The sequence below is a fragment of the Pseudophryne corroboree genome, chromosome 2, assembly GCF_028390025.1.
Source record: "Pseudophryne corroboree isolate aPseCor3 chromosome 2, aPseCor3.hap2, whole genome shotgun sequence".
NCBI lineage: Eukaryota > Metazoa > Chordata > Amphibia > Anura > Myobatrachidae > Pseudophryne > Pseudophryne corroboree.
In genome coordinates, this window is record NC_086445.1 from 705,185,922 (window position 1) to 705,474,279 (window position 288,358).

General features: G+C 45.0%; 1 protein-coding gene and 1 long non-coding RNA gene across 3 annotated transcripts in view; one reads left to right on the forward strand and one right to left on the reverse strand.

Moving 5' to 3' along the window:
• Positions 1 to 71,506: 71,506 nt before the first annotated feature.
• Positions 71,507 to 193,751, reverse strand: CD34 (CD34 molecule). 2 transcript variants are annotated; one of them, XM_063955324.1, is made up of 8 exons: positions 193,524 to 193,751; positions 131,162 to 131,341; positions 130,148 to 130,377; positions 129,609 to 129,683; positions 114,443 to 114,569; positions 100,891 to 100,928; positions 80,409 to 80,570; positions 71,507 to 74,538 (listed from the first exon to the last, which is right to left on the reverse strand). In XM_063955324.1, exons 1-8 carry the CDS (start codon positions 193,597 to 193,599, stop codon positions 74,356 to 74,358), a joined length of 1,071 nt encoding a protein of 356 aa, XP_063811394.1. In that variant the 5' UTR covers positions 193,600 to 193,751; the 3' UTR covers positions 71,507 to 74,355. The 2 variants fall into 2 exon arrangements, with proteins under 2 accessions (XP_063811394.1, XP_063811393.1); XM_063955323.1 differs by having other exon boundaries at positions 100,891 to 100,931.
• Positions 193,752 to 279,774: 86,023 nt separating this feature from the next.
• Positions 279,775 to 288,358, forward strand: part of LOC135045776 (uncharacterized) — a 19,629-nt gene continuing 11,045 nt past the window's right edge. The window contains exon 1 of the long non-coding RNA XR_010238197.1: positions 279,775 to 279,880. This is a non-coding gene — a long non-coding RNA (uncharacterized LOC135045776). The remainder of the gene's footprint in view (positions 279,881 to 288,358) is intronic.

A 288,358-nucleotide genomic window follows, 5' to 3' on the forward strand; every position in this document is an offset into this window, starting at 1 on the left:
GCAGAAGTGGCACTTCTGTAAGACATCACCACAAAAAACCTGTGGCCGAAAAGAAAGCAAGGTCGTATGTCCCGGCACAAACACAGCAGGCTACCCCGCCACGAAGATTATCGTCCGTATGTTCTGTACCCCCACTCCAAATTTTGGACACACCTCCAAGACGTCATCCACACTCCCCTCATCTTGATTGTGAGTATCAAACTTGTCAAAGTCGAAAAATATTGTAATACATGCCCCATGTACTAACCCCATGCACATGCCCACTGCGCGTGCACTCGCTCTGCCGTGCTTGCGCATATCCGCAACTTGCGTAACGGAGCTTTCCACGGCCATGCGCCTTGGCGCTTGGTATGCGCATTTACGGTAAGGTTTGTGAACGCATAGAGGGTTATTAGAACATTACATATTTAACCCTTATAGTGCACATTGTACACATAGCCCCCTGCACCACATCAGAAAGAAATAGCTGTTTAAAATAGTAACAGAACAAAGGGATTCACCTTTACAGGATAGGAGGGGACAGAACAAGGTTACAAGGTAGTGTTTGGTGTCCAGCTGTAGGGTATTTTAAGGGAAACATTCTGGTGTTGGTTTGAGAAAGATCGCTTGTTCCTGCGTATAGTTATGTGCAAAGTAGAATATGAACATTGAGTGTGTTTACTGTGTATTGTGTATGCGGGGGGAGTCCAGAGGAGACCACCCACAGGGGCAGTTGGGGAGGGACATCGCCCACCTATTCAAATCCATCTATGACCTCTCCTGTAATGTAAATGACCATCCCTGTGTCCAATGGACAAAGAGATTACAGTATCCATTGTGTTATGTTTTGGATGAAGTGAATAAAGAGAGCCTACAGCAGGCTTAGTCAGACAGAAGGCTCACAACGCTATCTATCAGATGGCGGAGGACCGGATCTGGGTTGCGCTTGCGAATATTCTCACGTACGTACATTCTCTGTAGCCATTATTCTGTTTAGATTTACTTGTTAGTCTGTAGTGTATAACTTGTATTGTTTTATCTTTTGGAATCAATCCACGGAGGCCTTAGAACCCTGTGGTTTCAACTACAAACGGTGTTGCGTTTTCACTTTCCTGCCTGGGTTTTAAAGTAGATTAACCTGTTTAAGGTGTATAAGCATTGTTAAGGTGTACGCACTGCGGATTCTTTGTATCGCCAGCGCTGCATAAGGTTTAAAGTGTACTTATATCATTGCATTGTATAACTGTATAAGGTTTTAAGGTGTATTAATTGTGTGTGCGCACGCTGTGTGTGCTTTGTACCCACAGTGCGGCGTTTGTACGCTGAGTGCGTATACGGTACGGGACTCTGTGCGCAAATAGCGTACGAAGTACGTAGCGTGAGCTAGCGACCGCAGCAGCTCCATGGTAAAGGTGTGTTTAAAGGTATAGCTTTATGGTTTAAGATAATATCAACATTATCAAACTGAAAAAAATGTGTAAAATGTCAGAACATAATCAAAATCAGTCATAACCGCATTAAGTCAAAACACATCCAAAACTAAAATACTTACCGCAGTAAGTAAAAGCTGAAATGGAATCCAAACTAAATGGCCTTGTCCACATCCAGTAAAGATATGTATGTCCACTTGAGCCATACAGTATGACATTGGGTATAAAATGCTGCAACAAAAAAGCATGTTGGTTTGTTTGCAAAAAGTAAGGTTGTTTTTCCAAAAATCAAATGTGTGCTTGAGGTAACATTGCAAAATACATATAAAAACATTACTATGTTTGTTTGAACAAAGCTATAAGGTAACACATTATATATTCCAATGTGTTTTTATGGTGGAGTATGTGTGAGCTACAATAAAACTAAAGTGTTTGCTTCACAATTAAGTAACCAAACACATTTGCCTCAAACAGGCATATGTATGTATTTAAGCTATGAGTGACGATGTTGCTATCCAGAATAGTTCTAAGCAACAGTGAATGACATGTGTTCCATGTGTAGTGATTTTTTTACATTTCTCAAACATATGGATAGCTAACGGAGATTTGTTTAACATTTCAGCTTCGAGTCCTGGGAACAGCATCCCTCCGCAACAACACCAACACAGTGACATGGAGGAGACAAACATCTTAGAAATGCAGCCATTAATGCAAGGAATGAGCCCCCCAGCACCTGTGAGTACATCACCACAGCAAAGCACACCACCACCACAACACAGCCCAACAACACCAGGAACACAAGGCCCTGATCAGGTGTTTTGGACTATTTGGGCTAGACAGCAGGCCACTAATGAAGATTGCCTGCGTAAGCAGACACAAATGTTTGCAAGCCTACCATCTCACCTCAGAAGAATATCAAGAAATCTGAGTAGACAAAATGAACAAACAACCAGAATAGGCAATACCATGGAACTCATGCGTACAGACATTACACAGGTCATGGGCAACTTACAGCGCATAATGGAAGAACAGCACAGACAACAGCAAAGTTATATGAGCATTTTTCAAAACAATCAAAAGATTAATGAAAGTTTATTCCGAATAGTAGACAATCAAAATGCTGCTACACGTGAACTCAATGCCACCCTCACTAACCTGAATGAAACACTCAGATGCATGCACCAACAGCAAACAAGCAGCAGTTCTGGTACGACTACTCCAAATATCACGCCAGTCTCATCACCACCAAGACGGTCCACCAGAGCACGACAACATGACAGTGCTAAAGGCAAAGAGCAAGACAAGCAGCCACCCAAAAAAACGTGAAAAAAAACAAGTAAGACATTTGTGATAAGTAACTCAAAATAGTTAGCAAGTGTTTTTGTTGCTAAAAAAATATAACACTTAGCTCCTTGACCCTTTTTTCAACATCATTAATTATAAGTGGGCCAAAAAAATAAATAAATTTAGTACGCACATTTATTCATTAACATTTTTATTTGGTATTGGAGGAGGGAAATGTTGATGGAGCCACACATACATGTTAGCAGGAAGTAAACTGACCACTTGATTTTTTTTAATCATTACTCTTTCTAGATTCCAATCATTCTCTTTGCCTGCAGATACAATAATTGCCAGCCAGGCAGAATGTCTTTAGCAGGAAGTAAACTGACCACTTGATTTTTTTTCTAATCATTACTCTTTCTAGATTCCAATCATTCTCTTTGCCTGCAGATACAATAATTGCCAGCCAGGCAGAATGTCTTTAGCAGGAAGTAAACTGACAACTTGATTTTTTTCTAATCATTACTCTTTCTAGATTCCAATCATTCTCTTTGCCTGCAGACAATCCAAATTACAATGTTAGTGATACATATCTTAGCTATCTTATCTATACAACATTACAAGAAGAACACAATTGAGTTGCGTAAAAAGCTTGTAATATGTTGCCTTTGTTTTGTTTGAAAAACATTGTCCAAATGAATGTCAGTATTGTTGGGACATGTTTGTGAGTGTAAAAAATTATTAAGCATGTTTTTACACATGATGCTGAAACAAACAAATATGTACTTTTACAACAAAAAACAAAAACTGTGTATAATAATGTATATGTGTGGCAAACTGTGTATTTACTTACACATCATCAAGTTTACAGCATCAAACATTAGGAAATAAATTATTCCTGATTACAGTAAGTTTGTGAGTCTTAAATATGATGGTGCATCACACATAGGGACACATGTATTCCTCAAGGCTAACATATTATATGTTGAGGAGTGTTTTTTGGGAACACAGGTTCACAAACTCGGCCCTCAGGAACCCACACAGTGCCTGTTTTGCAGGTCTCCTTACAGAATCACAAGTGACATAATTAGCTCCACCTGTGAACCTTTTAACATATGTCTGTGAGTAATTCATACACCTGTGCTTCTACTGGGTTACGAGAAAAACATGCACTGTGTGTGGTCCTGAGGGCAGAGTTTGTGAACCTGTAACACACAATGATAAAGTGAAATACTAAATGGATGATGTGGGCTTGTAAGAAATTAGTAGTGCAAGATTTCGAACACTTATCCAGACTTAATGCATGCCACTCATAATATGTTGTTTTGAGATTAAAAATACACACAATACACATGCGACATTTGTTTTTCATATAGCGAGGGTATGTTTGTATGTGTCAAGGAGACAGACACATTCTGAGTAATGGATTTTGGTAAAAAAGGCAAAACATCTATTTATGAATACACAACAAATGAAATAAGCAAACCAAGCTTACCTTAGAAATAGCGATTGATGATCTGTTGCCTAACTTGCCTCCCTACATCAGTACTCCAAGTATCACCAGATGTCTCTAATTCCTCTGCTTGCGGGCTGCTTTCTTCCTCCTCCTCCTCCTCCTCCTCCTCAACATGTGGTAGATGTTGTTGCAAACACATGTTATGAAGAAAGCAGCAGCAGAACACAATTTGAGTCACCTTGGAGGGACTATACAACAAAAGGCCACCAGACTTATCCAGACACCGAAACCTAGATTTCAGCACACCAAAACATCTTTCTATCACATTCCGCGTGGACTTATGTGCATTATTGTAATTGTGTTCAGCAGGGGTATCAGGTCGGGACAATGGAGTTAGAAGCCAAGAGAAACAGCCATATCCTCCATCACCTAAAAGACAGATATAGTAACGTGATTCATGTTAAGATACAGCAACACATAAGTAACACACTGTGGGGCAGATGTATTAACCTGTATAAGGCATAAGGAAGTGAAAAACCAGTGATATGTGCAAGGTAATAAAGGCAGCAGACAATCTGTTCCTAAATGTTCATTTACATATTGGAGCAGATTGGCTGGTGCCTTTATCACCTTGCACAGATCACTGGTTTCTCACTTCTTTATGCCTTCTACAGGTTAATACATCTGCACCTGTATTTGGACAAAGTATATGCAGGCCTACACATATCAAATTACATACCCAGCAGCCATCCATCTGGCATTTGTCCATCCTCAAACTTATCAAAGAGGGATGACTGACTGAGGATGAAGGAGTCATGGCAGCCCCCAGGGTAACCAGCAACAACACTCATTATTTTGAGATTTGCATCACAAACCACCTGCACATTTGTGGAGTGTTCGAAATGGCGGTTTGTATATATGTGCTGCCTGCCCCTAGGTGGTCTCAGCTGAATGTGTGTGAAATCTATGGCTCCAAGCACATTGGGCATGCCAGCCAGCTCATAGAAATCTACCCTGACGGCATGCCACTGAGACTCCTGGGTAGGGAAGCAGATTTAGGCCTCGATGTGGGGCTGCAAAACAGCCAACACCTGTGTGAACATTTTAAAGAACAATAAACATGAGATTTTAGGACAGAACTGGCCACCGAGAAATTAAAACAAACACAAAACAGAAGAGGTCGTTAGGTATACATCACCTGTGTTAAGATTCTTGAAAATGAGGGCTGTGAGATTCCTATGACATCCCCAGACACAGCCTGAAAGCTGCCAGTAGCCATAAAGTGCAACACAGCCAGGAGTTTGTGCAGGCCTGAGACAGGGCGAGAGCGTGCTGTCTCAGGGTCTAGGCCCAGTTTGACAAGGTCATACAGACGGAAAATGTTGTTACGATTTAGACGGAACATCTGTATGACCTTATCATCGGACAATGCGTTCAAGTTTAAACGCCCCCTAAAAAAACGAGGCCTGCGCAGCCTCCGCGGAACCTGTACAACCTGCTGACCATGTTCAGTTTCTTGGCCCTGGGTACTTACAGGCTGATGTCTGAGTCTGAGGAATCCCACAGCACACAAAAGATCACTGGTCCACAGTCCTGCTGCCATTTCTGAGTGTAGGTGTACTGAAATGGGCCTAACATCCTTTTATAGGCATCCTAATTCAGGTGTGAGTGATTTTTTATTTGCAACACATGTAAACACAACTGAAAAAAGCAGGTCTATTTTTTTGCCGCTTTTTTTAACGAATCGCAAAAAAATAAGACCGCATTTGAGCACTCAGAAACTAACACCCAAATACGAATGAATAGTGAATTCCCGTATTCTATGAAATAACAGCCGCGTTTGACCGATGGTCTATTCATTCGTATTTCGGAACGTTGTCATTCAAACCATTACGAATAGACCAGACACTGCCGAGATTGGTGCTTAGTGAATTCCCGGATTGGGACTTAGAAAAAAAAAACACAAATCGGCCAAACTCTGATTTTTAGTAAATACTGGCCGTAGTGTCCACAGCAGTAGTGCCACTTACACATAATGCCCACAGTAATAGTGCCCCTTATAGACATAATGCCTCCAATAGTAGTGACCCTTACACCTAATGCCCACAGGAGAGGAGGGGAGAGAGGGGCTGTGGTGCTGAGGACTGAAGTGTTTTCAGTAACACCGCTGCTGCTTGTCATACAGATTGACAGGTGGAGCAGGGAGGAGAGGAGGGTGGGACCCAGGAACAAGTGCAGGATTCAGAGGGGGTCTTTCCAAATATATACAACAAACAGAAGTAGGCGGCACTCTAAGGACAGTAGTTAATATCAACGTTTCAGCATTTAATCTTTCATTAGAATAAGATAGCCTGACAAAAGATTAAACTCTGAAATACTGATAAACAATAAACTACTTTGGTGGCTAGCAGTTTATTGGATTGTATACAAGTCCTTGGAGTGCCGTCTATTTCTTTTTCTTGAGTAAGTACCATTTCAGGAGGGCACTGAATTTCAGTTCTATGACAAGAGTACTGGATCATATGAATTAGAGGTAAGTGGGAATTTAAAAGTGCTGGTATGGAAAATTAATTGAATGGCCGTGGATGTGAGGTACGGGTGGTCTTCAGGTTGCCGACTGTCGGGATCCCGGCGCACAGTATACCGGCGCCGGAATCCCGACAGCCGGAATACCGTCACTTTTTCTCCCTCGTGGGGGTACACGACCCCCCTGGAGGGAAAATAAATAGCGTGGCGAGCGCAGCGAGTCCGCAAGGGGCTCATTTGCGCTCGCCACGCTGTCGGTATGCCGACGGTCGGGCTTCCGGCGCCGGTATGCTGGTCGCCGGGAGCCCGGCCGCCGGCATACCATACCACACCCTGGGGTACACCTAGAAACCCTGAAACTTTAGAGATTTTGATAAAAATCGATTTAAGATAATTTTTAAAAATATATAGTATAAAATAAACCATATTATATAATATAAAGTTTTCCAGTCTGTGGTCCCTAACGCCCCTGTGTCCATCCACCACTTCCCTATATCGGTTTTATTTCACCTTTCCATAGTGTCTCATATGTCGTCTCTGCCTCTTTCCAATACGTACCCCCTGCTCTGCACCTCTCATGTCCTCTGTCCCTCTATAACCCTGCAGTTTTCACTCCCTCATTAATCTCTGTCTCACCACTGCACCTCTCATTCCCTCCTTCCCTCTATCACCCATACACCTCACTCCCTCCTATGATCTCTCACCCATGCACCTTACTCCCTCATTCCATCTCTCACCCCTGCACCTCGCTCCCACCTTCCATCCCCTACCCCTGCACCTCACTTCCATCTCTCACCCCTGCACCTCACTCCAAACTTCCATCTCTCACCCCTGCACCTCGCTCCCACCTTCCATCCCCTACCCCTGCACCTCACTTCCATCTCTCACCCCTGCACCTCACTCCAAACTTCCATCTCTCACCCCTGCACCTCGCTCCCACCTTCCATCTCCTACCCCTGCACCTCACTCCCACCTTCCACCTCTCACTCCTGCACCTCACTCCCACCTTCCATCTCTCACTCCTGCACCCTGCTCCCACCTTCCATCTTTCACCCCTGCACCTCACTCCTACATTCCATCTCTCACCCCTGCACCTCGCTTCCACCTTCCATCTCCTATCCCTGCACCTCACTCTCACCTTCCATCTCTTACCTCTGCACCTCGATCCAACCTTCCATCTCTCACCCCTGCACCTCGCTTCCACCTTCCATCTCTCAACCCTGCACCTCACTCCCACCTTCCATCTCTCACCCCTGCACCTCACTCCCGCCTTCCATCTCCCACTCCTGCACCTCACTCCCACTTTCCATCTCTCACCCCTGCACCTCGCTTCCACCTTCCATCTCCTACCCCTGCACCTCACTCTCACCTTCCATCTCTTACCCCTGCACCTCACTCCCACCTTCAATCTCTCACCCCTGCACCTCGCTCCCGCCTTCCATCTCTTATCCCTGCACCTCACTTCCACTTTCCATCTCTCATACCTGCATCTCGCTTCCACCTTCCATCTCTCACCCCTGCACCTCAGTCCCACCTTCCATCTCTCACCCCTGCACCTCACTCCCACTTTCCATCTCTCACCCTTGCACCTCACTTCCACCTTCCATTTCTCACACCTGTATCTCGCTCCCACCTTCCATCTCTCACCCCTGCACCCAGAGGTGGATTGGGATGGAAAACCAGCCCGAGAAATTTCAGGAAGTAACCCTAATGGAGGCAGAGTCTATTGAGTGGGTGGGGTCTGTCGAGGAGGGCGGGATACTCCCTCCTCATAGGACCAGATTGGCCTTCCTTGCGTCTTTTGCTGCAGTTGTTTCTGCAACTTTATTCGAATGCCGAAACAATTCCCTTATCTGATAACCAAAGACAGAAATGCACCCACACCAATTCGCGCTATATGTGAGGCAGCAAGAAACAGAGTAACCCATTGGGTGTTTATCCTAACCCAAAAACAATACAAATATAGAAAAAATGGGGTAACCCCTTCTCTGCGCCTCCTAATAAAATTAATACCATATATTTCTACTTAACTTATGGATGGGTGGAGCTCTCTCAATCTGCTAACTTCTTCTTAATTAATGAGAGATGTGGTGTCCAGATAGATAAACATGTAAAAATAGAAAAGAGCAATCTAGTGTAGCATAATTTACAAGCGATATCAGTCATATAACTTTATCAACCTGTGATTCACTCATAACAGATAAGCATGCATTTCTTAAAAACAGTTTTTTTAATAATAAAAATTCGTCATAAAATATCCAGGCAAGGAGATGATGAATAATCCACAGATGTTACATCCATACGAACATTTATGAGGGTGGCTTCCTACCAGATTTACGGAGTATAAGGTGCACATAAATGGAACCAATAGATGTTCCAAAAAATCCCCGGGGAAGATTTCAGCTCCAAGAATGGATCACCCGTCTTCTCCTCGTCTGGTCAGGTCGCCGTTCTGTCCCTCTCATCAGCCAATGCGTTTCAATCAGTGGTTCTGATCTTTTTCAAGGCATAGTCATGAGTGCCTCCTATCCCAGGTATATATACCCCTCAGATTATCTCCCTTAATTACTGGGAGGAGCCACTCTCATTTACAAATTAAATTACAACAGAATAAAACATGAAAATCCCATAACAACTCAGATCTAATCCCATTTTTTATAGTGCTCCAAGTTTGGTTTTAACATAAAACACAAAATCCCTCATTTAATTCATACTTCTATTATCCGGGGACAGGAAATGCAATCACTGTACAGGGTGTCCTCAAAACTCCTTCCCCACTATTCCTTTGACACTAGTTCCATCCCTATGTTTCTAATAGGGTTCTGACTCCCGGAAGTCCTCCCACAGTCATACTCACTGAGACCGATCCGGTCACATGATCGGGCATATCAAGAAGCAATCTCTAATTTCTAAACAAGTTACAATCCCCAAGATCCCCCCGTTCGAAATACCGGTTCCCGTGACTCACTACCTCGTAATCCTCCACAGTTTTAATATTGAAATAGGTCACGTGATCGGACCGGATAACCAGAAGTGTGGTTTCCACCATTTTTGTTCTGGTCACTTACTAGCAACAATATACATCACGTGACCAGTAGGTCACATGATCGGGACCCGGCATTAGGGATGCAAGTACCACCATTTTTGTTATGGTTCTCCGCTTCTTTACCCATAGAAGTTTTAAAACAGACAAAACAACAAAGAACATCCTTTTTAACAAACAATAAATGGTATTTCTTCAATAAAATGCACAATATGAAAAATCATATCCAAATGAAGGAGCTGATTCTCAGTAATCGATCCGGATCCATATATTAGTCCTTGAAAATCTTTCAATCATTCTTAGGAGGCCGATACTCTTCTCACAAACACTAAAACGATATTGTCCCATGAATAGAGAAATAATTAGACATACAGTATTCCATGCTTATAACGCAAGACTTTGTTCATACTTATTTTAAAAACCATTTTACTTCAAAATCTTTATTAAGACCCCTAGGGCTCAATGTCTTTAAAGAGTAAATCAATTGCATTTCAGTCCTGGCTAATCTATCTGCCACATCATTACATCGCCAGTTCCCCTTCACTTGTTTCAGAGCCCCAAATGATGTTATATCCCCACAATTTCTGTTATGGGTACTATCAAAATGTGCGGATAATGCATGGGTCTCCAACCCCTTCCTAATGTTCCGCAGATGTCCTGCAAACCTTATCTTTAGGTTTCTAGAGGTCCGCCCGATATAGAACATACCACAACTGCAACCAATAAAATAAATTACGTTCCTAGTGGAGCAAGTTATGAATTCCCCTATTTTGTGGGTTTGTCCATTGATAATTACTTCTGAACATTTATTTTCCCCTTTAACCAGTTTGCACAGGCTACAAGACCCGCATCTGTAGAAGCCCTTAGACAAGGTGCGTACATTCGCTTTCGGGGGGGACGTCGCACTCCTAACTAAGTTGTCTTAGATATTCCTTGCCTTCCGATATATAAATTGCGGTTTTAAGGGGATGATGTCCTTTAATAGAGGATCGCCTTTTAATATGGACCAATGTGATCTAATAATCCCTTCTATTTGTTTATGTTGCATATTGTAGCCTGATATGAAGGCCAATGAGAAATCTTTCTTATTTGTACCCTCTTCCATATTCCCATCCCTTGATTCCTTTGATGCAAGGAGAACAACCCTGTTTATCTTCCCACAACTTTCTTTTGCTTTGTTGATGTTTCGGTCCCTATATCCACTCTGTTTGAACTTCCTGATCATAACATCTGCCTGCTCCTTATACACTCTTTCGTCTGTGCAGTTCCTTCTTAATCTTTGCAGTTGGCTATTAGGAATGGACTCAAGCCAATTAGTGTGATGGCAGCTCGTGGTGTGTATATAACTTCCTGAGTTTGTAGGTTTTACATAGTTACGAGTTTTTAGGACACCACCTTCCACATATATGTGAGATCCAAAAAAATTTCTTTGGAACAACTTATATCAAACGTTAAAACAATGTTATAATCGTTATCATTCAGATAATCACAAAATAAGGACAAAGAGTCCCTGGTATCTCTCCATATAAACAAAATATCATCGATGTACCTTGACCAGGATACCAGGCTCGCCCCGAACCTTTCATTCTGCCAAACGTACTCGGTCTCCCACTTCCCCATAAACATATTGGCATAGCTCGGGGCGAACCTGGTACCTATGGCCGTACCCACTTTTTGTACATAAAACTGGTCCTTAAAGTGGAAATAATTATTTTGTAAAATAAAATCTATGCCCTTTTCCAAAAAATCACATAGTTCCGGATCATAACTTCTATCCTCCAAGAAATCCACTACTGCTTCTATTCCCATATGGTGGTTTATAATTGTGTACAGTGAAGTTACATCCGCTGTCACAATGAAAAAATCTTCACCCCACTGTACATCTCTTATTATGTTAAGTACATCTCTAGTGTCTTTGAGGTGCGACTTATTCTTCACCACCAATGGCTGCAAATGAAAGTCAATAAATTCCGACATATTGGCAGTGATGGAATTTACCCCGGATACTATAGGCCTCCCTGGGGGATTCTGGGTGTCCTTATGGACCTTCGGCAATACATATAGGACCGGTATACTGGGATTATCAGGAATCAGAAATTTTCCTTCCGACTCTGAGACTGTACCCTTCTGTACATAGGTGTCTACCAACACTTTTAGATTTGACAATATCTTCTTAGTGGGATCACCCCTTAATTTTCTATATGTGTTAGTATCATATAACTGTCTTAATACCTCAGCCTCATATTTTTCAATGTCCATAAGGACAATCCCACCCCATTTATCCGTGGGTTTGATAACTAATTCTTTATTAGACTTCAAATTCACCAGAGCCTCATTTTCCTTTTTCGTGAGATTGAAACCCCCCCTAATCAGTTTCAATTCATCTATATCTTTACTGACCAGTGCTCCAAAAGTGTCCACAAAATTTCCCTTCATATGACCTGGGAAAAATATTGATTTTGGTTTAAAGGGTCTAACAGGGATTTCACTACCTATAGTGTCACTTTCTGTTTGTTGTCTTGCCGCAAAGAACCTTTTGATGGACAGTTTACGAATGAATTTTTGGAGATTGACAAAGACCTCAAATTTATTTAAACTTGCTGTTGGAGCAAATTTGAGCCCTTTTTCCAATAAGGACATTTTGGACTCATTGAGATTATATTTGCTCAGGTTAAAAATCTTAACTTTTTCCCTTGGTTCTGAGTTTCCTGATTCATCTATGTCTGAAATGTTGTTCTTCTTACTTCTAACCTTTCTTTTCCTCCTCACGTTTATCTTTTTATTCCCACCCCTCCTTCCTCTATGTGTATGTCCTTTTATGTTCGCTGATAATAGTTCCTCCCAAGTTCTAAAAAATCCCCCCCATTTTGTAAATGGTGGAAACGATTTCTCGGACTCTGGGAGGATCTGATTTCTTCTCCCCCTATTCCAATGTTGAGTTGGTGCGGTTTCCCTCCTCCATACACCTTCATTCCTGATCTCATACCTATTTCTATGATCCGGATTTCTCCAATTCTCTCGACTATTATAATTCTCCCAATTTCTGAGATCCCTTGCATCCTTCCCTTTGGTATTAGATTCAAATCTATTGTGACACCTAGAGATGCGTCTTCCATCCCTTAACTCCCTAGGGGTATATTTATTCTGTTCCATTCCTCTCCTTGTGGTTACAGTTAGATCATTAATAGGTGCCTCCTCTGTGATTTGATCTCCCTTATTCGCCTCATTTTTATCCCTGTTAAATTTCTTTGATTTTTTTAACATAAGTTCTTTTTCCTGTTTTCTTAATCTATATTCCACCTTTTCCTCGAGTTCTTTATATTCAGATACCTTGGAAAAAGGTGCCATAAAAGATTTAAGCACTGTAATTTCATCCTCAGTTTTTTTTAAGCATCCCGTCTCTCCTGGATAATTAATTCCATGAGGCGGAATGAACAACTCTCAGTTATCTTTCCCCACTCCTTCTTAAATGTCTCAGAGGAGTCAGAGAAGGTAGCCATTTTTGTTATCCGCAAACCCCTCGGGATAAGTTTGTGGGAGAAATACTTCTCCAGGGTTGTTACCTCCCACCACAACCTCCCTTCTTTTAATAATAACTTCTCCATCTTTCTCATGATGCTATCCAAATCATTATCCTCTAAATTAGTAATGATATGTTCCTCCTCAAATAATTTAACACTCATAGTATGTCTATTTTCACGAATGGAAAACATTTTTTCTAGAAAGATGAATTAAAAACCTTATACTATCAGCAGCAAACTGCTCGTGGGTGCTAGTGGATAAAACTTAATTACTAATAACCAAAGAGAGAAATGCACCCACACCAATTCGCGCTATATGTGAGGCAGCAAGAAACAGAGTAACCCCTTGGGTGTTTATCCTAACCCAAAAACAATACAAATATAGAAAAAATGGGTTAACCCCTTCTCTGCACCTCCTAATAAAATTAATACCATATATTTCTACTTAACTTATGGATGGGTGGAGCTCTCTCAATCTGCTAACTTCTTACAAAATAATTATTTCCACTTTAAGGACCAGTTTTATGTACAAAAAGTGGGTACGGCCATAGGTACCAGGTTCGCCCCGAGCTATGCCAATATGTTTATGGGGAAGTGGAGACCGAGTACGTTTGGCAGAATGAAAGGTTTGGGGCGAGCCTGGTATCCTGGTCAAGGTACATCGATGATATTTTGTTTATATGGAGAGGTACCAGGGACTCTTTGTCCTTATTTTGTGATTATCTGAATGATAACGATTATAACATTGTTTTAACGTTTGATATAAGTAGTTCCAAAGTAAATTTTTTGGATCTCACCATATATGTGGAAGGTGGTGTCCTTAAAACTCGTAACTATGTAAAACCTACAGACTCAGGAAGTTATATACACACCACGAGCTGCCATCACACTAATTGGCTTGAGTCCATTCCTAATAGCCAACTGCAAAGATTAAGAAGGAACTGCACAGACGAAAGAGTGTATAAGGAGCAGGCAGATGTTATGATCAGGAAGTTCAAACAGAGTGGATATAGGGACCGAAACATCAACAAAGCAAAAAAAAGTTGTGGGAAGATAAACAGGGATGTTCTCCTTGCATCAAAGGAATCAAGGGATGGGAATATGGAAGAGGGTACAAATAAGAAAGATTTCTCATTGGCCTTCATATCATGCTACAATATACAACATAAACAAATAGAAGGGATTATTAGATCACATTGGTCCATATTAAAAGGCGATCCTCTATTAAAGGACATCATCCCCTTAAAACCGCAATTTATATATCGGAAGGCAAGGAATATCAAAGACAACTTAGTTAGGAGTGCGATGTTCCCCCCGAAAGCGAATGTACGCACCTTGTCTAAGGGCTTCTACAGATGCGGGTCTTGTAGCCTGTGCAAACTGGTTAAAGGGGAAAATAAATGTTCAGAAGTAATTATCAATGGACAAACCCACAAAATAGAGGAATTCATAACTTGCTCCACTAGGAACGTAATTTATTTTATTGGTTGCAGTTGTGGTATGTTCTATATCGGGCGGACCTCTAGAAACCTAAAGATAAGGTTTGCAGGACATCTGCGGAACATTAGGAAGGGGTTGGAGACCCATGCATTATCCGCACATTTTGATAGTACCCATAACAGAAATTGTGGGGATATAACATCATTTGGGGCTCTGAAACAAGTGAAGGGGAACTGGCGATGTAATGATGTGGCAGATAGATTAGCCAGGACTGAAATGCAATTGATTTACTCTTTAAAGACATTGAGCCCTAGGGGTCTTAATAAAGATTTTGAAGTAAAATGGTTTTTAAAATAAGTATGAACAAAGTCTTGCATTATAAGCATGGAATACTGTATGTCTAATTATTTCTCTATTCATGGGACAATATCGTTTTAGTGTTTGTGAGAAGAGTATCGGCCTCCTAAGAATGATTGAAAGATTTTCAAGGACTAATATATGGATCCGGATCGATTACTGAGAATCAGCTCCTTCATTTGGATATGATTTTTCATATTGTGCATTTTATTGAAGAAATACCATTTATTGTTTGTTACAAAAGTATGTTCTTTGTTGTTTTGTCTGTTTTAAAACTTCTATGGGTAAAGAAGCGGAGAACCATAACAAAAATGGTGGTACTTGCATCCCTAATGCCGGGTCCCGATCATGTGACCTACTGGTCACGTGATGTATATTGTTGCTAGTGAGTGACCAGAACAAAAATGGTGGAAACCACACTTCTGGTTATCCGGTCAGATCACGTGACCTATTTCAATATTAAAACTGTGGAGGATTACGAGGTAGTGAGTCACGGGAACCGGTATTTCGAACGGGGGGATCTTGGGGATTGTAACTTGTTTAGAAATTAGAGATTGCTTCTTGATATGCCCGATCATGTGACCGGATCGGTCTCAGTGAGTATGACTGTGGGAGGACTTCCGGGAGTCAGAACCCTATTAGAAACATAGGGATGGAACTAGTGCCAAAGGAATAGTGGGGAAGGAGTTTTGAGGACACCCTGTACAGTGATTGCATTTCCTGTCCCCGGATAATAGAAGTATGAATTAAATGAGGGATTTTGTGTTTTATGTTAAAACCAAACTTGGAGCACTATAAAAAATGGGATTAGATCTGAGTTGTTATGGGATTTTCATGTTTTATTCTGTTGTAATTTAATTTGTAAATGAGAGTGGCTCCTCCCAGTAATTAAGGGAGATAATCTGAGGGGTATATATACCTGGGATAGGAGGCACTCATGACTATGCCTTGAAAAAGATCAGAACCACTGATTGAAACGCGTTGGTTGATGAGAGGGACAGAACGGCGACCTGACCAGACGAGGAGAAGACGGGTGATCCATTCTTGGAGCTGAAATCTTCCCCGGGGATTTTTTGGAACATCTATTGGTTCCATTTATGTGCACCTTATACTCCGTTAATCTGGTAGGAAGCCACCCTCATAAATGTTCGTATGGATGTAACATCTGTGGATTATTCATCATTTCCTTGCCTGGATATTTTATGACGAATTTTTATTATTAAAAAACCTGTTTTTAAGAAATGCATGCTTATCTGTTATGAGTGAATCACAGGTTGATAAAGTTATATGACTGATATCGCTTGTAAATTATGCTACACTAGATTGCTCTTTTCTATTTTTACATGTTTATCTATCTGGACACCACATCTCTCATTAATTAAGAAGAAGTTAGCAGATTGAGAGAGCTCCACCCATCCATAAGTTAAGTAGAAATATATGGTATTCATTTTATTAGGAGGCGGGGTTACCCCATTTTTTCTAAATTCCCTTATCTGGTGTACAGACGTTCAGCCGAATATGCGCCAACCTTCACAGTCTACTGATGCTGCAATCTTGCTATGTGCATCTTTAGGCGACACCATCAGTCGTAACATTGACACTTGCACCAGTCCTATGATAGATGCAGATCATCTGACTATTACCACCAATGTGAGCAATTCAATGTCTCTGTATGCTACCACTTTAAGCAACACGCCCATGTAACTCTAATAACATGACATACTATGTTACATATGTTACATATGTGCTCATTAGTCAAATATGCAGGTTTGTATTTGATCAGTTCAAAAGGGTTGACAGTGTGCTGGCTAAACATCTAGTCTACGGACACGTCAAATGAGTGAGTAGTTCTAGATACATTATACAGCTTGCTGCTTCAAATCTCTTTCATTGCCTCGTCAATAACTCTTTCATTTCCCCCCACCCCACATATTTATGTCTGTGCCTCTGCATAGCTCTCGCTGCCCCCTCCTTATCTTTCACTAACCACTCCATTCCTTTCTTATTGTCCTCTCCATATTTATGTCATTGCAATCTCCATAGCTCCCATTCTCACCTGCTCAATATTAGCCCCAGGCTCAGCGGAGAATGAGAACCACCACAGGAGGCGGAGCCAGCTGTCACTTGCAGTTCCCCTCACAGGACTCCTCATCCGCACCGCAGCCCGCCGCTGCATTAGCGAGTGTCATAGTGTTAGTAGCGGATGGCTCACAGTCACTCACATATACTGTAGACACATACGGAATACAGCCCCCCCCCCCCACACACACACACACACACACACACACACACACACACACACACACACACACACACACACACACAAATAAATCCTGTGTTTGTCATGGTATGCTACTTGAAAAATCAAGTAGTATTTCCCTGCATGCAAAAATAACGCTGCATTCTTATCCCTTACAACGCATAAGGAGCCTTCAGATTCAGATGCTGTTACAATGCTGACGCAGCTGCTGTCCTTCTCAGTGACAGAACTGCTAGGCATCTCAAGTGTAGCAGCTGCCCACAAGTGAGCAGAGATTCCCACTATAGCCATTGCAATAATCTCAGCAACTGCATATTCTGGGCATGATTCAAAGTTGCAAGAAAAGCCAAAAAGTACACAACTGGGCAAAACCATGTTGCACTGCATGTAGGGCTGATAAAACTTGTGCAGAGAGAACTAGACTTGGGTGTGGTTTGTTCAAACTGAAATCTAAATTGCAGTGTAAAAATAAAGCTGTCAAACATTTGTGGAATACATGCAAAAGCAGCCAGCATTTACCCTGCACAGAAAAAATATAACCCACCCAAATCTAAATCTCTCTGCATGTGTTATATCAGCCCCACCTGCAATGCAACATGGTTTTGCCCAGTTTTGTACTTTTGGTTTTACCTGCAAATCTGAATCAGGCCATCTGTCACAAACATAATGCAGATGCAGGAACATCAACTCCCTTAATGTCTCTATGACTGCGCAGAATAGCTGCTGGAGCTGCGATGGCCCCTGTCATGATTGGACGCCATTCTGACGCCAGAATGTGCATAACTGCAAATGATATTGTATTGATCAATCTCTGCAAATGACCTTGTGTGGTTTTATATAAATCCTGTGTGAAAAGGTCATTCCAACAGCCCCTTCACAGCAGGAACTCTGCTATGTGTCAAGGTAGCCAAGCTCTGTGATAAGTCAAGCAGAGAAGGCTTCAGGGAAACATATCGTATCCCCTTCTTCTCTGTATCCATAAAAACTATATTAAGTACTGTATGTGATCTATTGTATTGTATGTGTTGTAAATGTCTTCTCAGGATGTCTTCTACATTCCCTTAGAATGTAAGCTCTCACGAGTAGGGCCCTCTTCCCTCATGTGCTTATACTTTTCTTACTTTAATAATCCTCAACTGCCCAGATCCCGCAGTTTTTTGGCCACCTGGAACTTATCTCTATGTTTACTGGTGTAGTTATGCCTAGTTGCCCTGTACTTGTCCTATAATGTCTTCAACTGTAAGTCACTGTTTTCCTGTTTTGATTATGTGCATATGTACTCTGTAATTGGGCCCTGCGGAACCCTTGTGGCGCCATATAAATAAAGGATAATAATAATAATAATAATAATCAGGACACAGAGCTTCAAAAGAGGGTTTGATGAGACCCTTATCAGATGTGAGATCTTAAAGTAAATGCAGGTCAGGCCTGAAATGTGTTTTCTCAACTGGCTTGTGTATCTCCCAACAGGTTGTTTACTGCCCCCGGGGGGTCACTATAGAGACCAGAAAAGACATGCTGGTTAGGGAAGGCGATAAAAACTTCCCTCAGCTAGCTATAACAGTGTCTTGTTATGACTGATAAATCTGATTGCCCAGCTTCAAAAGGAATGGGAAAAGTAATTAGCCAGCACCTGCATATATGACCAAGAGACCCCATGTTATAGTTGAGTTTACACAATTAACTCTGATCTGGAAAGGGTTAAGGAACCCTGAGGTGGGGGCTGCAAGAGAGGGCAGTTTGAGTTCACAGACTGAAAGTTGTCCATTATCAAAGAAGCGAATCAGGAGAAGCATCCTGGCTCTGTAATGTTCCACTAATATCTGAAGAGGCTTCACTTCATCCCATTGTTCCACTTTGCATATGTTAGGATCGGTGGGTTTTATCTCCCTATTTTTATTTTTCTGGAAACTGTCTTTACTCATGTGACTTTGACTTTTTATCGTTATATCTTGTAACTTTCTTTTCTGTAACATAAGCTTTGAAGTGTTTTACTTAAATTAAATAATCTAATTTTAGCTCTGGTTTTCTGTTGTGTATCCAACCCAACTCCCTGAAAGAGGCATTACCAAAATTTTAATAATTCTGGGTGCAGGTAAAAGCCATAAGTTTGCCCTAATGACCCTTAATGTTTGTACTTTGGCTGGTGGCAGTGACTGTGTTGAAATTAACACACGCGCTCAGGTATCTAGTAACGGTGTCACGTGGCAGGGATTGACAGATTGGCGTATTTGGGGAATCGCCGTGCCTAGGATCGTGACAGCCCCCAAATGGCCTCTACATGTCAATCACTATGCGACTGATTCCTCACTGCAAGTGGCATTGCAAAGGTACCTTGGCATGTGAACAGTGCAGCTGCAATGCATGTGTGCAGTCTACAGATAATCGCTCAGTTCAGAAGCAACAGCCTCTGAACCAGAACCTAGGTTTGTCCTGATGCAAATTTGTGCACTCCATTACACTGGAATCATTTTTTTTTTTTAATAATAGATCTATTCATAATCCCTCATCTCTTGTATATATGTGCATTAGCTTACATAAACTTTAGGATGGGCAGAGTAGGAAGGAAGGGAGGAGTAGTCACTTATTTAAACAAAAAAACAGAACAATTGCAAAAAAACTACAGCATTTAAGTTACATTTCAGACAAGAAAGAACAATTGTTTATATACTGTAGCACTCTACAGAGGTCAAGTAACATAACGATCTACACAATACTCGTGATCAATACATTTGTGACAATTAAATATTGTGTACTGTATGTCAATATATCCAATGGGGTTACTGTAAGTTTAATAACTTTTAGTATTGGGGACTTATATAGCCATCTACAGTAGCTTAGAAGTCAGAGAGATTACAGTATCCACACTTGGCTGGTGTTATGTAGTATGGGCCCTATTTATAAGTGTGCAGCAATAATTAAGGTACAAAATTCTATAGCTGCAGCATACTTATCAATCTATTAATAAAATGTAAGTCAATATTGTGAGGATACGGGTTTATCTAATCACTCAGACACAGAGCAGATGAAACCAAAGTGATGGTTTATTTCTCACCGCACACAAGAGTAGATAATTCACAGGAAACAGAAGTAAATATAGCCCAGAAACAATATGCAGGTAACAGTCCAGATAGTAAGTCCCAGTAGAGCAGGGCTGGCCAAACCGGTCCTCGAGATCTACCAACAGTTCATGTTTTCCAGGCCTCCTGGAGACCTGTAGAATTGTCAGTTAGGAATGAATGCAGCACATCTTAATTAGTAATGCCTACACCTGTGCACCAGCTAGGAGGTCTGGAAAATGTGACCTGTTGGTAGATCTCGAGGACTGGTTTGGCCAGCCCTGCAGTAGAGTATTTAGGTCCACAGCAATTACACACAGAAGTTACAGAGAAACAGGTCCACACAGCAGAACTATCACTGAGTCCATACAACAGTGATAGCAGATTAGTCCACAGGAGAATATTTGTATAAATCCACGCAGGAGTAAATGCGTATAAATCCACACAGCACTGGTGATGCGTTCCACAAGGTACCCTGACAGAGAATTGCCCCTTAGCCAAAGCCCTGCGACTAACATGAGGAGCTGACCTGCGCAACCGCTTTTAAAACCTTCCAAATGCCCATGATGCCATGCTCACCTGGAGGGGATACACAGGTTCCTGATTGGTGGGATCCTATTTCAGGTATCTCCCTCCTCCCTCCCAAAGCTGGCCTTCTCCTGCTGACCACATGCTGGGTCAGTCTCCGAGTTGTCAGTCAAAGCCCAGGGTTTAACAGAGGAAAGTAAACAGAAGGAACAATGACAGGGAAATTGGTTTAAGTCCTGATTGTCCCCTGTGGAGGAGCATCTTCAGTGAGAGATTACCTGTACCTCATGTTTACTTCCTGTGCTACCATATAAGGATAATAGATGGGTTAAGCAGGATTATCAATGATAACTTGTAACCTCATACACAGAATGACATCCTCCTAACATAACACCGCAGCATGCCAGAACTATGTGCAGGGTCACCGCACACCTGTATTTACCTGAGTAATATTATAGTACAGAATATACAGGTTAATGCAATAGTTTTAGTCCTGTGAAGGAACACGCACATGGGGGAATAGTGGACACAAGCCAGAGAGACAATGAAACAAAAGGAATAAAAAGAATAATAATTGCTACAAAGTTGTAAACACCACAATTACAGTTTTACCCTCTGCCTCATGTCTTCAAAAATAAGCATAGGCCACTTAGTCGCTGGTTGGTGGGCTAATATTTTTTGGCCAAAAATTATACCAAGAACCTCATATTTGCTCTATGTTAGATTACAGAGCTTATTAAAATTGTTCTGACTGGCAGTTCTTGGTGCTGTGGAGTGTGCATCAGCACTGTATTTTCTTTCTTTGTGGAATTACAAGTCCCAGTATGGTAGCACCTCCCAATATATATATGTATATATATATATAAACAAAGAAATTAGGTGGCACTCACAGGCTTGTAATTAAACGTGAAAACTCCGTGAAGAGATTTATTGTGCAAACCAGTAACGTTTCGGGGACGTGTCCCCTTCCTCAGACAATTCAATAATGGCAAATACAGTGTATAAATAACATACAGTGACCCCACTTACCCCCATCCTCACGACTCCCAGCTGCGTGGACCACGGCTTGTCTCGGCGTCTCCCGGCCCGCACTTCCGGTTTCGGCTTCTCCGCCCGACCGGAAGTGACGCATGCGGGCTTCGCCGGTCACCATGGAGACGCGCTGGGAGCCCTGTGAATACAAAAACACATGTAACCAAGCAAGACACGCATTATTCACTATGGAAAATGACACATTATAAAACTGCGTTCAATCAAAACTAGAGTGTCAATAAAAACCTGTGTGTAACGTACACAAACACACTATCAAAACATAAGCATCTAAAATAAGAGATGATGTTATTTAAAAAGATATTTATAACATTAAAAAGTGACATTAAAAAATGATATTAAAAAGTGATGAATAATAAATAAGTCAAGTGCTGCAAAATCTTAAATACCATACGCTTCTCATATAATACATAATCATGGATGGCACAAGGCCAAGATGACACCAAATCTGGGGGGCGTTGTGTAAGTATTAATAGTACATTTTTCTGAGCCTGATTAACCCTCTATTGGTACATATACCTAAAACGTGTGAATACACAAGATGAACCTGTTTGCTCTCAGGAATAATTATTGAATCCGGATGATTCTTACCCACTTCTCTATCAATATGATTACCACAGACTCTGGACTCAAGTGAAAATGCAAAAGAAATAGAAAAGCAATACCCAAAGGTATTACCTATACCCAGGCGCTAGATGGGTGGTTCCCCACAGCAGCTGTAAGAAAAGGGTTGGTCAGACCCCTAAACAATATGTAAAACAGAAAAATGCAGCGCTTAAATGGTCACATAAGCAAAAACAAAAACAAATAACGTATAAAAATGCTTATTTAATAAAACTTATTTAAAAGGTGATCTGTATTAATGAAATATATCTAGTAAAACTTTCACAAAATTTTCAATCATGATAGGTGTTTTTCATATATCAAAATGTCCTTGTAGAAGGTCGGTATTAAGGAACCTGTTCCTATAATAGTCCCCTTGCAAAGAAGGACCCTTTGTCCTATCCGTGAGTTTATAGTTACCACCAGCGTCCCTTGAGGTAATTAAGCGAAGCTGCGTCCGCAAAGTGGCTGCTCCTCAGAGGGTGGTAGATGTGGCTCCTCCACGGTAGTTAAGGTTCTTTTAGGGTCCAATTTGTTGAAAGGCAATTGCGGGGGCTTGGTCCAGGTCCAATCCTTCCAAGGTTTAGGTAAACACGCTATCAGGCAAGTCCCACCAACGCGTTTCGTTGCTTGCATGCAACTTTTTCAAGGTGCTAAAAGGCCTGCCAGAAAGGGTTTATATACTCTACCAAATATGGCTGCTCATTAGCAATGTAATTAATTATGACCACCTGTTTGCATTATGTGACCAAAATAATGACAGACATAGGAGCTGGAACCATTAGTAATATACTTATATATATAATTCATTATGTTAAAACACATTTTTGTTCAAATATAAGAAATAAAAAGCTTTAATTTCATCAGGATCCGATCACATGATCAATGACATCAGCATAAATTAAGAAGTCAAACAGAGAGAGGGAGAAGATACGGATAAGAAATCCATATAAGCTAAATTACTCACATGGCTTATATACTAATAATCCGTTGCATGTATTGTAGATAATTGTACTCTGGTGACGTAATAAAACCCCACTGTTGGATCTAATAATAACTTCAGCTAAAACTGAGCGGAAGTCCGGGTAGGTTGAGACGGAGGCATAGACGGGGCACTGTTCCGGCCACGTCATCCCTCCGAGTCCCTGTGTATTGCTCGTTGCCAGGTTACGCTTGCGTGTCACGACGACGTGGGTCCCGGAGTCAGGAGACACGTCATCCCTCTGCGCATCGGCGGACGTTATCGTGAGGGGAATGTAACCCTCATCACGTTGTCAATTCTGTATATACAAACGTTGTCATGGCAACGTAGCAATATCACCTTGGGCTGCCATATATCTGAGATTAAAGCATCTCTAGTATTAATTGCGCCACATTGTAAATTCATATATAGAGCTTTCTATTAGTATCACCATAGATGGCTAAAAGTTAAGAGATATATCAGTCTAGTCATCTCCAATACTGGGGATGCTGAACGTGTAGAGATATGTGAATATGAATATAAACAGAACATATAGCACCAAAATTCCTAATTACATTAATTCTCTAGTTATGGAAAGTTACCACAGGAGTATGTCAAATATAGATCACCGTGGTGACATCTAATATCTGATATCTCTCAAGAGAGGAGGGAAGAAAACAGAGGGGGAGGGAGGGGGGGGGGGGGGGGAGGAAAGGGGGGGAGAGAAGAAGGAGGGGGGAAAAGGGGAGGGAAAAAAGGCAAACTAATTTTAAACATCTTATGTATACAGATAGATTTCGCTTTTTTCTTCTCCACATTATGCTTTGTATATTATGCAATAAGTGAGGCAACCATAAATTTATCAGGTCGATCTATGTATAACCAAAAATGTTCTCACATATACATATATAATATAACCTATTTTTGAAATGAATACCACATAAGATAGTCATGTATTATGTGGCAGAAAAAGGGGAAATGGAAGGATATGAAACAAAGAAAGGGGGAGGTAAAAAAGTGTGGCATGGGAACAAACAGTCGCAATAAAGTATAATTAGGGGCTTATAATACAGGATTAAGTTCAACCATCTCGTTCAATCCAGATGGGTGGATGGTATCCAATTTGTACATCCAATACAATTCCTGTTTGCACAGATTTTTATAGCGATCCCCCCCTCTCTTCCACAGATTAATGGACGGCATCACGGAAACTGGAGCACCGGCGGTGAAACATAACTTGTCCAGAGACGAAAGGCAAGCATTGAAAAATCTACAACAGAGGACTGATATTGTAATTAGGGCCGCTGATAAAGGCGGCTCAATTGTCATTCAGGACACGTTATCATATGTCGCAGAATGTGATAGGTTGCTTAGTGATAACAAGACATACTGTCAGCTTGATCATGACCCCACACCGCTTTTTAAACAAAAGCTTGACATGTTATTGAAAAGAGCGGTGGAAGAGGGGCTACTATCACAGGTAATATGTGACAAATTATCCACTAAATGGCCGGTTGTGCCATTATTCTATACCTTGCCGAAGATCCACAAGGACGCACAGAGACCACCGGGGAGACCGATTATCTCGGCCCGTGGGTCTCTGTGCGAACCGGTGGCGGTGTTTTTAGACACATTTTTGCAGCCATGTGTGCAAGCCACTTTTACTTATCTGAAGGACACGAATATGTTGTTAGAGAGATTAGCAGGGTTGGGACTGGTACCCAGTGAAACCACCATGGTCACATTGGACGTGACCAGCCTCTATACATGCATCCCCCATGAGGCGGGGCTGGAGGCGGTTAGACGGCTGATCACGGGCAATAGCCTTTATTCGGGTCCTGATATTGATTTGTTTATTGAATTGTTAAACTTTACATTAACGCATAACTTCTTTTTATTTAATGGGAAGTTTTATAGGCAATTACAGGGCTGCTCGATGGGGTCCCCGGTAGCCCCAGCATTCGCCAACAGTTTTATGTGGGAGGTAGAACGGGATTTATTCTTTGTAGATGTAAATATTTCAAGTAAGATTTTACTTTACTTTCGCTACATTGATGACCTCCTGGTCCTGTGGAAAGATGATATACAAAAACTAATTGAGATCATCCTGAAACACAATAACACCAATAGCCCCATTAAATTGACTTGGACATTAAGCAAGACTGACATCTGCTATCTGGATGTTCGGATCCATCTGGTTGAGGGAAGGGTTGAGACATCCCTATACAAAAAACCCACAGATCGGAATACCGTGCTTAGGGCTGAGAGTTCTCACCCCAAAGCGATGATCCGCAGTCTACCTTACTCACAACTCCTCAGAGTCTGCAGAAATAATACAGATCCTAACATACGTGAGACGCAGCTAGAGGAGATGATAACAAAATTTAGTGAGAGAGGATATGCTTTAGCCGAACTTAAGAAAGCACGAGATAGAGCATTGACTAATTTTCAAAAACAGGCCAAACAGCGCCACAAAATTTTGCCCAGAGAAACCATTCCATGGGTTACTGAGTTTAATGCCAACAGCCCTGCCCTGGTTAAACAAGTTAGGAGCATGTGGCGAATGGTTACCACGGACCCAGAGTTAAAATGCTTCCAAAATAGTAAACTTTTGGCGAGTTTCTCCAGGGGTAAAAATTTGAAAGACTTGGTTGTCAAGACCGATGTCACAGGTTTTGACGCCAAGAATGCACCCAAGCATTTTCTAAGCAAGAAAAATGGATGCTTTAAATGCTTGGGGTGCACGACCTGTTCATTTTTCTTAGTGGGTGAATCTTTTCCCCATCCGCATACCGGCCAAAGATTGAAGATCAGGTGGCCACTCACCTGCACGTCTCGTTTTGTCATCTACATAATTATCTGCCCGTGCGGGCTCTATTATGTGGGCAAAACGGAGTGCCAATTGAAGGTCAGACTAACCCAGCATAGGTCCGCTATACGGGCCGCTCTAGCAACAGGGACTAGTGACCAACCGGTGGCCAGGCATTTCGCCATACAGCACCATACGTTGGCAAGCCTTAGATATAGGGCCATTGACCACGTTCCAGCGTCCTTAAGAGGTGGCGATAGGGGGAAAAAATTGTTACAGCTAGAATCCAGGTGGATTTTCCGCCTGGATTGTCTAGCCCCTAAAGGACTGAATGAGTCACTAGGATTAATCAATTTCTTATAAACTAGGCCAGACTCACTTGAGTCCAGAGTCTGTGGTAATCATATTGATAGAGAAGTGGGTAAGAATCATCCGGATTCAATAATTATTCCTGAGAGCAAACAGGTTCATCTTGTGTATTCACACGTTTTAGGTATATGTACCAATAGAGGGTTAATCAGGCTCAGAAAAATGTACTATTAATACTTACACAACGCCCCCCAGATTTGGTGTCATCTTGGCCTTGTGCCATCCATGATTATGTATTATATGAGAAGCGTATGGTATTTAAGATTTTGCAGCACTCGACTTATTTATTATTCATCACTTTTTAATATCATTTTTTAATGTCACTTTTTAATGTTATAAATATCTTTTTAAATAACATCATCTCTTATTTTAGATGCTTATGTTTTGATAGTGTGTTTGTGTACGTTACACACAGGTTTTTATTGACACTCTAGTTTTGATTGAACGCAGTTTTATAATGTGTCATTTTCCATAGTGAATAATGCGTGTCTTGCTTGGTTACATGTGTTTTTGTATTCACAGGGCTCCCAGCGCGTCTCCATGGTGACCGGCGAAGCCCGCATGCGTCACTTCCGGTCGGGCGGAGAAGCAGAAACCGGAAGTGCGGGCCGGGAGACGCCGAGACAAGTTGTGGTCCACGCAGCTGGGAGTCGTGAGGATGGGGGTAAGTGGGGTCACTGTATGTTATTTATACACTGTATTTGCCATTATTGAATTGTCTGAGGAAGGGGACACGTCCCCGAAACGTTACTGGTTTGCACAATAAATCTCTTCACAGAGTTTTCACGTTTAATTACAAGCCTGTGAGTGCCACCTAATTTCTTTGTTTGCATACTGGTGGACCTGCCGGCCCACAAGGAAGGGCACCACAGCCAGCTACTTTAGGAGGAGTGACGGGGCAAGTATTGGAATATATATATATATATATATATATATATATACTAGCTGGAGTACCGGCTTTGCCTGGGATTTTAAGAATGTCTGTTTACAAAAATAAATGAAAATATTAAACACAAAGTATAAATAACATTGTAGATAGCTGAATACCCGTGGTTCGCTACGGCATGAGGATGGTAAATTAGAATGATAGTTTGTTAATTTACATTGGTTGGAGATCTAGTATATATGCATATCTTGCTTCCCAGATGCACTTTGAGTAGTGGCCGGACCCCTTTTTGGTCCCCCAAGGGACCCTGCTCTTCCCACTATACAACTCTCAGGCTTCCTGCTGCCTCCATTCCCCTCCTCACATCATGTCAGTGCCCCAGTGAAATTATCGATTTATTTACAGTTTGTTATATAGCACAGCACATTATGTATCTCCTAATATACTCTGTGCTGCTGGGGGACCGTGCTACTTCCACTATATAACTCTCAGTGTGTGGGTTTGTGCTACCTCCGTTCCCCTCCTCACATCATGTCACTGCCCCTGTCACATGCAGCCCTGTCATCACTGACACATCATGCATGTACTGATATAGTCTGTGCTGCTGGCCCACCCCTAGGGGTGCTAGTGGTGTGTTACCCCCACAGTGTTTGTTCCCCGAGTGTAAGTAATATGTGTAGCAAGTTTGGTGTAAATTGCTTCAGGCATTCCAGAGTTATGCTGTCTGCTGAAAAACTCTGTGCTGCTGCCTCACCCCTAAGGGTGCTAGGGGTGTCTTACCCCCACAGTGTTTGTTCCCAGCTTGTAAGTCATATGTGTACCAAGTTTGTTGTGAATTGGTCTAGGCATTCTGGAGTTATGCTGTCTCCTGAAATACTCTGTGCTGCTGTCACACCCCTAGGGGTGCTAGAGGTGTCTGACCCCCACAGTGTTTGTTTCCTGAGTGTAAGTCATAAGTGTACCAAGTTTGTTGTGAATTAGTCTAGGCATTCTGGAGTTATGCTGTCTCCTGAAATAATCTGTGCTGCTGTCACACCCCTAGGGGTGCTAGAGGTGTCTGACCACCACAGTGTTTGTTTCCTGAGTGTAAGTCATATGTGTACCAAGTTTGTTGTGAATTAGTCTAGGCATTCTGAAGTTATGCTGTCTCCTGAAATACTCTGTGCTGCTGTCACACCCCTAGGGGTGCTAGAGGTGTCTGACCCCCACAGTGTTTGTTTCCTGAGTGTAAGTCATATGTGTACCTAGTTTGTTGTAAATTGGTCTAGCGATTCGGGAGTTATGCTGTCTCCTGAAATTCTCTGTGCTGCTGTCCCACCCCTAGGGTTGCTAGGGGTGTATAACCCCCACAGAGTTTGTTCCCAGATTGTAAGTCAGATGTGTACCAAGTTTGCTATAAATTGCTATAGGCCTTCAACAGTTTTGCTGTCTCCTGAAATACTCTGTGCTGCTGTCCCACCCCTAGGGGTGCTAAGGATGTCTAAACCCCACAGAGTTTGTTCCCAGATTTAAGTCAGATGTGTACCAAGTTTGTTGTAAATTGCTCCAGGCCTTCCACAGTTTTGCTGTCTGCTGACATACTCTGTGCTGCTGCCCCACCCCTAGGGGTGCTAGGGGTGTCTTCCTCCCACAGTGTTTGTTGCTAAATTGTAAGGTATATGTGTACCAATTTTTGAGTACATTGCTCCAGCAATTCCGGAGTTATGGTGTCTCCTGACATACTATGTGCTGCTGTCTGCCCCTAGGAATGGTAGGGATTTCAAATTGTTTTAGTTGTCTCCGCCATGTTTTAATACGTTTGTCTGTAAAATTTCACGATCTTTGCTTGTAAAATGTTGATTTGTATAGAAAGACAGAAGGACAGACACATTTTCATTTTTATATATTAGATATGTGGTCACTAAAGCAACTGCAACTGCTATTTTTTTATGCAGCTGCCATGCAAGAATATGCTAATGTTACAGCTGTCTTGAAATGTACTGAGATTCCCACCAGCAGCCTCGCAGATCCCAGCATCTGCACGCACACATGCGTAACTTGGATCGCAGATCCTTCAACAATGGACCATCTGAATAACACTATGGACGATTAGAATGACTGTGACAGCTGAGACACTGGTGTCATGTTTTCTGCATGTGGGATCGCTGATCAGGGCAGATACACTCCACTAAAACAATCTCAACACGCCGGCGTTTTTGCTGCCCTTCCCCGGTACCACCCACAAAGTCAGTAAATCACTTGCTAATAAATCCTCACTGCAAGCGTGTGCATTGCAGCTAAGACACATGCGCAGTCCACTGATAGTCGCTCAACTGCATAAATATCTAAATAGCACCACATCTGATTCGAGGTCAGTGTCCAATCTGGAAGTATTTACTGTATAGTATTAAGAATAGAGGAGACACTATTGGTCCGGTGCCGGTCAAAAGATAATAGGGATTGCGGGGAAAATATGTCCATAAGGGTGGAAAGACACCTAGACTGGCAAGTGGACAGATTCATATTGGGAATGAGGCACTCAAGTGCCTTAAGTGATAAAGTTCTTGTTAATACTGCCCAATCAGAACAGGTCTGTTATCCCAGAGCCGACAGACATCAGATACAGGTGTGAGTAAACACAATAAATCTTGCGGTTAGATTTACTTAAGCTTCTAAAACAGACAGATAGTGGTATAGCCTACAGCAACCAATCAGATTCTAGTATTATCTAGAATGTAATAGATAAATAATAGCTAGAATCTGATTGGTTGCCATGGGCAACACCTTCAATAAACTTTAGCAACTCTACCCCTTGGAAGGGAAATTCAGTCATCCCAAGATTTCAATTTGGACAAGATAAACCAATCTGTTAATTGAGTTAGAATACACCTTTGGTACAGAGACCATAGGCAAACGCAGGGAAGGGGGTTACCTGGCAACCGGAAACTCCCCTCCTTTTGGCCAGCTGCTCAAATTATGATAATAGCAATAGGACATGATTACTAGAGCTGTCACCACAACATGCAGTTTGAGGGACAGAGCAGAGCTGCTGCACATGCCCATTGGTATTAGCTTCTAAAACGTTTACTGTATGTGTGCATCTGAGCTCTCAATCAGTGCACTAGACCAGAGAGTAACTTCCAGGAAGAAGAGACTGGAGCCTTACCATGAGGTGGAAGAAAGTGAGCTTAGAAAGTGCAGTACTGTCTCTTACTGATTCAATTATGTTTGTGTATTTATTATAGGATGTTTAACCTTTTCTTCCAAATATATTTCAACATTGTTGATTTCAATCAATGTTTGCATCCATTGGGAAAAATTAAGGAGGTGGTAAAGAAAACATACATTATTTGGGCATAGTTCATTCTAAAATATGTTGAGCAACCCAACCAGGAGATTTCATAGTTGAACCAAGCATTAGTCAAACTGATAATTTCAGCTGTCATGGGAACCATGTTGGTTTCAAAATGTTTTTCATTGAAAGTCGGATCTGGATGCCCAAATAAGACAAGGAAAATATCTCCAGGTTTAATTACATGTATTCATTTATTTTGGAGTCTATGAAGCATAGCTCTGGGAATGTGAAGTGGTTAAGCTTTCAATTTGGTAGTGTTCAGTTTGTAATGGGAGGCAGCATTAAACTGATCTAGGATCTTGTGTAAGGCAAGTAATGAAGTAAAACAGTCATTAACAAAAATAACATCATTGGCAAATAAACAATTTTAGGGTGAGGTTGTGTATTAAAGGCAAGTTTAGGGTCCTGAGTTAATTTGAAAACACAAAAATTAGGGTTCCCTTCCTAATTTTCAGAATGTATTCTCATGTTTCTTAGATAAAATTGATATGTCAAGTGTTGAGGGTACAGATGGAGTCTTTACTATTTGAGGAGCTGAGGAGAATTATCATCCATTGCATTCCCCCGGGGCATTGCAAGGCTTCAGGAGTCAATGGGTGAGATTCAAATGCTTCGTCACACCCAATTTCCTTTCTAAAATGATCTCCGTTATCGTGCATATTGCGCCCATAGTAATCAGGTTTAGCTGTGTAAAGGGTTGGGTGCCTCGCTACTCCGGAGGTAGCGAGCTGAAATAATGATACAATGTCCCTGAGGGCAGAAACAGAACAGGTGTGAAAAGGGGTGAAAAGAATTGAATCCCGCCCAATGGGTGAGATTCAAATGATATATCACGCCCAATTTCCTTTCTAAAATGATCTCCGTTACCGTGCATATTGCGCCCATAGTAATCAGGTTTAGCTGTGTAAAGGGTTGGGTGCCTCGCTACTTCGGGGGTAGCGAGCTGAAATAATGATACAACGTCCCTGAGGGCAGAAACAGAACGAGTGTGGAAAGGGGTGAAAAGAATTGAATCCCGCCCAATGAGTCTTGTCTAGCAGAAGATCTTTATCATCCTTCGAAGGGGTCTAAAGTATACAGGATTGAGTAAGAGTGTAGTTCTAGAGACCAGAGTTTGGGACCATTTTTAGCATTCCCCTAATTTTAATGTTAATCCTTCATGAACTGTCGTCAAGGTCAATCAGTTTATCTTTGATAGTAGAGAGTAACATTATGATAGCTTTGTGTGTGCTGATGAACTCATTATGGGAAGCCAACAGTTCCTGCATTTTATTTTTCTAGGTGGTCTGTACAAATCCCAAGACCCATTACATCCACTTTGACTGTCTGTTTAGCGACTTGCTTCCAAGATGTCAGGTCCACTATAAACGCCTGAAGTATATGATACATCATACGAGCAGTCAGCAAAGGGTTAAGATCTGTCATGGCCCCAAACAATGGATCAGAGGCACTGACCTGAGTGTGGGACATATGGGAGGTCAACTCATGTGAATGTTGGGTGGGGATAGTAGGGGACCCACTAGTAATGAGGGATTCTGAGCCTGGAACTGGATTGAAGGGGTCAGAATAGTTGACATACTGTATTTGTTTTCAGGGGGCATATGTGTCAAAGCACCCATTCCATGGGTAGTAAAATTGCTAGTGATGTCCCAGTTAAATTAGCAGTGTTTAAAGTGAAGGCTATGGCTAAGAGGTAAGCATGTGTAGGGAGTAAACAAAAAAATCAAGGCAGGGTTCAGGGGGGCAATCAGTGGCGGGATGTATTCCTTGCGGTTTCATAGGAGGCCAACTTATCATATACTCAGGGATTTGGTGGATAGTTAAGTGCCCAAAGAACAAGGACCACTCAAATATGCATGTGGTGTATGAGAGGGTTGGGATGACCAGGAGAGAGCCACAAGGCAATACTGCTTCAAATAGTCTCTGGTAGCACTAGGCCTGAAACTATTGTGGCTGGCTGACAGTGTCCCGACTGCCAAGCTAGACCCACACTGACACCAATTGGAGCTTCAATGCAGCAGGTAGACAGGAGGTCAGACTGGGATGTCTGCAGAGAGCAGAAGCATCTACATAGGCCATTTGTATGGCTCAGAAAATAGATTTCCCACAGAATGCAGCAAAATAGTATGGCTGCTTACTTACACCCCAGATATCAAATATATCAATAAAAAGGGTACTTCTAAAAACTTTTAAATGGTACATCTGTCATTATTGTCCAGAACATAAGTTAAAGGGTAGTGGTTAGAAATAACCTATAAATACAATGTTTAACATGGATTATATAGATTTAAGACACAAGGTGAACACCATTGTCAAAGGACTAAGAAGCAAAGATTTTAATGTTGACAAATATCCAACTCCAAACACTTGTCTTGCTTGGTCTCATATAAGCAATGGCCAATTTCCTTTTTTGTGAAATATACCTTTGTCAGAAACACTTTAAATCAGCTTGTGATATATATTTGTAATAAGATCAAAGATCACCTCCTAGTGCAATATAAAAACAACAACACTTTTGTACTGAAGAAAGTGCTATAAGTAAACCCGAACCATATAGAAATGTTATGAAAACTTATCTCATATTTTTTGACGATGGTCCATACAAGGTCACCAGCAACCAGCAACATGAAGTTTTTCACAAAATGTAATGAGAATCCGATACAGACATGACATAAAAAGAAGATTAAAAGCACATAGTGTAAACCAGTTTACAATTGGTAACACAAACAAATGAATGCTCATACATCAGATTTAAAATAGTAGCTTACCTGAAAATCAGCATAAGGTAAAAGTACCCAATTCGTTTCGTCTAGGAAGATCTATGTACTATCCCTATCCCTCAGATTTCATCAGGGGTATATATATATATATATATATGTCAAAATGCAGGTGCTGAGGAGAATAATCCGCCTCCTTCTCTGCCCCATCCCACCTCTGATGCTGCCCTGCTCAGTGCTGTAATTGCTGGGACGACAGGCCAAGCTCCGCCCACTGTATGTTAAATATGTTAGGTTTGCAGGCTGACTCTATGTCAAAGGGCCCTAGGTCTCCTTGCTTAGCTTCAAAACTAAAGTATGCCTCTGCCCCCACCCGTGTGTGCCTCTGCCCCTACACTTGTGTGCATCTGCCCCATCCCGACCCTGATGCTGCCCTGCTCAGTGCTGAAAATGCTGGGATGACAGGCCAAGCTCCGCCCGCTGTATGTTAAATATGTTAGGTTTGCAGGCTGACTCTATGTCAAAGGGCCCTAGGTCTCCTTGCTTAGCTTCAAAACTGAAGTATGCCTCTGCCCCCACCCGTGTGTGCCTCTGCCCCTACACTTGTGTGCATCTGCCCTTACTCGTAGGTACCACTGCTCCTACCTGCATGCCCATAACCCTAACCATGTGTGCCTCTGCCTCAACCCGTGTGTTCCTCTGTCCTTACCCGTGTGTGCCTCTGCCCCTACCCATGTGTGCCTCTGTCCCTACCCGTGTGTGCCTCTGCCCCACCCATGGGCGCCTCTGCCCTTACACATGGGTGCCTCTGCCCCTACCCATGTGTGCCTCTGTATAAAATGCTCCAGGCATTCCAGAGTTATGCCAAAATATATGGATTTGTATTTGTCACCCCCTTCCCACCCCCACCCCTATGGGTGCTAGGGGTATTTTGCCCCCTCATTATCTTTTTCCATATGTGTACAAACTAAGTCTGGTGTAAATTGCTCCAGGCATTCCAGAGTTATGCTGGAGCATACACACACACACACACACACACACACACACACACACACACACACACACACACACACACACACACACACACACACACACACGTATGTGTATATATATATACAGAAATTCAAAATCCCACATTTTTGGGTCCCCTACTGAAATAATGACATATATATTATATATTATGTGTATATATAGATATATTAAATAGATATAATATATAATATACATATATATGTGTCATTATCTCAGTAGGGTAACCAAAAATGTGTGATTTTGAATTTTGGATAAGGGATACTCAACCTGTATATATATATATATTTCCATTGCAATAAGTATATATTTCCCCCTTCTTGTCCTATTAAAAACACCATATTGTGTTTATAACAAACACCGAACACCTTTCTAGATATATAAAATAAAGCGCCGATATAATTACAAAAGAAGTTAAAAACATAAACTAAAACTGATCACCTTTACTCTACTTGAAGAAAGACCATAAAGCCTGATTCTGATATTTTTTTAGTTGGTCATGTAGGGCTTTCAAAGTCAGTAAGTCAATCTTGAAATAGATTCACAATCTTACAGGTAGCTAGTGAAGGCTGGCTACTTCAATACGTATAATGCAGTATAATGTGAACTTACTGATCTATATGTATATATATATATATATATATATATATACCGTAGTGTACTGCCCGGCACTCCTGGTCCTATATGTTCAATGGCCTGGGTGTCCTCCGTTCTGGTATGGTTATAGCAAACAAATATAGCGTCACTCCAGGGCTTGTTCAGTGCAAAATAGCAAAGTGTATTAGGCAAATCACAATTCCTCTGCTGTACAGGGGTATTGATATATCGGGTTACCGAATCATCTAATAGGCGTGTGAACGTTTTCAATGAATGATTAGTTGACGGTGGATCAAATCTTGAAGTTGAACGTGCGATCAAGAACTTGTCAAATATCGTGGGGTTGGACTGTATATCACTGGAATCTTGGAAATATTCCTGGAGTCTTAATTTTCGGGAGAATTTATGCAAGTCATGTTTCCATGTAAAGTCGTCATGTTTATTAGTCGGGATATATGACAGGCCTTTATTTAGAACTGCCATCTCGGTTTGTGTAAACGTTCTGGATGAGAGATTAAAAATCATACTTTGTTCTTGGCCGCTCGGTTTCTGTAATCTCTTACTCTGGCCCCCTCTACGGGTGGGCGTCCTCTTGGCCTTTGGACCTTGGCCTGCGTTCCCCCTAAAGGGATATCACCTGGGATGGTGGTTTCATCTGAATCAGGAATCATAAACTCGCTATCACTATTGGAGGAGTTACTAGGTTTACTGCTTCCTTCTCTCTTCTTTCTCCAATCTCTCTTAAACGTATACCCGCGTTGGGCCGATCTTTGTGTATCTCCTCCCATAAGCCACCTATAGACTTGGTTGTCCTCGTAATCACTCTTCACAATAAGGTGCTTATTCCTCTTGAATCTGATCAATTCTTTCTTATAGAGGTCACACTGGGTCTGGAGTTTTTTCATCCAGTCCTGGGAAGTATCTTCCTGAAGAGTTCTTAAATTCTCCCTTTCAAAGGACATCATTTTCTCCCTGGTGGATTTGAGTTCCCTGCCAACTTCCTCCACCACTAGTAGTACTAGGTCCAGGCTGCATTTATTAAGGATTCCTGTCCATTTCTGGCAGAATTCCGGATTGTATCTCCCCAGTGTGGGCACATTCTTTATCCTGAACCCTCTGGGGATCATCTATTCACGATGGTATTGTGATAGCGAGATCCCATGCATGAGGTAATCCGTCTCCTTTTTCTTTAATTTCAACAATTGATAAAAGGTGTCCTGGGCATCAAGCTGGAGTTCTGCCTCAGGGAGAAGATCTCTAAACAGGAGCCTTTCTGCATCACCTTCATTAAAGCTGAATAAGCCTCCCTTGGATTGCATAGAGGTCTGGTCCACCTGAGTCCCACTACGGGTGCCTTGACTGGGCAGCTCCATGTCATTAAACTGGCCCTCTATTAATGCTGTATCCATAGGCAAGGTGCTGATCGTGCTTGAAAGTGATATTGTGCAGCTGTGCAAACAGTGCTAAAGTGTCCGTGCTCCTAAGGTGCTGGTCACACAACTTGACTCAGTAATGGGTACTCAATGTTTACTCTAATAAAATGTTTCCATAGACTCTCACGGGTGCCTTGGCTCGGGCTGGTCACAGTGCTGCATGCACTGGTCCAATAGATACCGTAGTGTACTGCCCGGCACTCCTGGTCCTATATGTTCAATGGCCTGGGTGCCCTCCGTTCTGGTATGGTTATAGCAAACAAATACAGCGTCACTCCAGGGCTTGTTCAGTGCAAAATAGCAAAGTGTATTAGGCAAATCACAATTCCTCTGCTGTACAGGGGTATTGATATATCGGGTTACCGAATCATCTAATAGGCGTGTGAACGTTTTCAATGAATGATTAGTTGACGGTGGATCAAATCTTGAAGTTGAACGTGCGATCAAGAACATGACGACTTTACATGGAAACATGACGCATAAATTCTCCCGAAAATTAAGACTCCAGGAATATTTCCAAGATTCCAGTGATATACAGTCCAACCCCACGATATTTGACAAGTTCTTGATCGCAATCCGGAATTCTGCCAGAAATGGACAAGAATCCTTAATAAATGCAGCCTGGACCTAGTACTACTAGTGGTGGAGGAAGTTGGCAGGTAACTCAAATCCACCAGGGAGAAAATGATGTCCTTTGAAAGGGAGAATTTAAGAACTCTTCAGGAAGATACTTCCCAGGACTGGATGAAAAAACTCCAGACCCAGTGTGACCTCTATAAGAAAGAATTGATCAGATTCAAGAGGAATAAGCACCTTATTGTGAAGAGTGATTACGAGGACAACCAAGTCTATAGGTGGCTTATGGGAGGAGATACACAAAGATCGGCCCAACGCGGGTATACGTTTAAGAGAGATTGGAGAAAGAAGAGAGAAGGAAGCAGTAAACCTAGTAACTCCTCCAATAGTGATAGCGAGTTTATGATTCCTGATTCAGATGAAACCACCATCCCAGGTGATATCCCTTTAGGGGGAACGCAGGCCAAGGTCCAAAGGCCAAGAGGACGCCCACCCGTAGAGGGGGCCAGAGTAAGAGATTACAGAAACCGAGCGGCCAAGAACAAAGTATGATTTTTAATCTCTCATCCAGAACGTTTACACAAACCGAGATGGCAGTTCTAAATAAAGGCCTGTCATATATCCCGACTAATAAACATGATGACTTTACATGGAAACATGACTTGCATAAATTCTCCCGAAAATTAAGACTCCAGGAATATTTCCAAGATTCCAGTGATATACAGTCCAACCCCACGATATTTGACAAGTTCTTGATCGCACGTTCAACTTCAACATTTGATCCACTTGATATCACTGGAATTATACGGCAATATCACTGGACTTATACGCCAGTACCACTGGACATATACGGCAGTATCACAGGAATTATATGGCAGTACCACTGGACATATACGGCAGTATCACTGGACTGGATTTATACGGCAGTACCGCTGGATTTATACGGCAGTACCACTGGACATATACGGCAGTATCACTGGATTTATACGGCAGTACCACTGGACATATATGGCAGTATCACTGGACTGGATTTATATGCCAGTACCACTGGATTTATATGCCAGTACCAGTGGACATATTCGGCAGTATCACTGGACATATACGGCAGTATCACTGGACATATATGGCAGTATCGCTGGATTTATACGGCAGTATCACTGGACATATATGGCAGTATCACTGGATATATATGGCAGTATCACTGGACTGGATTTATACGGCAGTACCACTGGACATATATGGCAGTACCAGGGAACATATATGGCAGTATCACTGGAATTATATGGCAGTACCACTGTACATATACAGCAGTATCACTGGACTGGATTTATACGCCAGTACCACTGGATTTATATGCCAGTACCACTGGAATTATACGGCAGTACCACTGGACATATACGGCAGTATCACAGGAATTATACGGAAGAACCACTGGACATATACGGCAGTATCACTGGACTGGATTTATACGACAGTACCACTGGATTTATATGGCAGTACCATTGTACATGTATGGCAGTATCACTGGATTTATACAACAGTACCACTGGACATATTAGGCAGTATCACTGGACTGGATTTATACGCCAGTATCACTAGATTTATACGGCATGACCACTGGACATATACGGCAGTACCACTGGACATATACAGCGTTATCACTGGACTGGATTTATACGCCAGTACCACTGGAATTATATGCCAGTACCACTGGAATTATATGGCAGTACCACTGGAATTATACGGCAGTACCACCGGACATATACGGCGGTATCACTGGACTGAATTTATATGCCAGTACCGCTGAAATTATACGCCAGTACCACTGGAATTATACGACAGTACCACTGGAATTATACGGCAGTATCACTGGAATTATACGGCAGTACCACTGGAATTATACGGCAGTACCACTGGACATATACGGCAGTATTACTGGACACATACGGCAGTATCACTGGACTGGATTTATACGCCAGTACCACTGGAATTATATGGCAGTACCACTGGACATATACAGCAGTATTACTGGATTTATACGGCAGTACCACTGGACATATACGGCAGTATCACTGGACATATACGGCAGTACCACTGGACATATACAACAGCACAGGGACACCACCACTGTACAGATGCAGGACAACACAGCCCCACTGCAATGGACTGGACTTATACAGCAGCACTGGACATATGGCAGCAGAGGACACCACCACTGTGACTGGACTGATGCAGCACAAGACACTACCACTGAATTGATGCAGGACACTGAGGACGGAGACACATCCTCTCTCTACACTCTCCAATGCCGGAGTGAACATGGCGGCTATGCGCGGCTCCTTATATGGAATCCAAACCCAGCGCAAATCCGACAGCAGGATGATGACGTTTTGCCTCATTCTGGTTTCCGAGTCAGGCAGGAAAACCCAAATCTGACTCGGATCCGTGCTCAGGCAGTGAAGTTCGGGGGAGGTGGGTTCGGTTCTCAGGGAACCGAACCCGCTCATCTCTCGTGTAAATGTGGTACCCACGTTTGGGATGCCACTATCACCCCCATCATGGCCCTAACTGCAGCCAGCGTTGCCTGAGGATACCCGTCAGCTGGAGAGGCGCTGACAGCGTTTGAAGTCTCTTCCCCAGTTGCCTAGCAATGGCCCACAGAGGTGGCTGAGCTGGAAGGCACTGGGACCCCGGGGAGCCAGGCCGTTCAGTCCCAAGAGTGGGAATCTGTGGCGCCGGGGATTGGACAAGGAGGAGGAGGAGGACCTGGGCGCTCTGACCTGGCGGGAGAAAGCGTTGCGGCATGTGTGGGGTCCGGCGCGGGAGAGCAGTGGAGAGGCGCGTGGTGGAGGAGGCTGACGGGACGCTGCCGCTACACCCGCGGAGGAGCAGAAGGGACAGCAGTACGGTCCCTGCAGGGAGACGCAGCCACGCTGAAGGGGAGTCAGGAGCCGTGATCTGCCCGCTAGCAGCGGAGAGAAGGAGCAGGGACCCGATAGCAGCATTGAACCTGGCAGCCGCTGTGGAGGCAGAGCACCCCAGCACTGAAGGGAACCTGGAACAGCCAGCCACTGCATCGCCGCAAGTCCTGGAGTGGTACACCTGACTAAGGGTAAGCCTCAGGGGAACACCCTGTGCCGCAGACACCAGCACACTTTGATCTGCACGCACACTGCAGGTGCGCTCATTGCATTTAACCCCCCGGTTGATCGTTAATTGTGAGAGGCTATTGCTGCAGCCCAAGTACAGAGGAAGCAGGGTTTTCTTTATATATATATTATCGGTGGAGGACTCCCACTAACTGTCACTTGACAAGAGAAAATGGGGACGCCCCTGACCCCAAAGAGGTAATACAACTGCTTCAACCCCCTGTTTGCCACCTCTCCAGTCATAGGGGCGCCTGACGCTGCCGAACTCCCTACTTTTCCGTGGATACAAATACGTTAGTACCGTTAGCCGCTGCTACCGCAGGAACTGTAAATTAGTGCCCGGCGTGTAGCGCCATCCTATGGACAGTTTAAGAAGTGTATCAGAATTACTGTCAGGACATTTCTTACCCTACGATATCATTACATATCAAGTGATTGCAATTGCATGTGATATATTTGATTGTTTGACCAAGTTATTATCATGCTTTTGAGATATCTAGGCTGTGATTACTGTTATGGTCAGGGAAAGAATCAAGGTATAGTAATGATGTCCAACCTATGCAATTGCTTCTAATGAGAATCGAGTTATAGTGGTGACTGACACTTTCAGTTCAATAAATCGTTGTCACCGTCTCCATGTGTAGTGGTCCTTGAGCATATTGTGTTTGGGTTGTCTTCCCGGGGTTCTCCTGGTCCTTCTGCCCCAGCCTTACAGGTGACGGGAAGAATAGTCGCTGGCCTCGACATCGTTGAAGAGCGGAAAAGGGCGCCCACGAAAATGACAGAGCTTCAGGTACGAACCCACTTTATAGCGATATTAAACTTGGCGTCCGCGAACAGGATTGTTTCAAGATGTCGAACCCAGACATTCCTGAGTCATCCCCGGGACAGGGACAACCACCAGCCGCACCCGGAAACCCGACAGGGACAACTGCATCACCTATCACCATGCCATATTACTTTGGGGCCCCATGGTTGCCGACATACGCAGGAAAACCAGTCCCTGGCACAAGTACTTTCGAAGACTTCAGAGACAAAATGCTCTCCATGTGTCGCCTTTATACACTTACTGAAGAACAGAAAGTAGAGATCCTAAAGGCACAATTAACAGGCCCAGCACTGAGGGAAGTAGGAGCATGGAAGGATAATGAGAAGAAGAGTGCAGATGGTATACTCCAGAAATTAAGGAACATATTCAACTGCAAAATGGTAGCAGAACTAAAGAGCCGTCTGTACGTGAGAAAGCAATGACCAGGTGAATCTTTATGGGAATTTGCACTAGGCCTACAGGAAGCCTTGAGGGCTGTACGATCGCTGGACCCACTGGATGTCGGACTGACCGATGACACCCTAATTAACTTATTTATTGAAGGGGCACAAGGCGAAGCAATTCGGTCACAATTACAAATGTGGTGACGCCAAAAGCCGGACAGTTCTTTCTCTGCATTTAAAGAGGATGTTCTACAGATATTAGGATTGAATCAGGGTGACGGGACTGAAGACGATGAGGCACCAAGGAAAATTGACGAAGAAAACCTCCAGAGCATCCCTCCATACAAAAATGTAGATGCCGTCACCCGAGCGGGGGCAGTCCTTCAGTAGGCGCAGGCGCCACCTGGACCAGACCCTATTGAAGTCCTGAATCGACAGATGTCAGAAGTGACGCTTAGCCTATCCCGGATGAGTCAGAAGCTGGAAGGACTCGGCAAGGAATCTAGCGAGAGCCGAAGCGGGGAATGGCATCAAGAACGCGGTGGAAGGAACCGTCCTCAATGGGAGGTCACGAGAGAGTCGGGCAGACGGCCTACCGATCAGTTTGATCCACAGGGTCGACTGATTTGTTGGGGATGTCACCAGAGTGGACACATCGAACGGAACTGTCCGCTTAACCCCTTAAACGGGGGGACCCCGAGGCAAGGGACCGACCCTCGGGAGGAGAATCACTGACAGGTCCGCCGTCACGGGATTGGTGGCCCCAGTATGTTGAAGAGTGCCCCCACCTGAACATCCGCTTCAATGGGGTCGAGATACCGGCTCTCTTGGATACAGGCTCACAAGTCTCTACAATCCGACTCACGGAGCTACTTAAACACTGGGACGAAGCCAGCAATGGACAACCCATCGCCTTCCAGGGCTACTGGGAAGCCAATGTGGAAGTAGGAAATGCCGCCTTGACCCGCCAAGGATACCTCATCACCACGGCGCCCAGCGCGCACTTGCCACCCGTGATCCTGTGCATGAACATTCTGAGAAACTGCCCAGAGGAGCTAGTAGAAGCCATACGACCCGAGATGAAGACCGCGGCCCCTATGGAATGAAAGGCCGTCAAATTTCTAGAGGGCCAAAGGAAATTCGTTAATGGTCAGGGTGAGATAGGAAAGACCCGAATCACCGACCGCCAACCTGTTCTACTGAGACCGAACTCCGAGCAAGTGGTGTGGTGCAAATCAAGAATTGGTCCGGGGGGGAGAGACTACGAGGCTCTGGTGGAACCCTGCGACTGGGATGGACAACAGCCGTTCGCTGTGGCGAGGACACTAGCCACAGTGGTACACGGGAGGGTACCAGTCCGTCTGCTGAACCCACACTCGTATGCTATCAGACTCTACTAGTACTGTCCTGTGGCAAAGGTCAGTTGGATCGATTTCCAAGACATCGTGGAACAGGGTGTAGCCGCAGCTCAATCAGGGGCGGCAGACAAAGAAACGTTGGCAACTGAGGAAGAACCTCCATGGTGGGCCGAGATCCAGATTGGTGATGTTGACACCCCCACTGATAAAAGAGACGGAGTACTACAGATTGTGCGACGCAACGCTGCTGCATTCAGTCAACACCCTTCTGATTTTGGGCAAGCGGACGAAGTGTATCATCACATCCCCACGTGGACGACCCCTCCTATCAAGGAACGGCAGCGACCCCTTCCTCAAGCCATGTATGAACCAGTGAGGAACATGATGGCGGAGATGAAAGAGGCCGGGGTCATCCGTGAAAGTCACAGCCCATGGGCCACTCCACTGGTAAAAGTCAAGAAGAAAGACGGTAGTCTGCGCTTCTGCGTAGATTATCGCAGGCTCAATGCTGCAACTCACAAGGATGCCTATCCGCTTCCCCAAATCGAAGAATCTCTGACGGCCTTAAAGACAGCAACGTATTTCTGTACACTGGACCTCACCAGTGGCTACTGGCAGGTCCAAATGGCCCCTGAAGACATAGAGAAGACGGCTTTCACTACACCAATGGGCTTATTCAAGTTTATGAGGATGCCATTCGGGCTCTGCAATGCTCCAGCCACCTGCCAGCGCGTCATGGAGCATTGTCTCGGACACTGCAATTTCGAGATGGTCCTGTTGTACCTCGACGATGTGATAATCTTCTCAAGAAACTACGAGGACCATCTGCGACATTTGGAAGAAGTGTTCCAACAATTGACCAACTGCGGCCTGAAGCTTAAACCGAGCAAATGTCACTTGCTCAAGCCCAAAGTCCAGTATCTTGGTCATGTCGTCAGCGCCGAGGGCGTGATGCCTGATCCGGAGAAGATCAGAGTCGTTCAGGACTGGCCAGTCCCCAAGACCGTCAGAGATGTCCGAAGCTATTTGGGATTCATGGGCTACTATAGACGTTTTATTAAACAATTTGGCACAGTAGCGGCCCCGTTACATGAATTGCTCCGAGGCCAATCGGGTCATGAGCGAAGAGGGTCGTCCTTGGTGTGTTGGGGAGAGGAACAACAGCGAGCCTTCCACCAGTTGAAGTTGTCTTTAATCGAAGCCCCATTATTGGCCTATCCTGACTATGAACAACCATTCCAAGTATACACAGATGCCAGTCAGAGCTGTACTCTCTCAGGTGCAGGACGGGCATGAAAGAGTGATCGCATACGCCAGCTGGGGCCTCCGCAGTACTGAGCAGAACTGTGAGAACTACAGTGCGTTTAAGCTGGAGTTGCTCGCCCTCATCTGGGCTGTCACCGAGAAATTTCAGCATTATCTGGCCACTGGCACATCTGTCTACTGCTAAGCTCGAAGCTCTTGAACAGAGATGGGTATCCCGCCTGGCAAATTTCAGGTACACAGTGTCCTACTGAAGTGGGAAGTTGAACGGGAATGCCGACGCCCTCTCCTGACTACCTACCATGGATGTCGCGGAGGAAGACAGAGATGTGGATGAAGACATCGAAACCCCGGTGTTTAAAGCCTCGCGAAAGGGACGAACGGTCACGTCAGACCCCCTGTCAGTCACAGGAACCCCCCTGTTGGGAAACACCCTACTTGATGCTCCCACCGTCGATTGGTGCGAGAGACAGCGGAAGAGTCCAGTGCTGAGGGAACTTGTGACCTTAATGCACCAGCGACGCCAGTTGATTTGAATCCAACGGTCCAAAGCTGACCTGATATTGATCAAGTTACTACGGCATAGGGACCGCATTCACCTGGAGGAGGGGATCCTAGTGCGTACCAGAATAGATCCGAGTACTCACCAACCAGTCACTCAGGTGGTTGTCCCTAAAGATCAAGCCACTCTCCTGCTCACGGCCTACCATGACAAATCCGGACACTTTGGCACCCAAAAGACTGAAGCCATCCTATGCACACGGTATTTCTGGGTGGGCATGCGAGAAGATGTGGAAGGATGGTGCCGTGACTGTGTTCCATGTACAAGGAAAAGACAGCCCGATGCTACCCAAAAGGACCCTCTGCTTCCCATTAAGAGCAAGCATCCACTACAGATCGTCGCCCTGGACCATGTGAAATTGGAGCCGAATGCCAGTGGGTATCTGTATGCCCTTACAATAATGGACCATTATAGCAAGATCTCACTGCTAAAACCACTGCCGAACTGTTTTTGAAGCACTTTGCCAGGCCCTATGGGTATCCAGACTGCATCCTGACCGACCAAGGCCCTGCCTTTGAGTCGCAGTTGTTTCACGAACTTTGTTTCTACTACGGCTGTCGAAAAGCTCGGACAACAGCCTATCACCCGCAGGGGAATGGATTGTGCGAACGAGCTAACCAGACCCTCATCGGGATGCTCCGGAGCCTGGCGGCAGAAGATCGCACCAAGTGGCCGACCGTACTCCCCGAATTAACCTATCTCTACAACAACAGTGAACATTGCTCTACCGGCTTCACACCATACTACCTCATGTTTGGCCGACGAGGCAAATTATCCCAGGACCTGGAATTGGCCCCTGCAGTGGTCCCTCCCATCGACCCAAAGACCAACTGGGTCCGTGAGCACCAGCGGAGGATAGAAGCTGGCCGAGAAATTTTAACAAAAAGAGTGGAGCATGCCCAGCATCGCCAGGAGACAAACCACAATGCCCACATCTGACCTGAGGCATTGAAGACTGGAGACCTTGTCTGGAAGAAACAGAATCACCGCACCAGCAAGCTTGATGCTTTGTGGGAGAGTTGCCCGTACGTCGTGGTCAGTGTTCCTGAGGGCGAACGATATACCTACGAGATCCGTAAGGGCCTGGAAGGTCCGGTCAGCATTGTGCCGAGAGACCAACTCAAGCTCTGTACCGTAGAACTACCGACGAGGAGTGCAGACCCACCTGTGGCAGAGGAATGGGAGACCCTGGGGGGCATACCCTTACATGATCCCATGGAGCTCTAAGTGTTTATGGGTGGTATACTACCACTGTATTCAGCACCACCTGCAGCTACAGACCTGGTGTTCAACAGACCTGTTGAAAGCCAGGATCAGCCTAGTCTAGTCACTGCTCCTAGCGAGAGCGACATTCTTGTTGTAGAGACCAGAAGGTCGGGACGTAGCACACAAGGTGTCCCGCCTTTAAGGTATAGAGAGTAAACTGTTAACTGTTTTTGTATGCTTATACCTGATTCGTTTGCACTTGTTTAATGTTATTTTTGAATCGAGAGACTCATGTTAAAGACTTTGGCTTACTGGCATATGCGTGAGGACACGCATCCTTCCACCAGGGGAACAAGTGGTACCCACGTGTGGGATGCCACTATCACCCCCATCATGGCCCTAACTGCAGCCAGCGATGCCTGAGGATACCCATCAGCTGGAGAGGCGCTGACAGCGTTTGAAGTCTCTTCCTCAGTTGCCTAGCAACGGCCCACGGAGGAGGCTGAGCTGGAGGGCACTGGGACCCCGGGGAGCCGGGCCGTTCGTTCCCAAAAGCAGGAATCTGTGGCGCCGGGGATTGGACGAGGAGTAGCACCAAGGAGGAGGAGGAGGATCCGGGCACTCTGACCTGGTGGGAGAAAGCGGCGCTGCGTGTGTGGGGTCCAGCGCGTGAGAGCAGTGGAGAGGCGCGTGGTGGAGGAGGCTGACGCGACGCTGCCGCTACACCCGCGGAGGAGCAGAAGGGTCAGCAGTATGGTCCCTGCAGGGAGACGCAGCCGGGCTGAAGGGGAGCCAGGAGCCGTGACCTGCCCGCTAGCAGCGGAGAGAAGGAGCAGGGACCCGATAGCAGCATTGTACCTGGCAGCCGCTGTGGAGGCAGAGCACCCCAGCACTGAAGGGAACCCTGAACAGTCGGCCACTGCATCGCCGCAAGTCCTGGAGCGGTACACCTGACTAAGGGTAAGCCTCAGGGGAATGCCCTGTGCCGCAGACAGCAGCACACTTTGATCTGCACGCACACTGCAGGTGCGCTCATTGCATTTAACCCCCCGGTTGATCGTTAATTGTGAGAGGCTATTGCTGCAGCCCAAGTACAGAGGAAGCAGGGTTTTCTTTACATATATATATATATATATATATATATATATATATATATATGTATATATATACACAGTCACAATGGGAAAAAGGCGGCACTCTCAGGACTTGTAGTAATGTTGAACCAAAGAAGAGACAGACAACTAATCCATAGCTCTGTAGATTAACGTTTCGATTTATCCAAAAACCGTCATCAGAATCATATAACATGCAGTACAAACAAGACATACTTACATAACCTTCTCCCCCCGTCAGGAAGCCGCTGGCGCCGCGCCGTCTCCCGGGTCAGTGACGTCACACGTGCGACACGCGCCCTCCGGCGCGCCCTGGTGACCGCCCGGCGTCATGGTAACCCGGCCCTAACAAACCACTGTGAATGATAAAAAACAACAAAAGCAAAATACACATGTGGCTGCAGATTAAACAAACAGACTTTTACTATAGTCACTAAACCGATGCTAGACAATAGGTACATAAGCTATTACTAATCTAAAAATAGCACATACTAGCAGTTAAACCTAAAAAAAGGAATGGTTATGTTACAAAAAACAACTCAACGGTAGCGTCTCATTTAAACCGCGAGGGGAGACCGTGTCTAAGCGGTGAATCCAACGCGATTCTTTTTGCAGCAATACCTTGTGTCTATCACCCCCCCCGTGTCCTCTTGGGTGCTTGATCTATAATTTTGTACCGTAAGGTACTGAGCCCATGATTGAATGCTTTGAAGTGCCTAGCAACCGGCTGACTGTGTGTCCCAGTGTGTTCTAATGCCTGTCTAATCGCGGACCTATGTAAGGCCATCCGTTCCTTAAATTGCCTTGTGGTCTTCCCCACATAGAGGAGACCACAAGGACAGCGTATGAAGTAAACAACAAATGTGCTTGAGCACGTTAACACCTGTCGAATGGCACACCTCACTCCCGTCTGTGGGTGCGGAAAGGAACTCCCCGTCTCCATGTAGCTACATGTGGTGCATCCAGTGCACCTGTAGCAGCCAGGTTTTTTGGTCAAAAAATTGGTAGGGACTATATTCTGGAAGGAAGAAATGTCATTCTTCACCAACCAATCTTTGAGGTTACGGTCCCTAGCAAAACTGGGCATCATCGTGGCATTCCGGAGACACGGCAAGTCCTTGTCCGTAGTCACTATGGGCCACAATCTTTTAGCACATTTAGCAATCTTCCAACTCGATGAGTGGTACCTCTGGACAAAAGGGACAACCTCTCAGCCCCCCCCCCCCCCCTTTTTTAGACTCTTTTCTAATGTCTTTGCCCTAGGAATTTTGAGCACTTTCTCCTTAGCTTCAATCAAGGCATCAAATTTATACCCCCTTGCAATAAATTGACGTATCATAAGGTCAATCTCCTTCTCAGTTTCCACTGGATCATCGGAAATCCGATGAACTCTCAGAAACTGAGAGTAAGGTAGCCCCATTTTGGTCGCGCTAGGATGCTGACTAGCAAAGTGTAACATGGTGTTTCTATCAGTGCTTTTCTTATACAATCCTGTATGAATCTTACCCTCCTGCAGGGAAATGCAAACATCAAGGTAATTAACGCTAACATCACTGATCTCATATGTATACTTAATAGTGGTGTCACAAGAATTAACATGTAGCATTAAATCAATAAAATCCTGCTTGGGACCCGTCCAGATTAGCAGCAAATCGTCTATATACCTCACGAAAAAAATAATTTTTTCTGCCACACCTGGATCAGTGAAAAAGGCATCATGTTCCAGGTCAAACATATAGCAGTTGGCGAACGCGGGGGCCACGCATGACCCCATCGCGCATCCCTGCCGCTGTATGTACCACCCCTTGTCAAACAAAAAATAATTACGTTTCAATGTCAATTCTAGTAATCTTAGAAAAAAAGATACATCGGGTCCATTATATCGAGGACTCGTGGACAGCAACCTCCTGACTGCTTCTAGCCCCTCCTGATGGGGTATATTCGTATACAAGCTTACTATGTCCATCGTACATAGGAAGCTGCCCACTGGCACCTCTTTGATCGCCTGTAGCTTCAGAATTAACGCCGTCGTATCCTTCAAGTAGGTGGACTGAACCTGGATAACGGGTTGGAGATAGTTATCCAAGTATTTGGAGACTTTATAATAAATGGAATCTCTGGCGGCGATGATCGGCCGACCAGGCGGCTCCGTCGGGTGCTTATGCACTTTAGGTAGCGTGTATAATACCGGGGCCACAGGATGTTCCTCAAAAAGAGCCAGCTGTGTGCTCTTCGTGATGATTCCATCCTTGACCGCTGTTTCCAAAATATTGCCCAGTTCTTGGTTGTACATCTTAGTCGGATCAGCACTCAATTTGGCATAGACAGCTGTATCCCCCAGCTGCCGATAGATCTCATTCTTATATTGTCCCAGATCTTGTACAACAATTCCGCCCCCCTTGTCGGCAGGGCGGATGATGATGGACTGGTCCATGCTCAGGACCTTAAGAGCTTCCATCTCATTTTTAGATAAATTGGGCCTAAGTTGTCCTTCCCGTTTCAAGCATTCAATCATGGGCTCAGTACCTTACGGTACAAAATTATAGATCAAGCACCCAAGAGGACACGGGGGGGTGATAGACACAAGGTATTGCTGCAAAAAGAATCGCGTTGGATTCACCGCTTAGACACGGTCTCCCCTCGCGGTTTAAATGAGACGCTACCGTTGAGTTGTTTTTTGTAACATAACCATTCCTTTTTTTAGGTTTAACTGCTAGTATGTGCTATTTTTAGATTAGTAATAGCTTATGTACCTATTGTCTAGCATCGGTTTAGTGACTATAGTAAAAGTCTGTTTGTTTAATCTGCAGCCACATGTGTATTTTGCTTTTGTTGTTTTTTATCATTCACAGTGGTTTGTTAGGGCCGGGTTGCCATGACGCCGGGCGGTCACCAGGGCGCGCCGGAGGGCGCGTGTCGCACGTGTGACGTCACTGACCCGGGAGACGGCGCGGCGCCAGCGGCTTCCTGACGGGGGGAGAAGGTTATGTAAGTATGTCTTGTTTGTACTGCATGTTATATGATTCTGATGACGGTTTTTGGATAAATCGAAACGTTAATCTACAGAGCTATGGATTAGTTGTCTGTCTCTTCTTTGGTTCAACATTACTACAAGTCCTGAGAGTGCCGCCTTTTTCCCATTGTGACTGTTTAGACCCGTGCTGGGTCTTGTTTGGAGGGCACCTGGGCACACTTGTGTGGACACAGCTGAGTGCCGGTGTGTATGGAATATGTATATATATATATATATATAACCGGTGGAGGACTCCCACTAACTGTCACTTGACAAGAGAAAAGGGTGACGCCCCGACCCCAAAGAGGTAATACAACTGCTTCAACCCCCTGTTTGCCACCTCTCAAGTCATAGGGGCGCCTGACGCTGCCGAACTCCCTACTTTTCCGTGGATACAAATACGGTTAGTACCGTTAGCCGCTGCTACTGTGTTTTATTACGAACAGTTAGTTTTGCACACATCCCTATGAATACTTACCTTACGTCCACTGACATCTCCCCAGGAGTTTTCTGCTAGAGTGCAAGAATTCTGTCAAAGGAACACTGACCGCAAATGCCCACTGAGGCACAGGAACTGAACATTAGTGCCCGGCGTGTAGCGCCATCCTATGAACAGTTTAAGAAGTGTATCAGAATTACTGTCAGGACATTTCTTACCCTACGATATCATTAAATATCAAGTGATTGCTATTGCATGTGATATATTTGATTGTTTAACCAAGTTATTGTCATGCTTTTGAGATATCTAGGCTGTGATTACTGTTATGGTCAGGGAAAGAATTGGGTATCAGATGTCCAGCCTATGCAATTGCTTCTAACGAGAATCGAGTTATAGCGGTGACTGACACTTTCTTTTCAATAAATGGTTGTCACCATCTCCATGTGTAGTGGTCCTTGAGCATATTGTGTTTGGGTTGTCCTCCCGGGGTTCTCCTGGTCCTTCTGCCCCAGCCTTACAGGTGACGGGAAGAATAGTCGCTGGCCTCGACATCGTTGAAGAGTGGATACGGCCGACCACGAAAACGACAGAGCTTCAGGTACGAACCCACTTTATAGCGATATTACATAAATGTATCCCTTGATTATATAGCGATGTTGGCATGAAATTAATGTGCATTTTAATAATAATTACTAATGAAGAACCTGTACTTTCATTTAAAGTAATACCTTTTAAACATCAAGTTTTCTAATTGTTTCACAATGTAAATTGCAATAAAAAAAACCCCCAAAACTTTAATTGGCATGCCTTACATTTCACAAGAAGAACGACAGTTTTGCAAATCTTACATTTAAAAGTCTGTTTTGATCGCCATTTTGGTAATTTTACTTCAATCTACTGTATAAAAACTTTTTATACAGTAGATTGAAGTAAAATTACCAAAATGGCGATTCAGGGCCTGCATCAGAAGTACATGTTATGTTGATGTTTGCGTACAGTAGTTGACCAATATTTTTGTGCTGTGTATGTGATGGTTAACCAATGTAGCTCGTAGTGAGGATTCGGATGGCGAGTGATCTGCAGTCAGTGAGTGTTCATGGGTGTAATGGGGGGGCCACCAGCATGTGGGTAGGACGTATTTTAGCTCTGATGGACATTGTGAGCAGGGGTGTATCTAGGGGTCCGAGCGCCCCTGGCAATGTAAGGGACTGGCGCCCCCCTACACACATTTGGAATAAGGTGTGAGTATTGGAAATGGGGCATGGTTTTGTGGGGGAAGGGCGTGGACACAATAGTACTTCCAATTCAAATTATGCCACACAGTAGTGTCCCTCATTCACATTACACCGCAGAGTAGTGTCTCGTATTCACGCTACACCATCCCTCCCCCCTAACCCACCTTTCCCATAGCCTGACCTTAACCCGGCCCCTCCCCCCCAAAAGCCTCTTCAGTGGTGCCTAACCCTAACCCACCCTTCCTAATCTCCCTCCCTGCACCCTAACTCTAGCCCTCCCGCCCTCACAGCCTAACCCTATCCCTCCTACGTGGCTTGCCAGTGGAGACTTTGACACCAACTCGATCCGGATTTTGGCATTCTGCCTTGCTATCTATGTTGGGATGCCAGCATCAGCATTCCGAGCAGTTTCGGGATGCTGGCGTCAGCTTTCCGACCGCCGGGATGCCAAACGCCGGCATCTTGACTACATCCTGGATGAAATGCTAATGAGCTGCTGTGAGATGAGCCTCAAATGGACCCAGTCATTAACCAAACACCATTAGTTGGATGGTAGAAGTGCTTCCTGTTAGAAAAAACATCAGGGTGCCATCACTTCCAAGATAAAATGATCAATTATACAATTAACTGATATACATTTCCTTGAACATGGCCTTGAAATAGGTAAGATATGTATTTTCTTTATTACACTCAGCAAGTTAAAGTTTTCGCTTACATACTACTTACTTACATCTAACATGCATGAAAATCGTGTAGTTTTCCAGGTACTACAGTCCCTTCTCCCAAACACTGACACTTTTTTATTATCTTCAACAACAAATAGATCTATAGCACTGTGCTATATAACAATTGCTGTGTACCTGGTGAGAGTCTGTTACTGCCGGCGCAGCGCCGGTGTCCGGCAGCACCGCACTGCACTAGTGATCAGACTAGTGTCCGGCAGCACCGCACTTGTAATCAGACTCACAAAAAAAACTACAGTTCCCAGCAGCCCTTACTGCCCGGAACTCCCAGCAACAAGGGCTGCTGGGAGCTGTAGTTTATTTTGAGTCTGATTACAAGTGCGATGCTGCCGGACACCAGCGCCGCTCCAGCAGTAACAGACTCTCACCAGGTACAGTCTGACAGTACTGCTCTTCCATCCTTTGGCTGCGGGTGGCACAGCCAGGCGGTGCCCCCTCCTTGCCTGTCGCCCCTGGCGAGTGCCATCCTGGCCAATAGTAGATACACCCCTGATTGTGAGCAACCATTAGATTACTCCTCAGAGTATGGATGATGGGTCTGATGCTGCGTCTATGTATGCAAGTGGTGGATTAGAGGCAAGTGGTGGATGTCTCTATACAAAATACAGCAGCGTGCCATTAGAATAATTACCCAGTACCACTATATACAAAAGCGCAGTCATGGCAAGATTTGTGTCACAAGATTTGTGTCCACCTATGAATCGGTTTGTTAATGTCAATTTATTGTAGTCCACCACACGCAAGTTCACAAAAAAGTATTTTGTTAATAAGTGAATTTGGCAGCAACGTGTTACATTTTAAGACAATATTTTACTAAATAATGAAAAAAAAATCATGTTTAAAAACGAAAAAATTTCAAATAAAAAAATATTGTCTACAATGAAATGTCAGTTCAATATTTGACATTAATGTAATTGTTTCCATTTGGTCAGATAATCTGGTGTGCAGTTGTGTATATGAGGTCATCACGATGTATACATTATATGATCTGCATACAGGGGACATCTGGACACCATCAATTCCGGCAGAAGCACGGGAACAATTAAGCGTATAACAGTTTGTAATCTCGTTTTACAGAATTGAATAATTTGGGAGTATGCTGATCATCTAATGAACAAAGTAATTATTAGCATAAAAGAAGGCAGCGTGAGCACACCATGAGCCGTACTTTGTCAAGCAATAGAATAAAGATAGCTTACAGATACATAATAAGTGGGAATAAGGAGTGAGAATGGACACTGAGGGCTGATTCTGAGTCGCACACAGAGTTCTTTAGTTGTGGGTAGCCATAGAACCCTGATTTAATACCTTTGCTGGGGTGTAATGAAGTCCAAGTTCGGCGGCCGTGCTGCATGACGGCCGAACTCTGACTTTGTTTTTTATAAAGGAGTACTTATGTACAACAAGGCTAAACCATGCCTTAAACATGATTGCTAAACCATGCCTTAAACGTTTGAGTATGTCCTGCAATCCGCACGGCCACCAAGCTCGGACTTCATTACATCCTGCCCTTTATGTTAATGCAAGAATCTGTGGGACTAATGCAGGGTTTGTGTGTCTGCAATCGGAAACCTGTGCTGTCCACTGATTTTACATCAGCAGCTGCCACGTCATCATTAGTATTGTCACTTGCACCAGCCCCATGCTAAGTGCAAGAGACCCATCATACACAGGCTTCCCTTCTCTGTATGCACCACTCAGAATCACATGGAGCTTTTGATACACACCCACAATTCTCCCACAAGTCAGGGCGGTTTTGTAGCTCGATTTTTAATATCCAATATTATGAAAAGAGAGAACCGGTCCAGTTATATGACTCAAAATAGGACAAACATATGCAAACATGGGTCTGACTCATAATCACCTCCGGGATGTATGTCAACCAAAAATATTTTAGGGAGCTTGTGAAGAGATTGTGTATTGCTCCATATCAGAGGTGAGCAAATATATATAAATAAATAAATATAAGACACAGTGACCATCAGCCTTAGCACTGGATATGGACTGATATTAAAGGATATTGCACACATTTTATTGCTGTGGAAAATATTTGCAATTATATAATTAAAAGGAGTCCCAACGTGATTAACCTGTTCTTCCTTATTAACGTTACATTGCTGGGTCATAATAATGAAATATAAAGTAAACTCTTGTATTATTGATTGTGTCATTTTGTGTGTCTGTTTCCTCTTTGATGTACAAAGAAAATTAAAAAAAGGAACCAGCAGTGCTGCCAAAGGTGGTGTGCCAGAGGAAGATTGGATCACTTCTAACTCGGCAATAACCAAGTATATTAAAACACTAAACTTTATGCACAACTTTCTTCTATTCTTCTACTCACCCAGGTGGGTGTCACATATATATATATATATATATATATATATATATATATATAGAATTGAAGACCACGGCGCTCGGGTGCAGTTTATGTGGTAATAGTGCACAATAAAAAAAGTATTATTTTAAAATTATAATAAAACGTAGTGAGTATATTAAAAAAGATTTAAAAGGAAGATACGTGAGGTAAAAAATCCCTATTTCATATAGAAGCACTTCTCAATAAATTAATAGAGCGGCAGCTTGTAATATATATAAATATGCTTGGCATGCATATAGAATTTGTTGCAAGAATTGGAAAAACAAGCGCCCAAGAGTGAAGTTATTAGGGTTAGGGAAAATGAAGGTATAAAAAACGTATGATAAGGATTGATTCAAAAAACTTATCTGGCAGGTAAAGACTTGACTCAAGTGGTGGTCTTTTTGAGGATTAAGAACATGTGGATAAAACAGAAAAAACTAACATAGTGTGTACCGTTTATGTTACATATTATGTTACTGTTTGCTTTCACAGGCCTTATTAGGGAACTTAGCTTATTCCCATATAGCAACAATTTATAGCCTGAGCAGTATATGGATTAAAAATACAAACAAGTTTTTAATAACATAATCACATAAAAACACACATAAAAATAGCTGTATAGCATGCGTACAAGATAAAAATTAAATCAGGCTTATCTGTCCATGAAATGACTGAAATGCATGCGTACAGGATTTAAAATAGTTTTAGGCTTATCTGTCCATCAAGAGGGGATGTCTGCAGGTACTCCCAACGCGTTTCGTCCGTCAGCAACAGGACTTCATCAAGGGGATAACCACACTGAGCAACCTTTGCTCTATTTATGCCCAGAAGGAGGAAATTGACCATGACATCACTTCCTGTGATTGTCATTAATTTAGTTAAAAAATTCGTATAACAACAATCTAATATGCACTCAAAATAGTAGGACATAATTAGAATTGTAGTAAAGTGAGAAAGAACCAAAATTACTTATGGAATATGAATCAGTAGTGAAAAGGGTGAAGGAAAAGCTATTTGCCGTCGGAAATGGTGGTGGAACGCATGTGGAACGCATGCGTCATTTCCGGTCCGGCGTGATATACATTAATATAGTGGGTTTTATAAACTATTTAACTGACCCAGTAAAGTGCTGATAATAATGGGGAAGGAGAGAAGGTGATTAGCGGTGCGTACCGCCACAACACTCATCCTGTATCCGTGAGAAGCACGGAGGGAAGCGCAGTGCGGCGGTGGAACGCACCGCCATTAAGGTAAAGCATAGCGGTGGAACGCACCGCTATGACGATAGCCGGAAGTGAGCTCAATAGGACGGTGGAACGCACCGCCATTGAGATGGAGGAAAGCAGGACATAGCGGTGGAACGCACCGCTATGTCGCTGACGTATACAATGCGGAATTAATAGACAGTGAGACGCACCGAAAATTAGTGGAGCTAATAGGCGCATAATAGATTTAGTAAGGTGCATTTATAAGTGAACAAGGTGTGGAAAATTTACAAGCATGTATATATATACACACATTACATGTATGCACATATAAATATACATGCACATAAGTGTATGTGGATACAAATACAGCAATAATAATTAAAGTGACACTGCCCTGAATTAATTTATATTTAAAGTGTTAATGCTGTATTAATTTATTTTGAGTGCAATTGGATATTTAAAAATATTTAAAATTATTAAAAATATTTAAAATATATAATGTATGTGTGCAAATTTTATGCTTCTTGGAAATAATTTTTTGAATAAAAAAATCTTCTTTATCCGAAACAGTCATGTGGATTCATTCTTCCTTAGTCTTTGTAGAAGATGTCCATAGTTTTTTGTTGTGTCAATAAACTCAGTCTTATTCATCGCTTGTATAAGTCTTGCGGTATTTTTCATATTTATTTACGGGATTATCCAAAGAATATTTCAACTGAAAAAAACCATAAAATGGCTTATGACTTAAATCAATATCGATATAAAAGAACCAATTTCATAAAACAAGGATGGTGTATTAAAAGGGAGAAAAAATAGTGATAAAAGGATGTGATAGATTAATGTGGTAAGAAAATACGAGGATAAGGCATCAGAGGAAAGGGGCAATTTCAAACGCCTCATTCAGTCCTAATGGGGATAAGGTCTTGAGTTCATATATCCAAAACATTTCCCGTCTCGACAACTTGTTTAGGACATCACCTCCTCTTTCTCCAAGTTTTACCAATTCAATTGCTTTAAACGAAATGTCTTCCGGGTTGGATTTATGTTTTTCTGTGAAGTGTTTGGAAACGGTGTGGTGGTCTACCTTATTTTTAATATTTCTGATGTGTTCTTGAATTCGTAGCTTAAGAACTCGTTTCGTCTTTCCGACGTATTTTAATCCACATGTACACTCCAACAAGTATACTACCATAGTAGAATTACAATTAAGGAAATCCTTAATGCTGTAGTCTTTGGTGCCGTCGTGGTTGCTGAATTTCTTCCTATTTGGGTGAAGATATTTGCAGATGTTGCAGCTACCACATTTGTAACATCCTTTGCAGTTAATAAATGTGTTATTCCCGGATCTATTTTTGCTCTGTAGATGACTTGGAGCCAGAATTTCTTTTAGGCTACTAGTTTTTCGAAACACAATGTCTGGTTTTGGTGGAAGAATATCTTTCAGTATTGGATCCATTAGTAGGATGTTCCAGTGTTTGTTAATGGATTTTTTGATAATACGTTCTTGGTTACTGAATGTAGTGATGAACGGAATGAACTTATCAGATTTCTTTTGTGTTTGTTTGTTGAATAAATCCGTTCTTTGTGCATTAGCCGTCTTCTCTAGTGCTTCACTTATCACGTGTTCCGGGTATTTCCTTTCCTTGAATCTTGTAGCATAGGTTGATAGTTGGTTCTTGCAATCCTGTTCGTTACTGCAATTACGTTTAATGCGATGAAACTGTGAATAAGGAATATTTGTTTTCCAATTCCGAGCATGGCAACTTTTGAAATGGAGGTAGCTGTTAGTGTCTACTTCTATCAAAAAATCCATTAACAAACACTGGAACATCCTACTAATGGATCCAATACTGAAAGATATTCTTCCACCAAAACCAGACATTGTGTTTCGAAAAACTAGTAGCCTAAAAGAAATTCTGGCTCCAAGTCATCTACAGAGCAAAAATAGATCCGGGAATAACACATTTATTAACTGCAAAGGATGTTACAAATGTGGTAGCTGCAACATCTGCAAATATCTTCACCCAAATAGGAAGAAATTCAGCAACCACGACGGCACCAAAGACTACAACATTAAGGATTTCCTTAATTGTAATTCTACTATGGTAGTATACTTGTTGGAGTGTACATGTGGATTAAAATACGTCGGAAAGACGAAACGAGTTCTTAAGCTACGAATTCAAGAACACATCAGAAATATTAAAAATAAGGTAGACCACCACACCGTTTCCAAACACTTCACAGAAAAACATAAATCCAACCCGGAAGACATTTCGTTTAAAGCAATTGAATTGGTAAAACTTGGAGAAAGAGGAGGTGATGTCCTAAACAAGTTGTCGAGACGGGAAATGTTTTGGATATATGAACTCAAGACCTTATCCCCATTAGGACTGAATGAGGCGTTTGAAATTGCCCCTTTCCTCTGATGCCTTATCCTCGTATTTTCTTACCACATTAATCTATCACATCCTTTTATCACTATTTTTTCTCCCTTTTAATACACCATCCTTGTTTTATGAAATTGGTTCTTTTATATCGATATTGATTTAAGTCATAAGCCATTTTATGGTTTTTTTCAGTTGAAATATTCTTTGGATAATCCCGTAAATAAATATGAAAAATACCGCAAGACTTATACAAGCGATGAATAAGACTGAGTTTATTGACACAACAAAAAACTATGGACATCTTCTACAAAGACTAAGGAAGAATGAATCCACATGACTGTTTCGGATAAAGAAGATTTTTTTATTCAAAAAATTATTTCCAAGAAGCATAAAATTTGCACACATACATTATATATTTTAAATATTTTTAATAATTTTAAATATTTTTAAATATCCAATTGCACTCAAAATAAATTAATACAGCATTAACACTTTAAATATAAATTAATTCAGGGCAGTGTCACTTTAATTATTATTGCTGTATTTGTATCCACATACACTTATGTGCATGTATATTTATATGTGCATACATGTAATGTGTGTATATATATACATGCTTGTAAATTTTCCACACCTTGTTCACTTATAAATGCACCTTACTAAATCTATTATGCGCCTATTAGCTCCACTAATTTTCGGTGCGTCTCACTGTCTATTAATTCCGCATTGTATACGTCAGCGACATAGCGGTGCGTTCCACCGCTATGTCCTGCTTTCCTCCATCTCAATGGCGGTGCGTTCCACCGTCCTATTGAGCTCACTTCCGGCTATCGTCATAGCGGTGCGTTCCACCGCTATGCTTTACCTTAATGGCGGTGCGTTCCACCGCCGCACTGCGCTTCCCTCCGTGCTTCTCACGGATACAGGATGAGTGTTGTGGCGGTACGCACCGCTAATCACCTTCTCTCCTTCCCCATTATTATCAGCACTTTACTGGGTCAGTTAAATAGTTTATAAAACCCACTATATTAATGTATATCACGCCGGACCGGAAATGACGCATGCGTTCCACATGCGTTCCACCACCATTTCCGACGGCAAATAGCTTTTCCTTCACCCTTTTCACTACTGATTCATATTCCATAAGTAATTTTGGTTCTTTCTCACTTTACTACAATTCTAATTATGTCCTACTATTTTGAGTGCATATTAGATTGTTGTTATACGAATTTTTTAACTAAATTAATGACAATCACAGGAAGTGATGTCATGGTCAATTTCCTCCTTCTGGGCATAAATAGAGCAAAGGTTGCTCAGTGTGGTTATCCCCTTGATGAAGTCCTGTTGCTGACGGACGAAACGCGTTGGGAGTACCTGCAGACATCCCCTCTTGATGGACAGATAAGCCTAAAACTATTTTAAATCCTGTACGCATGCATTTCAGTCATTTCATGGACAGATAAGCCTGATTTAATTTTTATCTTGTACGCATGCTATACAGCTATTTTTATGTGTGTTTTTATGTGATTATGTTATTAAAAACTTGTTTGTATTTTTAATCCATATACTGCTCAGGCTATAAATTGTTGCTATATGGGAATAAGCTAAGTTCCCTAATAAGGCCTGTGAAAGCAAACAGTAACATAATATGTAACATAAACGGTACACACTATGTTAGTTTTTTCTGTTTTATCCACATGTTCTTAATCCTCAAAAAGACCACCACTTGAGTCAAGTCTTTACCTGCCAGATAAGTTTTTTGAATCAATCCTTATCATACGTTTTTTATACCTTCATTTTCCCTAACCCTAATAACTTCACTCTTGGGCGCTTGTTTTTCCAATTCTTGCAATATATATATATATACACAAATATATTAGAATTTGAGGTTCTTTAGGATTCGCCACCACAATCTCTTTGTACAGGTATACGTTGAAATAAGACTTCAATGCCCAGCTGGATGGATACCACATTATATGTTCCTTGGAGGAGTTTTCTGAAGATGGAGGATTTCATCTTTATACTTCTATAAGGCCCTCACACCAGAGTTCACCCAAAAGAATTCCTGTATATATCAATTAAAATGATTATATTCATAAAAGCTTTAAAAGGATCTTACATAGCAAATGCAGAGGGCTTTAGACAGGCCAGATGTTGTTAACGCTGATGTGTGAGCTCATATGTGCCCACTTTTCACTATTGCATTAATCACCCAATGTGTTTTGTTGAATTATCAACTTCCTCAGGGGTGTTCAATGTTTAGACTAGCATCTCCACAAATGGTATAATATGCTTAGTTATTAGTAGAAAATTCCTCCTTTCATAGAATAGCTCCTTCTGAAAATTACTCTATCCAAATACTACAGCTGCCTCCCGTGTTTGTTCTGCTTCTCAGTCAAATATATATATATATATATATATATATATATACAGTATACAGGGATAGAGTGCAAGTGTGATAGAAGGTTTTACAAACCATGGGCCTGATTCATTCCTGATCGCTGCGTTGCATTTTCGCACAGATGGCGATCAGGTCCTAACTGTGCATGCGTATGCACCGCAATGTGCACATGCGTTGGACAACAACAAAGGTCAGTGGCAGTATGGGGCGAAAAATCAGATCGCACGGGCATTCGCAAGGTGATTGACAGGAAGATGTCGTTTGTGGGTGGTAACTGACCGTTTATTGGGAGTGTCCGGAAAAATGTAGGCGTTCCAGGGCGTTTTCTGGGAGGGTGTGTGACGTCAGCTCCGGCCTCGATCAACCTGTTCTGATCGCACTGTAGGAGTAAGTCCTGCGCTGCGCAGAGACTGCACAAAGTGGATTTTTGTAGCTCGGCGTACACATGCGATTGCACACTTGCACAGTGAATTTACACTCCCCCTGGAGGCGGCAAGTATCTGAACGCAGGACAGCAAAGTTAGCAGCCCAGCGATCAGGTCTGAATCACCCCCTATGTTCAGTTGTCATCGTAAAAAACCTACGGTATGTTATGGTGACAGGGTCACAGAAAGAACCTGCACAGATGGCCAGTAGGTCTACTGTTTAGCTCATGAATGCACTAGTCAGGGTCGGACTGGCCCACAGGGGAACAGGGGAAACCACCGGTGGGCCCCACTGTCTGTCGGCCCTCCTCCTCTAGGGATCAGGTTCCAGACTCTATCCTAGTGCACTTGAATTATGCATTATACTTATGTTACATTATACTTCACAATAATATGGTTTATTATATATTTACCAAAGGGAACAGAACATGTACTCTCTAACGGTTAGCCAAACCTCTGTTGTGGCTGGCCACGCCCCAGTGGAGCCTGGCCACACCTTTAAGCATGGGCCCTTACAACAGCATCCCCCGGTGGGCCCTTAATGCCCCAGTCCGACACTGGCACTAGTGCAGGCATGTCAAACTCAAACTCTCAACTGGACTGAATTATCAAGGTCTAAGCCTTGTATGGGCTGCAAGACAAATAAAGAGTTTATATATACTGTGCACATATATATATATATATATATATATATATATATTTATTCAATGAAATAGTGTACAGGTGCGCTGGTCAATGTTCAGTTGTCAATGTTACCACTTAGAAAATGGAAAAGAATCCTCAAGGTCGTCAAAACTCTGGGATATAGCACTGGGTTTATAGCCTTTCAAAAAACCGCTGCACCCCTCCTGTAGAAACTCCGGACTCCTGTAGTGAGATACTCTAAATACAGAAACAGAAGGCGGTGGCGCACACAGTGCAAATCACTTTTATTTAAAACGGGTAAAATCCCTTTAACAAAGGATCCACATTAACACATAAGATCACTGTGATATAGATCCACATTAAAAGAATGAGACTCGTACCGAGGTTCTCACCCGTGTGGACTGGTTACCACATGATATACAGTATACAGAATGAAAGCTCCAATCTCTCCCTGCCGGTAAGAGCTGTGCTGCACCTCACACCGCACCAGCGGCTTACGGGACAACGCCGCGGCTCGTCAAGACACCGACACAGGCAGAAGGCACAGACCGGTGGTTAGCTTGGAGGCGGGTATGTCTAGCAGGCCACGCCTCTACTAGTTTCGCATGTAGCTTTGTCAGGAGCCTCGGCGTTGTCCCGTAAGCCGCTCGCACGGTGTGAGGTCCTTGTTCCCAGTGCAGCATGTATACATCATGTGGTAACAAGTCCACACGGGTGAGAACCTCAGTACGAGTCTCATTCATTTAATGTGGATTCTATGTCACAGTGATCTTATGTGTTAATGGTGATCCTTTGTTACCTGTTTTAAATAAAAGTGATTTGCACTATGTGCGCCCCCTCCTTCTGTTTCTGTATTTAGAATATATATATATATATATATATATAAAAACAATTATGACCCTTTAATGCCCTATATCCAAAAGAGCTCAAACCACTGAGAAATACCTCCTGTCAGAAAAGGTACTAGAAATAGAATGACTTCACCAACCTACACTATGTAGTTGTTGGAGACTATCTTATATGTGTCTTATGTGAAAAGTAACTAAATAATCCCCCTTTTTTGAGATAATAATCAAAGTGTCCTAAATTTTATACCATGTGGTTGATGGAGACTATCATATGTATGACATCCTGTCAGAATTACAAACGACTGTGGTTATTAACTGTATCTGTGAAATTACATTCCTAATAAGTTTATAATTTTGCTCTTAGGAATTGTTCACAGTACTTCATTCCATACTGTTTATTAATATATGTTGGTGAAGCCAAACTGGCATATACATTCATTAAATCATCAAACATTATTGTAAATCTTTATTAATTATCTACTATGAATGACTTAACAGCCCAATTATTTCTGTAATACCTTTATCAGATTGTATCCGAAAGTGTAGATATAAATCAATAATCTAGTCAATAACTAATCGTTATTATGACCAATCTATGTTGTTAGACCCTTTTGTCCTCCCCTCCTCCTCAGATGTTCATATATGTATTATGCATGTTTTTATAAGTATTTTGTATTTTTTATGCCTTTAAACTGATACTTTGATGATGATATTTTCAGATATCTTTCCCATTTGAACATTGCTTATTTCAGCGGCATAGTCTGGATATGATATTGAAATTTACAATTACTGATATTTGGTATGTATGTAGATATTTGAAAAAGTGTAAGGTTTTTGACAATTAAATTTAAAACTTACATATCTCTTCCTAATAACCACCTAGATTATAACCCCTGATGAAGTCCTAATGGACGAAACACGTTGGGTTTCTTCAAGTATGTGGATGAGATAATGCATCTGAACTCTTTGGTTGAAGATTAGATATCTTACGCAACAGTAGATATCATCAGAATATAATTTATCAACTCATTGTTAAACAACATATCTTTGTTCATTTGATGTATATGATCTCAAGAAAGAATTTTTATTCATTTGCGTCATAGACGTTTACAACAATGTTATAAGATTCATTGTTAATTTTATGAACAAACGATTTTTTATCTGAATGTTTTGATATTTCAAGGTGGTTTAGCTCCCATGAGAATTTCTTTTTCTTTTTCCATATATATATATATATATATATATACACACACACACACACATATATACTGGTCAAGTATCCCTTATCCAGAACGATTGGGACCAAAAGCATTTTGGTTAATGGATTTTTCCCTATTTCAGAATATTTTTACGCCCCCACCATAGTGCCAGTTAAACATAATGCTCCCAGTATAGTGGCAGATACGTGTAATGCCCCCAGTATAGTGCCAATTACACATAATGTCTCCCAGTATAGTGCCAGTTATACATAATGTCCCCCAGTATAGTGCCAGTTACACATAATGTCTCCGAGTATAGTGCCAGTTACACATAATGTCCCCCAGTATAGTGCCAGTGACACATAATGTACCTCAGTATAGTGCCTGATACACATAATGCCCCCATTACACCTCTGTGCCTCTGTGTAGCATGCCCCAGAGACTTACATTAGCAGTATGTTCCTTCGTGGGCATGCTGCTTCAGGGATCAGGGCTCTGGCTGCAAGGGCTGCAAATTTAAGGGCTCTGGCGGGGGGACCACCATATGGGTGCTGGTGAGTAGTGCAGGCAGCCTGGCAACGTTACCATAAGCGGACGGAGGCAGAATGCCGAGGATGCAGTTCTGCTCGATTCCGACCTGCCAATGGGCCACACAAGGAACCCTGCACGCTGGCTACAAAATGACATGGGAAAATTATTCACCATAGGCATAAAATAATTAGGGATGAGCGGGTTCGGTTCCCAGAGAACCCCCCCTCCCCCCCCCCCCCCCGAACCTAGGGGACACCTCCGAAACTCCCACATTGCCAACACTGCCAGCACCCCTGCATAGAGGACACTTCCGGCACTCCCGCATTGCCGACAATGCTGGCACCCCTGCACTGAGGACACCTCCAGCACTCACACTGAGGACACCTCCGGCACTCCCACAATTGCCGGCACCCCTGCACTGAGGACTCTGCCAGCACTCCTGCACTGAGGACACCTCCGGCACTCCTGCACTGTTTTTATGCTTTTTTTAAATCATCCAGATCCAAAACCAAAACCCGAAAGGGTGGTTTTAGCAAAACCAATCCAGATCCAAAACACAAGCGGAGATCCAGATCCAAAACCAGAACACACAACCCGAAAATCGACGCACATCTCTAAAAATAGGATTTTGGTACTTACCAGGTAAATCCTTTTCTTTGAATCCATAGGGGGCACTGGAGTACTCTTGGGATATGGACGGCTTCCGCAGGAAACAGGGCACTGAATATTTAAATTTAGAACACTCCACCCCTCCATTTCCCAGAGTACCTCAGTGTTTTTTACTGAGCCGAACAGGAGCTATAGAGAGGTTGACAATGGAGTATTACATATAACATAACGGACAACAATGAAGTTGACACATAACGTTACTGACAACTAAACAGTTGACACCATAACCAGCACTTGATAATTTGAACCAGTCGGTGAGAGTGCGTTACCATAAGATCCCCTGAACTTACCACAAACCAGGTAAAACTGCTCTGGGTGGGCGTCCAGTGCCCCCTATGGATTCAAAGAAAAGGATTTACCTGGTAAGTACCAAAATCCTATTTTCTTTTTCATCCACTAGGGGTCACTGGAGTACTCTTGGGACGTACCAAAGCTTCCCCCGTGGGCGGGAGAGCTGTTTGGCACCTGTAACACTAGGCGGCAAAAGCTAGATGCTGATGCCGCAAACGTATCAAACTTGTAAAAGCGCACAAACGTGTGCACGGAAGACCATGTAGCCGCACGGCAAAGCTGCATCATAGAAGCTCCACGACCAGCTGCCCATGAAGTTCCCACAGAACATGTGGAATGAGCTGTTACTGATGTAGGCGGCTGTAACCTAGCATGAAGGTAAGCCTGACGTATGGTCAGTTTTATCCATCTGGATAAGGTCTGCTTAGAAGCTGGCCAACCCATCTTGGCAGCATCATAGAGAACAAACAACGTATCCGTTTTACGAACTGTAGACGTTCGGGATACATAAACGCGTAATGCGCGTACCACATCCAGAGTTCCAGAATGTGCTGTCAACACAGGAACTACTATTGGTTGATTGATGTGAAAAGATGACACTACCTTTGGTAAGAAAGCGGGATTCGTTCGAAGTTCCGCTCTGTCATCATGAAACACCAAATATGGTGGCTTGCATGACAAGGCACCCAAATCTGAAACACGCCTTGCCGAAGCTAAGGCTAGAAGAAAAATTGTTTTCCAAGTGAGAAACTTTATATCCACTTGCTGTAAGGGTTCAAAATATGAAGACTGTAAGAAATCTAAAACCAGATTCAAGTCCCATGGCGCTGTAGGTGGAATGAATGGAGGCTGTACTCTGAGGACACCTTGCAGAAAAGTGTGTATAGATGGCAGTAGAGCCAATCTTCTTTGAAAGTAAATTGACAAAGCAGATACCTGCACTTTTAGTGTGGATAAACGCTGTCCTCCATCTGACCCCGTTTGTAGAAATAACAAAAGATGGGATAACTTGAAAGATGATGTCGGAAACCTCCGAGTTTCACACCAACCTATATAGGCACGCCAAATTCTGTAATAATGAGCTGCCGTAACTGGCTTCCTAGCTCGTAACATGGTTGGTATAACCGATTCTGGAATGCCCTCTCTTCTTAAGAGGGCGGTCTCAACAGCCACCCCGTCAAACGCAGCCGCGCTAAATCGGGGTAAAGGAACGGACCCTGTTGTAACAAGTCCGGACATAGTGGGAGCGGACAAGGATAGTCTGCGAGTAGACCGTGGAGATCCGAGAACCAAGCTCTCCGAGGCCAATGAGGTGCCACTAGTATGACTGTGACAGACTCTCTTTTGATCCGTTTTAGCACCAGAGGGATGAGCGGAAACGGTGGAAACAGATACAGTAGGCTGTACGGCCAAGCGATTGTGAGAGCGTCCACCACCACTGCCTTTGGATCTCTCGTTCTGGACACATACCGGAGCGTTTGGTGATTGTGGCGAGACGCCATTAGGTCCACCTGAGGGTAACCCCACCGCTGAACCAACATGTGAAACACTTCTGGATTTAATGCCCATTCTCCTGGATGAAAATCCCGACGGCTGAGATAATCTGCCTCCCAGTTGTCCACTCCCGGAATGAACACTGCTGACAATATCACCTGGTTGTATTCTGCCCAATTGAGGATTCGAGCTACTTCCCGCATTGCCATGCGGCTTCTCGTTCCTCCTTGTTTGTTGATGTATGCGACTGCCGTTGCGTTGTCTGACTGCACTTGGACAGTCTGAGAGCGAAGCATGTGTACTGCTTGTCGTAGTGCATTGTAAATTGCGCGAAGTTCCAGGACATTTATAGACAGCAATCTTTCGTGATCCGCCCAGAGACCTTGGAGCTGACAATTTTGAACTACAGCTCCCCAACCTCTGAGACTCGCGTCCGTCGTTAGAATTATCCAATTCCAGCCACCGAACAGTTTCCCTGCGGTTAAATTGTGTACCTTGAGCCACCAGAGTAGAGACACCCTTGCCCTTGGCGACAACCTCACCCTGTGGTGAATCTGCAGATGCGAGCCCGACCACTGTGCGAGCACATCCAGTTGAAATGGACGTGAGTGGAATCTTCCGAACTGAAGCTCTTCGAAAGCCGCCACCATTGTTCCTAAGAGGCGAATGCACAAATGTACTGAGACTGTGCGTGGCTTGAGCACTAATTGTACCAGATGGCGAATAATCTGTACTTTCTATTGTGGTAGGTAAATTCTTTGATTTACCGTATCGAGAATCATACCTAGGAATTGAAGGCGTTGAGACGGAATCAGATGTGATTTCTTGAAGTTGACAATCCAACCGTGGTAAACCAGTACATTGTACGTTAGCAGCGCATGTTGGAGAAGCATCTGTTGAGACGGGGCTTTGATGAGCAGATCGTCTAAATACGGAACTACCGTCACTCCCAGGGATCTGAGATGAGCTATCATCACAGACATCACTTTGGTGAATACCCGAGGCGCTGACGAAAGGCCAAACGGTAGAGCCTGAAACTGGTAATGGTTCTGGCGTATTGCAAACCGCAAGAATCTCTGATGAGGCTGCCAAATCGGAATGTGTAAGTACGCATCCTTGAGATCTAGCGCAATCATGAATTCCTTTGGCTCTAAACCCGCAATCACTGAGCGCAGAGATTCCATTTTGAATCTGTAGTAAGTTACGTACCGATTGAGACCCTTTAAGTTCAATATTGGCCTGACTGAGCCATCCGGCTTCGGTACCACCAACAGACTGGAATAATAACCCTGACCCTGTTGATGTACAGGGACCGGAATCAAAACTGCTGAATCCAGTAGGGACTGAATGGCAATTTGCAGAACCGCCCTCTTTTCGTCCGACAGAGGCAGTCCTGTCTTGAAAAACCGCAGTGGCGGAAGACAGTCGAACTCTATTTTGTAACCTCTTAACACTAAATTGCGGATCCACCCATCCGCGGATGTCTGGAACCACGCCAAATGGAACGTCTGAAGGCGTGCTCCCACAATCGGAGAACCGAGATGGGCTGGTAGCCCGTCATGCCACTGGCTTGTCGGTGACCTTAGCGTCCTGACGACTTGTGTTGGTTTGTTGGAAACCACGACCCCGTCTACCAGGCGTGGCTGTTCCTCTGCCACGTCCGCGAAAGGACTGAGGTCTAAAGGATTTGAACGCAGGTCCAGAGTACCTCCGTCTTGGTACCGGTGGAGACAATGGTAAGAAAACCGACTTTCCTCCCGTGGCCTCAGTAATCCATATGTCCAATTCAGGACCAAACAACTTCTTGCCACCGTAAGGTAACGCCTCTATACCCCTTTTGACCTCTGCCTCCGCTTGCCAAGAACGCAGCCAGAGTGCTCGTCGTGCCGTAACTAGCGACGACGAAAGGCGAGAAGTAAGCTGACAGACGTCAGTAGAAGCTGTACATAGATACTCCACAGCCTCACACATTTGATCAGCAAGAAGTATAAGGTGTTCGTCATGTAGGGCAGACTTGAGTTCTGTAATCCATACTATGAGCGCCTTAGTGACCCAGATGCCTACCAAGCCAGGTCTCAGCAGCACTCCTGCTGCTACATGCATGGACTTTAGCATAGTTTCTATTTTGCGATCTGAAGGGTCTTTAAGCGTAGTAGCAGCTGGCACTGGTATGGTTAATTTCTTTGTAAGTTTCGACACTGACGAATCAACTATTGGTGGATTCTCCCATGTACATGTCACAGAGTCTGGAAACGGGTAACTAGACTTAAATCTGCGAGGTATAGAAAACCGTTTATCTGGAGTCTGTCGTGTTTCTACTAACATCTTATTAAGAGACTCCGAAACAGGAAAACACATTGGAGTTCTCTGTCGTTTCGTAAATACGACCTGATCATTTGTCAGAGGCTCCTCAGTCTCTGTAAACTTCAGAGACTGACGCACCGCTCTGATGAGATTATCAATACCTGAGCTGTTAAAATCCTCACTATCTGACTCCACTTCGCCCTCCTCACCCTCATCTTGTGCCGTGAGGTCTGGCATGGAATCGTCAGAATGCAACATAGCAGAGACTGGTAAATCATAAGACATATGAAATTTATCCCGTCTACCCAAAATGGATTTGGAACTTTCGCAAGGCTGAGACGCCTCCGGTAGTTCTGGAGGTCTCACCCTAGACTCAGATCTTGCCGCTTCCCGCTCTTGTCGAGCGGCGGTCAATTCTGATTGCAACCCAGCCAGTATATTGGCTAGCATTTCCCATGGAGGGTCCGGGGATGAAACTGGCTTTAAAACCGAAGCAGAAATTGTATTCGTAACTGAATCCACAAAACATACTGTACATGTGGTAGATCCATCCGGTAACACACTGCTACAGACTTTACAGTGATGCTTTTTAATTTTTGCTGGTGCCTTACTCATTATGGAGACAGACAATACAATACACAAAAAACAGACACTTACACGACTCAGTAAAATAGTACGAAGGTGTCTCTATATATATATGTGGCCAAGTGCAGTACACGTGGCCAGTACTATGAAATGTGATCCCAAATTCCCACTAACACCCCTGCGCCTTCGGTGGAGTAGAGATGTAGTCATGGAACGTTCTGGAATCACAGCAGGAAGACACAGGAAGCATGGTTAAAATGGCCCCCATGCTTACACTTATAGTCACAGTACAGGTTACAAGCCTTTAAACTGACATCTGTATGAAAATCCTGTGTAATTAACCCTGCAGCCTAGCATACTGCTGTTGCTGCAGGTTATCCCCCCTCGTGCCGCTGATTGTACCTCTGCTTGCAGCCTGTAATGCCCCCCCCCCCCCGTATGCTCCGTTTGCGGAGGCAGCATGCGGGGCAGGCAGCGGGCAGCAAGCAGCGTTAGTGTGGGGCCGCCAGCGGGAGCCGGGTAGCGGGACGTGCTGAAGACAGAGAGCGGGGAGCGCCTGAAGCACTCTGAGCTGCGGCGGCGGCCGGAGCAGCGGCGGCGGGCGGACTGTTTAGCGGCCAGTAGTATGGTGCGCCAGCGGTCTATTAAAGAAACGTTGTCTCCACACAGCGGGGCGGCAGCGGGAGCTGACCGCCCCGACCAACATACCTTGACTCCTGCTTGTGGTGAGGCTCCGACGGGGCTTCTCTGCAAGCGCCGGCCAGCCTGTGTGCAGGATGTCTGTCTGGCTGTGAGGGTGCTCATTTAGTGAGGACCGACACGCCACAGCTGCTTGTAGCAGCTTGCACTATCCCTGACCCTGCCTTTTGGAAGGGGGAAAGGGATGTGTATGAAAAAGAAATATTAACTAAAAAAAATAAAAATATTCAAAAGAATTGTGGACCAAGCCACAGAACCTGTTGCTACGTCGAGCACAGAAAAAACACTGAGGTACGCTGGGATATGGAGGGGTGGAGTGTTCTAAATTTAAATATTCAGTGCCCTGTTTCCTGCGGAAGCCATCCATATCCCAAGAGTACTCCAGTGACCCCTAGTGGATGAAAAAGAAAATAACCCTCTCCTTTTCACTTCCTCTGTAATGTAGCACACATTTCTAGATTCCCGGTACTGCAGAATACACTCCTTGTAAGGCAATACACATGTAATAGAGCACACATCTCTGATAAATCAACACACTTCCTTGAGCACAAATCACCGGTAATTCATCACACATCTTGGGCACACAGCCACTCATGTAGCTATCAGTGTGCTGTAGCGCTGAATCCATTTTCTTGTAGCACAAATACTCCTTATTCTTCTCCCCAGTGTTTACACTACGGTGGGCGGAAAGTGATAATATTATAACTACTGTATGTTCTGCCCACATGGCCCGGCTTCAGGAAGTTTGTTGGACTCTTCAGGGAGTCAGGAATATCGACACTATTTTAGGGATTCTCCTGCAATTCAGGGAGTGCTGGAAAGTACTGCAGATATTGAGGCAATGTGTAAGCTACAAGTGAATTGATGAAAGTTGTTTTTACATTTCAGTTACAATAGTAAATAACAAAGTGCATAACAAGGGTTTCATAGATTTATCAATCTTTTTACTAAGAGAATAAAACTCATAATCTTACAATTACCAAGAAAAGCAATATCAAAAAGAATAATGTGGAACTGTATCTAGCTCACTTAGAGGACCACCAAACCTAAAATTCAAGATGCCATTCACTAGAGAGCTACTGGTGACATTGACATACTGTGCAGTCATACAGTGTGTGTGTGTGTGTAAATAAATATATATACACACACACACAAACATACACACAGATATATATATATATATATACGTGCCCCTGCTCATAGCTGTTGTGATGCGTTTGCACATATGCCCGCATCGCAGCAGCAACTACATGTGCCCAGCTATCGCACAATACATTTCCTATGGATCGTGCTGCATGGGCAAGCTAGTCGCGGCAGACCAGTCGCACCTGCGAATAGTCGTGAGTGCGATGGCGGAGAGCACATATATATATATATATATATATATATATACACCCACATGAGCGTGCATGCGCGCGTGCATGTGGGTATAAACATATGGTCCTATCAGAACTGATTAATATTTGGGCTGCATTATAATTCTGCGGCACCAGTCTTATGTAATCCTACTAAAGGACTGCTGAGCGCACATTAACACCATTGTTTCTTTAGTAGCCGAGAGGAGTAGTGCTGGAACATTGAAGCTTTGGGGACACGGTCAGTGCAGCCCTGTAGGTAAGTATAACTATGTACATTTTGTAACTTATCCCAAAACTAAGGGGGACATTTGATAAGAGCAAAGAAGTGGGCCAGTGGAGAAGTTGCCCATGGCAACCAATCAGCGGCTCTGTATCATTTTATAGTATGCAAATTATAGATGTTACTTCGGTGCTGATTGGTTGCCATGGGCAACTTCTCCACTGGCTCACTTCTCCGCTCTTATCACTGCTTAGTAAATGTCCCCCTAAATGTAGGATTTTTCTGTTCATATATAGTACAGTAAACATATGTATATATTCACGTGAAATACAGTTTCAGTGAAAGCACAGGACATTCGTATGAGCATTATTATGCCATGGTAGTGTGGGTTATAGAATAAGTCCAGTTTGCCTAAACATGACAGAACTGGGTCACTTATGACAGGCAGGCACATCTTCGTTCTACAGCTGCCAATACCTTTCATGTGCCGGTATTTTCATGTTTGTGACCAGCTCTGGAACCTAAGACGATTCCCCTTGTTAGGTGTACAATGGGCAGCTAGGAGTGTTCAGCTGGCATTACAAGCATAAAAGCGTGTCATGCCCTGGTGCAGAAGAAAGGCAACACGACATTCCTGAGGATGAAATAAACTAAACATGGAGGTCCCAGGACCCCAATTATTGCCTTTCTGTTCAGGTGCCATTTGGTTGCTACTTGGGAAATGCTGTTAAGCTGAGGTTGTAACAGAAAGTGCGCATCCAGGTACACAGCTACTACTATGGCACAGATGACTGCATGAGGCTTGGTATAGTTATCACAAGAGGGCTAGAGGTTTGCAGTGTGCGTCTCCTAAAAAATGTAAGTCAAATGTGATCCTGAATGCAAATGAATAATGTTCATAGCTTTGGTGGGTAATTAAGCACAAAACAAAATACAGTAAGTAGTTGAATAAGTAAGTGTGTTGTTGAACTAGGTGCTTGATTTCAGCACTTCCAAGTACTTAAGGTGTCTTTAATTCACCGGTGAGGTAGGCCACACTTAGAAACTGCTCTAAATAATATGCTTGTGGCAGTTATGCACGCTGGTATATAGAGATGTGGCATTGCATTGTGTTTGCCTGTCATATAAATGACCCTGAATTCAGATCTGATGGAAATGGGAATGCTATGGGATAGAATTCTTGCAGTACTGAATTTTATACTATGCTCATCTGTAGCACATGTACTGTAGAATAATATATCTATTTTCTTACTGTAATTAAAACAAGAATAGTAGCTTCACAAACTGTGCCTGAGGCAAAATGAATTAATTCAATGTGATTGAACCACACTTGTTGCAATTTTTGTCCTCATTTGTTAAAGAGAATTAATACAAAGCTATAATACAGTATGAATATTTCACAATTTGCCATTTTTTATATCGATCTCATTATAAGTCTAGTTGTACAGCACCTGTATTACCATGTGGCGACTTTATTAGCACATTAGCAGTAACTAGGCTATGATTCCTGGGGCACCCTTGGCACTGGTCAATCCACACTGATAGATGTGAAGTATCAGGGGCAGAACTATCGTGGGTGCAGGTGGTGTGGCTGCAATGCCAGGAGGCCCGTCTCCAAGTCCCGTATACACTCCACCCCACCCCAAGACCCTGGCTCTGCTCTGCAATGAGCAATGTTGCGGCCTTGTATGCCTCTCTGCTTTTCACAGCAGACCCACAGGGCTGGGGCGCTGCAGCGGATCACCGGGCCCGCCTCTAGATTTTGCTGTGGTTGGATGTTCTTGCACTTTCTGTGCATAACTACACAAATGCTGTGTGTACAGTGTGTGCATTTAGTATCTATACTTAGGTGTTTACTTGTTTGAAAGGCGTGAGATGATGGAGCAATACATGTTAGATATGTTTCCCCCATTTTTATGTACATTACCCAGATACTCACCATTAAAAGGTTTAATAATGTTTCCTAATGTTATACGTGAAAAGGAAACACAATCTGGTTTAAGAAAAATCATCTTTTAGTAATCCCACAATTGTTTTAAGCATGGGCTTACTCTCAGTGTTGCTGACTTTGGGATTGAAGTTTCTTGTTACCATGGGTCTATAAAGCAACAGTCATCAATTCTCATCAAATAATAAATGACTTGGTCTATATCGCCATCCAAAGCCTCCTCTTGGTTTAGCATTATACTCAGTTTATAGTTCAGTATCAGAAACAGTTTGCTTCTTTGTTGAGTGCCCATTGGTTGAAGCAGGAGTGACCACTTGACCTGTTCCATTCTCTCGGGTTCCAGTATTGGGTTTGTCCTGACCATAGGCAGATACAGACACCAGAGTGTTACCTTGGCTGTCTGTCTCAGTGTAATATGGATCTTCACCCTATACAGACAGATACAGCAAGCAGGGTTAGTGTGGAAGACATCTCATCCAATCAAATTACAACCATGCCATGCTTTTCACCATGTTTTTTTTTTTTTTTTAGAAATACTAGGTACTAGAATTAAAAACATTGCATTCAATGTATAGCACTGAGTTTTACACACCGTGACCGCATCATTCATGTACACAGAACACAATGGGCATTAAAGCAATGTGAAAAAAATTACAGTATTATACAATAAAAAGCACACTTTTAGGACTTGGGCATATTGGTGCTATTATAATGTATAAAATGTGCCTTAAAAAGTTGAAAGTCCATTACATAATAAACCTGTACAGTCACTATTTAACACTTCACCTCGCCTCACGTGAATTTCAGTGTTGCCTCTAGTGTTCACAAGCATTAAGTCACAGTCTAGTATAATGGAAATTAAGGGAAGTCATTAATTACACAATTCACAAGGAAGTTCTTTAGCGTATGATTTAAATGAGGACATTTTTTCATGCTATGCTGTATTCTATGGACAAAATACAAAAAATACTCCAGAATTTGCACTAGAAAGAAAGCAGCGCTATGGATAGGTCAGCTATTAGTTCAGACCTGGAATATCGTATCACAACAGAAAAGGTATCCCAGTGCGCTAATACATATAAAATTGTCAATTCAATATATGGTGGAATTTAAGTGGATCCACCTGACGAGGCCAATCATGTGTTCATCTTTAAAACTGAATCTCGGAAACGGCTGTTCATAACCTTCTTGAGATCCAAATCAGATATATGCCCCTGATGAAGTCAGTGAGACAAAACGTGTACGATTCATCAACTTGTGTCCATTGTGTCGTCGCAATTAAATCTCCACCTAGAGCTCACACCTTTGCTAAGGTGAGGGGAGATTTATACCATTTATTGTATTATGACATTTATGGATCTCTTTGAGATTTTAAATCTACATGCTATTTTATATTGTTGATCCAATAAAACAACATTGGTTGAAAAAATACTGATAATTTTCTTTTGGGTGATCTGTTTTGGTGAGAGGGATTTCTTTCTAGGGTGCTATGCATCACAGAATAAAACTCTGGTACAACTGAACACATGATTGGCCTCGTCAGGTGGATCCACATCAATTCCACCATATATTGAATTGACAATTTTATATGTATTAGCGCATTAGGATTCCTTTTCTGTTGTGATGCTGTATTCTATAACATTTATCTATGTGTGTACATCAATATACTAGTCAGCAGGGAGAAAGTCCGTCCTACGACGGCACTGCAAGTCATGAGGTTATGACATCACAGCAAGGGGGAAAGCTGCTGGGACCAGGATGCAGATACCATGGAACAGTGATGGTACCTCCTCAGGCCATGTATCTTGGGCATCTGCAAAGCCTACTCACCCCTAATTACGGCCCTAGAACTACACATATGATACATAGGGGCAGACGTATTAAGCCTGGAGAAGGGATAAAGAAGAGATAAGCGCAAGATGATAACGCACCAGCCAATCATTACGGATTTGAAATATGATAGGAGCTGATTGGATGATGCGTTATCACCTTCCACTTTATCACTGCTTTATCACTTCTCCAGGTTAAATACATCTGCCCCATAATTACAAACATTTTAACATAGTATTGAGGAACACATTGCGCATTCAGTGCATCACGTGTAAGAATGTGATGAATGATATTCTTCTCTGAAGACTTTGGACCACTAAAATGACACAGAGTGGAAGTATAGTAATCTCCGGAGGTTTGTTGACTATAGGGCCTGGTTATCAGGAATGATTGGCCAATACCCTTACATTCACAATTCTGGCACCAGCTCTACTCTCCTGAGTATACAGGGTCAGCACATGCTCAGTTGCACCCCATTTGTGATTCATGGTTCCAGAAATGAAAGCCCAAATGTGGCTTCACTGTGCCTGTTCTAGCTCCTGTACATGCTCAGAAGAGTACAGTGGGAGCAGGGCCGGCTCTACCATTAGGCAGCTTCACGCAGCTGTGATCCAGGGGGTGCCCCTGAGTCTTCCTATCACACAATTAAGGATATCTCTGACAGAGGCATCCTTGTTGAACCTAATGCAGTTGGTGGCTTTTCAACTCCTAAGATGCCACCTCCACAATTTCCCCTGAGTGGCTGTAATGTAGGTATTGGTGGGTTGGGGAGGGGTGGGTCAGCAGACTACAGTTTTGCCTAGGGTACTGAGAACCTTGCACCGGCAGTGAATAGGAGTATATAAGTGAAGGTGTGAGGACACGAATAGCCAGACCCAGCAATGGGGCTTTACACTCTGACATTACCCATTATGCCATATACTGCACTGTATGTTTAGCAGCTAATATGGCAGTATAATGTATTTACATTATACATAGCAGTGCTAATGATAAAAGTGTCCAAGTGCTTCTATGTGAAATGAAATATGTCTCCTGTATCTGATAGGAATCATCATTTGTACTTTTAAAACAGTCTTTCAAACAGCTCAGGGAAAATAACACAATTACTTTAAATACATATTTATGTACTATTACATTAATAGGTCAATTACAAAAAAACAGAAAGAATAATCATATGTGAGCATTGCATTTAAAACAAAGGGGGGATTTAATTGCCCACGAAATCCCATTTTTGCCATAAAAACGGGGCTCTTATTGTGAATCGCGAAAAGTCACTATTTAATTGTCCGTGAAAAATAACTGGTGATAATTCTCTAAAGGTTTAAAGCAAATTTCTTTTCACCACCTCCCGAGTAGGTGAAAAGTTGTGGAAAATCCGTGTTTTAAGGTAAAAATGTTGGGATTTGGTTCAGAACCCCTGGGACACCTCCCTTAATTACTAATACCCCTTTCACACTGCCAATGCCGGATCCCACCCGGGAATTGGAAACGGGTCCTTCCCGTGTGGGATTCGTCATAAGACGCTGTTGCTGGCTTCCCCAACCCGGCAATATGTCGAGCGGGTTGCCATAGCGACGGGGGGCAGAGCCGGCAGCGGGGGCGGCGCTAGGAGACAGCGACCAGGGAGCCCGTTTACGCTCCCATTGACCCGGTATTCAACCCGGGAATAACACTGCTTTATTCCCAGCTCGAATTGCCGGGTCAGGTGACCCGGGTTAATGGCTATGGTGATTTCACACCGCACGCTGACCCGTGTCGACCCGGCAATATGCCGGGTCGATACCGGGTTATTTGTGCGGTGTGGAAGGGGTATAATTAGGCAATTAGAAGTTTTTTTTTTTTTTTAAATTGGAAAGTATTTAGATGTCATTTTGGACTGCAAAATGATAGAAACTGGGGTACAAGGTGTTGGACAGGTGTATTGGGGTGCTTTATGAGTAGGACAAGTGTTTTAGGCTTGCAGTTGGGAGCTTTTTTCAAGTTCTTTAAAGTAGCTTAAAATGATCCAAATATACTTATACCCACTTTTATGTACACCTTATTTAATTTGAGCACTTTTTTTGCTGAAAAACATATGCATATAACAGCCATTTGGCACAATTTAAGATCCCTAAATACTTTTATTATGACCACTAATACACTTCTATACTGTTACCCAATATTATTTTGGCTTTTGAGGGGTTACAGATTTCCCCACTTGTCTTTCACCTATACTTTTCTCTGGTTTTGCCGGCAAGAATTATCGCACGAATCCTGGTTTTTGCACAATAGTATTTTGATGTTTTTGTGCCACTATATGTACAAAACGTTAGCCTGAAATAAATGACCATGCACAACTGAATTCCCCCCATAGTTTATTTGAAAAAAATTACAGGGATTTTTAAATTGCTCTGGCTTATTCTTCCTGTATATACAGTACTTGTTTCAAGGATAATTAATCCTAAACCTGCTCTATAAACTACCACAATTTCCAAAATAAAATCATGTCCTCATATTTCTTAGACTATAATCCTTGCCAATGGATTGTGTTTTGCAGAATCCCAGAGTCCTCACTATCCAGTGCTGGTGTGAGATCCATCTCATCCCAGTACTAGCTGGCTTTGTCAAGTGCATGTGGGAGTGGCTATCCCAGCTGCAAAAGACGGGGCCCTTTTTGATAAGCTGTATTGCCCATTGAAGGGGAAGTGGTCATGTTTTCTGGGGAAGAGGGCTGGGGACATGCTCCTCCTCGGAACACTAGGCTATTGGATGGGCCTGTATTCTTTTGTTACAACTGCCTACTCCCCTCGTGCACCTGACACGGTGGGTCATTCAGATCTGATCGCTGCGGTGTGTTTTCGCACAGCGAGCGATCAGATCCGAACTGCACATGCGTATATACCGCACTACGCCAACGCGCCGCACAGCTACAACGGGCTTCGCTGGTCATCGACAGGATGGTGCGAAGGATCCATTTGCACAGGTGTTCGCAAGGAGATTGACAGGAAGAGGCCGCTTATGGGTGGCAACTGACCGTTTTCAGGGAGTGTCCAGAAAAACGCAGGCAGTCTCAGGTGTTTTCAGGGAGGGTGTCTGACGTCAGCTCCGACCCTCATCAGCAGGATTCTATCGCACTGGAAGAGTAAGTCCTGAGCTGCGCAGAGACTGCACAAAATCAGTTTGTGCAGCTCAGCTACACATGCGTTCGCACACTTGCACAGCGAAAAAACACTCCCCCTGTAGGCGGCAACTATATGATCGCAGGACTGCAAAAATCACTGCCCAGCGATCAGATCTGAATGACCCCCACTATTCCAATGACTAGCTGGAAGTTGCAAAATAGACAAATATCCATGTATGGTTGCACTTACAGAAATTACACAGAACAGGAAAAAAAGTTTAATATAATCTCAGTGTTGTTTACTGGTTGTTTTTAATTCCTTAGTGTGCAGCAAGGAAGTAGTTCAATTATTTTAGGCCTTTGTTTGGATTAAATGACATTACCCAGCACTTAATCACAGATACTGTAAGTGGATGCTCATGTACAGCTAGGATTGTGTTGGAGCAGATAATGAATGCAGAATAACTGTAAACTCATACAGCATTTTTAATTAGAGCTAATTATAAAATTTAGTACTGTAGTCTACAGTACATAAATGCAAAATGTATTTATAATAAGTACTGTATGTTCACGTTAGACACCCCTCACCAGGTGCAAACAGGAAGGAGGTTAAATTATCAGACGCCTTCATGGTGAAACACACTGAAATTATCAGAAATTAAATTATCAGACACCTTCATGGTGAAACACACTGAAAACGCTGCGTCTGTCAAAATGCCCAGCATAGATAGTTCCAATGGACAAGCAATGTTATTGGCAGCTTCATATTAACCAGATCAGTGGTGTGCAAAAGTTGTCTGATGGGCATTGCCGCATTGCAAGTATATCAGTTGCAGCTGCAGGGGTTGCCTGGCAATGCTCACTCATCCAATGGGCTGGCCTCCTTTGCTTTTCACTTTGGGCAGCACTATGCTAATGCCAATCCTTGCACATGCTCAGAAGAATTAAGCAGGGGCCTCCTTGAGATAGTGGTGGAAATGCATGCCTTCATTACACAATTTTATTTTGCTTCTGCCCCTGATAGCACAAGTAACCCTGAAGATATTATGATTGACTGGGAATCAGGAAGCCATAAAAAAACATATTCGTTTACTGAAGAAGTCACAAACATGCTCGGTACTACTGATTGCCGAATACACTTGACAACCAATGATTCTGGTATTTGGTACCTTTTCCAGTCAATGTACTGTACTGTATGAAACTATATGGCATTGCAGGTTTCTGATGATTATGTACACAATTCCTGGTGTTTAAGATTCATTACTTTGGTTCTATGGTATCATAATGTTTGGGATGGCGAAGAGGATACACACAATCATTCCTTCCACTGACACATTAATGATCATTTTGCCAGCTATATAAACTAACCAGTCTCTGTCTGCCAGGACTCCAGCTTTCTCTGTTGGAAAGAAAGTAGCCAGCCAGAATAAAAGCAGCTAACAAAACGCCACAGGTGACCAGAGCAATAGTGACCTTCCGCCATGGTGTCACATATTCAGATACATATCCCCATTTCAACAGGATGGTTTCCTGCAAAACAAACGTAACATTGTTTTTGTAACATCTGATTAGTATGTGGATAGAGTATATATATTTTTGCAATCAGGATATCTTAAATATTCAAGGACAAACAGATAAGAAAAAAACACTACGCAAAACAAAAAAAAAAGGAAAAATACAGGTATATTGTGTAAATTTTGATCACAGATAAACAAATTAACCATACTAAACAGAGGCAGAACTAGAGGAGCTAGGGCTGGAAGCCTTTGGGCGTGGGCGGGGAACTGAAGGCAGGGAGCGCTGGCAGGGCTGTATTACCCATTAGGCTAACTAGCTGAGGCCTAGGGACCCACAAGCCTTCGAACCCCGCAAGAACTAGGTGTCCGTCAATTATTTTTTTATTACTGAGGCACTGTTACCTGCACCCTAGGGCTCCAATGGTTAAAGGCACTCTGCGTCATAGCAAGGCAGCTGAGGTTTGCTTTGAGACAAGGAAGAAAGGAGACAGAGGACCAATAGCGCACTAGCACTATTCCAAAACAGAAAAGAAACATGATTGTGCTGTGAGAACAAAGCTCAGCAGACTTTATGCAGACTTCTGCTTCCCAAACATCAGCTGTAGTCAATGGAAGATTGAAATGACAGAAGAGGCCCGAAATACCTGAAAGCCTTGGGGCCCAGCCATGGGTTAATATGGCCCCGGGCATAGCCATAGCTAGACATTGTAGCTTTATGTATCTAGTATGTGTAGTAAATGTCCCTCCAATGCTTTCCTTATATTATATCTTATTTTCACTCTCTTCCCCTCCCTGCAACTCATCACACCCAACCCTTATATAATAAAATTAATAATTTTCTCTCACCCCGATCCCTTACATAATATCTCTAATGATCTCTTACACCCCTCACCCGTTATATATTGTATATAATTATTCCCGACCTCACCTCTTATATATTTGATGATCTTCTCTCCTTCCCTCACTCTCTATATATTTAATGATTCCAATAATTTTATAATAAATGACTCCCTGTCACCTTCTACCTCTCCCCTGTCATCCGCTACCTGTCACCTCTACCTCTTAATCACCTACTGACTCCCCAGTCACCACCTCCCTCTCACCTTCTGCCTCTCCCAGTCATCCACTGCCTGCCTAATCACCCACCCTGCCCAAATACCCACTGCCTCTATTTACCACTCCCTGCCAACTGCTGCCACTTTTTAACACCCTCGGCCTGTCACCCATTGACTCCCCAGTCACCAACTGCCTCTCCATCACTCATGGCCTCTCCGGCTGTCACCCAATGATTCTCCCCAGTCACCCACTGCCTCTTTTCTTGGGACGAGGAAGGAGGGGCCAGAGCATACTTTTGTTTCTTGGCCAACCACTCGACAGATTTGCCACTGATACTAAAGAGATACAAATAATAACAAAATCCAAATAAGGGATTAATGCGGAAAGAACTGTAATTCTCCATATACTGAGGTTACTAAGCAGTTATCATGAGAAAAACTACACTATGAGTATTAGTCCAATATATTTGTGCCAATAGGATTTAATGAATCCTCTAGAGCTGGTATGTGAAATAAACAAAATTAATATTGACTTTTTAAAGACAATAGTTTTTGTAGTATATAAGATAACACATATCCACCCAACAGAATAGGTTAAGAAAACATGAAATTTTGTGCTTGGAGCCAATGCAAATTGCTAACAGATTTTCATGGGCTGGACATTACCGATACTTCTTATAATTCTTATGATGTAATCCATGTGCAGCATTATTCTTTGTGACTAGGTTACAGGATTCGTTTGCTGTTTGCACTAAAGCCAAAAAAGTTGGGTGGATCCATCAAATGTAAAAGTTATCAATCTAGTCCCAGTGAGCCTAATAAAATGAACTTTGTTTATAGATGGGATATGAATATGTGGTCGGCTGAAATATCTGCTACACTTTGCATGCTCTCAGATGTTAAAAGAACTTTTATAGCATCTGTCTTATTTTATAGCTGTGTTGAAAAGTGGATAAGAGCTTGGTCTAGGGAAGCATATGTTTCTCATTTACTGGTGTTGGAATATATATACACATCAAACTACTCTCAACAGGATTTCTTCCCGTAAATTCACTAAATCATTATTTCCCCTGTTCCTCAGTTTGATGACTTTACAAAGTTTTCATTCTACTATATGTAATGGGCAAGTATTGTAGCGATTACTACAATATAATAGTAGATACTTAGGTGCTGTTAGTACCAAAACTTGAACTATCCCTCTTTTGGAGGTATGGTCACACTTAACTGGCACTAACGTATGATCAGGAGTACATTTCCCTGACCAGGTCGTATCCCATACGTCAGAACCTCCGTGCTGCATCCCCCAGTTGTATGGAAGAAATCCGTTCTGCACAAGTGCAGAACAGACCTCCTCCTCCTGCAGCCCCCTGGGAATGATGTTGTGGTATGTGACCGCCAACATTACTCCCGTAAATTGCACCCCAGAATGCCATGTGAGCAGCACTCTTGGGTGCATGGATTGTAACTAACACAGAATCTATTTACTAAGCCTTGGATGGAGATAAAGTCGATGGAGATAAAGTACCAGCCAATCAGCTCCTACCTGTCTTGTTACAGGCCGTGTTTTAAAAATGACCGCTAGGAGCAGTGGTGCAAGTAGAAATATTTTCTTAGTGGTACTGAGTGCCGAAAAATGGGCGTGGTCACATGTTGTGAGGGGGCATGGCCACATGCTGCTAGTGGGAGTGGCCACACGACACTAGCGGTTTGGCCACATGACAGCCCCTTTTTTGGGGGGGAATCTGGAGTCAAGGCTAAAAATATATAGTAATGCCTCCAGTATAATAGAAATATATAGTGATACCTCCAGTATAATAGAAATATATAGTAATGCCCCCAATTTAATACCAATATATAGTAATGCCTCCATTATAACAGGAAAATACAGCCACTGTCGCACTCCCACTACCCCTGACAAAGTGGGAGGAGCCATCATGCTGCCAAGCACCATGGTCTTGTTGCTTTGTGGCACATTTTAATTGTGGTAATGGCAAAGTGTGTGGCAGGTGGTACTGCGTACCCGCTGCCAAATTCTTAAGGGTACTCCGTACCCGAGCATACCCGCATACTTGCACCGCTGGTTAGGAACTGGTTGGTTGGGACTTTATCCCCATCTAAGGCTCAGTAAATAGACCCCAGAGTTCCCCCACCAGCACAATTAAGCTGATCTCTGCATGTGCAAAGACTAGCTGCAGCTAATGATCAGTGCCCACCGACCCATGCTCCACTGAGCTCTGCAGTAAGGTGAGAGGGAGGGGCTATGATGGGGGAGTAATGGGGGGGGGCATCTTTTGCCACTGGGGTGGGTGGGGAGTTGGTGTGTGCTGACCACATGTTTTGGGGCTTCGGGATATATAGTGACACATAGGGAAGGGGGAGGACTTTGCCTCAGGGATCTATTAACAGTAGGAGGGTGGATAAAGTGGGGATTCTTTTGTCACTGTAGGGGCTATTTCTGCTGGGGGGAGGCAAGTATTTTACAATGGTGCCCAACCAGATTTTGAGGAAAAAATTGTCCATTAAATGGTTAAAGAGGACGCAATGAACATTTATTCTTGGAAATGTTCCAATATTGCATAAATATCTAAAATACAGTTCTCAATGGGGGTAATTCCAAGTTGATCGCAGCAGGAAATTTTTTAGCAGTTGGGCAAAACCATGTGCACTGCAGAGGGGGCAGATATAACATGTGCAGAGAGAGTTAGATTTGGGTGGGTTATTTTGTTTCTGTGCAGGGTAAATACTGGCTGCTTTATTTTTACACTGCAATTTAGATTGCAGATTGAACTCACCACACCCAAATCTCTCTCTCTCTGCACATGTTATATCTGCCTCCCCTGCAGTGCACATGGTTTTGCCCAACTGCTAAAAAATTTCCTGCTGTGATCAACTTGGAATTACCCCAATATCTGTTATGATTGTTTGAAAGTTATTAACAAAGTTGAGTATTTAAAATGCAAAAATATTACACAATTCAGTCACGTCATAATTATAGATTGTCAGTTTGTCTATTTGTTATTACTCAGTCTTGTTTTATTACTGCTTTGTTCCCAATTGTTAAACGCAACAAAATATGATGGCGCTATATAAGTAATGTAGTGCTCCAATGTTATTAATTGTGCTGTGCTAAAAATATCTGGTTTAAATTTCTACACATATTAGACCTCACTTTGGATTTATGTAACCTGTATCATAACAACTGACCTGCAACATTTTTATGGTTTTAAGAATAAAATTATATTCATGATGACTTTCTAACAATTACTGGAGCCCTAGCAATATGTTCTTCAATGTGTTTACCTATTTTCTCTGTTTATTTCATAATTATTGTAATTTTATCTAGTTTTAGGGAACACTATAAGAGCGAGAAATTGGTGTGTGTGTGTGTGTGTGTGTGTGTGTGTGTGTTTAAAAACTTCTTTATTTCAATTTATTTGTTTGTTTTAGACCAAGAACCCATTTCTTCTGCAGGGATGTCCTAGGGACCTACAGTAATTCTTGCTTTAGCAAGCGCGATTTTCTAGGCTATGGAACTGCTAATGTTAGCAAGTGAAGCTGCCGCTCAGGAATGAAAAGAGACGCCCACCGGAGTCATCGCAAACTCATTTGCAAATGCGTACACGTGCAGGCTATACGCAAGAATGAGGAACATTGACTTTAAGGGCAGACCTATGGCTATGCAGACTGGCTGTGGCAGTAGCCACGCTGGCGCCCTGTTCTCTACATACAATACATGAACACAGCTGAAGGCAGATATACGCCCTAAAAACGGCCTGAATTTTTGCCGCCACTCCTACATTAACCCCCAAATGTTCTCTTCCTGTCAATCACTCTGCATATAAAATGTCAGTGTGAGCACTAAGGTACCTTGACGTGGGCGCAGTGCGATTGCGGCACATGCGTAGTCTGCTGATTATCACTCCGTTGCAAAAAAAATTGGCATTATGTACAAACATGAATTAGGCCCTATATCCCACATATACTAGTACTACTGAGTGCTGTGCAGAAATCAAGCATTCAGAAATAAAACATAATTATTGCCGAGCATCCCAAAATACAGTATATAACATATAGGCCCATGGCCGTATTTTTGCATCAGGTGGTCATTAAGAATGTGATAACATTATGATTTCTTTTGTGTTATACACCCTATGTTCCCATATAACATATTCCTAACATTGGGGGTAATTCCAAGTTGATCGCAGCAGGATTTTTCTTAGCAGTTGGGCAAAACCATGTGCATTGCAGGGGAGGCAGATATAACATGTGCAGAGAGAGTTAGATTTGGGTGGGTTATTTTATTTCTGTGCAGGGTAAATAATGGCTGCTTTATTTTTACACTGCAAATTAGATTGCAGATTGAACACACCACACCCAAATCTAACTCTCTCTGCACATGTTAAATCTGCCTCCCCTGCAGTGCACATGGTTATGCCCAACTGCTAACAAAAATCCAGCTGCGATCAACTTGGAATTACCCCCATTGTTGAGTCTATTTAATAAGGCAAATATGAAGGAAGGATGACACATAGACCTCAATGACACTTTTGTGTGGCCTTTAGGGGAGTCAGACTATGAGTCAGAGCGGAGCAATATTGTGCAAGCCCAAAACCAATCCAGTGATAGCTGCCTCACCTCTATCCTGGTTATCTCAACTCACGCTCGTCTCCAAGATTTCTCCCACTCTGTCCCCTTCCTCATCTAGTCAGACATTAGACTAGCCATGTTAGTTTCAAATCAGCAATGGATTACCAACAAGGTGATATAGACCACCGTCTAAGGCCCAGCGGGAGTGACCCAGTGGTCCCACCTGCCACCTGTTTGTACCATGCATTAAAGTTAATTTTTATTTCTTCTTAAACTCCTGTGAATCCTGCAGACCAGCAGGCTTGCCCGTGAAGGGGGAGGCGGTGCAATCAGGGTCATTGTCGTGAACTAATTCAGTAATGGTTGATCTGTAGAGGCAGTGACAAAGGAGGACCCTGAGATGAGACTGTGAAATGAGACACGGCACAGTAGGGATGGCCATTGACCAATGATGGTTTGCAACAATCGATGTCTATAGCTGATGACAATAATTTTTTTCCCATCAATGGCACAGCATCAGTGTTGCACCATAAATAGCGGCCCCCGGTATTGATAAAAAAACAGTAATGGCCCGGGTCTGAGCATGCACAACTCTCAACCTTCAAGAGCTAAACCATCAATGTTTTCCCCTGATGGTTTAAAACCATCAACCTTCGATGGCCAGTCGTTGATTGCCCACAATACAGCTCAGAGGTCAGAGGAGCATGTGCTGAGCTTTGATTGGATGACCTCAGCATATACTGACTAGAGAAGCTCCTAATTGGTGTAACTCAGTAAATGCTGCTATGACACCTGGAACTGCGAGAAGGTATGTAATCTCTCAGCATGTCTCTATCTGCAAGTCTCATGCCTGTTTCCTCCATCCCCACAACTTCAGCCCTCTGCTCCTCTCTCCATCACAACGTTTCCTTCCTCTGCCCCCCCCCGCTACACAGAGGATCTGAAAAAATATGATAATGACACACATTAGTGGCACCATGGATCCTCTGGGCAGCAATATGGTTGCTCAGAGTGTCCGTCACAACTAAGACACTGGAGCCAGAACCACAGCGTACACAGATGCCGTCACTGGATTTAACACGCTCATGAAATGGTCGTGACACATCTGTATTTTAGTGGGAACCCATTTATTACCTCACACAAATGGTCATTGTATGTCAATCACTCCAGTCCTAATCCACACTATGGGCCTAATTCAGACCTGATCCCTGTTGTATGAAATCACACAGCGGCCTATTATCGATCGACTGCACATACATATGGATCGTAACGCATAGCAGCGATCAGGTCTGAATTAGGCCCATTATCTCTTGCCGCTCAGTGTTACTACATTTCCTGCCTGTGCTTCCCCACCTCACTACATCACCTTCCTGCCCCTTCCCCCACTCACTGCATTGCCTGACTGTGTCTCCCTCACTCTCACCTCATATACTACCTGAGTTCCCCTCCTCTCAATACATCTCCTGTATTTGTCTCCACCCTCTCAGTCCATTTCTTCAATGTACTGTACTTGCACCACTTGTTATATCTACTACATGTGTCTCCCAGCCTCTCAGTCCATCTCCTGAGTCTGTCTCCCCTCTCTCAGTACATCTCTGTGTCTCCCCCTTTCATTACATCTCCTGCCTGCTCACCCCCTCTGACTACATCTCCTGCCTGCGCACCCCCTCACGCTGCATCTCCTGCCCTCACCCCTCTCTCACTACATCTCCTGCCTGCGTACCCCATCTCACTACATCTCCTGCCGGTAACCACACTCTCTGTCACTGCAACTCCTGCCCTCACCCCCCTCTTACTACATCTTCTGCCTGCGCACCCCGTCTCACTACATCTCCTGCCGGGAACCACCTTCTCACTATATCTCCTGCCTGGGCACCCTGTCTCACTATATCTCCTGCCTGGGCACCCCGTCTCACTACATCTCCTGCCGGGAACCACACTTTCTGTTACTGCAACTCCTGCCCTCACCCCCTCTTACTACATCTTCTGCCTGAGCACCCCGTCTCACTACATCTCCTGCCGGGAACCACCCTCTCACTATATCTCCTGCCTGGGCACCCTGTCTCACTATATCTTCTGCCTGGGCACCCTGTCTCACTATATCTCCTGCCTGGGCACCCCGTCTCACTACATCTCCTGCCGGGAACCACCTTCTCACTACATCTCCTGCCGGGAACCACCTTCTCACTATATCTCCTGCCTGGGCACCCTGTCTCACTATATCTCCTGCCTGGGCACCCTGTCTCACTATATCTCCTGCCTGGGCACCCTGTCTCACTATATCTCCTGCCTGGGCACCCCATCTCACTACATCTGCTGCCGGGAACCACCTTCTCACTACATCTCCTGCCGGGAACCACCTTCTCACTATATCTCCTGCCTGGGCACCCTGTCTCACTACATCTCCTGCCTGCGTACCCCATCTCACTACATCTCCTGCCGGGAACCACACTCTCTGTTACTGCAACTCCTGCCCTCACCCCCTCTTACTACATCTTCTGCCTGCGCACCCCGTCTCACTACATCTCCTGCCGGGAACCACACTCTCTGTTACTGCAACTCCTGCCCTCACCCCCTCTTACTACATCTTCTGCCTGGGCACCCCGTCTCACTACATCTCCTGCCGGGAATCACCTTCTCACTATATCTCCTGCCTGGGCACCCTGTCTCACTATATCTCCTGCCTGGGCACCCTGTCCCACTATATCTCCTGCCTGGGCACCCCGTCTCACTACATCTCCTGCCGGGAACCACCTTCTCACTACATCTCCTGCCAGGAACCACCTTCTCACTATATCTCCTGCCTGGGCACCCTGTCTCACTATATCTCCTGCCTGGGCACCCTGTCTCACTATATCTCCTGCCTGGGAACCCCATCTCACTACATCTCCTGCCGGGAACCACCTTCTCACTACATCTCCTGCCGGGAACCACCTTCTCACTATATCTCCTGCCTGGGCACCCTGTCTCACTACATCTCCTGCCTGCGTACCCCATCTCACTACATCTCCTGCCGGTAACCACACTCTCTGTTACTGCAACTCCTGCCCTCACCCCATCTTACTACATCTTCTGCCTGGGCACTCCGTCTCACTACATCTCCTGCCGGGAACCACCTTCTCACTATATCTCCTGCCTGGGCACCCTGTCTCACTATATCTCCTGCGTGGGCACCCCGTCTCACTACATCTCCTGCCGGGAACCAACTTCTCACTATTTCTCCTGCCTGGGCACCCTGTCTCACTATATCTCCTGCCTGGGCACCCCGTCTCACTACATCTCCTGCCGGGAACCACCTTCTCACTACATCTCCTGCCGGGAACCACCTTCTCACTACATCTCCTGCTGGGAACCACCTTCTCACTATATCTCCTGCCTGGGCACCCTGTCTCACTATATCTCCTGCCTGGGCACCCCGTCTCACTACATCTCCTGCCGGGAACCACTTTCTCACTATATCTCCTGCCTGGGCACCCTGTCTCACTATATCTCCTGCCTGGGCACCCTGTCTCACTATATCTCCTGCCTGGGCACCCTGTCTCACTATATCTCCTGCCTGGGCACCCTGTCTCACTATATCTCCTGCCTGGGCACCCCGTCTCACTATATCTTCAGCCAATAACCACCCTCTCACTACATCTCCTGCCCCCTCTCACTACATCTCGTGTCCGTGATAATCCTCTCACTACATCACATACCTGTGTTTCCCACCTCACACTATATTTTCTGCTTGTGTCTCCCCCAACCCCCAGTCATTTTATTGTGGTATGTTGTTAGTAGATATGTCAGTTTACACTATATTGCACTTTTACCAAGTCACGTTACACTGTTACTATGTGTATTCCTTGTACAGTACTGCAGAAACTTTGTGGCTCCTTAAAAAAATAAAACTAATAATAATAATAATAATAATAATAATAATGATAATAATGATATAATTAATTAGCTGCATTCAGCTGCATGCTTTCAGTCACTTGTTTGTCCTATCTGATGTGCAGAACAGTAGATGGGATGATGGAACAACCCCCGATGTCGGCTGGCGGGAGTGCACAATTATGGGTACACAACAGACAATGGGATAAAATTACTAAGGTGTGAGTTTTTTTAGAACTGGTGATGTTGCTCATAGCAACCAATCAGATTCTACTTAACATTTATCTAGCTGCTTCTACAAGATAATAGATAGAATCTGATTGGTTGCTATGGGCAACATCACCAGTTCTAAAAAACTCCTACCTTAGTAATTTTACCCCAATGTGTTCGATATGTTGCTCCAATCTGCAGGATCGGACGACATATTGGCCCTCATTCCGAGTTGTTCGCTCGCAAGGCGATTTTAGCAGAGTTACACACGCTAAGCCGCCGCCTACTGGGAGTGAATCTTAGCTTCTTAAAATTGCGAACGATGTATTCGCAATATTGCGATTACAAACTACTTAGCAGTTTCTGAGTAGCTTCAACCTTACTCGGCATCTGCGATCAGTTCAGTGCTTGTCGTTCCTGGTTTGACGTTACAAACACACCCAGCGTTCGCCCAGACACTCCTCCGTTTCTCCAGCCACTCCCGCGTTTTTTCCGGAAACGGTAGCGTTTTTATCCACACGCCCATAAAACGCCGTGTTTCCGCCCAGTAACACCCATTTCCTGTCAATCACACTACGATCGCCGGATCGAAGAAAAAGCCGTGAGTAAAAATACTATCTTCATAGCAAAATTACTTGGCGCAGTCGCAGTGCGAACATTGCGCATGCGTACTAAGCAGAAAAACGCTGCGATGCGAAGAAAAATACAGAGCGAACGACTCGGAATGAGGGCCTTTGTCTGATGTGTATCCAGCCTTAGTTTGAGGTGACAAGTGCAGAGAAAGACATTTAGTAACATGGCCAAACACATGTGGTGAAAAGACCCAGAGTGGATAGATACATTTTCATTTTGCCAGAATAGAGGTGATGCTGAAATCCAGAGACATTTATTTTCAAAAAGAAGCGGTTTGAATAGAGAAGAGTAGAGGACATAGGACTGGGTCTTGTGATGCTCCAACTAATAGACAAAGGAGTGGGTAACCAGGATAGGACGTCTGATTTTGTATGAGAAATGAATGGTAGACAGTGGGGCAGATATACTAAGACTTGGAGGGTGAGATTCAAATGATATATCACACCCAATTTCCTTTCTAAAATGATCTCCGTTATCGCACATATTGCACCCATAGTAATCAGGTTTAGCTGTGTAAAGGGTTGGGGGCCTCGCTACTCCGGGGGTAGCGAGCTGAAATAATGATACAATGTCCCTGAAGGCAGAAACAGAATGGGTGTGGAAAGGGGTGAAAAGAATTGAATCCCGCCCGGAGAATGATAATTTGGAGAGAGATAAATTAAAAGCCAAGCAGCTCCTAACTGTCATTTTTCAAACACAGTCTGTAACATGACAGTTGGGAGCTGATTGGCTGGTACTTTATCTCTCTCCACTTTATCACTCTTGAAGGCTTAGTACATCTCCCTCATAGTGTCAAATATAGCAGTAAGATCAACTCTGAGGCCCAGTCAGAAAGTGTGTAAGGTGTTCGAGATAAAGCTTTTCAAGAAGCTTAGGGATCATGGGATTCGAGAAATGGGACTGTAATCGGAGTGAAAATTGCTGTCAAATCCTGTTTTTCAAAAATAATCATTGAAAGATATGATTGGATAGAATTATCAGAGGCTAAGAAAGATTGAAACTAATTCAATATACTGCAAATAACTGATTTGTCTCTCACAAGAGGGCTGAGTGTATTGAGAAAATGTTGCTTATAGATAATTTTACATTTTGAGCTTGATTCTGTTAATTGCTTTTCTTATTTATTTATTGACATTCTTCATTTCTGCCCCTGGAATGTGTGAAATAACACAAATAATTGGACAGGTCACTTAGTTTCATCAACTTTAGTCTACAGGAGTTCTACTACATGTCAACTACGGAACGTGACAGGGTCAGATGTCCTGTACCTTTTGTGATGTCAAGGGTAAAGAAATACACATACAGCATCAACAGGAACATGCACGCTCAAAATCCACTTCATGAGTGTTTGCATTCACACAGTAGGAAGGAAGTTATTCTTAGGATAAAGTCCAAACATTAGTTGTGAGAATCTTACTGAAAAACATTCTCCAACAATAAGAACTTTTTTCTATGGAGGTGGAGAGTGTTTTTATTTCCTCTGTCCCGTTGGCTGTTTTTGGTCTAGAAGAAAAGTTGGCACGTTCCATTGGACTGAAATCAAAACAGTTTATAAATGTTTTTACTTCTAAAGGCAATAAAGGAACATTTACTAAATGGTTTAAACAATATGTAGAAGAATAACATTTGTGTATATACTGACGTAAGGTCAACTCTGGGTTGTTATTGAAAGCCATGCCTGAGTTATTACCCTATATGTTGTGATACAAGGAGGGGGATTTAAAAGGTGATTTAAAGTAGAGATGAGCGCCTGAAATTTTTCGGGTTTTGTGTTTTGGTTTTGGGTTCGGTTCCGCGGCCGTGTTTTGGGTTCGACCGCGTTTTGGCAAAACCTCACCGAATTTTTTTTGTCGGATTCGGGTGTGTTTTGGATTCGGGTGTTTTTTTCAAAAAACCCTAAAAAACAGCTTAAATCATAGAATTTGGGGGTAATTTTGATCCCAAAGTATTATTAACCTCAAAAAACATAATTTACACTCATTTTCAGCCTATTCTGAACACATCACACCTCACAATATTATTTTTAGTCCTAAAATTTGCACCGAGGTCGCTGTGTGAGTAAGATAAGCGACCCTAGTGGCCGACACAAACACCGGGCCCATCTAGGAGTGGCACTGCAGTGTCACGCAGGATGGCCCTTCCAAAAAACCCTCCCCAAACAGCACATGACGCAAAGAAAAAAAGAGGCGCAATGAGGTAGCTGACTGTGTGAGTAAGATTAGCGACCCTAGTGGCCGACACAAACACCGGGCACATCTAGGAGTGGCACTGCAGTGTCACGCAGGATGTCCCTTCCAAAAAACCCTCCCCAAACAGCACATGACGCAAAGAAAAAAAGAGGCGCAATGAGGTAGCTGACTGTGTGAGTAAGATAAGCGACCCTAGTGGCCGACACAAACACCGGGCCCATCTAGGAGTGGCACTGCAGTGTCACGCAGGATGGCCCTTCCAAAAAACCCTCCCCAATCAGCACATGATGCAAAGAAAAAGAAAAGAAAAAAGAGGTGCAAGATGGAATTATCCTTGGGCCCTCCCACCCACCCTTATGTTGTATAAACAAAACAGGACATGCACACTTTAACCAACCCATCATTTCAGTGACAGGGTCTGCCACACGACTGTGACTGATATGACGGGTTGGTTTGGACCCCCCCCAAAAAAGAAGCAATTAATCTCTCCTTGCACAAACTGGCTCTACAGAGGCAAGATGTCCACCTCATCTTCACCCTCCGATATATCACCGTGTACATCCCCCTCCTCACAGATTATCAATTCGTCCCCACTGGAATCCACCATCTCAGCTCCCTGTGTACTTTGTGGAGGCAATTGCTGCTGGTCAATGTCTCCGCGGAGGAATTGATTATAATTCATTTTAATGAACATCATCTTCTCCACATTTTCTGGATGTAACCTCGTACGCCGATTGCTGACAAGGTGAGCGGCGGCACTAAACACTCTTTCGGAGTACACACTTGTGGGAGGGCAACTTAGGTAGAATAAAGCCAGTTTGTGCAAGGGCCTCCAAATTGCCTCTTTTTCCTGCCAGTATAAGTACGGACTGTGTGACGTGCCTACTTGGATGCGGTCACTCATATAATCCTCCACCATTCTATCAATGTTGAGAGAATCATATGCAGTGACAGTAGACGACATGTCCGTAATCGTTGTCAGGTCCTTCAGTCCGGACCAGATGTCAGCATCAGCAGTCGCTCCAGACTGCCCTGCATCACCGCCAGCGGGTGGGCTCGGAATTCTGAGCCTTTTCCTCGCACCCCCAGTTGCGGGAGAATGTGAAGGAGGAGATGTTGACAGGTCGCGTTCCGCTTGACTTGACAATTTTGTCACCAGCAGGTCTTTCAACCCCAGCAGACCTGTGTCTGCCGGAAAGAGAGATCCAAGGTAGGCTTTAAATCTAGGATCGAGCACGGTGGCCAAAATGTAGTGCTCTGATTTCAACAGATTGACCACCCGTGAATCCTTGTTAAGCGAATTAAGGGCTGCATCCACAAGTCCCACATGCCTAGCGGAATCGCTCCGTGTTAGCTCCTTCTTCAATGCCTCCAGCTTCTTCTGCAAAAGCCTGATGAGGGGAATGACCTGACTCAGGCTGGCAGTGTCTGAACTGACTTCACGTGTGGCAAGTTCAAAGGGCATCAGAACCTTGCACAACGTTGAAATCATTCTCCACTGCACTTGAGACAGGTGCATTCCATCTCCTATATCGTGCTCAATTGTATAGGCTTGAATGGCCTTTTGCTGCTCCTCCAACCTCTGAAGCATATAGAGGGTTGAATTCCACCTCGTTACCACTTCTTGCTTCAGATGATGGCAGGGCAGGTTCAGTAGTTTTTGGTGGTGCTCCAGTCTTCTGTACGTGGTGCCTGTACGCCGAAAGTGTCCCGCAATTTTTCTGGCCACCGACAGCATCTCTTGCACGCCCCTGTCGTTTTTTAAAAAATTCTGCACCACCAAATTCAAGGTATGTGCAAAACATGGGACGTGCTGGAATTTGCCCATATTTAATGCACACACAATATTGCTGGCGTTGTCCGATGCCACAAATCCACAGGAGAGTCCAATTGGGGTAAGCCATTCCGCGATGATCTTCCTCAGTTGCCGTAAGAGGTTTTCAGCTGTGTGCGTATTCTGGAAAGCGGTGATACAAAGCGTAGCCTGCCTAGGAAAGAGTTGGCGTTTGCGAGATGCTGCTACTGGTGCCGCCGCTGCTGTTCTTGCGGCGGGAGTCCATACATCTACCCAGTGGGCTGTCACAGTCATATAGTCCTGACCCTGCCCTGCTCCACTTGTCCACATGTCCGTGGTTAAGTGGACATTGGGTACAACTGCATTTTTTAGGACACTGGTGAGTCTTTTTCTGACGTCCGTGTACATTCTCGGTATCGCCTGCCTAGAGAAGTGGAACCTAGATGGTATTTGGTAACGGGGGCACACTGCCTCAATAAATTGTCTAGTTCCCTGTGAACTAACGGCGGATACCGGACGCACGTCTAACACCAACATAGTTGTCAAGGACTCAGTTATCCGCTTTGCAGTAGGATGACTGCTGTGATATTTCATCTTCCTCGCAAAGGACTGTTGAACAGTCAATTGCTTACTGGAAGTAGTACAAGTGGGCTTACGACTTCCCCTCTGGGATGACCATCGACTCCCAGCGGCAACAACAGCAGCGCCAGCAGCAGTAGGCGTTACACGCAAGGATGCATCGGAGGAATCCCAGGCAGGAGAGGACTCGTCAGACTTGCCAGTGACATGGCCTGCAGGACTATTGGCATTCCTGGGGAAGGAGGAAATTGACACTGAGGGAGTTGGTGGGGTGGTTTGCGTGAGCTTGGTTACAAGAGGAAGGGATTTACTGGTCAGTGGACTGCTTCCGCTGTCACCCAAAGTTTTTGAACTTGTCACTGACTTATTATGAATGCGCTGCAGGTGACGTATAAGGGAGGATGTTCCGAGGTGGTTAACGTCCTTACCCCTACTTATTACAGCTTGACAAAGGGAACACACGGCTTGACACCTGTTGTCCGCATTTCTGGTGAAATACCTCCACACCGAAGAGCTGATTTTTTTGGTATTTTCACCTGGCATGTCAACGGCCATATTCCTCCCACGGACAACAGGTGTCTCCCCGGGTGCCTGACTTAAACAAACCACCTCACCATCAGAATCCTCCTGGTCAATTTCCTCCCCAGCGCCAGCAACACCCATATCCTCCTCATCCTGGTGTACTTCAACACTGACATCTTCAATCTGACTATCAGGAACTGGACTGCGGGTGCTCCTTCCAGCACTTGCAGGGGGCATGCAAATAGTGGAAGGCGCATGCTCTTCACGTCCAGTGTTGGGAAGGTCAGGCATCGCAAACGACACAATTGGACTCTCCTTGTGGATTTGGGATTTCAAAGAACGCACAGTTCTTTGCGGTGCTTTTGCCAGCTTGAGTCTTTTCAGTTTTCTAGCGAGAGGCTGAGTGCTTCCATCCTCATGTGAAGCTGAACCACTAGCCATGAACATAGGCCAGGGCCTCAGCCGTTCCTTGCCACTCCGTGTGGTAAATGGCATATTGGCAAGTTTACGCTTCTCCTCCGACAATTTTATTTTAGGTTTTGGAGTCCTTTTTTTTCTGATATTTGGTGTTTTGGATTTGACATGCTCTGTACTATGACATTGGGCATCGGCCTTGGCAGACGACGTTGCTGGCATTTCATCGTCTCGGCCATGACTAGTGGCAGCAGCTTCAGCACGAGGTGGAAGTGGATCTTGATCTTTCCCTAATTTTGGAACCTCAACTTTTTTGTTCTCCATATTTTATAGGCAGAACTAAAAGGCACCTCAGGTAAACAATGGAGATGGATGGATTGGATACTAGTATACAATTATGGACGGACTGCCACGGTTAGGTGGTATAAAAAAACCACGGTTAGGTGGTATATATTATAATAATAATACAATTATGGATGGACGGACTGCCTGCCGACTGCCGACACAGAGGTAGCCACAGCCGTGAACTACCGCACTGTACACTGGTTGATAAAGAGATAGTAGTATACTCGTAACAACTAGTATGACACTATGACGACGGTATAAAGAATGAAAAAAAAACCACGGTTAGGTGGTATATATTATAATAATAATACAATTATGGATGGACGGACTGCCTGCCGACTGCCGACACAGAGGTAGCCACAGCCGTGAACTACCGCACTGTACACTGGTTGATAAAGAGATAGTAGTATACTCGTAACAACTAGTATGACACTATGACGACGGTATAAAGAATGCAAAAAAAACCACAGTTAGGTGGTATATATTATAATAATAATACAATTATGGATGGACGGACTGCCTGCCGACTGCCGACACAGAGGTAGCCACAGCCGTGAACTACCGCACTGTACACTGGTTGATAAAGAGATAGTAGTATACTCGTAACAACTAGTATGACACTATGACGACGGTATAAAGAATGCAAAAAAAACCACAGTTAGGTGGTATATATTATAATAATAATACAATTATGGATGGACGGACTGCCTGCCGACTGCCGACACAGAGGTAGCCACAGCCGTGAACTACCGCACTGTACACTGGTTGATAAAGAGATAGTAGTATACTCGTAACAATTAGGATGACACTATGACGGTATAAAGAATGAAAAAAAAACCACGGTTAGGTGGTAGGTATATAATAATAAATAATACAATTCTGGTCGGACGGACTGCCTGCCGTGTGCCGACACAGAGGTAGCCACAGCCGTGAACTACCGCACTGTACACTGGTTGATAAAGAGATAGTAGTATACTCGTAACAATTAGGATGACACTATGACGGTATAAAGAATGAAAAAAAAACCACGGTTAGGTGGTAGGTATATAATAATAAATAATACAATTCTGGTCGGACGGACTGCCTGCCGTGTGCCGACACAGAGGTAGCCACAGCCGTGAACTACCGCACTGTACACTGGTTGATAAAGAGATAGTAGTATACTCGTAACAATTAGGATGACACTATGACGGTATAAAGAATGAAAAAAAAACCACGGTTAGGTGGTAGGTATATAATAATAAATAATACAATTCTGGTCGGACGGACTGCCTGCCGTGTGCCGACACAGAGGTAGCCACAGCCGTGAACTACCGCACTGTACACTGGTTGATAAAGAGATAGTAGTATACTCGTAACAATTAGGATGACACTATGACGGTATAAAGAATGAAAAAAAAACCACGGTTAGGTGGTAGGTATATAATAATAAATAATACAATTCTGGTCGGACGGACTGCCTGCCGTGTGCCGACACAGAGGTAGCCACAGCCGTGAACTACCGCACTGTACACTGGTTGATAAAGAGATAGTAGTATACTCGTAACAATTAGGATGACACTATGACGGTATAAAGAATGAAAAAAAAAACACGGTTAGGTGGTAGGTATATAATAATAAATAATACAATTCTGGTCGGACGGACTGCCTGCCGTGTGCCGACACAGAGGTAGCCACAGCCGTGAACTACCGCACTGTACACTGGTTGATAAAGAGATAGTAGTATACTCGTAACAATTAGGATGACACTATGACGGTATAAAGAATGAAAAAAAAACCACGGTTAGGTGGTAGGTATATAATAATAAATAATACAATTCTGGTCGGACGGACTGCCTGCCGTGTGCCGACACAGAGGTAGCCACAGCCGTGAACTACCGCACTGTACACTGGTTGATAAAGAGATAGTAGTATACTCGTAACAATTAGGATGACACTATGACGGTATAAAGAATGAAAAAAAAACCACGGTTAGGTGGTAGGTATATAATAATAAATAATACAATTCTGGTCGGACGGACTGCCTGCCGTGTGCCGACACAGAGGTAGCCACAGCCGTGAACTACCGCACTGTACTGTGTCTGCTGCTAATATAGACTGGTTGATATTTAAAGAGATATTAGTAGTATACAACAATACTATACTGGTGGTCAGGCACTGGTCACCACTCCTGCAGCAAAAGTGTGCACTGTTAATTAATATAATTGTACTCCTGGCTCCTGCTAACAACCTGCAGTGCTCCCCAGTCTCCCCCACAATTAATTATAAGCTTTTAATTTATACATTGATGACTGTGCAGCACACTGGGCTGAGCTGAGTGCACACAGACTGAGTCACACTGTGTGACTGACTGTGCTGTGTATCGTTTTTTTTTTCAGGCAGAGAACGGATATAGCAGAGAGAAGTGAACGGATATATTATATTAAATAAAAGTTAACTAGCAACTGCACTGGTCACTGACTGTGGTAAACTAACTCTGTCTGCGACTCTGCACAATCTCTCTCTATCTAATCTATCTATCTCTATTCTAATGGAGAGGACGCCAGACACGTCCTCTCCCTATCAATCTCAATGCACGAGTGAAAATGGCGGCGACGCGCGGCTCCTTATATAGAATCCGAGTCTCGCGAGAATCCGACAGCGTCATGATGACGTTCGGGCGCGCTCGGGTTAACCGAGCAAGGCGGGAAGATCCGAGTCGCTCGGACCCGTGGAAAAAAAAGTGAAGTTCGTGCGGGTTCGGATTCAAAGAAACCGAACCCGCTCATCTCTAATTTAAAGTGGGGAAAAGGTGTCATTTGGATCAGCTCTAAATAATCATTTGTGGCATTGGGGGTCATTCTGACTCGTTCGCTCGCTGCGTTGTAATAGCCTTAACTTTAATTTCATATAGAGAGAGGGAAGATGGAGAAAGTCAATACAGCAGTATAAGTTTTTTTTATACAGTAATGATCACTATCATGAGAGTATCAAGAGTTTAAATGTCTTAAATTCGAGTTAACAAATTTCGCACCGAAAGGCCTGAGGGTATGGTAAAAGTGTCAGTATAAATTATTTGTGAATGATAAAACTTTGTTCCAGTCCTCTTTCATTTTAAGACTTTCCCAGAAACAATGTAAGAAAGTTGCATTGGAGTGGTGACATGTTGTGCAATCCCCTGATTCCTCATGGAACATGTGCTTACGCTGGTTAGGGGATACATAAGTTCTGTGAATAGTTTGCATATGAACCCGTTGCAGGTAAGCTGATTGTAAAACTTTCATGGTCGTAATGTTTAAGAATATCTGCGGGAGAGAGAATAGAGGGAATATCCTTCTGCCAAGATGTGGCAAGTTTGTCCCATGAAAGGTTGGAAAATGTGTCTGTGAGAGTAGGATAAAGATATCTAGTTTTATAGGGATTGGTGACTGTAATCCTGATCAAGGAGGATTCTGGGTTAGTTGGAGAAGGGAGAGCTAGAGGGGTTGAAGCCATAAAATGTTGAGTTTTCAATATCATCAAAGAACTTTTATAATTATTTTCAGGCACCCATCCAATTGCATTGCCAAGGAGTGCGTATATATATATATATATATATATATATATATATATATATTGGTATACATGTCTAGCATTCTCTGCTATGCTCTTGACAAATTCTCGATTACTTGTAGTCCTTATACCTCTTATTAGAATTCCAGCACTAACTTAAAAGCTTTTTTTTTTATAACTCCACCCCACAGTTATGGCAGTGACTCTTCTATATACTTTTTTCCCTCCCTTCTCCTTGGTTCTTCTAAGGAAGCACCATTCTGTATTTCCGCGTCTACATACAGTACTCTGAACTTTGAAGGTGGCCTTCTCAGCCTTTGCACATTTGGACGCTCAGATGTACACCAGAGAATGGCTTTGTAGTGTCATTTGCATACAGGTGGCAAACATTTATTTATTTATTTTTACTCTTTTTTTTTTTTTAATACAGTACTAAACTTCTAGAAATTCTGGTTAGTAGTTTTAAAATAAATTAAACCAAATTAGTTAGACCAGATTGAGAATTGTAACATGGCTCGTGCAAGAATTTCTATGGAAGTCTGCATATTCCATGAATCAGCCATAAAACAAAAAATAATACAGTTTATGAAATTAGCTTACCTGATCAAAGATTTTTCCATTTTCCTTAAGTATCTTTCCTGCTGATGAAGAGATAAACATAGTGGTTAAAAATTAAGTTTTATCAACTTTGCGTACAACATATATATAATATGTGTTTGCTTGTTAATGACAGGATATTTCATATGGCATCCAATACAATGAAAATAATTAGTTTTGGTCCTCTAGAGCAGTGGTCCTCAACCTGGGGTACCCCACCAGCCTAGCTAGTACAGTAGACAAAACAGTGGCCATCCCTTACTCCTGTGTCAGAGGCTCAGCCCTTGGCCACATCTTCATTTGTTTAAAATCTTATACATTTCTTTGCCATCAATTACATCAGGATCTATCCCAAACTTAAAAGACCAACAGCACCCAAAATGTACATATTGATCAGGTGTCATACTAGACACATAGGGAAAGCAGTGTCCAAAGGATATTTGAGAATGTGACCTACTATATATATGCTGGAAGATTGCACATTAGGAGGAAACTGATGTAATAAAGCTATGTCCGGTAAGTAGGGAAGCGTTTCCGCCGAAACCTGGGAGATAAAGACCAAAATGTCATGCCACAGAGGTTGAATTACTGGGCAGGACCAGAAAATATGCACCACGGTGCCCAGCATTCCCAATTTCTCCAGCATAGTTTAGAGATGGAGGGACAATAATAATAATAATAATAATAATAATAATAATAATAATGTCACTCATTAGTAAATTCTGCTAGTTGCAGCCTTTTGGTCTGAGGTAGTGTTTTTTTTTATGCTAATGATAAGAAATACTTGATAAAATCTAGTACAAAAATACCCTGTTAACAAAAGTACCATGGAATTTTGTGGTCATTTTACTATGATAGTCTAAAGGTGCATACACACGGTGCGATGTTTGCTTACGATTTCAGACTATATAGTCAAAATCGTAAGAAAAGTTAGCACATTTCACACTGTGTGTACATCTTGCAATACCAATGCGGGCTCCTGTGGGGTCGGTATCGCAAGAAAAAATAGACTGGCAGGCATGGCAATTTTGCCTATATTGGTGTACAATCTAGTTTCTAGTATAGTAAAAATTGCATATAGTCAAAAACGCAAGTAAAGATAGTCAAAATCAGTGGTTCTGGGCTCTGGGAAATTCAAGGGAAATCACTAAATCAAAGTCATCACTTAGGTGGTCATTCCGAGTTGTTCGCTCGCTGCTATTTTTAGCAGAATTGCTAATAGGCTACAATCCGGCAGTTCTGCGCTGTGCGTATGCACAGCAGGGCGCACGCGCTAAGCAATTTTACACAAAACTATGCTATTTTACTCACGGGCAAACTAAGCTTTTCAATCGCTCTGCTGATCGTAGTGTGATTGACAGGAAGTGGGTGTTTCTGGGCGGAAACTGGCCGTTTTCAGGGAGTGTGCTAAAAAACGCAGGCGTGCCAGGTAAAAACACAGGAGTGGCTGGAGAAACGGAGAAGTGGCTGGCCGGACGCTGGGCGTGTTTGTGACGTCAAACCAGGAACTAAACTGACTGAGGTGATCGCAATCTAGGAGTAGGTCTGGAGCTACCCAGAAACTGCAAGGAAATACTTAATAGCAGAATTGCTAATCTTTCGTTAGCAATTCTGCTATGCTAAGATACACTCCCAGAGGGCGGCGGCTTTGCATTTGCATTTCTGCTAAAAGTAGCTAGCGAGCGAACAACTGGGAATGAGGGCCTTAGTCAATATCTCACCGTGTATATGCACCTTTATACCATTTTCCCAATGGCAGCCAATAACAATTTTAACAATACGACTGCATGCATGAAAATAAATCTCCAGCATTGTTGTATATCTAAGAAAGAGGGGCCTAATTCAGACCTGATCGCAGTAGATACATTTTTCTCTAATGGGCAAAACCATGTGCACTGCAGGTGGGGCAGATACAACATGTGCAGAGAGAGTTAGATTTGGGTGTGTTTGGGTGTGTTCAAACTGAAATCTAAATTGCAGTGTAAAAATACAGCAGCCAGGATTTACCCTGCACAGAAACAGTATTTACCATGCACAGAAACAGTACCCTGCACAGAAACAATATAACCCACACAAATCTAACTCTCTCTGCACATGTTATATCTGCCCTACATACAGTGCACATGGTTTTGCCCATTAGAGAAAGACTTTGCCTCTGCGATCAAATGTGAATTAGGTCCCTGAGGCAGATATCAAACACATACTTTGGGGTATATTTACTAAAATTCGTAATTTACTGAATGAGGTTAAAGTTCAAACACGAATGACATCGAATGTGTGAAATAGCAACTTTTTAAATTTTTTACGACTCATTTACTATGCTGTCGTATTCTGCATTTTCAAGTTTTCCGATGTCGATGTCATTCGTATTTTCAGGCAGTGTTTTACGGGAGTGAATAGTAAAACACTGCCGACATTAACACAATGAATCTCGGCCGGATCTGTGAGATCCATGCAGGGCTTCATTGTGCACCTTAAAAAAAAAAATTAAAGTGTTAAAAAAAAAAAAAAAAATGCGTGGGGTCCCCCCTCCTAAGCAAAGCCAGCCTCGGGCTCTTTGAGCCGGTCCTGGTTGAAAAAATATGGGGGAAAAAATGACAGGGGTTCCCTCATATTTGATCACCCAGCACCGGGCTCTGCGCCTGGTCCTGGTGCAAAAAATACGGGGGACAAAAAGCGTAGGGGTCCCCTGTATTTTTTGTACCAGCACCGGGCTCCACTAGTCAGAGAGATAATGCCACAGCCGGGGTACACTTTTATATAAGTCCCTGCGGCCCTGGCATTAAATCACTAACTAGTCACCCCTGGCCGGGATACCCTGGAGGAGTGGGGACCCCTTAGTAGTACTACTACAAAAAAAATACCCCCAAAAAAACAGGACACACACACCGTGACAGTAAAACTTTATTACATACATGCACACCTACATACATACATACTTACCTATGTTCACACGAGGGTCGGTCCACTTCTCCATGTAGAATCCACGGGGTACCTGTGAATAAAATTATACTCACACAATCCAGTGTAGATCTGTCCTCTTCTACTTGTAATCCACGTACTTGGCAAAATAACAAACCGAATAACCCGAACCACGCACTGAAAGGGGTCCTATGTTTACTAGAGATGAGCGGGTTCGGTTTCTCTGAATCCGAACCCGCACGAACTTCATGTTTTTTTTCACGGGTCCGAGCGACTCGGATCTTCCCGCCTTGCTCGGTTAACCCGAGCGCGCTTGAACGTCATCATGACGCTGTCGGATTCTCGCGAGACTCGGATTCTATATAAGGAGCCGCGCGTCGCCGCCATTTTCACACGTGCATTGAGATTGATAGGGAGAGGACGTGGCTGGCGTCCTCTCCATTTAGATTAGGAGAGAGAGAGAGAGATTGACCTGAGGCTGATACTGTAGAAGAGAGTGCAGAGTTTAGTGACTGACCACAGTGACCACCAGCAGTGCAGTTGTTTTATTTAATATATCCGTTCTCTGCCTGAAAAAAACGGTACACACAGTGACTCAGTCACATACCATATCTGTGTGCACTGCTCAGCCCAGTGTGCTGCATGCCTGCATCATCTATGTATATATTATATATCTGACTGTGCTCAGCTCACACAGCTTATAATTGTGGGGGAGACTGGGGAGCACTGCAGTGCCAGTTATAGGTTATAGCAGGAGCCAGGAGTACAAGACAGTCACATACCATATCTGTGTGCACTGCTCAGCCCAGTGTGCTGCATCATCTATGTATATATTATATATCTGACTGTGCTCAGCTCACACAGCTTATAATTGTGGGGGAGACTGGGGAGCACTGCAGTGCCAGTTATAGGTTATAGCAGGAGCCAGGAGTACAAGACAGTCACATACCATATCTGTGTGCACTGCTCAGCCCAGTGTGCTGCATCATCTATGTATATATTATATATCTGACTGTGCTCAGCTCACACAGCTTATAATTGTGGGGGAGACTGGGGAGCACTGCAGTGCCAGTTATAGGTTATAGCAGGAGCCAGGAGTACATATTATATTAAAATTAAACAGTGCACACTTTTGCTGCAGGAGTGCCACTGCCAGTGTGACTGACCAGTGACCTGACCACACTGACCACCAGTATAGTTAGTAGTATACTATATTGTGATTGCCTGAAAAAGTTAAACACTCGTCGTGTGACTTCACTTGTGTGGTGTTTTTTTTTTTATTCTATAAAAAACTCATTCTGCTGACAGACAGTGTCCAGCAGGTCCGTCATTATATAATATATATACCTGTCCGGCTGCAGTAGTGATATATATATATTTTTTATATCATTATTTATCATCCAGTCGCAGCAGACACAGTACGGTAGTTCACGGCTGTGGCTACCTCTGTGTCGGCACTCGGCAGTCCGTCCATAATTGTATACCACCTAACCGTGGTTTTTTTTTCTTTCTTCTTCATACATACATACTACGACATCTCTTTATCAACCAGTCTATATTAGCAGCAGACACAGTACAGTACGGTAGTTCACGGCTGTGGCTACCTCTGTGTCGGCACTCGGCAGTCCGTCCATAATTGTATACCACCTAACCGTGGTTTTTTTTTCTTTCTTCTTCATACATACATACTACGACATCTCTTTATCAACCAGTCTATATTAGCAGCAGACACAGTACAGTACGGTAGTTCACGGCTGTGGCTACCTCTGTGTCGGCACTCGGCAGTCCGTCCATAATTGTATACCACCTAACCGTGGTTTTTTTTTCTTTCTTCTTCATACATACATACTACGACATCTCTTTATCAACCAGTCTATATTAGCAGCAGACACAGTACGGTAGTTCACGGCTGTAGCTACCTCTGTGTCGGCACTCGGCAGTCCGTCCATAATTGTATACTAGTATCCATCCATCTCCATTGTTTACCTGAGGTGCCTTTTAGTTGTGCCTATTAAAATATGGAGAACAAAAATGTTGAGGTTCCAAAATTAGGGAAAGATCAAGATCCACTTCCACCTCGTGCTGAAGCTGCTGCCACTAGTCATGGCCGAGACGATGAAATGCCAGCAACGTCGTCTGCCAAGGCCGATGCCCAATGTCATAGTACAGAGCATGTCAAATCCAAAACACCAAATATCAGTAAAAAAAGGACTCCAAAACCTAAAATAAAATTGTCGGAGGAGAAGCGTAAACTTGCCAATATGCCATTTACCACACGGAGTGGCAAGGAACGGCTGAGGCCCTGGCCTATGTTCATGGCTAGTGGTTCAGCTTCACATGAGGATGGAGGCACTCAGCCTCTCGCTAGAAAAATGAAAAGACTCAAGCTGGCAAAAGCAGTAGCACCGCAAAGAACTGTGCGTTCTTCGAAATCCCAAATCCACAAGGAGAGTCCAATTGTGTCGGTTGCGATGCCTGACCTTCCCAACACTGGACGTGAAGAGCATGCGCCTTCCACCATTTGCACGCCCCCTGCAAGTGCTGGAAGGAGCACCCGCAGTCCAGTTCCTGATAGTCAGATTGAAGATGTCAGTGTTGAAGTACACCAGGATGAGGAGGATATGGGTGTTGCTGGCGCTGGGGAGGAAATTGACCAGGAGGATTCTGATGGTGAGGTGGTTTGTTTAAGTCAGGCACCCGGGGAGACACCTGTTGTCCGTGGGAGGAATATGGCCGTTGACATGCCTGGTGAAAATACCAAAAAAATCAGCTCTTCGGTGTGGAACTATTTCAACAGAAATGCGGACAACAGGTGTCAAGCCGTGTGTTCCCTTTGTCAAGCTGTAATAAGTAGGGGTAAGGACGTTAACCACCTCGGAACATCCTCCCTTATACGTCACCTGCAGCGCATTCATAATAAGTCAGTGACAAGTTCAAAAACTTTGGGTGACAGCGGAAGCAGTCCACTGACCAGTAAATCCCTTCCTCTTGTAACCAAGCTCACGCAAACCACCCCACCAACTCCCTCAGTGTCAATTTCCTCCTTCCCCAGGAATGCCAATAGTCCTGCAGGCAATGTCACTGGCAATTCTGACGAGTCCTCTCCTGCCTGGGTTTCCTCCGATGCATCCTTGCGTGTAACGCCTACTGCTGCTGGCGCTGCTGTTGTTGCTGCTGGGAGTCGATGGTCATCCCAGAGGGGAAGTCGTAGGCCCACTTGTACTACTTCCAGTAAGCAATTGACTGTTCAACAGTCCTTTGCGAGGAAGATGAAATATCACAGCAGTCATCCTGCTGCAAAGCGGATAACTGAGGCCTTGACAACTATGTTGGTGTTAGACGTGCGTCCGGTATCCGCCGTTAGTTCACAGGGAACTAGACAATTTATTGAGGCAGTGTGCCCCCTTTACCAAATACCATCTAGGTTCCACTTCTCTAGGCAGGCGATACCGAGAATGTACACGGACGTCAGAAAAAGACTCACCAGTGTCCTAAAAAATGCAGTTGTACCCAATGTCCACTTAACCACGGACATGTGGACAAGTGGAGCAGGGCAGGGTCAGGACTATATGACTGTGACAGCCCACTGGGTAGATGTATGGACTCTCGCCGCAAGAACAGCAGCGGCGGCACCAGTAGCAGCATCTCGCAAACGCCAACTCTTTCCTAGGCAGGCTACGCTTTGTATCACCGGTTTCCAGAATACGCACACAGCTGAAAACCTCTTACGGCAACTGAGGAAGATCATCGCGGAATGGCTTACCCCAATTGGACTCTCCTGTGGATTTGTGGCATCGGACAACGCCAGCAATATTGTGTGTGCATTAAATATGGGCAAATTCCAGCACGTCCCATGTTTTGCACATACCTTGAATTTGGTGGTGCAGAATTATTTAAAAAACGACAGGGGCGTGCAAGAGATGCTGTCGGTGGCCAGAAAAATTGCGGGACACTTTCGGCGTACAGGCACCACGTACAGAAGACTGGAGCACCACCAAAAACTACTGAACCTGCCCTGCCATCATCTGAAGCAAGAAGTGGTAACGAGGTGGAATTCAACCCTCTATATGCTTCAGAGGTTGGAGGAGCAGCAAAAGGCCATTCAAGCCTATACAATTGAGCACGATATAGGAGGTGGAATGCACCTGTCTCAAGCGCAGTGGAGAATGATTTCAACGTTGTGCAAGGTTCTGATGCCCTTTGAACTTGCCACACGTGAAGTCAGTTCAGACACTGCCAGCCTGAGTCAGGTCATTCCCCTCATCAGGCTTTTGCAGAAGAAGCTGGAGACATTGAAGGAGGAGCTAACACGGAGCGATTCCGCTAGGCATGTGGGACTTGTGGATGGAGCCCTTAATTCGCTTAACAAGGATTCACGGGTGGTCAATCTGTTGAAATCAGAGCACTACATTTTGGCCACCGTGCTCGATCCTAGATTTAAAGCCTACCTTGGATCTCTCTTTCCGGCAGACACAAGTCTGCTGGGGTTGAAAGACCTGCTGGTGAGAAAATTGTCAAGTCAAGCGGAACGCGACCTGTCAACATCTCCTCCTTCACATTCTCCCGCAACTGGGGGTGCGAGGAAAAGGCTCAGAATTCCGAGCCCACCCGCTGGCGGTGATGCAGGGCGGTCTGGAGCGACTGCTGATGCTGACATCTGGTCCGGACTGAAGGACCTGACAACGATTACGGACATGTCGTCTACTGTCACTGCATATGATTCTCTCACCATTGAAAGAATGGTGGAGGATTATATGAGTGACCGCATCCAAGTAGGCACGTCACACAGTCCATACTTATACTGGCAGGAAAAAGAGGCAATTTGGAGGCCATTGCACAAACTGGCTTTATTCTACCTAAGTTGCCCTCCCACAAGTGTGTACTCCGAAAGAGTGTTTAGTGCCGCCGCTCACCTTGTCAGCAATCGGCGTACGAGGTTACATCCAGAAAATGTGGAGAAGATGATGTTCATTAAAATGAATTATAATCAATTCCTCCGCGGAGACATTGACCAGCAGCAATTGCCTCCACAAAGTACACAGGGAGCTGAGATGGTGGATTCCAGTGGGGACGAATTGATAATCTGTGAGGAGGGGGATGTACACGGTGATATATCGGAGGGTGATGATGAGGTGGACATCTTGCCTCTGTAGAGCCAGTTTGTGCAAGGAGAGATTAATTGCTTCTTTTTTGGGGGGGGTCCAAACCAACCCGTCATATCAGTCACAGTCGTGTGGCAGACCCTGTCACTGAAATGATGGGTTGGTTAAAGTGTGCATGTCCTGTTTTGTTTATACAACATAAGGGTGGGTGGGAGGGCCCAAGGACAATTCCATCTTGCACCTCTTTTTTCTTTTATTTTTCTTTGCGTCATGTGCTGTTTGGGGAGGGTTTTTTGGAAGGGACATCCTGCGTGACACTGCAGTGCCACTCCTAAATGGGCCCGGTGTTTGTGTCGGCCACTAGGGTCGCTAATCTTACTCACACAGTCAGCTACCTCATTGCGCCTCTTTTTTTCTTTGCGTCATGTGCTGATTGGGGAGGGTTTTTTGGAAGGGACATCCTGCGTGACACTGCAGTGCCACTCCTAAATGGGCCCGGTGTTTGTGTCGGCCACTAGGGTCGCTAATCTTACTCACACAGTCAGCTACCTCATTGCGCCTCTTTTTTTCTTTGCGTCATGTGCTGATTGGGGAGGGTTTTTTGGAAGGGACATCCTGCGTGACACTGCAGTGCCACTCCTAAATGGGCCCGGTGTTTGTGTCGGCCACTAGGGTCGCTTATCTTACTCACACAGTCAGCTACCTCATTGCGCCTCTTTTTTTCTTTGCGTCATGTGCTGATTGGGGAGGGTTTTTTGGAAGGGACATCCTGCGTGACACTGCAGTGCCACTCCTAGATGGGCCAGGTTTTTGTGTCGGCCACTAGTGTCGCTTAGCTTAGTCATCCAGCGACCTTGGTGCAAATTTTAGGACTAAAAATAATATTGTGAGGTGTGAGGTATTCAGAATAGACTGAAAATGAGTGGAAATTATGGTTTTTGAGGTTAATAATAATATGGGATCAAAATGACCCCCAAATTCTATGATTTAAGCTGTTTTTTTAGTGTTTTTTAAAAAAAACACCCGAATCCAAAACACACCCGAATCCGAAAAAAAAAATTCGGTGAGGTTTTGCCAAAACGCGGTCGAACCCAAAACACGGCCGCGGAACCGAACCCAAAACCAAAACACAAAACCCGAAAAATTTCAGGCGCTCATCTCTAATTACACATGGGACCCCTTTCCCCCACTGCCAGGACCCCCCCTGACTCCTGTCAAAGAGGGTCCCTTCTGCCAATCAGGGAGCGCCACGTCGTGGCACTCTCCTGATTGGCTCTGGGCTCCTGTACTGTCAGTGAGGCTGCGCACTGAAGACACAATGTAGCGCATAGGCGCTCCATTGTATCCAATGGTGGGAACTTTGCTGTCAGCGGTTGACCGCGAGTAACCTCAACCGCTGACCACAAAGTTCCCACCATTGGATACAATGGAGCGCCTATGCGCTACAATGTATCTCTGCCGTGCGCAGCCTGACTGACAGCTCAGGAGCGCACAGCCAATCAGGAGAGTGCCACAACGTGGCGCTCCCTGATTGGCTGGAGGGACCCTCTTTGACAGGAGTCACGGGGGGTCCCGGCAGTCGGGGAAAGGGGTCCCATGTGTAAACATGGGACCCCTTTCAGTGCGTGGTTCGAGTTTTTCAGTTTGTTTTTTTGCCAAGTACGTGGATTACAAGTAGAAGAGGACAGATCTACACTGGATTGTGTGAGTATAATTTTATTCACAGGTACCCCGTGGATTCTACATGGAGAAGTGGACCGACCCTCGTGTGAACATAGGTAAGTATGTATGTATGAATGTAGGTGTGCATGTATGTAATAAAGTTTTACCATCACGGTGTGTGTGTTCTGTGTATTTTTTTGTAGTAGTACTACAGGTACCAGCGGGCCCGTTTTTCCACCGCATGCTGGTACTTGTGGTTCTCCAAGTACCAGCTTGCGGGGGAGGCTTTCTGGGACTTGTAGTACTGCTACAAAAAACAATATTCTTTTTTTTACACTTGGCTATCAGCCCCCCATCCGCAGCCCTTGGATGGGGGGGACATCCCCGGGCTTCACCCCTTGCCCTTGGGTGGCTGGAGGGGGGGACCCCTTGATTTAACGGGTCCCCACTCCTCCAGGGTACCCCGGCCAGGGGTGACTACTTAGTGATTTAATGCCAGGGCCGCAGGGACCTATATAAAAGTGTCCCCCGGCTGTGGCATTATCTCTCTAACTAGTGGAGCCCAGTGCTGGTGTTAAAAATACGGGGGACTCCTACGCTTTTTGTCCCCCGTATTTTCTGCACCAGGACCAGGCGCAGAGCCCGGTGCTGGTTGATCAAATATGGGGGAACCCCTGTTAATTTCCCCCCCATATTTTTTCAACCAGGACCGACTCAAAGAGCCCGAGGCTGGTTTTGCTTAGGAGGGGGGACCCCACGCATTTTTTTTAAAGATTTTTAACACTTTCCCACCCCTTCCCACTGATAAACATGCACGGATCTCATGGATCCATGCATGACTATCAGAACACGGTAAAAAAAAGCAGGTCTGTTTTAAAACTGCTTTTTTTTACGAATTGTATTTTTTCACGGCAGTGTTTGGCTATTGGGGGTAATCAAGTTGATCGCAGCAGGAAATTTTTTTGCAGTTGGGCAAAACCATGTGCACTGCAGGGGAGGCAGATATAACATGTGCAGAGAGAGATAGATTTGGGTGTGGTGAGTTAAATCTGCAATCTAAATTGCAGTGTAAAAATAAAGCAGCCAGTATTTACCCTGCACAGAAACAAAATAACCCACCCAAATCTAACTCTCTCTGCAAATGATATATCTGCCCCCCCTGCAGTGCACATGGTTTTGCCCAACTGCTAAACATTTTCCTGCTGCGATCAACCTGGAATTACCCCCATTGTCGGCAGTGTTTGTGAAATAGAATTTTTAGTAAATTACCGAGTTGTATGAAATAACAGGCGTATTTGACCGATGGTGTATTCATTCGTATTTTTTTTCTTTGACTTCCAAAAAAATACGAATGCCCTCATCACTGCCGAGATTTGAGTTTAGTAAATTCCCGAGATGACACTTTGATGAAAAAACACCACATCGGTCAAAATCGGGAACTTAGTAAATATACCCCTTTGTATTAATAAAAAAATACTAGATTATCATTAAATCTAAAACACATATAATATATAACATTAAAGAGGACCTGTCATCCCTAAGACAGGTGGACTACAGGTTCAGCATGCCAGGTATACCTGGCAACCATAAAATGTGGACATGACAGGAATTACTGGGATCTGTAGTTCACCAGAACAAAATACTTATTTTTTAAAACTTTTATTAGCCTACACCCACAGCTCAGTGGTATGGGAAGAGCTCTAGTGCCAGTGGCTTGTCTTTCCTAGGAAGGAAGACACTTTTTTGTGGACATACAGCCCCATGATGTCTGGTTGGTTTTTTATTATGGCAGAGGAACCCCACGTTGTGGGTATCTCTGCTACACTGAAACCAGCACTAGCTGGCAGTAGTTACTGTTGGTAGTAATACAGTATTTTTGGTTGGACCCCACACTTTTTATCCTAATTATGCAGCTACCAGCACTTGGGGTAGGAGCCTCTGTTTCATTTTTATATTTTTCTGCTAAAAAGAACACTTCTGCATCAGTCTGAGGTGTCCATGAAGTTCTTCAGACAGACACATTTTCGGGCTATTTGGAAGTGTGAAATATGTCCCAAAAAAGTGCATTTTATTACAGATGTTTTCACATAGGGAGCAACATGCAATTTACCACAATGTTGTACAAAGTTTTGGTTAATACTGGAATTCTTAAGAGTGAGACATCTTATGCTCCACTGGTGTTTTACAATCTCTCCAATGTGTTTCTAACTGTAAAATAGTTTTTTATAACAATGTTAGAACTTGCAAGTTTATGTTTGTTTGGCTACAGTATGTGACAAAAATCTGACTGACTTGTGTTAATATGTTACATTTTCTCACTGAGGGGCATATTTATGACATATCTGTAAAATGTATTACGAATGAGATGCCAGAACATGATAGTGACACCGAGTGTAAAAAAGTGTAGTATCACTTATGTGATCATTTCACTTCTGTGTTTGGGGGTAATTCATACCTGATCGCAGCAGCAAATTTGTTAGCAGTTGGGCAAAACCATTTGCACTGCAGGTGTGGCAGATATAACATGTGCAGAGAGAGTTAGATTTGGGTGGGTTATTGACATGGGGGGTCATTCCGATTTGATAGCTCGCTAGCAGTTTTTAGCAGTCGTGCAAACGCTATGCCGCCGCCCACTGGGGAGTGTATTTTAGCTTAGCAGAAGTGTGAACGCATGTGCAGCCGAGCTCTGCAAAAACATTTTGTGCAGTTTCAGAGTAGCTCTGAACCTACTCAGCGCTTGCGATCACTTCAGCCTTTTTGTGTCCGGATTTGACATCATACACCCGCCCAGCAAAAGCCCAGCCACGCCTGCGTTTTTTCAGACACGCCTGCATTTTTACAAACACTCCCTGAAAACAGTCAGTTGACACCCAGTAATGCCCCCTTCCTGGCAATCTTCTAGCGGCCGCCAGTGCAAAGAAAATCTTCACTAGAACATGAGCACAACCACAAAGGGCTTTGTACCCATATGTCGCGCGTGCACATTGCGGGACATATGCATGCGCAGAAATGCAGTTTTTTCACCTGATCGCTGCACTGCGAAAATCGGCAGTGAGCGATCAACTCGGAATGACCCCCATGGTTTTGCCCAACTGCTAACAAATTTGCTGCTACGATCAGGTCTGAATTACCCCCTTTGTGCCTGGCTGAGCTTCTTTGTAAAAATAGCTCATAGGCTACAATGGGCTAACACCATGTATAGATTTCATAGATCTGCTGCTGTACCCCCTTATTAAATGGCCACAAAACCCTAAGATGTGGCAATCTTCTGAAAACAGCTGTTTATGACAGACTGACTGCATTTTTGGAGTTTAATAGGTAGGTCCCCAAAGCAATTATGGCAGTGATTAGGGGGAATGTACTAAGCAGTGATAAAAGTGGAGAAGTGAGGCAGTGGAAAATTTGCCCATGGCAACCAATCAACTGCTCTGTATACTTTTATAATATGCAAATTATAAATGTTACGTCAATGCTGATGGGTTGCCATGGGCAACTTCTCCACTGACTCACTTCTCCACTTTTATCACTGCACTGCTTAGTACATCTCTATATCTTTTTAGACTGCAAATTATACTTATGTGACATTTCTATTCATGGAATTCAGTTGTACACAAAATATGAGCCTAAATAGGCGAAACTGATGTGACATTGGGACTCATTATCTTCTACAATCAGTATAATAATTATCATAATTCATCATAATAATTATCATAAGTCATCATAATAATTATCCACTCATTTGCTGTTGTTTTTATTGAATATTAATGAATTTTGTTACTATTGTAGATCTGTAGTCCCTCAACTATTTTGGTTAATGCCCTCTTAAACACAAGCACATATAAGCAGTACTGACCTCTTATATTTCTTACCTGCTGAGGTTGGAACCCAAAGAATACACTTTGCATTTACTTTGGAAAAGTAAAATGTTATATTACATTGAGTGATGTTTATTTTGTCACACAGAAGACTCTTTAGTTTTTCCTTTTCTAGTGTGTCCTATTGGGAAATTGCAAATAAAACAAAGCAGTCACTATAAGAATGAAATACTCATGAACATATAGTTATTACATAGCTGCCACTGCTTTGTGTTTGTTGTGTCAGCATATATAGTGTTGGCAAATTTCTCTCCTGATTGCTGCTCTGTTGCTCCAGCATTCAGCAGATGCACCTTATTAAACCTCGCCACGGAGCCCACAAGTGGCTTCGTTGCGCTCGCCGCCCCCCCCCCCCCCTCCCTCAATCTTGATGCCAGTATCATGGCGCTGGTATGATGACCAGCGGTCTCCTGACCGCTGGTCACACATACCCACCCCGTTCCAGGCTCAGCATGTAACTTTGCTGCGCTTAGGCTTCGGCCTTTTAATATTTTTTATGTGGCAATTAGTAGGCTTTATGTTATGCCCTTGTCCCCTCCTCTGGTTTTATAACCCTGCTCCATTTCTGTCTGTCTTTCTTTACCCTGTTGTATTGATTTTGTTAGTTAATTTGACTACTGATTCTTCTCGAAACCACTTAACAACATATGTCAGCTATGTCCTACTAAGCAGTGTACCACACAGACACAAGAGCTTGGATTAAGTTACTGATAACATAACTACAAATGGAGCCGCGCTCATCTGAGGCGGCTCCATCGCAAACAAGCACTCCCAGCGTGACTAGGCAATCCGGCCGCCTAGTCAAGCCAGGAATGCACAGAGATGCTCTCCCATTCATAGAATCGGAGAGCGTCTCCATCTGGGTGCGCGCGCCCGGACGGAGACGCTCTCTCATTCTAGTGAATGGGGCTCGTCTCCGTCACGGGCGCGTGTGCCCTGTTGGAGACGGAGAAGCTGAGTCCTAGGCGAGCCTAGGCACAGACGGAGCCACAACTAGCCTGACTCCATCTGTATAACGTGTATGGTGGCAAGGAGAAATAGAGCAGATCAGCATACTATGTACCACTGAAGCCCTGCAATTCAGCAGTGGTCTCCCATATGCCCAACAGTGCTAACAATTGTGTGGACAAAAGTGTGCTCCCCACATTCTCACACCTCACACATCTAATGTAATCAAAATAAAATGCTACCTCCATTTTGCTTTTTCCTTTCTTAGCAGAAAACTAGGATTTTGGTTACCTACCGGTAAATCCTTTTCTCGTAGTCCGTAGAGGATGCTGGGGTCCACATTAGTACCAAGGGGTATAGACAGGTCCACCAGCAGCAATTGGCACTTTAAGAGTTTGAGAGTGTGGGTTGGCTACTCCCTCTGTGCCCCTCCTACCAGACTCAGTCTAGAAACTTTGCCCGAGGAGACGGACATCTTTAAGAGAAAGATTTAACACAGATAGTGGCGAGATTCATACCAGCTCACACATACAAGGCACATCAAGCTAACTTAGCTTGAAAACTCAGCAAAAGCTGAAACATTACTTACCAAGTAACAATGCAGTACTTAACTAAAACAAAGTTGTACTGAACCAGATAACAACTGCAGGAAAACGAAGCGCGAGGCGGGCGCCCAGCATCCTCTATGGACTACGAGAAAAGGATTTACCGGTAGGTAACCAAAATCCTATTTTCTCTTACGTCCAAGAGGATGCTGGGGTCCACATTAGTACCATGGGGATGTACCAAAGCTCCCAGAACGGGAGGGAGAGCGCGGAGGCTCCTGCAGAACTTATTGACTGAACTTCAGATCATCAGAGGCCAACATATCGAACTTGTAGAACTTTGCAAACCCAGACTAAGTTGCAGCTCGGCAAAGTTGGAACGCCGAGACACCCCGGGCAGCCGCCCAGGAAGCACCTAACAAGTAGAGTGGGCATTGACAGACTTAGGACACGGCAAGCCTACCGTAGCATACGCATGCTGGATAGTGAACCTGATCCAGCGATAGATCGTCTGCTTAGAAGCAGGACACCCAATTTTCTTGGGATCATACAGGACAAACAGAGAGTCCGATTTCCTGTGATGAGCAGTCCTCTTCACATATATTTTCAGAGCCCTTATGACATCCAAGGACTTTGATGAAATTGAGGAGTCAGTAACCACTGGCACCACAATAGGTTGGTTGATATGAAATGCTGACACAACCTTCGGAAGAAACTGCTGACGTGTCCGGAGCTCAGCTCTATCTTCGTGGAAGATCAAGTATGGGCTTTTACGGGACAAAGCCCCCAACTCCGACACACGTCTAGCAGAAACTAAAGCTAACAATGTGACAGCCTTCCACGTAAGAAATTTGACCTCAAACTCCTGTAGAGGCTCGAACCAGTCCCTTGCTGGAATCTGTGCTAAACCAGTGCAATCCTGATTACATGGAATGGGATCATCCTGACAGGACATATCCTCTGCAGCATATGACACAGAGTTCCTGGACATTGCATAATGGAGATCACAGACACTCCACACACACACAGGGGAGGACAGAGTTTCACCCCCAAGAATGGCAAGAGAGACACAGAGATTGGAGCCAACCCACACACAGCCAGGGCCATCTTTTCGTATGGGCTCAATGGGCTCTTGCCCAAGGACCCCGGGAGTATAAGGGCCCTAGGATGATAGCTGAGGGTTCCCTCTTTCCAGGGGTACCAGATTTTTGAAAATCGGCACTGGGGAACCGGAGATATTCGACTTGAAAGCAGTGGTCCCCATCCAAGCCTGTTAATAGGTTTTCCCAGCCAGATATCTCAGGTTCTGTCTGACTTTTTCTGAGGGTATAATCCGAAAGCTGGGACTCTCCCCTTTCGGTAGACACTGGCAGCTTGTCTCTACTATGCCCAGAACCAGAGATATCAGCCTTCCAGCAGCTGGTCCCTGCTCCAGCTCCACATGCCTGGTATGCAGATTTATATTTTCATTGGTAAATTGCTCTGGTTCCTGAACTCTGATCCCCAAGTCCCCAGTACCGCCTGAAAGGTGGGACTCTTAAGTATTTTATTCCATTAAAAGCAAAGAAATATATTTTCAGGAACTTGAGATATCTGCAGTCAAGCAAGCTACCCTCCCACCGGAAAATGATAAATATTAAGCCCACTCCACTATTCAACCCTGCCCCCTTCTACAGTTTAGCCCCATCTGTGCAGTAAAGGAGTAATTAGCAGAAATTACTGCTCCAGGTCCTACATGCTGAGCGGAAGTTAGAACACCCCTACCCCCGCGGGTCATCAAAGCTGCCGCTGATTGCACCCCCCACCCCTACTGCTAGAGGATGGGTAGGGGACGCAGGGGCTGTGCTGTGTTAAGACGGCCATGCACACAGCGCTTTTAATATAAAGGGAGATCCTCTATCAGCGCTGACTGTGCACCTTAATAGGTTACACAGTCATTTTGCAGCCTCCCCCCCACCCCCCTTCTACAACCCCCTGGTACCGTGAGAGATAGCTGGAGTTGCTGTGGAGGGACTTGCTCTTCACTGACAGCGTTGTGCAGGCAGGAAAATGGTGCTGAACGCTGCTGGGTCCGCTTTGAAGAGAAGCTCCGCCCCCAAAATGGCGCTGTCTTCCCGCTCTTCATAGGATTATACTGGCCTGAGGATTTCTGCTGGCTGAGATCCCGGGACCCCAACAGGCTGTGTGACCAGTGTAGGGTGTAGGCGCTGGCTCAGGGCACCCCTCACAGCGCCGCACTATGTACCGCTGAGCTTCCGGAGCACAGTTAATACTGTGCTCCTACCCTGATGCCGCCATCTTCACACTAGCCCCCCACTTGCTAGGGGGGTCGGTGACTCACTCGCCACTGATCTTCGGCTCTGTAAGGGGGTGGCGGCATGCTGCTGGGGTGAGTGATCCCCTGTGGCGGGGAACGAGCTATCCCCTCAGGAGCTCAGTGTCCTGTCAGTGGAGATAGTGGCTCATGCCCCATAGGGCGGACACTACTCCCCCCCTTAGTCCCACGAAGCAGGGAGGCTGTTGCCATTTTCTAAACTGAGTCTAGTAGGAGGGGCATAGAGGGAGGAGCCAGTCCACACTCTCAAACTCTTAAAGTGCCAATGGCTCCTGGTGGACCCGTCTATACCCCATGGTACTAATGTAGACCCCAGCATCCTCTGTGACGTAAGAGAAATTTATTTTTACCACTGGTAATGTGTTTTTACCAGTTTTTTTTCCTTACAGCATACTTCCACCACACCGTGTGCTATTCCTGTAATGTGTACCTCCACTGATTGCACACCCTGCCAGCAGCAGTGACGTGCGGTGAGGTCACTGGTTGGGGAGGCACTGGCAGCTAACATGCCCCCCCCCTCCCCCGAAAAAAATAAAAAAAGTGCGGTCCCCCAACACATCAGTAAAACCAGCACTAGGCAGAACCAGCCAGCGGGAGTAATGCCATAGCAGGGGAGGCACTCAGTGTGGTGTCCCCCTGCCATAACATTAATCTGCCCCCCCAGCCAGTCAGCCCAGGGTTTGAATTCCTCGGAAAGTGGGAACCCCAAAAAATAAAAATGGGGCCCCCCCTCCCGAGCAATAACCAGCACTGGGCTGATAGCCCAGTGCTATGCCCCGCACCCCTGGTGGCGGTGGGTGCGGGGTTCATTGTGTGTTAATATTGTTCTTTACAGGTGGCCTACAGGTCCCAGCAAGCCTGCCCCAGCATGCTGGCACTTGGAGAACCACAAGTGCCAGCATGCCCGGACATAAAGGGCCTGCTGGCACCTGTAGTCCACCTGCAAAGAATAGTAATATTGTTCTTTACAGGTAGCCTACAGGTCCCAGCAAGCCTGCCCCAGCATGCTGGCACTTGGAGAACCACAAGTGCCAGCATGCCCGGACATAAAGGGCCCGCTGGCACCTGTAGTCCACCTGTAAAGAAAATATTAAAATAAAACACCACACGTCTTGAAAATATGCTTTATTAAACTGGGTCTTCACCTGGGGGCGGCGGCCTTTAAGCTCTTTTGCGTGGCCGCCGCCTTCCCAGGGCTTCCGGCGTCTTCACCTGGGGGGCGCCACCCCCCCCAGGGCTTCCAGCGTCTTCACCTGGCGGGCGGCGGCTGCTAAGCTCTTTTGCATAGCCGCCGCCCAGCCAGGACTTCCGGCGTCTTCTCTCTTCAGGAGCTCTTCACTGCTCCTCCTCCGCCGCCGGACTAACTGGGGCGGGGCGATGACGCGGCGAGCCGTGATTGGCTCGCGGCGGCCATCTTGAATTTCAAAAATGACGCTGAGGCGCCATTTTTGAAACTGGAACCGCTCCGCTGCCAAACTCTGCAGGGTAAAGGTAAATTTCCCCCGCGCAACCCGCCACCCGCACCGCCGCCTCCCGCACCACCGCCGCATCCCGCCGCCCGCACCATCGCCGCATCCAGCCACCCGCACCTCCTCCGCCAGCGTCGCCGACACAGTGATTGACAGCGGATCCAGTGACGGATCCGCTGGCCAATCACTGTGGCCTCACTGACAGGGACGTGCTTTCATAGGTTGAAAGCACGTCCCTGTAGGAAAGCGGCACCACTAATGGTGCCGCTTTCCCATATATTTTCAATGGGCTTTTACAGCCCATGGCTAGTCCCCGCACGTGCCCGCCCCCCGCTCCCCATACTTTCCCCAGTGACAACGGGAGGCACCACGATCGGTGCCTCCCAAACACATACAGAGGGGAGCAATGCAAAGAATAATATTAAGAAGATACATATGACACAGAATATGTGTCATATGCATCTTCTTTGTATTATCTTAATCATTAAGGACAGGGGAGGCACTGCCTCCCCTGACTGCACGTCCTGGCCAGCAGCAATCTACACAGTGCACCCCAGATGGCTGCCTCAGATGGTTTGCCTGCAGGCAGGATGTACTTCATGTGGATCTTTCCATACAGGGTATATTGTGTCAGTTTTTCCATATATGTATTGGGTTCTTCTATGGCTCACATCCCACAGTGTAACCTTCATAGTGCGCCAAACATGGCTGCCTCATCTGGTACGTTTGTGGATGGGATGAAAAATACATGGACCTGATGGTTTTGTTGGGAACCTACTTTGAGCATTAGGACACTGCAACAACCCATTTTGTGTCATCTATTCTAGGGGTAAATTATTCCACCCAGGGTAATCCTATGCAGTACACCCAAAATGGCTGCTTCACCTGGTACCTTGTGAGTGTCGAATATACAACCTGTGGAAGATGTTACCCAAAATACCTACACTAATCCTGCATTATGCTTACTGTGTGCTCGAGGTTTTCTTTTTTATGTCTGTGCAGCTTGTCTACTGCTGTGTTACTTAAATTCTGTATTACGTGCATTGTTTTTTATGTCTGTAAAGCTCCTTGAGTCCTGTTGGAGAAACAGCGCTATATAAATAAAATTATGAATTTTATTAATTATACTGCACTTGCACAAAACCCCGGCTTCTATGGACTACATCGGCTGCAGCCCATAGAAGCCTGACTAGGGCTGAAAGGTAGGGAGTGCCTTTAGCAGAGAGACAGCTCTCTGCTAATCACGGCCCAGTCTCGCTGTCCCAGATGCATCTGTTTTACCATTTTACTATTGTTTTATCGGATTTTATTTGGGAAGGGGGTTGAGCTGCAGCCCATAGGTAAAATCCACCACTGGTTTTCACCTATCATGCCTAGTAAGTGACCCACCTGGAAAGTGCTGTTGTTGATCCCCAGTTACGAGCTATGGGCTCCTGCAATCCTCTTTGCAGTTTCCCGATGGTCAGGAAACGGTGCATGCACAGGACCTGTTCTGAGCATGTGCAGAACGGTCCTGTGATCACAACACAGGGATGCGAACACCTCTGCCTGATTGAAAGGCAGAGGCATTTGGAGAGATGTACAGGGGCGGTGTCGGCAGGTGTTGGGGAAAACGGGGGCATGTCGCCCCTGTTTTCCAGGACTGGCGAGGCCAAGGACTGCTTCCCAGATGCAGTTTCCTTGGCCTCGCAAGCTGCATTGTGATGGCAAGCAGATAACGGTCGCAATGTTCATCCCATATGCAATATACACCTCCTTCTGTATTTGCATTGCTATGGATTGCATCCAAGTACAGGGCTGCATCCTAGTACCAGGTGAATTTACTACACCTGGGAATGGCGGCTATTATAGGTGCAACCCATTATTAGTCAAAATAAACACACACATTGTGCCCACAGGAAAATAGACCCACACATCGTCCCCACAGGAAAAAAAACCATGCACATTAGCCCCTATAGGAAAATTAACACACACGTTGGCCGCTACCGGACAATAAACATGCACCTTGGCCCCCAAAGGAAAATAAACATGTACATTGGCCACAACAGGAAAATAAACACATACACTGGCCCCCCGCAGAAACTAATAAAACACATTCATTACCTAAACAGTAAAAAAACAAACACATTTATTGCCCCCAGAGAAGACCAGATAAGAAGAGAGATTCTGTCAGAGTCTAGTTGCCATTGAAGGAAGATGTTAGTGCCTTGTTGCAGAACTAAGTTGCAGACTTCCAGTAGAGAAGCTCCGAGTTCCTCCCTCACTTTCAGCCATGGCATGCAGCAGCCTTCTTAACAACTCAATCACTACAGCACACTGTGCAGGTGGGGTGGTGAGTGGCTGCATGACCTATGATATCATGCAGCCCATGATATCACATAGCCATCATGTCTCCATTTATAGGTCATGATCAAGGCTGCATCTGAGCCACCCAGAAGATAGATGAGCTCAGCGCTGCCTGGGCCAGTCAGAAGTTACTTCACTGCATAGTGTGGAGGACAGGTACTGCTAGCGATTGCCACCCCACCAGAACTGCTAGTCATCGGTTGGGCTCCTGTATGGCTGCTCTGTTTGAACGTCTCTTGAGCTGGCTCCTGCATGACCCTACTCCATGATGTGGTGATCTGCACTGCAGTGTCAGTGGCAGCATCAGTGGGCGCTACCATCGCTCTGCTCAGAGTTCCTTTGACATGGAGCAGCAGAGGTGGGAGCCATCCTATCCTGGACATTATAAAAGGTTTGCACATTTGGATGGAAGGAGGCTTGTAGAACACAAGGCAAGGGGAAAATGTTGAGGGAAGAATATTTGATCATGTTAAATAGAGTGGAAGGGACAGCTAAATTCATAGACTGACACTTCCCTGGTATCCTCTTTTATATAGAATTACTGTGGACTATTACATGGGCGCCTTCAATTATTTTCCCTTGTGGGCCCTTCAGGCACCAGTCCCCCACACCCTAGGCTGCGTAATTAACAACATTGGGATCACACATGTGGTTCCAGTATAGTGGACAGGGCGGCCTAACAGCAATGCCAGTTATGCCAAAAATAGAAATCTAATGAACACAGATATATATAGAAGAGAGCAAAGATGTGTTTTGATAAAACAAAACATTTATTAATAGATTAAAATTGGGACAAAGTGGAAGATGGGGCAGGAAGGTCAAAAGAGTTACATTTATGAATTGTGTTTCCCGAACACCTGCATCTGCCTTGGCTCATTTCCTGTCTTTCTTTTGCAATCACACCATTTTTTTTCTTGAATGCATAACTTCCTCAACTAATGTTGTTCAACTTCATTGTAAACATGCAAACAAATCATGTTCTCTACATATTTTTCTTGGACCTCCCCATTTGTTTTGTGCAGTAATTAGAAAATTAATGTGCATTATTCTGGGTATTCACACAAAACTGCAGAAAGACAGGAATGTTGTCATGTTTCCTAATTGAGCCCTTGTGTTCTTTATGGAACAATTATAGGAAGCAGACAACTTCTCACAAGGGAATATTGACACTTTGCAGGAGTGAAGATCAAGGTAACGGTTTTCTGCAGTTAATGCAATACAGTATATACAGTATGACAGGCAGGTGCTCTTAATTTACAGTCACTTTTACCTTGACTTTATTCAGGGCTGTAACTTGTGGTAGGCAAGCTGTGGTGCCGCTCAGGGTGAAGGGTTTAGGGGACCTGTACCGTCACTCCCCCATGGCAAATTTATTTTTGCGTGTGAATACGTGTGTGTGTATGTGTGTGTGTGTGTGTGTGTGTGTCTGTGTGTGTGTGTGTGAGGGGGGAGGGGATTTGACACAGGGGGATTATCACCTTACTACAGCCCTATCTCTGTTAGCTCATTTGCCGATATATGCCATGCCTAGCAACTGTCCTTATCTGATCCAACTCCCGGAACGTTGGAAGTTCTGTCTCACTAATTGCTGCTCGTGAGTGGGTACCATGTGCAACGGTGTATATAGCGGAGTGAAGGGAATATTGATTCATTGATCAACCTAGCACTTTAGAATGAACCAAATATGTCTGCGCTGTGACATGGCCACCACCCATGTCACAGTGTGGGACAATGCTGTGTTCCAATTTCTAACCATAGACTGTTAGGAGCTATGATTTATCTGTCTGCTGTGGCCTGGACTGTTCACTTCATTCTGTAATTTCATATACATGCAAGGGCGTAGCTACCGTAGGTGCAGGGAGTGCAGCTGCTATGGGGCCCAGACCTGAGAGGAGCCCATCTTCCTTGTCACAGTTACATGTGGTATATATATTTTTCACCATTGGGGCCCTTACAAACTTTCGCTTTGGATCCTACAACATATCTCATTATATTCCTGGACCTGCTTATTGCAATGTGGTATAAAATGAACTGGGGGGCATTATAATGTTACATAATATGAACTGGGGCACTGTAATGTGGCACAATATGAAATGGAGGCACTATAGTGTGGCATAATATGAACTGGGCGCACTGTAATGTAACATACAGTAATATGAACTGGGGACACTGTATGTCATAATGTGAATTGGGGGTACTGTGTTGCATAATGTAGTCTAGCAGCCCTACAATGTGACATAATGTGAACTAAGGCACTACTGTGGGTCTTGACATTAACTAAGGCACTACTATGGTTCTGAAAATGAAATAGTGTACTATTATGGGGCTTAAAATTAACAAATGCTGCAGAGAGGTGCCGCTCTAGAGGTATTTGGACAAGGGCCCCTTTAAAATGTTTCTATGGGGCCTACAAAGTTCTGACTTACCCCTTGTATACATGGTATGTTTTATACACACATGGAAGGTCAAAGTACAAGATCTGAATTTACAGGCACTGGGTAAAAGACTTTGGGGTCTATCCATACAGCAGAGAAAAGCCTGTACCTTGGTCCCAGCTTCCATCTCCCCTGCACCTCACTCCCACTTTCCATGTCTCACACCACCTTGCTCCCTCACACAGATTATTTCCTCCTAGTACAGGGATCCCCCTTCCTCTCAGACACATTATCTCCCTTAGCACAGAATAGGCCCCCTCATCCCAATATAGAAGATTCCCCCATCCCCCTGAGACAGATTTCCCCCTATCAGCCAGTACAGCTCACACACAGAACCTTCTCCTGGTATGCGGTGTCTGCTCCATTGACAGGTTAGGAATCACAGCGTCAGTGTCACAATGGGTGCTGGGAAGAGTTGGTACCCGCACATTGTGACTGTATAGTGTGTATTACGTGTAATTAGTTAGCAAGTGCTGGCCAGGGCTGGGTCTATATTAAATATTTGTGCAGTGTCTGACTAGACATGTGGGCGGTGCCCAACATCAGGGTGTGCCTGTGCACACATGCCACCCACCGTGTGCATGCCTATGCCCCCTCCCCCATCGCAGAGCAATTAGCCCCCCGAGCACCCCCTCCCCATGTGTCTCTGCCTCATGCCCTACCCCCTAATAGCAGTGTTATCAGCTGCTCCTATACCTCATGTCTGTTACGCACACCAGTGCTAACAGGAGTATACCGGTGTATGAACAGAGAGAGAAGCGAAGCAAACAAACTCACAGACAGTATAACATAACATACACAGGAGGTGATGGAATAACTAATAAACACAAAGTGAATGGAGAAGCCCAAAGGCTCAGGAATTGGGTGTCTCCCTAGTGTCAGGAATGCTCAGATGGAATAGAGCGGACAATGAAGCGAGGTGTAGTGATTTAACATGTGGAGCACCTGAAATGATGTTGCTAAGAGCAACAGAAAAAACCCCAAAGGGTTACCAACGGGTGTGGGAATAAACTCCTTGGTCAGAGATAGAAATATAGACACAAGGAGAGTATCCACAATCCTAACCCCCACTTGCAGGGCACAGGTTCAGCTTACTGCCACTAAACTGACACCTGGACGCCCTGCACAGTGAGGGAGGATTAAGCAAGCAGGTCTGAGAGTACAGCCGCAAACCTGCTGGGTTCACAGAATAGCAAAAGAACCCCAGCAGGTCAAACAACTGACTCCAGTCTTACTGCTAGGTCCGGATTGGCAGAATGAAGTACCGAATCCCAAGGCCTATTCGCAGTAAGCAACAAGTAAATACAAAGTCACACAGTACTAGCTAACTCTCTGGAACTGACTAACAAACAAAGATTCAGCAGCATTTGCCTAGCCTGAGAGGATGGTTTATATAGCAGGTGCTGTCCACGCCCCACTCAGACCTCACAGACTGTGAGCACAAAACCAGCGCCGGATTCCCTGCCGTGCACAGAGCCTGTAACCACTACACAGTAAAAACCAGGACCGGAGTATCAGCTGCGATCAGGTTACTTCGCTAACACTTGCCTCCCGGTTGACATAGCGACGTGGCAGCACAGCGCAGGAGATCCTAACAATGTCTCCCCCCAATAACAGTGTCATATTCCCCTGTGCCCCCACTTTCCATAGTTCTTCCCCTCATAGCAGTTTCATTACCCCCTTCCCCCACTCCCCATAGGTCTCCCACTCCCACGTAGCAGTGTCATTACCCCCCTACCCCCACTTCCCATAGGTCTCCCATTCCCGCATACAGTAGCATTGTCATTACCCCTCTTCCCCCACTCATCATAGTTCTCCCCCATAGCAGTGTCATTACCCCCTTCCCCCACTCCCACATAGCAGTGTCATTACCCCCCTTCCCCCACTCCTCATAGGTCCCCCCCATCCCATAGCAGTGTTATTAGCAACCTTCCTCTAACCATAAGTCCCCTGTTGCCCCCTCTATATCTTACCTTTGTGCTGTGATGCTGCAGTGCTGGGGCAGGGTTCTGGCTCCGCAGGCTCAGTGCCTGGCTTCCTCTGCAGCTGCCGTCTGTGCTCAGCCACAGGGCAGGCAGAAAGTGAAAGTAAAGTCACTTCCTACCTGTGTGAGCAGAGATCCGACTCTGTGTGCTGCTGCTGCTGCTGCCTCCGTCCTAAAGGGCCCCATATACTAGAACAATAATGCCCGATTTCACACCAATTCGGGCCGATATATTGTGTGAAATCTGGCAATTTCGTTGTGCTTTACACCCGATCCGATGCGCGTTCCCGTGAGCATCGGATCGGATCACCCTAGATCTGACATATCACGAGTGCTGCACTCGTGATATGTCGGATCCAGCAGGAATGGCTGTGATAGTAAAAGATACATTGTATGCAAAAGGACCGCATACGATGTATCTTTTACTATCCTGCTGCCGGGAGGTTGAAGGGAAATCCTAGACGAAATGACGGACCGTCATGTCGTATAAGTGTCTGGGGCCCTTAACTCTCCTCTCTCCTCCTGGCTGGCTGCGATAACAGAGCTGGCCCTAGCCTTGGGAACGGATGCCCCTGGGCATTCCAGTTGCCCTAGACATTTGCCTATAATGCCTATTGGCTAGGGCCAGCTCTGGGCGAAAGTATGTTACTGCCGGTGTCCGTCAACACCGCACTGCACTAGTGATCAGACTAGTGTCCGGCAGCACCACACTTGTAATCAGACTCAAAATAAACTACAGCTCCCAGCAGCCCTTGCTGCAGGGAGCTCCCAGCAACAAGGGCTGCTGGGAGCTGTAGTTTATTTTGAGTCTGATTACAAGTGCGGTGCTGCCAGACATTAGTCTGATCACTAATGCAGTGCGGTGCTGACGGACACCGACGCCGTGCCGGCAGTAACAGACTCTCACCATGTACAATCTGACAGTACTACTCTTCTACCCTTTGGCCGCGGGTGGCACCGCCAGGCGGCGCCCGCTCCTTGCCTGGTGCCCCTGGCGAGTGTCATCCTGGCCAATGGGTAGATACACCCCTGGGTGAGTGCGATTTATGAAAGGATGGATAATGTAGCTCGGTTTTCCGTTACTCCAGGGAGTTCAGATTCATCATCTCTGGATAGCGTATTCTGAACTGCTCTCTGTCTGGCACCCGGCTCTAGCTCTGTCCCCTGAACTCCCAGCAACCTCCTGGGACCTCAGCCGCCGGCACATGCGCAGAGGGGATCTGCCGGCTGACCTCATGCTGTGCAGAGGGGACCACAGGAGAAGATAGCACCTCTGGAGCCCTGGATGCCAGATAGCATAGCAGGAAGGGTAAGTATACATGAGTTGCTACTTATCAAAGCTATATATCGCATTGAATTGATACGATGTATAGGCATAAGTAACAACTCACTTTTTGATTGAGTAGATCCCTTTAACTGCAATGAAATTGAGCAACCTTACCACAAATAGGGCATTAATCTCCGGGGCACAGTGTTCAGGCTATCAGGTCAAAATCTTTTGCGAGCAGGGCTCTTTCCTTTTCTATTATCCATGTAATTCTATAATCTGAACACTATAATTATGCAATTGTCATTCTGTACTGTGCTTCTGTGCCTGACCTGGTGGTTGCTTGGCTTTTCAGAGGCAAGCCTCCGGCATCACACTCCGATGTACTTCAGTGACTCACTAGGGTCTAGAGCAGTGGTTACCAAACTTGGCCCTCATGGACTCCCAAATGTTCATGTTTTCCAGGTCACCTAGCGCAAGTGCACAGGTGTATTCATTACTCATTTTTAAAGTTCCACAGGTGGAGCTGATTATTTCACTTGTAATCCTATGAGGAGACCTGGAAAACATGAACTGGTGATGGTCCTTGAGGACTGAGTTTGGGAACCTCTAGTGGGTGGCTGCTTGTAACCTTTAGAGCACTGGGAGTATATGTATTAAAGTTCAATTTCATTATCACTAACAATCAATGTAAACCTATATTGTGTTTCAGGGGCTAATACACATTTACTAAGATTTAAAATAAGTATCAAAATTAATCTGTTAGTAGATGTGCGTTTTAGCCCCTGAAACACAACATTGGTTAAGATCGATTTTCAGGGGTTACTGCAGCAAAGTCCAAATCCCATTACAGGTTTCCCTGGGGAAGACTCATTCTGCTTATGGGTAGAATTGTGTGCAAAGCAATTTACGCTTGTTTTTCTAGTCTTATGGGTGAATTGGGGTGAGACATGGTATGGTCATTCTGTCATAGGCAATGTACAGTAAGGGCTGGTTTACACAATGACAAATGCATGCAGAGCTGGAAAAAGATGAAAATATGTCTGGAACAGGCAGGGCCATAGGTAAGGGTTACAAGCGGTGCCGTTTAGCAGGGCACACAGCCCCTGTAGAATAGCTTCAGTGCTGCCTGGAGTATCCAAAGGATGATCTGTGCTTGTAACCTGCAGTGTATAGAGCCTGGAGTATCTGGGCAGCTCTCCACTTTCTAGAGTGAACAGCCCTGCCTCTTGAGTGATGCCACATATATAGGGGTCACCATAGGACACCAGCGAGCCCTGTGTACACCGTTTTGTGCTCCCTTTGTCACCCGGACACAGATTATGCTTCAGTGAGCAAGTGTGTTTCAGAATTTAAAACAATGCTAAAAAGGATATGCGTTTCTTAAATTCAAGTGAAGTGATCTGAAAGATGGGTGCAGTGTCGGAGAGGAAATTTTGCTATTGTTACCCCACGGCACCTGCATGTGGCTTGCAGGGTGCCTGGAATGGAACACCGCAGTTAGTAACACTACCGCAACCTGTGGAGGTGCTCCAGCAAAGCTTCGGGAAAGCTCCAGACCTAGGTGAACTCCCCTAGGTGTGACATGATGACATCACTAGTTTATGGTGCAGGTGCAGCACAGGGCCCACTGCCTCCCTGTTATATGTGATGTTTGAATGAGTTGCAGGGCCACCGACACCAGGAAATACAGCACTGCAACGAGCTTCCTTAGGATGCTCCAAGCGGTTGTACAGGTGGCAAGGTGCACCCCGGGCAGCTCTTACTTTAATTCACTGTTCACCATATAGAGGGGTAGATGGACGTTGTATAGATTTTTCTAGACACTTACACAGCTTATATACTCTGGGTATTGAAAGCAGACCACCTCTAGATTGGATTCCAGCTTTTCTAAGCTTCCGCACTCCTGAAAATCGAAAAACAATAATGAGCTTTTAATATTAGCTATGTTAAAATTTTAAAGATTTTTGTATGATGAACTGCTGACCACAGTGATATTTTAAGTCAGTTAATGTAATATGTCAATTTCAATATTTACTTTTACATAACAGCATATTCTACACCAGGAACAATTTTTGTAGCAGAGTCACAATCCGCCACAGGAGGAGGTTGTATGGAAACTGTAAAATGGGTGTAGTTAGTATCTGGATTGGATTGCATGTAACTTGGGGTAATGGTCTATTTTTAACCAATTTTCAATTTTGGACTATAAGAGATGCTCATCTACAGAAAATATCTTGTCTATTTATTTCCTCCCTTGTCTAAGAATAGTAGTATATTAATCCAAAATCAAATTGCTTGAGGGTGAAATTTATTAAATGTAATAAGAAGAATCAAACATAACATACAGTATTTTCAGAACATACTTACAATGTGGCTTGGAGCTGCTATTACACGCAAGGTAGTTTCTTCTACTATGGTTGCAGGGCTAATAGTAAATGTAGAGGAATATGTTGATGTTAATCTAGTAGTTGTTTCTGTGACGATGTCAGCGGTAGATCCAGAGGTTGTGTTACTCATGGTTATCTGAGATGTCTGGAGAACTGGAGCTATAGTAGATATATTGTTTGCCTCACTGGCTAATGTTGTTGAAATTCCTCCTGAAAATAAATCACCATTAAAATTAAGTAACATTATATTAAATTGTAACCTTCGACATATAATACTAGTAAATATATGGAGTCATCTGCCAGGTCACCTCAGCCACCTCTTTCCACCCCCTCCAGTCCCTCCCGTCTCTGACTCCCTTCTCATTATAATAGGATATTAATTCCATAACTAGACTCAGACTCAGATAACTACCCCATATGAGTTATTGAGACCATGACAATTTAATTTGCATTTTACACACTACAGTTCTTTATTTTGTTACATATTTCACCACACCTTTGTACAAAATTGACATATAAATTGCATGTTTCACACCTTCATACTCACTTATGAATGTTTGTTTGTCAGTTTATATTACTGACATATTTGGACATACTCTCCATCTTTTGCTATAATTTCTCATTAAATGGTATGACCACTTTATTTCAAACTGCGTATTAAAAGTTAGGTTTTACACTTGATATTATTTTACAATACAGATGAAATTTGCAACATTGTCTTCATAAGGTTTGGATTTAACCATTTGTATATTCCCAGTCTGCATTTGAGTGCCCTTCATATGAGAGCTCCTACCTACTGCATCTGCTGCTGTGTTGTGTACATCTTATATAACCTGTGCAAACCTGGCAAAACATGTGGTATGCAGTTCTCACATGGTCACTGGGATCCTAAGGAGCACAATGCATATGTGATGGGATATTACAGAAAGATGCAACCTGCTAACCCGGGTAAGGATTGTGACTGAGGCTATTACCCGTAAGCCTAGTTACTTACTCATAACGGAGGTTTCTGCTTTCATCTGTGCTGTAGAATTAGTTGGGCTTAGCAACACATTTTTTGTTGTATGCACTGGCTCACTTGTGGGTTTACTAATGATTGAGATCAGACTGGTAGAATGAACTATATTAGGATCAACAAGTGTTATATTTTCAGTTGTAGAATTGTCTGTGGCATCTGCAAAGAAAAAAAAAATGTGCTTAGTCACATAGTTAGCAAGGTTAAAAAAAGACAAGTCCATGAAGTTCAATGTATTGTAATTATAAGCTACAGTATGTTAAGTCAGAGGAATGTAATCATAGCCCATGTGAGTAGTTCCCAATTTGTTCTCCTGGTGGGGGAAAAGATGTCCTTTCTGACCCTTTCCATGTAAATCAGATAGATTACCTTCATCACCTGTCCCAATAATGCCAGTCATTACATTTGAAAGAAAGACATCGTAACCAAAGAAAGGGCATTTTAACCACTTATGATTTCTGTCAATTATTTGGTAATCACCACTTCTATTGACAGAAAATCAACAGTAATTACCTGACTACCCTTATAGTGATGAATGGCGTTTCCTCTGGAATCTAATGGGTGTCCCATTGTCATCTGCACAGGTCAATTTTTTTTATTGACCTTGGACATTTATAAATAGTAATTTGGTAACCTGCAGAGTTTTTTTCTCAAATTAGGAAAGACCAATTTATTCAGTCATTTCATCCATTCCTTTAATTATTAAGGGTTGGTAGCCCACCACTGAACCCTTTCAAGTTCTCATAAGTTCTTCCTTTATGCAGGAGCCAAACTGGTACCAGTTATTTGAGATGTTATTTGACAAAGATTAGGTACAATTATGCTTACATGAGTGCTCCTATCTCCTTTTTTAAGATGTACCAGTTTTATTAGTCTTTATAACAACTGTATAACATTGTGCAGTACCATTTACCAAACTAACTGATGATAATACATATTGCCAGGGTCTAGGTGTATAACCTTATATTTATCTTTAAACTTCATTCACTTGCTGTTTTTTTGTGCCCAGCAATATTTCAGTAATGAACATTTTTGTATCAATGCTTACAGTACACCAATACAAAATGATGTGCAACTGCAATTTAACAACATAACCCCACCTTCCTCCCCTGCAATGTGTAGAAAATCCAGGAGAAGGCTCTATTGCATTCATGGAATTCCCCATACACTGGCATTGTAAATTAAACCACTATTGTGCATACATGAGATGACAAGTCACACATGCGCTGAACTGTACATATTTCTTAAATTATTGACTTCAGTGGAACTGGTAAGTATACAGAGACATGGAATTTTTTTTGCTCCCTTCCTTATTTTTGGTTATTTCAATATTAAAAGAAAAAAGTTATGTAACACCAACTGGCCATGTGTGAAATAGTAATAGCCCCCTTAGTAACTAATTCAATTAATTAACCAAGTTGAATTGATAAATAGGTTCAAGACTTGACACAATAAAGCTTTACTACTTCGACGGGGGTGGACTGCACAGCCTAATTCTAGCTAGAGTAGGAGGTGCTACTTGCTGCTCCTCTTATTATGTTTAGAATTAGTGTGTGCAGTCCAGTGTCCCCCCCTCCCCCCCTCCACCTTATACTATATTGTGTGTACATGTGTGCATAGAAACATAGAAACATAGAATTTGTCGGCAGATAAGAACCACTTGGCCCATCTAGTCTGCCCCTTTTTTTTTTAATTTTTTTTATTATTTTTTATCTCTAACCTTATTTGATCCTTATTTCTTTGTAAGGATATCCTTATGTCTATCCCATGCATGTTTAAATTGCTCTACTGTCTTAGCCTCTACCACCTCTGATGGGAGGCTATTCCACTTGTCCACTACCCTTTCTGTGAAATAATTTTTCCGCAAATTTCCCCTGAACCTCCCCCCCTCCAGTCTCAGTGCATGTCCTCGTGTCCTTTTGCTTCTCTTCATTTGGAGAATGTTTCCCTCCTGGACTTTGTTAAAACCCTTGATATATTTGAAAGTTTCTATCATGTCCCCCCTTTCCCTTCTCTGCTCCAAACTATACATATTGAGATTTCTTAGTCTTTCTGCGTATGTTTTGTGATGTAGGCCATGCACCATTTTAGTTGCCCTCCTTTGTACAGTTTCTAATGTATTAATATCCTTTTGAAGATATGGCCTCCAGAACTGAATACAGTATTCTAGATGAGGCCGTACCAATGACCTATACCGTGGCATTATTACTTCTTTCTTTCTTTCTTTCTGCTGCTGATTCCTCTCCCAATGCAGCCAAGCATCTGACTAGCCTTCCTCATTGCCTTGTTACATTGCTTACCTGCCTTTAAGTCATCTGAAATAGTGACTCCTAGATCCCTTTCCTCCTCAGTAATTTCCAGTATAGTGCCATTAATACTGTATTAAGCTTTAGGATTTTTGAGACCCAAGTGCATGATTTTGCATTTTTTGGCATTAAACTGTAATTGCCAGACTCTTGACCATTCCTCTAGTCTACCTAGATCCTCAATCATTTGTTTTACCCCACCTGGTGTGTCTACCCTGTTGCATACCTTTGTGTCATCTGCAAAAAGGCATACTTCCCCTTTAATGCCATTTGCAATGTCACCAATAAAGATATTAAAAAGCACTGGTCCAAGTACAGATCCCTGGGGTACTCCACTGGTAACACTTCCCTCCTGTGAATGCACTCCATTTACCACAACTCTCTGTTTTCTATCCTTCAACCAAGATCTTATCCATTCAATAATCATAATATCCAATCCCAAACTTTCAAGTTTATTTAGCAATCTGCAATGTGGAACTGTGTCAAAAGCCTTATTAAAGTCTAGATAAGCTATATCCATGGCTCCACCTTTATCCATCACTTTAGTCACACAATCAAAAAAGTCAATAAGATTTGTTTGACATGATCTCCCCCCAGTGAATCAATGCTGTTTGGGATCCAGTAAATTGCCGGATTTGAGATAATCTACAACTCTTTCTTTTAAGAGTGTTTCCATCAATTTCCCTACTACTGATGTAAGACTCACTGGTCTGGTCTGTAGTTGTTTGCCTCTTCCTTGCTTCCACTTTTGTGCAGTGGGACTACGTTTGCTCTTTTCCAGTCCCCTGGAATTACTCCTGTAGCTAATGACTGGTTGAATAATTCTGTCAATGGTGCTACCAGCACCTCTTTAAGTTCTTTTAGTATCCTTGGATGTATCCCATCTGGCCCCATAGATTTGTCCACTTTCAGCTTTGAGAGTTCTGTTAGGACCTTCTCCTCTGTAAATGTACTTGTTTCATTTTCCTGAATATCCCTGCAACTTAACTGTGGCCCCTTCCCTCTCTTTCAGTAGTAAATACTGAGCAAAAATAATCATTAAGATGATCTGCTATTAAATTGTCTCCTTCAACAAGACTCCCAGTGTCCGTCTTTAGTTTTATAATTCCGCCTTTTGTTTTTCTCTTTTCGCTTATATACCTAAAAAAAGTTTTGCCTCCTTTACCCACTGACTGGGCCATTTTCTCCTCAGCTTGTGCCTTTGCACATCTGATTACCTTCTTTGTCTCCTTCTGTCTAACAAGATATATCTTTTTGTCTTCATTATTTTGTGTCTGCTTATATTTCCTAAAAGCCATCTTTTTTGCTCTCACAATATTTGCTACTTCTTTTGCAAACCACACTGGCTTCCTTTTCCTTGTGTTTTTCCTAACAGTTTTGATACAAAGGTCTGTTGCCTTCAATATTGCACATTTGAATGTTTCCCACCTCTCCTGCACTGTTTCCAAGTTCCTCCACTCTGCCAAAGAATCGCTTACACATTTTCCCATCCCTACAAAATCAGCCTTCCTAAAATCCAACACCTTTGTTTTTGTATGGGACGAGTCAGTCTCTGTCTTAATGCTGAACCATACTGCTTGATGATCACTGGATCCCAGGTTTTCACCCACTTTTACATCCGATAATCTGTCTCCATTTGTAAGTATTAAGTCTAATATTGCGTCTTTCCGAGTGGGCTCCCTCACCAATTGGTTGAGGGATGCTCCCTGAAGAGAATTTAAAATGTTCCTACTTCTAGTGGAACTAGCAACAGACACCTCCCAGTTTACATCAGGAAGATTAAAGTCTCCCATGATTATTACCTCTCCTTTTAATGCCATTTTAGTTATGTCCTGCAATAGGTTCTTGTCAAGTTCCTCTTCCTGACCTGGTGGCCTGTATATCACGCCAATACGAATAATCAACTTTTCCCCTGTTTCTATGGTCACCCAAAGGGCCTCAGTTTTTTCTTCAATACTTTGTATTAATGTAGTATTTATGGTATTTTTTACATACATTGCTACCCCTCCTCCGATTTTTCCAATTCTGTCCTTCCTAAATAAAGTATATCCCGGTATAGCTATGTCCCAGTCATGATTTTCATTGTACCATGACTCTGTAATTGCCACAATGTCTAGATCATCCCTTGTCATTATTGCAGTTAGTTCTGGGATTTTATTTCTTAAGCTCCTAGCATTTGCACACATAGCTTTTAGAGTTTTGTTTGTGCTTTTTCTGTTCTTAGCTATGTTCTTCTCTCTGCCTATTTTTATTTGGTTTTGATCTGAATTATCTTCTGTTGCTGTGGATATGCTTCCTATTCCCTTTGCCTGCAGAAACAATACCTCTGTGTTGGGGGAGCAGATTTCTTTATTCCTGTTTGGTTCACTGCCCCCCTTTGTTAGTTTAAATAGTTCTTGATGAAGCATCCAAACTGTTCAGTTAGTATTCTCGTTCCCCTTGAAGATGGGTGCAGGCCGTCACTTTTGAATAAGCTCCTATCTTGCCAGATGGTGTGACTATGGCCTATAAATCCAAATCTCTCCTCATCCCCATGTCCTTAGCCAAACATTGAAGTTTCTGATGCAATGAGTTCTGTCTTCCCCTCTGTGTACTGGCAATACTTCTGAAAAAGATACAGTGGTTGCCACCTGCTTCAGAGCAGTCCCTAACTTCCTAAATTCATCTTTTACAGCCATGAGTTCAGCATTTGCCAGGTCATTTGTCCCTAGGTGGACAATGACATCCACCTCCCCGTCTTTTCTTGCTGCCTTCACAATTCTTAGCATGCGCTCTTTATCCCTTGGAGCTGTGGCTCCAGGTAAGCACCTTACTTGTTTCTCTACTTCATTTGCATTTCCCAGATGTATTCCTCTAATAATGGAATCTCCCAAGAGAAGTGCAGTCCTTTTTGGAGATGCAATTTTCCTGTTCCATTTCCTGTTCCTATAGTTGGTAGATGTCCCCATATCCTCCTGTTCTGTAGTGCCTCTATTTGTTGTATCTTCCAGCCCTGCAAGAGTAGCATACGAGTTTTGCAGTGTCACTGCTTGCGGGAGGTGTCTGTGTCCCTATCTCTGCCCTTGAGAGCCCACAGTAGTCCAGGCAGAATGTCTTCTGGTGGCCCTCTGAGGCAGTGGAGGCTTCAAAGACACAGACATCCTACAAATCTCAGCATGCAGTTTTGCTATCTCCTCCTTCAGCAGAGAAAATTGCTCACAGATTGGACAGCAGCTGAGTCTCCACGCTGCCTCTTTCCAAACAAATGCTTTACATCCATTGCACTGCACAAGGCCAAACATTGTATCAGATGTTAATGGTATTGCAAATTTGTGTGTCACTTGGTGTATATTAAAAACCATAACTAGGTGTGTTCAGGGTGTACACCACACCTAACACTATAGGGTAAGGGGCGCCAGTGACGTGCGGTGGGGTAAGGCAGGTGAGGCAGAGCCTATCCTGGCATACTAACGTTTGTGCCAGAGTTTTGACTGTATAAAATATCCGAAACATACAAAATTTTTTTGGAAATATCTTCTTTGTATTATTCTAATCATTTTTATAGTCAAAACTCTGTAGTAAAAAGTCTATGGCAGGTGAGGCAGTGCCTCACCTGGCTAACTTCTCCGCACATCTCTGATCAAAACTCACCAAATTTCCAGCAGTATATACTGCTGCACCTGTGTGTGCACCTCCGCGCTTACCCCTGCGTGTCCACTGGTCCTCCTGGCGGTCCCTGCCTCTGGTGGTTGCCGGGTCCTGGCGTCTGGCTGGCGCTGCTCCCGGCAGTTCCCCGGAGTGTGAGCGCCGCCATTACACCCAGCGTTCACGTGGGTGTAGTGGGCGGGTGACGTCACCGGCTCCCCTCCGCCAATCAGGTGGGGAATTCGAAAGTAGACGCCGGACAGAGCCCGGCGCCTGAGTATCGTCTCTTTTTAGAAGTGAACTCCAGTGCTCCTGTTGCAGTGTGCCTCTCTGCTGTTTGGAATCCCGTGACCCCAGCATTTAGTGTGCCTTTCTGCTGTACAGTCTCCTGTACTTCCAGCATTCAGCGTACCTTCCTGCTGTCTCCAGTGTCCCCCGCATCCAGAATATCTCTCTGCATACAGACTCCAGTGCTGCCAGCATTCAGCATGACTCCCAGCTGAACAGACTCCAGTGTCTTTCACCACTCAGTGTGTTTCAGCATCGCGCACAAGCCTTTCACCACTCAGTGTGTTTCAGCATCGCTCACAAGCCTTTCACCACTCAGTGTGTTTCAGCATCGCTCACAGGTCTTTCACCACTCAGTGTGTTTCAGCATCGCTCACAAGCCTTTCACCACTCAGTGTGTTTCAGCATCGCTCACAAGCCTCTCACCACTCAGTGAGTTTCAGCATCGCTCACAAGCCTCACACCACTCAGTGAGTTTCAGCATCGCTCTCAAGGCCTTGTCACTCAGTGCTCTTCAGCATCGCTCACAAGTCCTTGTCACTCAGTGCTCTTCAGCATCGCTCACAAGTCCTTGTCACTCAGTGCTCTTCAGCATCGCTCACAAGTCCTTCGTCACTCAGTGTTCTTCAGCATCGCTCTCAAGTCCTTTGTCTCACAGTGTTCTTCAGCATTACTCTCAAGTCCTTGTCACTCTGTGAATCTCCAGCATCAATCACGAACTTCGGTTGCTGCTTAGTTCTGCATGAGGAAGACCGATATTCGTCCATCTCTACTCTGGCCCAACTGTGGTTCCTCTTCCCGATCACCGGAAGAACCCCCGAGTTCTCAACACTCCCAACCCAGGTCAGTGACAGTATACTCAGGCCCAATGGACCCGGGGGATCGGAACACAGAGTAAAGCACCATCCAAAATTGGGCTTCCCGAGTTCAGAGTCAGGAGGCAGCACAGGGCCAGGTGATGCAGTATCTCCAGGAATTGTCTGGCCGTCTGGATCAAATTCAAGCATCCCTGGCTTCAGTAGTTCCGGCTCCTGCTCCGGTATCCGCTCCAGTAGCCGTTTCCAGTAATGTCCAACCCTCGGCTGGAATCAGGTCATGCCTTCAGCTTCCTACTCCCTCTCGCTATAATGGGAATCCAAAGAATTGCCGTGGTTTTCTAAACCAGTGCGAGGTGCACTTTGAACTTCTCTCACACAATTTCCTCACGGATCGGCCCAAAGTGGCGTATATTATTTCCTTGCTCGAAGGTTCAGCATTGGATTGGGTGTCTCCGTTATGGGAACGATCTGACCCATTGGTTTCCAATTACACCAATTTCATTGCGTCCTTCCGAAGAATTTTCTATGAGCCCGGCAGGGCGACCGCCGCTTCTTCAGACTTGCTCCGTGTCCGTCAAGGCTCCCGTTCCGTGGGACAGTATGTTGTTCATTTCCAGACCAATGCCTCACAACTACGCTGGAATAATGACGTCCTCAGGGCTGCCTTCTGGAACGGGCTCTCTGATCGTCTGAAGGATGAGCTGGTCACTAGGGATCTGCCGGATCCACTACAAGAGTTGATCTCACTCTGCGTCAAGGTGGACCTCCGCATGCAGGAGCATGGTGGCGAACGTAGTCGGTCGGATCGATCCAGGTTCCGGCTCCCTCCTCCTAAGCAAGCGGCTGTACCGAGTCCGGACAAACCTATGCAAATTAACCGATCCCGACTGTCTCCGGAGGAACGACAGTGCCGTCGTGAGGGTAAACTCTGCCTCTACTGTGGAGCCGCGGATCACTTTATCAAGTTCTGCAAATCCCGTCCGGGAAACAGGCAGGCCTAGCTTGTTCCAGAGGAGTCAAGTTGGGGGTCACGTCCAAATCTTCTCTGACGGTGGATTGTCTACTCTCCGTGTCTCTGTTTTCCGAGTTAATTGCCAAACCTTTTAATGCCCTACTGGACTCTGGGGCTGCAGGGAAATTTGTTTCTCTTTCTTGCGTTCAGAGTCTGGGTTTAAAGCTGCGGTCTATCAAACGACCTATTACGTTGACTGCTGTCAACGGTACCAAAATATCCAATGGTCTTATTACAAGTCGCACAGAGCCAATCAAGCTGCAGGTCGGAGCTCTACATCAAGAACATTTGGAGTTCCTAGTGATTCCGGAGATGCCTCACGATCTTGTTCTCGGGTTGCCTTGGCTCAAAACTTATAACCCCCATGTCGACTGGAAGTCGTCACAAATATTGTCCTGGAGTTTGTTTTGTCACTCTAGTTGCCTCATACCCGTTTACCCGCTCTATGCATCTTCCAGGTCGGATGAAGAGCTCATTCCGGAGGTCTATCGGAAGTTCACAGATGTGTTCTCTGAGCAGGCGGCTGATCAGTTACCACCCCATAGACCCTGGGACTGTCCAATTGAGGTTAACCCAGGGAAAATGCCACCCCGAGGTCGCACATATCCCTTGTCATTACCTGAGACCCAAGCTATGTCGGATTATATTAAATTTAATCTTCTTAAAGGGTTCATCCGCCCCTCTACCTCCCCGGCTGGAGCAGGTTTCTTTTTCGTGAAGAAGAAGGACGGAGGGTTTAGACCATGTATCGATTATTGTGGCTTAACCGATATCACCATTAAGAATAAATACCCCTTGCCGCTAATCACTGAGCTATTTGATAGGGTTCGTGGAGCCCACGTTTTTACGAAGCTCGACTTGAGAGGAGCCTATAATCTTATACGCATCTGACAGGGGGATGAATGGAAGACTGCCTTCAATACCAGGGATGGGCATTACGAATATCTGGTAATGCCGTTCGGCCTCAGCAATGCTCCTGCCGTTTTCCAGGGATTCGTAAACGAAATCTTCCGAGATATGATATACCAAAGCGTAGTGGTGTATTTGGATGACATCCTGAAATTTTTCAAGAATCTTGCGGAGCACAGAGTACAGGTCAAAGAGGTACTTCTCCGTCTAGAAGGAATCATCTCTACGGCAAGATTTCCAAATGTACCTTTGAGGTCCCTTCAATTCCGTTCCTCGGTTATGTCATCTCGGGTACGGAGCTTCGCATGGATCTGGAAAAACTCACTGCCATTCGAGATTGGACTCAGCCTCTCTCTTTGAAAGCAGTGCAAAGATTTCTGGGCTTTGCGATTTACTACAGGAAATTCATTAAGGGATTCTCCACCATTGTTGCACCCATTACTGCATTGACCAAAAAGTGGTCCGATCCAAGTCTGTGGTCTTCCGAAGCCGTAGTAGCATTTGCCCGGTTGAAATCAGCTTTTATGTCAGCTCCGGTACTCCAACAGCCAAACTTCACAGAACCATTCTTCTTGGAATTCGATGCCTCCTCAGTCGGCATCGGAGCCGTTCTTTCACAGTACTCTTCTGATGGGAAATTGCATCCATGTGGTTTCCATTCTCGTAAGTTCTCCCCTGCTGAATGGAACTACACTATTGGAGATCAGAAACTATTGGCAATAAAATCCGCCTTAGAAGAAAGGAGATATTTATTGGAAGGTGCTAAACATCTAATTACTATTTACACCGATTACAAGAACGTGTTGTACATCAAAAATGCCCAATGCTTGAACCCTCGTCAAGCTAGATGGGCGCTCTTCTTCACTCGGTTCTCGTTTGTTATTAAGTACCGGGCCGGGACTCTCAATGCTAAAGCTGATGCTCTGTCCCATTCCCTAACTGCCTCGGATGAAGAGAATTCCTTTGAGAAGAGTTTCATTCTCAGTCCAGTCTCCATTTCTGCAGCTCCCACTTCTCTAGGTCCTCCTCCTGGGAGAATGTCTGTACCAGTTGAATTTCGACCAAAAATACTGCAGTGGGCCCATATCTCGTAGTTCTCCGGTCACCCGGGAGTCCAAAATTTTTTCGAATTTCTGCGAAGGTCTTATTGGTGGAACACTATGAGGAGGGATATACAAAATTATGTTAACTCTTGTCCTCAATGTACCCAGCACAAAACTCCTTGTCTGCCCTCTGCTGGATTGCTTCGTCCACTGTCTATTCCTAGGAAACCCTGGACCCATATTTCTATGGACTTTATTACCAAGTTACCTCTCTCCAAGGGTTGCAATACCATCTGGGTGATTATTAATCGTTTTTCAAAAATGGCACATTTCGTTCCGTTGACAGGTCTACCAACGGCTCCTAAATTGGCTCTACTATTTGTCTGAGAACACTTTTGTTTGCACAGGTTACCTCAGGAAGTGGTCTCTGATCGAGGGGTACAGTTCACTGCGAGGTTTTGGAGGGCTCTTTGCTCGGCCTTACAAATAAAACTCAAGTTCTCGTCTGCTTACCATCCACAAACCAATGGACAGACCGAACGTGTCAACCAGGATTTAGAGACTTTTCTCCGTGTTTATCTCTCTCCTTCACAGGACGACTGGGTGGAGCTGTTACCCTGGGCCGAGTTTGCCCATAATCATCTGTATCACTCTTCCACTGGCGAGTTCCCATTCTTCATCAACTATGGATTCCACCCACGAGTTCCGGAGTTACCAATCCTTCCTTCTGAGGATGTTCCTGCTGTGACTTCTACTCTACTGCACTTCAGTCAAGTCTGGAGTAAGGTTTATGCTAATCTAAAAAAAATCTCCGTCCGTTATAAATTCTTTGCGGACAAAAGACGACGGGCAGCTCCTCAATACAAGGTTGGTGACAGGGTGTGGCTCTCCACCCGCAATCTTCGTCTAAAAGTACCCGCTATGAAATTTGCTCCAAGGTTCATCGGTCCTTACTCTGTTTTACAAGTCCTGAATCCTGTCGTCTGTAAATTGGGTCTGCCCTCTCGCTTTCGGGTACCAAATGCTTTCCATGTTTCACTCCTTCGGCCCCTCATTCTAAATCGTTTTCATTCAGAGTCCCCTAGCCCAGTCTCAGGGGAGACCGAAGTTGGAACAGAATTTGAGATTAAAACGATTCTCGACTCTCGTTACTACCACAAAAATCTTCAATATCTGGTAGAGTGGAAAGGTTATGGTCCTGAGGAGAGAAGTTGGGTAAAGGCTTCCAAAGTCACTGCTCCTCGACTAGTTCGGATTTTCCATTCCAGGCATCCAACGAAGCCAGGGAAGTGTCCGGGGGCCACTGGTCCTCCTGGCGGTCCCTGCCTCTGGTGGTTGCCGGGTCCTGGCGTCTGGCTGGCGCTGCTCCCGGCGGTTCCCCGAAGTGTGGGCTCCGCCATTACACCCAGCGTTCACGTGGGTGTAGTGGGCGGGTGACGTCACCGGCTCCCCTCCGCCAATCAGAGGATGGCGGGGAATTCAAAAGTAGACGCCGGACAGAGCCCGGTGCCTGAGTATCGTCTCTTTTTAGAAGTGAACTCCAGTGCTCCTGTTTCAGTGTGCCTCTCTGCTGTTTGGAATCCTGTGACCCCAGCATTTAGTGTGCCTTTCTGCAGTACCGTCTCCTGTACTTCCAGCATTCAGCGTACCTTTCTGCTGTACAGTCTCCAGTGTCCCCAGCATTCAGAATATCTCTCTACATACAGACTCCAGTGCTCCCAGCGTTCAGCGTGACTCCCAGCTGAACAGACTCCAGTGTCTTTCACCACTCACTGTGTTTCAGCATCGCTCACAAGCCTTTCACCACTCACTGTGTTTCAGCATCGCTCACAAGCCTTTCACCACTCAGTGTGTTTCAGCATCGCTCACAAGCCTCTCACCACTCAGTGAGTTTCAGCATCGCTCACAAGTCCTTGTCACTCAGTGCTCTTCAGCATCGCTCACAAGTCCTTGTCACTCAGTGCTCTTCAGCATCGCTCACGAGTCCTTTGTCACTCAGTGCTCTTCAGCATTGCTCACAAGTCCTTCGTCACTCAGTGTTCTTCAGCATCGCTCTCAAGTCCTTTGTTTCACAGTGTTCTTCAGCATTACTCTCAAGTCCTTGTCACTCTGTGAATCTCCAGCATCAATCACGAACTTCGGTTGCTGCTTAGTTCTGCATGAGGAAGATCTATATTCGGCCATCTCTACTCCGGCCCAACTGTGGTTCCTCTTCCCGATCACTGGAAGAACCCCCGAGTTCTCAACACTTCCAACCCAGGTCAGTGACACTGTTTATAATTCAATTTTGAGCTTCATGGCAAAGGCTGTGAATACTTATGTACATGTGATTTCTAAGTTTTTTTATTTTTAATAAATTTCCAAAAATCTCAAAAAAACTTTTTTCACGTCATTATGGTGTATTGTGTGTAGAATTTTGAGGGAAAAAACAAATTTATTCCATTTTGGAATAAGGCTGTAACATAACAAAATGTGTAAAAAGTGAAGCGCTGTGAATACTTTCCAGATGCACTCTATATACTGTACTGTATTTATTAAGCATTGGGTTGAAATCCTGGCAATTTTGCTGTGATTTACCATTGGGATTACATGCCACTTATTTACCAAGCTCAGACTTTCTACAAAACCGTTGAGAAACCCTATTTTAGAATACTACTGATCATCAAAGTACCATCCATGTTTTTCCCATTAGAAGTACTGCATAGAAAGTCCAGATTTACTAAATGGTGAGTTTAAAACCTGCCAACAAACCTGCCCCAAAAAATGAGGTAGTTTTGACAGCTGAGATAGCTTAACAAAGCATACCATTTTATATAGTGATTCCTCTCCTCTGGCTGACTGCATAGCTCAAACTGCATACTGTCTGAGCTATATGGTCAATCAGAAGAAGAGGAATCACTATACTCCTCTAGGGCCTGATTCTGAGTCAGGCACCGCGGCAATATCAGATTCAGTGGAGTATGTTTCATGTATGTGCATGTGTCTGAGTCACACTAGGCATGCATCCTGATTTTGTATGTACAGAGGTTACTTATACCCCTTTCAGGCATCCATGAACGCGCATCAACCGGGGATTTTGGTATGTATGAAAGGCAAAGAACCGCTTACACATTTTCCGATCCCTACACAATCATCCTATAGACACCCCTCCCATCTACCCTCTGGTGTTTTAATTAGCACAGGTTACTAAATTGCTGACCGCACATTAATAAGGGCTCTATTTGAAGGTAAGACCTAGATAAATGTATATAATGTGATAGCATTAGAGATGTTAGGGACCTGTGTAATGAAGTCACCTGGTCATGGTGCATGGGCCTACATATTTGCATTAATGTGTGCTAAGATCTTCACTAATACTCCACGTTAATTTTGAGGGTTTATCAAAATTATTTTTACTATCAGTGAGGTAGATGTATTAAGCCTGTATAAGTGATAAAGCAGTGATAAGTGGAAGATGATAACGCACCAGACAATCATGATGGGTTTGAAAAATGACAGATAGGAGCTGATTGTCTGGTGCGTTATCACCTTCCAATTATCATTTATTTATCACTGCTTTATCACTTCTTCTGGCTTAATACATCTGCCCCAGTGTTCTTAGTGCTTACAGTGTGCATCAGCATTTTTCTTTTTCCAGCATAGTACTAGAAGCCTTAGCTTAGTAGCACCTCTTAAAATGCTTAGTAATAGGGTGTGCAGTCCAGTCCCACTCCCCCCTTTTTCCTCTATATTTGTGAATATACTGTATTGTACACTTGAAGGTAAGGCTCCTTCACTTTGGTATTGGTACCCCTCCCATCTACCCTCAGGTGTTTTAATTAGCACAGGTTTCTACATTGCTGACCGCACATTAATAAGGGCTCTATTTGAAGGTAAGACCTAGAAAAATTATATTATGCAATAGTATTACAAATGTTAGGGACCCATGTAATGAAGTCAGCTGGTCGCAGTGCATGGGCCCACATATCTGCGCAAATGTGTGCTAAAAATTTCACTTATACTCCATGGTAATTGTGAGGGTTTATCAAAATTATTTTTACTATCAGTGTTCTTAGTGCTTAAAGTGTGTATTAGCTCTAAACTTTAGCTTCTTAGAGTGTGTATTAGCTCTAAACTCTAGCTTCTTCAACATAGTACTACTGTAGAAGCCTTTGCATGATAGCACCTCTAAATATGCTTAGAAATAGGGTGTGCAGTCCAGTCCCCCTTTCCCCATTTTCCTCTATATTTGTGTACATATTGTACACTTTAAGGTAAGTTTCCTTCACTCTGGTATTGAAACATAGAACATAGAATTTGATGGCAGATAAGAACCACTTGGCCCATCTAGTCTGCCCCCCCCACCCCCCCTCAAACCTTATTTGATCCTTATTTCTTTGTAAGGATATCCTTATATCTATTCCATGCATGTTTAAATTGCTCTACTGTCTTAGCTTCTACCACCTCTGATGGGAGGCTATTCCACTTGTCCACTACCCTTTCTGTGAAGTAATTTTTCCTCAAATTTCCCCTTAACCTACCTCCCTCCAGTCTCAGTGCATGTCCTCGTGTCCTATTGCTTCTCTTCATTTAAAGAATGTTACCCTCCTGGACTTTGTTAATACCCTTGATATATTTGAAAGTTTCTACCATGTCCCCCCTTTTCCCTTCTCTGCTCCAAATTTTAAATATTAAGATTTTTTAGTCTTTCTGGGCATGTTTTGTGATGAAGGCCATGCACCATTTTAGTTGGCCTTCCTTGTACAGTCTCTAATGTAGTAATATCCTTTCGAAGATATGGCCTCCAGAATTGAACAAAGTATTCTAGATGAGGTCGTACCAATGATCTTTACAGTGGCATTATTACTTCTTTCTGCTGCTGATTTCTCCTCCAATGCAGCCAAGCATAGGACTAGCCTTCCTCATTGCTTTGCTTCATTGCTTATCTGCCTTTAAGTCACCTGAAATAGTGACTCCTAGATACCTTTCCTCCTCAGTAGTTTCCAGTATAGTGCTATTAATACTATATTTAGCCTTTGTATTTTTGAAAACCAAGTGCATGATTTTGCTTTTTTTTTTTTTGGCAATGAACTGTAATTGCCAAACTTTTGACCATTCCTCTAGTCTACCTAGATCCTCAACTATTTGTTTTACCCCTCCTGGTGTGTCTACCCTGTTGCTTACCTTTGAGTCATCTGCAAAAAGGCATACTTTCCCTTTAATGCCATTTGCAATGTCACCAATAAAGATATTAAAAAGCACTGGTCCAAGTACAGATCCCTGGGGTACTCCACTGGTAACATTTCCCTCCTGTGAATGCACTCCATTAACTACAACTCTCTGTTTTCTATCCTGCAACCAAGATCTTATCCATTCAACAATCTTAGAATCCAATCCCAAGGTTTCGAGTTTATTTAGCAGTCTGCGATGTGGAACAGTGTCAAAGGCCTTACTAAAGTCTAGATAAGCTATATCCACTGTTCCACCTTTATCCATCACTTTAGTCCCCCAGTCATATAAGTCAATACGGTTTGCTTGACATGATCTACCTGTTAGGGTCTCCTGCTCTGTGCTGCCACGTTGTCATGGCAACCGGGAGACAAGTGCTAGTGGAGTAACCTGAGCGTAGCTGATACTCCGGTTCGGGTCTTTTGCTGTGCAGTGGTTACAGGCTCTGTGCACGGCAGGGGATCCGGTGCTGGTTTTTGTGCTCACAGTCTGTGAGGTCTGAGTGGGGCGTGGACAGCACCTGCTATATAAACCCTCTTCTCAGGTTAGGCAGATGCTGCTGAATCTTTGTTGGTTAGTCAGTTCCTGAAAGCTAGCTAGTACTGTGTAAACTTTGTATTTGTTTGTTGCTTACTGCAAATAGGCCTTGGGATTTGGTATTATACTCTGCCAATCCAGACCTAGCAGTAAGACTGGAGTCAGTCGTTTAACCTGCTGGGGTTCTTTTGCTACTCTGTGAACCTAGCAAGTTTGCGGCTGTATTCTCAGACTTGCCTGCCAAAATCCTTTCTCACTGTGCAAGGTGTTCAGGTGTCAGTTTAGTGGCAGTAAGCTGAACCAGTGCACTGCAAGTGAGGACTAGGATTGTGGAGACTCTCCTTGTGTCTATTATTCCATCTCTGACCAAGGAATTTACTGCCACACCCGTTGGTAACCCTTTAGGGTTTTGCTGTTGCCCTTAGCAACAGCATTTCGGGTTCTCTACGTATTAAATCACAACATCTCGCTTCTTTCCATCTGAGCATTCCTAATACTAGGGAGACACCCAGTTTCTTAGCCTTTGGGCTTCTCTGTTCACTTTGTGTTTATTTTGTTACCCTATCACCTTCTATGTATGTAATGTCATATTCCCCAGTCTGTCTGTGAGTTCATTTGTTTTGCATCCCTCTCCATTCTGACACCAGTACATTCCTGCTGGCACTGGTGTGCATAACATATTCAGCAGCCCAATACTCCTGTTGAAATTTTGTGGGAATATGGAGCATACCCCTCAAAATACTTTGCAACAGGTGGTCGATCAGGTGCAGGTCCTGACTCGACAATTTAATGATTTGTCCATTAAAATGCACACCTCGCAGGCCGCTGGCGGAGCTCCCACAGCAGCAGTGCCTTCAGGGGTTAAGGAGCCGAAAGTAAATCTCCCGGATCGTTTTTCTGGAGATCGCTCGCAGTTCTTTTGTTTCAAGGAGAGCTGCAAGCTATATTTCCAGCTTAGGCCTCAGTCTTCTGGGTCGGAGATTCAGCGGGTGGGCATAGTGATTTCCTTGCTACAAGGAGACCCACAGGTCTGGGCATATGGGTTGCAGCCTGACTGTCCGTCGCTTAAAAGTGTTGATGCTTTTTTTACGGCACTGGGCATGTTGTATGATGACCCTGACAAGACGGCCTCAGCCGAGGCTCAGATTTCGATCCTTAAGCAAGGGCGAAGGCCAGTTGAGGTTTATTGTACAGAGTTTCGGAGGTTGGCCCATGATACCCAGTGGAATGACCCAGCCCTGAGACACCAGTACCGAAGAGGTCTTTCTAACCAGTTAAAAGACCAACTGGTACAATATCCCTTGCCTGATAGCTTGGATCAGCTCATGCAGTTATCCATTCGGGTGGATAGACGGCTGAGAGAGTGCAGGCTTGAAAGGGAGACCGAGGTTTCCGTCTTTCCCAAGGGAACCTCAGACTCTGAGGAATTTTCCGAGGAGCCTATGCAGATTGGGGCTACCCGCCTCTCCTCGCGTGAGAAGACGCGGAGGAGACAGCAGGGGTTATGTTTGTACTGTGGGAATAAAGGTCATGTGGTAGTATCATGCCCAGAAAAGCCGGAAAACTTCAGGGCCTGAGGGTTATGGGAAATATCCTGTCAGGCCAGAAGTCAGAATTTCCCAAGAAGACTTTTATCATTCCGGTGACCTTGAAGATCCTCGGTCAAACTGTCAAGACTGAGGCCTTTGTGGACAGTGGGGCCGATGGGGTTTTTATGGACTGCCAATTCGCCCTGAAACACTCTGTTCCCTTAGTACCCTTGGCATCGGAAATTGAGATTTGTGGGTTAAACGGGGAACCATTATCCCAGGGTAAAATTACCTCTTGCACTAGCCAGATTTCTTTGTTTATTGGAGCCACACACTCTGAAAAATTGTCCTTTTATGTGACTGTCTGTACTTTTGCCCCATTGGTGTTGGGGTTACCCTGGTTATGTTATGAACCACAGGTAGTGGTTCATTCCTATTTTATGTTTATAAAGTTGTCTTGCATGCCAGGATTTCCTGTTGCTCTGTTTTAGAATACTCTTGTCTGCTGCCGCTGGTGAGTCTGTGTAATTGCAGCTTGTTCCCATGTGTTCAGCCTCACCTGGCTGCTAATTGCATCTGGTCAGTTTGGAATCATGCAACAGGGCAGCTGCATGGGATTATTAATTAGGCCTCTCTGTTATATGCTGGCTGACTGCAATTCACAGATGCTGGTGATATTCCTTGGTTTGCAGTCTGCTTAAAGTTTGAGCTGGTTCCTGTCAGTCCCTGTGTTGATTCCTGTGTCAGTCCCTGTGTTGATTCCTGTGTCAGTCCCTGTGTCGATTCCTGTGTCTGATCCCGTGTCCTGCTGTGAGGCGTTCCTGCCCTGAGTTCCAGTGGCTTTGCCTGTCCCTGGTCAAGTCTTCTGGCTTCCTGGTGTCCACCGGTCTGTCGTTTGGGATTCTGCCTGTCCTCCAGTTCTAAGAGTCGGTGTCGGCAGCATTAGAAGTTCCTGTCCGTTTGCCAGTATTCGTACCGGTTCCGTGAGTAGCGGCTCTCCCGCGTCCGTTGGCCTAGGCCGCTGTATTCCATTATTGTTTCTGTCCCTGGTGTTTTGCAGAGGGTTCTGCTTATGCTGTCACCGCCGGTACACAAAGGTATTGTGTCGGCGTGTGATCAGCATTTCCTTTGTTGTTCTTTTCCTTTGGCGGTTTCTCCGCACATACTTTAGGTTTTTAGTTAGCTTGTAGCCCCTGGCCTGTTTGCTTAGTTAGAGGTCCTCTTGTTATCATTCTGCCTCGGATTTCCCTTTGTCTCTCATTAAGACCGGGGGGCACCAGAGTTGGGCAGACATAATCCGCCCTTCAAACGTGGCTGCCAAGGGCTCAAGAAACCATAGTCTCGCAAGGGATTTCCGATAGCACGGGTGAGACAACAGAGTTAGGGCGCCAGGGGCTATCCCCTTTCCATTCCCCTTTCCCAGCGTTACGTCCTGGTGCTCTGGACTCACTTCATGAACATCTCCCTTGTTCTGAGCACCAGGAACCTAACAGGTTAAGGACCCACAATCCTCAATTTGACTGGGTCTCTGGGGAGATTCTTAGTTGGGGTACTGATTGTTTCAGGAGTTGCTTGAGCCTTCCAGTCAGGCTTTCGCAGCTAAGTTTGCCAGGATTGCCAGGATGTTATGCAGATTTTGCGGACGTGTTCTCCAAAAGAGTTGCAGAGGTACTACCTCCCCATCGCCCCTATGACTGTGCCATTGATTTGTTGCCGAATGCTAAGCTTCCCAAGAGCAGGTTGTACTCCCTGTCACGTCCTGAGACTCAGGCTATGACAGAGTACATTCAGGAGAACTTGGCTAAGGGATTTATCAGACCTTCACAGTCTCCAGTTGGGTCGGGGTTCTTCTTCGTGGGTAAAAAGGACGGTTCGTTGCGACCCTGCATCGACTTCAGGGAATTGAACCGTATCACGATTAAAAACTCATACCCACTGCCTCTCATTTCGGTCTTGTTTGACCAGCTTCGTACTGCCACCATTTTTTCTAAGATTGACCTATGCGGTGCGTACAATCTAATCCGAATAAGAGAGGGGGATGAATGGAAGACTGCCTTTAATACCCACTCAGGGCATTATGAATATTTGGTGATGCCTTTTGGGCTCTGTAATGCCCCGGCAGTCTTCCAGGACTTCATGAACGATGTGCTCAGGGAATATTTGGATAGATTCTTAGTTGTATACTTAGATGACATCCTAATCTTCTCCCATTCCCTGGAGGAACATCGGAAGCATGTACGCTTAGTCCTCCAGAAACTCAGAGACCACCGGCTTGGGGCGAAGCTGGAGAAGTGCGAATTTGAAGTTCAGCAAATCGCATTTCTAGGATATATTATCTCCCCAGAAGGTTTCCAAATGGAGGGTTCCAAGGTACAGGCAGTCCTGGATTGGGTGCAGCCCACTAGTTTGAAGGCGCTTCAGCTTTTTCTGGGAATTGCGAATTTTTATAGATGATTTATCGCTGGATTTTCGTCTATAGTGGCGCCCTTGGTGGCACTCACTAAGAAAGGGGCGGATGTTGCTCACTGGTCTTGTGAGGCCAAAGCGGCTTTTGCCCGTCTCAAAAGGGCATTTGTCTCGGCCAAGGTGCTGCGACACCCAGATCCAGAGCGTCCTTTTGTGGTGGAGGTGGATGCCTCTGAGATGGGTATTGGGACAGTGCTCTCTCAGATGGGGGTGTCTGATAATCGCCTTCATCCCTGTGCTTACTTTTCCCGTAAATTTTCGCCTGCCGAGATGAATTATGACGTGGGTAACCGGGAATTGTTGGCTATTAAGGATGCACTCGAGGAGTGGAGACACTGGCTTGAGGGGGCTAAGTTTGTGGTCTCAATTCTCACCGACCATAAGAATTTGGCATATTTAGAGTCAGCGAAGCGCCTCAATGCCAGGCAGGCACGATGGGCTTTGTTTTTTGCTCGCTTTAATTTTTTGATAACATATCGCCCTGGGTCAAAAAACATCAAGGCTGATGCGCTCTCGCTGAGTTTTGCTCCAATCCAGGAGACCACCGAGGAGCCATTGCCCATTGTGTCCCCATCATGTATTAAAGTGGGCATTACCCAGGACCTCTTGTCATTAGTCCTTAGAGCACAGGAGCAGGCTCCTCCAGACCTTCCGGTAGGTCTTTTGTTTGTGCCTCCTAGGTTAAGACAGCGAGTGTTCCTGGAATTCCATGCCAAGAAGTCGGCAGGTCACCCGGGTATTGCCAGAACTCGGGAGTTGCTATCTAGGGCGGTGTGGTGGCCCTCGGTGGCTAGGGATGTGGATCAGTGGGTTCGGGCATGTGACATCTGTGCCCGAAATAAGACTCCTAGAGGGGTTCCTGTTGGCCCATTACATCCACTCTCTATTCCATCTAAGCCATGGACCCACATTTCAATGGATTTTGTGGTGGACTTGCCCAAATCCTCGGGGATGACAGCCATCTGGGTTGTCGTTGACAGGTTTTCGAAGATGGCGCACTTCGTTCCATTGGTTGGGCTGCCATCGGCCAGACGCCTGTCTGAATTATTTATGCTGCATGTTGTGCGCCTCCACGGGTTGCCACTTGATGTGGTCTCTGACCGCGGATCCCAGTTTGTGGCCAAATTCTGGAGGGCATTTTGTTCCGATCTCGAGATTTCTGTCAGCTTGTCGTCAGGCTACCATCCGCAGTCTAATGGGCAGACTGAAAGGGTGAACCAGTCCTTGGAGCAGTTCCTCAGGTGTTATGTCTCCAAGTGTCAGACTGACTGGGTTGCTCATCTGTCCATGGCGGAGTTTGCCTATAACAACGCGGCTCACTCTGCTACAGGGATCTCTCCCTTCCTTTGTGTGTATGGGCATCATCCTAAGGCCAATTCTTTTGACCCCCAGGACTCCACGCCTGGTGGTTCCTCTGTGGTTTCGGTCCTTAGAGGTATTTGGAGGAAAGTGAAGAAAGCCCTTGTGTCTGTGTCATTAGTGACCAAAAGGGTTTTTGATAAGCGGAAAACACCCTGCAGCTTCAAAATAATTATTAAGATGATCTGCTATTACATTGTCTCCCTTAACAAGACTCCCAGTCTCTGCCTTTAGTTTTATTATTCCACCTTTTGTTTTTCTCCTTTCGCTTATATACCTAAAAATAGTTTTGCCTCCTTTACCCACTGACTAGGCCATTTTCTCCTCAGCTTGTGCTTTTGCACATCTAATTACCTCCTTAGTCTTCTTCTGTCTAACAAAATATATCTCTTTGTCATCATTATTTTTTGTCTGCTTATATTTCCTAAAAGCCATCTTTTTTGCTTTCACAATACTTGCTACTTCTTTCGCAAACCACACTGGCTTCCTTTCCTTGTGTTTTTCCTAACACTTTTGATACAAAGGTCTCTTGCCTTGTATAGTGCACTTTTTAATGTTTCCCACCCCTCCTGCACTGCTTCCAAGTTCCTCCACTCTGCCAAAGAACCGCTTACACATTTTCCGATCCCTACACAATCATTCTATTGGCACCCCTCCCACCTACCCTAAGGTGTTTTAATTAGCACAGGTTTCTACATTGCTGACCACACATTAATAAGGGCTCTGTTTGAAGGTAAGACCTAGATACTGTAATTTATATAATGTGATAATATTAGAGATGTTAGGGACCCATGTAATGAAGTCACTTGGTCGTAATGCATGGGCCCACATATTTGCGCAAATGTATGTTAAGAACTTCACTTATACTCAATGTTAATTGTGAGGGTTTATAAAAATAGTTTTTACTATCAGTGTTCTTAGGACCTAATTCAAGGTTGATTGCAAAACAACATTGCCCTCTAGTGGGCAAAACCATGTGCACTGCAAGCAGGGGTGTATTTAGGTGCCCGTACGCCCCTGGCAAAGTAAAGGACTGGTGCCCTCCCCCCCATATTTGAAATAGGGAAGGCACGTGTGCCAAAAAAGGGGCGTGGCCACTCAATAGTACCCCAATTCAAATGAAACCACAGTAGTGTGCCTTACTCACATTACACAGCACAGTAATGTGCATTATTCACGTTATGCTACACAGTAGTTCCCCTTATACACATTATGCCACTCAGTAGTGCCCATATATATATATATATATGGGAAGGTGTGCACGCTCCTGGGAAAGTGGGTGTGTCCTCACAATTTTATATTATGATATCAAACTATAAATATATAATCACACCCCCTACACATGCGCACACACACAATTAGCAACCTTACACACAATACCCACAGTAGTTCTCATTACACATAATGTCCCCAGTATAGTTTCAGATGCACATAATGTCCCCCAGTATAGTGCCAGTTACACATAATGACCCCAGTAGTGCAGTGCCAGAAACACATAATGCCTCCGAGTATAGTGCCAGATACACATATGCCCCTACAGTGCCAGATACAAATATGCCCCACAGTGCCAGATACACATACCCCCAATGAGCCAGACACTCGTATGCCCCTACAGTGCCAGACACTCATATGCCCCCACAGTCCCGGACAGTCAAATGCCCCCACAGTGCCACATACACGTATGCCCCCACAGTGTGAGATACACATATGCCCCCGCAGTGCCAGAGACACGTATGCCCCCACAGTGCCAGACACACATATGCCCCCATGTTGATTTTACTACTAAGGTCAGCACTTTTAGGTAGATTAACTTTTAAAGGCGACAGCTATCCCCCCACCCTCGTGTAGTTCCTCAACAGCAGGGATGCATATTAATGATCAAAGAATGCAGCAGCAGCAGCCAGTGTCATTGGCGATGGGGTCCAGCACCGCACCACAATACAGACAAGAAACTCTACATAAACTATATCCTCCAGCAGCCGCTGCTGCATACCGTTATCATTACTGGGCATCCATGTTGGTGAGGAACTACACGGGGTTGGGGGGATAGCTGTTGCCTCTAAAGGTGAATCTACCTACTGCCCGCGGGTGGTACCTCTGGACGGCGCCCCGCCTCGGCTGGCGCCCCTGGCGAGTGCCATCCTGGCCAATAGGAAGATACACCCCTGACTGCAAGTGGGGCAGATATAACATGTACAGAGAGAGTTAGATTTGGGTGTGGTGTGTTCAAAGTGAAATCTAAATTGCAGTGTAAAAATAAAGCAGCCAGTCTTTACCCTGCACAGAAACAATATAACCCACCCAAATCTAACTCTCTCTGCAGATATTATATCTGCCCCACCTGCACTGCACATGGTTTTGCCCCTTAAAGGAAAATGTTGTTTTGCAATCAACCTTGAATTAGGCCCTTAGTGCTTAGAGTGTGCATCAGCATTTTTCTTTGACCGTAACAAGTGTAAATAAACATCTTTCCGATCCCTGCCAGATGTGTCTGTAACAACACACACCATACAGTATGCAGAATCATGTGACTGGGTGAGTCCTATAGATAGGTTTCACCTTCTATAACCTCTTGCCTGATGCTGAATTAGAAATTGGATGCATATGCTCTACATTACTGCATGTGCATGAAAAACAATATGCCTATTCACCCGAAAAAATGTCTTGTGGTGTGCACACAGCACCTATCCTACGCTTGGTTTGATACTAGTCATCATCATTATCAGTGTGTCTACTCGGTGCAAAATATACATCTGGAAATGTGTATTTACACGTGCGTCCAACCCTACATAGTCCACATCTCCATTCACATACTCTCACTGAACCTTGCCTATGTGACAACACTCCATTACTGCCCAGTTACAGTATATCTCTTTGATTGTAGGTGTACAGTAGTATGTGCAATTGCATACCTACGAATCTGATACTGTCCCACCTACTGGCTGCAGTGTCCCACAGGTGAAAAAAAGGTTAGGAGGAGCGCTGTCACTGCTGATCTGCTATGCGTGAGGTCACGCCCCTTCACCTTCTGACTCTGTCCCTTTACAGCGTGACTCTGAAAACGCCGGTATGTTCATAGTCCCGATACTGCTGGCTTCAATGTTGGGAGGTATGCAACGGAATGTGAATGACTGTATCGCCCACATTGGTTACAAAGAATAAGCAATATAACAACATGCAAGATATGCTCTGCATCAGCCCTTAATGAGGAGGTAATTGTCATATTCATGTTCTAATTCCTTTCTATCTGACTATTTTGTTTATTGTGCCCTCATGATTCAACCAAAATGAGTGGCATGGCCAATTATGTTGAGAGATTTACAGCTGAAACTGAATTTAAGAGCAAATACAAGAAAATAGGAGGCATATTATATGTTTACTAATAAAGACGCAGTTGTGACCATATGCAAAGCATTAACCATAGCACTTTGGCGCCTAAATTGAGTTTATGCCAGGCCCATGCTTTGGAATACATCAGATGCAACTCTCCTCAGGTACGAAATAAAAAAAAGAAGCTTTACTTAAAAAACAGACACAAACATAATATATTCCTAAAAATTAAGAAAACATCAATCAGTGTGAGTGACGCGTTTGAAAAAAGTGGTTTGCTAGTGACCATCAGCAGTATCCACTCTTTGCACCTGTCCCTGGCCATTGGCAAATAACATGGCTTTCTTAGGTGTAAATACATATGTTGGTTACCGGTGGAAATGGCAGAATCACACAACTGTGCATAGGCACCATTTGTTCTGGGCATGTGTAGAGAGTGATATAGTTGAGAGAGATAAAGTACCCACCAATCAGCTCCTAACTGCCTTGTTACAGGCTGTGTTTGAAAAAAAATGATAGGAGATGATTGGTTGGTACTTTGGGCCAGATGTACTAAGCCAGGAAATGTGATAAAGTGCCATCCAATCAGCTCCTAGCTGCCATGTCACAGGCCCTGTTTGAAAAATGGCAGTTAGGACGGAGCTGGTTAGTTGTTAGTTTATCACTCTCCGCTTTATCACTTTTTCGAGGTTTAGAACATCTGGCCCTTTATCTCTCCCCTCTTTCAAAATATATAACGTTTTAACTTAGAACACGTACAGTAGTAATGTGTATATTTACAACCAAGATCACAATATGGGACATCAGGTCCTGTGATTAGAGAATGATTTTGTGTCAACTGTTGTCATGGAGACTTTCAATACAAAGAGTAAGGAAATTTCAAGCGTTTCCTGAGCAATAAAAAATGTATTATAAAACACAATGGATATAACAAAACCAATGTATCAATGGGCAATTGTTTGTTCATATAAGTAGTTAGGACAAAGAGTGTCTAAAATTAAACATATACTTTGCTCACCCTGTGGGCCTATTTCAAAGGTGGATGGAGTAGCGGCAAGTGCCGCATAGTACCAATGTTTGGTACATTGCACATGCGCCGGACCCATACTGCACATGTGCACTTGTGCAGTACTGGTCTGACATGTATCATGCAGATGGGCTGCAGACTGCCAGTGCTGTTCTGTTTCCCAAAACTGAGATGTGTTGCTGCCGTTGTGGGAGAGGGACGAGGCCAGGATCTCCGCCAGAGGACAGAGATTTCCTGTCATCTTTGTTATATTTACTGCGGCCGTCTTGTAGGACCCAATGGATCGTCCTGAAAGCAGCTCAGGAGTGTCACGCCTCCTGCTACATTACATTACCATTAGTGCTATTGCTGCTGCTTCCTTGTAAGCAGCAGCAATAGCAACTCCACATCTGAATCATGCCCGAAACTATTAGAAGGTGCCTGCACACTAGAAGTAAACACAGAGGCAAGCTAATAGGTCACATAATAATAGGAAGAAAATAAAATAAATGTGAGTCTCAATAAACACACCATAGAGGCTCCTAAGTACAATAAATACAATAAAGATAACTATTCAGAGACTATAATTTCTGTTCATTGAAAGATTCTCTATGTTGATTACTAAGGAAAGCATAATTGTATTGCCACACTTAATTAGTATAGACTCTTTTATATCAATACATTCATTTTGTGCATTATTATTTAGATTTCTAATTATTAGGGAACATATGAGGCCACCATTGTATGTTTATAAAGGTTGCTATGCCATTGATCTGGCACTGATTCCCAATTGAAAACACATTTATGCTAAGGATTGTATGCAAGTGAAACTTGTACAAAGTAGGAGTATACCAATAGACACACATAGAGTTTCTGTAAGGGGAAATGTTACACTGCACTCAAAGAGCCTAATTCAGATCTGATCGCTGTTGTGCGAAATCGCACAGCGGGCGATTATCGAACGACTGCGCATGCGTACAAATCGGAATGGGCAGGTGCAAGGCCAAACTGCAAAAAAAATCCTGCGTCTTATTTGATTGCTAGGCGAATGCAGGCTGATTGACAAGACGTGGACGTTTGGGGGTGGTAACTGGCCGTTTTCTGGTAGTGTCAGGAAAAACGCAGGCGTTCTGAAGCGTTTTCAGGGCGGGTGTGTGATGTCAGCTCCGGCCCGATCACCCTTCTTTTTTTGCGCTGTAGAAGTAAGTCCCGGGCTACGCACAGACTGCACAGACTAGAAAAAAACATTCGATGGTGAGTGAGTTGCGAACGAATTTGCAGCTGGCTGGCGTTTGCAAAACTTTTCGCACAGGGTGAATGCAGACTTGCTTGAGGCGGTTTTTCACGCTGTCTGGGTTGCTATAATCTGATCACAAACCTTTGCAGATTCGCTGAGGTTTGATCAGGTCTGAATTAGGCACAAAGTTCTGAAAGTCTATACTTACGCAAGTATATATGAACTCTGTATTATGTAAGAAGTTGTCCATGATAAATTGCTTTTGATCATCAGGGAGCTTTGATAAATACAGTATGCATTACTGTACTGTAGCTCTATGTCCTGGGAGAAGCCTTTGATACTGTAAATAGATCCCTGGTGGTGAGACTGGCATTACAAAGGGGTAGGAGCAGTGGTGGGATTCAGCCGGTTCGCACCGGTTCTTCAGTACCGATACCTAATGTTAGGTATGGTTCTGAGAACCGTTTGCTATTGAGCGCCGCCAGCATAGGCGCCGATTCCGTTACCCCAGTAGAGCTTGCCGCCGCTGCCCCCGCAGTAGATTGAGATGCGCGGGGGGCTGCAGAAGCCCTTCTGTACCATAGCAATGAAAAAAAACAACAACCAAAAATGGCCGCCGCCAAGGAGGAGACAGATGCTAGAGGTCACATTTGACCTCTAGTGCTTGTCTCCTCGGCGGCGGGCATTTTAAGAGGGTGTGTTTTTTTTTACACTACTATGGTACGGAAGCGCTTCCACAGCCCCCAGCGCGTCTCAATCTACTGCAGGGGCTGCGGGGGCTAGCAGTAGCCACTGATGCCCGCACCCACCCTCCCTTCTTTACTGATGCAGCGGCCAGGAGATACCTGGCAATACGCAGGAAAGCCCTGGAAACGCACAGGAGACCCCCTAGCAACACGTATGAAACCCCTGGCAATGCACAGGAGACCCCTAGCAACGCGCATGAAACCCCTGGCAATGCACAGGAGACCCCTAGCAATATAAGTGGCATTATTGTGTGTGGGCATAAAATGGTGTCAGGGCCATAACTGTGTGTATCATAATATGTAATTGGCATTACAGTGTGTGGCATAACGCATAATGGGTGTTATTTGAGTATTAAATGCATGAATTATGAAACTACCTTTCGGTATACTTAAAATGGTCATTAGGACATAGAATCTGTTGTTAATTTATTTGAATCCCACCACTGGGTAGGAGTGATATAAAACGAAAGCACTGTAATGTAATTAATGTAATGTACATATGTCAAGATCTCTTATGAGAATATTCTGCTTCGGTGCAGTCCTATAGCAGTACAGCTCGCAAAGGACAGGAGCTAGATGCAACATAATGATTATTACGTGTATAGTTTAATCTGAGTTCTTGAAATAAGGAGGAAATATTTTTTTTCCATTTTGGACAGACTCAGTAAGAACTTCATATGGTTCTCCCTCTGAAACAAAACAACAGGGTTGTGCTAGATTAATATTCCAACAAAAATAACTATGCTGCGTACTTTCGTTTATTTAATGATTTTATTGTTCTCCAATCAGGGAGGCAATCATATAAACAACACTGAACAAGTGACTTCAACAACAACCACATAAAACCTGATATCAGCTATTTTACTAATGATCATTACAAACTGTCTGGCTAAACATGGTGCTGTTTTAGGGGGTCATTCCGACCTGTTCTCACGCTGCCATTTTTCGCAGCACAGCGATCAGGTGACTACTGCGCGTGCGTATGGCCCGCAATACGCAGGCGTGTCATACTGGTACAAAGCGGATTATTGCTGAGCGTTGGATTTAACGAAGAATCCGTTTGCACAGCCGATCGCAAGGAGATTGACAGGAAGAAGGCGTTTATGGGTGTCAACTGACCGTTTTCTGGGAGTGTTTGGAAAACGCAGGTGTGTCCAGGCGTTTACAGGGCCGGTGTCTGACGTCAATTCTGGAACCTGACAGGCTGAAGTGATCGCAGCAGCTGAGTAAGTTCAGACCTACTCAGAAACTGCACAAAATGTTTTTGCAGAGCTCGGCTGCACAGGCGTTCACACACTTGCAAGGCGAAAATACACTCCCCTATAGGCGGCGACTATCTGATCGCAGCGCTGCAAAAAGTAGCTAGTGAGCGATCAACTTGGAATGACCCCCTTAATCAGGTCACGTAAGTGAATTTTGGTGTGAACTCTTGCAAAGCATTGTGGTCTGTGTAGTGCCTGAGCAACAGCATCAGTACAGTTTGGGCAGACATGAGTTTGTGTCTGTTACCAGAAAGATTATCAAGATGTAAGTCTAAATAAGTCTGTACTGTGTTTTCGTTTAGTTTTTTCACTATGCTCATATAAATGTAATGAATAAGTAACAGGATATTGGGGGCTATTCAGAGATGGACCCAGATCTTGCTTCCACAGCTAAATCTTCCTCCATATACTGACATGCTGGGGACCGCCCAGCATGTGTGTTGCGCCGCCCCACGATGCATTGATAATTTAATTGAGGACGACTCCTGCCTGTGCAGCCTGGCTGCACTGGCAGGTGGTCCTGCACCATTTTTTCTCTTACAGTGGCTGCGTGTGACGACCAAAAATAATGCGGACACGCCTGCATTGTCTGGACCACACCCACCAAACCCCACCCCTCCCGATGCCTGGAGCTGTCACTCATGATCCGATTTCAAATTCTGGGATGCGATGGCATCACGATAGCCTGCACACATGCACTGCAGCCAGGGGGCATGCACAGAACTTCCAGATGCAGCTGCTGTGTACAAACGCGCTTCTGCATCCGGGTCTCAATAATGGCCATAGAGTAGAACGATGTATATATGTGAAATCCCTGTAATTATTACTTTTTTATCAGTGGGGAATGTGGCAAAAAATGAGGAACAAACTAAATAATATTAGACAGGAATTATTGAGGAATCTTTATTGCTCACTGAAGGTCACACAAGAAAGATTTAGGGGTACATATATTTCAAATCAAAACTCTCGATTTTTGCAGATTTTGCCTTGCAGATTTAAAAGGGCAATAGCATTTAATAAAAAAAAACATTCCTGATTTTGCATTTACTTTTATTACCCTTTTAAATATGGCAGGCAAAATCTGCAGAAACTGTAGGTTTTGAAAATCCATTGCTCAGTAAACGGTATCTGGTCTATAGGTCGACCACACTTAGGTCGACAATGTCTAGGTCGACCACTATTGGTCGACAGTAACTAGGTCTACAGGGTTTCTAGGTCGACAGAGTCTCTAGGTCGACATGTTCTAGGTCGACAGGTCAAAAGGTCGACATGAGTTTTTCACATTTTTTTCTTTTTATGAACATTTTCGTACTTAACGGTCCACGTGGACTACGATTGGGAATAGTAACCTGTGTCGAGCGCAGATGTAGCGGAGCGAGGCGCCTTGCCCGAAGCATGGCGAGCGAAGCGAGCCATGCGAGGGGACACGGGCACTAATTGGGGTTCCCGGTCACTGTACAGAGAAAACAACACCCCAAAAAATAAACACTCATGTCGACCTTTTCCCCTGTCGACCTAGAAATTGTCAATCTAGAAACCCTGTCAACCTAGAATCCCTGTCGACCTAGTTACTGTCGACCAATAGTGGTCGACCTAGACACTGTCGACCTAAGTGTGGTCGATCCTTTATACCACACCCTTGTAAACATACCCTGTTTTCGCGGCTGTGGGGGGCATTCCAAGCGCTCTGCGAGCTGCTGGTATGCCCCCTGTCCCTCTCTCCCAGTGCACAGCGTTATTCACCGCTGCTCTGCTTAGCAGCGATTGAGAGAGGGTGCCCAACTGCCCCCTACCCCCACCGTGGGACACCATGACCCGCGGTTGGGTCAGCAAGAGAGTCCCAGAAAAATGGGACTGTCCCGCCAAAATGAATGGTATGGTTAAAATGTGACAGCAAATAGAAGTAAAAAACAATGGCACCCCACCTCAAATATTACACCTGCCTGAGGCACTGCACAGATCACTATTTACAGTAAAAGGTGAGGAAGAGCTCAGCCACACTATAAAATATTATGAAATATATAGAAACTATTATTTTTTTCTTACTTTCAATGCCACAAAAAGATTTTCATTGATGATTTTAAACATTTATATAATTGGACCCCTAAAGCTATGAATTTCTTGACAGTACAAGTCATAGGTGCCTACCCTCCCTCATTCTGCAGAAGACTCCCTGAAATAGCAGCAATCTCCCTGACTCCCTGAATAGCCCAGTAATCTCCCTGATCCTTACCCCCATTATGTAGCTGTTACATTCTTGCGGGAAAAATAAATCAGAGATACATTCAAATGGGATCATTAGTGCCATTTCCCTGCATTGGTTATAAGGCACAATGATCCCTATGCACACTTACAGTATATGGAACCTCTTGTAAAACACAATACACCAACAAATCCTGCAAAATATCAGTGTCTTTTCTTCAACAAATAGATCTTACTAACTTTGGGGCTCATTTACATTTGGATGACATTCATTTTCATGACACGCCTCTCCGATGTAGCCGTACACCCGCGCCGATAGGTGTTACTTTCTATCTCCCTGAAATGCTTTTTCAGAAGTAGGCAAATATGGTACAAGTGTACAGGTTAAACAGTGCTGCTAATAATAATAATAATAATAATAATAATAATAATAATAAGCTGACTAATGCTATAGATGATAAGACTTTGTTAAACAGCACCTCTGTCATAATAAATTGAATGCAGTTATATAGAGTAGAATAAGCATTTTTCAGCATGTAGATAGCGTCTGAATTTCCATGCCCTTGTTCTGATGGGTCTAGATCTCGGTGATGGAGCTCGCTGTCTAATCTTACAGTTGTGTTTTTAATGCACATTTGTTTTCTTAGCAGGGAGATTAAACTGAATCCAAAACAAAGCTCATAGTTAAGGCATGGTGGTGACGTGATGGAAGGAATGGAGAGCCAGGTCTGGGAGAGCTGCAGACTCAGCGGTCTCACAGTGAGTGAGGGTTAAAGGTGGGGCAGGCAGCTCGGAGTGATACAACCGCTGTCTGCCTCAGGCAGAGGTCAGAAGGATATATCAATCCATTGCTGTATTATTGAACATCCAGTGCCAAGTTGTACATGTATAGACCACTGTTCAAACAGTATTATTCAAACTAGCCAAAATTGTCTCTAATTTAACAAAGCAGTGATTCCCAAACCATGTGCCTAGGCACCCTGCAGTGCTTTGGGGCACTTGCAGGGGTGCCCTGGATTGGTGGCCCTGAACCAATTCAAATTATTTATGGTTAATGTAATAGGCAAAACCAGCGCTTATGGCTTCCAATCATAAAATATGTGAAAAAACAGAAGCAAATCATGGGCCTAATTCAGAGTTGATCGTAGCAGCAAATTTGTTAACAACTGGGCAAAACCATGTGCACTGCGGGGGGTGGGGGCAGATATAACATGTGCAGAGAGAGTTAGATTTGGGTCAGTAGCGGATCTTGCCACGTGCAAGCAGGACTTTTGCCCGGGGCGCCGCCTTCCGGAGGGCGCAGGGTGCCATCCGGAGGGCTCCGCACCAGGGCAAGATCCGCTGCTGCTGTGTGCCCCCCGCTGGCCGCTGCCCCCCTGCTGCCGCTGTGAAGGGAAACTAGGCGCGTACGCATCTAGTTTCCCTTCGTGGAATGGTCCTTTACTGTGCGGTGCGCGATGACGTCATCGCGCATCGCACATCATTTCAGTCTGTACAGGGGGCGTAAATGACCACGCCCCCTGTACGAATCCACGCCCCCTATTGCCGCCCGGGGCGCACAGAGCCCCAGAACCGGCCCTTATTTGGGTGGGGAGTGTCAAACTGAAATCTAAATTGCAGTGTAAAAATAAAGCAGCCAGTATTTACCCTAAACAGGAACAATATAACCCACCCAAATCTAACTCTCTCTGCAAATGTTATATCTGCCCTGCAGTGCACATGGTTTTGCCCAACTGCTAACAAATTTGCTGCTACGATCAACTCTGAATTACCCCTCATGTCCACAGCCACATAATTAAACCTGAGGATGACATATAAACACAATTTTGTAAACTAAACCTTTTTTTCTGAATATCTCAGTAAGACACATTTGGCCTAAGTTGTCGTGAAAAAACTTTGCTACTCTAGGTCGCCGTGACTCAAAAAAGTTTGGGTACCACTGGAATAAAGAAGTAAAGTTGGAACTATTGCCCTTATTTATCAATGATTGATACATTTCACTGTGAGTGATAAATTGCACCAGCCAATCAGCTCCTAACTGCCATGTTACAGACTTGTGTTTGAAAAATGACAGTTAGGAGCGGATTGGCTGGTGAAATTTATCACTCACAGTGAAATTTATCACTCACAGTGAAATTTATCACTCATTGATAAATAAGGGCATAAATTACTAGATAGTATAGGAATTATTCTGGGGATGCGGTTATGAGACCGCCGGTCACAATACCGATACCGGTATCCCGGCAGCTGAAAATCCCACCGGTCGGCATCCTGACCAACAAGGACTATTCCCACGCGTGGGTGTCCATGACACTCATAAAGTGGGAATAGAACCTACGTTACGCTACGTGGGTGTCCATGTCACTCATAAAGTGGGAATAGAACCTACGTTAGCAAGCCTGCAATGGGCTTCGTTGTACTCGCCCCCCGCCCGGACATGTAACAGCCGGGATTCCTCTGTTGGTATTGTGACCGGTGGTCTCCTGACCGCCAGTCACACATACCCAACCCTTATTCTGTAAAATTATGATAATAATAACACTCCCATAGTGCTTAAAAATTTACTTAATTAACACTCAACTGGCCCGACAACTCTGCCGGATGGATAGATATATAATTAACTAGGACAGGTTGAATCACACATCTCTGTGATCCAGTGAGCAATCGATGCCATGTATTACCATATCACATACGGTAATATGTAGAGGAGGGGTGGATAGTGGAGTGGGCTTAAAATTCATAATTTTCCGGTGGGAGGGCAGCTTGCTTGACTGCAGATATCTCCAAAAATTTCTAAGCTTTCCATATGATAAAAAACTAGAGAGTACCACCCTTTAAGGAGGTACTAGGGACTTGGGGATCACAGTTCAGGAACCAGAGCAATCCACCGACGAAAATAGGAAACTGCATACCAGGCATGTGGAGCTATAGCAGGGACCAGCTGCTGGAAGGCTGGTATCTCTGGTTCTGGGCATAGTAGAGACAAACTGCCAGTGTCCACCGAAAGGGAAGTGCAAGTAACGGGTTCAGATGGGGACCACTGCTTTGAAGTCGGAAATCTCCGGTTCCTCAGGGCCGATTTTTCAAAAATCTGGTACCCCTGGACAAAAGGGGTCCTCAGCTATCAGCCTAGGGCCCTCATACTCATACTCCTGGGGCCCTTGGGCAACTGCCCATTGAGGACATATGAAAAGACGACTCTGTATGTAGCATTGTCCCATCTGATGTACAACACACCACACAGATAAGTTGGGCTCCAGCTACATGTGTGACACAAAGAAACCTTTGTAAACTCATTTTATTTTGTGTCTGATTTTCTGATACAAAGAAGCATATTTTATTAATTATCTGGTTTTAGAACATATAATTAAAATGTATTTTTACCACTATTGGTAGCAATAAGAAATTACTTATTTGTTAAGAACCACATCCAAAAACAAGGTCTCCTATGGTAGCCCTTCCTTGCAATGATCTCTCTCCAGGGAAATTATGTGATCTGTAGCCTATAGGCTACTATGGCCAGAGCTGCCCATAACCATTTTGATGCCCTAGGCAAGATTTTGCCTGGTGCCCCCCCCCTTCCCCCTCCCTGCCCGGCGGTCAGTATTTGAACAGCCGTGTGTCTCCTATTTTGCGGCAAGCAAACCCAGAGGATACCCCCCTATTGTATGAGGACAATTACTCTACGGTGAGGCGAGACTGCCTGATTGCAACAGAGGTTTAGCGTAGCCACACTGACCAATCTTATCCAAGTTACATTACAAGTGGATAATATTAATGCACTGGTTATTTACCACATCTATCGAGACCGCATATTTGGAACTATACCTGCACTGGGATGCCAGTTGCAGGTACTGCACAGCTTGCGATTACCCAGTTAAAAGCTTTCTACTAAACATATAAGCTTCTAAAGCCGCTAACCAGTAGACCGCTTATTGTGCATGGCAAAAGGCATTTAACTAACAGGATCATTTTTACAGTCCACAAACAAATGTTTCTCTTATATGATACAATTATCTACTAAGCACTGTTTATTGCCTAAAGAGATACTTTAATGGTAATATCAGTTACTATCTGGCAAGAAGTGGATATACTGTATATGTTTTATTTTATTGAACTGTCAGCTGGAGCCTGATACCGGCTTTTTGAATAATTACATAATTATGTCTAACTTATTATAATATTGTTTTTGATATGTGATGTACGTATATCAATTGAGTAAGATATATATAAAAATGTATAGGCAAGCCGTGTGATTATTTAGTAAGGAGCAGACACATATACCCCTTTCACATCTTGGCTGAGGGAAAGAAGGGGGCGGGGCGTGGTCCTCTATGCTGGGCAGAGCGGGGTAGAAGGAAAGCAGGGACTGGGCTGGCTGAGGGGAAGAAGGAGGCGGGGCTTGGTCCCCCGCCGGGACAGAGCAAGGTAGAGGTAAGCAGGGATAGGCAGAGGGAAAGAAGTGTGAGTGGCTTAGTCCTCTGTACAGGAGAGATCAGACCCCGCCCAGGACTCAAGGGAACTGGCTAGGTCATGATATGGACGGGAGAGAGCGGGTATAGAGGGGAAGAAGGGGGTGGGCTGAAGGGGGCTGGCTTGGTACTGTGGATGGGAGGGAGCATGGCAGAGAGCAAGAAGGGGGAGGCAGATGTGGTCCTGCAATAGATAGCAACTTGTTATCTCCTCTCCCCGACCGCACTGCAATGTCCCTGGTTACGACCCTGCAGCGTCTGGGCGGTGTACAATGAGTCACTAAACTCATCATTAGTACAATAGCTAACATCACCAGCTGCAGGCTTTGTGTCTGTCTGCCGACACTAGACATGCTTCAATGACCCTGGGCATTCCAAATGCCCTAGGCAATTGCCTAGCTTGCCTATAGCTAGGGCCGGCTCTGACGATGGCTAATCCTATAAAGAGATGAGTTTGCTATTGGAGCTTGGTGAATTTTACCAGGGCCGTAACTAGTTGTGTGCGGAGGAGGCACCGCACATAGCGCCGCAAGGTAGAGGGCGCCATTGGCCCCACTTGTCAATTATCTGTTTTAATTACTTTCATTTACAGCATCCCCCCTTTTTGAAGCTCAGCATCTCCTGACTGCCCCTGTCTCCTACCCTGACTCCTTCTGTCGCTATTACCTATATAACATTCATGAACTCAACTTGAGATTTCTTTGTTATTCAGTCACACTGTCCTATATTACATTTCAAGATTCTTACATACCCAGGATTCTAACCCATTGCATGTGGCATTGCAGTCAGACACTCTATTATTGAGATGATATAATAATAATAATAATAATAATAATAATAATAATAATAATTTTATTTATATAGCGCTCTTTCTCCAACAGGACTCAAGGCGCTTTACAGACATAAAAAATGCACATAATACAGAAGATTTCAGTAATACAGCAATAGATAATCAACACAGACATAAAAGAAAACATTGAGCACACAGAAAGCACAATGCATGATTGGTGTAGGCATTTTGGGTAATATCTTCCAAGGGTTGTGTATTCCACCCTCACAAGGTACCAGGTGCGGCAGCCATCTATATATCTGCCCTTGCATAGAAAGGTATCTAATAATTCTAACCTAGAGAATTCTAACTATTTGAAGCTTACCTTGTACTTTGTGAAATAATGATCAGCATTGCAGCTGAGCAGATCTATGTAGTGTGTGGCTGGTAGAGATTGGATGTGTGGCTGCACACTACATAGATCTGCTGGATTGCAATGCTGATTATATTTTTACAAAGTACCAGTAGCCTCATATAGTGTTCATAGTTCTTATGCAGGATGAAATCGCTCAATGAGCAGGGTTGTTTGAGTAGAATTCAACAGGTTATAGGTTTTAATCCTGGGTGTGTCAGTATATTGAAATGTGTTATTTAATAAAGGGTGTTGTAACTGAATATCAACGAGCTCACAAGTTAAGGTAAATTTTTTGCAGTGGTCTATAAATATATATATATAATGAGGGAAGGGGTATCATACCATGGGCTTTCTCTGGGATCAATCTTGTCATGCCCCTTCCCCATGAGGCATGCACCTTAGGTCAATATTGGAAAAATAGGGGGAGGGGCGCCAATTCTCTCTCTGGCACAGAGCACCAAAAAGTCTAGTTACGGCTCTGAATTTCACAATACAGCAGCTCCCACAGAAACCTGTGCGATTTTCTAATGCGATTGAAAATAGAGAACTGCAGCTGATATCTCCGATATCAATATCTTCTATGGAACCCCGTCGTACATCCAGGGGATGCTTACATTTTGCAGAGATTTTCCTGCAAAATGTGTTTATTAAATATGCCCCTATATCAAATGTCTAATTTTATGTATATTTTCCTTTATTATGTATGCAGAATGTATATCTGTGCCAGGGCGGATCAAGGCTTGTGGAGGCCCTGGCAACTAAGTTGTGGGGGCTCCCCCCAATAATATTGACACCCTATAGCACAATGCCCCCCCTATATGTTACATGGTACCCCCCAATATGTTTACAATGCCCCCTTGTATTGTATACAGTAGTGATGAGCGGATTCGGTTTTACTCGGTTTTACTCGGTTCTCAAAACCGAATCTTATTGGCTCACTGATGTCACGTGTTTTGGATAGCCAATAAGATTCGGTTTTGAGAACCGAGTAAAACCGAGTAAAACCGTGCCCCTGAGTACTCATCTCACCTCCCATGGTTGGTTCCTCTTGAAAGCTTCCAGCCCTATGTTCAACTTCTGTATGCACAATGCATACAGTGCAGAGCGACTCCTAAGTCCCTTCATCAATGTCACAGAAGTATGCAGCACTAACAGTGGATGCAGAACACAGAGCCGCGACAGCCCCCGTCTGGGGACAGATAGGACTTCCGGATTTAGGACCCAGAGTTCTATCATCGCAAGAGCTGTCCTTACAGCAAGAGCCTTCCTTTATGATTTTCTTCATGCATACGGCATTTACTAATGCCGATATGCATGTGGAGATTGGTGGGATGCATACCAAGCAAAATGCAATACTTGCTGCATCCCGCCCATAATATGAATTCATCACTCACACATACATACACATAATATTAATACATCCTCCCCCACACATACATGGACACTACATTAATACATGACCCTGACCAGAGAAAGTATTAAAACACATACCACCACCCTCATAAAAAATAAACAGCAGTCTCCTCTGTTTGCATCACACTAATGTCTGCCCCCCCTCCTAATTTTCCCCTGACTGAGGGGTACTTAATGCCTTCCTTTACAGTGCGGCGCTGAGCATGCTATATATATATATATATATATATATATATATAATTATTATTTTTGTATGAAGTTATGGCCAAGCCTCCACAATTAGGCCATGCAACCTACAGTACCTGCTCTCGAAATATACCACCCCCTTAGAGAGCATTTTCACACCTCTGTTGGCACTTTTCTGTCCATAAGGAGGATCTTTCTTGTCTGGTCCCTATGGATCTCCAGAAGGTACTGCAATGCTCTGTGACAGGAAAGGACTACAAAACAGGGATGGCCATCTACATAGAGCCCTACAATGGTTTTTGTTCTCCATGGTGCCGGGACATGGTGCATAGCATTGCATCCTGATGTGACTGGCAAAGTCCCACCTCAAACCTGATTGGCCCACTAATAGGGTAATAGAGCAGGGATGGACATCGATGGGATGAAACCATCAATGCCCCTGCCCCTTCATTGATGGGTTCATACCATTGATGGTTAACCCACTGGTGTCCATCCCTAATACAGAGACAGTCTAGACTTGGAGAGGAAAGGTCAGGGCTTCGCGATAAAGGGGTGGGGTCTTTGACAGGAATTGGAGGGAGTAGTAGAATAGAGTCTAAAGACAGACAGATTGACGGTAGGAGGAGGCAGAGACTCGGGTCTTAAGTAAGGGGTGGAGGGACTACTTAATCATCTGCAGCAAAGAGCAGGCACAGCCAGCTGCTTCCGAGTAGGATGGAACCAGCTACCACTAATTAATCAGTTTACGCGTTGGGCCAGCTCACCCTGCTGGCACCCTTCATCACTTGGTGCACGTGTTCCATCTGACAACCCCTTAGCTTCAACTCTGTAATGCTTCATAGTGATTTTTTGTTCTTTCTATAGCTTTGTTTTATGTTCACCACACAAGTCTAAGGATGTTGCTGACTGACTGTAGATCTGCTGTTCTCAGTAGATTAACCTCAGCATAACTTGGAGACCTAGGCCATACCTTGTTTAAAGTTTAATATCCTGTACCCCAAAAGACTAATGTATTTATTTGTTGTAGGCATCCCCTTAAATAAACCACACACACATGTTAAACATTTTGGTATACAGCCCCAGGGTATATCCAGGAGTCTGTGTCGTGCTCAAACTCCTTTACTGATTAGCACTTCATCACTTTGGTTTGCAGGATGATTTCTAAGTTGGGTAATCGTTTTTCAGTCAGAGGTTCTCAAATATTTTATTTTAAATTGAAAAAAGGAATAAAAAAAAAATCTTATTTTGTAATTACTTTATATATTGTACTGTAAAACGGGTGTGGTTCGTTTTATCGACAGTATATAGGTCGACAATACTTAGGTCGACCACTATAGGTCGACAGTCACTAGGTCGACATAGATGGAAGGTCGACAGGGTTTCTAGGTCGACATGTGCTAGGTCGACAGGTCTAAAGGTCGACATGAGGAATTTTTTTTTTTTGGTGTCGTTTTCTTCGTAGAGTGACCGGGATCCCAAATTAGTGCACCGCGTCCCCTCGCATGGCTCGCTACGCTCGCCATGCTTCAGGCATGGTGCCTTCGCTCCGCTACCGCTTCGCTTGGCACACTTTACCGTTCCAATCGTAGTCCACGTGGATCGTTAAGTATGAAAAAATAAAAAAAATAAAAAATGTGAAAAACTCATGTCGACCTTTAGACCTGTCGACCTAGCACATGTCGACCTAGAAACCCTGTCGACCTTCCATCCATGTCGACCTAGTGACTGTCGATCTATAGTGGTCGACCTAAACATTGTCGACCTAAACACTGACGATCTTCAGACCGGATCCCCTGTAGAACACCATTTTTAGGAATTCCACATATCAATATCCCCTATAAGGGAACATGCAGGGATGCAGTTTCTGTATAGATTTGCAGCTTTTATACTTTGAAAAATCTATTTAATTAATGGGCATCTGCACTCACTCAGATTCCCCCAGGCCAACCACTTTTTTAGTGCCTTGGGCATGCCATATATTTTTTAAAGGCATGAACCAAGCTACAGCAGGTAGTTTTTTTGTAATACATAATAAAATAACAGGCTTACACTTGTTTGGCTCTCCATTATCTTCCCTGGAGCTGCTGCCAGACCAGCCTTCACACTAGGAGTGAAAGAGAGAGTACATTGCCTGTCGAACCCGACAGCTGTCACGGCTCAACCTCAGAGCTTCTGCAGCTCCTCACCCATCGGATTGGAACTCTGGTTCACAATATCACCCTCCCCTAACCTCAGGGCACTTGACCTCCAGCGCAGTGGGACCTGCGGCTGCCTGGCCTGCCCTTCCTACAGGCTCTGCAGATGTGACCCTCGCCACTGCCCTTCACCACCACTGACCACTCCCTGCTGCAACGGGCATTCATCTGGTGGTGCTATTGAACAGTGGGTGCTCTATCTCACTTACTAGAGCCTGGGATCTGCTCATGTCTCATGGTGCTAAGTGGGACATTATGCTCCTGCATGTCAAAAATGCAGCTGCGTGTGAGGACTTGCCAGCTTGGTACAGGCAAGGGCTTAAACTTAGTCTGTTGCCTGAAGGGTTAATGGCTGAGAACCAGAGGTCAGAGGATCCTGTGTTGAGCCCTGATTGGAGGAGCTCCTCTGACCCCTTGTGCTCGGCCTCACATGGTTAACTTCCCATTCTCCACCAGTACCGGTTGTGTCTATATCCCCTTTAGTTAATGTACGTGACATTGAATGAGGGAGGACGTGCAGTTCCATGCCCTTAAAGCGCTGTTATTTTGATCCAAATCTATGATTTTTCCTGTTATCTGGCCACCAACAGTAGAAACTTGTACCCCTGTTGGCTCACTTCGCTTGCCACGCTTTGGGCATGGTGGCTTACTTTGTTCGTCAAAGGCTACTGTTTCCAATAGATGGTGATATCAGAGGGTACATTAACTGAAGGGGATCTAGCCACTACCCACCAGTACCTGCTGTGTATGTGGTTTTCCTCTCTTGTGAATGCCGCTGCTACTGAATACATCTATTTCAGAGAGATGAGCAAAAAGAGACAATGGTGCAGAGGCGGACAGCAACCTGAGGAGCTAACGGATGTGGAGCATTCAGCTGATGAGAAGGGGAAGGAGATGCCTGGGAGCCAGGGCCGTAACTAGGTGTGTACGGAGTGTGCACCACACATAGTGCCGCAGGATAGGGGGCCCTGTTGCCGGCACTTGTCAATTATCAGTTGTAATTACTTTCACTTGCAGCTTCCCCGTTTTTGAAGCCCAGCAACTCCTGACCTACCCGGTCTTCTACTCCCATCCCTTTCGTCGCTAATTTCTATACAACATTCATGAACTTAAATTGATAGCTCTTTGTTATTCAGTCACACTGTTCTATATTAAATTTCAAGATGTTGACTTAACCTGGGATTTTAAGCCATTGCCTGTGGCATTGCAGTCAGACGATCTATTCATTGAGCTATCTGCCCTTGCATAGAAAGCTAGAGGATTCTAAGCTTGATAATTCTAACTAGTGTGTGACTGCAAGGGATTGGATGTGTGGCTGCACACTACATAGATCTGCTCAATTGCAATGCTGATTATTTTTTACAAAGTACAAGTAGGTTCATATTTTTAGGAATCGCTTAGTTTCTTTGCAGGATCAAATAGACCAATGAGTAGGTTGTTTGTCTGGAATGCAACAGGTTATAGGCTTGCAACTTGGGGATGGGGGAGGCGCCAATTCTTTTTCTGGCACAGGGCACCAAAAAGTCTAGTTATGATTCTGCTGGGAGCTCTCACTTGTGCAGTACAGCAGACTGCACCCCCACTTTCCATAAGGCTCTGTGTTTATCCCCATATTGTATAGAGCCCCTATATTTGGGTATGTATCTTTATGGTGCTGCGCTGTCCTGTGTTACATCACCTATTGATTTATCTTTTGTCTCCTGTACTGTAAGTACTTCCCAGGTACTTTATGGTATGTTTAGCCTCCTGTACTCTGAACAACAATTTATAGGTCCTCCATTAGCTTCAAGAACTCCCCCATCTACCCCATAGCCACATCTATAATCAGACAACTGTCCTAAAGGGTGTGGTATGAAAGGTATATAGTAACTAGGTCGACAGTGTCTAGGTCGACCACTATTGGTCGACAGTAACTAGGTCGACAGGGTCTCTAGGTCGACATAGTCTAGGTTGACAGGTCAAAAGGTCGACATGACTTTTTAATGTTTTTTTGGTGTCATTTTCTTCGTAGAGGGACCGGGAACCCTAATTAGTGCACCATGTCCCCTCGCATGGCGAGCGAAGTGAGCCATGCTTCGGGCATCGTGGCTCACTTTGTTCGTCAGAGGCTACTGTTTCCAATAGATGGTGACATCAGAGGGTACATTGACTGAAGGGGATCTAGCCACTACCCACCAGTACCTGCTGTGTATGTGGTTCTCCTCTCTTGTGAATGCCGCTGCTACTGAATACATCTATTTCAGAGAGATGAACAGAAAGAGACAATGGCGCAGAGGCGGACAGCAACCTGAGGAGCTAACGGATGTGGAGCATTCAGCTGATGAGAAGGGGAAGGAGATGCCTGAGAGCCAGGGCCGTAACTAGGTGTGTGCGTAGTGTGCACCACACATAGTGCCGCAGGACAGGGGGCCCTGTTGCCGGCATTTGTCAATTACCATTCCATTCGTAGTCCACGTGGATCGTTAAGTGTAAAAAGGTTAAAAAAAAAGAAAAAATTGTGAAAAACTCATGTCGACCTGTCGACCTAGAACATGTCGACCTAGAGACCCTGTCGACCTAGAAACCCTGTAGACCTAGTTACTGGCGACCAATAGTGGTCGACCTAGATAGTGTCGACCTAGTTACTGTCCACCTAGAGACCGGATACCGTCCTAAATACACAGATTGATGTTCCACTTAAACATGTACAGTACAGTATGTATTGTATTGTATTCTAGTAATATCTGGGATGCAATTTGCGATAAATAATATGTATAGACTTTTCCTTGAACTGCATTACGTAAATCATGTACACTTAAGGGGGGTACTCACGGAGTGATATTCTAAGCAATCTGACTAGATTGCTTAGAATTTAAGCGTTATCGCTCCGTGTGTACCCCCTACAGCGATAGCGTGTGTACCCTCCCCCCACTGCCCCCGGACGCTCAGCACACATCGCGCTGTGCTGAGCGGGGGGAGAGATGTGTGCTGAGCGAACTCTCCCACATCGGCCCGTCTATATGGGCCTTTACAGATTGCCTATCTTATCTCTTTAATCGCTTGTTTTATATTGCTTGTTCCTGTAAATAAAATTCAGTAGTCATATGGGAAATGTTGATGGAAATTTGCAAACTATAAAACTATATTTATATGTTTAACTTAAAAGTTTACTTTAAATTCACTGTCCTTGCAAGTAGCAAAACTGCACGGAATGGCAAGTTTCCCAAGATACAGGGAGGCCTGGCAGGGGGTGTGGGGCGGTGGGGAGTAAAAATTCTATTAAATACGATTACTATCCATTTAATGTTGGGGCTGGTTTCAGTTAGGGATTGCTAATTATTAAATGGGGGCATTATAGATTTATCTTTAGGACTGGCTGGAGGAAAGGAGGCCTAGAGGGTTAACACACTGCTAGGCTTTCCATATTTCATGTCCTGTCCCCATGTCCTGTTCAGTCTACTACTGGTGTACTATAGCTACCTGCTGCTCATGGGCAATTGCTTTCTGCTTGCCCCTAGGCTAAAATTTACCAGCCAGCTCCTGGTGATTGGGCGATTGGCTTTCTAATACTATCATTTTGGACGATGGAGGTTTTTCTTATGAAAACTCTATGCTTTGCTATCGAAAGTGTGACAACCTTCCTCTTTTGCTAGTGGATACATGACAGACTATATATTAATGCAGTATGCTCATTCCGGTGGAGGCCTGCGGGGTACACATGAAACACATAAAGGACAATTTCACTTAGCGGCAAGACCTACAGCCGACTTTTAGCTTCCAGGTTAAAAGCCCAGAGCTATTTAATTACTTCCCGCAGTAAACCCTGAGGGTGCACCTAACGCAGATTTCTGTTCACACCTCAGGAACTCTGCATTAAATGCACCTTAGTTAATCACACGTAAATTTAACCCGTAAACTAAGGGTGTGTACACACGGTGAGATCCTTGCTATGGCCGATTTTCACTTGCGATTTCCCTTGAACTCCCCGGAGCCCAGCACCACCGATTTTGACTAACTTTTCTTGAGATATGGACTATGTGTGCTTACGATTTAGGCTTATGTGAGATTTTGGCTTATGTGAGATGTCATTAACATGTGAGATGAACTAGATAGTACACCGATCTAGCAAGGATTGACTTGCCTGCACAGTCTATCTCTTCTTGCGATGCCGACCTGGCGGGACCGCGCATCGGGATCGAATCGGGATCGCAAGGTGACTTTCACCTTGCGATCTGAACTAACTTTTCTTGCGATTTTGACTATATAGTCAAAATCGAAAGAAAATATCTCATCGTGTGTACACACCCTATGTCTTACTGTACGTTAGCCATAGTGAAGGATATGGTGATTAGTATTACTATGGGATATAATTGAATAGCTCCAGGCACTTAAGTGGGGCAGTACGGATGGTGTAATGGTTAGCATTACTGCCTCACAGCACTGAGGTCATGTGTTTGATTCCTACCATGGCCCTAACTGTGTGGAGCTTGTATATTCTCCCCGTACTAGTGTGGGTTTCCTCCGGGTACTCCAGTTTCCACCCACAATCCAAAAATATACTGGTAGGTATTTGGCTTCTGACAAAATTAACTCGTCTGTGAGTGTACATGTGGTAGGAAATATAGATTGTAAGCTCCACTGGGGAAGGGACTGATGTGAATGGCCAAATGTTCTCTGCAAAGCGCTGTGGAATATGTGTGCGCTATATAAATAACTGGTAATAAATAAATAATAATTAAGTCCGGTTCCCGCAATATGTCCCAAGGCTAACTGAATTCCTCCCATAATGTCAGTTTGGGCTCATTGGTGTGTATCATTTATTGGGGATGAAAGGTATAGGCAGCAAATACATAAGGGATTGTATATGAGTGTTGTGCATTGTGTGAAGTTATGTATTTATGTTTGTTTCTTTCTATAATGTCACCAGGAGGTCTATATATGGCAGTGTGTCCTTTCTACTACTTTCTGAGACAGGGGGGTATATTTACTAAAATTCGTAATTTTCAGAATGAGGTTAAAGTTCAAACACGAATGACATCGAATGTGTGAAATTGCAACTTTTTGAAGTTCTTACGACTAATTTACTATGCTGTCGTATTCTGCATTTTCGTGTATTCCGATGTCGATGTCATTCGTATTTTTTGGCAGTGTTTTACGGGAGTGAATAGTAAAACACTGCCGACATTAACACAATGAATCTCGTCCGTCTCTGTGAGATCCGTGCAGGGCTTCATTGTGCACCTTTTGTAAAAAAAATAATGTGTTAAAAATTTTTTAAAAAAATGCGTGGGGTCCCCCCTCCCAAGCATAACCAGCCTCGGGCTCTTTGAGCCGGTCCTGGTTGTCAAAATATGGGGAAAAAAATGACAGGGGTTCCCCCATATTTAATCAACCAGCACCGGGCTCTGCGCCTGGTCCTGGTGCAAAAAATACGGGGGACAAAAAGCGTAGGGGTCCCCCGTATTTTTTGAACCAGCACCGGGCTCCACTAGCCAGGTACATAATGCCACAGCCGGAGTACACTTTTATTGTGGTCCTGGCGGCCCTGGCATTACATCCCCAACTAGTCACCCCTGGCCGGGGTACCCTGGAGGAGTTGGAACCCCTTAAATCAAGGGGTCCCCCCCTCCAGCCACCCAAGGGCCAGGGGTGAAGCCCGAGGCTGTCCCCCCCATCCAAGGGTGGCGGATGGGGGGCTGATAGCCAAGTGTAAAAAAATCAGAATATTGTTTTTAGTAGCAGTACTACAAATCCCAGCAAGCCTCCCCCGCAAGCTGGTACTTGGAGAACCACAAGTACCAGCATGCGGTGGAAAATCGGGCCCGCTGGTACCTGTAGTACTACTACTAAAAAAATACCCAACATAAAACAGGACACACACACCGTGACAGTAAAAGTTTATTACATACATGCACACCTCCATACATACGAGGCTCGGTCCTCTTCTCCATGTAGAATCCTCGTAGTACCTGTGAAAAAAATTATACTCACATAATCCAGTGTATCTTCTGTTCTTTGTATAATCTACGTACTTGGCAAAAAAACAAACCGGAAACCCGACCACGCACTGAAAGGGGTCCCATGTTTACACATGGGACCCCTTTCCCCGACTGCCAGGACCCCCCCTGACTCCTGTCAAAGAGGGTCCCTTGGGTGGCTGGAGGGGGGGGACCCCTTGATTTAAGGGGTTCCCACTCCTCCAGGGTACCCCGGTCAGGGGTGACTAGTTGGGGATGTAATGCCAGGGCCGCCAGGACCACAATAAAAGTGTCCCCCGGCTGTGGCATTATGTACCTGGCCAGTGGAGCCCGGTGCTGGTTCAAAAAATACGGGGGACCCCTACGCTTTTTGTCCCCCGTATTTTTTGCACCAGGACCAGGCGTAGAGCCCGGTGCTGGTTGATTAAATATGGGGGAACCCCTGTAATTTTTTCCCCCATATTTTGACAACCAGGACCGGCTCAAAGAGCCCGAGGCTGGTTTTGCTTAGGAGGGGGGACCCCACGCATTTTTTTTCGTTACATTTAACACTTTCCCACCCCTTACCACTGATAAACATGCACGGATCTCACGGATCCGTGCATGCCTATCAGAACACGGTAAAAAAAAGCAGGTCTATTTGAAAACTGCTTTTTTTTTACGATTTGTATTTATTCACGGCAGTGTTTGGCTATTGCCGGCAGTGTTTGTGAAATACAAATTTTAGTAAATTACCGAGTTCTAGCAAATAACAGGCGTATTTGACCGATGGTGTATTCATTCGTAATTTTTTTCTTTGACTTCAACGAAAATACGAATGCCCTCATCACTGCCGTGATTTGAGTTTAGTAAATTCCCGAGATGACACTTTGAAGAAAAAACACCATCTCGGTCAAAATCGGGAGCTTAGTAAATATACCCCAGGGAGCTCCAAACAGCTGAAACCAGATTTCCAGGGAAAAAAACAAACAAAAACATTCAAGGTGTTAATATGAAGTGGAATTCTTAATTACCATACACACTTAAAATCATTAGCATTTGTTGGATCCTACTGTTCTAGCTAGAGACAGGAAGACTCAGTGGCTCTTACACAACAGGAGGTATATAGTAAACGAGGGAACCCTATGAGTATCTTGGATTACATAGTGAGTCTCGGGTCATACACCTAGGTACCTCACATTAAGCATACACATTTGTAGGCCGTACGTATGCCTAATGCATAAATGCTACCATGTTGGGAGTTGTTTATGTTGTAGAGCTGCAGACAGTATAGTTCCCTATAATAACTAATGGCTCTCTTGACCCGTATACAAGGGCTTCATTCCTTGTTAGCATTTTTTTTTAAACTTCTGGTATGATTCTTACATCTAACAATCAGCATTATGTAAATATTGGCAAGGGGGGTAATTCCAAGTTGATCGCAGCAGGATTTTTGATAGCAACTGGGCAAAACCATGTGCACTGCAGGGGAGGCAGATATAACATGTGCAGAAAGAGTTAGATTTGGGTGGGTTATATTGTTTCTGTGCAGGGTAAATACTGGCTGCTTTATTTTTACACTGCAATTTAGATTGCAGATTGAACACACCCCACCCAAATCTAACTCTCTCTGCACATGTTATATCTGCCTCCCCTGCAGTGCACATGGTTTTGCCCAGTTGCTATCAAAAATCCTGCTGCGATCAACTTGGAATTACCCCCAATGTTGGTATGATGTAAAAAATAACTTTCAATTAATATTTATTTATTTTTTTCCCATTAATGATTGAATATTTTTGAGACAGGGAGACTAGGTACTGTATCCACACTACTCCATTGTTGTCCTGCTGATACCCTAAACATCTCAAGAAAGTATAGCAAATTTACCAACTTCAGACCAATTATTAGGCAACTATTGGCTTGCTTCTGGTCCAGTTCACAGTAAAAACTGACTTCTATAAGACATAAATTATCATGCTTTCCTGGGAATGTAATAAAGGTAACATTGTAGGTGGTAAATTTCTCCCAAGCTGTGAGTAACTAGAACTGGACCCGCTATTCTGCCTAGTAATCATAAGGTAATTCAGCTCACACAAATGATTAGCAGTATGTAGGTCTAAATTTTAAGGGCTGCTCTTGTGAACTGAATTTCACCATGAGTTGTAAGTAGAGTAGGCACACAGATTTGGAGTAAATCATTACAGACGAGATGTATGTGGAAGAAACCTGTGAAGAGTCATACAACTATAGTGATGGGTGTAGTATGGTATGCCGGCGGCCGGGCTCCCGGCGCCGGGAGCCCGACCGTCGGCATACCGACAGTGTGGTAGCGCGCCACCGAGCCCCTTCGTGCTTGCTGCGCTCGCCACGCTGCGGGCACGGTGGCGCGCTATACGCGCCACGCTATTTATTCTCCCTCCAGGGGGGGTCCTGGACCCCCACAAGGGAGAAAATCTGTCGGTATGCCGGCTGTCGGGATTCCGGAGCCGGTATACTGTACGCCGGGATCCCGACAGTCGGCATACCGAAGACCATTCATAGTGATAACATTCACTGGAAACGTGATATTAGACTATTTGTGCCTGCGTTGCAAGTGCAAAGTGCAACCGTAAACAGGGCGGTATTCAATTCTTTTCTCCCACTTTCACACCCGTACTGTTTCCGCTGATGGGCGTAGTATAATAATTTCAGCTCGCTACCCCCGGGGTAGCGAGGGCACCCGACCCTTTACGCAGCTAAACCTGATTACTATGGGCGCGATATGCATGATAACGGGAATCACTTTAGAAAGGAGATTGGGCGTGATATATCATTTAGATACCACCTATGTTTGAGCACAAATGCAATTTCCCATTGTGCTGACATCTCAGGCAAGTTCCACTAATGAGTCCAATACAGTGGGCTCCATTTATGAAGTGTTACATTTGATTATATTAGGAAACGTACGCCTACTGTAGATTTCAACCAAAGTGCGCAGATTGGTGAAGTGTATGCTTGCGCCAGGCAATGGAAGAGTGTTCCTTTCAAAATTTTAAGCCTATAGATGTGGGTTTGTGTGAAGGGCATTTTGGAGCAAGTGAGGGACATATGGGTTGGGGTCATTATGTGATAAGAGATGTGGGCGTTCTCAGTGGTGCAGCGAAAGGGGGGTGGGTTGGTACTAATTACCCAACGGTGCCAGGGGCCACCCACCCTCTCACCTGTCGGCTGACAGCACCCTCTATCCCCAGCCTATCACATGTTGCTGTGTGCTGGTTCCAGGGAGGCTGCTGCCACTGAGCACAGCAGTCTCCTATTCCTGCTGGGGGGAGCAATCACACTGATCGTGCCCCCCTCCTGATTCTCACCTTTGGCTGAAGGGCGCACTGTGCTCCCAGTGCTGGTTGGTGCCGATTCACACGCTTATAAAGTACTTGATTCATGTGTTTTTAGGGGGCTTGGTCACACCTTTGCGATAAGTTCACGCCCCCTTTATTGCCCGACCTTGACAAGCGCTCTACAGCTTTGGATGTGCTGTTTTTTTAACTGTTTTTAAAATTAAGGGAAATAGTGGGTCTATTGTGTACTGGACAGTGCTGCGTGCACGGTGCCTCGCTACGCTTGGCACACTAATTTATTCTCCCTCTATGGCTGTCGTGGACACCCACAGAGGGAGAATATATTGGGATTGTGCCGGTTGGGATCCCTGCGTCGGTATTTCAACCGGCGGGATTCCGTCCGGCGGGATCTTGACCGCATCCCAGCTGCACGTGTCCTTCAAAGTATATCAGGATACCAGTTACTGAGCTAGACTGACATGTTGCGCATCTGAGCATTTAATAGCACAGTGTAAGGTAGATGATGGAATGTCATAGTTGGAGGATCCAAAATAGACTTCAGATAATTTCAGCTTGTCCCACAATAGCTGCAACCTGAGAGTCTGTTCTAAATTAGTCATATAGTATTAAACTATGACATGTGGAAGGAACTAGCAGGGTGGGACCTTCTGCCATCTGGAAACAACTGATAAAATATGTCCCTTTTTCACTGAGTGCCAGACAGGATGCGGGAGCAGTGTGTTCTAAAGCATGCGAGAATAAACATAGGAAGTCAGTCTGCACCATGACATCACTCTGGCATAGTATCCTCTCTCATCAGGCATCTAACTAGCTTGAATCTTCTCTGATAAGACAAAGGAATGTGTGAGGGGCAACACTAGGTGTGTCGTGCTCAGTGTGTTCATTGTGGCACATTACTACAAACTTTCCAAAACCATAGTGACAGAAAAATGCTTATTTTGGTAAATGAATGAAATATAAAAATACAAAAGCTTAAGGGGAATATTTATTAATTATCAGGACTTGGGGCGTTATTCAGGTTGCATCGCTAATTGATGCGACCGCAATAACCTCGGCGGCAGCACTGCACACTCGCAGGTCACATCCTGCCCATGCGTGTGCAGTTAATGCAATTGGGTTGCATTAACTGCGAACGCCTCTGAATGATTGACAGGCAGAGGCATTCGCGGGGCGGGTGGGAATCTACAATCCTAGCTGAATAGGGTCCTTGGACCGGATAATTATAATTTCTTATTACCACGTACTGTATCACAGCAATAAGATATTAGGATCACTGGAATGTAACAGAAAAACACAAGCAGGGGCAGGGGCTCTGATAGGAGTGTGTTTCTGCAATGTGTAAGTAGTAAATTCATCGCTTATGCAATCACTTGCGTCTGGGTTTGGTACCCAGCCACGTCTGTTCACTGCACATGTGTGAGAGCCCAGTTTTTGACGAGAGATCCTATGTATAACTCTCCTGGTAACTTTTCTGTAATGTAGCCCATAGGCTACAATGGTTACGCCATCTGAGGCATTCTACAGTATTTTAGCAGCCACATAGAAACCTACAGGGGCTACTTTTGTGATCGAAAACAGGAGGATGCATCAGATATCTCTAATAACTGCTGCAGCACCCCACACTTACAGTCAGGTGATCTTTAGTACAGTATTTACGGATGGTTTTTTAGGGGGCGGGGGACATCCCGCAATTATTGTTTGATGAATATGCCACAAGTGTTTGCAAGTTTAGCTACAGTAAAGATTTTAACATTCCGCACTATGGTCTTTCATCTCTCCTTTTTTTTTTACATGTCATCCGCATGAATCAAAGGATTTAGGTGATTCAAGCACTTTATAGAATATATACTGATCATTTAATGTTTTGTCACCTATTCGTGTGTATGTTTTGGTAGCGTCAAGTGTTGCGCTATATTATATTTATCATGGTATAGTGTGAGATGCTGTGTGTTTGTGGACTATTACAGTGTTATGCAAGTCTATGCCACCACTAACAGATTGATATGCACTTACAGTATCAAGAACTTTACAATTAATTATAGAGCTTTTTCTCAGTGATTGTAATCTGTATATAAGTTGGGAAAACAGAAGCAGAACACTGTAACTGAGGGACTCTGCATATGGATGTGGGTGTGGTACTGTGTGTAATTGTTAGCATTTTTTTGTCTGGCCTTAACCAAGTGACAGAATTACTGCTATTGTAGGGGTATTGCTGCAGTGGGGACCTGGGGACCGGGTCGGACTGGCCTACAGGGTAAACCCCTTGGGGGCCCCATGGCCTGAGGGCCCATCCCCTCCTTTAGGACTCAGGTTCCAGACTGTACACTCGACTTATACATTATACATATGTTATATAATACTGCACAGGACTATTGCATGTTTTCTACAGTGCTTTGTTGTTATTTATCTGGTACATTATTTTGCATGGACTAGCAGCATTTACTATACATACCTCCCAACTGTCCCCATTTTCACGGGACAGTACCGTTTTTTTTGGTACTATCCTGCTGTCCCACTCGCGGGCAGCAGTGCACAGCTCTGCTTAGTGCAGCATCTATAAACAGGAGACGGAGCGACTGGGGGCATGCCAACAGCTCACAGAGCGCTGGCCATGTCCCCACAGTTACGAAAATGGCAAACGTGGCTCACGATTGCGGCATATCAGCAAAGCCTTTTTAGGACGGGCATGGATTCCCTTTTTCAAAGGTCACGATGTTGGGAGGTATGCTATATATTGATAAAGGGGCTAAGAGAATGCACTCTCTAATTGTTAGCTAGGCCTTGGTGGTGGGCCCCTACGACTACATTCTCCCAGTGGGCTTCATCATACCCAAGTCCGACACTGCTTGGGGATGAAGGGCATCCAATATCCTTCTGTGGCCCATGCTCTGAATGCTCTGAAAATGGTTGGGGCTTCACTGAGCATGCAAAAGCACCGTAATACTCAGAAAAGCTGGGTGGGGGTCTTGGAAGGGTAAACTGACATTGCTGGGCCCAACGCTATGTTTTCCTATGCAATATTGTATTTCCCCTGCTTTAACCACTTCCCCTGTTTCACTATATCTGTACATTAAGCCCTGGAAACTACTGTTTTTTACATATTCTCACACATTCACGTTCATCATCACTCATAACTGTACTAGCACAGTAACTGACAGTCTTATTAATTAATTAATTAAGTAATTAACAGTTTCTTATATAGTGCAGCAAATTCCATTGCGCTTACAATTGGACACAATGATACAACAAAACTGGGTAATAAACAAACAGTCAGAGGTAGGAAGGCCCTGCTCGCAAGCTTACAATCTATAGGGAAATAGGCATTGATACACAAGGAAAGGCATTATCTATTGCATATTTGTCCACTGGATTGCAAAGATTCTAGGTGGGTTGCATGATATCACATCACAGCACAGCAATGATGAACCCTGGTCAGAAAGAAAGGAAAGTGAAGAAAGATAAAATATGTGGATAATATGTGCGGACCGTACAGTGGGGATATAATCAGATAGGATAGCTTATGAAGATTGAGTGAGCAGTTATGAAATGTGATAAGCTAGCCTGAAGAGGTGAGTTTTCAGGGAACGTTTGAAGGTTTGGAGACTAGGGGAGAGTCTTATTGTGCTTGGTAGGGCATTCCCCAGAGTGGGTGCAGCCCGAAGGAAGTCCTGCAATCGTGCATGGGAGCAAGTAATGAGTGTGGATGAGGGACGTAGATCTTGTGAAGATCGGAGAGGTCAGGTTGGGAGATATTTTGAGATGAGCGAAGAGATGTACATTGGTGTAGTATGGTTAATGGCCTTATGTGTGAGTAAAAGTATTTTATATTGAATACGTTAGAACACAGGTATCCAATGGAGGAACTGACAGAGTGGATCTGCAGACAATGAACATCTAGCAAGGAAGATTACCCTTGCAGCTGCATTCAGAATGGATTGTAGTGGTGAGAGTCTCTTTTAGTAAGACCAGTAAGAAGACTATTGCAATAATCAATGCAGGAGATAATGAGAGCATGGATTGGAGTTTTTGCAGTGTCTTGTGTAAGGTATGGTCGTATTTAGGATATGTTTTTTAGATGCATGTAACATGATCTTGAGACAGATTGAATGTGGGGAGCAAAGGACAGTTCTGAGTCAAGTATGATACCTAGGCAGCGAGCTTGTGGGGTTGGAGTGATTGTTGAGTTCTCAACAGTGATAGAGATATCAGGTTGGTAACTACTATTGGCCGGTGGAAATATAAGTAGCTCTGTTTTGGAAATATTAAGTTTGAGGTGGCGAGATGACATCCAATATGAAACAGCAGAAAGGCATTCAGTGACCCTGACCAATATAGATGGTGACAAATCTGGGGAGGATATGTAGATTTGAGTATCATCTGCGTACAGATGATACTGAAATCCAAAAGAGCTGATTAGTTTACCAAGAGATGAGGTATAGATTGAGAAATGCAGAGGACTTAAGACCGAGCCTTGTGGTACTCCAACTGAAAGAGGTAGCGAAGAGGAGGTGGATTTAGAGAAGCGAACACTGAAGGAGCGATTAGATAGGTAAGATAGGAACCAAGAGAGGACTGTGTCTTTAAGACCTAGGGATTGTAGTGTTTGTAAGAGAAGAAAATGGTCTTATCATCATTACACCATAGCAGATAGCTTTATAACGTATAACCTATTATTATGCTTAACGCAAAGAAAAAAAAAAATTAAACCATTTTGTTAATAGCATATGAAATGGCAATTCATCACTAGTGTAAAGTAAAATTGGTTATAAATCATTTTCAAATTCTGCCATTCATTTCCAGGCACTCTAGTGTGGGTGTATTCACTTAGAGGTGCTTTTGCAATAATATTGAATGTAAAACCAGGAATGCTTTGCATTTATTATTTTTTGACATAAATATTATTTCCTTTTAGAAAACCTTCCTCTTAGTAAATATATCCCAAGTCTGTCACTGCTCAGCCAGTAGTTGCATAGCAAATGAAGTGCTCAGAAATGTTATTTCAGTTCTCTGTTGTTTCTGAATTAAACAATATTTTCATAATGGGCCCAAATGGGTAACCAACAGATGTTATGTCGCTGTAAGTGAAGGTGGGTACACACTTAGCGATATAGTGAACTATATCACTAAATTTCTTCCTCCTGAGCGATATAGTTTACTATATCGCCCAGTGTGTATGTTGCCGCCGAGCGAAGCACGACCCCGCTGGTTATTTTTGACAGTCTCGGCCTTGCATGCAGCTCAATTTGGACTCATCGTCCAAAGCTGCATGCTCAGGCTGGTCGCGTGTGAATGACCTCTGTCGGGCGGCCCGGTCTGGAAGGGGAAACACTAGACGATGTCGCTCACCGAGCACATCACCTAGTGTGTACCCACCTTAACAGTTTTGTTTGCCATTTTTCTGAACTATAAATTACATTGATAAGCTATTAATAAATATTGGGGGAGATTTATCAGGTATCAACCAATCAGCTTCTGTCATTTACAGTCTGTGTTTGACAAATGATAGGAATTGATTGGTTTTTGTTTTCTCTCTCCACTTTATCTCTCTCCAAACTTTGATAAATCTCCCCCATATAACTATGGTGATCCAACCTCTTTAAATATAGATGCATCTTCTATTTTACTGAGTACAGTACATACTATCATTTTGCTTACAGACATTTTAGGCTGTAAGTGTCTACGAGAAATGTCCTTTGATTATTTTCCAGCAGTGTAAAGGTGACAACTATTGGCTACAGTAATGGATATAACTTTGCTTAAAACCCACTTGATTTTCCCAAGTGGAAGATAAATGATGTAATTACTATGCACTGCCACCGTACATGTCTACAGTACAAATAGGTTTACCTCCAGTCTATTTTAGCCACTGGTATGCACCTCTCCTTGGGTAGACACACAAATTTAGTAGAACCAGGAAAGCCACGCTCAGCTTCAGACTCTCTGGTTTGCCTCTCTTCCCCGCCCAATGGGGGTGTGCCGCGAGTCACGCCCCCCTGATTTGCGGCACGACCCTGTGAGCCATGTCTGCTCGGCCCCAGTGACGCGTGAGTGCCCCAGTGCCGTGCACACGTTCACAAATGCCAAAGTAGCGCCTGTTGTCCGTCCCTGCCTTCATGTACACAAATTTACCCTGAATGGGGTGTTATTAAACATTTACAAGCATAATGGGTTACCTAATAAACTTTTTAGATGCCCTTATATCCACTGAGCAGCACAATTACTTGCACAATCAAGCACAGACAACAGGTGTCACACTAGTAAGTTGGTGGTTCACTTTATCAGCATCCTGCAGTACTACTGTTGGGGATCACTAGCTCAAGTGATATATGGATGTCAAGGAGAAGGTTTATCTGACCTTCTAAAAGGGCAAGTGGGGTTTATAGTAACCAATCAGATTGTAGCTAACATTTAATAGAATGTACTAAATAATTGATAGCTAATTGATAGCTAGAATATGGATGTTATGGGAAACATCTACACTTAGAAGTATTGTCTTTTGTGTTATCCTATCATTGTTAACTTCATTGGAACTTCACTTTTCAGTAGTGAAAAAAATGAGGCAAGCATATGTATATAATTTGTTAGGCAGTGCTGTCTAAAGTTCACATTTCATAACAGACTCCACAATTTATTACGACTACTATCAGCACATTGCAAAGTAGCCTAAACTAACTTGCAGGCTTGTTTCCTTATTGAGCAAATTTTGATTTATTATTACGATACTATTATTCATAGTTTGTTCCTACAAATGACAACATAAAACAGATGTTGTAAGAGATACGGTATATTTCTCCACAATATTTCCTATGGTGGCAGCAGGCAGCATAGTGATGTGTGGGCTTTAGATCTGCAGCTGTGTACTTTGTCAGAGGTGCATTTATAATTGAATTAATATCTGGGGCAGTCCATCTGGTTAGATTGGGATCAACAGCCCCCCCCCCCTTCCTCCTTTCCTTCCTGTTCCACCCAACTTGATCAAAGATCTGATTGTCTTTTCTGATATTCTTATTGTTGGTTGATAGAAAACATCCTGCACAGATGAGAAATAGGACAGAACTATTATCAGTTTCATATATTTCCAAAACATACATTAACTAATCCATGACTTAAGTATCAATGCATTCTACTCAGGGGCATAGCCAGAACTTTGTGGGCCCCATAGCAACATTTTGAAGGGGCACCCATCCCACTTCTCTTCAGCAGTTGTTAATATTATGCCCTATAATCATACTTGCCAACTCTCCCGGAAGCTGCGGGAGGCTCCCGTTTTTTGGGGTAGCCCCCCGCACCCCCGGAAGAGTAGGCAGGTCTCCCGCATCCTGCTCACACCCTAGTGATGCGGGCAGGATGAAGAGATACACTGCCATATTCGTGAGTCCGTGGGGTGAGGAAGGGGTTAAATTGACGCAAATCGCATTGTTTCAGCCCCACCCCCTTCCTGCGGACCCGCAAATTGCGGCATTTCCCAATGTGGGGGTGGGCTTAATGATGTCACAGCCCGGCCCCGCCTCCGGAAGTCTCCTGCTACGTCTCCTCTCCGGGCTTCTCCCGGAGAGGAGCTATTTAAAGTAGGCAACTCTGCCTATAATAGTGCCCTAGTTCATTATCTGAACCATAGTAGAGCCTTATTTAATTTTATGCCCCATAGTAGTGCCCTCGTTTCTTTTATGAATCGTAGTAGTGCTTAAGTTCACCCTATGTCACATTTCAGAGCTGCCAGTACACATTATGCTGTATAGTACCCTCAATTCACATTATGATATGTAGTGCTCTCAATTCATATTGTGCCTCATTACAGTGTAGGTTCATATTATATAACATTAAAATGGCCTCCAGTTCATTTTATACCACACTACAAAGAAAAGGTCCAGGGGCATAGCTAAATATATTGCAGGCCCCAAGGAAATAGTTTTGAAGGACACCTATGTACCACCCAATGGTGAAAAATGTATATAACACATGTAACTTTGACAGGGAAGATGGGCCCCTCTCAGGTCCGGGCCCCATAGCAGCTGCACTGCCTGCACCTATGGTAGCTACGCCCTTGATTCTACTTGTACCCAGTGTCGGACTGGGGTATGTAGGGCCCACTGGGGGAATGCAGTGGTAGGGGCCCATGTTTAGGGGTGTGACCAGTATCTAGAAGGGGTGTGCCCAGCCACCACATTGGTTTGCCTAACCATTTTGCAAGTGTTGGTCCCCTAGATAAATATATACAGAAAATACTGTAGTGCATTGAAGATAATGTACTAGATTAGTAACAGTACAGTCTGGAACCTGATCCCTAGAGGAGGGGGTGGGGCCCCAGGCAGTAAGGCCCACCGGTGGTTTCCCCTGTACCCCTGTGGGCCAGTCCAACCCTGCTTGTACCACACAGTTTCCACAGTGGAGACACCATACGTGACAAGCCTAAATTACATTTCCTTTGCTTCAAAGAAGAGCTAAATTAGTTGCAAGTGTTGTGCTCTGTTCCATTGTGGATCCTTCTCAATTCCTGGCGCGTTATCAGATTCATTTACACTTCTGTCCTGCTATGCCAGATTGCCTTATTGGAAACATTACACAGGAAGGGAGTTCCTTGAGAAATGTTTAAGACTGGACAATGTTTGCACATATCTATTATCCATCCACATGGACTTGAAATGTGTTAGTCATGAGTAAAACTTAACTCTTTTCCTCTCATACATATAAAATGGTTTTGTTAAATTAAGAAGACTTATGTGTTAACTACAAAATTTTACATTGAGTACAGTAGAATGACACACCTATGAGTAAAAATAAACTGTATTACTCTTGTAGATAAAGTAGAATTTCAGGATTATTGGCCAGATTTATCAAGCCTTAGAGAGTAATGAATTGCACGGTGATAAAGTACCAACCAATCAGCTCCTAACTGTCATGTTACAGGCTGTTTGAAAAATGACAGAAGCTGATTTGTTGGTACTTTATCACCGTGCAATTTATCACTCTCCAAGGCTTGATAAATCTGGGCCACAGCCTGTAACATGGCAGTTAGGAGCTGGTTGGTTGGTACTTTATTACCGTGCAATGTATCACTCTCCAAGGCTTGATAAATTTGGGCATTAACAAGGTAAGTAAAGCTCGGATATAGACCTGATTTAACCTGGCTGATCATGTTCAAACATTAAAGAGTTTTGAGATTTTGCTCTGGAACTAGGCAAAATAGATATAGTTTACAAATACTTGATATAAGTAAATCTCAGTCATCTTTATTACTGTTCTCTGGAAAAAGTCATATGGCTGCCAAAAGTCTTCCAATTGTTGTTTTTTTGTTGTCATACCACACTTTTTGCCTGTAGACCCCCACTTTTTCCTATCCAGTTCTGCATGGAGAATGATAGGAAGAAGGTTTGTAGGGCGCTACAAAGTTATAGTTCAGTCTCGAGTGGTTCGAGGACCAATGGCGTACATACAGCCTAGGACCCCAGGTCATCTTAATCTGCCACTGCTGGAAACCATGGATCTGTGCAAATGGCTTAATACCCATTAATTATAAAAGCCATTAAACACATTGTAAATCTATTATAGATTTTGTCTATATAATATTATTCTATATATTTGATATTACACACATTAAATGAGAAGTATAGGTTTATGTTCATTAAATAAATATGGACATAGCTATCATATAAATCCTTACTCTGGAATGGTGTAAACTTCTACATACCTAAGACAGATCATTACTTGGAGCGCTGAGGCATATTCTGTAGTGACTTGGAGCTCCTATAGGTCTAATTTACAGTTAGGACTCAGTGTAAAGGGTGCAACCTTAGATTTACCCCTGTGTCATGTTATTGCACTTATTTATTTTGTATTATTATTAATTAACAGTTTCTTATATAGCGCAGCATATTCCATTGCGCTTTACCATTAGAACAGTAATAGAACAAAACTGGGTAATTATGCACTTGTCTTTTCCCCCTAAGACATTAAAGGACCCTTAATTGCGACATACTGTTCTGCAGAATGAGGCTCAAAGCAACATAGAGAGGGTGATGTATCAAACCATGGAGAGAAAAAAAATGGGGAGAGATAAAGTACCAACCAGCTTCTGTCATTTGACTTTTAGGATCCTGATTGGTTGGTACTTTATCTTTCTCCACTTTATCTCTCTCATAGGTGTGAAACATCTACCCGATATACAGTTGAGCAGGCATGTCCAAACTGCGGCCCACCAGCAGTTGTGAAACTACAAATCCCAGCATGCCCTGACACAGTTTTGCTGTCAGAGAATGCTAAAGATGTGTCAGGGCATGCTGGGATGCGTACTTTCTCAACAGCTGGAGGGCCGCAGTTTGGACATGCCTGCAGTAGTGGCTGTATCCGAGTTGCATGCAAGTCTATTTTGTGGATGAATCTTACAAGTTCTAACACTGCACATGCTCCATATTTGAGCGCAATAATCTATGGGGGTCATTCCGAGTTGTTCGCTCTGTATTTTTCTCTCGCAACGGAGCGATTAGTCGCTAATGCGCATGCGCAATGTCCGCAGTGCGACTGCGCCAAGTAAATTTGCTATGCAGTTAGGTTTTTTACTCACGGCATTACAAGGTTTTTTCTTCGTTCTGGTGATCATAATGTGATTGACAGGAAGTGGATGTTTCTGGGCGGAAACTGGCCGTTTTATGGGTGTGTGTGAAAAAATGCTACCGTTTCTGGGAAAAACGCGGGAGTGGCTGGAGAAACGGAGGAGTGTCTGGGCGAACGCTGGGTGTGTTTGTGACGTCAAACCAGGAACGAAACTGACTGAACTGATCGCAGATGCCGAGTAAGTCTGGAGCTACTCAGAAACTGCTAAGAAGTGTCTATTCGCAATTCTGCTAATCTGTCGTTCGCAATTTTGATAAGCTAAGATTCACTCCCAGTAGGCGGCGGCTTAGCGTGTGCAAAGCTGCTAAAAGCAGCTTGCGAGCGAACAACTCGGAATGACCCCCATTGCGCATGCGCATTAGCGACTAATCGCTCCGTTGCGAGAAAAAAATACAGAGCGAACAACTCGGAATGACTCCCAATGTGCAATTCCTAGTCATACACCACTAAGTCGCACCTTCATTTGAGGCTGAATGAGCATGGCTGGCTGACAACAGGGCATTTGCACATGGGATAAGGGCCTGATAGGTATGCTAATGCAGCTGCAAGTGCAAGTTTCTCCGCAATGCAGCTGCTGAGATCAGAAATGAAGAGACACCCACCGAGCTACCACAACTCATTCGCAATTGCATGCACATACGCAATCTATACGCAAGAACAAGGAACATGGGGCTTAAAGGTAGCCCTATGGCTACGCAAACTGGACCCAGCAGTTCACGCAGACGCCATGTTTTTTTATGTTAGAGTTTGCAGCTGATGTCAGATACACTCCCCCAAAACGGCCATGACATGCCTGCATTTTAAGAACCATTCCCCGTTAACACCATGTTAACACCCCTATATGGTCACTTCATGTCAATCACTTTATGATGGATTCCTCATTGTGTGCGGGTTTGCAGCGGCACCATAATGCACGCGCAAAGCAAACGCAGCACATGTGCAGTCTGCCGATAATCGCTCAGTTCCATGGAACATCGGTTTGCGTACTTCTCTGAATCAGGCCCAAAGTGCAGTGAAGGTGTGCAGACAGATTTTTGGGCTATGCTGAGATGTGCATACGCAGAGATCCATCTGATGTTTTGCAGCAGGATGTTGCTGATGCCAGGACGCACCAGTAAAGAGAGCAGCTATTTAAACAAACGTATAGATAGGGACTGCGATGTCATACAGATACATACTGTACAATTTGGCGCGTGGGTGAATATCCACTTTCCAAGTTCCATGCCCACAGCGTGAGAGGAATTGCGGCCAAATTGTGTCCATGTAAGAACAAATAACAATTGTTAAGACCTGGTGTAAATGCTTTTAAAATGTATATTCTATATACAAATCTAATATCTTAGCCATATGAGTGACATATTATACCCTCCGACACATACAAGTGATAACTATATTAGTAAACTGTGTAAGGAACACATGAGTCTTGAAATAAATGATATAAAAACATGTTACAGAAAATAATTAAATAATTGTAACATTTCTGATACCTATTCTTTCCATTAACAAAATTATGTATGTGTATATATATATATATATACACACACACACACACACACACACACACACACACACACACACACACACACACACACACACACACACACACACACAGTGTAGCAGAACTAGAGTAGATGTGTTTATATATATATATATATATATATACAGTATATGATTTACTCCTTTAAACCAGTTTAATGACATTGACATTCAGTAGCATTCTAATTGTATGACAGTAAATAAATTGCTGTAATGCATTGTCTTACAGCATGCTATACATCAGTTATTTCATCCACAGTTCACAATGTAAGGTAGACATGAGCATTTACTCATATTGCAGTAGGTGGAACAAATAGCAGGCAGAGATACAACTAAAGTAATTGAATTAATAAAAAACACAAGCTGTACTTGTATGCATAACTCTGATTATGTACGTATGAAAGAAAAAAAAACAACATTGCTGGACAAATTGAAGTTGCACATGTGGGAAATACTCCACATAAACCTATTGAATGTATTATTTTACCAACATTCTGTGCAAAATGCCTGAAGACAAATTAGCAGCATTCCAGTATTAACCAGAGCACAGACCATAAATTACTTAATCCATGCGTTGTTGTTACTCACCACCCAGAGTCAGGATGCTCAGGATACCAAACAAAAGTCGCCACTTTATCACAGTTGTTAGATTGCACAGAAGCATCTTTAGAGGTTATCCTTGTATCAGTGACTAGAGCAGCAGAGGGACCAGATCCTATCTTGCCTAACAGTGTGAGTTTAGTGATGTGTAGGGTCAGAGCTGCAGAGGGTGATGTGGGTTTCAGCTACAAGCAGAAGTGAGGTGGAGTTACCAGTGTCCCATAACTCATATGATATGTTTATATACACCCCTCAAAATGCAATTACGTAAACTAGGGGGAGGATTGACTTTTGCATGCCAGAGAATCTACTTCTACAACTGAAAAAATTCCATCTATCTGAAAATGCAGTATATGCTGTGCAAGATAAGAATGTCTCATTAGTCATCATAACTCACTCTTCTTTTTGAGTATACTTAACTGTTGTAATGTTATGTAATATATATTATGTGTAGATATGTAGTTTTTCTTATTACTCTAAGTGCAATGAATTAGCATAGAAAATGTTATTATCTGAATATTTGAATATCATTCTTTCTGAGATTTGAAATGTATTTCAGTTAGATATTTTCACAAACACAATATAGTAAATATAAGACTTTAACACAGCAATAAAATATACATTGAATTATTTTATCTAGAACACACATTAATGAACAACAGAACTTGTGTTGTTTGGTAACAATGACAACACTAATGGCTCAATTTACTAAAATTGGTGATTTTGACAAATGGCACTTCATTACATTTCCCCCTTACTGTGCCTTTCTCACAATCTGTAGAACTCGATCTGGAGCCTTGCATTACAAATACTGCTCAACGTCATCTGTTGACCAGATGTAAAACATCTACCCGTCTGTGCTGAAAAAGCTCTGTGCCAAACTGAACAGGAAGGGAATGCCCCCAATTTTCAGACTCTTCTCTTTGAATTCATCAGGCTTCTGCATTGCTCTGTATATGACTTGTTATGACTGGCAAAAGCTGGTCATTTATAAAATGCTTGTGTATGAGCAATAACATTGTAATACTGTCATCATGGCATGCATATCTATTCTACTAGGTACACATGCAGGCACAGGCTTTATAATGAGACAGTGCTTAGAGCCTAATTCAGGCATGATTGCTCGCTAGGTTTTTTTTGCACTGCTGCGAGCAGATAGTCGCCGCCCATAGGGGAGTGTATTTTCGCTTTGCAAGCGTGCGATCGCATGTGCAGCCGAGCGGTACAAAAAAGTTTTGTGCAGTTTCTGAGTTGCCCAGAACTTACTCAGCCGCTGCGATCACTTCAGCCTGTCCTTGCCCGGAATTGACGTCAGACACCCGCCCTGAAAACGCATGGACATACCTGTGTTTTTCCAAACACTCCCAGAAAACGGTCAGTTGCCACCCACAAATGCCTTCTTCCTGTCAATCTCCTTGCGATCGGCTGTGCGAATGGATTCTTCGTAAAACCCATCACACAGCAATGATCCGCTTTGTAGCCATGCAACAGTTATGTCCTGATCGCAGCGCAGCGGAAAAACCTAGCTTGCGATCAGGTCTGAATTACCCCCTTGGTTTCCAACTTAATAGCAGTAGGTTGGAGATGTAAATACAGTTTTATTGTTACCAGCAGCTAGGTTCGCAATTCTGCAAAGGCGGGGAGGGCACATTTACAGGGGTGATGCTTTCGGGATATTGCACAACCCTTTCCCGCGTACCTACAGAATAGCGTGATTTTTCTGACATCCTTGAGGACAGATTTATTTTTATACCTACACTTTCTGCTTCTACTATTTCCAGCTGTCACATTTTAAAACATGGATCTTGCACAGCTTAGGCGCAGATTGGTTTTGTGGGGCAGTTCCATAATGATGTGCGTGTGCATCTATTAATATTCAAAGTGGACAATTAGACGCATTGGTGCAAACAGAAACACTCACAGCACATTTGGAAATCACCTGCAGTTTTATTTGCCCACTAGCCCGGGATGTGTATGAGTTTCCCGAAATTTATTGAGTTTCCCACATTCCCCGGAGAGTAGCTAACCCTACTTGAACTTCTCTACTTTCTCAGTGCAATGTTCGGAATGGGGGCATTGTGATGCAATTTGCTGTAAATCACATAATTGGAGTCCAGCACCCCCTAAGATGTTCACTAATCACAACATTTTGCTGCAGGAGACCAGGAGGGTTTATACGAATGACGTCACCTCGCCCTCCATCCATTACCCCTGCAGGAGAAAAAAGTATGTAAATATGCAGGGGCGTCTTAAGAAAGGAGGGGACCCGCATGCAGCCTCTGTCATGGGCCCCCTCCTCCCCGGCAGCTAGTAGACTGCTCCTTGTTCCCGGGGACACCTCCAGTGCACATGCGCAAATCATTCGGAAATGGCGGGACTCCGGTATACTCTATGGGTGCATTGTGTGTGGTGTGCCCCCCCCCCCCCCCCCCCCCCAGACCTAGGGGCCCGTGTGCACTGAACACACTGCACCCATTATAGAAACACCTATGTAGGTGAGAAAAACTTTTTCAGGTTACTATCACAAAGCCACATTTTAACTACACTGGCTACTCAGAGAGGTCACTCTAACTTGTAACTAAAGCAGCATTATCTGAACTAACAATCCCAGCAGTGGTGTGGTTTAGGGCCTGGATATGTTAGCCTTACTTTGGTTTTCTTCATCTGCTGCTTTTCAAGCTTTTTTATAGCTTCTGGTGTATTTATTGCTGGGTTAATGCCACACGTTTTCCTAATTTTCAAATAAATAATGACATTAATAGAAATGATATGTATTGGAATACTAGCCATGGATCACATTCACAAGGGCCTATTCATCATGACTAAATGGTCCATCACACATTTGGAAACATATTTTATGTAACGGCCATTCATCATTAGTGGTCCGATAAAGTTTTTGGAGTTTACTGCAAGAACAAACGACATCTTCAGACAGCGCTTGTTACTGGAGCCCTGCTTCTTCCTATGGGAAGGAGTTCCGGGGATGCAAAGAGGGATGTGGCCGGATCACCCCACCTATGTGTGATCAGCAGCTCTGTGCATGTGTGACCACAAGTAGCAGTGTTATTGATCGTGGGGACAGCTGCTTTTTCATTATAGTCTCATTTGCATTACACACCTGATAAATCGTAGGGCAAAGCCATTATATAGAAATAAAAGTTTACAGTATCTCCCAGTGAATTATATTCATACATTGCTTAAAATCACTGTCCTTGTCTTACAAAGTGGTCATTGCTGTACACGCTTCACTTCATAGCATTTACTTTGTGACATACAAGAGCAGCACTACTGGGAGACAATCTTCTATTTTAAATATGAAGTTTTCCCAGTGAAAGTAGACAAAGTAGCTTACAATGGTGTTTTCTTTTCTGTATGTATATATGCATGTCACATTTATTTATGGTGTATATGCACATTACGCTGCTAAGTCAAAAAATACTGTGATAAAAGCACTTACCACGCTTGCATTGGTGCGAGCAGGGCTGTTTCTAGCCAATTTGGCTCCCAGTGCGAGATTTCAAAATGCGCCCCCCCTCCCATTGACCTAAAATGCGCGCCCCCCCATTGACCTAAAAAAAATGCGGCCCCCCATAGCTTTAAAAAGAAAAAGCATGCGCGTGCTCCCGGCAAGGGGACGTGACCTTATTAAAATGGATGTGGTCTCATTAAAATTGGCGTGGCCTCATCTGTTATCGCCACGGCCACCACAGAGGGGGGGGGGGGGAAGAAAATCAAAAGTCCCCATTTTACACAGTACGGCAGGCAAGAGTCCCCATTTTACACATTACGCAGGCAAGAGTCCCCATTTTACACATTACGGCAGGCAAGAGTCCTCATTTTACACATTACGGCAGGCAAGTGTCCCCATTTTACACAGTACGGCAGGCAAGAGTCACCATTTTACACATTACGCAGGCAAGAGTCCCCATTTTACACATTACGGCAGGCAAGAGTGCCCATTTTACACAGTACGGCAGGCAAGAGTCCTCATTTTACACATTACGGCAGGCACGTGTCCCCATTTTACACAGTACGGCAGGCAAGAGTCCCCATTTTACACATTATGCAGGCAAGAGTCCCCATTTTACACATTACGGCAGGCAAGAGTCCCCATTTTACACAGTACGGCAGGCAAGAGTCCCCATTTTACACATTACAGCAGGCACGTGTCCCCATTTTACACAGTGCGGCAGGCAAGAGTCCCCATTTTACACAGTGCTGCAGGCAAGAGTCCCCATTTTAAACATTACAGCAGGCACATGTTCCCATTTTACACATTACGGCAGGCAAGTGTCCCCATTTTACACAGTACGGCAGGCAAGTGTCCCCAGTTTACACAGTACGGCAGGCAAGAGTCCCCATTTTACACATTACGCAGGCAAGTGTCCCCATTGTACACATTACGGCAGGCAAGAGTTCCCATTTTACACATTACGGCAGGCAAGAGTCCCCATTTTATATAGTACGGCAGGCAAGAGTCCCCATTTTATACAGTACGGCAGGCAAGAGTCCCCATTTTACACAGTGTGGCAGGCAAGAGCCCCCATTTTATACATTACGGCAGGCACGTGTCCCCATTTTACACAGTGCGGTAGGCTAGAGTACCCATTTTATACAGTACAGCAGACAAGTGTCCCCATTTTACACATTACGGCAGGCACGTGTCCCCATTTTACACAATACGGCAGGCAAGAGTAACCATTTTACACAGTACGGCAGGCAAGAGTTCCCATTTTACACAGTGCGACAGGCAAGAGTCCCCATTTTACACAGTACGACATGCAAGAGTCCCCATTTTACACAGTGCGGCAGGCAAGATTCCCCATTTTACACAGTGCGGCAGGCAAGCGTCCCCATTTTACACAGTACGGCAGGCAAGTGTCCCCATTTTAAAAGAGACTACCTACATATGAAGAGGTTCTTCCTGCTCTTCGGGCCGCCTCTCCTTCCTCACGCCGGCCGCCTCCTCCTTCTAGCTTGGGTCCCCCTCCTCTTTTCATCAGTACAGTACTCCTGCTCGGGGGGTGGAGTTTTGCGGAATGACGCGATTGCGTCGTGACATCACAGCGCAATTGCGTCATTCCACGAAACTCCGCACCCCGAGCAGGAGTACTCGGAAGAGGGAGCAGGGGGAGACAAGGCCTCGCAAAGTGCTGCGGTGGGCGCCCCATGCGGTTGCACGGCTTGCCCGCCGCAAGAAACGGCACTGGCTGCGAGTACGCCAAGCTGCAGACTGGATGTGTTTAAGACGCCATGAAGGTGTCTGTAAATGGCTTGGTAAGAGCTATTTTGGCTTCTGTAAAAGCTGGATAAGGGTTCATGGGGTTATGGATGGAGAGTGAGGATGAGCTCCATCCATTAGGCTCAGTCCAGGTCTTTAGGACCTTAGCCTTAGAGAAGGCTAATCGGTGTTTACACCTACATGGGTGTATCAAAAGGTTGTCAGCCTGAACAGGAAGTGTCTCATTGCCTGGGGAGCAAGTTGCTGGCTTGCAGAGAGAGACACCATTACTACTTGAAGTGGGTACAGTAAAGTCAGAGCCGAAGAGGCTAGGATTTATGTTTGATTTATTTTTACTTTTCCTGCAAATAAAAATAGCTGAGGCTATTTAAACCAAACACCCTGGACTGGTTTGTTACTGTTTGGGCTGCTTAAGAAAGTGCACCCATCTACCCCACACAGGGTGAAAAATGCGAGCATGCACTGAAATTTCAGCTATAAGAAAAACTACATTTAAAATGACAGACACCCATTTTGTTTATTTGTGGACAAAACTTTTGTACTGTGATTCTCATGGTGATGTCATCATCTGATGATTATGAAAGCCAGATACTTCTTCACCCCTACACCACAAGATATCATGGTTAAGGCCTTGCTGCATGCTACATTGGCTCAGCAGGAAGCCACCAGCGTGCAGCAATTGACCTTTGAGGTGGTCCAGATGCAACAGCATTTGACCTTTGAGGAAAACTGCAGACAGCAGCTCCAGGACCACAAAGCTTTAAGAGAGGTGGTGCAGTAGCTACTGTAGCAGCTCAGTCTGGAAGTCACTTTCTACAGAAGATGACCCAGAGTGATGACGTGGAAGCCTTATTGATGATGTTCCAAAGATCCGCCAAAAGAGAAAGTTGGCCTAAAGCCCAATGGGCCGGAACTGTGGCACACTTTCTTTATGTTAGGGGAGCTGCAAAAGGCCTATAATGATCTAAGCCTTAATGATGCCCTGAACTATGATAAAATCAGAAATTTTGGCTTGTTTGGGTGTCACACTGTCGATACGGGCACGACGAGTTCATTGCTGGGAATACAAAGTGAATAAACCACTCCACTCACAAATGCATGACCTCATCCTACAAAGAAATGGCTAGTTCCAGAGATTTACTGTGACCACAGATCATGGAAAGGGACGTTATAGACCAATAGCTATGTTCCCTGCCTGCACCTCTGTGCAAGTGGGTGAACCACGGGGACCCTAAAAGACCACTGTGGATATGATGAGAGGTATATGAAGACTGAGGCACTATTGAGTGTACCCCAACATCCTTGAGTCCCACTATGGCAATCTCTAGTGACTTCTGGTAAGACTGTTCCAGGGGACATGGACCTAAGACTTTGTGCTTGGAACTTGAAGACTGGACCTCTGTGTCAGGAAGGTTCTCACCATGTAAATGACTTGATAACAATATGATCAGATGTTTTCGATTTGGTGGCTTGGGCCATATTGCCAATAGTTGTCCTCTTACCTCTGAAGCTATGCAATGTTATCATGCTTACGTAAATCTGTGTCTCATCTAGCCTGCACTGCAGAACTACAGATAAACAACTACATATATTCACTGTAAAAAGCAAATGAGCAGAGATTCTGTTATATTCTGGCAGTTTGGTTGCTCGTATAAAAGCCGAGTGGTTGAACCCCTCAATGTGGCAGGAGAAAACTCTCAGGGGTAACCTGCACAGTGCATACATGGGGATACTCAGTATTATGTTACTGCAGAAGTGAGCAGTGTGATCCCTCTGTAGTCACTGTGGGTTTAATTCATGATTTGATGTATGATGAGATATTGGATAGAGATTTCTCCTACTTCTGGAAGCTGTGGATAAGCCTGTTTCTTACAGATGTAAATAACCCAGACCAATCTGATAATGTTACTAATACAGTGGCAGTGGGAATAGCTCCTGAATTTTAAGTGTTCTCTTTTGCAAGCATGATTGATAAGATGGAGAATAATGTGAACAGCAGTGGGAAGGAAGCAAGTACCTCCTACTGAAATAAGAGATGTTGTTGAGCCGGATGATTCTATACCTGACCTTGAAGTGAGCAAGGAGATTTTTGTCTCAGAGCAGCTAAAAGACCCTACTCTGGTAAGGGCTAGAGAAAATGTAAGAGTGATTGAGGGAAACCCAGTAGAGCCAGATAGTAGGCTGGCATACCCCCACATGGAAGGACATCAATATTTATTGTACCAAGTGTACAAAAAAGGGGCAAATATTGTGGAACAACTAATAGTTCCTAAGATATATAGGGGGTAATTGAGAGTTGATCGCAGCAGCAAATTTGTTAGCAGTTGGGCAAAATCATGTGCACTGCAGGTGTGGGAGATTATAACATTTGCAGAGAGAGTTAGATTTGGGTGGGTTATTTTGTTTCTGTGCAGGGTAAATACTGGCTGCTTTATTTTTACACTGCAATTTAGATTTCAGCTTGAACACCCCCCCCCCCCCCAAATCTAACTCTCTCTGCACATGTTATATCTTCCCCCCTGCAGTGCACATGGTTTTGCCCACCTGCTAACAAATTTGCTGCTGCGATCAACTCTGAATTACCCCCATAGAATGGTGGTAAGATGCATACACACGGTGCGATTTTGGCAATGGGTGATTTGGACTATGCGATTTCCCTTGAACTGGCAGGAGGTGATTTTGACTATCTGTGCTTGCGATTTTGGCTATGTGTGCTTGCGATTTTGGGAATGGGCAATTTTGACTATCTCATTTAAAGAGGGGGATGATATGACAGGGTGGGGGAGTGTCTCTTTCTGTGGAAATAAATACTGGCAGCCATTTTAAATCAGTGCATTTCTGCTCTGTGGCTAGTTTGGTCAGGTTTACCTACTGAACGCTTCACATTGCTAGTGTGCTTTTCTTTGTTTTTTGGTTTGCCAGAATAAAATGCTTTTCATCATGGATCCCTACCAACAAGTCAGGGTATTATATGCTCAGGCTGTGGCAGTGTGGGATATGGAGAGAACACAGTTGGACCAAGCAGCAGAGGGAGTCATTCTCTCACATGCCAATGCTTATGGAGATTCAGGAATATAATCCGGAGGATTACTGAAACTACCTGCGGATGGACGAGATGTTCCAGGAGCTGCTGCGACTGGTGACACCCCTCATCGAGAACAGGATAATAACATGCGCAAGGCCATATCTGCTCAGGACCGGCTGGTGGCCACCCTGTGCTATGTGGCTACTGCGAGATCGCTGCAGGACCTAAAGTTTAGCACCCTGATCTCCCTTTAGGCTTTGGGGCACATCATACCAGAGACCTGCCAGACCTTGTACACCGTCCTCAAGCAGCAGTATTTCAAGGTAAGAACAGGTGGGGGTTTATTTTCTAGTCTATAATGGGGGCTACTGCTTACCTGATAACCATGTCACCCAGCCCTAGGTTAATTATACCACAATACTCTTGTGTGTTGCGGCATATAATGTTTGTGAGGTGAGAGTAATGTCCCTGGAAGGGGGGGGGGGGGGGGGTGACAGGCTAAATCTAATGTGATTTTTATATGCTCTATTGTATGGTGGGCAAAAAAAAAGCTGCTGCCTGGAGTCACATTCTGTATGATGCCTGTCTCCTCCTGTGTGTGCGGTGGTCAGCACACTGACACTGGGATCCCAGCCGCTAGAATGCTGGCAGTGTGGCGACCAGTGCTTAAAGTGGGCCGGAACGGGGCGGAACTGCGTTCCGTCACTTCAAATTGAAGGCGGAACCAGTTCCGCCTCCGTCCGGCCACTAGCGTCTGCTCAGTGTACTTGGAAACTTGCAGCAGCCGCCAGCCAATCCTGGCTCATGGGCGGACCGGCTGCCAATAAAAAGAAAGCAAGGCTTTTTTTAAAAAAAAAGTGGGTGAGCATGTGAGCCAATCATGGCTCGCGCACCGCCAGCCAATGAGAAGCTGCCTAGTGGCACCTTCTCATTGGCTGGCGGTCCGCTAGCCGTGATTGGTGCACAATCGGCGCCATAATCAGATTCAAAGAGCGGCCTCTTCTTTTGATCAGCAGCCGGTCCGCAGGAATGGCTGACGGCTGCAGACAACGTCAAACCTCACTACAGCTGGGACCCACTGACGCACTCTGCTACTCCTCCGTCCCACTGACAGAGGTGTACTCCCTCCTCTCTCCCGCGTCTAGCAGTCCCCGGATAGCCGCCTCCCTCCAGTGCAGTGCCACCGGCTGTCCCCATCTCTATGATGCCGGTGGACAGCACATTTCACAGTTCAAGCTTGTGGCTTCTCTCACAAATAAATAAACAATAATCATTGCACTGCGATGCAGGAGGACTGACAGGCAGACCCATCGCAGTGCACCGATTATTGTTTATTTATTTGTGAGAGAATCCTCAAGCTTGAACTGTGATCTGTGCTGCCGCGGCACAGCTCCGTGCAGCCCTTTCATTTCCCAAGCAGTGCAGGGGACACTAACTGCACTACTCCTCGGCAGGAACTCCCGTCTTCCTCGGCTCCAGTCCACAGCTGCCAGTGCCTCCCATAATTACACTTACACAGGTCAGATGTGAGCTGCTGCTGTCCCTGAGGAAGGAGGGAGAAGGGGAGTGTGTGTGTACTATCTGCAGTCCCAGCATATGTGTGTGTGTGTAATTTGCAGTCCTAGTGTGTGTGTGTGTGTGTGTGTGTGTGTGTGTGTGGGAGGGGGGGGGGGGGGGAATGAGCATGTGTGTAATGTATTCTGCAGTTTAAGTGTCTGTGAGTGTGTGGGGGGGACAGTCTGCGGTCCCAGTGTGTGTTTGTAATTTGCAGTCATGGTGTGGTGGGGCAGACTGCAGTCCCAGTGTGTGTGTGTATGTACAGTCTGCAGTCCCAGTGTGTGTGCGGGGGCATTTTATTTATATATGACACACACACACGCCCCCCACCCTACCAAATCCTGTGTTTGCCCCTGCAGTGGACGATGAGGGTGCAGCTACAGGAGCTCGGAGTTGTTGCACTGCTGTTCGGGATCTTTCTGTGAGTACCGGGGCTGAGACCCCCTCGCTGTGTTTATATAGTGATACTGCTCTGTATGTATCCAGCTGGGGTCCCCTACCCCCATCTTGGCTGTGTATTGGGTTAACTTATATGCTTCCCAGGTTGCAGGTGTAGTTTTAGGCTGGCTCAGTTTTTTCATTAATGTTAAAGTAACAGTGATGTAATTAGGTGTAATGGAGCTGATTTTTAATTGGGGGTACTATTGTGTGACCACGCCCCTTCTTAGTGAGGCCACACCCCTTTCTGCGGCGCGCGCCTACGGCGCGCAGGTGATAGTGGAGATGAGTTCCCCCACCTCTCCAGGACCACTTTAAGCCCTGGTGGCGACCACAATGAAGCCTCCTGCACTCGCCACACTGCAGGCTTGGGGACTGGTTGCACTCACCACAGGTTCTATTCCCACTCTATTTGTGTCGTGGACACCCATGAGTGGGAATAGCCCCAATTACCTGAGGAGCAAACAAGCACATTCCAGGCCACCACCTACAGCTCTGCCAGAAGACACGCCACACATTTCTGACTCTGACAGGTGGACTTGCGTGGAAACCCCAGCAGGACACAGCATACACACAATCCACCAATGCCAAGGTTTAAAAAAAGTCAGAGAGGTCTACCTGGCCTTTTTTAATGAAGTGGGGGCAGTGGTCTGGCAGGACGCTGCAATTAAATAAATGTTCTCTTTGGTTTGTTTACTCTCTGGTTTAAAATAAATTATGTCAGTTAAAACGGTTTTGTGGTGTTCTTTTATATTTGGAATTGAATGTGGGTTGTTGCCTTAACTCTTTCACAAGTATAGGGAATAAGGTGTCTATTTACTAGCCTTGGATGGAGGTACAAATGATGGAGATCAAGTGCCAGCCAATCAGCTCCAAAATAGCCATGTCACAGGCTGGGTTCCAAAAATGACAGGTAGCCATTTGGCTTGAACTTTATCTGATGTGGGCAGAAATGGAGGGATTGCAGCATTTATGGGAGATATCTGCTGCAGTCCCTTCTACTTACATTTGGGAGGTACTTAATATTTGCAGCCATTCTCCAAAAATGTTTGTGTTTGGGGAATTAGCTGCAAATATTGAATGATACATGTTTTCCATAAGGAATAGCTGACCCTGTGATGTCTATACAAATATCTTTTAACAAAATGACAATATGAAACAACCATTATGTAATAAAGAAATACACAACACAATTGGCTTTTTTTTTATAAATGTAAAAATTTTAAAAAGAACAACGCCAATTCTGGTCAGGATTCATTCACTCTACCGTGAGAACAAGCACCTTTTTTGCATGGACTATGCCAACAGTAGAGGAATCAGGTATATCCCACACAACAGATATAGTAGAGGCAAAAACAGAGCTGCGACCATGCTTTGGGTAAAGAAGAAAAAGAGCAAATTTCCGAACAGTTGGGGTGATTCAGACCTGATCGCTGCTGTGCGTTTTCACACAGCGGGAGATCAGCAATAGACTGTGCATGCGTATGCACCGCAATGCACACGCACGTTGCAAACAACAACAACAACAGGCATCGCCAGATAGCGTCAGGCTAGTGCAAAAATTTTGAAAGCACGGTGATTGACAGGAAGAGGCTGTTTGTGGGTGGTAACTGACCGTTTATTGGGAGTGTCCGGGAAAACACAGGTATTCCCAAGCGTTTTCAGGGAGGGTGTCTGACGTCAGCTCCGGACCCAATCAGCATGTTCCCTGTAGGAGTAAGTCCTGGGCTGGGCACAGACTGCACACAGTGGAAAAATCATTCAATGGTGAGTTAGGTGCGAATAGATTTGCAGCTGTCCGCTGGCTTACAGGTTTTTTACAGCTCGGCGTGCACATGCAATCGCACACTTGCATAGCGAATATACACTCACTTTGGACGATGACTATCTGAATGCAGCACAACAAATTTAGCAGCCCAGCAATCAGGTTTGAATCACCCCCAGTGTCTTTAGAAAGAACACAAGAAGTGCGTAGATCACAACGATCAGAAGTCCAGGACAATGAGGTAACAAAACCAACGCTGCAGTACTAATGAGCTCAGTATAGTTCACTTGGAGCAAGAGACTCGGATAAAGTCAACAGCAGTTTTTTCAACAGAACTAAAAAACTGTGTTAAAAATAAATTCATTATAAATGAAAATAACACAGGTTGTCCAGCACAGAGGACTGTGTACTCTGCATGTCCGAGTACATACCACTGGTCGAGGTGCTTGATTGGTAGGAGAGGCTGGACTGTGTGGGTCCTGGCGGAAAAATGACACCTGCGGAGGAGGGTTTCTCGGTGCATACTGCATGTGGAGGTGGTATGGGAAGGTGGGAGGGGGCAGATTTGGGAAATAGCTGTGGGCAGGTGGCACTATCTCACACTCATCGACAAGTGTTCGGACGACAGCGCATGAGGTAGCATCAAGTACCAAACGCTTGTGGATCCTCTTTTGATTCTCGGTCATCAGTCTCATCTCTGCCATGATATAATTTGCAAAAGTTTGTACAACGTCCTCGGCACGCTGAAAAAACTGCTGTGAGCTGGAGGGAGCAGAAGTGGCCTTCCTGGACCTCCTTTATTGTTTTTGAGGACGTGGCTGTGGTGTTGGCAATTCCACGGGTTTGACCACTTCTGCTGCATCACTTATGGGCTGCTACACCTCTAGCTCTGGGGTAAGATCCTGTAATATAAAACAAAACAAAAATTAGCTCCATGTAAAAATGTGTGGGTGACATACAAAACAAATGTGTGTGTACTTACCAGATCCAGACTCTCCTGGGCCTCCTCTTCAATGAGAATAGGAGACTCTGGATCCAGACTTCCCTATGACCTTATCCAAGGCTCTTGATCCAAAGTAAACAAAAGAGGTCAAAATACCACAGCGTTGGCTTGTAGACCTCACCTGTCCCGGCTCCTGATCATTACGATTCCAGCATCTCCTTGTGCTCCTTTACGAACACCATTTGGAATTTGGAATTTTCTTCTTTTCGGCCTCTACTGTATTGTATGAGCTGGTCATATGCCCAATTCCTCTTTGTTCTGTTGGCATAGTCCGCACTCCTCACTCTCCACAGGCACTCATTCTCATAGTACAGCTCAATGAACCCTGACCAGAATTGGCCTTGCTCTTCTGCGGACATATCTGGTGGGAAATAAATAAACACAATTTACCTTCATAATACAACTGTCATATCCAAAACCACAGGCAAACTATCGCAACATAATATACCACACTTTTATGGCCATTATACATTACGCTGCAACCTAAAAATGCCATTACACATTAAAACACACAAATAATGCAGTAAACATTACGCTTCACCCCAAAAATGCTGTTACACATTATAGCACACAAATATTGCTATACACATTGCAATGCACACCAAAAATTAACTACTGCACCCCAAAAAATGTTGGTGTACATTGGGCATAAATACACAGACATGCAGCCCAAAGCATGCCCCTGTGCCCCCTGTACTCATGTGCCTTCCCTTATGTACATTGCTGGTGTACAGTGGCCATAACTACACTGACATGCAAAAATGGATGGATAGGAATAAAATACCACAGGGCGCCACACATTTAATTTAACACTCTAGGAGAAGTATACAATACGTCCCTTATGTAGCTCGATTCAATTTCAGATAACCAGACTTGTCTCCTCTCTTAAATGTGTGGCGCCCTGTGGTATTTTATTCCTATCCATCCATTTTTTCATTTGTACTTTGGTGTCTGGGGAGAGGCATCTACATTGGTCTAATCAACCCTAGGGCTGCCTTCTATTGTCTGGTTATTGCGCTGGGTGTGGTACACAGAAATCATCTGCATTCATCCTTTGTACACTGACATGCAGCCCAGTACACAATCAGCGGGTCTGGGACTCAGGGTCGACAACAAAAAGGTCGACACACCTTAGGTCGACGCCAATTGGTCGACACGCCTTAGGTCGACATGGACAAAAGGTCGACAGGAACAAGGTCGACATGGAAAAAGGTCGACATGAGTTTTTATGTTTTTTTGGTGTCGTTTTCTTCGTAGAGTGAACGGGAACCCCAATTAGTGCACCGCGTCCCCTAGCATGGCTCGCTTCGCTCGCCATGCTTCGGGCATGGTGCCTTCGCTCCTCTCCGCTTCGCTCGGCACAGATTACCGTTCCAATCGTAGTCCACGTGGATCGTTAAGTATGAAAAGGTTCGAAAAAAGAAAAAAAAACATAAAAAAACTCATGTCGACCTTGTTCCTCTCGACCTTCTGTCCATGTCGACCTTTTGTCCATGTCGACCTAAGGTGTGTCGACCAATTGGCGTCGACCTAAGGTGTGTCGACCTTTTTGTTGTCGACCTGGAGTCCGGATACCCAATCAGCATGCCCCCTGCACCCATGTGCCTCCCATATGTACATTGGTGGTGTACCGTGGGCATAACTACACTGACGTGCAGCTCAGTACATAATCAGCATGCCCCCTGCACCCATGTGCCATTCATATGTACATTGGTGGTGTACCGTGGGCATAACTACACTGACGTGCAGCTCAGTACACAATCAGCATGCCCACTGCACCCATGTGCCTTCCCATATGTACATTGGTGGTGTACTGTGGGCATAACTACACTGACGTGCAGCTCAGTACACAATCAGCATGCCCCCTGCACCCATGTGCCACCCATATGTACATTGGTGGTGTACCGTGGGCATAACTACACTGACATGCATCCCAGTACACAATCAGCATGCCCCTTGCACCCATGTGCCACCCATATGTACATTGGTGGTGTACCGTGGGCATAACTACACTGACATGCATCCCAGTACACAATCAGCATGCCCCTTGCACCCATGTGCCTCCCATATGTACATTGGTGGTGTACCGTGGGCATAACTACACTGACATGCATCCCAGTACACAATCAGCATGCCCCTTGCACCCATGTGCCTCCCATATGTACATTGGTGGTGTACCGTGGGCATAACTACACTGACATGCAGCCCAGTACACAATCAGCATGCCCCCATGCCCCCTGTTACCATGTGGCTTCCCATATGTACATTGGTGGCGTACAGTGGCATGATTACTCACTTTTAAAACACTGTTTTCCTCCAGCACACTGCTGATGGCTCCTGCTTTCAGCCTCCGCGCAATCAGTAAACAAAATGGGCGATGGGGAGTGGCTGTGATGACATAGATTGGTATCGCAAGGAAATATTGCAAGTTACTGGAAACACTTGCGATATTGACTAGCTAGGCATGCGATATAGTCAAAGTTGACTTGCCTGCACAGTCTGTCTTTTCTCCGCGATAATGACGCTGCGGGGCCGTGATAGGTATCGCCAGCTGTATACACACGGTGCGATATGCACTAACTTTCCTTGCAATTTTGACTATACAGGCACTGTATATATACACCTTACCTTTAGACCTGGCGTAAAGTCACATAACTGCAGGATATCTAGAGAAAGTGAAAACTGTTGAGAATATTTCACAGCTGGTTTTCTGGCCAGGGATACATGAAGATGTAAAGGAATATTATGTCTCCTGCTCTGAGTGTCAGTACCATGTGTAATATCACCATAAAGTGGGTGGAGTGTGTTCATACCTGAAGTTCAGTCATGTTCGCTGTCAGCTGAATACACTCTTCTTAGGATGTCGAGACCAGCGGCTATTCTTCACGTCACCTGTATAACTGGGACTGAAGGACAAGGAGGACCCTGGAAGGACAACCCAAACACAATGTACTCAAAGACCACCACACGGGGAGACGGTGACAACCATTTATTGAACGTAAAGTTATCCGTCACCGCTGTAATTATGTCTAAATATTACTATTCGATCTCGCAATATTTCAGTTACGGTAGAATCGGTAACAGCAATCGCAGTCTACACATTTGAAAGGCACAACAATGGTTTGGTCAAACAATCATATAAATCATGCGCAACATTAATCATTAGGATATGATTACCCGCTTCAGACGTTTTAAGGCAAGAAATGTCCTGGCAGTCAATTTGGTACACTACCTAAACTGTCCACAGGGTGGCGCAGCACATCATACAATAACATTCAGTTCCTGCGCCTTAGTTGTCGTTTGCGGTCAGTGTCTCCTTTTAAAAGAAAACTTGCACTGTAATAATGAACTCCTGGGAAGACGTCAGTGGACGTAAGGTAAGTATTTGTGGGAAGGTGTGCAGAATGGATTATTTGTAATATAAAACAGCAACAACGGCTAACGGTGCTAACCGTATTTGTATCCATGGAAAGGTAAAGTAATTTTTAGCGTACAGTCTTGTATTGCCCCCTAGTAAAGGAATCACAACTGAACACAGTTCATATATCTATAGCGTCACCACCTGGAACAGTGGTACAATGCTTTTAAGTTGGAGGTTCTTACTGAGACATTAGGGTCAGGGGCATCCCTCTTGTTCCCCGGGATTCACTCTTAGTGCCAGCTCCCCCCCTTCCCCTTCTTATATGAATGTCTGTTGAGGCACAATACTATCAGCCAGCAGGGTGAGAATTGTGAGTGTACCTGCAAGAGTAGGTATAGCAGGAGTTGAGGTGGACCACGTATCTGTTTGATGGTACTGCAGGGAGCCTGTTTCCCTTCAGTGGTCCTGGCAGCACTGATCGCGCTCCTCTGCCCCGCTCACTGCAGTGGCTCTGTAGCGCAGCAATGATGCTCTCCCTCCTGCTGGGTGGCCGCCGGGAAGCTCCCGTCCTTCTATGCTGGGCTGCGGTGGTGACGAACGGCTCTGACCTGGTGCGTCTCTCTCTCCCTCTTCCCATCAGGCACTCCCCGTGCGACAGACCTCTGAGCACACGCGGTGGTTCTTCTCGTGCCCGCACTATGGCTCATTGTCCGGCGGTGACTCTCCTCCCGCTTTGCTCCTCTCAGCGCACACACGCCACGGACCTCCTTTTCAGATGCCGCTATTCTTATATCTCTCCTCTTCTCCTTCACGCCTTCCTGCTCTCCAATCCCTGGGGCTCCAGAGGTTCCCGCTCTCCCGTATCCGGCGGGCTGTCCTGGGTCCCAGTGCCCTAGCTGTTGGCAGGCACCAGGTAGGGAGTTTAACCCTATCAGTGTCAGTACAACAAAAAGGGGTCCTTAGGCAGCGCTGGCTGCCAGGGCCGGCTCCAGGCCTACTAGCACCCTGAGCGAGAAAATGTAAAAGCGCCCTCCCCCCCCTATGCACGCACCGAAGGCGTGGCCTCCTGTAAAAGTGGGCGTGGCCTCGTAACTTTATATCATCAAACTAAAAATATATTTTCACACCCCCTCTACGCACACAATTAGCAGCCTTACACACAGTAGTGTTCCTTACACACAATGTCTCCAGTATAGTGTCAGATACACATAATGTCTCCTGTATAGTGCCAGATACACATAATGTGCAGTGCCAGATAGACATGATATGCTCCCCAGCAGTGCCAGCTACACATGATATGCCCCCCAGCAGTGCCAGCTTCACATGACATGCCCAGCAGCAGTGCCAGCTACACGTGACATGCCCCCCTGCAGTACCAGCTACACGTGACATGCCCCCCTGCAGTGCCAGCTACACGTGACATGCCTTCCTGCAGTGCCAGCTACACGTGACATGCCCCCCAGCAGTGCCAGCTACACATGACATGTCCCCCAGCAGTGCCAGATACATAAATGCCCCCACAGTGCAGATATGCCCCCACAGTGCCAGATACATAAATGCCCCCACAGTTCCACATACATAAATGCCCCCACAGTTCCACATACATAAATTACCCCACAGTTCCACATACATAAATAACCCCACAGTGCCAGATACATAAATGCCCCCACAGTGCAGATATGCCCCCACAGTGCCAGATACATAAATGCCCCCAAGTGTCAGATACATAAATGCCCCCATAGTGCAGATATGCCCCCACAGTGCCAGATACATAAATGCCCCCACAGTGCCAGATACATAAATGCCCCACAGTGCCAGATACATAAATGCCCCCACAGTGTAGATATGCCCCCACAGTGCCAGATACATAAATGCCCCCACAGTGCCAGATATATAAATGCCCCACAGTGCCAGATACATAAATGCCCCCACAGTGCAGATACATAAATGCCCCCACAGTGTAGATATGCCCCCACAGTGCCAGATACATAAATGCACCACAGTGCCAGATATATAAATGCCCCCACAGTGCCAGATACATAAATGCCCCACAGTGCCAGATACATAAAATGCCCCCACAGTGCCAGATACATAAATTCCCCCACAGTGCCAGATACATAAATGCCCCCACAGTGCAGATATGCCTCCACAGTTTCAGATACATAAATGCCCCCACAGTGCCAGATACATAAATGCCCCCACAGTGCCAGATACATAAATCCCCCACAGTGCCAGATACATAAATGCCCCGACAGTGCCAGATACATAAATGTCTCCACAGTTCCAGATACATATATGCCCCACACAGTGCCAGATATGCCCCTAATGCCAGATACACTTGTCCCCACAGTGCCAGTTATGCCGCCAATGCCAGACATGTCCCCCAGTGCCAGACATGACCCCCAGTGCCAGACATGTCCCCCAGTGCCAGACATGACCCCCAGTGCCAGACAAGACCCCCAGTGCCAGACAAGACCCCACAGTGCCAGACATGACCCCACAGTGCCAGACAAGACCCCCAGTGCCAGACATGTCCCCCAGTGCCAGACATGAGCCCCAGTGCCAGACATGTCCCCCAGTGCCAGACATGAGCCCCAGTGCCAGACATGTCCCCCAATGCCAGACATGAGCCCCAGTGTCAGACAAGACCCCCAGTGCCATACATGTCCCCCAGTGCCAGACATAAGCCCCAGTGCCAGACAAGACCCCCAGTGCCAGATCCCCCTCCCCCCGTGCTGCTCACCGTGCTTCTGTTGTCCAGCTGAGGGCAGGGAGGAGAGCGCAGCGTGCGCCTCTCCTAGCTCTCAATCTCCGGCCGCCGCAGCGGTGTCAGCTTCAACTTGGCGCCGGTCCGCAAGCCAATCAAAGCTTGCGGCCCGGCAGCCAATCATGAGCCTCAGCTGCCGGACCGCGAGCTCTAGTTGGCTCACGGGCCGGCGCCGGTTAGTGGGGAGGGAGCATGCAGTGCGCGTCTCTGCTAGGAGACGGACACTGCTGTAGGGATGGCTCCAGGCTCCAATATGGCGGCCAGAGCTAGCGGCACCCATAAAGTGCGGCACCCTGTTCGGCCGCTCCATTGGAACATGCCTGGAGCCGGCCCTGCTGGCTGCAGTTAGGGCCATGATGGGGGTAGTAGGAGTATCCCAAATGTGGGTACCACATGTGCCCCTGGTGGAAGGATGCGTGTCCTCACGCATATGCCAGTAAGCCAAAGCCTCTAACATGAGTCTTTCAATTCAAAAATAACACTAAACAAGTGCAAACTAATTCAGTATAAGTATACATCGGAAACAATCAACAATTTACTCTCTATATCTTAAAGGCGGGATGCCTTTTGTGCTACGTCCCAACCTTTTGGTCTCGACCACAGAAATGTACCTCTCGCTAGGAGCGGTAACTAGGCTAGTCCGATCCTGGCCTTCAACAGGCCTGTTGAACACCGGGTTTGGAGCTACAGGTGGTGCTGAATACAGTGGTGGTAGACCGCCCATAAACACTAAGAGCTCCATGGGATCGTGTAAGTGTATGCCCCCCGGGTCTCCTGTCCCTCTGTCACAGGTGAGTCTGTACTTTTCATCGGTAGCTTAACGGTACAGAGCTTGAGTTGGTCTCTTGGCACAATGCTGACTGGACCTTCTGGGCCTCTACGGATCTCGTAGGTATATCGTTCGCCCTCAGGAACACTGACCACAATGTACAGGCAACTTTCCCACATAGCATCGAGCTTGCTGGTGTGGTGGTTCTGTTTCTTCCAGACAAGGCTTCCAGTTTTCAGTGGCTCAAGTCGGATGTTGGCATTGTAGTTCATCTCTTGGCAATGCTGAGCGTTCCCCACTCTTTTCGTGACAATTTCCCGGGCAGCCTCTATTCTTCGCTGGTGCTCACGGACCCAGTCGGTTTTTAGGTCGACGGGATGAATCACTGCGGGGGCCAGTTCCAGACCCTGGGGTAATTTGTCTCATCGGCCGAACATGAGGTAGTACGGCGTGAAGCCAGTAGAGCAATGTTCGGTGTTGTTGTAGAGATAGGTTAGTTTGAGAAGTACGGTCGGCCACTTGGCGTGGTCTTCTGCCGACAGGCTCCGGAGCATCCCAATGAGAGTCTGGTTAGCTCGTTCACACAATCCATTCCCCTGTGGGTGCTAAGCAGTCGTCCGAGTTTTTCGGCAGCCATAGTAGGAACAAAGTTCGTGAAATAACTGCGACTCGAAGGCAGGGCCCTGGTCGGTCAAGATGCAGTCTGGATACTCGTAGGGTCTGGCAAAGTGCTTTAAAAACAGTTCGGTAGTGGTTTTAGCAGTGAGGTCTTTGACTGGGACGGCTACTAGGAATTTTCTGTAATGATTCCTTATCGTAAGGGCATACAGATACCCATTGGTGCTCGGCTCCAATTTCACATGGTCCAGCATAACAATCTATAGTGGATGCTTGCTCTTAATAGGATGCAGGAGGTCCCTTTGGGCAGCTTCGGGCTGTCTTTTCTTTGTACATGGGACACAGTCACGGCACCATCTTTCTACATTTTCTCGCATTCCCACCCAGAAATACCGCGTGCGTAGGATGCCTTAAGTCTTTTGGGTGCCAAAGTGTCCGGATTTGTCATGGTAGGCTGTGAGTAGAAGGGTGGCTTGATCTTTAGGGACAATCACCTGAGTGACTGGTTGGTGAGTACTTGGATCTATGCTGGTACGCACTAGGATACCTCCTTCAAGGTGAATGCATTCGCTATGCCATAGCAACTTGATCAGCTCTGGGTCAGCTTCGGCCCATTGGATCTGGGTTAACTGGCGTTGATGACGCACCAAGGCCACGAGTTCCCTCAGCACTGGGCTCTTTTGCTGTCTCTCACGCCAATCGACAGTGGGAGTCATCAAGTAGGGCGTTTCCCGATAGTGGGGATCCTGTGACTGATAGGGGGTCTTTCACGCCCGTCCTGCATCTGGGAGAGTACGGCCCCTAGCCCCTGGTGGCTGGTGTCTGTGTACACCTGAAACAGTTGTTTATAATCAGGGTAGGCCAATAAGGGGGCTTCGATTAAGGACGTCTTCAACTGGTGAAAGGCCCGCTGTTGTTCATCCACCCAATGCACCAAAGATGACCCTCACCGCTCATGACCTGATTGACCTCTGAGCAATTTGTGCAATGGAGCCGTCACTGTGGCAAATTGTTTGATGAAGCGTCTATAGTAGCACACAAATCCCAAATAACTTCGGACATCTCTGACGGTCTTGGGGAATGGCCAGTCCTGAACGACTCTGATCTTCTCCAGATCAGGCTTCATGCCCTCCGCCCTGATGACATGTCCTAAATATTGGACTTTGGGCTTGAGCAAGTGACATTTGCTCTGTTTAAGCTTCAGGCCGTATTTGGTCAATTGTTGGAACACTTCCTCCAAATGTTGCAGTTGGTCCTCATAGTTTCTTGAGAAGATTATCACATTGTCGAGGTACAACAGGACCATCTCAAAATTGCGTTGCTCGAGGCAGTGCTCCATGACGCACTGGTAGGTGGCCAGGGCATTACAGAGCCAGAATGGCATCCTCTCAAACTCGAATAAGCCCATTGGTGTAGTGAAAGCCGTCTTCTCAATGTCTTCAGGGGCCATTTGGACCTGCTAGTAGCCACTGGTGAGGTCCAGTGTGGAGAAATATACTGCTGTCTTTAGAGATGTCAGATACTCCTCGATTCGGGGGAGCGGGTATGCATCCTTGTGAGTTGCAGCGTTGAGCTTGTGATAATCTACGCAGAAGTGTAGACTACCATCTTTCTTCTTAACTATCACCAGTGGGGCTGCCCATGGGCTATGGCTCTCGCGGATGATCCCAGACTCTTTCATTTCCACGATCATGTTCCTCACTGGCTGATACATAGCTGGAGGAAGGGGTTGGTGTTGTTCCTTGATAGGAGGGGTCGTCCCTGTGGGAATGTGATGATACACTGCGTCCGCTTGTCCAAAATCAGAAGGGTGTTGGCTGAATGTAGCAGCGTTGCATCATACAATCTGCAGTACACCATCTTGTTTATCGGTGGGGGTGTCAACATCAACAATCTGGATCTTGGTCCACCACGGAGGTTCTTCACTAGTCACCGACGTCTCTTCGACTACTGCCCCTTGTTGAGCTGCGGTTGCCCCCTATTCTACGATGTCTTGGAAGTCGATCCAACTGACCTTTGCCACAGGATAGTACTTGTATAGTCTGATGGTGTACGAGTGTGGGTTCAAGAGGCGGACTGGTACCCTTCCGCATATCACCTTGGCTAATGTCCTCGCCACAGTGAACAGCTATTGCCGATCCCACTCGCAGGGTTCCACCAGAGCCCCATAGTCTCTTCCCCCAGGACCAATTCTCGTTTTGCACCACACCACTTGTTTGGAGTTCGGTTTCAGTAGAACAGGTTGGCGGTCAGTGATTCGGGCCTTTCCAATCTCACCCTGACTATTAACAAACTTCCTTTGACCCTCTAGCAATTTGATGGTCTGTTGCAGGGCCTTTCGTTCCATAGGGGCTGCTGTCTTCATCTTGTGTCGGAGGGCTTCGACTAGCTCCTCTGGGCAGTTTCTCAAGATGTTCATGCCTAGAATAACAGGTGGCAAGTGCGCACTGGGCGCGGTGGTGACGAGGTATCCCTGGCGGGTCAAGGCGGCGTTTCCTACTTTCACATCAGCTTCCCAGTAGCCCTGAAAGGTGATGGGTTGTCCATTGCTGACTAGCATGTGGAGCCATGTAGCAGGTGGGGACACAACGGCGACTTCGTCTCAGTGCTGAAGGAATTCCGTGAGTCGAATTGTAGAGACTTGTGAGCCGGTATCCAAAAGAGCCAGTATCTCGATCCCATTGATACGTATATTCAGATGGGGACACTCTCCAACATACCGGGGCCACCTATCCCACGACGGCGGACCTGTCAGTGGTTCTCCTCCCGAGGGTCGGTCCCTCGCCTCGGGGTTCTCTTGTTTAAAGGATCAAGTGGGCAGTACCGTTCGATGTGTCCACTCTGGCGACATCCTCTACAAATTGGCCGACCCTGTGAATCAAACTGGTCGGTAGACCGTCGGCCTGACTCTCTCGCGACCTCCCATCAAGGGCAGTTCCTTCCACCACGCTCCTGACGCCATTCCCTGTGTCAGCTTCCACCTGGTTATTTACCGAGTTCTTCCAGCATCTGGCTCATCCAGAACAGGCTGAGTGTCACTTCTGACATATGGCGATTCAGGGCTTCGATAGGGTCCGACCCTGGTGGGGCCTGTGCCTGCTGAAGGACTGCCCCAGTTTGGGTGAAGGCATCTACATTTTTGTACGGGGAGATGCTCTGGAGGTTTTCTTCATCAATTTTCCCTGATGCCCCATCGTCTTCAGTCCCATTGCTCTGGTTCAATCCCAATATTTGTAAGACATATTCTTTAAATGCGGAGAAAGAACTGTCTGGCTTTTGGCGTTTCCACATTCGTAACTGTGACCGAATTGCTTCGCATTGTGCTCCTTCAATAAATAGGTTGATTAGGGTTTTGTCGGTCAGTCCAACAGCCTGTGTGTCCAAAGATCGTACAGGCTTTAAGGCTTCCTGTAGACCTAGTGCAAATTCCCACAATGATTTGCCTGGTCATTGCTTTCTTGTGTACAGGTGGCTCTTTAGTTCTGCTACAGTTTTACAGTCGAATATGTTCCTTAGTTTCTGGAGTATACAATCTGTACTCTTCTTCTCATTATCTTCCCATGCTCCTACCGGGCCTGTTAATTGTCCCTTCAGGATCTCTACTTTTTGTTCTTCAGTGAGTGTATATAAGCAAAACATAGAAAGCATTTTGTCTCTAAATTCCTTGAAGGTTCTTGAACCAGGAACTTGTTTTCCTGCGCATGTCGGTAACCATGGTGCCCCAAAGTAGTATAGCATGGTGATAGGTGATGCAGTCGTCCCAATCGGATTTCCGTGTGAAGCTGGTAGTCGTCCCTGTCCCAAAGTTGACGAAGAAGTTTCTGGGTCCGACATCTTGAAACGATCCGGTTCGCGGATGCCAAATGTAATATCACGATAAAGTGGGTGGAGTGTGTTCATACCTGAAGTTTAATCATGTTCGCTGTCAGCTGAATCCACTCTTCTTATGATGTCGAGACCAGCGGCTATTCTTCACGTCACCTGTATAACTGGGACTGAAGGACAAGGAGGACCCCGGAAGGACAACCCAAACACAGTGTGCTCAAGGACCACCACACGGGGAGACGGTGACAACCATTTATTGAACGGAAAGTTATCCATCACCGCTGTAATTATGTCTAAATATTACTATTCGATCTCGCAATATTTCAGATATGGTAGAATCGGTAACTGCAATCACAGTCTACACATTTGAAAGGCACAACAATGGTTTGGTCAAACAATCATATAAATCATGCGCAACATTAATCATTAGGATATGATTACCCGCTTCAGACGGTTTAAGGCAAGAAATGTCCCGGCAGTCAATTTGGTACAATACCTAAACTGTCCACAGGGTGGCGCTGCACATCATACAATAACGTTCAGTTCCTGCACCTTAGTTGGCGTTTGGGCTCAGTGTCTCCTTTTAAAAGAAAACTTGCACTGTAATAATGAACTCTTGGGAAGACGTCAGTGGACGTAAGGTAAGTATTTGTAGGAAGGTGTGCAGAACGGATTATTTGTAATATAACACAGCAACAACGGCTAACGGTGCTAACCGTATTTGTATCCACAGAAAGGTAAAGTAATTTTTAGCATACAGTCTCGTATTGCCCTCTAGTAAAGGAATCACAACTGAACACAGTTCATTTATATATAGCGTCACCACCTGGAACAGTGGCACAATGCTTTTAAGTTGGAAGTTCTTACTGATACATTTGGGGTCAGGGGCATCCCCCTTGTTCCCCGGGATTCACTCTTAGTGCCAGCCCCCCCACTTCTTATATGAATATCTGGTGGGGCACAATACTATCAGCCAGTAGGGTGAGAATTGTGAGTGTACCTGCAGGAGTAGGTATAGCAGGAGTTGAGGTGGACCGGGTACCTGTTTGATGGTACTGCAGGGAACCTAATTCCCTTCACTGGTCCTGGCGGCACTGATCGCGCTCTTCTTCCCCGCTCACTGCAACGCGGCAATGATGCTCTCCCTCCTGTTGGGTGGCCGCCGGGATTCTCCCGTCCTTCTGTGCTGGGCTGTGGCGGTGACGGACGGTTCTGACCTGGTGTGTCTCTCTCTCTCTCTCCCTCCCTCTTCCCGTCAGGCGCTCACCATGTGACAGACCTCTGGGCACACGCGGCGGCTCTTTTCGCACCCGCAGTACGGCTCACTGTCCGGCGGCGGCTGGCGGCTCTCCTCCCGCTCTGCTCCTCTCAGCGCACACATGCCATGGACCTCCCTTTCAGATGCCGCTCTTTTTATATCTCTCCTCCTCCTCTCCTTCGCGCCTTCCTGCCCTCCAATCCCTGGGGCTCCAGAGGTTCCTGCTCTCCCTTATCCGGCGGGCTATCCTGGGTCCCAGTGCACTAGCTGTTGGCAGGCACCAGGTAGGAAGTTTAACCCTATCAGTGTCAGTACAGCAAAAAGGGGTCCTTAGGCAGTGCTGGCTGCAGTTAGGGCCATGATGGGGGAAGTAGGGGTATCCCAAACTTGGGTACCACACATGCTCATAGATCACACTATAAAAGTCCTTTTGTCCCATTGCCTATTATTGAAGTCCATTTTGAAAGAATCACTATGGATTTGGTAGGACCTCTAATAAAGTTTGCCCGGGGTCTTCAATATAAGGTCTACTCGCTATAATTGCAGTGCTAGAGGAGAGAATTGCAGCGCTGTCATCTGTGAAAGGAACGGAGGGCGGGATAGCCACTTTTACTCAGCGGCTGTCCCACACTATTCCGAGGCATACACTTTACCAGAGGCTTCGTCAGTCACTGTTACTGTTGGTAACATCAGTGATACTTTTTGAATGCATCTTCTATTTGCTATCCAAAATAACAAACTTGTGTCACACTGTATCTCTGTTGGTAATACCAGTAATATTTATTGAATGTAACTTCTACCAGTTACCTGAAAAACTGTGTTACACTGTGTCTCTCTATTGATAACATTCTATCTGCCGGAGAGATTTATTTTTTTCCTACGCTCAGCAGCTTCAAATCTGTAATTGCAAAGGGACGGAGTCATGTATTACATGTAAAATCAATTAATCTATACAATATAATATATTGTGTAATATAATAATAATATATAATATAATATAATATAATCTATCCATTTGGTAGTTAAATATTATCATGAGATCTAGTACCTAATATTTTCACTATGAGCAACAACACGTTTTCCTTTTTGTGTTTTTTTTTAAACTAATATTAAAACAAATGTAAAGAATTTTCTTATTGAGTTTTAGCTATACTTGTACTTATAAAAGTTATATTTTAAGATAGGCTGTGTGCCCCAAAAAGAGAGTATCTTTTTTCTTTTGTTATTTACCTCTCAGGCCGCAGGGCCGGATTAACAATGGGGCGGATGGAGCTGCAGCTCCAGGCCCCCCATTAAAAATAGGCCCACAGGATCTCCTGCAATGCAGCCAGTGTTAAAAGTAAAAAAAAAACACTGGCTGCATAGCGTTGTCCCCACAGAGGCCTGCACTTACCCCTCCACTGGTCCGGCTGCCATGATCGGAGCTCAACCCCTATCAGGCAGCATATGGTAACAGCACCCCGTGCAGCCAGTATCCCTGATACTGCAGCCTGTGCTGGTGCTCGGTGGCTGGGCTCAGTGGGCTGTGCAGCACTTCCTGATACTGCAAGCCCCGCCCACTGCATGACATCGTGCAGGGGTCGGGGCCAGGACTCGACACTGCTGCCAGCCATCCATGTCACACACTACTGTAGCCCTCCCTTTGGCTGAAATATCCCCTGGAGTATGTCAGTGCCTCCACTCAAACCTTTGAACTACGGGGAATGCCAGTAGTTTTTTAGGGGAGGTTTGAGAAAACCCTATCCCGACTACAATTTCACCACTACGTGAGGACTCTCTCACGCCCTTATGTATAAAAGGTGGTCCCAGTGCACTATTGGAATAAGAGGAGACCGGGCTAATCTCACCGTGGGTCTCACCTTGGTTTCTTAAAGTAAGAATAGTTAGCAACAAATAATAATGCAGTGACAAAGCAGTAGAATCGAAATCCTATTTTAGTTCACTTAGTTCACTTTAAGATAACACATTTACATTACAATTTATAGATAAAACATTTTTACTGTCATAACACAAGTCAATACAATTCTAATGAAAATTCTCAAGCTAACCATTTATTTTACCCCAATCAAAATTATATATTTGCAAATATATATGTTTAGAAACACCAGTGCACTGGTACCGTATCTCCAGTCTCTCTCTCTCTCTCCGTCCACTAACTGAGGACCTAGATGAGATGTGAGTTAACCCCACAACTGAGGGGCAAATATTCCTGTATTCGGCTCCAATACGGCAGGGAGAGGGTTTAGTATATCAGGGTTTTGCCTCGTGTCCTATCCCAATCCGCCAATGTCACGCTTTAACTCCCGCTCTCAGACTCTGCAGCCAATGTGGGGCCGTGATAATTTCTAGTCTCCAAGTTGCTCGAAAGGGGTTTTATATATATATATATATATATATATATATATATATAAATTAACAGTTTCCTGCTTTTCCCTCGGATATAGATGCGTAGGATGACTCAGTTGAGACAATATTACTAATGTACTCATGAGTTATTAATACAATGTCTGTCTCTGCTTTATTTAATAGGGATCCACCCATGGACCTAGGTGTAGCTTCCCCTGCGAGTTCTGTCCATTCACAAGTCTGCAATACTCCAAGCAGGTAAGTATTCAATGTCTATAATGGGTGTTAATGCCTTTGTCCCTCTCTAGCTGCTATAGACTCGCTTTCCGACGTGGTAAGTATGCAGTATTCGTATTAGGTTTAATCATCTACTATTATAAGTCTCTACTCGGTGTATACTGCCTGAATATGAGAGAGAGAGTATAAATTGGCTCCCACTGTAAACTCCTCTGTCACACTGTGTGCCTGAAGCTGTTACATGCAGCTCCGTATCGTTACAGGGGTAGGGGCGTCACCTGGCGTTTAGATCCTCCTTCGAGGTGGCTCCCGGGTAGTGCTCTCGGCTCTAGCCTAGTAAGTGGGGCTTCGCTGTTCACTGAATGTTCTTTCCCACTGATGACTCACACGGACCGGGTCCCCGTCGAGCACCATCTCCGATTGTCTCCGGCAGCTTCGGACGCCTTACGCTCCCCCAGCTCTGCAGTCTCAGCAATTCCTCCAGACACCGCTGGCTATTATGTCCGCTCTCTCTGGATGATCAATGGGCGGAGGGGCGGCTCGCTACTTGTACCGGATCCCGGCTCTCGTAGTGTTCTCTCCGACCGCTGCCTGGCTCCCGTCCTTTTCTCTCATCCGTTACCTCTGGCGCACCTTCTCCTGTCCTTTACCGATGACTTCTTCTCACGGCTCACCCGCGTGTCTCTCTTGTTCTCGAGCCCAACAGTGACCCACTTCTGTAGCCAGTCACGTCCACTCCCAATCAGACAAATATATTTTATATACAGTATCGATGCAACACTTTATGTATCAGCATATTTACAATATCACTGCTGAATTATATTACAGTTTCATATTACACAGTTATCCATCAACCCATACATTTATAGTATTAATCCCTACATTCTCCCCCTGGTGACATGCAGAATATGTACCTACACCTGTGTGTCACCATTAGCGGCCATTAACATTTTATCCCACCCAAAATATGGCCACGATGTCACCATTTTGGGGTGGACAACTCGGGGTTCAACACTAGGAGTCCCCAAACTATCATAAGTTAGTACAATGGGAGGTCTATGGGATCTTGTGGATCGCATCCGTTGTGGCATGGGTTGACCTGTGTCTATGTGAGTTCCAACCTCTGTGGGATTCGAATCTATCTCTGAAGTGTCTTCAGTGAAACTCCAAGACTCAAGTTCTTTATCAACATCTATACGATTCTTCCCCCACTCACAAGGGATGGGTTCCATGTTCCTCCTGGAGTTCATCTCAGGCTCAACCCCCCCAGGGCTACAGTCTTCATCCTCCCACCCCTGAATGTGCGGAACATAAGGGATTTCACTATAAAAGTATCCTGCTCCTTCCTTATTATTATCAGTGGATATCCCGTCAACAGGATTAAGTGTCTCTGTGGTGGTTTCTACAATTGGAGTCTTTGTCTTTGTCTCTCTGCTCTGGTTTAACCCTTCCCGTTTATGGGGAGTATTGTTGAATAATATATCTTGTCTAACGGGTAATAGATGCTGACGATGATAAGTAACCATAGGGCCATCACCTTCCTCTGGTATCAATTGGTAAACAGGGATACCAGGTAGTTGCTGGACGACTCTATACGGAGTCTCTTTCCATCTATTGGCTAATTTCTGACGTCGGGGAGCTCCAAGACGTTTAACAAGTACTCTATCCCCAGGGAGTAATACTTGTTCTTTTACTTTCTTATCAAAATTTTGTTTATTTTTATCACCTTGCTTCAGAGACGCCTTATGGGCAAGATCAAGAGCCTCTCGTAGTTCCTTTCTCAGTCTTTGCACGTACTGTGTATGGGTAGTGTGGCGAGAGGGGGTGGTGTCTGTCCCGAGGCAAATATCGATTGGCAATCGTGCCTCCCGCCCGAACATCAGTACATAGGGAGAATATCCGGTGGCATCACTTACAGTACAATTATACGCATGGACTAGTTGGCACACGTGTCGCTTCCATTGGATTTTGTCTCGTGCATTGAGAGTCCCTAGCATATCAAGGAGGGTTCTATTGAACCGTTCGGGTTGAGGGTCTCCCTGTGGGTGGTACGGAGAAGTTCTTGACTTTTTTATGCCACAACACATACACAGTTCCTTAATCAATTTACTCTCGAAATCCCTCCCTTGATCGGTATGGATCCGGGCCGGTAACCCGTTGTGTACAAAGAATTTTTCCCATAACGTTTTAGCAACTGTTAGGTCCTTCTGGTCTACCGTGACGTATGCTTGGGCGTACCGAGTAAAATGATCGGTCACTACTAGAGTGTTACTCTCTTTTCCGGAAGGCCCTTCTAAGGACAAGAAGTCAATACAAACTAACTCTAAAGGCCGGAGCTGTCCATATTTACCAATTTGGCCGACGGCAGAGGCAGAGACTTCCTCATGATACAATTTCGACAGTTCTTACAATAAGCCTCGATGTTCCTGTTCATGAAGGGCCAGTATACCCTTTCTGCGACGAGACAACGAGTTTTATCACATCCTAAATGTCCATGGTGGTCGTGTAGTGAGCGTAGTACCATGGAGATATACACTGTCGGAAGCACTAGCTGATGGCGGAGGTGCCCGGAATGAGTCTTAGTCTCTCTATACAAGATCCCATGTTTGAAAATTAGCTTCCTTCTTTGTCGTAGTAATGCTCGAAATCGGTTTGATAATGAAGAACTATTATCCATTCCCTGGTTACTGGTAAAACGCCTAATAACGACTGCTAGATCTGGGTCTTTGATAAAGTCACATGATCTGTGACGAAATGCGTCAGGACCCCGCCTACTTGCACACCTTGACTTCATCTTATCACACAGGTAGCAAGCTGCTGTCCATAGCCTGTGACAACTCGGCCTTCGCTCCGGCTTCCTCCTCCACCGCCGGTAATTTCTATCTGCTTGCTGAGTTTGTCACACTCGGATTCCCGTCCCGGCTTATCCACCTGCTGCCGGTGATTTCCATCCTCTGGGTGAATTACAGAGAGACCTCGGCTCCGGTCACGGCTTTGCTAACTGCCGCCGGTGACCTCCGTCAGCACGCTGCTGATCAACTGCTTCCATCCATTCAGGGATAAACACACTCTCTCCTTCTGCTGCATTATTCAGCGTTGGGCACTGCAGGAACATACGACCGAGGACGCTCGGTCGGGACCAGCCCACGGAGAGGTATTTATTCATACAGCAATTTTGTTTGTTGCCACACTCAGACTTCCTATATGGCCTCCGTTTATTAACATCTGCTGTTCAGCTGCTTACCTGATTGTGGATCCGCATATGGACATTCAATTTGATCTGCTTCCTCATTAAAACCGGAGGACATTATACAATTTTAAGTTCAAGGTGTTTCTGTTTTATATTTTACTATATTGCACTATAATATTGTTTTTACGTGCTTAATCAATGCTATCCATATAATAAAACATTTCTACATTCTTACTTGTCAGCTCCTAATTAGCATATATATGCTCTTACACATTGCGCAGCCACTCTCTTTTTCTTATCCCATAGATCTGGGTCTCGCCTCTGGGCCTCACGAATTTGGTCTTGAGACAATACATCCAGTCCCCCCATTTCTGCTTGCGATATCCAACAGTACATTAGTGGTAGAACAGCCCCGGTCACTCCCAGTGAAGTTATACTTTCCTGTGGCCTCTCACGCAGATCCATTATTTGATGACATAAACCTTGTACTGCAGGTGCTGGAACCTCTACCCACTTGTCATTATTGTTGTCAGCAACAGAATTCGATAATCGGGATAATGCGTCCGCGTCGATGTTACTAATCCCAGGCCGGTACAGGTAGTGTAGTGTGTACGGGGAGTGGATGCAGAGTTAGGGGTAGTGTAATGTGTACGGGGAGCGGTTGCAGGGTTAGCGGTAGTATAGTGTGTGCGGGGAGCAGGTGTAGGGTTAGCATTAGTGTAGTATGTACGGGGAGCGGGTGTAGGGTTAGCGGTAGTATAGTGTGTGCGGGGAGCAGGTGTAGGGTTAGCATTAGTGTAGTATGTACGGGGAGCGGGTGTAGGGTTAGCGGTAGTATAGTGTGTGCGGGGAGCGGGTGCAGGATTAGGGGTAGTGTAGTGTGTGCGGGGAGCGGGTGCAGGGTTAGCGGTAGTATAGTGTATGCGGGGAGCGGGTGCAGGGTTAGCGGTAGTATACTGTGTGCGGGGAGCAGGTGTAGGGTTAGCGTTAGTGTAGTATGTACGGGGAGCGGGTGTATGGATAGCGGTAGTATAGTGTGTGCGGGGAGCGGGTGCAGGGATAGGGGTAGTGTAGTGTGTGCGGGGAGCGGATTAGTGGTAGTGTATTGTGTGCGGGGAGCAGGTGGCGGGTTAGGGGTAGTATAGTGTGTACGGGGAGCGGGTGCAGGGTTAGCGGTAGTATAGAGTGCGTGGAGCGGGTGCAGGAATAGGGGTAGTGTAGTGTGTGCGGGGAGCGGATTAGGTGTAGTGTATTGTGTGCAGGGAGCGGGTGCAGGGTTAGGGGTAGTATAGTGTGTACGGGGAGCAGGTGCAGGGTTAGCGGTAGTATAGTGTGTGCGGGGAGCGGGTGTAGGGTTAGGGGTAGTGTAGTGTGTACGGGGAGCGGGTGTAGGATTAGGGGTAGTGTAGTGTGTACAGGGAGCGGGTGCAGGATTAGGGGTAGTGTAGTGTGTACGGGGAGCGGGTGCAGGTTTAGAGGTAGTGTAGTGTGTACGGGGAGCGGGTGCAGGTTTAGGGGTAATGTAGTGTGTACGGGAAGCGGGTGCAGGGTTAGGGGTAGTGTGTGCGGTGAGCGGGTGCAGGGTTAGCGGTAGTTTAATGTAGTGTGTATGGGGAGCGGGTGCTGGGTTAGCGGTAGTGTAGTGTGTACGGGGAGTGGATGCTGGGTTAGCGGTAGTATAATGTACGCGGGGTGCAGGTGTAGGGTTAGCGGTAGTGTGTACGGGGAGCAGGTGCAGGGTTAGAGGTAGTGTAGTGTGTGTGTGGGGAGTGGGTGCAGGGTTTGTGGTAGTGTAGTGTGTACAGGGAGCGTGTGCTGGGTTAGCGGTAGTATAGTGTGCTCGGGGTGCAGGGGTAGGGTTAGCGGTAGTGTAGTGTGTATGGGGAGTGGTTGCAGGATTAGGGGTAGTGTAGTGTTTACGGGGAGCGGGTGCAGGGTTAGGGGTAGTGTACTGTGTACGGGTGCAGGGTTAGAGGTAATGTAGTGTGTATGGGGAGCGGGTGCAGGATTAGGGGTAGTGTAGTGTGTACGGGGAGCGGGTGCAGGGTTAGGGGTAGTATAGTGTGTATGGGGAGCGGGTGCAGGATTAGGGGTAGTGTAGTGTGTACGGGGAACGGGTGCAGGGTTAGGGGTAGTATAGTGTGTACGGGGAGCGGGTGCAGGGTTAGGGGTAGTGTAGCGTGTACGGGGAGCGGGTGCAGGGTTAGGGGTAATATAGTGTGTACGGGGAGCGGGTGCAGAATTAGGGGTAGTGTAGTGTGTACGGGGAGCGGATGCAGGGTTAGGGGTAGTGTAGTGTGTGCGGGGAGCGGGTGTGACTAATGAAGCTAATTGGAAACTTCAAATTATTCTGTCTGTTTTTGTTTTGTTTTTTGTATCCTGGTTTTTGCCATATTCGTTAATGCATATTTTTTTTTTTTATACATTGTAGTGGCATGTTAAAAGAAACTGAAAATGCATATTAGAAAAAAACATAGCAGTACATGCTCATTAATGAGTTTAGTCATAGGATAGTATTTTGTAAATGTTCTGGGGAAAAAATTTCCATGTGGATTGGACTGCCACCTCTAACAGGTCTACGGATGGTGTGATGGTTAGCTTTACTGCCTTACAGCACTAAAGTCATGGGTTTGATTCCCACCATGTCCCTAACTGCGTGGAGTTTGTATATTCTCCCCATACTGGCGTGGGTTTCCTCCCACAATCCAAACACTGTATATACCAGTACGTTAGCTCGCAGCATAAAAATAAACCATAGTTAGGTAGCTGGGTAGCTATACCCTCCATGGTGCTAGCCACACCACACCCCCATATCGGTAGTCACACCCCCACCACGCTGGTCACACCACCTGCAGCGGCGCATAATAGGCCCTTCATAAATTACAGCTCCAGGCCCATGAGGACCTTAATCTGGCACTGTCTCAGGGTGCACCTCCACCAACCTCACCTAATTATGCCAATATAAGGTATTAGAAGTTTCTGGAATGTGGACAAGCCTATATATCATCCACTAATTTTTCTCACTAACCCTTGTGCCTCTGGACTGTGATTATCTTTCCCCGTTTTCCCTCATTCAATAATTGAAGAGTCATATATTGAGTGATAAAGTCCCATTTTGCTCATTCTGATGGGAACGTGCACTTCTGGATTGATTTCTGAAAGTTGAATAGTGTGTCTAAGTTTGATGCGTACCCAATATGTTGGGAACAGCATGATACTAAATCACTTTAGACTTAACCAAAGGGTATCGGCAAGTGCCATTGACTAGTGCAAAAGAAAATACCAGGGGGGCTATTCCAATACAAGATGTTGGCATTTGGGTTACATGGGGCACCCGCCAACTTTCAAAGGATGTTGGATAGGATTCTAAAGCCCCATAGACAGTATGCTGCCACTTATCTTGATGATGTTGTCATCTATAGTCTCATTTGCCCAGGGTTCAAGCAGTGTTGGACTCCACCTGTGAGACAAAATTAACAGCTAACCCCAAAAAGTGTTGTTTAAGGATGGAAAAAGTGAAGTATCTGGAATACACCATAGGCTGTGGCTTACTAAAACCCCAAATCAATAAAACTGAGGCAATACAGAAGTAGCCCTGACCTTTGAATAAGAAGCATTTGAGAGACTTTTTGGGAATAACAGGGTTTTACAGAAGGTTTATAACCAAGTTTGCCACCATTGCTGTCTCTTTGACTAACATTACTAAGGGCTAATAGTCAGTTATGGTCAAGTGGAATCTGGATGCAGTATAAGCTTTTCAGGCATTGATGGTAGCATTGTACACCAATCCAGTGTTGATGACATCTGACTTTAGAATCAAGTTTGTTGCGCAAACCGATGTGGGAGATCTAGGGATAGGCGCAGTCCTATCTCAGAACAAAAATTGGAAAGAGCATCCTCTTATTTGAGTAGAAAACTGAACACACATGAGAAACTATGCCACTTTTGAAAAAGAAGCATTGACAATTAAGTGGGCAAAAGTACTCTTGGGTAAAAACTTCAGATTGATTACAGACCATGATCCCTTAAAATGACTATATAAAAATAAATATCGGAAGGGAAGCATAGCAAAATGGTTCTTGGCAATACAAAGTTTAACATTTTCAGTTTACCATAGGCCCAGTACACCAATAGCTAATGCAGATGTATAGTCTCGTATCTGATGTGTAGGGGTTACAAGTGTTCCTCCCCACATGTCGAAACAGGAGAGGTGAAATGCGATAAAAGTACTGCAATAGTGTTTGAGGGCAGATATATTTGTCCTAGATTTCTGACCTATGTGTTTAAAACTCCAGGAAATTGTTTGCAAAAGGCTTCTGTAAGAGCTATTTTTGCTTCTGTAAAAGCCAGATAAGGGATCCTGGGGTTATGGCTTGAGAGTGAGGGTAGGTGTCTTGTCCTCTCGACAATCACCTGCACCCCGTGTGTTGTCCCGTTGACAGTCACCTTCACCCTGTGTGTTGCCCCCCCGACAGTCACCTGCAGTCCATGTGTTACCCCCCTGCAGTCACCTGCACCATGTGTGTAGACCCCGCCTACATACACCTGCACCATTTGTGTAGACCCCGCCTACAGTCACCTTCATCTGACCCCCCCTACAGTCCCCTAAACCCTGCGTGTTGCACCCACCTGCAGTCACTGCACCCTGCGTGTTGCCCCTCTATAGTCACTGCACCCTGCGTGTTGCTCCCCAACAGTTACTGCACAATGCATGTTGCGCCCTCCTACAGTCACTGTATCCTGCATATTGTCCCCCTTAAGATCCCCTGCACCCAGTGTGTCGCCACCTGTACAGTCCCCTGCTACCTGCGTGTTGACCCTCATGCAGTCACCTGCACTTGACCCTAGTACAGTCCCCTGCACCCTTTGTATCGCCCCCCTTCACTTTGCATGTTGCCACCCTACAGTCACTGCACCATGCATATTGACCCCTACAGTCACTGCACCCTGTGTGTCACCCACCCTACAGTCACTGCACCCTGTGTGTCTCCCCCTGTGTGTCACCCCCCCACAGTCCACTGCAATCTTTGTGTCAACCCCCCCCTCCACACACACACCCACCACACACACAGTCCCCTGCACCCTGCATGTTGTGCCTTTCCCCCCCACAGTCCCTGAGCTTTGCTGACGAAGTTGATGCTCCCTGGGATGCCGGCGCTGCAGTCATGATTGCCATGATTTGACAAACCGTGGCATCCAAGGGTAGCTGGCTTTGTGCTGTGTAATAACCGATAGGACCCTGGAAGTAGAGACTGTGATTGTTTTACAAAACAAAAAATCATTTAAAAAGACCTGAAATTACATAGACAGAAAACCTTACAGTTTCACATGTCCCATTAAGGCTTCTTAGACATGAATTGAAATTTCAGAAACTTGTTGTAACTCTTCCACTCATCTCCAAAAAGCAATGAAATTCCAATCATTAAGGCTGACACCTTAATGGACGTGTTCCTTGCGCAATACAGATATGGTATACCATCACAGCCTGTGGGTAACTCCAGATTCGGCACTCTCACAGAGTGAGATTGCTGTCACTCACACAATGGTGGAGCTGCTAATTCACAGATTTGTGTGCTCATTGGAATACACACATGCAGTCTATGCAACTGAAGGTCTGAGCGGAAGAATGAGCTGCAAGAGTGGCATGGATGGGGGAAGGGACAAAAGGCATGGATACGGGAAGAAGACTAAGCAGCACGGATGAGGAGAAGACAAAATGGGGTGGTCTTCAGTATGCCGAATGTCGGGATCCCGGCGCCGGGATCCCGACACCCGGCATACCGACAGCTATTCTCCCTCGTGGGGTCCACGACCCCCCTGGAGGGCGCGCCACCGTGCCCGCAGCGTGGTGAGTGCAACGAGCCCGCAAGGGGCTCCTTTGCGCTCGCCACACTGTCGGTATGCCGACGGTCGGGCTCCCGGCGCCGGTATGCTGGTCGCCGGGAGCCCGGCCGCCGGCATACCATACTACACCCGGCAAAATGGTAGGTATAGGGGGAAGGCAGAGTGGCTTGGATAGGGGGAGAGGAAAAGCATGGATGGGAGGAAAGACAAAGCAACACGGTGAGTGGGAAGACAGTGGTGTGGATGGAAGGAAGATAGTGTGGCATGGGCTCATATATTGTGTACACATCTGGCGTTGGTACTAAGCAGTGCCTCCTGAGCCATTTATCTCACCGCACATCCCTGAGACACACACATACAATATTCACCTTGGGACTGGACACGTCTCTTCCTCCAGCCTCTCCTCCAAGCTCTCACCTTGGGACTGGACACGTCTCTTCCTCCAGCCTCTTCTTGGGACTGGACACGTCTCTTCCTCCAGCCTCTCCTCCAAGCTCTCAGCCACCTTCCAGCTGTCAATCTCCGCACCAGAGTGGCTCTCCATGCTGTGCATGCTCCTACATCACTTCCCCTCTCGGATGTCTCACTGCCCGCGTCTCCCAATGCACCGCTTCTGCTGCTGGAAAAGGGCACTGTGATGCGTGACCTCCATGCATGTACCAGTGGCTTGACGCTTGCAGGCCCACAGCGCAGTGTGGGGCTGGTCTTTTCAGCAAGGTCCGCATCAAGCTCCATCCCCTTTGCATCCAGATTCGCACATGCGTGGTCTAGTTTTCAGATGGGACTGGGGGGTTCTGGGGCATTGGTTGGGCTTTGCGGCACAGGATGAGATTGGTTGTATGAGCGGGAGCCGCCCAGCAAGTATGCTGTAACCCCTGTGCTTCTGTAAATGCCCGTTATTCTATGTGTAAACCTGAATATACCCTGAGTGTCCTAATAAACTGTTCACCATCTGTATGGTCCAAATATTGGAGTCATTTTCAGATTGTGGACTGCTGGCTTGTGAGCCTTGCTATCTTCCTATAAAGGCAGAACTTGAAATTGCAATTGTAAATGTGACTATGACAAAATGGAAAAGCTGTACCTTTGTCTTTTTGTTTGACTTTGGCTGTGGCCTTTTGACTCACAATTGAACTATAGCAATTGTATTTGTTAGACTATGCCACAACAGAAGATACATGTTGTGGGGGAAACTTGCTAATACTAGTTATACTATGTAATGAAGGATAAATTCATTATATACAGAATTATAAGGCCTTGCAGTAAGCATTACTAATTAGCTTTGTGTATTTCCTGAGAGCTCTGGTCACATCATGTTTCCACATTGTATAGACATTTCTATATGCATACACTACAAATAGTGCAATATCAACTTGTTGCTGAGCAACAGTCAATTATGTTTTCTCATTTCCTTCATCCACAGTATAAATGTAATTTGGACGATTTATGGCATGACAGTCTATTTTAAAAGGATCTGCAATATAGGTAACCTGTATCCACTGTGTTGTTTCTCTCCACCACTTTTATCAACAATATGTCATACAATTTAAAGTCATTGTATTTAGAATACTCACCATTCAGCTCTGTTCTGTTTAATATTAGTGGATTTGCAAGTGCTAAAGCTTGTTTACTCTTACCCATATAATAAAAAGCCTTTCTTTAAGTAATAATACAGAAACATAGCTATCAACAGTGTCAAATGAAAATAAATAAAAAATGTGGAGAAAGTATGCAATTCATGGAACATTATCAGTAACTTTCATTATTAAATATACATTTCAAAGACATGGAAATAAGATAAGTTCAGTGATAAAAGCATACCATATGTAGAATAAAATGTACAGTGCTGGTTAATAATGACTAATGCATTTTTGGAAACAAAAATATACATGAAATAATTTTTTAAATCTCTCAAACTATAAAAACTAGTAATGGATCAGCTGTCTGTACAGAACTGCATCCTCCATCCAGGTACTATTGGCCTGATTCAGAGATTTACGTAAACCCAATATTTACCTAAATCTCTGAAGGGCATGTGCAGATCTGGTCCTGCATTTCGGGCATCGACAAGGTGACGACGAGGAGCGTTTCAGAAAATGAAGGCGTCTTTTTTACTTAAGATGCCGCCTGCAAATTTAGCATAATTTCGCACAGCCGTATACGAAGATGCAAGCAGCTGTGTCATTAGCATTCACCGCTGAATTAGCCCCTACAGTATATACTGTACTAAAATGCTGTAATAGGATTTTGGGACATCAAATAACAAATTAAACTGATTATACAATATTTGTAAATACGGTTGCTTTTTATGTTTATTTGGCAATCTTAGTTTACAATCCTAAATTACTCCAACATTATATGTGTAGCATGGACATTTATAATCATTAAGTTTTAGTGACTGCAATAAAATACAGAGATCATCTATGTGACTACCACAAAATACAAAGATCATTGAATTGACTTTGAATACAAAGAGTACCTAATTGGCTGAGTTACAGAGAGCATCCAAATGACCACCTTATAACACACTTGAAGAGGAACCTTGCATCCACCATATAAAACAGGAAACATATTAGTGGCAATAAAGATAGCAACCAAATGATCAGGGGTGTAATACAGATAGCATCCATTTGATCAATCTATAACACAGAGAGTATCCAACTGACCAAATTCCAATACAGAGAGTATTCTAGGAACTTACATAAAATAAAGAGAACAACTAATATACAATACAGGGATTATGCAAGTGAGCAATATACAATACAGTGAGCATCCTAGTGACCACCATACAATACTGAGTACACCCTAGTAACTAGCATACAATATACAGAGCATCCTAGTGGCAGCCATACAATACAGAGAGCATCCTTTGGACCATCAAATAATATTGTGTTCCCAAGTGACCACCATACGACACAGAGAGCATCCCAGTAACTCATACAATACAGAGAACATTATAGTGATCTTCAAAGGTTACAAAGAGTATCCTAGTAACCATGAAATAATCCAAAAATCACCCAAGTAACCTCCATGCAATACTTCTTTGTCCTAGTGACTGCAATAAATTACAATACATTAAGCTTTCTAGTAACCTCTATACAATACATGTCACATTTAACTAAATGTTGTTTCTTTTTATTCTACTATATTTCTCAATAATAATGACAATAGCATAAATATGTAAATGCAGAGTGTACAACCGCAATCATGTATGTTTTTGAATGTTGCTCGCCCACCTTGTAGTATCAGGCCACCGGTTCTACCACCTCTCCAAGACCACTTTGAGCACTGGCGGGATTGCACGTCACTGATTTACTACAGCCCAAACCATCGGAGAAGCATTTATAATTAAATGTTGTTACTTCATAAAAAAACATTTTTAAATACTAATTAACAATTATTTAATATTTCCCATTTAATATAATTCATAAATTAGATGTCTTAATAAATGTAAACAATAGTTTCCCCACTAATGTATTGATAAAATAATTTAGTATTTCATTCATAAAACAATTATCAATGTTACAGTATCTGCCTCCTTTTAAAAAACGTAACGACTCATCATAAGTATTTTTGTGATTTCACTCCTTTGTTTTGTCATGTAGATGCAGTGGTTTCATGGCGGTTTTACAGCAGTTTTGTCAAAATTCCCGTAAAAAAACACCACAAAACTGATGTAAAACAGATGGACATCAACGGCATTCTCCAGCAAAATCCCATAGAATATAGACTAAATAGATTGTAAGCGCCACTGCAGCAGCGACTGATGTGAATTACTGAAATATTCTCTGTAATGCGCTGCGTAATATGTGTTTGCTATATAAATAACTTAACAAATAAAAGTGCAATCTACAACAGTTAATAGTAATATTTTAGAAAAACATAAAACTATGACATCTCCAGACACTAGTTATTTAATTGCGCCAATTCTCTTTCATTCCTGCACCCTTTTTCTCTGTCTGTTTGTGGAGACATGGCTTCCTACCATTATTCTGAATTTATATTGAAATGCAAGTGTTTTATAGCCACAGGAAATCCTTAATACATGTGAAAAAAAAAATAACAATCCATTCCTGGATGTCATTATACAAGTCTCAAGATTATTTTCACTCCTCATAAATTCACTTCTATATTTTACATTTACTTAAGGGCCTAAATGTAAAAACAAATCTGGTTTTACCTTTTAAATTATTGCCGCTTAATGTAGCGGTTAAACCGCAAAGATTGCATCTGTGCCTTCAAGTCACAGGGTTTTACATTCGAGCCAATGTGGGAAACCCAGTGGCACGTTGAGGAGGGGAGGGTACAAATTACCCGGGTACAGGTCTGATGAAGGGGCCCAGTGGGGCCAAGGTCCCCCCACCCCTTACCGGGCAGCAGCAGCTGCAGCTCTTCTCCTCAGCCCATCTGCAGTGTGGCCATGAAGGCACTTAAAGTACTACATTTTCTGTATTTTTTTAAAAGGGTGCATGGCCACGCCTCGTGTGATTAGATCACACCCCCTCAAAAGTACTTGGGCCCATCATTTTGCATATAGACCCCACCCATGCAATTTACAGAATACCCCCTTGTAGAGATTCAATATTAAACAGATGCATAGAAACCGTCACATACAGTAGCACCACAGCAACCTCAGCTTGCAACTAAAATACTCCCTGTGGAGTGAGGGCCGCAACAGAAATGCTGAGGTCTGATACACCCATGTCTCAGGAAAGCCACACAGACACACTGTGTAACATGCTGGTAACCAGAGTGGTTTAAGTAGTCTAATGGATCACGATCATCATGTCACAGTCTCTCCTCATTTTATATTTTTCTTGGCCAATGCCAGCACAGTAATAATTACCTATCATTACCGCCTTTCACTGTTGTAGCAGACACCCTTCTTCAGACACAGACCACCCACCTTTCCAAAACCGAGAACACCAGGGGGTATATTTACTAAAGTTTGATTATGGAGTTTCAAGGGATTTGGCATTCAATTTCCATTCGATTTAGATTAAATAGATTTACTAAAGACCAAATCAAATGTCAAATTGGTTCTAAATCCAAATTCAACTCACATCAAAATTGAATTTCTGAAAAACATTGATGTTTTCCCATATCCCAATATAGAATCCCCTCATTTACTAAAATTTGAAATTGAACTTAAAATCAAACCTTTCTAATGTTAGGAAATTGATAGTGATTACATCAAGTACCAAAAAGCATGTAGGGCAATGTGGAAATAGTAATAATGGATGTCCAAGGTTATGGTATGTTGTGCACCTACCTGCACAATGCAAATAAATACCTGACTGAGATAACCCTGGAGGATCAATCAGAGCACCATCAGCAGCTTCATGAGTTGAATAGTGCACATATTTTATACTTATAGACATCATACTTATTCCATGAATGTGCAATAGATAGCACCCAAGCACAATATTGGGCAATTTGGCTAGATGACATAATGAATTTTAAAATCATGATTGTTGTAACTGGCTATCCTGGTATGTCCCATGATGCCTACAAAAATTATTGTGAGACAAATGCCAGAGGGGTGGTTGCTCTGTAAGATACCAGAACTAACTGCAATAATGACAATGAATGATATAGATATTGTGGCTATTACAGATGATTTAGATATTGTGGCTATTACAGAGTCATGGTGCAATGAAAATCATGACTGGGACATAGCTATTCCAGGATATTCTTTATCTAGGAAGGACAGAATGGGAATAATTGGAAGAGGGGTAGGAATGTATGTAGAAAAAAAGGCATGAATACTACCTTAATACAAAGTATTGAAGAAACTGAGGCCTTTTGGGTTTCCATAGAAACAAGGGAGACATCAATTATTCATATTTGGGTGATGTACAGGCCACCAGGTTAGGAAGAGGAACTGGACAAGAACCTATTGCAGGACATCACTAAAATGGCATTAAAAGGAGAGGTAATAATCATGGGAGACTCTGTTGCTAGTTCCACTAGAAGTAGGGATATTTTGAATTCCTTGCAGGGAGGATATCTCCACCAATTGGTGAGAGATCCCACTTGGAAACATGCAATATTAGACTTAATACTTACAAATGGAGACAGAATACCTGAAAGTGGGTGAAATCCTGGGATTCAGTGATCATCAAGCAGTATGGCTCAGCATAAAAACAGAGACTGATGCATCCCATACAAAAACAAAGGTGTTAGATTTTAGGAAGGCTGATTTTGTAGGGATGAGAAAATGTGTAAGCGATTCTTTGGCAGAGTGGAGGAACTTGGAAGGAGAGGAGGGAAACATTAAAAAGTGCAATATTAAAGGCAACAGACCTTTGTATCAAAAGTGTTAGGAAAAACACAAGAAAAAGGACGTCAGTGTGGTTTGCGAAAGAAGTAGCAGATGTAGCAAGTATTATAAAAGCAAAAAAGATGGCTTTTAGGAAATATAAGCAGACACAAAATAATGAAGACAGAGATATATCTTGTTAGACAGAAGGAGACTAAGAAGGTAATCAGATGTGCAAAGGTACAAGCTGAAGATAAAATGGCCCAGTTAGTGGATATAGGAGGCAAAACTTTTTTGACGTATATAAGCGAAAGGAGAAAAACAAAAGGCGGAATAATAAGACTAAAGACAGAGACTGGGAGTCTTGTTGAGGGAGACAATGTAATTGTTGATCATCATTTTGCTCAGCATTCACTAATGAAAAAGAGGGGAAGAGGCCACAGTTTAGTTGCAGGGATATTCAGAAAAATGAAACAAATAAATTTACAAAGGAGAAGGTCCTAACAGAACTCTCACAGCTGAAAGTGAATAAATCAGTGATGCCAGATGGGATACATCCAAAGATACTAAAAGAGCTTAAACGGGTGCTGGTAGCACCATTAACAGAATTATTCAACCAGTCACTAGCTACAGGACTAAGGCCAGAGGACTGGAAAAGAGCAAACGTAGTCCCACTGCACAAAAGTGAAAGCAAGGAAGAAGCAAGCAACTACCAACCAGTACATCAGTAGTAGGAAAACTGATGGAAACACTCTCAAAAGAAAGAGTTGTAGATTATCTCAACTCCAGCAATTTACAGGATCCCAAACAGCATGGATTCACTGGGGGGAGATCATATCAAACAAACCTTATTGACTTTTTCGACTGTGTGACTAAAGTGATAGATAAAGGTGGAGCCGAAAGGTAGAGCTTATCTAGACTTTAGTAAGGCTTTTGACACTGTCCCACATCGCAGACTGCTAAATAAACTATAATGCTTGGGATTGGATACTAAGATGGTTGAACGGATAAGGTCTTGGTTGCAGGATACAAAAACAGAGAGTTGTAGTAAATGGAGTGCACTCTCAGGAGGGAAATGTTATCAGTGGAGTACCCCAGGGATCTGTACTTGGACCAGTGCTTTTTAATATCTTTATTGGAGACATTGCAAATGGCTTAAAGGATAAGTATGCCTTTTTGTAGATGACACAAAGGTATGCAACAGGGTAGACACACCAAGAGGGGTAAAACAAATGATTGAGGATCTAGGTACTGTAGATTAGAGGAATGGTCAAGAGCATAGTAATTACAGTTTAATGCCAAAAAATGCAAAATCATGCACTTAGGTCTCAAAAATCCAAAAGCTAAATATGGTATTAGTGGCATTATACTGGAAACTACTGAGGAGGAAAGGGATCTAGGAGTCACTATTTCAGGTTACTTAAAGGCACATAAGCAATGTAACAAAGCAATGAGTAAGGCTAGTCAGATGCTTGGTTGCATAGGGAGAGGAATCAGCAGCAGAAAGAAAGAAGTTATAATGCCACTGTATAGGTCATCTGTACGGCCTCATCTAAAATACTGTGTTCAATTCTGGAGGCCATATCTTCAGAAGGATATTAATACATTGGAGACTGTACAAAGAAGGACAACTAAAATGGTGCATGGCCTACATCACAAAACATACCCAGAAAGACTAAAAAAATCTTAATATGTATAGTTTGGAACAGACAAGAGTTTTGACAAAGTCCAGGAGGGAAACATTCTTCAAATGAACAGAAGTATTAGAACACGAGAACATGCACTGAAACTGGAGTTAACTTAGGTTAAGGGGAAATTTCAGAAAAAATTACTTCACAGAAAGAGTGGCGGACAAGTGGAATAGCCTCCCATCAGAGGTGGTAGAGGTAGTAGAGCAATTTAAACATGCATGGGATAGACATAAGGATATCCTTACAAAGAAATAAGGATCAAATAAGGTTTGAGGTAAAAATATGGTAAACAAGGGGCAGACTTGATGGGCCAAGTGGTTCTTATCTGCTGTCACATTCTATGTTTCTATAAAGCAGCTAATAGTAATTGCTACTATATTGTTCTAATTTTTTTTCCCTTCCACCAAAAAAAGGTTATTTAGGCTATGGCTGTAACTCCTGGCTTCTGTCTCTATTGTCAAACCCACATAAATATAAAGCATAATTGTGAAGAGCCACATATAGCCACCCAACCAGTGGCGTCACAAGGGGGGTGCGGGGGGTGCGGCCCGCTCCCGGGTGTCACCCGCCAAGGGGTGACACCAAAATGCCGGCTCCTGCAGAGTGCACTGTTATATTATGTGCAGCACTCTGCTCCTGTCACTGTGTAGGAGCCAGCACTGCAGGGACAGCACCTCCCGGGAGTCAGCCCTCACCTCCCACACCCCCCAGTGAAAAAAAAAAGGGTGTCGGGACGCGAAGCCCCTCCCCTCCGCAAAGCCCCACCCCCTTTGCGTGCCTGCAATGGTCTAAAAACGGGTTCCGTCCCGCGAAGCCCCACCCCTCTATTTAAGCCACACCCATTCCCGTGAAGCCACCCCCCCTTTATCCTCGCTGCCGCACCGGGTGTCACAGAGGTGAGTGACGCCTCTGCACCCAACCCATAACAGAATGCACCTTTGGTTTTTTTTTTTAAATAATATTCGGAAGACATATTATATCCTTCGGCAAAAGTGTTCGATATTGTGCTGCCATCTATTGCATAATCGTGCATTAAATAAACCACTCCACTCACATTATGCAATTAACAGGAACAGGCAGTTTTTTTTTTTAGTTTTTTTTACCAACAACTGACTGTGTACACAGAAAGTGGATGGCAGCCATGAAGGCAAATTAGAGCTACACTTGCTGCCAACTATTTCAACTGTAAGTATTAAAACAATTTTTAATCATTAGTTAGGTTTTCATGTATAAAACAGTGTAAAGAGAGAGCTTCCCCTTTAATTAGTGTGCATGTGATATATTTGGACCAATAGGAAGCAATGAGGAAGTTCTGTTTGATTTTGCATTCGATTTGCTGGGGAATTTAAGGTTCGATTTTGGAAGGGATTTCATAAATTCAACTCAAAATCTATTCCAAACATGAATCCACATCGAATTCGATTTGAAAATTGAATGCAAAATCGATTTTTAGTAAATGAGGGATTTTTTTTAAGGATTTTAGAAAATCAAAAAGAATCAAATTTCAATTGATTCTGAAGATTCATGAAGATGATTCCAAAATCGAATTTTAGTAAATATACCCCCAGATTGCAGCATACTGCAGCCACACTATTGCAGCACAGAGCTCATCCATTGCAGCTTTTCTCCTTGTTGTCCTCTTGTGCAGTGTCCACTGACCTCAACTTATCTGCTAATGCCTCTCTGATTACAGAGAGTCATTACTATATAGATAATAGAAATGGTTTCAAATGGTTTGTTCAGTGGGCGTATTAAGGAAGTGTCAGGTGAGTTTCAATACAAGCAACTGCGTTCCCAAACGCAAAGCCATAAGCATAGGAGGCCTTGGTCAATTTTAGAAAATGCACCTGCCTAGGGTTGCTGCAGTGTTTGAAAGGTGCAACCGATGGTGGCATATAAGGACACATTAATCAGTGTTATAGGGTGCGCGGCACTAAAAGTGGGTGTCTCAGTGCATATTCGGTCACACAGATGTACTCAAGGTAAGCTATTTGCATAAATAGACGCTGCTGGGTGCGACTCAGAATTAGGCCCTATATATGCTACTATTGTACATTTGAATGTTTCATTAAACCCATAAATATGCATTTAGAAATTGTCTTTCCGACGAAGGAAGGTGCCATAAGCGTCCCATCAAAAGTATAAGCAAAGATCCAATTACTGTCACCGCTGGGGAGATGGGAAAAGGAAAAACTTTACAAGGAGTAAAAGAATTTGTTGCCAAGTATCATCCCCATATGTCATGGCCATGGTTTTTGTGAACCCGGTGTTAGTGAAGTCTGTGCGGGTGACTGGAGGACTATGTGTATATTAGGCTGGTCTGTAGGAATCAGTGAGAAGAAGGAGCAATCCCTGACTGGGGATCGAACCCGGGCCTCGGCAGAGGAAGCCATATCCTGACCACTGGATCATCAGGGACTTGGTGTTGATAGCAGGATGGTGAATGTATTGGTGAGATTGAAAGTAAGAACTGGCGCTATGTGTTTCTCCAATAATAATAAATGACTGTGGATCGATTTCAATAAAATAACATATAATTTATTACCTAAACATCACATGCTAAAAAGTCAGAAGCATAAAATTCGAATGTAAACATGAAGTTATGGGCATAAATGGAGCTGAGAATGAGTTAGTAATGGCTGCTTAAAAGTGTACACAGAGGATCCCGGACTGAAAACAGTATGCACAGTTCCCTGGGGAAATTAAATTGAATACAGCTGGTGTTACCCGTGACGACGGAGACTTCCAAAGGTTTAAGAATTGCCAGCAAGCAGGCTGTGCCGTTTATGCAGAAACTGGGTCTCTCCAATCGGTGCTGTATAGATGAAGTCCCTCAGGGTTCCAATGGCAGATTTTAAAAGTCCATATCTGGATCCGTTTTGAGAATAGGGCACTTGTAGTAGTAGCAGCTTTAACACTTAACGCGTTTCCCTAGGCTCGGTCACCTCTGATGAAGCTAGGTGACCGAGCCTAGGGAAACGCGTTAAGTGTTAAAGCTGCTACTACTACAAGTGCCCTATTCTCAAAACGGATCCAGATATGGACTTTTAAAATCTGCCATTGGAACCCTGAGGGACTTCATCTATACAGCACCGATTGGAGAGACCCAGTTTCTGCATAAACGGCACAGCCTGCTTGCTGGCAATTCTTTTTTTTTTAAATTGTGTTTATTGAACAAAAGAAAAATAACACACATGTAATAGTATAACATGGGACATTAAAGGCGGACAGTCGAAAAACACCTGTCCGTACATTACAGTGATATGCTTAGTTGTAGAATACTATGAAGCAAATTAATACATTCCCCAATGGACATGAAGAACAGTATAACAATATGTAACAGCTACATAACAGCATGGCAATGAGTGTAGGAGGGACGGTAGATACCTAATGGCTAAAACCCCATTTAAAGAAATTCAGAACGGTGGCGACCCATCAGTAAGAGTTGCCATATTATACCAAGTTGTTAGTCTAACCACTTTACGGATATTCTCTCTGGTATCAACAGGTAATGTGAGCAAAAAAGGAAGCCAAATCGCAAAAAACATAGCAGCACGGGATTCAACATCTAAAGAACATTCAGTCCAATCCATTTGGAATAGGAATAATAACCAGGGTAACATAAGAGAAATGGGGATATGGTCTTTTTGTATCCACTGAGATAATATTGTTTTCTTCGCTGCAGCTGTGATGCGAGCCAGAAGCAGTCATGTACCCTTGGTCATTGCAGGGGTTTGGGGTTCTATATAATTCCAAAAGGCCCATGCCATTGTTAATGTGAATGGAATACCCAAATTAGTCTTAATGTATATCTGTATTATATCCCAGAATGATTGTATAACTGGGCAAGACCATAAACAATGTATAATATCAGCATCAGGGGACCTACATTTGAAACATAGAGAGTCGTCTGCTGCCCCTGTAAGAAACCGTAGCCGAGGAGTATAATAAGCTCTATGTAAAATCTCCAAATGCATCTCCGCATATGTGGAAGATACCAACTGTTTATTAAGCAAATTAGACCATTTAATAATAGTGTGTATATCCACTCCCGGGAAGACGTCTTTCCATTTAGCCATGCCCGTGGTGAGTTGAGTACAGTCAATCTTTCGTCTGGTATAAGTATATATTAAAGATGTAGAGTAAGGGGAGTCTAGACGTCGTCGTACTATTCCATCAAGCGGAAAAGTGAGATCAATGGGCTGTAAATTGGCTATAACGGATGCGGCAAAACTACGCATTTGAAAATATGCAAAGAAAGGAAAATTTAAAGTCCGGTATCTATCTTGTAATTGGGACAAAGATAATACCGCTGAGCAGTCGTCGTTTAAGAATTGAAATAGTGACCGGAGACCCTGGAGGTGCCAACTGTGTATAACCTCACCTGCCTCTCCCCCCTGAAAAGACGGATTCCCTAATAAAGGCTGGAACAGGGAATGTGATAGAGTGAGCTTGGAACATTTTCTAATTTGATGCCACGCCTTGTAAGGAGCATATATTAATGGAATTTACTTTATATCTTGTAATATGGAGGAATTCGGGAAATGTAATATCTGTAGTAAATCATGACTAGGGAACAAATCCTGTTCTAGTGCCTTGTTAACAAAATTGTCCCCATTGCCTATCCAGTCTAAGGCACATCTATAATTAGCTGCCAAAGAGTAATCTTCCAGGCAGGGGAGATTGACTCCCCCAAGTGAGGGTGGTTGTTTTAATTTAAACAATGCAATACGAGGACGTTTATTCGCCCATATAAATTTAGTAATGGCTTTATTTATTGTATGTATATCCTTTTTTGCTAACAAGAATGGGAGCATCTGCATTGGGTAAAGCAAACGCGGGAAAGACACCATTTTATACAGATGGCACCTACCCAAGTACGAGATCGGCAGGTGTTGCCATCTCGTAAAGTCCTCGATCATCTTATTAATGTAGTAAGAAAAGTTTAAAGAATACAATTCCGAGGATCTAGATGATACACGTATACCAAGATACGTTATACAATCATGCGCCCATTTAAATGGAAACGTATCATCCCAACCCCCTCTCGCATCCCCACCCAACGCCAGTGCCTCCGTCTTATCAAAATTAATCAAAAATCCTGATATTAAATTGAAATTCCGCAAAGTGGTTAATAGTGAGTGAAAGGATGTTATAGGATCGCTAAAGTATAGTAAAAGATCATCCGCAAAAGCGGATACTTTTATGGTATGAGAGCCCACTTCTATACCCTTCCAGGACACATCATCAATAAATGTGCATATGAGCGGATCCAAAGCCAGATTAAATCGCAAGGGGGAGAGGGGGCAACCCTGTCTCGTCCCCCTATGTAACTGAAATGATTTAGTGTTTAATCCATTAATCGTGATAAACGCCTGTGGTGCGGCATATAGAGTTTTAAAGATGTTAATAAACTCCGTACCAAAGTGTTGGGCCTGTAGGACTCGCAGTATATGAGACCAGGAGACGCAGACAAATGCTTTATCGGCATCACAACTGACTATAAGGGCTTTTTGACACTCTGATTGTTTTGAGCTATGTATCGCTGCCAACAAAGTACGTATATTATGTACTGAGGTTCTGTTTCGAACAAACCCATTTTGAGCAGGATGTAAGATTCGCTGCAGAATGGGCTGAAGCCGAGATGCTAACAATTTAGTAAATAACTTTAAGTCCTGGTTCAGTAAGGATATCGGCCTATAGGATTGAACATATTTAGGGTCTTTTCCCGGTTTCGGAAAGACCACTATTCTAGCTTCATCAAAACCGGTCGGAGCTGAATTTCCTTGCAATAATGAGTTGAAAAGAGCTAGCATGTATGTTATCAAGTGGGGAGCAAGCATTCGGTAGTACTCTGCCCCAAACCCGTCCGGGCCAGGGGATTTCCCTTTTTTCAATAATTTAATTAAAAATAATAATTCCGATTCCTGGACCGGTGCCGTTAGCGATACTCTCTCTTCCTCAGTTAATACTGGGAGTCCTGCTTTTTCCAGAAATCTCAGACCATCTATTGGATGATCAGGAGGAGACTGATATAAAATTTGATAATATCGTAAGAATTCTTCCGAGATAGCAGGAGTATCCACAACAGTAGAGGTAGAATCAGTATACAATTGGGTGATACGTGAAGGAGCAGAGCATGACCGAACTAAATTTGCCAATAACCGGCCCGATTTGTTGCCAGTTCTAAAAAACCTGTTCCTATGAATATCATGAGAGAAACTCGATCGCTCGGTACATAGGGCATCATATTGCTGTTTTGCTGCAAGGTAGGCCTGGCGATTTTCATGTGAGTAGTGTGAAATGAGTATATCATAAGTTTTAGTTAAATTCTGACTAAGATCCTTTAATTGATTGTTAAGTGCCTTGCGTCTCCTGGAAACATATTCCATAATCTGACCTCGTATTACTGGCTTCGAGGCGGACCAAAATAGATTTATGTCTTCAACATGTTCTATATTATCAGTCTTATAGTTTAGAAATGACTGTTCAAGATGCAGGCGAAAGTCCGAAGAGTTTTCCATGTAAGCTGGAAACCTCCAGTTGTAAGAGTGTGGTATAGGAGTGTCCAATCTTATAGTGAACCACACCGGAGCATGGTCTGAAAGGAGAATAGGATCTATCTGGGAGTGTACTACCTGTTGTAGAAGAGTATCCGAGATTAGCCAATAGTCTAGTCTAGACGAGGAGTGATGGGGATGTGAGTAAAACGTATACTCACGAGAATCAGGATGTTGGCACCTCCAGGGATCACATAATCTCATTGAACTGGTCAGTAAGGAAAGCGCTGGGGTGGCGACTGAATCATGGGCGTTGGCGGAGGTGGTTCTGTCTAATCCTGTCGATTGAACACAGTTAAAATCCCCACCCATAATAATTGCGCCCTCTGCCCAGTCTTGTAACTTTGCATAAATATCCGTGAAAAAGTGGGCATTAGTGCCCGTGGGAGCATAAATGTTAGCTATTGTGTAGGGCAAATCATGTATAGTCAATTTCAAAAACAGATATCTTCCCTCCGGGTCTATTAAACAGTCACTAATATTGTAAACAAGAAATTTGCTAAAAATAATCATGACCCCTCTTTGTTTAGATGTGTAAGATGCCGTTTTAAAGTCTCCTATCCAAGAATCTGTTACCACATTAGGGTCAGAGATTTTCCAGTGTGTTTCTTGTAATAAAGCTATATCTGGTCGTAAACGTTTCAGGTGGGTCAGAATTTTCTTCCTCTTTATAGGGGAATTTAAGCCCTCCACATTCCAAGTTACTAATTTAAGATCTGTTTTAATCATTTTAGGGGGATTACCAATTGCTGTCATTTAACCGATGCCAACCCTAGGCCAAGTCAGAAAATTAACAACTCTCTTTGGTGAACCATTACCCGTCCCAGCGAGCGGGCAAGGGGAGGATGAATACCAGTCCAACAGGGGGAAATAGAAACATATCACATTTAGTAGGAATATACCATGTGTGTTAACCTCTATCAGAATTCCAACAATTATCATAAACCGTTTCAACATTATATGAACCCAGGAGTATTTCCGACTGAGTCGCATCCCAGCATAGCATTGCAGGACATAATCATACCAGAGTAGCAAAAGGGATGTCGGACCAGAAGGCCGTCTAATACTAGAGCATTTTATAAGCTGAGTAAAGATGAGAAAAAAAAGAAGTGAGATCAGTGAGATATAGAAAAGGAATGAGGATAAGAAAAAAAGGGCAAGTGAGCCAAAGAAGAAAAAAATAAAACTGAAGAAAAGATTTACTACGTGAAGTTTCGTCTTAAAAAAATACCAACAAATGCTATGAACCATTACATCATATGTAGGCACTAAACAACCTGAAATACGCTGAGTACATTTTGAATCAAATATGGTCCTCTGTAACCTGAATGTTCAAGAAATTGGAGATGACATCGCAATGTAACTCTGTAGTGTCAATCCGCATCGTCCATCCTGGACGAGCGAGAAGAAGCCAAAGAGTCCACAAAGTTTTTTGCAGCTTGTGGGGTGTCAAAGAAGTAGGATTTTCCAGAGTATGAGACCCTCAACTTGGCAGGATACAGTAATGCAAATCGAAGTTCCATCTCAAACATGCGTTTGCATATCGGGGAAAACTCTCGTCGCTTTGCAGCCACCATATAGGAGAAGTCTTGAAAAAGTAGGATCTTGGATTCCTGGTATTTGAGAGTGGAACATTTTCTATAGGCATCAAGCAGACGAACTTTATCAGCGTAATTTAGAAACTTCATGATAACCGGTCTGGGCCTATCTTTAGTAGATTGTCGATCAGGACCAATACGGTGAACACGTTCGATCAGCATTGATTCGGAGTCTGATACACATTTTAATTCTCTCGGCAGCCATTGAGAAACCAGATTCATCAGTTCGTAAGGTTTCACCGTTTCTGGCAGCCCTATAAGGCGTACATTACTTCTTCTGTTTCTGTTCTCTAAATCTTCAAGTTTCTCTTGCATGGACGTCACTATTTTATCTTGTTCAGAGAGCGCCGTTTTAGCCGTTGTTAGATCATCCTCAAGGTCCGAGATTCTTTGCTCTGCCTCCGATAAACGTTGGTCATGATGATTCAACTGGGTAAGGGCTGAATCCAATGAATCTTTTAAAGGGGCTAATTTTTGATCCAAGAGAGAAGCCAGAATGTCAGTGATCTCGTGCGTTGTAAAGGATTTGGCGGAATCCTTTGTTGTAGTAAGTGATGAGCATCTCAATGGACTATTATTAGGACCAGATGCCGGTGACTGAGGACTGTCCGCAGGAATATTGTCACGGCCCCGACCTTTGTTTGCTTGTGAACCGCGGGGATTTCTGGGAGTTTTAGCCATGTATTTATCCATTATGAGGAGCGTATGGCATAAAAAGGGCAGTAGGATATGACAAGGTATAAGAGATGTATCTAAACGTGTATGAAAATAAATGAACTGCAATATAATTTCACACCAGCCGGGGGAGCTCCAATTCCATAAATTAAGGCTTGTCAGCAGATTTTATAGGCATATAGAAAGTCTGACCTGTGGCACAGTCGGAAGGAGCCTCAGGACATCCACTGTTAATAGGTCAGGTGACCAGTAATGACAATCACTCAGCAGTAATGGTCAGTTATCTGTAGCAGTTAATATTTCAGAAGGGGGGGGGACAAATAATAAGAAGACCAAGAATATTATATATATATAAAATAAAATAAATAATAATAATTGCAGAAAGGTATGTATTGTGTGGAGGCAGAGTACCTTTCTGCCCCCTTCAGCTCACCCCCACCACAGATCTGGACTGGCAGCAGAAATCGAAGCTTCCCTGGTCAGGTCAATAATATGTGTCACGGCTGCTGGTGGCAAGGGGAATTGCAGGCTTTTCTATTCTTCCCCTTTTTCAAGATGGCCGCCGGGAGATGTGTAGCCCGAGGAAGTGACCAGGGGGATCCAGCAATTGAGCGGGTGAGTGTGTGAAGTATGCAGGAGGAGGGCCAGGACCCGAACCGCCGGGTAACGCACTCCTGGGAGGTAGAAGAGGTAGCGCTGTAGCCGCGGTCACGAGCGGGGCGGGAGGCTCCGCTCCGTTGCCTTGGAGACCCGCGGCCAGCGCCCAGTGCACTCGAGGTCCTGGCTGTGAGGAGAGAGGTGGGCCGCAACCCGCAAGGACGTTCTAAGCGTCCCCCGGCTCCGCAACCCACTTCCTCCTGTCCCCTGTCAGCAGTAGAGGAGTAATAGAGGCCGTGGAGAAACCTGGTGGGCTATGTGGTATATTTAATATACTATTTCAAGGACGCCGTGCAGGAGCAGCTCCAAGGCACGTCCTTCTCCCTAGCCCGTCAAGCCACGCCCCCTTGCTGGCAATTCTTAAACCTCTGGAAGTCTCCGTCGTCACGGGTAACACCAGCTGTATTCAATTTAATTTCCCCAGGGAACTGTGCATACTGTTTTCAGTCCGGGATCCTCTGTGGACACTTTTAAGCAGCCATTACTAACTCATTCTCAGCTCCATTTATGCCCTTAACTTCATGTTTACATTCGAATTTTATGCTTCTGACTTTTTAGCATGTGATGTTTAGGTAATAAATTATATGTTATTTTATTGAAATCGATCCACAGTCATTTATTATTATTGGAGAAACACATAGCGCCAGTTCTTACTTTCTTTCTAAAACATCTTCCAGGGACTGACAATCCCTACTGGCAGCTGTGACAGCGCGTCTGGGTTACTTTTCTTGTATTGGTGAGATTGAACTGGATATACTGTCACAGGAGTGGGTGCTTGTGTACTCAAGGTTACTATGAAATAGGTTCTCTGGAGTTGCGCAGAACTGGGCTGGTTACTGGCAAGATTGAGAACCGGACTGGTTACTGGTGAGACTGAGAACCGGTCTGGTTACCGGTGAAACTGGGAACTGCACTGTTAACCGGGCTGTTGTACCAGTATACTGGAATGCAACTGTAATCTGGGCTGGTACTGGATATAACTGGAAACACGACTGAAAGTAGAACGATGACTGTGGCTGTGACTTTAAGACAAGGCTGAAGAACACTGCGGCTGTAGCTTTAAGACAAGACTGAAGAATACTGCGACTGGCTTTAAGACGAGACTGGAGAATACTGCAGCTGTGACTTTAAGATAAGACTGTAGAATACTGCAGCTGTGGCTTTGATGAGACTGAAGAATACTGCAGCTGTGGCTTTAAGATGAGACTGTAGAATACTGCAGCTGAGGCTTTAAGATGAGACTGAAGAATACTGCAACTGTGGCTTTAAGATGAGACTGAAGAATACTGCAGCTGTGGCTTTAAGATGAGACTGTAGAATACTGCAGCTGTGCCTTTAAAATGGGACTGTAGAAATACTGGATATCAATGGTAACACAACTGTAATCCAGACTAGGTAGCAAAAGAGCAGAGTTTTACAGGAACTGAAGTACAAGTGTTACCTTTAGGGAGCTCAGCTTCTAAGCTCACACAGAGCTGTGTGTGACACAAGGAACTGGCAGAGTCTCCAACGCAAGTCTCCTGACTCATACTTCCTGGTCCTTGGTGATTGGTGAGCAGTGTCAGGTGATTCAGAGAGTCTCAGGCTGGCACAGGATTGGACAGCTCTGGGTCAGGTGAACAGTCACTGTCATGTGAGTACTCTAGATTAGGCTCTGATGTGGAGTGAGGCCTAGCAGGCCGAAAGAACACTGAAGCCTGAACTTCTGCAAACGAACAGAGGATGCTGGCTTTTAGGCCTAAACTTCAGATTGCGGAATTCAGATTCACACAGAAGATTAATCACCACAGGTGGAGCTCGTTAACTCTGCACTCAGGAAACTCATGGTACTGACAAGCTGTTTATCCCAGTGAGCAAAAAGACACAGGATCCAGTACAGATGGCAGGGGTAAGTCACCAAATATGAGAACTACAGTCAGGATCATGACACCATGCCACTCTTATATATGTTGTTTTTACATGTGGGGGTAATAATATTTGCACAAATGTACCTAGCCCGCATTCAGTAAGGAAGGCCTTCTGCCCAGTTTCTCCAATCAGAAAATGCTGCTGATGCCACTATCTTGGCATTGCAGATCTATGTGTTTTTTTTATATAGGTACATGGAAACGTCCACTGTCCCGCACTTTAATTTACCTTAATATTAGAGATGTGCACCAACCTTCATGTTTTGATTTTAGTTTTGGCTCTGTATTAACTTTGTTTTGGTTTCTCGCGCGTTTTGGTTTTGGATCTGTATTTTCTCAAAAATTGCTAAAAACTGCTAAAATCACATAATTTTTGCCTATTTTGTTCCTATAGTATTATTAACTCCAATAACATTTATTTCCAGTCAATTTTGACCACCTCACAACTCACAATATTGTTTTTATCCAGTTTAGACCTAAAGATTGCACCAAGCTAGCTGGCTGACAAAGCTAAGCGACAGCACTAAGCAGCACAAACATGTCGCAGTTCAATTTCAAACATGGCATATCTAGGAAACAGAATGGCACTGCAGTGTAAAAAAGGATGGCAGTTCAATAAACTATATGACCCCGTAAAAAGTAACCAATAATGTTTTCATTAATCAATAATTAAATTGATTCGGAAGTTAATTTAATTTTATTCTTTAATTCTGAAAATGTTAATCAAGGGGGGGATTGGTGACAGTAATTATCGAAAATTCCTCTTTCATGGCAGTACAGATCGACAATTATTCTTTCATAGCATTTTCTATTCTCAGTTCCTGTAAAAGAAAGGAAGTAGAATTAGCTTTGACAGCAGATAAGAACCACTTGGCCCATCTAATGCACACACACTACAGGTAATCTTTTTGTTGTGAGTCTATTAAACTACCAGTATATTTTTGAATTGTGGAAGGAAACCAGAGCACCCAGAGAAAACCCATGCAAGCATGGAGAGAATATACAAACTCCACACAGTTAGGTACATGATGGGAATCAAACTCAGGACATCAGGGCTGTGAGGCAGTAATGCTAATCATTACACCATCCATACTGTCATAGTTTGTTAATTGCATTTAATTGTTTGATTTTAAAACTTTTAATCACTTGGGGCATTGTAGATGGTAATGATTGAAAGTTCTTCTTTCATGGGGGTAATGATCGAAAATTCTTCTCTATGGCCTTATCTCTTCTCAGTTGCTGAGAAAGAAAGAAAGAAAGAAAGAAAGAAAGAAAGAAAGAAAGAAAGAAAGAAAGAAAGAAAGAGAAAGAAAGAAAAAGAAAGAAAGATTGATTAGTTAGTTAATTTAATATGTTGATTAACTAAGAAAATTTATGAGGGATGTGGGGGCTTCAGTATGGTCAGCAGGCCATTAATGCATCTGATTTTAGATGGTTAATTCAGGACAATTGTGTCCCTGCTACCAATTTTCATTCCATTTTACCAGAACAGCGATTCCTCACCTATACTGGGAGGTTAAAAAAAAACGAATCATTGGCCTACAAAATTTCATTGTACCTGCTATCTACTTAACAACATATATGTGGATAATGGTGCAAAAGTGGAAATTTTTCACACTGCGCTCATCCCCGGTTTTGGGTTTGCATGTGTCTACACTAGTGTAATAAATGGTGAAAATGCTTGTTTGAGTTTCAAAGTGATGTTTATTTATAAATAAGCAGAAATAGATAGTCCTGAATTAATTGCACTCTATTTGGCTGTAATTAGCCTTCTTGCTAATTGTGCATGAATACGCTTGAATCTAAACGTATTTTGATGAAGTCCAAATGTAGTGAAAAAAATGAATGAAAAAAATGATGAAAAAAGGAAAAAATAAAAATGAATGAATTATTGAAAAACGAAGAAAAATTGAAAAAGGAGAGAAAATGTCTATTTGATTGAAAATCGGGCCGCGGCGTCCCGCTGGTATTAACTGAGTGCACTTTGTTTAAAAAGTATTCTGCTACTGACAGACAAACAGCAGTGGAGAGTGCGTGAGGAAGAAAGGGACTCCGGACTGGTCTGCCTCCCCCTGCTTCTGCCTCCGTCACTGTGACTGTGTTCTGTCACAGGTCGGAGGCTTGTCAGCCTGGGTTTGGTGCCTGTCTTGGAGGGGGAGATGCACGCACTGCGACCACTCTCAGAGTGGTTCGTTGCCGCACTTCCCCCACCTACAGAGACTCACCTTTGATCTCCTCCTCCTCTGCTGGATGTGTCAGCGGCAAGCTGTTTCCTCGCTGTTCGGCCGTCGTCCGTGATCTGCAGACACTTCCTGGTTTTCAGTCACGTGACCGGGTTCTCTGTCTTGTTCCGCTCCTTCTGCTCGATCGTGCAGCTGTTGTAGATAGTGTGGGGAAAATGCTCCAACGCGTTTCGGCCCTTGGGGGCCTTCCTCTGGGAGAAGAAGGAAGGCCCCCAAGGGCCGAAACGCGTTGGAGAACCCGGTCACGTGACTGAAAACCAGGAAGTGTCTGCAGATCACGGACGACGGCCGAACAGCGAGGAAACAGCTTGCCGCTGACACATCCAGCAGAGGAGGAGGAGATCAAAGGTGAGTCTCTGTAGGTGGGGGAAGTGCGGCAACGAACCACTCTGAGAGTGGTCGCAGTGCGTGCATCTCCCCCTCCAAGACAGGCACCAAACCCAGGCTGACAAGCCTCCGACCTGTGACAGAACACAGTCACAGTGACGGAGGCAGAAGCAGGGGGAGGCAGACCAGTCCGGAGTCCCTTTCTTCCTCACGCACTCTCCACTGCTGTTTGTCTGTCAGTAGCAGAATACTTTTTAAACAAAGTGCACTCAGTTAATACCAGCGGGACGCCGCGGCCCGATTTTCAATCAAATAGACATTTTCTCTCCTTTTTCAATTTTTCTTCGTTTTTCAATAATTCATTCATTTTTATTTTTTCCTTTTTTCATCATTTTTTTCATTCATTTTTTTCACTACATTTGGACTTCATCAAAATACGTTTAGATTCAAGCGTATTCATGCACAATTAGCAAGAAGGCTAATTACAGCCAAATAGAGTGCAATTAATTCAGGACTATCTATTTCTGCTTTTTATTTATAAATAAACATCACTTTGAAACTCAAACAAGCATTTTCACCATTTATTACACTAGTGTAGACACATGCAAACCCAAAACCGGGGATGAGCGCAGTGTGAAAAATTTCCACTTTTGCACCAATATTCTAACAAGTAGGACCAACTTGTTAAACACCAGCAGCACTCCCCGTAACGTTAGCACATTTCTGTGCGCAGTCCACCCAAATCCTATATATATGTGGATAAGTGGGAGTCATCAAACAAAAGATTACATGACTGTGACAACCGGCATTGTCTAACACACAATGCCAGCTCATTCACAGACAGACTACTGTCTGTATCACTGACTTCACTAAAAAGCATACCAGTGTCAACCTGTTAAAAAAAACCTCAGGGATTTTATAGCAAGATGGCTTTCCTGGCTAAAAGCAGTATTCAATTCAAGTCGGATTCCTGACTTGTCCAATAAATGGCAATATAAGGTCGAATCCAGATTTGACCTATTCAATCAAAGTGCCGTTTATCCAACAAGTCAGAAAATGCGACTTGTCGGAAAGCATGTGGATCAGCGGACCCACGTGTTTTGTCAGCGAAAGCCACCAATCAATGTGTTTTGTCAGATTCACGGCCAAATCTGACCGGTTTTAGCCCCGTTTCCGACAATGTCAATCCGACTTTGAAAAAAGTCAGATTAGCATTGTCGGGAATGCCCGAATCCTGTCGGATTTGGCCGCTAATTGAATACTTCGATGTCGGATCCTTGATCCGACATCAATTGAATATACCACTAAGACTCTATTGAGAATTTGTCATTTCCAATAACACATGTAATATTGTGAGAGCATTACAACTGAGTGAATTTTAACACATCCCATGTTTTGCCCACACAATAAAGTTGATGGTTCAGAATTTAAAAAGAAATGACAGGGGTTGCAGGAGATGCTGTCTGTGGCATGAGAAATTTCTGTACATTTTCAGCATTCATTCAGCAACCATATGTAGAAGATTGCAGCTGCTGCAAGAACAGTTAAATTTGCCATGCTACCAACTGAAGCAAGAGGTAGTGACTAGGTGGAATTGCACCCTTTATATGCTTCAGTGCATGGAGGAACAGCAACAAACCATCAAAACCTACAAAAGAAGCTATAATATAGGGAGAATAGGGGGGATGTACTTTACTCCAGCATACTGGAGAATATGCAAGCTACTGAAAACAATAAAAAACAAACATTTGAGCAATTAATGAAATGTTGAAAAAGACTTATGCTCAGAAAAATGAACTACAAATTCTATGAGGAAGACCCAAGCCGCCCAATGCAACAAAGTACAGAGACTTCTGTAACGGTGGATGTGGCCGGAGACCCTGGTGGCCACATGGACAATGGCGGCCACGGCACTTAAGGGGTTAACCCTTAAGCGCCCGGCGCCATATTGAGGGACAACGGGTGCTTGGCGCCACTTTTTCAAATGCACTGGTGCTAGGCGCCATCTTTAAAATGTATAGGCACTAGGCACCAAGTGTTTAACAATGCTTTAAAAATGTTTCAATGTCTGCGCTGTGGTCCTGGACCTCTCTGGCGACTGTGGCAATAAGGTGACCTTTGGCGCGCTGTTTGTGCGCCGGGAGGAAAGGGGAGAAGGTGCTGCTCGGCGCCACAGCTGGGTGCCCGTAACCTCTGGCTCCCGGTGGGCAGCGCCAGAGGAGGGAGTCACAGCCGGCCTGAGTGCGCCGCACATGGGGAACCAGGCTATCCGTCCCCCTGTGTGCTGGGTAGAGGAGGCAGCGTGGGGCCTGCGGCTGGGAGACCGGGACCTCTGTCTCCCAGTCCGCCACACTCAAGAGATGGTGTGCTGGGCGCTGAGGCCTGGGAGCTAGGCTCCCGGCACCTCAGCGCTGCAGGGAAGAGGGAGCCGCTGCTAGCCCCCCTATGTGGCAAAGGAGTGTGTAGGGTGTTGGGCGCTGGGGTCCAGGCGCTATGCTCCCGGCGCCTCAGCACTACGGAAGCCCAGAGCCATGGCTTCAGGAGGGGGGTGCGCCGCAGCGCAGGTCACCTCCAGTGGGATGCGGCGAGGCTTCTAAGTGAGTGCCGCACTGGGGGGGACAGGGAGAGCCAGATCCCTGGACCCCAGTGGTAGGCATTGCACAGGCAGGCTAGCGGATGGGGGAAGCCAGCCCCCATACCTTTAGCACCGAGAGAGCCCTAGCAGCCAGGATGCAGGGCTCAGGGAGCACAGCGCTGAGCGCTGGGCACAGTAAAGTAAAACAACGTATTTAATTGTATAAATATATATTGTATGATGAGGCACTGCAGTGCCTGGGTATGTGGAGCCTAGTGCAAGGCACAGGCTCAGCTTATATGTACAAAGTGTATTTAAATGTATTTCATGTAAAAATGCACTTACTGGTTGTTGTGTCCCAGGAGGGGGGAATCCATGGCTGTGCAGGCTGTTGGATTCCTCCCGAGCCACCCACCCTGTGCAAGTCTGCACATGGCTTGCGAAAATCTCGTTGATCGCCGGTCAGCTGCAAATCTGTTTGCAACTCACCATCGAATTACTTTTCCAGTCTGTGTAGTCTGTGCTTAGCCCCAGGACCTACTCCTACAGTGCGATAGAATCAGGCTTATCGGGGACGGAGCTGACGTCACACATCTGCCCTGAAAACTATTGGCAACTCCTGCGTTTTTCCTGACACTCCCAGAAAACGTCCAGTTACCACACCCAAACGCTGGCTTCCTGTCAATAAACTTGTGTACGGATAGCAATCAATAAAGTCACTGGATTTTTTAGTTATTTGGCCTCGCGCATGCATACTACGATCTGTACACATGCGCAGTCGATCGATAATCGTCCGGCTTGCGAATCTGCACAACAGTGATCAGGACGGAATAACCCCCATAGATAGGTCAGGTTAGCTCATCCACTGGAATGGATGGACACAGATAGGTCAGGTCAGCTCAGCCACTGGAGTGGATGGACACAGCATAGAGTCAGCACAGAAGCCACTGGAGTAAATGGAGACATTGGGGGGAATTCAAATGTTATAGCCCCCGATCTCCTGTCTAAAATGACGGGAGATCGCAGGGGGCGATATACAATTGATGTCCTCTATCGCACTGATTGCGCCCATTAGTGTCGGGTTTAGCCGCACAAAGCAGCTAAACCCAACTAAACTAATAGGCACAATCGAGAAAATTGACATTTGGGCACCCAAATGGATCACTTTTCATACATTTCAGCTCGCAACCCCCGGCGGGTCCAAGCTGAAATGTAGACGCCAACAGCCGATCGTGCCTGAACAGAGCTACATTAGATTAGCTTCTTTCAACACCATCTACTGGCTGCCGACGGGAAAAACATTTGAATTCCGCCCAGTGCGGAATCAGCACGGCAGCCACTGGAGTGGATGGATACAGCATGGCAGCAGAGTCAGCACCTAGGTCCTGTGTAAAATGGTGTCCGATCACCGCCGCAGAGACTTATATAGAATCTGATACTGGGATGATGATATTTGGATTCCGAGCAAGGCAGAAAATCCTTAACCAGAGCTCGGATTCCCTTGGATACTTGAAGTTCGGGTGGGCTCGGTTCTCTAAGAACTGAACCCGCTCATTTCTACTTAATATTACTATATTAATACACCTACATATATATAGGCGTACATTATCTTAAATGTTATACTGTACATTCTATACAAAATATAAACTATGTTCAGCCCCATTGCTTTAATATTATATTGGGCCTAATTCAGACCTGATCGCAAAAGCAAAATCTTTCTTTAAAGGGCAAAACCATGTGCACTGGAGATATAACATGTGCATAGAGACTTAGATTTGGGTGGGTTATTTTATTTCTGTGCAGAGTAAATACTGGCTGCTTTATTTTTACACTGCAATTTAGATTACAGTTTGAACACACCCCACCCAAATCTAAAGGTGGGTACACACATCGTGCCCAGTGGGGGGAAGGGGGGTGTTTCGGCATACACACTTGCCAATGCCGGCAGTGACGAACTGCGAAGAGGGGGGAGCAAAGACCATGCTATATGCGGCAGCATGGCATCGCTAGCGACAGCCCCAGATATTATTGCATGTTCAAAAGATCTGGAGCTGTTGCTAGTGACCCATTGAGACCTGTGTTGCAGGTAGAGATGTGCACCGGAAATTTTTCGGGTTTTGTGTTTTGGTTTTGGGTTCGGTTCCGTGGCCGTGTTTTGGGTTCGAACGCGTTTTGGCAAAACCTCACCGAATTTTTTTTGTCGGATTCGGGTGTGTTTTGGATTCGGGTGTTTTTTTCAAAAAACCCTAAAAAACAAAACAGCTTAAATCATAGAATTTGGGGGTCATTTTGATCCCAAAGTATTATTAACCTCAATAACCATAATTTCCACTCATTTTCAGTCTATTCTGAACACCTCACACCTCACAATATTATTTTTAGTCCTAAAATTTGCACCGAGGTCGCTGGATGACTAAGCTCAGCGACCCAAGTGGCCGACACAAACACCTGGCCCATCTAGGAGTGTCACTGCAGTGTCACGCAGGATGGCCCTTCCAAAAAACACTCCCCAAACAGCACATGACGCAAAGAAAAAAAGAGGCGCAATGAGGTAGCTGTGTGAGTAAGCTAAGCGACCCTAGCGGCGGACACAAACACCTGGCCCATCTAGGAGTGGCACTGCAGTGTCAGGCCGGATGGCCCTTCCAAAAAATACTCCCCAAACAGCACATGATGCAAAGAAGAAAAAAAAGAGGCGCAATGAGGTAGCTGTGTGACTAAGATAAGTGACCCTAGTGGCCGACACAAACACCTGGCCCATCTAGGAGTGTCACTGCAGTGTCACGCAGGATGGCCCTTCCAAAAAATACTCCCCAAACAGCACATGACGCAAAGAAGAAAAAAAAGAGGCGCAATGAGGTAGCTGTGTGACTAAGATAAGCGACCCTAGTGGCCGACACAAACACCTGGCCCATCTAGGAGTGGCACTGCAGTGTCACGCAGGATGGCCCTTCCAAAAAACACTCCCCAAACAGCACATGACGCAAAGAAAAATGAAAGAAAAAAGAGGTGCAAGATGGAATTGTCCTTGGGCCCTCCCACCCACCCTTATGTTGTATAAACAGGACATGCACACTTTAACCAACCCATCATTTCAGTGACAGGGTCTGCCACACGACTGTGACTGAAATGACGGGTTGGTTTGGACCCCCACCAAAAAAGAAGCAATTAATCTCTCCTTGCACAAACTGGCTCTACAGAGGCAAGATGTCCACCTCATCATCATCCTCCGATTCATCACCGTGTACATCCCCCTCCTCACAGATTATCAATTCGTCCCCACTGGAATCCACCATCACAGCTCCCTGTGTACTTTGTGGAGGCAATTGCTGCTGGTGAATGTCTCCATGGAGGAATTGATTATAATTCATTTTAATGAACATCATCTTCTCCACATTTTCTGGAAGTAACCTCGTACGCCGATTGCTGACAAGGTGAGCGGTGGCACTAAACACTCTTTCGGAGTACACACTTGTGGGAGGGCAACTTAGGTAGAGTAAAGCCAGTTTGTGCAAGGGCCTCCAAATTGCCTCTTTTTCCTGCCAGTATACGTACGGACTGTCTGACGTGCCTACTTGGATGCGGTCACTCATATAATCCTCCACCATTCTTTCAATGGTGAGAGAATCATATGCAGTGACAGTAGACGACATGTCCGTAATCGTTGGCAGGTCCTTCAGTCCGGACCAGATGTCAGCATCAGCAGTCGCCCCAGACTGCCCTGCATCACCGCCAGCGGGTGGGCTCGGATTTCTGAGCCTTTTCCTCGCACCCCCAGTTGCGGGAGAATGTGAAGGAGGAGATGTTGACAGGTCGCGTTCCGCTTGACTTGACAATTTTCTCACCAGCAGTTCTTTGAACCCCTGCAGACTTGTGTCTGCCGGAAAGAGAGATACAACGTAGGTTTTAAATCTAGGATCGAGCACGGTGGCCAAAATGTAGTGCTCTGATTTCAACAGATTGACCACCCGTGAATCCTTGTTAAGCGAATTAAGGGCTCCATCCACAAGTCCCACATGCCTAGCGGAATCGCTCAGTGTTAGCTCCTCCTTCAATGTCTCCAGCTTCTTCTGCAAAAGCCTGATGAGGGGAATGACCTGACTCAGGCTGGCAGTGTCTGAACTGACTTCACGTGTGGCAAGTTCAAAAGGTTGCAGAACCTTGCACAACGTTGAAATCATTCTCCACTGCGCTTGAGACAGGTGCATTCCACCTCCTATATCGTGGTCAGTTGTATAGGCTTGAATGGCCTTTTGCTGCTCCTCCAACCTCTGAAGCATATAGAGGGTTGAATTCCACCTCGTTACCACTTCTTGCTTCAGATGATGGCAGGGCAGGTTCAGGCGTTTTTGGTGTTGCTCCAGTCTTCTGTACGTGGTGCCTGTACGCCGAAAGTGTCCCGCAATTCTTCTGGCCACCGACAGCATCTCTTGCACGCCCCTGTCGTTTTTTAAATAATTCTGCACCACCAAATTCAAGGTATGTGCAAAACATGGGACGTGCTGGAATTTGCCCAGATTTAATGCACACAATATTGCTGGCATTGTCCGATGCCACAAATCCACAGGAGAGTCCAATTGGGGTAAGCCATTCTGCGATGATCTTCCTCAGTTGCCGTAAGAGGTTTTCAGCTGTGTGCGTATTCTGGAAAGCGGTGATACAAAGCGTAGCCTGCCTAGGAAAGAGTTGGCGTTTGCGAGATGCTGCTACTGGTGCCGCCGCTGCTGTTCTTGCGGCGGGAGTCAATACATCTACCCAGTGGGCTGTCACAGTCATATAGTCCTGAGTCTGCCCTGCTCCACTTGTCCACATGTCCGTGGTTAAGTGGACATTGGGTACAACTGCATTTTTTAGGACACTGGTGAGTCTTTTTCTGAGGTCTGTGTACATTTTCGGTATCGTCTGCCTAGAGAAATGGAACCTAGATGGTATTTGGTACCGGGGACACAGTACCTCAAACAAGTCTATAGTTGGCTCTGCAGTAATGATGGATACCGGAACCACGTTTCTCACCGCCCAGGATGCCAAGGCCTCAGTTATCCGCTTTGCAGCAGGATGACTGCTGTGATATTTCATCTTCCTCGCAAAGGACTGTTGAACAGTCAATTGCTTGGTGGAAGTAGTAAAAGTGGTCTTACGACTTCCCCTCTGGGATGACCATCGACTTCCAGCAGCAACAACAGCAGCGCCAGCAGCAGTAGGCGTTACACTCAAGGATGCATCGGAGGAATCCCAGGCAGGAGAGCACTCGTCAGAATTGCCAGTGACATGGCCTGCAGGACTATTGGCATTCCTGGGGAAGGAGGAAATTGACACTGAGGGAGTTGGTGGGGTGGTTTGCGTGAGCTTGGTTACAAGAGGAAGGGATTTACTGGTCAGTGGACTGCTTCCGTTGTCGCCCAAAGTTTTTGAACTTGTCACTGACTTAGGATGAATGCGCTGCAGGTGACGTATAAGTGAGGATGTTCCGAGGTGGTTAACGTCCTTACCCCTACTTATTACAGCTTGACAAAGGCAACACACGGCTTGACACCTGTTGTCCGCATTTCTGTTGAAATACTTCCACACCGAAGAGCTGATTTTTTTGGTATTTTCACCAGGCATGTCAATGGCCATATTCCTCCCACGGACAACAGGTGTCTCCCCGGGTGCCTGACTTAAACAAACCACCTCACCATCAGAATCCTCCTTGTCAATTTCCTCCCCAGCGCCAGCAACACCCATATCCTCCTCATCCTGGTGTACTTCAACACTGACATCTTCAATCTGACTATCAGGAACTGGACTGCGGGTGCTCCTTCCAGCACTTGCAGGGGGGCGTGCAAATGGTGGAAGGCGCATGCTCTTCACGTCCAGTGTTGGGAAGGTCAGGCATCGCAACCGACACAATTGGACTCTCCTTGTGGATTTGTGATTTCGAAGAACGCACAGTTCTTTGCTGTGCTTTTGCCAGCTTGTCTTTTCATTTTTCTAGCGAGAGGCTGAGTGCTTCCATCCTCATGTGAAGCTGAACCACTAGCCATGAACATAGGCCAGGGCCTCAGCCGTTCCTTGCCACTCCGTGTGGTAAATGGCATATTGGCAAGTTTACGCTTCTCCTCCGACGATTTTATTTTAGATTTTTGAGTCCTTTTTTTACTGATATTTTGTGTTTTGGATTTTACATGCTCTGTACTATGACATTGGGCATCGGCCTTGGCAGACGACGTTGATGGAATTTCATCGTCTCGGCCATGACTAGTGGCAGCAGCTTCAGCACGAGGTGGAAGTGGATCTTGATCTTTCCCTATTTTTGGAACCTCAACATTTTTGTTCTCCATATTTTAATAGGCACAACTAAAAGGCACCTCAGGTAAACAATGGAGATGGATGGATACTAGTATACTTATGGATGACGAGTGACTGACGACACAGAGGTAGCTACAGCCGTGGACTACCGTACTGCGTCTGCTAGTATAGAGATGATAATGATATAAAAAATATATATATATATCACTACTGCAGGTATATATAATATAATGACGGACCTGCTGGACACTGTCAGCAGACTCCTAAACTACTAGTATGAAGAAGATAGAAAAAAAAACCCCACCACAGGTAGGTATACAATTATGGACGAGCACTGACGACACAGAGGTAGCTACAGCCGTGGACTACAGTACTGCGTCTGCTAGTATAGAGATGATAATGATATAAAAATATATATATATCACTACTGCAGGAATATATAATATAATGACGGACCTGCTGGACACTGTCAGCAGACTCCTAAACTACTAGTATGAAGAAGATAGAAAAAAAACCCCCACCACAGGTAGGTATACAATTATGGACGAGCACTGACGACACAGAGGTAGCTACAGCCGTGGACTACCGTACTGCGTCTGCTAGTATAGAGATGATAATGATATAAAAAATATATATATATCACTACTGCAGGTATATATAATATAATGACGGACCTGCTGGACACTGTCAGCAGACTCCTAAACTACTAGTATGAAGAAGATAGAAAAAAAAAACCCCACCACAGGTAGGTATACAATTATGGACGAGCACTGACGACACAGAGGTAGCTACAGCCGTGGACTACCGTACTGCGTCTGCTAGTATAGAGATGATAATGATATAAAATATATATATATATCACTGCTGCAGGTATATATAATATAATGACGGACCTGCTGGACACTGTCAGCAGACTCCTAAACTACTAGTATGAAGAAGATAGAAAAAAAAACCCCACCACAGGTAGGTATACAATTATGGACGAGCACTGACGACACAGAGGTAGCTACAGCCGTGGACTACAGTACTGCGTCTGCTAGTATAAAGATGATAATGATATAAAAAATATATATATATCCCTACTGCAGGTATATATAATATAATGACGGACCTGCTGGACACTGTCAGCAGACTCCTAAACTACTAGTATGAAGAAGATAGAAAAAAAAACCCCACCACAGGTAGGTATACAATTATGGACGAGCACTGACGACACAGAGGTAGCTACAGCCGTGGACTACCGTACTGCATCTGCTAGTATAGAGATGATAATGATATAAAAAATATATATATATATCACTACTGCAGGTATATATAATATAATGACGGACCTGCTGGACACTGTCAGCAGACTCCTAAACTACTAGTATGAAGAAGATAGAAAAAAAAAACCCCACCACAGGTAGGTATACAATTATGGACGAGCACTGACGACACAGAGGTAGCTACAGCCGTGGACTACCGTACTGCGTCTGCTAGTATAGAGATGATAATGATATAAAAAATATATATATATCACTACTGCAGGTATATATAATATAATGACGGACCTGCTGGACACTGTCAGCAGACTCCTAAACTACTAGTATGAAGAAGATAGAAAAAAAACCCCACCACAGGTAGGTATACAATTATGGACGAGCACTGACGACACAGAGGTAGCTACAGCCGTGGACTACCGTACTGCGTCTGCTAGTATAGAGATGATAATGATATAAAAAATATATATATATCACTACTGCAGGTATATATAATATAATGACGGACCTGCTGGACACTGTCAGCAGACTCCTAAACTACTAGTATGAAGAAGATAGAAAAAAAAAACCCCACCACAGGTAGGTATACAATTATGGACGAGCACTGACGACACAGAGGTAGCTACAGCCGTGGACTACCGTACTGCGTCTGCTAGTATAGAGATGATAATGATATAAAATATATATATATATCACTGCTGCAGGTATATATAATATAATGACGGACCTGCTGGACACTGTCAGCAGACTCCTAAACTACTAGTATGAAGAAGATAGAAAAAAAAACCCCACCACAGGTAGGTATACAATTATGGACGAGCACTGACGACACAGAGGTAGCTACAGCCGTGGACTACAGTACTGCGTCTGCTAGTATAGAGATGATAATGATATAAAAAATATATATATATCACTACTGCAGGTATATATAATATAATGACGGACCTGCTGTACACTGTCAGCAGACTCCTAAACTACTAGTATGAAGAAGATAGAAAAAAAAACCCCACCACAGGTAGGTATACAATTATGGACGAGCACTGACGACACAGAGGTAGCTACAGCCGTGGACTACCGTACTGCATCTGCTAGTATAGAGATGATAATGATATAAAAAATATATATATATATCACTACTGCAGGTATATATAATATAATGACGGACCTGCTGGACACTGTCAGCAGACTCCTAAACTACTAGTATGAAGAAGATAGAAAAAAAAACCCCACCACAGGTAGGTATACAATTATGGACGAGCACTGACGACACAGAGGTAGCTACAGCCGTGGACTACCGTACTGCGTCTGCTAGTATAGAGATGATAATGATAAAAAAAATATATATATATCACTACTGCAGGTATATATAATATAATGACGGACCTGCTGGACACTGTCAGCAGACTCCTAAACTACTAGTATGAAGAAGATAGAAAAAAAAACCACCACAGGTAGGTATACAATTATGGACGAGCACTGACGACACAGAGGTAGCCACAGCCGTGGACTACCGTACTGCGTCTGCTAATATAGAGATGATAAAGATGATAGAGATGAACAAAAAATATATAACACTACTGCAGGTAAATATTTATATAATATAATGAATGACGGACCTGCTGGACACTGTCAGCAGAATGCGTTTATAGAATAAAAAAAAAAAAACACCACAGGAGTGTTTAACTTTTTCAGGCAGACAATATACTGGTGGTCACTGGTCAGTCACACTGGCAGCAAAAGTGTGCACTGTACTCCTGCTATAACTGCACCCCAGTCTCCCCCACAATTCAGCTGTGTGAGCAGTGAGCACTCAGCACAGTCAGATATACATAGATGATATTATCATGCAGCACACTGAGGCTGAGCACAGATATGGTATGTGACTGTGTATCGTTTTTTTTCAGGCAGAGAATGGATTATATTAAATAATAAATAAAACTGGTGGTGGTCACTAGTAACTATCAGCAAAACTCTGCACTCTGAGTACTCCTAATGCTCCCCAAAACTACTAAGTTAGTAGTAAATCAACTCAAGTGTCTCTATCTATTCTAACGGAGAGGACGCCAGCCACGTCCTCTCCCTATCAATCTCAATGCACGTGTGAAAATGGCGGCGACGCGCGGCTCCTTATATAGAATCCGAGTCTCGCGATAGAATACGAGCCTCGCGAGAATCCGACAGCGGGATGATGACGTTCGGGCGCGCTCGGGTTAACCGAGCAAGGCGGGAAGATCCGAGTCTGCCTCGGACCCGTGTAAAAAGGCTGAAGTTCGGGGGGGTTCGGATTCCGAGGAACCGAACCCGCTCATCTCTAGTTGCAGGCAGGGAATAACATCACTATCTATGCTGGTAATGAGAGTGCTGCCATGCAGAGGAAACACATTTTTACATACAGTAAGAAACATATTAAACATTAGCACTGTCTATTTATGAGATGAGGGTATGTAAGGATGTGCCCTGTGGGCACATCCATGCTGCTGTCCCTAACTGGGGGCCGCGCTGGGGCAGCTTATCTGTCCCCAGCGCGGAGTGTGCGGCGGCGGGGAGCGGCGCGGCGGCGCTTTGAACTTGGCGCCGCTCGGGCCGTCAATCAGAAGCGCCGCCCGCAGCGTTTGAATCTTGGCGCCCTCCGGGAGCCAATCGCGGCTCCCGGAGCGGCAGCCAATCGTAGAGAGACGCGGCGAGCCAATCGGCGCTCGCCGCGTCATATGCCCCGCCCCCGGCGTCTGACGTCAGACGCCGGGCGGGACGGGGAGCAGGAGGCCGCGCCGAAGAGCGGCGAAGGCAGAAGAGACGCCGGGCGGGAGCCGAAGAGGGCGCGCGCGCAGAAGAGCGCGAAGAGGAAAGAAGATCCCGGCGGCAAGAAGAAAGAAGACGGGCTCGGAGAAGAAGATGTCCAGCGGCGGCTGGACGCGGCGCGACGGCGGCGCCGCTGGCCAGGACGGGCCAGCGGCCGAAGATTAAAGAACAGCGCCGGAGGGGTCACCAGGGGTGGGAAGCAAAGGGCTGCCGAAGCTCCCCCCTGGTGCCTCTCCCAGCGGGTCAGGTAGGCCCTTATCAGGCGCCCCTGTACCCGCCCCTCCGTAGACCACCGGGTGTTCGGGCAATAGGCCCGTGGGCACAGTCAGGCCCTCCCGGCCTGTGGGCATGTAGTCGGGCCCTCCCGGCCCGTGGGCATTTGGTCGGGCCTCTCGGCCCGTGGGGGCACATAGGCAGGCACTAGGCCTGGGCGCAGGTTGGGCACTAGGCCCATAAGTATAGTCAGGCCACCGGCCTGTGGGCGCAGTTAGGCGGGCATTAGGCCCGAGGGGCACGGTCAGGCACTAGGCCTGTGGGAGCATTAGAGGGCATTAGGCCCTAGTGGATTTTGGCCAAATAGGTACGATAAGGTGACCTTGGGCACAAGGCCCAGGTCACCCAACGGGCAGCAAGGTAGGCGGGCGCTAGGCCCGTGGGCAAAGTCAGGCCTCCGGCCTGTGGACAGTTAGGGGGCGCTAGGCCCATCGAAGCAGTGTTTTCCCCGAGGTGAGTAAAGGTGACACTGGGTGTTAGGCTCAGGCCACCCTGAGAGTACGGTAGGTGGGTGAGCTGTGCGGTCCCCACTGCTGGGTGTTCTGAGTCGGGTAGATAAAGGGACAGCACCGTTTTATGTTGTAACTCCGATAGTGTGATATATGTTGTTACCGTGCAGGGCAAAGTGTATGTGTTGTGTAAGTTGTGCATAGTTGTGTTGCACCACACCCACAGAGCTAGTTTGAGGGCTCTGCTGTTGTAGATAGTATAGGGTGTGACACTAGGTCAGAGTTAGGCCCTGCACGGCTGTTTCTCTTTGCCTCCTTACAGGGACCTGTAAGTGGAGAAGATCGGAGTGCAAGACTTGTGACGGTGAGAAGCATCCGTGTACGTCTGTCCCTTGTTTGTCCCCGAGCGCCGGAGTTAGGATTGCTCACGGACGTGAGAATCCCTTTCATCACACTACGTGCGAAAGCGCGAGTGTGTGAAAGCTGGGTAGCTGAGGCTTTGTGCCGGTGATGACCATTCACCCAGCCGGTGAAGGTCGCAGCCACCCCTGGGGTATCCCCTGTTCCACCGGAAGCAGGGTCGATACCCCCTTTAATGTAGACCATTCTCTCCTCAGCTCGGTCGACGGTCAGGTCCAAGAGGGAATCGCCGTGTCCGGATCCGACTGAAGAATTCCAGGTCCGTTGAAGGTTCCGGTACCTGAAGGTGAGAGAGAGCGGCGCCTGGTGAGTACCGAGTCTACACCTGCACGGCAGCAGGCACCACCACACGCACCGCAGTCCAACCAACCTCTCACAGGTATAGAGTGATAGGGTGACAGTATCAGATAATGCTGTGCTGACACCTGTGCTGGCATGAAGGATTTGTATATTGCTGCCAGCGAAAAGCACACTAATATAAGTAAGTCAGTAGCGTTAATTATGTGCAGAAAAGCATGAGCTCTACTATAGTGACCAACTTGGGATGATAATGAGCGGGCGCCGGTGAAGCGGCTGTCTGTACTATGTAATGCTGGTAACCAGACGCTGCTCCGTGTGTGTAAAACTTACCGATCCCTATGTCACTGCTACTCTATCACCGGGTGCGCTAGTGGAGGTCACGTTGCCGCTCCCGCTGCCGCTGCCTGGACTCTCCGGGAAGACGTGTTTCGCCCGTGCAATCTGGGCTTGTTCACTATGTGATGTTATTCCTTGCCTGCAACACAGGTCTCAATGAATTTCGATTTTTGTGATACGAGACTTACTTGATACTACAATCCTATGGAGCGATTAGTCGCAAACTGCGCATGCGCAATGTACGCAGTGCGCCTGCGCCAAGTAAATTAGCAAAAAAGTTTGGTATTTTACTCACGGCGTAACAAAGTTTTTTCATCGTTCTGCTGATCGTAGTGTGATTGACAGGAAGTGGGTGTTTCTGGGCGGAAACTGGCCGTTTTCTGGGAGTGTGCGGAAAAACGCAGGCGTTTCAGGGAAAAACGCGGGAGTGGCTGGAGAAACGGGGGAGTGTCTGGCCGAACGATGAGTGTGTTTGTGACATCAAACCAGGAACGAAACTGACTGAACTAATCGCAATGTAGGAGTAAGTCTCGAGCTACTCAGAAACTGCTAAGAAATTTCTATTCGCAATTCTGCTAATCTTTCGTTCGCAATTCTGCTAAGCTAAGATACACTCCCAGAGGGCGGCGGCCTAGCGTGTGCAATGCTGCTAAAAGCAATGTCTTGATAAAAGTCTTATGACCGAAAGACGTCTAACGGTCTAGGATATTTATCCATTACTTACTACCATAGGAAGAGTTAATACATTTTGGACCCGAATGACACCTTAGGAACATGGGTGCGCTAAAACGCTAGTCCTATTTAGGACCAGAATCATAGAGGTACGCAGAATTAAGTCCAATTCAGGACTATAGTTATACTACCATCAGCACCGCTATCCCTGCTGCACAAACATACACACGGATATCTTTTAAATTCACTTTCTAACGAGACTTTAATTTTATTGATTGAATAAAAGCTATGTTTTATATTCACTATTATTACCAATTCATAAGAATTTATTGTATTTCTTCACAAGAGTGCGCCAAACAAGAAAGTCCTTTTCCCCCCCACTTTTTTTTCCTTTTGTTTGCAGTTTAGGTACAAAAGGTCTACAGGATGAAATGGTTGACATGTTAATGGTCGACACACATATGGCCGACGCTACTTTTTAAGTTTTTTTTTGCATTTTTCCAAACTTTTTCGTACTTCACCATCCACGTGGACTACATTTGGGAATAGTAACCCCACAGTGAAGTCAGCCATGCAAGGGAACGCAGTACACTAATTGGGGTTCCTTGTGTTCTGACAGTGAAAACAACACCAAGAAAGTAAAAATAAAATGTTGTTTCAACCTTTTTTGTTTCAACCATTTTCCATGTCAACATTTTTATGTGTCGACCTAAAGACCACGTCGACCTTTTGTCTCTGTTGACCTTTTCACTGATTTGGTGTCAACCTACTGATTGTAGACCATGTTACTGTAGATCTGTTGAACCAAAACCCCTAGTATGGTTACACACTTGCAGATGTCACATAAGATGTGCCATTGTGCAAGATCCTCCCCGCAAATGAATTGTTCATACATACTGAATTATATCATTTGCTTCTCTTCAGTGACAGCGTGCACCCACATCCAGGTGCATGTCAACTTGTACAATATCTTTACATTTCAAGTTGAAAACGATATTGTACATCGTTAATGACCTGCAGGAGCGAGCATCATTAACGATATACTGAATACACACTGGACGATGTAAATAATATATTGTCCGATCCAGTGGATGCATATCACCAAGTAGGTTGAGATGGTAAGTGTTTCATTTTATGTGTTTGGTTTCCCTAACTGAGCTGTGTGTAGTTTGGAATTCCTAGGGTATATTAATTTAGGGGGGAATTAATTGGGGATTTGATCTCTTTGGACTTGAGTCTGCCTATCATGACAGATTTGGAAATGGTCTGTGTGGCTTGGTTCTATTACAAGGTAGAGTGGTCTGCAATTGTGCCTCGTCATATATTTGTGTTATGGAGCTGGACGGCACCATGCTTGAAGCAAATCCCTTTGTGGTACGGTTCATCTCACCAGAGAGGCAGCAGTGATAGATCATTGCTGATACAATTCCGGGATGCCCACATAAATTAACCTGATTAGGTCCACCTTAATGTTGAAGGCCTTTCCTTGTTAGTTGATGATCTCTTTAAGAGTTTCCAGTTTGATTTACTTCCAGTTTGATTTACGGGTTGGTTGGAAATCGCACATTTATAAAGAAGCATCTTTGCAGATGCTCACAAATTCGCAACAAAATGTCATCTAAATTGCACTTTTTTTTAGCGTGTTGACATGTGAAAACCATTATAATTAAGACTTAACCAATCAGAACGCTAATCAGGGCCTGTAAAAGGTCTCTCTACACACTAGGCAAAGCTTCAGCCTAGCACCCCCTAACCTGCAACCCCCCCCCCCCCATCCCCCCAACACCCCCATCTCCCAGAGGGGATATGCAGGTGGCCATGAGGTAGGCTGGCATGAATTGCATCATTATACATATACAGAGAATAGGTACAACATTCAAGAACTTTTAAAGTCATAAAGTATGTTGTAAGCAAAGTCACTCAATTTTGTGAGTTTGTTCACAATATTTCTCTGACGTCCTAGTGGATGCTGGGGACTCCGTAAGGACCATGGGGAATAGCGGCTCCGCAGGAGACTGGGCACAGCTAAGAAAGATTTAGGACTACCTGGTGTGCACTGGCTCCTCCCACTGTGACCCTCCTCCAGACTTCAGTTAGAATCCTGTGCCCGGCTGAGCTGGATGCACACTAGGGGCTCTCCTGAGCTCCTAGAGAGAAAGTATATTTTAGGTTTTTTATTTTACAGTGAGATCTGCTGGCAACAGACTCACTGCAGCGAGGGACTAAGGGGAGAAGAAGCGAACCTACCTAAGTGGTGGTAGCTTGGGCTTCTTAGGCTACTGGACACCATTAGCTCCAGAGGGATCGACCGCATGGAACCGGCCATTGGTGTTCGTTCCCGGAGCCGCGCCGCCGGCCCCCTTACAAAGCCAGAAGCAAGAAGAATCCGGAAAATCGGCGGCAGAAGACATCAGTCTTCACCAAGGTAGCGCACAGCACTGCAGCTGTGCGCCATTGCTCCTCATACACACTTCACACTCCGGTCACTGAGGGTGCAGGGCGCTGGGGGGGGGGGGCGCCCTGAGAAGCAATAAATACACCTTGGCTGGCAAATATATCACAATATATAGCCCCAGAGGCTATATATGTGATAAATACCCCTGCCAGAATCCATAAAAAAGCGGGAGAAAAGTCCGCGAAAAAGGGGCGGAGCTATCTCCCTCAGCACACTGGCGCCATTTGCTCTTCACAGTGCAGCTGGAAGACAGCTCCCCAGGCTCTCCCCTGTAGTTTTCAGGCTCAAAGGGTTAAAAAGAGAGGGGGGGCTCTAAATTTAGGCGCAATATTGTTTATACAAGCAGCTATTGGGGGAAAATCACTCAGTTATAGTGTTAATCCCTGCATTATATAGCGCTCTGGTGTGTGCTGGCATACTCTCTCTCTGTCTCCCCAAAGGACTTTGTGGGGTCCTGTCCTCAGTCAGAGCATTCCCTGTGTGTGTGCGGTGTGTCGGTACGGCTGTGTATCGACATGTGGGATGAGGAAGGTTACGTGGAGGTGGAGCAGAGGCCGATAAATGGGATGTCGTCCCCTGTGGGGCCGACACCAGAGTGGATGGATAGGTGGAAGGTATTAAACGACAATGTCAACTCCTTACAAGGCTGGATGACGTAAAACAGCTGTGGGACAGCCGGCTTCTCAGCCCGCGCCTGCCCAGGCGTCTCAAAGGCCATCAGGGGCTCAAAAAAGCGCCCGTTACCTCAGATGGCAGACACAGATGTCGACACGGAGTCTGACTCCAGTGTCGACGAGGTTGAGACATATACACAATCCACTGGGAACATCCGTTACATGATCTTGGCAATAAAAAATGTGTTACGCATTTCTGACATGAAGTTGAACCCAAGTACCACATAAAAGGGGTTTTATTTTTGGGGAGAAAAAGCAGCCAGTGTTTTGTTCCCCCATCAGATGAATGAATGAAGTGTGTAAAGTAGCGTGGGTTCCCCCGATAAGAAACTGGTAATTTCTAAAAAGTTACTGATGGCGTACCCTTTCCCGCCAGAGGATAGGTCACGTTGGGAGATATCCCTTAGGGTGGATAAGGCGCTCACACGTTTGTCAAAAAAGGTGGCACTGCCGTCTTAGGATACGGCCACCTTGAAGGAGCCTGCTGATAAAAAGCAGGAGACTATCCTGAAGCCTGTATATACACACTCAGGTTATATACTGAGACCTGCAATCGCCTCAGCATAAATAGTGCTGCTGCAGCGTGGTCTGATACCCTGTCAGATAATATTAATACTCTAAGTCAGGGAAAATAGTTTGCTAACATAGAGCATATTAAAGACGTCGTCTTATATATAAAGGATGCACAGAGGGATATTTGCCGGCTGGCATCCAGAATTAATGCAATGTCCATTCTGCCAGGAGGGTATTAGAAACCCGGCAGTGGCAGGTGATGCTGCCTATAAAAGGCACATGGAGATTCTGCCTTATAAGGGTGAGGAATTGTTTGGGGATGGTCTCTGGGACCTCGTATCCACAGCAACAGCTGGGAAGAAAACATTTTTGACCTCAGGTTTCCTCACAGCCTAAGAAAGCACCGTATTTTCAGGTACAGTCCTTTCGGCTTCAGAAAAGCAAGCGGGTCAAAGGCGCTTCCTTTCTGCACAGAGACAAGGGAAGAAGGAAAAAGCTGCACCAGCAGCCAGTTCCCAGGATCAAAAATCTTCCCCCGCTTCCTCTGAGTCCACCGCTTGACGTTGGGGCTCCACAGGTGGAGACAGGTGCGGTAGGGGCGCGTCTCGGGAACTTCAGGGACCAGTGGGTTTGCCCACAGGTGGATCCCTAGGTTCTGCAAATAGTATCACAGGGATACAGGCTGGAGTTCGAGGCGACTCCCCCTCGCCGTTACCTCACCTCAGCCTTGCCTGCTGCCCTCGGAGAAAGGTAGTACTGGCGGCAATTCACAAGCTGCACTTCCAGCAGGTGAAATCTAGGTACCCCTCCTTCAACAAGGCCGGGGTTACTATTCCAAAATGTTGTGGTACCGAAACCAGACGGTTCGGTGAGACCCATTCTAAAATTGAAAGCCTTGAACACTTATATACGAAGGTTCAAGTTCGAAATGGAATCGCTCAGGGCGATTATTGCAAGCCTGGAGAATTTCATGGTATCACTGGACATCAAGGATGCTTACCTGCATGTCCCTATTTACCCTCTTCACCAGGAGTACCTCAAAATTGTGGTACAGGATTGTCATTACCAATTCCAGACGTTGCCGTTGGTCTGTCCCCGGCACCGAGGTATTTACCAAGGTAATGGCCGAAATAATTATCCCGTACTTGGACGATCTCCTTATGAAGGCGAGGTCCAGGGAGCAGTTGTTCGGCGGAGTAGCACTATCTCGGGAAGTGCTACAACAGCACGGCTGAATTCTGAATATTCCAAAGTCGCAGCTGGTTCCTACGACGCGTCTACTGTTCCTGAGTATGGTTCTGGACACAGAACAGGATAAAAAGGGTTTCTCCCAGAGGAGAAGTCCAAGGAGTTGTCGTCTCTAGACAGAGACCTCCTAATACGTATACAGGTATCGGTGCATCAATGCACGCGAGCCCTGGGAAGGATGGTAGCTTCTTACGAAGAAATTCCTTCCGCCAGGTCCCATACAAGGATTTTCCAGTGGGATCTGTTGGACATGTGGTCCGGGTCGCGTCTTCAGATGCATCGGCGGATGACCCTGTCTCCAAGGGCCAGGGTGTCGTTGTTGTGGTGGCTGCAGAGTGCTCATCTTCTAGGGGGCCGCAGATTCGGCATACAGGACTGGGTCCTGGTGACCTCGGATGCCAGCCTTCGAGGCTGGGGTGCAGTCACACAGGGAAGAAACTTCCAAGGCTATGGAAAAGTCAGGAGACTTCCCTACACATAAATATTCTGGAACTAAGGGCCATTTTACAATGCCCTAAGTCAGGCTAGACCCCTGCTTCAACACCGGCCAGTGCTGATCCAGTCAGACAACATCACGGCGGTCGCTCATGTACACGACAGGGCGGCACAAGAAGCAGGATGGCGATGGCAGAAGCCACAAGGATTCTCCGATGGGCGGAAAATCATGTGTTAGCACTGTCAGCAGTGTTCATTCCCGGAGTGGACAACTGAGAAGCAGACTTTCTCAGAAGACACGACCTCCACCCGGGAGAGTGGGGACTTCATCCAGAAGTCTTCCAAATGATTGTACACCGTTGGGAAAGGCCACAGGTGGACATGATGGCGTCCCGCCTCAACAAAAAGTTACAAAGATATTGCGCCAGGTCAAGGACCCTCAGGCGATAGCTGTGGACGCTCTGGTAACACCGTGGGTGTACCAGTCGGTGTATGTGTTCCCTTCTCTGCCTCTCTTACCCAGGGTAATGAGAATAATAAGAAGGAGAGGAGTAAGAACTATACTCATTGTTCCGGGTTGGCCAAGAAGAGCTTGGTAACCAGAACTCCAAGAAATGATCTCAGAGGACCTATGGCCTCTGCCGCTCAGACAGGACCTGCTGCAGCAGGGGGCCTGTCTGTTTCAAGATGTACCGCGGCTGCGTTGACGGCATGGCGGTTGGACGCCGGATCCTGAAGGAAAAGGGAATTCCGGAGGAAGTTATCCCTACGCTATTTAAAGCTAGGAAAGAAGTGAACGCTAACCATTATCACCGCATATGGCGAAAATATGTTGCGTACTGTGAGGCCAGGAAGGCCCCAAAGGAGAAATTTCAGCTAGGTCGATTTCTGCACTTCCTACAGTCAGAGGTGACTATGGGCCTACAATTGGGTTCCATTAAGGTCCAGATTTCGGCTCTATCGATTTTCTTCCAAAATGGAACTGGCTTCACTGCCTGAAGTTCAGACATTTGTCAAGGGAGTGCTGCATATTCAGCCTCCTTTTGTGCCTCCAGTGGCACCGTGGGACCTCAACGTGGTGTTGGGTTTCCTAAAGTCACATTGGTTTGAGCCACTCAAAACCGTGGATTTAAAATATCTCATGTGGAAAGTGGTCATGCTTTTGGCCTTGGCTTCGGCAAGGCGGGTGTCAGAATTGGCGGCTTTGTCATGTAAAAGCCCCTATTTGATTTTCCATATGGATAGGGCAGAATTGAGGACTCGTCCCCAGTTCTTCCTAAGGTGGTATCAGCTTTTCACTTGAACCAACCTATCGTGGTGCCTGCGGCTACTAGGGACTTGGAGGACTCCAAGTTACTGGACGTAGTCAGGGCCTTGAAAATTTATGTTTCCAGGACGGCTGGAGTCCGGAAGACTGACTCGCTATTTATCCTGTATGCACCAAACAAGATGGGTGCTCCTGCTTCAAAGCAGACTATTGCTCGCTGGATTTGTAGCACAATTCAGCTTGCGCATTCTGTGGCTGGCCTGCCGCAGCCTAAATCTGTAAAAGCCCATTCCACGAGGAAAGTGGGCTCTTCTTGGGCGGCTGCCCGAGGGGTCTCGGCTTTACAACTTTGCCGAGCTGCTACTTGGTCAGGGGCAAACACGTTTGCAAAATTCTACAAATTTGATACCCTGGCTGAGGAGGACCTTGAGTTCTCTCATTCGGTGCTTCAGAGTCATCCGCACTCTCCCGCCCGTTTGGGAGCTTTGGTATAATCCCCATGGTCCTTACGGAGTCCCCAGCATCCACTAGGACATCAGAGAAAATAAGATTTTACTCACCGGTAAATCTATTTCTCGTAGTCCGTAGTGGATGCTGGGCGCCCGTCCCAAGTGCGGACTGTCTGCAATACTTGTATATAGTTATTGTTAACTACAAGGGTTATTGTTGAGCCATCTTTTGAGAGGCTCTGTTGTGTTCATACTGTTAACTGGGTATATTATCACGAGTTATACGGTGTGATTGGTGTGGCTGGTATGAGTCTTACCCGGGATTCAAAATCCTTCCTTATTGTGTCAGCTCTTCCGGGCACAGTATCCTTACTGAAGTCTGGAGGAGGGTCATAGTGGGAGGAGCCAGTGCACACCAGGTAGTCCTAAATCTTTCTTAGCTGTGCCCAGTCTCCTGCGGAGCCGCTATTCCCCATGGTCCTTACGGAGTCCCCAGCATCCACTACGGACTACGAGAAATAGATTTACCGGTGAGTAAAATCTTATTATTTTCACTTTAAAAGTCATTGAGTGCCATCTATTTTTTATATATACACACTAGTTATCATATTAGGAATTGTATAGTACACTGAGGTCAATTAAATTTTTTGCTGAATGCCAAGATAAAATATACAGTATATAGGGGGTCATTCCGAGTTGTTCGCTCGGTAAATTTCTTCGCATCGCAGCGATTTTCCGCTTAGTGCGCATGCGCAATGTTCGCACTGCGACTGCGCCAAGTAAATTTGCTATGCAGTTAGGAATTTTACTCACGGTTTTTTCTTTGTTCTGGTGATCGTACTGTGATTGACAGGAAGTGGGTGTTTCTGGGCGGAAACTGGCCGTTTTATGGGTGTGTGTGAAAAAACGCTACCGTTTCTGGGAAAAACGCGGGAGTGGCTGGAGAAACGGAGGAGTGTCTGGGCGAACGCTGGGTGTGTTTGTGACGTCAAACCAGGAACGACAAGCACTGAACTGATCGCAGATGCCGAGTAAGTTTCGAGTTACTCAGAAACTGCACAGAGATGTCTTATCGCAACATTGCGAATCTTTCGTTCGCAATTTTAAGAAGCTAAGATTCACTCCCAGTAGGCGGCGGCTTAGCGTGTGCAAAGCTGCTAAAAGCAGCTTGCGTGCGAACAACTCGGAATGACCCCCATAGGGTCTTGTGGGGATATTTAATTGGGGTTGAATACGAGATGCCGAAAGTCAGAATACAGCGGGATTCTGACCACCATAATACCAACATTTTGAATGAAATTTATTAACCTTACCCCTTACCCTTCCGCCCTGTAGCCTAACCCTTCCCGGCATTCTAACATTCAGGATTCTGGCTGTTGGGATTTGGGCATTAGCATTCTGACAAGTGTCGGGATTGGGCAGCTGGTATTCTGAATTCCGGCATCCGGTCTACTGAGATGCCAACTACATCCTTTTAATTGTTTGTGTATACAAAAAAATATACGCACAGACATACATATATTTGTGTGCTCCTAATTGTGTTCCATCTCCCCATTTGTAAGTTCATTACTGACCCGCATACAGAGCCATCCTTCAGTTTTTTGCTAGATGAATTCTTTGGTGCCCTCCAGTGGCCAGCTTGCCTAGGCAGTCATCTAAAGCTGGCTAATGGTAGAGCGGGTTCCGGATGACACGCCGAACGGAAGAATGCAGACAGCAAAAAGACCGACAACAGAAGACAGACAGACACCAGTCAGACAGTGGTGAAACACCGACAGATAAAACTCAGACACAGGTAATATATAGACAGTGGAAACACCAACAAGGCCAACAGCCTTACAGAACAAAGACCGACAGTTCATAGGTCAGACAACAGTCACATCGACAACCCCAAAACAGACAGCGCATACATCGACAACAAAACAGACCGACACGTCATCCATCAGACAACAATGATACCGAACCACAACAGACCGACAGCATATACACAGACACATAAAAGACCGACAGAACACACATCAGACGTGCATTAGACCGACATGCAAAAGACCGACAGCGCATACATAGACAGTAAAAGAGACTGAAATGTCATTTACCAGACATCAATTAAATAGACAATCCCAGAATACAGACAGCACATACAGTACATAGACAGCTAAATGACCGACAATACATAACTCAGACCCCAATAAGACCGACACGTAAAAGTCCGACAGCGTATACATAGACAGCTAAATGACCGACAATACATAACTCAGACCCCAATAAGACCGACACGTAAAAGACCGACAGCCCATACATAGACAGCTAAATGACCGACAATACATACATATAACAGAATCAAATAATACCGACACGCAAAGACCGACAGATTATTAGGACTGGGGCCCATTTATCGATTTCATAGACTTCTGAGATTTTCATTTCCCCAACACTACCCTCCTACACACAGACATGTCGCAGCATACACACCTGCACCCTTAGCTCCAAATAGCTATTGCAGGTGGATGGGGGTCCCAGCGTCCAGTCCTGTATGGCGCTATACCGCTGGCATGAGCTACCACCATAGCTCATCATCACCCCAACAACCCCCTGCGATACTCTCATCCGTGGAACTACAGGTTCCAGCCAGACCTGTCAGCGGTCCTACTGGCAAGCCCAGCTCATACAGGCTAAAGTCATGCTCGCCACCCCCCCCCCCCCCCACACACACACACACCTCCCCCCAGTCCCTGCAGCGCATCCCTTCCCCTCAGTCACCCCTCTCCCGTCCTCCCGCTATTTCTGGGCGCCCTGTCCTGGATGCCTCCATCGTCACCCCAGCAATAGTATGCCGTATAGGCTAAGATGCACCTACGCTAATAGCGTTACCCCCGGCGCTACTTTCATCCATGGAAGTACAGGTCCCAGCCAGACCTGTCAGCGTTCTAACTAGCAAGCCCAACTCATACAGGCTAAAGTCATGCGCGCAATGCCCTCCCCCCCCCCACCACACCTCCTCCCAGTCCCTGCAGTGCACCCCTTCCCCTCAGTCACCCCTTTCACATCCCCCCAGGCGCATGGCTTTAGTTGTGAACTCCAGGGCAGGGTGAAACACCCCCCCCCCCCTTCCTGGCACCCCTCCACAGCTATTGCAGGCGATAGCGGGCCGTCCAGGACAAGACGCTATGAGTCCCATCCACCTGCAATAGCTATTGAGAGCGTTGCATCCAGGTATGGACGCGATGCCGGGACTGAGTGTACAGGGGTGGTGTAGGAGAACTACAAGTCTCAGGACTGAAGATATGGCCATGTTTCTGAGAATACCTGTCTAATAACTGTCTGTTATGTGTAATATTATATTTTGGCAATGAATGTGTGTCGGTCTTATTAATATCTGACATATGTCCTGTCTGACTTTTAACTGTCTCTATATGAGTTGTCTGTTTTTTGTGTGTCGGTCTTATTAATGTCTGATATATGTCCTGTTGGACTTTTAGTGTGTCGGTCTAATTGATGTCTGAATAAGGACATTTCTGTCTCTTTATTTGTCTATGGATTCGCCGTCGGTCTATTAACTGTCTATGTATGCGCTGTCTATCTCTTAAATGTCTATGTATTCGTTGTCGGTGTTATGTTTGTGCCGGTCTACTTGTTGTCTCATAAATGCCCTGTCGGAATTTCAGGTGTCTATGTATTCAGTGTCGGTCTTCAACAGTGTCTATATAATACGTATCTGATGGATAAATGTAGGACTTTTTTTTGTCTGTGTATACGCTGTTGATCTTTTATATGTCTGATTATTTACATTGTCTAACTTATCTATGTCGAAGTATGATTAATGTCTAACTATTATTTGACGGGAAACCTCCAGTGTCTGACAAGCACTTTCGGACTAATGAATGTCGGTAAAATAACAATAGGACCGCTATACCACACCCGGTAGAGCCAGCCCTGACGCTAATAAAAGCCCACCAAGTTACCTGCAACACACACACTTTCTGCTGTCAACCATGGCAGAGGCAGAGGCCACAAAATCAAGAAACAGAACAAAGGAACCAGCAGGTAGTGGTGGTGCAGATATAAGAAGATTGTTTTGACTTTCAAACGTATGAAATTTTGTTGAAAGGCCATATTTGAATTTATGCCTCAAAAAGATGGTGGTTCTAAGATTCTAGTCATAACACCAAATCTCCCCATGAGGTCTAAATCTGCCCCTGAGACTCATTACTCTGAGACTAAAGAAAAACATGAGGTCAGCATGAGTGAATGAGGAAATACAACAGAACATGCAGCAGAATGACCAATTGATGAAAAAAAACAAAACCTACGTTGGCAAAATAGAAAGTGGCCCCAAAACACAAAAAAATTAAGTTTATAATATTAGTATGCTACAAATTTGCTTTGTGGCAAAAATGAAAACAGCATGAAGTATGATGGTTGATTCATCATCCACTTGAGGAGTTGAGCACCCCAAATATGTAGCTTACTACAGGCATTTTTCATCAAGACTATTTGTTAAACATTACAGTATTTGTAGATTTCTCCATTTGCTAAACTACTACACTGTGCAACTTTGAAAATGTATTAATAACTGTACATTTGTAAAATCAAAAGTACATATAAACACATTTGTCTGAAAGACAACATTCTAACCCTTTTCATTCTTCTTTGTAGATATTCACCAATTGATTGCACACAGGGAGGTGTGTGTGGCCCCTCTACTTGGTGCTCCTCTCCACTCCTCACTGAAGAAGGCGGACGTTTACCAGATGGACAAAAAAGAAATGTAGCTTGTTAAATATAAAAGATAATATAGTCTTTCTTTCAAAACCAACCAAATGCAAGATGGGCTACAAAAATGGTTGTGTGGACACATATATTTGAAAATGTAACTATTTGACATTTCCGGGCCAACAGAAAACACGTTACTATCAGTAAAACACTATGCAGAAGCAGAATTTGCATAAAATACAGATTTGTTCCAAGACAAATTTGCAAACACACTGAGCACACTAAAATAACATAACAAAGGTTAGCATTAGCATAATACTCACCCTGTTATTGTGGGCCACCCGGGTCCTGCACATGGATCACCTGAACCACTTCTGGGGAAATGATGCCCTACAGTGGCTATTCATACTCCAGTCACTCATGCTGGAACGGGGAGCCAGCGACTCTCTGCCTATAAACATCTTAGTGATATTTGGTGGACCCCTTCCTTTGAAAGTAAAGCATTCATAACCATAACCAGAAATAACGACACTGATACTTGAATTTGGCAGAAAATTGCTAGCTATTTATTTGTCCCTAACCATTAGGAAACCTGTAATAAAAGAGATTAATTTAATATGCCGCTCCAGCTGGCATATGGTGGCGGCCCAAAAGAACGGCTCCTTAATCTAAATTAAACTTAAATAACTCAATCCTATAAATTTACTAAAAGCTTACCATAAACCGGTAATAGGTGACAACTCAACCCCCACAGTGACTACCCACCGCTCCTGGGTGCCCTGCCGCTGCCTTCCCGGACGGGTGGTCAAGCGGCCATAAGTCGATGGAGGTGAGTGCACCTAAACCACAACAAACTGTAAAACACTACAGTTTTCTCTACCATACGAAACTGCCGTTCTTTTCCGCCAATAAATAGCCAACGAAAAACAGCCAACAACTTAGAGCCAAAGCACCACGTGCCACCATTTCCAACTACCAGGGCGGGTGGGTGGGAAACCGAATCACCAAGAGACTTAAAATGGCTTCACCTTCCCTATATATATCAAGCCCTCCCCTTAAAGAAGGCTGTACTTTCCTTACAGCTAGGTCCACCCCTCCCCAGATGTTTAACCCTTTCCTCTCCTATGCAGTCAATACTCTCTTCTAAACATCTTAGTGATATTTGGTGGACCCCTTCCTTTGAAAGTAAAGCATTCATAACCATAACCAGAAATAACGACACTGATACTTGAATTTGGCAGAAAATTGCTAGCTATTTATTTGTCCCTAACCATTAGGAAACCTGTAATAAAAGAGATTAATTTAATATGCCGCTCCAGCTGGCATATGGTGGCGGCCCAAAAGAACGGCTCCTTAATCTAAATTAAACTTAAATAACTCAATCCTATAAATTTACTAAAAGCTTACCATAAACCGGTAATAGGTGACAACTCAACCCCCACAGTGACTACCCACCGCTCCTGGGTGCCCTGCCGCTGCCTTCCCGGACGGGTGGTCAAGCGGCCATAAGTCGATGGAGGTGAGTGCACCTAAACCACAACAAACTGTAAAACACTACAGTTTTCTCTACCATACGAAACTGCCGTTCTTTTCCGCCAACAGCGAAAGACTCATCCCCAAAGTCTTTCGCACCGCCACCATAAACCTACCCTAACTCCTGCAAAGCGAAACCTAGATCCTCCAGAAACAACATCATCCCCTCCTCGGATAGATGTACTCCATCGCGCCGGAAAAGGTGGCTGTCTCTGAACCGTATCCTCGGGTGGCGAACCACCCTCCCACCGTGGGACAGCACCCACTTTGCCACTGCTCCGTTCACCTTTTTCCGGGCCTCGTCAATCCGGCGACCATCCGCCACACCCCTCCAACACAATCTCGGCACCATCATGGAAAAAACCAACACACAATTGGTCCATTGCGCGGTCACACTTGCCAGATCCTGTATCATGGCCCACCGCAGCTCCAAGGATGTCCTCTTCCCCAAGTCGTTGCCACCTAGATGGACAACCAAAACCCTAGGGACTCCATGCTCTCTGGCCTGACTCACTAACCTACTCCTCAGCTCACCCCACATCATTCCTCGCCAGCCAAGCCATCTGACACCCTGAGTTCCTAACAATGCCTGAGACCCTTCCGAGGCCACAAACCTGGCCGCCCAGTAAATGTAAGAGTGGCCAACCACCCAAATGGGCAAATAGTCTTCGAACCATCCTGAAGGGAAAAAGAGGGGTAGAATTGATTACTAAGAGGCTTATTTATTGTTTATACTGAAGGATCTGCCAAAAAAGAAAACTTTAGATCTCGCCATTGCAGCAGTCACGGCCTAGCCGACTGCACCACGTTCCGTTGCCAATTTAAAACGCAATTAAAGACACAAAGGGGAAAATCAAATAAAACAAACGAAATAAAAAAGGGGGGGGGGGAGGGGGGGGGGGGAGGGGAGGGGGGTATAAAATGGGAAACACATGTAATAACTCAGCTGGAGGTGAACGTAAAGACCTGCTGAGGGACTCTGATTAGACCAAATTAGCCGAATTATAGATTAGAATTCAGTCCGTCAAGTCAGGCAAAAAATCGCAAATAACTCCAGACCCCCGCTGCCGACTCATGCCGGCAACGACGAGTAGCTAATCCCTGAGTAGGATAAAAAACGGGGGAACAAACATTAACAAACGCACAACTCCATGAAACACAGAACTGAAACAGCATAACGAATTGCAATTAACAATGCCCCAAGCGCCGGGCGCCCTCTCAAGTGACAGGGCGAATATATCGCTTGTAACTGGACGACTTCCATCGCCCCACCGCCTGGATCTCAGTTCTGGAGAAACCCGCCGCAGCTGCCGACGTCGCCGCGCCTATCCGAAAGGAATGGGTACCGAAAGCAGCAGGTGAGAGGCCCAAGCCCGTCAGACAGCGACCCAGCATCCACCGGAACTGGTATTTTGTGACTGGCAGCCCGTCGTAATGCAATAGCCATGACCCCTCCTTATCGGGTCGTACTACCAGATATTGCATCGCCAGACCCACTGGGCAAACGCTTTCTTCTAGCGCTGGAACCATCGTAACCCAGCGCCCTCTCCCCACTTGATCCGTCTTGGATCGCCGCAATCTGCACAGCAAGGACCTCTCACCCACTACCACGTCCCCAACCCGCATGCGCGATTCCGACCTCTTGGAAGGCGCTACCAACTCAGAAACTCGAAAAGCCCCGTGGTAAGCCATCGAGAAGGCTAAACGGAACAAAAGCGCCTCAAACCTGGACGACGCTACTCGCCCCACCGCCTCGATGACGGCCGGCAACAAAGCCGCATCGATGGGCCGCCTCCTATCTGGCGGCGTCGGCGCGACTCGCGCCCACCCTTTCATAGCCTTCTGCAGAACCTCGCTTTTCGTTACATCCGGGACGCCTCGCAGCTTGCAGAAGAATGAGACGCCAGCCAAGTACCGGGACACCACCGCTCGTGACCTACCGGAAACGTAGAGCTGCCACATAAAAGAAAGCATCAGTCGATGCTTGCTCTTACCTTGATGTTGACGACTCTGGACAAACTCCTCCCACTCGCTCCACGCTTGACCGTACGCCTTGAGCGTGGCCGGCGCTACTGACCGCAACGCTAGACCTTCCAATCCGGCCCGATCACCTGCCAAACATAATCAGGACAGTGAAAACCCTGTTCTTCGGCCTCGGGTGCCAAAACCCAAAACCTCTCCCACTGTCCCCGCGACAATGCATCTGCGATTTCGTTTTCCAAGCCGGGAACATGCTGCGCCCGGAACCATAGATTCCTACGCAAGCATGTCAGAAGCAAGTGCCCGAGCACCCTCAGAACCACTAGCGATTTCGCCCTCTGGTTATTAATCGCATGCACTACGCCCAGATTGTCGCATCTAAACACTATGCTGCGATTAGCCAACCGGTCGCCCCAAACTTCCAGAGCTACCATAATGGGAAAAAGCTCCAGTAGCAACAGATCTCTTGTAAGACCCTCACTATGCCAGCTTTCCGGCCAAGATGCCACACACCACGATCCCTCCAAAAAACAACCAAATCCATAGGCACCTGCGGCATCGGTAAACAGCTGCAACCGGTCGCTGTCTACGGCTGGCGCTTGCCATATGCTCACACCGTTGAAATCCTCCAGGAACGAAGCCCACACGGCCAGATCCCTTTTTAATTCAGAGGACAATCGAACGAAATGATGAGGCCTGGCACACCCCGCCGTTGCCCTTTCGAGCTTCCGGCAGAAAACCCTGCCCATCGGAAATACCCGACAAGCAAAGTTAAGCATGCCCAGCAAGGACTGCGCCTGACGCAGCGTGACCTTACGAGAGCCTTTGAACCGGCAAATGGTTTCGCGGAGCTTCGACACTTTGTCCTGAGGCAAGCGACACTCCCCCGCCACTGTGTCAATTTCAATCCCCAAGAACGACAAACAGGAGTCAGGACCCTCCGTTTTGTCCTCGGCTACAGGAACACCGAAGTGGTAAAAGAGAGCCTGGGTGCTAAACAACAAATCGGCGCACCTTGTGTCGTTCGCCGGACCTGCGCATAAGAAATCGTCGAGGTAATGTGCAACCCCGTGGCCGCCTGACGTCGACTCTACACACCAATGAAGAAAAGTGCTAAAGCGCTCGAAAAATGAGCATGAAACGGAACATCCCATCGGCAGACATTTGTCGATGAAATACTCCGTCCCAATCCGGAAACCCATGAAACGGAATGAGTCAGGATGCAATGGCAATAATCTAAAGGCTGACTCAACATCGATCTTAGCCATGAGGGCCCCGCTCCCGTAGCTGCGGACCATCTCTAGCGCCTCGTCAAATGACTGATACACCACCGAGCAATAAGCCGGTGGTATTGCGTCGTTGACCGAAGCCCCCGGCGGGTAAGACAGATGCTGTATGAGCCGAAAAGCGCCCGGGGTCTTCTTCGGAACCACCCCGACCGGGGAGATGACCAAGTCATCCACCGGGGGTGATCTAAAAGGCCCCCCCATCCTGCCCAACCTGACCTCCTTATCTACTTTCTCCCGCAGGACAGTCGGCAATGTCCGTGCCGACTGGAGGTTTCTCTGCGCCCGCACTGATACCTCGCTTGCAACAGGCAAGCGAAAACCAAACTTAAAACCGTCTAACAAAAACTTCGCATCCGCTCTATTTGGATACATATACAGCCATTTGCCCATCGTTTCCAACTTAACTGGCGTTGGGGCTCTGCTGAGCGGTCCCGCTCGCGGCCTGCTTCGAGTAAGCCTGCTTTCCCTTGCTTCCCTGTCGCCCTCCTTTGAAACAGGAGGAGGCTGGGTGGGCTCCCCCACAATGGTGGCAGGAGTGACGAAACCGACACTGTTTGCCATAGGAACATGTTCCGTTGTTAAATGCGAAGCATTTCCCCCGAGTAGCAGACCGCCCGCCCCCGCGAGCGGCCAATCCGCCTGTCCTGGCCATTCCTCCGTCCGCGGCCGCCCCCTGGGCAGATGACCCCGCGCGACGCACACCTGTTCCCTGTTTCTGGGGCTCCACCTCTTGTTGTGATGCCCGGGTCACTTTGAGCCAGACCTCCACATCTTTGAAACCAAAATCCATGACCCGCAGCCCATCCTGTTTCTCCCGAAACTCTTGGTCATACTGCCGCCATTCCGAGCCCGTGGATGTGCGCTGCATGTCATGCACGAGATGCAGGTACCGGATAATATTCATGTGTTCCTCCGGCCTATCCTCCAAATAGCATGCCGCAAACACCCAAAAACCGGCCAGCCAATTATCAAAAGACCGGAAAGCTTCTGTCCCCATGCCCGTCTTAGCGGCCGCCGCTTTGTAGTCCCTCTTCATGGCCCTAGTCAAGACGAATAAGTCCACGAAGTCACCCCTACGTATCTTCTTGCGGCAGCTATCTCGCAGCCCCCTCATAACTGCGGTGTACTCGCAGCGAACTACCCCCGGCAGATCGCGCCGCTTCTTTGCTCTACGCTCCTCTACACTCATTCGCCTGCGTCGCTTGCGCCTCTTCTGCTGTTTTGCCGCCCTTTTGGCAAGTTTCTCGGCCTCCCTCCTTGCCCTAGCAGTACTATCTGCGTCGGACGCCTGCGACGCTAAAGAAGAGGAGGACGAGGAGGACGAAGAGCTTCGCGAACTCGAGCTCGTGGTGGAAACTGATATAGACTGCACCAACTCACCGGATGCCGTCGACCTCTCCGACTCAGATTGTTCGTCGTCTTCATTCCAATCCTCGTCCACCGCGAAGTCTGCCGAGTCCCTTTCACCTTGGTCCTCTGTGGAAGACAAAACAAAAGAGGGCGCCGGGCACCCCGTGTGGAATGCGCAGTGCCCGAGCCTCCCTGCCGCTCGCGGTCCGGCTCTAACTCCAGCTCCGCCGCTGCAGCCCCCAGCTCTCGGCAGGCTCTTGACACTCGCTGCGCCGCTGATGACCTGACCTTGTCTGACCCCCTGCGTCCTGCAGCTCGGCCGGAATCCGCCGTTGTCCTGGGGGAGGCCACTGCAGCTAAGGGCACAAGAGCCTGCGCCACCGTGGCCAGTGCCGACGCTATGGCCCCAGGGGAATCCCATGCGGCACGACCCCCGGAAATGCTGCCCAAAGGCCGACCGGTCCTTGGTTGGGCGCGAGCCCGCGCCCTTTGACCGCCCGACACGCCCCGGGGGTCCCGCCCCTCCTGTTCTGACCCGAAGGCAAGAGCCCCCCTGCCGGCCCAGAGGCTCTCCCTTTCCGATCCTTCCTCTTCCCTATCCAGGGAAGGAGAAGAATCCCCTGATCCGGGGGAGGACCCGCTGACTTCTATAGCTGCCCGGCCCGCGACCCTGCGGCCGCTGACCCATTCCCTGTCACCCCTCCTGCCGCGGGCCCCGCCGCGACCGGCGACAGTGACAGGGACCTGCCGCCCCCCCGTGCGTGCTCCCCCGTGTGTCATCCGACCAGCGGAGGGTGCACCAGCCTGTTGTTGCCGGCCACCCCTTGCCGGTCCTGCTGTGCCCCCATCATTACTAATGTTAACCGTGCTCCCAGCGCTGCCTCCCCGAGGCACACGCTGCACCCCCCTCAACCTGTCTCTCCCCCTGCCGAACTCCGGCATCCGGGGAGAAGGAGAGGCTGCTCTGTGCACTGCTGGCGCCGCTGCGCGCGCACGTGCGCGGCCAGCGGCGCCCGGAGCGAGCGTGGGCGCGCGCGCACCTCGAGCGCGCGCCCCACGTCCACCCGCCAACGGCCTCCCGGACTGCTCCTCCTGTTCGGCCGCCGCGCGAGGCTCCTGAATAGTCCCCGCGCGGCGACCGCCAGCTCCCTGAAGCATCCTCTCCCCCCGCCCGGCCCGAACAGCCGACCGCGGCGGGGAAGGAGAGACTGCGCCCGCTGCACACTGAGGCCCCCCGCGGTGCGCACGCGCGCGCCCGCGGGCGCCCGCCATGACTCCGGGCTCGGCGGCTCCCGGCGGGGACGGCCGCCGCCCGCCGACCCTCGAGCGGCTTGCAGGGACCTCTGATCCCCCACGCCGCCCCCGTCTGGCCGGAGTGCCCGACTCGGCACCCGGCGGCGAGTCCGCCCGGGCCCCGCCAGCGCTGCCTGTGGGCGCATCCGATGAGGCCCTAGGGGACGGAGCCCCGTCCCCCACACCGCCCACCGCCGCCTCAGGGCCCGCACGGCCGTCCGACCCACGGAACCGAGCCGGGGCCCTTAGCATGCGCTGGGGGCGAGAGGACATATCAGCAGCCTTTTATTCAAAATTAGCAAGGGACACCCTGGGCTACTGGAGAGGAGAGCACAATTAAAGGGGGCAGTCTATCTCTGTGACACAGCAGGGATACCAAATGAAACAAATTTTTTTTGCTGGCACTGCAGCACTCACCAAACCGAATCACCAAGAGACTTAAAATGGCTTCACCTTCCCTATATATATCAAGCCCTCCCCTTAAAGAAGGCTGTACTTTCCTTACAGCTAGGTCCACCCCTCCCCAGATGTTTAACCCTTTCCTCTCCTATGCAGTCAATACTCTCTTCTTCAGCTTGGACTGTGTGGCCATCGTAAACTTCATACAACATTTTATGTTGTTAAAGTGCTTCTTTGCCAACTCCACAGTGCACTTCAGTGTGCTGAAGTAGTTGACCTCCTCCATGATCTGGTGCCACAGAGAAGACTTCTTCCAGCTACTGGTCCTGGTAGATATAGTCATAGTGGTGCATTACTCCCTTGACCCAAGGCTACATTCTTCTCATATGTAAAGCAAACACTGCGCCCACTGTTTGTCTTGCCTATAGCCACAGACCCCTCATCATCATCCTCATCCTCCTTCTCCCAATGCTGCACAGACATGTCCTTTACATTTGACCCCATCTCCTCAGCCCTCCTGCTCCCACTCTCCTCTTTCATCACAGCAGAAAACACAACACTGATAAATCAAAGAAAATAATATACCCCTACACCACCACCTTTCTCATACACACAGCCAGGGTTGGACTGGCCCACAGGTGGACAGGGGAAATCCACAGTAGGCCCCACTGCCTGAGGGACCTAACCCC

Coding starts and splice junctions, on each gene's coding strand:
- CD34 (XM_063955323.1), bottom strand. CDS start 193,599: ATGCTTCTGTGCAATCTAACAACTGTGATAAAGTGGCGACTTTTGTTT. Junction 100,932..114,442: donor TTGGGTTCCAACCTCAGCAG/GTAAGAAATATA, acceptor TCTCTTCATCAG/CAGGAAAGATACTTAAGGAA. Junction 80,571..100,890: donor ATGGAAAAATCTTTGATCAG/GTAAGCTAATTT, acceptor TTTGTTTTGCAG/GAAACCATCCTGTTGAAATG.